Below are 213,296 nucleotides of genomic sequence, written 5' to 3' on the forward strand. Positions count from 1 at the left end.
CAGACCAGCCCACATTTCCAGGTATTTTATGAGGCTGTATGTCTATTTCCAGTTCTTTGTTGAGTGTTAGACATTTACAAGTTATTTTAGTGGCACGGGCCTGCATAGGATACTGTATGTAAAATATATGAACTATAAGTATATATATGGAACCTACATCTTTGGAAAAGTACTGCTGCGTTCCTTTCACAGGTAAGAGGTTATGCCTGAGGATCTGAAATCAAACATGCTTTGTCTGCTACTCACTCACAGTTTACACCTCAACACACCTCAACACACTTCAACACCAAGTGAGTTATGGTGCATGGGCACGCCTGTGGGTGAGGGAGACAGACAAACTGAGAGAGGAAAAAACAAAAACGCTGTTAGGGAAATTCACACAGAAACTGGGCCCAGAAAAGGGAGAGAAGAAGCATGAGCGGAGTGGTAGAAGGTGGGATGGGGAAGAGGAAAAGGGGGCTGGTGGAGCGGGGGAGACATGAAGACTGAGTGACTGAGTGAGTGAAGTGCTGAAGGAGGGTAGGAGAGGATGAAGGGGGGGGCTTTCCTGTCGCCATTCCTGCCTGCCCACATAGACAGCCCGAGAAAGAAAGAGAGAAAGAGAATATCTGGGCGGACTGCAGGCCACATGACATTCTCTCTGGGTCCCTTGCTTTTCCTCCACACTGAGTGATGTGCTCCCTCCCTCCCTTCCCGTTCCCTCCCCCTCTCCCTCCCTTCCCCTGCCCTTCAAAGCTTCGACATGTCATCTCCCACCACAAAAACAGAGGTGGGAAGACTCGCTGGCGCTACCGCTGCCTCAGGGTGTCTGGCACTAAAGCTGCCTGCAAATACAGCAGGGAGAGGAGGAGGAGGAGGAGGAGGAGGCAGAGGGAAGAGACAGAGAGAGAAAGACAGAAGGAGGGAGGGAAGGAGGAAGAAGGAGATAGAGACAGAAAGCTCAAAAGAGAGACACAGAGAGAAGCAGAGGCGCAGGACGGTGTGCATTAAACAGGACTCGTAAAGCCCTGGGCATCAAAGTGTGTGTGTGGACAGGAGCTGTTATTAAGGTGGAGATGAGCCCTGTCTATTTTTTAAAGTGACAATGCTGAAACCGCACTGTCTGCCTCTTATGTCTCTCTGTCTCGCACACAGCAGCAGCTGACTGAAGTTTATGAAGAGGGATTGAGGGAAACATTTCTCAAACTATGGGAGGAAACCTCTCGGATGCAGAGCCGGGACACAGCTCTAGCTGTGTGGCCAGTCCCACCATCAGAACCACAAAAACACAATGATACCCATAAAGGCTGAACAAATGGGATGAATTGTACTAAGCTTAATGTAAAATGTATGTAAACCACAGGCCCATAATTGAACGTATCTTCTCTGATTCGAATGTAATTTTCTCCAGGACACTGTAGTATTTTCTATGACTCTAAATACATACCATGGACAGCCGTTCCTTGTGAATAAACGATTCCAGGCCAACTGTTTGCAGCTCGGATACCACGAAATTTGCAGATTGATTTAAGGAGCAATTATGCACTTGGCTTTTGAACCTCTGAGGCTTTGGGAATGAATTGGTGATTGGCTCCTCGACAAAATAAGCACATCTGACCGAACAAGGCCTTGCCATAGGCTGAGAGTGTCGAAGAAGCCACAAGAGCCCAGCAAACAAGAACATCAGTATCAACAGGGCCAAGTGTGGGCCTCTGGGGACCCGTGGGTTCTGACCTGAGAACCAACAGATGAGCACTGTAATGAGGCTTGGGAAAAGGCAACAAACAATCATACTGGGACAAAGGGAGTCAACATGTTGATGACCCACTTAACAGATAAGGACTAAAACTTAAAGGAAAAGTTTGACATTTTGGGAAATACTTTATTGGCTTTGTTGCCGAGATTTAGATGAGAAGATTGATACCACTCTGGTGTCTGTACGCTAAATATGAAGCTACGGCCAACAGCCGGCTAACTTAGCTTAGCACAAAGCAAAGCACATAATGCAAACTAATTTGAAAACAAGTTAAATGTTTCACCTGACCTAAATATCTAAAGGTAAGCTAATGCAACACTAGTGTTTTGCCAGCAAAGGAATACCACTGAGTGGTGACAAAATGATAGCGCAAGCAGCTAACATAACTTGTAATGTAACTTTCTGACAGTACTAATATGCAAATATCGAACAGTACAAGGTCATGACACAGTTTCCAGCCATTTGCCAATGAAAGAATTCTTTTTTAAGAATGATGCCAGAACAGTAACAACACTGAGGAAATGTTTATTTTACTGAACATTTCCTCACAGTCATGAGGTAACACTGAAACACAAACCCCTCACAATCATTTTGAATAACTTCAAAGCCAAGAATCAGCTGCTTCTAACACAGGCCTCTCAAGGCATATCTGTCTGCTGCCCTTTGTGTTTGAGGAAGCTCCAGTGAACCTCCGCCACCTGACATCAGCTCCAAAAAAGCGTGACCACTGTTGATAAGACATCCACACAACCTGCCGATGCCTGAGTGTGCAGGCGGGAAAATGCCTTTGTTATCTAATAGTGATGACAACCGCTCGAGTCGATATGGCATTGCTTTGGCGTTTGGTGGTGAGATACAAACACACAAAATACACCAAATACACATCACATGCTCCTTTTGGTGCACGACTGGTGCAGCCAATCCAGTGACCCCAGCCTGTCTCACACTGTTAAGACACATAGAGACAGAATCATCACAGTACCAGCCTAAAGCCCCCAGTATGAGCATGCAAAGGCAGACAGTGGTATTTCATTCTCAGAGAGCCTTGAAGAGCCAAATGTACGCCTCTCTAGTGAAACCACACTAAAGAGCCACAGGGCACCAAACGGGAAAAACAACTTGAGGAACAAGAGAGTTAGGAGGCATCCAGGCTAACTGCAACAGTGAATACTCCTATGATAATTTATAGTTAGGCCTACATGTAAACTAGGTTGTACCGCCTACCATTGTATGGATGGAGTCTTAACCATACAATGTCTGATCTATTCTGGTGTGTGATACTTAAACATGAAAACGATTTGCATGATCTCACTGAAGGTGATATGGAAATAAATAAATAGTCATCTGTTTTAAGGCGGTGCAGTTCATTTGTGGTTGTTATCTCATAAAGACATATTTATTAGTTTTGCTTATAGATGTACCTTCGTATCACGGCTTAGTCTGTTCAGAAATCGGGCTGTGGATCAAAAATAATTCACAGAACAGCATCATTTCCTAGTGATGGTACTGTGAAGCCAACATTTTTTTAAACTTAAAGAGTTCAAAAGTGTTTTATGGTTATGCACATTGTGGTCTGAGCAGATGTCATTACACAGAGTCCCAAGTTTTTGCGAAACTAGCATTTTGCAGCAACAAGGTTTTCATCTTTTAATAATTTAATATAGTTGTAACTTCACCAGTTCGCTGTGAACAACAACAAATATCCAGATTTCTTTGTGGTGGTAAAAATATTGTATGCTGGTACTTGAATGTTTCAATTTAAAAACTCACAAACAGAACACAAATGAACCATAAAAATCAAAGGCAAATCATAATAAGTGTCACATTGCCCCTGACCAAGGCAGTACTTGCACATTCTTTCATTTTTGGATACGTCAGCCAAGCATACAGACAACAAGCTAACAACACATAAATTTATCACGAGGACTTGAGGAAAATATCTCCAGTGAGGTAGAGGCAACATTTTGTCACTGAAGCAATAACACTGCAGGTTTTGGTGCTTTGATTTCATCTGTTAGACAACACTGTCACCTGCTGGATGAGATGTATCTGGTCGCAAACATTTAAGAAGTGCTACAGCAGATAAATCTATCATTCACAAAAAGAAAGAATAAATGCAGTGGTGAAAAGTAATTCACAAATACTTTACAGAGGACATTTGCTGATTGAACTTAGCATTTAAATGTCAATTATAGTTTTAGTACATTTCAGCAAATGTTGAATTGAAACCCAACTCTTTGTTACTATTTTAGTCAACCTGCAATATCAAAGTAGCAAGGACACTAATATTTAAAGTTATGTGCTCACCTTAACTCTGAGTTTAAGATGTCTACATAGGAGCATGGTTTTTGACATCACAAAGGGTTAGAAGATATTAATGGTCCACTATGCAATTTATACAAGCGCGATGTGGAAACACATACACTGTGAATAGACTTTTCAGTGAAGTAGAAGACATCTTTCAAGATTTGCATATTCATAGATTCTGTATTTTTCAATGAGGAAGAAGGAATAGATGTAATTTCATAACATTTTAACTAGGTAATTTAACTTTTGTGGAAAAACCATATCAGACAAATTATTATTCAAAAATATTTTGTATTGAAACAGGTCTGGGGGAGATCTTTGAGTAAAACACTTACATTAAATAGTGCACTGGCTACCCTTTGTCGCTTTTCTTTACTTGACTGAACAGCTCCAGTAAAGCCCACTTAGTTCCATGAATGGACTCATTTGTCAGTGTTAAGATGGATCCAGATTGTGTGCAGATAGCAGGTCTAACAGCCGGCCTTAAAGCCGCTCTGTCAGGCTAAGAGGTGATGATAGAGGATCTGTGGGGCTTGACTTATCTGTAAACACAGTATCTGTCAACAGGAGATTATGGCCCGCAGCTCTAATAATGAGGTGTCCTCGACTGGTTTTTGCCAGGCAGCGCCACCTTGTGTCATTTATCTGTACGTAGCTGCAGCTTTTCTTAGGTGAGGAATGAAATAAAATTATATTGATTAGATGATTAGTTTATTCTAAGACTATTTCTATAAGACCCGTTCTATAAGGAAAGTGGCGAGTCTAGTAAACTGACAACATGGTGGCATTTACTAAACGCCATATGAAAGCAGTTATTCACAGGACTCACAGGAGTGGAAAAGATGATGATTTTTATTACTTCAGACCACAAAGAAATTATGCACAGATACTGTATACTGTATCTGGCATGTACAATTTCCCTGTCTGATGATGACCAATGTAATACAGCAGGCTGCGTCTTACTGGCAATATTCGCAGATGAATTAGTGTCCCAAGTCAAGCCAATAAGTGTCAGCAAATTCAAAGTCTGTAAATCCATGAAAGATGTTTGGACACTACTTATAACTCTCTAAGATGAAGCAAACAAAGGGGAGTCCCTTGGAAATACTGAATTCACCATTTAAAACCTGCCTTAAAGGGGCACTCCAGCTATTTAGCATATCACTTTATTAAATATAAAGTTAGAGGACTCACAAGACAGATTAAAAAAAGAGAGATCAAAATCTAAGCAGCAGAGGCCGAGATATCCTGACTTTATGTCTCTAGTATGGGCCAAGTTCCAGTTCCAAAAAATTTCACAGCCTGAGTAATCCTCATGATGAGTAAACTGAACTTCATGTGTAAAATCTATGAAGTGCACCTTTAAAACCTCAACTTAATGAGCTGGACCATTGAGGCCTATGTGGTTAATGTTGCTATTTAAGTCAACATCTCAAAATCATAGCCTACTCAGACAGAGGACAACCTGTTATTGGCTAAATTAAGAATTGTATGGCAGCATGGAATATGAGATTGACTGTTTATTTCAAAATCTACCAAAGCCTCAATAAAAACCAGTATACATTAAGTATGCTTTATAGTAACACATGATGTTGTCTATATGGACGGGTTGCTCCCAATACAAATGAAGCACAGTTGATCTCTTCAACCATGCATGCTCCAAAGAAGATTTTTCTTAAACTTTGTCAGATTAACATCAGACTCAACACCTGCAGTGAATCACCAGTGCGTCACATGGAGATACAGTGTTCTGTCATTACGGGAGCTCTTTGTGACTGAACCATTTCATATGCAGATGCTGTGCCTCTGATTTCTTTTGATTCAGCACTCCACGTTTGCTGCGGGTTAGACTATGTGCACATGAGGGCTGTTCAGGTGTAATTGCCTTTCAGGCCTAATTGTCCCAGGCTTTTCTTGCTTTTAGAAGCACCTGTGCGCAGATCAAAGCATTTGATGTGTGTGTCAGCTTTGTTTCAAGAGGGTGTCCTTACAGCACACAGATTGTCAAGTAATTGCCTCTCGAGAGATGTCTATAGCCAGAGTATTGGAAAAAGAGCTCACTTTTCATTAAAACAGAGCATTTAAATGGCTAAGTAAGTAAAGATCATGAAAAGGTTTAATAACAGTGCAATCATATCAGGACATGGAAAATAAATGACCCTAGTGTATATCGCATAATCAAAAAGTAACAAATATTGACATGCCGAACATTTTGAGTATTTTATGTTCAACACATTTCATAAATCTCATTGCACTTGAAATGTCAACTGGCTATTTGCAGGCGTTTATAAATAATGAGCACTTTTTTCATCATCTGCTTGACTTCTGACCATCTGTGTTACATACATATACATATATACACATCTAATCCAGCTCATTTGACCTTAGAGGTCACATCAGTGTTGCCCAATTTAATAAATCCAGAACTAGCAGTAATTCACCAAGTCAATTGGCTAACCAATAAAACACTACCTTCAAAGCAGATGGTTATATTTGCAAAGCATCGCTCAAAGATCCAGACGCGCCTGCGTGTCCTGCCCTCTTCGCCGGTGATATCAAAGAAGCATGTGCACATCACAAGGTCACAAATGAGCAACAGGGGGATATTTTTAGACCAATAGCAATCCAGATGTCAAATAAAAATGGACATGAAAGGTGACCACCTCATATGTAAATATTTAAGCTTTAATATTACTGAACATGAGGGTTTTTCTTAGAATTTAACCCAGCTTGTAAATGTTTGAGTGACATCTCAGTTCCAATTATATAAAAACTGAAGAAATACAGTATGTCCAATTGAAAACAATGTAATGTAATCAGATATTTAATGTGTAATGGCTGCAAAATACTTAATAGCTGGGGTGAAAAGAGACCACATATTGTAATAGTGCAAATCTGGAAGTTTTCAAATGCAATGGAGGCAAGTGCGTAATCATGCTTGGAAGGGAGGGGTCTAGCAGCATGGGGTATAGAGGTATAAATGCACCCTGGGTACAGTTGGGGCAGACAGACTAACACTGAGTATTTCACTGTGACTAAGAAATGGATTACTGGAAGATTCAGCTTGCTGTTGTGACTTTCTGTGCTTTGGTGCAAACCTATCAGGCACTGTCTTCTACTGTGGAAGAGGACAGAGGGCTATATAAAGACTGGCAGGTGAGCATCAGTAATTTAATGTCAGAAATTAGAGAGAATATGGGCAAATATAACTTGTTTTTATTGTAGAAATTTTCTAAATTTTCTTCTTGAGTGATAATAAATATCAAGAGATTATGAAATAAATACTGTGATTTGGTGACAATGTAGAGAATATTTAAAAAACAAAAAAATATATGCAATTCCTTTTTTTTAAATTATACTTCAAAAAAACTTTTAAAAATCAAATGTGTTATGGATTTTTCTGTCAGGATGAGTCACTGGAGGCAAGTCTGACCCACCCGCTGGCCAGTCTGATGAAAAGATCTAAAGCCCTTCACTTCTATGGACTCATGGGGAAACGCTCAGGTTGCCTCTAACCTCATTTCTGCAAAAAACATAACATGCTACAATTGTTTTTTTGTGCTTTTAAATGTACTCTTTTTGAGGGCTCATTATACTGTATATGGCAGTGATAATTAATATGAAAGCTGGTACATTTTATATAATACATTATAAATACATTTGGTAACTTTTTCCCCCTCACAGGTATAAAGAAACATTTTCAAGTGAATAGACGTAAGTAGCTTGATGTTACTTTCAGACTGTACGATGTTAATGCCGCTTAAAACTAGCAATCCTCTCTAAACTGCTAATATGTATTTGAAAACATGATTTGACTGATGATACCTTAAAAAAAACACTTTTCAATCTAAATAATTTGTTTCTTTCATGGAAGCATCATTATTACATTATAACCATGAAACTGCTACTTTGGAAATCTGAGCATCTTTCTCATATTTGTAGGAAATAAAGGAGAGACGTTTGTGGGCCTGATGGGAAGAAGCCTTTCCAGTGGAGGTAAGCACAAATACCAAGAAACAAAATATAACTAATTTTAAAATATCAAGGCAGCTTTATTGATATTAAAAATATCTAGTTGCTAATACACACTTATCAACTATGATTAAAAGTACAAAGCAAAGACAGTCCCATTAAAATGTTTTCTGTTTATTACAGAATCTTTAACCAGAATAATTCCATCTGCAACAACCACTGAGATCGATGTTTCGGAGAAACCACACAAGCAAGGTATGATTGTATCAGTATAAAAACCTGAGGTTGTTTTATTTCTATGTGCATTCTTACAGTGGTATTGTCGTCACTTTTTATATTCTCTGCAAATTAAAAATATCTGAATTTATTATCCCACTATTTGGCAGGTTTATCAGAGGAATGGATCCAAATCCTGTATTGATGGAGCTTGAAAAAAGAAGTACATAATACTATGATCTATACAATTTTACACCAACCAAAGACATTACCATACATCATACTCCTCAAAATACACTCTGCTTACTGTTTCAATTCATGCTAACAATTATTGTATTAATCCTAAACAAAAGCTACCATCTGGAAAAAGCACATTTCTTGAATGAAATAAAAATAACAGCCTGTAAGTGCTGCCAAATGTAGAGATGTTTTTGTTTTAGTTTTTGCAAAGCAAAACATTCATGTTATCCACCACACTGGAACATTTATCATTTAACATTCAAAGCTTAGTAGAAGTAGGCAGTTTTAAAACAAATAGGACAAACAGATTCTCTACTGTTAATTGTTTGACAATGTTTAAGTCAAGAATCATTGGACTTGGAACGTATGGTGCTTAAAACATAAATCAAAGTAAAATATAAAAGTAAAAAAGTTCTGACACAAATAAGCAGGGTAAAAACATGAAAGAAAGAAAGGTCTTTATTGACAGTTTGTAGGTCTAGGCTACTTGTGGCTGGTGAGGCTAGAGGTGAGTTCATTCAGTAGCCTGAGGATCTTAGTGCTTATGTCCCTTTGGGAGGGGTCCACTTTAGGGAGCTCGGGTCAATGGTTTTGTTGCTATTTCCCCGCTTGATCTCTTTCGCTTTCCACTCATCAATCAGGTCCTGGGAGGAAGAAAAAAGTTGTTAAAAGTTGTAAAAAACTGGGCCGTCAAATACCATGAGTAAATGTGAGTCACATAACAGGAAAAACATGCATTAGGAAATTTAAGGTCCAATATTCACTGAAATATACAAAACAACATGAGCAAAAGTTAAACTCATGTCCATTCTAGTTAAATGATTTGTTTGACAGGAAGAAAATATTTAAATAAGTATTTAACCTTTAACTTTTCATTTAGATATGGGAATTCAGCAACATGATCTCTTAATATGAAAATAAAGTCAACGGTAAAAAACAAAACAGAAACAACACAGGCCAGTGGACCGGCATCTTACCTGTCGCTTCAACACTAAGTGTTTTCCCTTCCAATACTTCAGCATCTGAAGAGACTGCAGGGTGCTCACAATGTCCACCGGATTGACAGCAGTTTCCTGACTGATCTCTGTGCATCAAGCAAATATTACAACAGTAAATATGTTTTGTATATGCATGTGTGTACTTTGCTAAAGACAATCTTTTCATGTGTTAATAAATCTTTCCCACCAACAAGTGGGCAGCCTGCTTGAATTCTGTGTTCTCACTCACCTTTGATGGAGATCTCCTTGCCTTGGAAATTACACATGTATCTGAGTAATACTTCCTTCCAGTAGCTACGGTAACTGATGAGGCCCAGGTCAGACAGAGGCCTCTCCGGTGAGCCCACCTTCTCCTCCACTTTGGACAGGAGGTAGCCTAAACAAAGCGCAGGACACTCTTTACATTAAAAATCCACATTTCATCATTTCAGACCATAATAGTATTTAAATAATATTGATTTCATTCCTTAATGCCAAAAATACATCAGTGTTTCAAATTCAAAAATTTAATCAAGAATAAATCTGAGAAGACATCTCGCAGTGGCTCATAAATTTACACACAAACTCCATAATGTGCTTTACTTAATGCTAGCTATTACAAGTGGATATACAGAGGGTAATCATAAAGTCGCAAACAACTGTACAGTCTCATACAATCTAATGCAAAAGCACTGGATAAACATTGCTGAATTGAAGCTGATATTAGAAATATTCTGCAGTTTATTAACTAAGCAAGAACTGATCAAATCTTACATGACTCTACAGATTATACGATTCAGCAGCTGCATTTAAAAGATCATTAAGCTCAAGAAAACTGGGTGGAATAAAAGTTTACCTAAAGAGTGTAAAAAAAGATGAGACTTAAGATTAAAGCAGTTGACTTTGTTCAAATTAGAGAAAAATCTGTGTTAACATATACATACTGAAGTCAATGAGCATCTTGCCAAAGCCCTGCCTCATGTACTGCGGCATTGTCAGGATACAGGATACATTGTAGTTGAGAAAGGAATTCTTCTCCTTGAAGTAATAAAAAAAGAAAGAAAGACATTGCAGTTGCTTCTGTATACAAAAATATAATTTATACAATATATAATTCTTATATACACACACCATACAGTAAATCTAAACTTGTTTTTCCACTTACCTTGGAAAAGTATCCCACTAAATGGCAGCCAGTGTTGTCGGCCTCAGTCATGACGTAGAAGAGAAAAGGCTCCACATCGTAGTACAGCGTTTTGTGGTCCAAGAAGAGCTTGGCAAGTAAACATAGGTTCTGGCAGTAGATCTGGGGATAAAATGGCACTTACTCCCTTTATTATAGTTGCTTATTTGATTGTCTTAAAAGTAAGATGTCACTGTCTGTGATGCTTACTTTACAGATATATTTGTAACCAATCTCCCAATATCGACAAAACCAGACAGAGTAAAGAAAGCAGAAATTTTAAAGTCTGAGTCTCCCTACCTTATTCTTTTTGCCGTCAACTTCAAACACAGATATAGCCCCTTTTCTGTACACCTCATCTCCTGGAGGATGCTTCCACACACACTTGGCCTGAAAAGACACATAATAAAACAGTGTTATTTCCAAAGAACTCAGAGAGTATGAACACATACGTTGAATACATATATTTGAGGGCCATAATGCAGTGTTCATACGCATGACATGTAATATGAATAACAAACAGTTATTTGCCAAAATTCTTTATCCAATTTTTTTTAATCAACTAAAATTCATAATTTCTTAACTATGGATGGCACAATCTATAAATGTAGTTACACAACATTTTAGCACTATTTTTAGCTTTAATTATTATGAACTATCAGTGTATCTGGTAGTTTATTCAGATATCAGACTTTTCTATACATTAGATATCTCACAAACAGACAAACAAAAACAAATATACAATTAAAAACTGCGGCTCAACAGTATTTGGCATGACATTAATGGTGTATCACAGACTTGGAGATTTCAGTCTCCGACACTCACCATGTGTCGCCTGAGAATGGTCTGGCTCTTCATGTACTTGAGGCAGAATTCGCAGACGTAGAGGCGACCCAGACGTGCGTACTCCTCAGGATAGGGTGAGTGGTACCAGGTGTCCAGCTCGTAGCGGCCAAACAGGATGGTCTTGATCATGTTACTGCCCTCAGTGATCTGACCCTGGATACGCAGCTTCTCCTGCAGGAGGGAAGACAGAAGGGGATACATAGTGTTACTGCTAGTCTTAACATCAACCTATGTGATAACGTTATCCAGTAAAACCTGTTATAATAACATACTGAAAATGGGTCACTATTGGCTATTCAGATAAGCAAGTACATGAATGTGGAAACAGGAAGATACACAGCAGGATCAGTGTGTTTGTACCCAACACTAAAGCAGGTAACACTTCACAGAGGACCACTGGAGATTATTGCCTCAGTCATATCTTCTACTTTAGTTCAGTTTTAGAAATACAAAGGGTTTTTCTTATACATTAACTGGTATTTATAACCAATTTTTTAGTATATAAAACCTTAATGCAAGACTGACACTGATGGAGATATGAAACAGTCCATTACCAGATCTTCAGATGCACGGGCCTGGGCTTTTCTGAAGAGCTCCAGGTCGTAATCACTGGTGATGTTCTCCAGCAGAGGCTCTCTGGTGTTGGCGTGTGTCTGCCGATGCTCCTGTGGACCAGACAGAAAGAGGAATAGAGATAAGACGCTATACCATCCAATATGCAAATATACCATTGGCATGCCAGTTGTAATAGTGACACACAATGTGCAAGTGAACAACTTCATGTTGGAGTGCCAGTGAGGTACCATGTGCTTTTCTTTCTGCTCCTTCTGAAGGCCAGAGTTTCGCCCCTTCCTCATCTCAGCCACCTGCTCTTTGTATCTGCTCTGTTTCGATGTTGGTGTCTGAAAATAAAGATGGAAATACATTGACTTTCATGATAACATCCGACCTGTAAAATAGCAACTATAATTTGATATATATTGTCAGCACATTAGACAAAACAGTAAGCAATTCAGTGGCGGACCACCTGCACACTATCAATTGTGCGGTCCTACATAACATTTGTATGCTTCCTGTTAGAAAGTAAACCTAATTAATGTGATGCAAATCATTGCAAAGAGAGACCTGGTGACGAGTTGCATGGCGTGAGTTGCTTTCCTCCTGCCCCTTCACCTCCTCCTCTTGTTTCTCGCGGCTGATGGCTTTCACCTAAAATGAAGAGTAATGGAAGGATTGTAGTCTGTTTAAAAAACAACAACAAAACAGCTCACTTCTCCCAGTCTTGTTATTTCTTTCTGAAATAAGTCTGAGAAGGATGAGATGCAGCTCAAACTGTCAAATATTTTTTGTGTGTTGCTAGGCTTATTATCTTATTGTATGATACAGCTTTTATAATTGTTTTTTTTTTGTATTGTTTGTCTATAAATCAGTGTTATGGTCAGGACAATCTAACTGAACTTCCCCTTGCTACCATAGAAGGTTAAATAAAAACCACAGTTCTACACTGTTGCATCTGACCATGATATTAAATACCCATTATTTAAATTGACTGATGAAACTAAAAGTAGACAGGCATTATGTAAAATATATGTACACATATCATAAATATTAGAAGGATTACATCATGAAAGGAAAAATAAGTAATGGAAGCAAAAATACAACTAATACTATTATATAATATCAAGTCAATGAGAAACTGCTGTCAACGGTGTTGGACAAGCAATTGAAATATATCTTTAGACTTAAACAAACAACTTAAAGATAAAAGGATCTACAATGTTTTTTTTGAGACACTCACCTTGCATTCGTCAGCAGAAAGATTGTGGTAAAGAGGGCAACCTGATACAGCAAAATGGCGTTCATGTTTTCCTGTGAGGTGACCTGGGCAAATTGAGAAAAGGAGGTAATTTATTTTAATACAATGGCATTATGATAGCACAGGATGTCACTGAATACTAATCAAATTATAAATAATCAGAGATAACCTTGATGAACCTATGTATAACATTTTTAAAAGGGAAGGGATTTTACCGAGCGAATTGCATCCCGGCGTAGGACATTTCATGTTGAAGTTGTAGGTCTCGTGACAGCGGCGCCGTTTGGGTCGATGGGAGAGGTCCTTATCTGAGTCTCTGTTGGCTTGATCTTTGGCCTGGCTCTCATCATGGGAGGCATTGGGGCTGGAGATGTCCAGCTCAGATTCAGAGGAGGGAGCATTTCCTGTGGGTGTCAATGGTGGAGATTCATCATGGTCCGCAGCTCGCTTCAACTCCGGAGTATCTAAAGCAAAAGGAGTCAAACCACCACTTTAATTAAACAGCTGTGATGAAGAACACTGTAAAAGCTTTATATTTCATTTACAGGATATGTTGGCCAACCCTGAGAGCTTTGGCTAAGGCGAGTAGAGGCTCTGGTGAGGCGCTGTCTCTTGTGCATGTTCCCATCGCTTTCTGAACTATTGGTCTGTTCTCTTTCAGCAGAAGAGTCCGAGTCTTCAGTACCATCTGAACCACTCCCGGCCATATTTCTCTATCAGGGGAAAAAAACTTACATGAGGCATCCTACACAAATTCTGTAATCATGGTACAATTCATGGTTTGCTGTGCCAATGCAAGTGTCAGTGATGTAAATTACAGTCTGTCTTGCAAAGCACTATCAATGAGGCTTGCTTGTTAATGTTGATTTCGTATTCATAAAACCAGCACCTAAATCCGGGACAACAGGATGCTTGTGTCCACTGTTTCTATCCAGCTAACTCTAATCTTGCTTTAAAAGAAAGGCCACAGACAGCTGATAGCTCACTGTTAGCAGGATCTGTAGTATGCAAACACCGGTGAATAACGTTTGCGGCTAACTGTTATATTTTACCAGTTAGCATTTGATACTTTTCAAAGAGCAACTAGTCAAATAATGTTACAGTTGCTAGCCGTAGTTGTGGCTACATAACAAAGTAGCTAACCGGGTTTGTACTTCAGCAACCTTTTATTATTGTTAGCTTAGCATGCCGCGTTAGCTAAACTGCACCCGTTTTCTCATACGGCTAAGACTGTGGCACCTAACTGCATTAACATATCTCGCAGTTTAAGATGTAGTGCTTCTTGGTGAGCTTCCATACCGTATCTATTAACCTATTAACATATTATTGACATAATACCAGCTATTGTGGTCTTATGGTAAATTCGGCATACATATGACCCACAAAACACCGTTTTATTTCAATAATACACAAGGTAAAGTTTTAGATTTGGCTTAGTTGCTCGTTACCGCCCACCAAGTTATAGTTAACTTACTTTAACGTTAATTTAAAATGTTGACAAAGCAAAATATGACAACTAATACAGTTGAAAATCAATGAAATATTAAACGCTGCTAGTTGGACTACGCGTATGCACAACTAATGCCATGTTTTGGCATGCTAAATTGTCGGATTATTGAATGGAATATGGTGGAACATTCTCCCCATCCGGAGTGGAACGCATCGGTGCTAACTTTGCTAACGTTACCCTCTTGTGCGACCTACATTTGTTCTTACCTGTCGTCTACGAGGCATTTTCACCTTGATGAGCAGTACGTCCTGTGCGTTTGTAGTCACAAATAGCAAAGCCCCCTCAAACTTTAGATAAAAAGACGAAAGAAAACTATTTATTGATTTTTTTTAGGCAGAAGTTTATATGTACACAACCTTGCCTTGGTCTCTCGCGCCACATTCAACGCACAGACAGAGCATAGAATTGCATTTCCGGTGAGAAATCTATGACGTGTGCCGCCAGACCAGCAGAGGGCGACTCTGTGCCGCAATCAAACAACTACACTGCAGCACCTTTACTTAAACTACATTTAAAACTGAATTGTGCATTTCAAATGAATAGCATTAAAACTAAATCTGACAAAAATATCAAGAACCACTACTAGCTTTTCTGGAGCTTTCAACATTATGTAATGAGCTTCCTCGGCCAATAAGAGCTTAAATGCTTACGTTTATGAGTGGTGTGCCAGTATAAAACTGCATATGCTGCTGGATCAGTGTGAAATGGCATAATCAGAGCCACTGATGAGAGTAAGATTTAAAATCAGAAACACATTTTCCAACAGTTTCATATCAACATAATTCAGACTGAAAAATGTTGACAGCTCTGTGGCTGTTAAATGCTGTGAATGACTTAGCAATGTATCCTCCTGGTACACAGAAACCTGCCTCTAGATGCACACCAATGTTATAATGTTACCAGGCTATATGGTGTAATCAATAGTACACATATTGTCATTTCAGACTATCTGAAGATAGATCACAGTGACAAAATACCCCGAGGTCTATGCCAATCATATCTATGCCTGTAGAAATCTGCTTATGTATGATGAAGTATTTATGGTGAATAATAAATTATATACTGGTAAATGATCCGCGACGTCGAGCATTGTATAATGTAATGTGTGATTGCCTTCCACTAATAAATTAAACATAGCAAAAACAAGTGGTATTTCAGTCTAAGTATTATTTGGTTGGTTGGCTCTACATTTCTGTTATCGATTAGTCAGACTAGCTATGGTGGCTAGGCTATCAATAGCGATGTTCTAGCTCCAATATGAGCTTTTAGGTACATCAGTAAAGATGATATTACTTTACTGTCATTTCAAAAGCATCGCACATATCACAACAACAGAACGGCGGCAGAAACTTATACATTCCTTTATTTTATTTTACAGCGATATGTTGTGCTAACATTGTCAATAAAGAAAGGAACACATTTAAATTTCCGGCAGTGCTTGTGAAAAACTAAATCATTGGCATCACATCTGCATATACATCAGGGGGCGGTACAGGTGTGAGTGGCTTACAGCTGAAACAGTATGTGCCGGTGGAACAGCGGGATCGGCATATTTGTAATTTCTAATGTCGGATGAATATAGTATAGATGTTAACAGATGAAGCACTTTGTCTGTGAGCCTGGGTTTCAGACTTAAAAGCTAACTTAGCTACATCAAAGCAACATAGGTGCACGTTTTTTTAGCTGAATGCTACAGCATTGGGTGGTGGATTACTATTGAGCAAACTTCCTGCAATATTACTCTAAACCAGCACCAAAATTAATATACCTGTGTTTGTGCATGCTCGGTCATCAATTCATATTCATATCATAGAGAACATTGTGTCTGCTTTTATTTTTGCTAATGATATGATGATATATTATTATTGTGAGGTAATACAGCTTTAAAGGTTCTGTATATACGATTCTGAACATTAATATAGCAGAAAATGGAGTCTGGTGAGCAAAGTGTCTGTTTGTTTTGGTCTGAGATGCCGGTGCTCTAGTGGACATTTAGTGGCAGTGAATGTTGCATACAGTACCTTTAATTTGGCATGTCTACACTGCATTACAACATAATAACATATCAATAAACACAACAATAAAAGCAGATATCATTGTGATGTGCTGACTTTATAAGTTCTTTACTTTTAAGATAAAAAACATTCAAAACTAGTTTTAAATGTCCATCAAAATAAATGGAAAACGGTGCCATCTGATATTATTGTTTTGTTCTGTAAATGATTAGGCTGATGCAAGTGTCCCACTTTCTGCGTTTTAAATTATTTTATGATTAGAGGCAAAAAAACCCCAACAACATAGCATTTTAAATTTAGATGAGGACAATACAGTGTTTATACTATTTCTAGAACTGATTCTTTCTATGTAGTAGGAGTGTATCCTGCACAATCCAATCATCCTACAATATACTTTATGTATGATATCCCGTGCAGATGTTGTGACTGGAAGTATGAGCACATTTAGCCGCTAACCAAACATAAAACCATTTGTGCACTGCAGATAAATGATCATATAAACCTGATTCTGACCTGAACGTGAATCAGACTTGAAAGGCAATGAATACAGTACTTGTCATAGTGAAAAAGTAAGGCTGCACAATTAATCGAAATAGTATCGAAATCACAATATGGCCAAGTGCAATATTCAGATCGCAGAAGCTGCAATTTTTTGATGAAGGTAAAATGTGTGACAAAGTAGCATTATAATGAAGCACTGTAGTGCTGCAGATGCCCTGGCTTACAAATCTTGTTCTCCAGATCCACTATTTTACTCTGTCTCTTTTTTCCTCTCCTTGAAATATGTGTCCCTTTCTTTAAAATGAAATATCTGTATTGGCCTGAAATGAACATTTCTGCCGAGATGAGCAATGTGCATTGTGCAAAAAATGTGCATATATCGGTATCAGCATCAGCCAAAATGAGTTGGAAAATATCGGATATCTGCAAAAATCCAATATCGTGTCCCTATATACAGCATATGCTGTATATAGGGACACTGTGCTTCATCAAGCTCTATCAATCAGATCAATCAATCTATCAGATGTTCTCCATTCTAAGCCTGGGGGAGAAAAAACGAATGAAAAAAGAACGACATCCGAAGGTTCTGTCATCGTTGACCATAAGGCCATCCCTCGCAAGGCGCAGATGTTCCAGGTAGCTTTCGATGAACTCTTCAAGGCACACTTCATCTTCACTGTGAACTACCATGAATCCCTCAACAGTGCCACATTGCCATATTGTGTGACCTATGCTATTGAGGACTGGTTGTCCACTGTTAGGACAACATGCTATTGTAAAGCCAATGCTGTTTTATATGTGGTGTGCTTGTTGTTCAAAATACAATTTCACTTGAACTAAAAACTTCTTTGTATTGGTGTCTTTTTTTCTTCTTTTTTATAGTTGTGACTCCCTACAGTGTTTTTAAAATACAAATCAAATACACAAGAGTTCAATATTGAGTTAAATTGTATGTCCTCTCTAGTGTTAATATGGCAGCAACTCTATTTAGTGTTAAAAAAAGATACACTGGTGGTGTTAAGTTTTGACACCACTCACTAGTATTGTGTAAACTCAACACTGGCCTCTGTTGACTAGTGTCAACTGATCTATGCATACTTCCTTTGATGAAAATATATAGAATAAAAATGCAGTGCAGCCTCTTCCGCAGTGGTGAGTTAGTCTCCTCATCACTTAATGTAGTCTACAAAGACAGAAAAACTAAAAAGAACGGTTTAAATAGTCTGAGTGGAATTTACATCATGTGTTTACTGACTTCCATGGTTCCCAATGCTGTTTATACATTTTCAGATGTCCAACTTGTTGACATACACTTCTCTGTTTTGTGTCTCCCTGCCCCCACCTCCACCCTCTCAGCACCCAGTCGGGGGAGGCTGAAATATTGGAGAACCCAGAAGGTGCATCTGTTTTCTCGAGTGTTCCACTGACAGACTGTAAAGGGCAGGGGAAGGGGCTGTGGCAGGCAAGTCTCCCAGCAGCTGATACCAACTGCTCTATATATAGCCTCCAGGGCCTGGCCGCTGCATTAGAGCACACAGCCCGAACAACCAAGCCACATGCGTTTTACTTTCTGGTAGTCAAAGGAATAAGAAAGTAACTTCTCTTTTAGTTTAGCGCCAGAGTTAGAATGAACAAGCCCAAAATTGTCAGACCAGAGGAGAGGTAAGTGCAGCCAGTCTCTCTTAGAGTGATATTACTAATAGTGACCGACGCATGTGTTTTTTTTTTTACTAATCCTTTTGATTTTGAAGAGGTTTCACTCTTGAAAAAAAAAAGCTAAAACAAATTATCATATGTTTGATTCATAAGTATAATAGTTTCTCTGTGTCTTAACAGTCAGCCAGCACAGGCGCTGTGGTTTGACAGAAAGAAATATGTCACCATCAACTTCATGGTTCATAAACCTAAAGATGTCCAGGTTGATATCCAGCCAGACAAAATGATTTTATGGTGAGTTTAAACATTAGGTGGCATTTTGTTTCTCTGTTACTGAAATCTCTTTCTTGCTCTGTCTTGTGTAACATTTAGTGCAGCAACAGGGTTTGTTAAAAACCTTAGCCATTATCTTCAGGGATTGAAATGATAATGTGGCGAGTTGTCTATACTATAAAATGTTGCAAATTGTGTATATTTTTGTGTATAACCCTGTCCTGTCTTTACAACAGCTGCAAAAACAGCACAGATGATGTGTTCTACAATGTGCTGCACTTCTACGACAAAGTTCAAATCCATGTAAGCATCTGATTTTTAGGCACGATGAGACCAATGGAATATAACTCATTTTATATGTTGTATGATGAAATATGTGGTCAGTGTGATGTTGATTATAAGTGTGTTTTTATCCTTTCAACACTTTAAAAGGACTCCAGAGAAAGAGTCTATGACCGCACCATCAATGTCTTGCTAAGGAAGATGAAGCCTGATTATGCATGGCCTCGTCTCCAGAAGGATGAAGCCAAGGTAAGTCTGTGTGTGTGTGTTGAAATTGATCAGTCACAAGGTTTTCAACATCATAAATTCTCAACATTGGTCACATAGTGCGCATGCGCCAACGTGCATGCTGCCTGTTGCCGTAGCTCCGTCTCGTCGTCTTAAAGAGTTTCCCCTCGGGGATCAATAAAGTATTTCTGATTCTGATTCTGATTGCCCCACATTTATGTCTAAAAATTGTCATGACCTCAGAAATGTTTGAAGTTTTCATGTGAATTTGATGACATGTTTGTTTTCTATTGTAAAGATCACCAAGGAAGATCTAAATGGATTTTTATAGAAATGGTGATATATTTCAGAAAAACTCTTGACACACTGTGGCTGTCTCAGAAAAAACAACATGGTCTCAACACCTGGTATTTGCAAGTTTAAATGAAAATGTATCTAAAACTTTACTTTAAAATTGTGTTGTTTCTCCTTCTTTTTGCAGCCCAGCTGGATTTCTGTAGACTTTGATAACTGGAGGGACTGGGAGCATGAAGAAGATGAGGGAAAGGAAGAGTATGATAGATACCTGGATGTAAGTACATGCAATGTGTCCAGTAATAAGATCACCTAAATTCTGATAATGTTCAAGAGTTTAGGAAACAGTGCATGCACTTTGCGATATTCCCATTATTTATCTGAGGGTTTGGATTTAGGTGAGTGTGTGTAAACATTTGGCTTTCCTTTATCAGATGATCCAAGAAATGGCTAACAGTAATAAAGGAGCAACACCAGATATGGATGATCTTAGTGATGTAAGTACAGAGTTCACCCATGGGTTGCCTTGCTTCACCAATAAAAAATGGTTTATTGCCTGTAGAATAATGGGTAATACAGTAATCCCGTAAACCAACTGCTTTTATTATTGCCATGGCTTCAAACTCCACGTCATAGACAGTGAACATTCATTCTAATTTACAGACATTTAGCTCACCTTCTGTTAATATGGCATGCCATGCTGTGATGTGTGACTGTATACACTGGAAAAATCAAAAACTCATTATTTTAACGATCATTTAAATGTTGACTTTGACTTCCTTCTTCCCCTACAGTCTGACTGAGACTCACAGTACCCTCTCTGCTGTGTTGGAGGCCACTATAACTTTATTGCTCAGGATACTAAGGACAATGCAGTGTTTGCTGAAGCTTTTAATGTTTGCAGATTATTTGATGTGTTATTGTATACTGTTTTTATATATGTGATATTTTCTATGGGATTATTTATTGACATATTATTGCCCACTGTACACTGACATATTGTCAGTTTTAATAAAAACAAGTTTTGTCAGCCATGGTTTGAAAGTCATTACGATATGGTTATACGATATTGGGGTAACATCTGGGTAACAAAGTGACATCACCATGTTCCATCATCCAGAGCGCACGAAGAACCTCATTTCATCCCTTTACTTTGAACTGAGAACATTAAACCACAAGAGAACAACTTATCACTTCAACTGAAGTTAAATAACTACAGAATGCAGAATAAATTACACGGTACTGTACACAAGATGGAGTGATTCTGCATCACTTAATAAACAATAAAAAATGAATGAATGAAATCAGAAAAAAATGTGATAATGGGCTGCTTCTGCCCCTAGGCTGTGTGTTTTTGTATGTATGTATATACTACATACACACTGCAAGTGTTAAATATTTGGTGGAACTATATCTGTTCTTTCAATAAAAGTTATTAGAAAAAGGTGCGTCCACATGGCCTAGATGTGTTTTGTGTAACTGCACATGTCTCTAGTTTGATTCTAGCTGGGGACCTGTGTTGCATGTCATTCCCTTTGCTCTGTCCTCATGTTCTTTGTCTTACAATATCTATCTATCTATCTATCTATCTATCTATCTATCTATCTATCTATCTATCTATCTATCTATCTATCTATCTATCTATCTATCTATCTATCTATCTATCTATCTATCTATAACAATATATTGTAGTTGTAGTGGTATACAGATAGATAGTGAATGGCAATATAAAACAGTTGTAATTATATAAAATATGTCTTCATAGGAGAAGATATACTGTTATGGTTGAAAATACTGTACATTAATAAACTACATTGTAATTGTTATAAACAGCTTATTATATGATTATTCATTGCTTATAGATGATACATACAGTGTCAGTCACTCAGGATTCCTGGACAAGACAAGGGAAGAAAGAGTTAGTCGCGTAGCTTGGCTTTTCCCAGAAGTAAAGCTAGACACGAGTATTCTGGAAAAGAAAAGAGGATGGCGAACATACAGCAGAAATAGTGGCAGCCATTATGGGGCTACAGTGGGTTGAAGAGGTCAGACGTGATGGGGTGGTAGTATGCACAGACTCAATAGCCGTCTTGGAAAGCATACAGTCAACAACAACTGTCAGAGAAGATTTACTCATTGAACTTTACCATAGCTTGCTAAGACTTCATAGAGGGGGTATAGATGTTCAGTTCTGTTGGGTGCCAACACATGAGGGGTTGAAAGGGAATGAGTTTGCTGATAAACTAGCAAAAAGGGCATTGCAAAAGGTAATAACAACACCAGTTGCACTTCGGAAAGGAGAAGAAAAAGCAGTGATTAAGAAAAAAAAAAAAAATGAGTGGAGATATGGCAGAAAAGGTGGGAGGAAGACCAGATAGGAAGGGGGTATCACAAAATACAAAAGTCGGTCATAACAAAGAGATTTTAAGAAAGGAATAGAAGGGAGGAAATCATCATAACAATGACTCATATTGGATCACACAGGATTACATGGCACCATGGTTGTACTGGGGGAAAGGAACAGTGACAAGTGTGGGAATTGTGGAGTTAAAGAAAATGTGGAACATATATTGCATTGCACCATGTACGAAGCGGAAAGAGAGAAGTTACATGATAAAGTCAGAGAGGCAGGAGGGGAGTGGAACCTGATGGGGCTACTGTGAACAGAAGGAGAGGGAGAGAGGGTAAGAGTCAGCAGGAAGGTTGGTGGGAAGAATTTAAGAAATAGGGTCAAATGACATGACGTTACACACTCTTGTACAGTAGGTGGCGGTATGCACCTTAAAGTTGTTTGTGATCCGCTAAACCGAGAGAAGAAGAAGAAGCAGCCGCACTGACGCTGTCAGAGTCACTTTAATTATATTAACTCGTATTTCAGGTAGAGCTTTTCCACAAAAACACTCCAGAATGGCTTTTCAGTGTCAACGAGACTGTTATATGAAAGAGGTATGAAACTGTTTCAAGACAGTAAATTTAAGAATCATTCTCTGCTAAAATGATTAGCATGGTTGCTAACTAACGTTACAGTGCAAGTGCACTAGTCTGTGATTAACTAACGCTACTCTTTACTTTATTTTAGGGCAATGTATATTTGATGTATGTTGAGTTATATAATGTTGTGACAGCGCAATAGCAGCGTTTGAGTAAGAGCAGGAACACTTTATTTGCTTGCAGTTGCTTTTACGCTTCTGTTTTTATGCAAACCCATAAAAGGTATATACCACCATATAAAGGTTTATATAAGACTGAACCCCCACCCCACCACCATCCATTTGCTCCTGCGTGCCAGTCTCACTCTTCAATTTTCATTTCATTTTGCTTTTAGTTTGTTACCTCTGTGGTATCCTGCTGCCCAGCTGATCTCAAACAAGAGGTCAATGGAAAGAAAGAAACTCTGAAGGGCTTCAATGTCAAGCTCCAAGACACCATCCTGTTTCCTGAGGGAGGCGGCCAAGTAAGCTGGTTTTTCAAAATCATACTCCTCTATTTCAATTTCTGTCAATCAAGCAAGTCCTATCAGTGATCACTGCAAATGTGTACATAAATGATTGTGTTGCTTATTTGGGATTTGTCTGTATCAGAAGTAACACTAAGTCACCAAAAGCTATGCTATATGATATTATTGTCATATTTTGTGTTGTCCTCCATCAGCCGGATGACCATGGGCTGATTGGAGATGTCCCAGTTTTGAGGGTGACAAGGCAGGGGCCAGAAGCCGTCCACTTTGTGGGCTCACCTCTGGAGGTGGGTCAGGAGGTGCATGTGAAGGTGGACTGGGAGAGGAGGTTTGACCACATGCAGCAACACTCAGGTGAGTAACACTAAATGAATAAGGTCAGAGACTGTTGTACATGTTCATTTAGGAGTAACTCCTTTACCAGATTGAACTATGAATGCATGACTATGATCACATATTGCTATTACACGCTTGTTCTAATCATGATTGTTCTCTTCCGCACTCCTAGGTCAACATTTGATCACAGCTTTGGCAGATACATTTTTTGGATACAAGACCACATCCTGGTACATCACCACTGCACAGATTCCTTTCTCTGTAACCATAGAAAGCCTGTGAATTTAACTGTCTTCTGTACTTTTTTTTTCCTTCAGGGAACTGGGGCGTCAGAGAAGCACCATTGAACTGGACACTCCCTCTGTGAAGCCCGCCCAGCTCCAGGCCCTGGAGGAAGCCATAAACGAAAAGATCAGAGCCCATGTCCCTGTAACCGTTCAGCTTCTCTCTATAGATGATCCTGCTGTGGAAAAGGTGCATATACTGACATTGTACTTACTGGTGCTAAAATACAGTCCTCTTAGTGTGCAGTGTGCAATCAATGACTCAAAAGTCAAGGTTTTAGATATTGTTTCAACACACATCTTCTGTTGAATGTACTGCATTGTGACTAAGAAAAAAAGAGATTTTACACGTACAGTATGTTTCATGAGTTTTGTGTGTGTGTGAACCAGGTGAGGAGTCGAGGGCTGCCAGAGGACCATGCAGGGCCCATTCGGATCATTGATATCGAGGGCATCGATGCCAACATGTGCTGTGGAACCCACGTGTCTAACCTTAGTCACTTACAGGTTCACCTTGACCCTCTCATGCAAACACACAAGCACTTAGATGTGCTTCATCCTCATCATTTTAAGACTTCTGAAGTCGTGAAAGTGCACACACATTACTTTACACATATTTATGTCATATTTGTAAGATTAGGTGTACCTCAAGTGATTCTAATAAATGACACAATGTGTGCTTCATTTCTCTTTATGTGAATTTTAGGTAATAAAGCTGCTGGGAACTGAGAAAGGAAAGAAAAACAAAACCAACCTGATCTTCCTGGCAGGAAACAGGGTATTGAAGTATGCTGAGAAAAGCTACAGCACAGAGCGATCACTGGTGTCTCTCCTGAAGTAAGTTCAAAGTCCAACTTATCAAAATATCACCATTGTGAGTTAAACTCATTCAGAAAGTTTGAAGTGAAAATATCCTTGTCATTGTTCAACAGAACTGGGCCTGATGAGCACATTGAGGCAGTTGACAAGTTGCAGAAGTCTGTTAAGCTGCTACAGAAAGTAAGAACATTTCATTTCTCTTCCAGATGCTCACTCACTACCCATACTGTTGTTTGGGAACTGTAGATAAACAGTTCCTGCTGCCTGCCAAAAGACGTGATTAACTACAGAGAGCTCCATTTAGATGAAAATCTTTCCATTTTGACAAGCACTGTATATATATATATATATATATATATATATATATATATATATCTGCAATGTGTTACATTATAGCAAACATTGACTCCCTAACCATCATAAAATGTCTTGGGCAGACTAACCTGAGCCTGCTACGAGATATGGCTGTCCTCATCGCTCAGAACTTTAAGAACGACCCCCAGAGAGGCAACTTCTTCAGCTTGCACAAGTAAGAGAATCTTCTTCAGGTATTATACCATACATTGCCCTGATGTTAAACATTGTAAAATGAGCATTTCAGAAAGAAAATGGTGTCTTTTTGTTTCTGCAGAAAAGAGGGTGACAATGAGTTCATGAATATCATTGCCAATGAAATTAACACTGAGGTAAGATTATAAACCTGACTACTGTAGTTCTTGGTATTAGCAGTTAAGTATTTTGTTAAGCCTCATGTTGTCTGCTCCTAGGAAACTTTGGTTTTCCTGACTGTTGGAGAGGAGAAGGGACCTGGTTTGTTTGTACTGGCTGGACCCAGTGGACCAGTGGCTGAGATAGGACCGCGGTAAGATACACCACCGCTTATTTATTTAGCCTCTGCTTTAAAAATGTTCATGTAGGTCGGTACTGTATGATTCTCTGTGCTCTCCAGGGTGTTAGAGATTCTCCAAGGGAAGGGGGCAGGAAAAAACGGACGTTTCCAAGGGAAAGCCAACAGCCTGGCACGAAGAGGGGAGGTGGAGGCTTTTCTACAGCAGCACTGCAAACATCGCACCTCAGAGGAAGAATAAACCCAGCAATGGTTCAATAATAATAAATATTTTTATGTTATGGTAAACAATACACTTACAAACCAATAAGGATAGCTTACCTGTCTGTCTATTCATATTTCATTGCAATCACTAAAATGATGTGTTAAAGCACACATACCAAATAGATCATTTAAGTGAAAATGTATATAATTGAGACTTCTGTGCAACATGCATTGTACATATCTGAATGTTAAAGGTCATATTGTTTTTATTCATTTAAAACCTCATCTGTTAAACCTTATTTTCTATGATCAGATTTCCATTTAAGTCTTATTTACATGTAGGGGCATTAAGGGCGCCTTAATCTGCAATTTAGACAGAATGAAATATTCTTCATGAAGAAAGGTGCTGCTGCTGCTCATACTGTTCACTGCTGTCTTATACAAACATTTTTCCCCATTGGTAAAATGGACACAAACACCTGTTGAAATATGTTTTAATATATTTAATTTAAAAGATGTGTGAAAATGTAATATACAAAAGACAGACACACTTGACATGACTTGAAGTTGTTATTGGCAGGATTACTTTTGAGTGACCAGAAACATAGAAATCCTTCTACATTGCGTTTCAATCAAATGTAACATCCCTGTAATAAATACTACCTTGGAGAAACATTTCATTATGCCAAAACTATTAGAAACACCTAATATGCAATCTAATACAACCACTCAATACACCCTCAAAAATCCTCAAAGAACTGAATCAGCATATCTTGCACACACTATCACCAACAAATAAAAATGGTAAGAGTTCATTACAGGACTGTTGTATTGGCTTGTGTTAAAATGTACAGGGGGTTCTATTTTCTCATCACTCTTTGATAATAGCAATGGTTTGGAAACAAGTCTATTGCTCACAAGTCTGTCATAGTTTAGCGGTGTAGACAAAGTGTTCATGGTAAAATATGATATAGCGCAAATGTGCGAGCACCCCTTCCCATTTAGGTTGACCTTTAAAAAAAAATACTATAAGCAGTAAAAAAAAAAAAAAAAATGCTTTGGCAGTAATTATGCCCAGTTAGTGTGATCCTGTAGACATTTTGAATTATCTTTTACAGTTCCACTGCTCCTCCTCGTTGTAGAGTTAGCTTAGTGGTTTCACTATCTTCATTGAGATGTAGTTCTGGAAAAGGCAAAAGAGAATCAAATCACTGCAATCCTCATCTGGACAAAGCACATAAAGCACACAATCATCATCACCTGCTGTCTATAAGAGCAAATAATGTGTGTCTACTTGGAACGACTGCATGCACTTTAGGTTATACTAGCTGGACCAAATGATTTCAGAATATATGACATTGTAGAAGCAGAGTATGGCTTTCTGGCCCAACTTCACCTACTTCCAAAGTGCATGGAGAAGGGAAAAAAAGTCTCTTATATGACCAATATTCTCAGACGGTCCCTCTTGTCTGTCCTTACCGGTAATGAGTACAGCAGGATGGCGAGGAAGAGAAGCACTATGATGAGGATGATGAGTCCGATGAAGAGGCACCTGAACCTTCGCCACACAATGAACTTCATAGTCTTACATGGGTTGGTGAACCAAAAGAAGGACGTTTCTGGGCGTCTGATGGTTACGGAAAGTGAAAGACAGTATTTGTTTGCGTTACCTGCAAAACTACACTTTTACTTATTCTAACTAGCAGTGAAGATGAATGGATGGGATACATTTTTAGAGATTCCATCTGCACAATGTAAAATAGGGTATGTTTCAGTCATTCCACTGTGGGTTCTTACTTGGGGGGGTCCAGCTTTGGGTTCATGTTGGGTTCGTCCCTGCCTTTTCCTGCAGGTCTCTCATCTACGTCTGCTTCACTTACAATCTCCAGTGTCATCTCCACTTTGCCCTGTGAACACAAGACAAGCAGACATAATGAGCAAGACACAACATCATAATAATCATAATAATAATCATAATAATCTCTGAGTTTCGGAATATTCAAATGCAGGAGAATCTATTCACCAGGCTTCTGCAGGTAACTTATGAATTGTTTATTTAGGAGTAATGAATATGAATTGTTGTATTTGGTGCCCAAAAACAAACAGGATAACGTCCAAATAATTAAAAAAAAAAAAGACAGATGCAGTTTTCTTCTGCAGTTTCTCATTTTAAGTAAAATGAGTAAATATGGAAACCCATCTGACCAACAAGAACAAATCTGAGGGGAAAGTACTGACTTTGTTCTGTCAGTCACTCTTTAGCTTAGGCTGGAGACAAGAGTGACAGCTGCCATTCCTTTTTTTTGTTTTTGTTCACCTAAAAACAGTTTTATGTCAGTGTCCTTGATGTCAATCCAAAATTTCTGTTGAGTCTACAGCAAAAAGTACTCCTGTTGAATTGTATTCACATCCAACCCCACTGTTCATTCATTTGCTCAGTAGTACAGGTCTTAACAAGGCGATTTACCTAAAAAAAAATGCAGAACTTTCTGTTCATACTTACCCCCAGGACCTTCTTTCCATCCTGTTCAATGGAACAGGGCCACCAGCCTCTGACTGACTGCTGAGCAAACAGAGACTTGGCAAGTTCGGTCTTGTGTGGATCTCCCATTTCCAGAACATCCATCATCTTCAGAGAACACTTCTCTGGGGTCTTCGCAGGAGCAACCATGTTACGCAGATCCAGCTCCAGTGTGCCTGGAATCACAAATTATTATACTCCAATGTTCAGGTTTTATAATGGTGGTCTCTAGGTAAATCAAACACTTGAAGTTTTCTTGGTTTAACTTTAAATGGAGTGTCTTACCAAGGTAATCGTCCAATGAGAATTTGTCATTATCCCATATCTGAACAATCAGCTTGGGGGGAATCCTAAACTCTGTTTTGTCAAGACTCCAAAAGTGCTCCTGTTGAATAAAAAACATGTTGTAGATTACCTATTTCAACAATGCAGGCAATGTTTTCTCATCTGTACAGTATTAAAATTATTTTATTTTAAGCCAGTTGGTCGATAGTCCAGACAAGACTCACCTTCTTGGACACGAGGCAGAGTTGTTCAGCAGGCAGGTAGTCAAAATCAAAGACAAACCTCCAGTTAAAGTTGCCATCTCCGTCCAGAGACCTGTAGTGGACATCAGTCTTCTGCTTGCCCTCCTCCATGCCTGGCATCCAGCTGGCAAAGGGAAAAACAGGTGTGAGCATCCATTGTCCTGTCCCAGTGGGTTCCAGAGTAACCTTCAACTATACAGTTTGGCTTTTGAAGAATTAAATAAAATCCATGTAAATCAGCTGAAAGAGGATTTTAGAAATGGCTGCTGATGAGAAACAGCATCATAAGGCAAGACTACAAAAAGTACTCAAAATTTGAGCAAAATAAAAAGTCAAACATTATATATTTAATTCAGAGGCTAAAGTAAATTTGAATGATTCATCAGCCATACCCTTTGACATAGATGTCACTCATGTGTTCTCCTGTGATGCTGGTCTCATCTAAAGTCACATCAGTGGTGTTCCAGATGACAGCGCGCAGGAAATACCTGAACGTTCAAGTGACAGTGAAAGTTAACTCAGTGGCATCTGATGTGACGAGTGATGAAGTACTGAAGAGCTGCACAGCACTTACTTCTTAGGCTTACGTGGTGTGATATCAAAGGGAGGTCCGGGGGGGCCAATGCTTTTGGGGAAAACATCCACCCACATCTGAAGCCTTCCCTACATTAACACAATATATAGGTTTCACAAAATAGCTGCGTCAAGGTGGATGTGGACATATGTAGATACAGTAACTGAGACATCTGACCTGAGAGAGATTAGGCTGGAAGGAGCTGTAAAGGGTCCTGGTCTCTACATGTTCGGGGATGAGTCCTTGTTTCCTGAGCACATGCAGACAGAGTCGTTCTTGGGCCGGACCCAAGTGTGGATGAATTTCCTTGTTGTTCTCTGGATGTGAAAACACGTTACAGTTTAATTAGGCTTATGCTATATTATAATTAGTCAAATTAGATGTGGCAAAAAGATTCAGTCAATAAATGTCAAGCAGTCAAACAACAGCATTCTATTATTACATTCAAAAGTCCAAAAGCGTGTTTTCAATGCCCTATAGCACATGATGACCGTACTGTTAAGTTTTGATACTATTTTTAGCAACGCCAGCCGCATGGCTCTAGGGATGACAATGTTGGCCTGCCCGTCCACCACTTTGGTCCAGACTAAAATGTCTCCACAGACATTCTTGGTCCCCAAAGGATGAATCTTAATGACCTTGGTGATCCCCTGATTTTTCCTTTACCACTATTATGAGGTTAACATTTTTATGTTTTTAGTGAAATATCTCCACAACTATTGGATGTATTGCCATGAAATTTGGTATAGATATTCGTGTTTCATGACAATTTTGGAGATCCTAATTTTTCCCCTAACCCAGGTAAAAAAAATTGTCAGATACTAATACTGCTGATTTATGACCAAATACCTACAAAACGAATGACATTCCCATCTGCTTCAGCTGCTACTTTGTGCTTATTAGCAAATGTTAGTATGCTAGCATGCTAAACTAAGATGGTGAACATGGTAAATATTATACCTGCTAACATCATCATGTTAGCATAGTCATTGTGAGTATGTTTGCGTGCTGACGATAGCATTTAGCTCACAGCACCGCTGTCCAAAAGTACAGCCTCAGAGTCAGAGCATGCTTATGTTATATTAGATTGCATGAACAAAATTTAAGTGAACTGCAGGCCACTATAACTTGTGCCAAAGTCATATAGAGTTGCGATTCCTTTACCACCAATTGAGGTCAAACATTACTTATTACTTAATGTTTTCAATAAAACCATTGTACCTGACTTGGATGTGGGGTGTAACTCACTCACTAACCAACAGTCCAATCAAATTTAGATTCTATCAAACAAATATATACTATTACATTTTAAATAAGTGACATTACCAAATTGAGCCAGTGTGTACTCCTTGCCATTGAACATGAGAGAAGTGCCGTTGTCTTCAGTCCTGGGTTTGGACAGGCCTTTTAGACGAGCCAGGTTCTCCAGAATCTGAGACGGCTTCAGCTGGTCCCGCCATTGGTTGATACCAGAACTAAGATGGCAAGAGAGAGAGAGAGATATCGAAGAGAGATTAATCCTGCCTGGATGTTTTCTTTTCTGAATATCTATTAGTTTCATCATTTAAATGCATTTCCCCTTCAGTCTTGAGATTGCCCACATCCAGATTTCCCTACATGCAGTAGGTTTGTGGCAGGCCACAGTAGGAGTTGTATCGGGACAGAAAGCGGTTCTCCAGGTCAATCACTGTCTCGCCAACCTTCTCGTCACGGCTCAGGAGATCATAGTCATAGACAGAGATTTTCAGGTCCTTGTCCTGGGGCAGGAAACACGTCATCTCAAACATCCTGAACAAAACAAAGGCAGTGTTTGAGAAGCAAGAAAGTGCACTGGATTTTACATTTTTCCTTTAAGGATAATATGGTCTATATTATATTCTCCATTGCTTAAATGTGTCCATTCATAGCGTTTACCTTCCAAACACAGGGTTGATGGTGTTGGGTAAGTAATGGTCTCTGTCATCAATTGTATTCCTTCCCAGTGATATCTTTATGTATGGATCACACTGAGCAGGAAAGAGAACACAAGTTGAAGGAGAAGGTGCTGACTGTGTGTCTAAATCTGCAGCTTTTATTGATGGTAATACAGACTCATTCTCACTCTGCCATTATTGTCTTTGGGCTGCAGGTCTATGGCCCGGACCACATAGATCCTGACCAGGCACTCCTGAGGTCCACTATCTGGCAGCTCTCTGAACTGACGGGGAGGAGGAGCAATACCTGGGTCATCTGGCAGAGGGTACACCTTGAATAAACCCTGCAGGTACAAGAACACTCACGAATCAGATTTGACTTTTTCTCTTGAGCCGAGGAGATTCAGCTCATTTTACAGCTTTACTTTCTATTCTGTAGTCCCTCCAGTAGTAAATTAATCAACACATCTTAGCTACTAAAACAATCTTTGCACAATTTTTGGTGTCAAACTACCTTAAACTCTCCAACTACAGAGGGGTCGTCGTCCCCATTTTCATTCTTGCCTCGCTGCAGTTTGAAGGTGTTGCAGAAATCAGTCAACCCTTTGAAGTCTGGGACATCCTCCAGTTGGCAGTCATACACCTGAGAATACACAGTCACATTCAAGTCATCTGCAGCTCAGGAGAGAAGCTTCTGTACAATTTGCAACATGACAACACACAAGTGAATTAACACTGTTAAGCGTGTCGTGTGGGAAGAAATAAAGCCAACTTACTTTGAGGGTGTCATATCCTTTTTTGAGGTAAGGACCGCATTTCTCCTGGTCTCCAGTTGAAGCGTAGAATTTACTCCACCAATCGACTGTCTCTTTTTCCTGGAGATTGAATGACACAATTTTAATCTTCATATATATGTTCTCTGTGTTTGATACAAGAATCTGAAATCTCAGTCATGTTCTCTTGTTTACTCACCTTCTCTACATGCTTTGGAGAAAGAAGATTCGATGCGACACAAAACAGAAAAGAAGTCACAAGTACACATACAAACATACAGCAGTAACAAATGCAAAGACACACACATACAGTACATACAATAGGCTACCAATATTGACAAGAAAGTGAAACAATGAATGATGGTAAAGGAAAGGTTGAAAAGGAGATCCTAGTTGCAATTGTAAGAGTCAAAGCAAATCTAAAAACAAGGGCGTAGCAAAGGGAATGTGCAGAATGTGCAGCTGCATTAAGGCCCGAGGCCTCTAGGGGGCCCACTAACACCCCCTGTCCATTCACTTGCAACATGGTACTGGTGGTTTAGTGATATTCATGCCTGCCATGCTTGAGACCTGCTTTGAATTATGACCAGTTTATTGTTTCACTTTAGTAATAGTACATCAGAAGAATAACTCCTTTCTCTCACAACATAGCATTGGTTATTAAGTGATATATTTCTTGCCTGCCACATGTGAGACTTCAGTTTAATTCCTGACCAAAACAATGTTTTCAATCTTTGTTATATTAAAAGGAATAATTTGACATTTTGGGAAATACACTTTTTCACTTAATTTCCAAGAGTTACGGTAAATATGAAGATACTGCCAGCAGACGGTTAGCTTAGCTTAGCATAAAGGCTAGAAACAGGAGGAAACCTGTCCTGTCCAAAAGGTATCAAAATCTGCCTACCACCACCTCTAAAGCTCACTATTTAACACATTCCATCTTGTTTGTTTAATCCGTATAAAAACCCAAGCCTCGTCATCAGCATGAGGTTGCAAGGCAACCAACAATGACTCCAGGAAGAGTTTGCACCTGGCCAAGAAATAGTCCGGCACATAACCCCCTATAAACACCACAATGTGTTGTTTTTGCACGGATTCAACAAATGATGAACGGTGAGTCAACAATTAAATTAGTGAGCTTTAAAGATGCTGGCAGGCGGATTTGTTACCTTTGGACAGAGGCTGGCTAGCTGTTTCCCCCCAATTCCAGTCTTTATGCTAAGCTAAGCGGCTGCAGGCAGTATAGCTAAGTATTTAGCATATAGACAGAGTTATCCATCTTCTCATCTAACTGTGGGCAGGAAATTAAATAAGCACATTTCCCAAATGTCTAACTTTTGCTTTAAGTAGAATATTTAAAACTGTACTTCCAGCCATGGCAGTGATGGTTCGATAGCAAAATCAGCTTTCATGTAAATTGGCTTAATTTGCTTCAGGGCCCAGTTACGCCCCTGCTGTGAAAAATGTGCTCATTAAATTAGTGGCAATTAAATGAGGTACAATCAAAGTTATTATGACAATTTCCACATAGTTTAATGGCACTGTGACATCATTATGAGGCTTTTGTCAAGCTTGCTGTAGCGTTTTGGATTAAGTGATCTCAGCCATCCAGTTTCATTGGTGCCCAGCCTTGTAAATCAGAAAGCTATAATAAGTAATCATACATACAAAGTAGGAGGTAGGGGAGGCCATTTTGTTGACAGCAGCTGACATGCTGTACATGAACTGCAAGCCAGAGTAATAGTTTGTCAAATTTGACAAGAGTCAAATTCTGCACTTCTTGGTGACAAGAGGCAACTTAATGTGTGTTGTAGAAAGAAGAATACTAGTTATGAACAACATGAGCAATACGTCATGTTGTGGCACGGTGGTCAAGTTTACCTGAGCTTCTAGCAGGGGTCTTGTTTCTTCCATGTTAATAGACACATGTTTGGAAGAGGAGGCCATCAGAGCCACTGTAAATAGTGTCAGGACAACATTAGAACAAGGCTTTTTGTCTCCCTGTGTTAATTGTATCAGAATATTCTTACTTTTACATCCTTACTTTTGGAAGACATGGCTCCCTCTGTGGTGATGACATATGGGTCACATCTGAAGTCCTCCAGAGTAGTGATGGTGCACTGACCCACTACAGGCGTCCTGCCAAATGGACGGTGGTCGATCACCTTCAGCACAATGGGAGGTGTGTACATCTCATCCTTTGGAAGGAGCTGGATGGAAGGTGTAGAGAAGATGTCAGGAAAAAGAAAATAGCATTGGGAATTTACAGTATTGTGTAAAAGTTATAAGACTATGATTTTGGCTAATATTATTTCCCCTCTTCAATAGCTTTAAACTTCTTAAAACCTTTTATCCATCCCAGACACTTGTTTGCTTTAGTTCCACACATAGACCCCCTAAGCTTGTGTAACCCCGCCATTACCACTTTGATGAAGAGGACAGAGCTGGGGAAGTTTGGGCTCTTTTTCATGTTTTTGATGACGGCTGTCTCCACTCTCTGATCCCCACACTCCACCACCAGGCTGGGTGAAGACACTGAGGCCAACTGGTACGGCTTCATGTTCCTCAGGCCCCATGCTAGAATCTGGATACAGAGATACACACACACACACACACAGGGGAGGGATTTAAAGACATTATGTACATCAGTTCAGAAGGACAGCGTCTAAGGTTGTGCGTTACCTCCACAGCAGTGAGCTGCACCACAGGCCGGATGCCCTGAGGAACCATGTAGAGGTTCTCTGATCTCTTTGGCGGTATCAGGGGAAGATCTGACTCGGCCGACTACAAAGACAGAAGCAGGAGAGTATGGATTATGCTTAACCTTTGTGTCTTTACCAGTAACGTTACATTTCAAATCACACTGGAGGACCAACTGAATGAGTATGTGAAGATGACATTACACCTCTCAACCGCTCAAATAAAAGTCTCCAATTATCTAGGTAATGATTTGAGGGGATCATGAGATATATTAATAGACATGAAAATAATTTATACTACAAACAAACTGAAAAGGTAAAAACATTTAAGTGAACCATTTACTACTCACTTTGTCAGTGAGCCTATGACAGAGGTTGCAGTAGGAAATGCTTTGTACATGTAAAACAGAGAAATACAGGCAGACCTTGTCTTTAAGTATGAGTTCAGCAGCCACCAGTGCCTCCCCCGCCTTGTGTCCTTTCTGGATGATAGGGTGCCACAGCAGTTTGGGTGTCTTATCCATGCCTGGATTCAACTTCACCAGTGGCACGCAAACACTGCGGCCCAGCAGTTCATCCTTCCCCTGGGCAGAAGATAACATGTCACAGATGTATTTTTATGCCTCATTTCAGGCAAATTAATTGGAGTGCAATAGGATAAAACGTCTTAATTCCTAGATTATGTATACTAAAAATTAAGAATAAAAAAATACTATTTAAACAATATATTTAGACATTGAGTTTTTTATTTAAACGTTACGGCTTCAACTTTAGGAGTTTAGAGGAAAGGTGGACATTACTCTAAGAAAACAACGTAAATAAAGGCATCAAGTGCTTATAATTTTAGAGGCAGTTCATACTATGAAAGTTAAACTTAAGACCAGTAGAGGTCCAATGGACACTTTCTGCTGGAGAGATTTTCCCTCAAATAATTTCAGTTTTTGTGCTAAATTACTGTTTCTAAGTGAAATACATATGTCACTTTGCATTTCCCTGCACGCATGCTAGTTGTACAAATGCTTTCTCTATGTAAATCTGCCACAACCTACCACTTGGTCATAGTCGTAGAACTCCAGTACAACATTAGGGGGCTGTTGAGCAACGCTCTGGGGGTCTCCATAAATCTCCACATCATTGAAAATCAAAGTTTGATCCCAGGTTGGGTTTAGCGTTGCTGACAGCTTTTCTGTTGTCTTACTAACATGCAGGAAGGAAATGTGTGCATACGGATCTGTGAGAGAAAAGAAATAGGTGCTTTAATGGTCATGTTTTCACATCAAACGCTAACAGCTATTTTTGCAATGAGACTCATTTTATTTTAAATGCAAGACTTGAAATCCATCGGCAGTCTTAATATTGATATTATAATCTTTAATTCGATTTTTGAGCAGCAAGTAGAATCTTACCAGAAAAACTATCTTTGTCCATAGATGCCAAGTTCCGTGCCTGATAGACGTAGACACGAAGATGGTACACATGGGACCCTGTGGAGAGAAAAAAAAAAAACATTATTCAGTAGTATGTATTTAGGTATATTTGTTTGTATGTGTCACTATATGCATCACTCACTGTCAAAGGAGCAGGACACAGTGGGCGTGTTGGCCCCAAACAGCTTGGTGGCATCTGCCTTGGAGCCTTTCTCCTTCTCCTCAGTATCAACACCCTGCATAGTAAACCAAAGCGACATCTCAGAGGTTTTACCTGTTCATGCGTCACACACACTGCCAAATAAAAACACGCCATGGCACTCTAGATGTGTTAAATACATAAGTAAATATTTGGTGACTCCGTGAGCTCAGATCCGGTTCACGCTTTTATGCCAGCCCTTTTTTTTTTCTTTTTTTTTTTTTAACCTCACCAACGCCCCTTCCAGTTGGAAGATGGCAGATGCTCCGAGTCGGCCCTCTGGTGCCATCTTCCGCCTCCAGCGCCTTCGACGAAACGTATCTGATGAACGCTCATTCCGGTGGAACTTCCAGCCAATCAGAGAAGAGAATTCCCAGCCCTCAGGGTCACCTTGGTCCCGCTTCTGTGGGCATAAACAAACATGTAGCTGAAATATTTTGTAAATGAGTGATGCAATCAGTAATAGTGCAAGATTATATACTGTGAAATAAAACTGGAATCCAGAGACACCTGGATATCAGTCTCTATCAGTCTTTGTAACATAATCAGAACTGTGCTTTGCAACATTAGTTTCCTATAGAAAAGAAAATGGATATAGCGTCAATATCCAAATGATGCGACAGCACATACACTAGTACTGCCCTATTGTCCTATGCTGACCTCCACAGCTGCTCCTGCAGGGAGTGCAGCTCTCTTGCGAGGTCGAACCAGCCTTCTCCTGCGGTGGATGTGGTACACCTTCTCTGCAGAGACCCAGGACCGAGGCTTGTCATCTGGGGGAATGGTGACTCCATACGCCCAGCCTGTAGAGTGCACACACACACGAGCGCAAACAATTTGCCTTTGTTTCATTATAGTTTGGATACAACAACATATGGTTTAAATTTCACCATGCGTATTTAATAATTTATTATTATTATTATTATTATTATTATTATTATTATTATTATTATTATTATGACGACCTAGTAAGGAGGCCAGAGTCAGTCAATGTACTGGAAAAATACATAAATCAAGAACTGTAAATAAGAAACATCCAACACAATTTAGTCATTTTGGTCCCACACTGCCTTAGGTTAGGTAATTGTCTGCACCTTGATCGTCCACGGCTCCGTTGTCATCTACAGTCCACTCATCCTCCCACTTCCAACCCGGTGGACAATCAAACTCTCCAGGTTTACGGCTCTTCTCTCCATTCTGTGCAACAAAAAAAACAAAAAACTCTGTTAGCTGCACAAGTTCATGTTTTAATTTGTGTATTTTCTACATGTGTTTTGGCCTACTCATATATTAGAACAGGTTATATATTACTCTTCCATCATAGGCATCTGGAGGAAAGCTGAGTGGAAATAATGGAGAACAAATGAGTCACTAAGAGAAAGTATGCGGGTCTGGGTGGTATTCATGCATGTTTTTGTGTTGTGTGGCACAGAAACAAGGATTTATTTTTTTATATATTTACAGCCACCCTGCACATTATCGTCACATGTCAGCGATGCTCTTCTCACCACGTCGGTGAAGGGCTCGGAGGCAGCCTTCCACTCTCCACCAGGGAAGCGAGTCTCGTTTTGGAACACTTCGTCCATGAATTCAGTGTGTCCAGCGTCTGCCTCTGTTAACAGACTGGAACACAAAGTCAAACATATGTACTATGTGTGTGAAAAGTGAAAATACATTTTACAAAAGCTACTTTAATGTGTGAAATTTGGCACCCTCCAGTGGTAGTATAAAAAAAAAAACAACATCTGACACACCAATGCATGCACTGCATCTTGTAAAACGACGTTAGTGCTGCGTGAGAGAGAAGGAAAGGTTTGCTTGTTTTGGCAGTGACTGTTGGAAGTAACCTTTATAGCTTTTATGCCTTTTTGCCCTGTGGTCACCTGCCTCATCACAAATTCCCCTATCATTACAGAGCCTGCCACTCCCTCCTGTCCTACAGTTACCTTTCTCCAGTCTGCTCCCTCACCATGGCTCATCTCACTCATTCATATATGGATCCACCTACCCTCTGCCATATTGTCTAGTGTTTCTTGCCTTGCTCTCCAGCTATTCTCCACCTGCCTGATATCTTGCTTGATTACCTATTTCTTGCCTACTTTCCCTTGGTTTTGCCTGATCTGCCTGCCTGCCTGGTTTTTGACCCCTGCATGTTTCTGGACTTGAGTGAAGGATTTTGGACTTTCACCTTAGCTACTGTCTCTGAATTCGTGCTTTTAGATTCTGTGATTTGAGTCGTTACAGTACCCAGCTGTTGGCCATACTCAAGCAAACATTCTGTACAAATTAAGCTGTCAAAGTTTGTGTTCCTCTTGATGCTCTACATAGGCAATTTTACTTTTCGTATATTGTAATGGTTCACTTATGATAATGCAGATGGGTGATAAACCAAAAACCAACATAATGATGTTGTCCTCTCATGCCTTATATAAAGGAATCTGCATCTCAATTTGGTTCTCCACTTTATTCAGCTTCTTTCTTTATTTTGTCACCTGTCAGTTAGCAGATATACAGAAATGTAGTGATGATGTTGGCATGGAAAACCAAACAACTATGCATGTAAATCTGGAGTCAGGACTTAAGCGCAGAGAGTGGTTGTACTTGTGTTGACAGAGGTAGATGGAAAAAAATGAGTGTAAATAACTTCCAGCTTACTGGCACAGTCTGGTACTTTGTCATTAAATCATGGCTTATGGCATGAGAGGAATGTAAACAGTAGAGAGCAGACATAGCCCACTTCCTCTACAGTCCACAGAATGTGTGTGTGTTCAGTGGGGGGAAAAAAACCCACATTTAACCAATATAATCAGCAGCACAATCTTAAGACAAACTTTCTCATAAATGTAAGTAGTCTGAATCTGAAAATAACAAATCACAAGGTCTTCCTCTTGGTCAGATGTTTTGCATTTCAGAGGAGGAAAGATGCCAAATGCTCATCTACAATTATACTCACGCTTTCTCTGGGTCAATGAACCAGTCACCTTCCCACTCCCACCCTCTTGGGGGCAAGAAGTACTCTTGTTTCAGCTTCAGCTTGCCTGTTACATCTGAGTATTTGTAGCGCCCCACCAGTCCTGTGGTCCCCCACTTCCCAAACACCTGGGCCTGGTTCTCGTACTGCAATTCAAAGGAGGACATGTTTAGATGATGACTTGACTGCTGGCTCTGAATAATCTTCAAAATCTCTATCAATACTATGTGAATACAGACAAGCACATGATTGTTTTTATTGTGAGAGATATGCTATGGACCCTTATATTTGGGAGTGATATACCATCTCAGCAAACACGCTGAAGGTTCCCTCAGAGTAGGAGTTGAACTTCTTCTCATGTGCAGACAGACCCAACCACATGTTGACTCTAACCTCAACCGGCACCTTCAAGCCCTTGTTCTTGTCCATGGGGTACTGAGTTGGACGGAGAAAAAAAAAAACTGAGTTTAAAATGATTTATTTTGATATTTATTTAGACAGACAAAGTTGTTCAGCCAAAATCTAATGCAATTGATTACTACATCAAATTTTCAGACCTTTCCTTTATTATTTGTTTTTAAATTGACTGCAGATGTGCACCTGTAAAAAGACAGTTTGTGTCTTGCCACAATGTTGACCACAGGCCTGTTCACTATATGTGGAGTAGAGGATCTGGTGAGCGGGGATACGACTGTAGGCCACCCTCTTCTCACCCCGTAACATCCAGATGATCACATCAGGCATGCTGTTCTGGGGCTGGACACAGTGACGGTAAGAACAAATGCAGAATTATGCTTGGCAAACCAAACAATGTGATACATTGCAGTATCAAAGCAAAGAGAGTCCATCACTAATGATGTTCCTGCCTGTGTTAATGAATAAAACTGACAGTAGGTTACCTCATTTGAAAGTGTTATTTTAGTTATTTCAAATGCTCAAATTCTTGCTGTGTACGTACCTCCTCAGCCAGCAGTTTAAGTTTGTCTGCCCAGGACTCTATGTCAGACAGAGTGTCACGGATCTCTCTGGCCTCCTCTCTCATGCGCCTGGCTTCGTCCTTGATGGTGGTCAAAGCGCTGTCTCGCAGCTTCTTGATTTGGATGTCCAGGGATGTCAGGTTGGAGCAGCCCTCCAGCTCAGGTGGTGGGAAACTAGAGGTGAGCAGAGACAAAATGGAACTATACAATACGCAAACTGAGGTTATACTAAATAATTACCCAGTAAACTCACAATTTCTTTCCTTTTTGTCTGAATCTCTTGGGTTCATCTGACTTATTACATTAAAAAATGCGCAGACAACAGATCTTGCTGATCTTGCTGTATTTTTTTTTTGCAACATCTTATCCTCTATTTACCTTTCTAGGTCTTCAATCAGATGAGTGAGCAACTTCAGCCACACCTCTACGAGTTCGTTGTCAGAGACTTTTGCCAAGATGGCAGTTTTAAATGCCTCCAGGTTGGATTGCTGCAACAACAACAACAAAACAGGGGTGCAGATTAGATCTAAAACCTCGGACTCTCACACTGGCACATGTACAAACACGTACCAAACATTAGTACAGTAATACAGTACAGTATGCTTTAATGGCTGCAAACCTACAGGCAATAAATCATTAACTTTGAGTGTAATTAAAGCAATCAATCTAAGTTTTTAAGGGTAACAGGATAATGCATTACCAGGCGGTGAGTAATGTAGAGGATGATGTTGACAGAGTCCAGGCGGTGGCTGATGTCCTCCCAGAATGAGATAACTACAACCACTGGCTTAGTGTTCGCCCAGGGCAGGTAATAGTAGTGGTTACCTAGAAAAATTACACACAAATCCTCTTAACAAGAAAGCAGGTTTTAAAGTGTCTTTAGTGTGCAAACAGATTAAGTATCACATCAGATAGTAGCTTCCTCACTTACCATCAAATACAGCACAGCTATACTGAGTGGTGGAGGCCAGTGGTTTACAGGTGGTGTCCAATTTGTTGCCATAGTTACCGATGCTGACCTCAAACTGGATTGGCTCTCCTGGTTCCTGTATCATGGAGGCACTGTGGAAGACTGCACACAGACAGTACTTCCTCCTCCTCTGGTACTTCTAATGTACGGAAGAGGGAAAGAAGTATTTTAAAATATTTTAACCAACTAAAATTTAGTATAACTCCATGTACAAACTTTAAGGAACATAAACAACGTCTTTGCGGTAAAAAGAGCTGGCTACATCCATTACCTGCTACACACTTCCTTAACTGAGGTCTTATCTCACCATGTCCCGAATCTTGGACAAGTGAAACCACACTGCTGTTAAACTGAACCACACACGTCGGGTATTACTCAGTGTATAAATAGTCACAATACCTGCACCACCAAGATGTCATCACTGTGGATACTGTCTACTGTTTTGTCCGCTTTGCCCTCTAGCTTAGTGGATAGCTCAACCAGGATCCTGCCCCTGTACGCCACTCCTTCTCCCTGCAAACACAACACATTGATAAAAAATGTTGAAAAACCAATAAAGGGGATGTAAGACAGGGACAGATATGAAGAGAAAGATTCAAATTGTTTAAAAAAAAAAAAAAAAAAAAAAATCTAGTCTTCACTACTACCTTGCCATAATTGAGATCCTCATATGGGTCTGGCAGGCCGGTGAACTCTCTGGGGCTGCCGTACAGGTTGACATAGCAGGGCCCAAAGACAGGCAGGAAACCCACCTCAGACGACCCTGTGTTAGCTGTGGATAGATGGAAATAGACTTAACTTTTTCATGATTAGGCTCAAGTAAAGCTAAGCCAAGCTTTAATGTTAGTATGTCAGTGTTGCTGTATTTAAGGCGGTGGTGATTGACAGATTGCGGTGTAAACAGTGAATGCTGGATAAGCGAGTGGCAGGCACTACGGCAACAAAACGGTTAAACATTTAAATCCTAATACTAATGTCAAAACAGAGCATAGCACAGCTTTATTAGCAATGTGTACACACAGAATTGGACTTAGCATGCACAACATGCTTAATGCGTTACAACTCATGCAACACAGAGCAACAAAGAGCACAGTGGAACCTTCATATGATGGTATATCCCCCTTTCTCGCATGTTCCTCTAGAAAAAGGACAATTCAATTGTAAAATGTATGCTTTTCACACAGTAATACAACAACAACTATCTTAGATCTAGGTGAAATGTAAAGGCTATGAACTTCTGTACTGGGATTTTCACAAAAGATCCAGGCACTATATTTCCAGCCAAAATTGAATTATTTTTTATTTAAACTAAACAAAAATCAAAAAGTAATACCTTCTATCTCTCCACCAGAGGAGGCTATCTTGGCCAAGTTCAGATATGTGGTGCCAATAGCATCATTTCTTGTCAAACGATCCCTGCAATCACAAACACGACACCTTTAGACTCTCACTGCATGCACACATAGGACTGACTCCATTAACTGTTAAATAACATGCAAATTTCACAATGTAGGTGCATTGTTATGCTCTGCTTTTTCACTGCCTCTATGAAGGAAGTACATGGAATAGAAAAACAATGTCTCTCAACAATGCATCCATTGGCTCTCAGATCTCGAGAGAGCGATTTCAACACCTTCTGAGGCACACAGTTTTTCTAACCTTTCCTCTTGCACTTATTTCCCTTCAGCCTTCCTGGACCTGAGTTATCGGACTGTTTGTTTGCTCAATAATAAAAAAAATTAGCTGAGAGATGGTGCCAGAGCATGTTGCTGAGGGGAAGGGAGGGGCCTGCACAGCCTGAGTCACAGGCTGCTAAGTTATTTTCATGTGGTTGGTGATAGGACATGGAAACACCGCACAGCACAGCTGACCACACTGCAGAAATATTGTGGTACACAATATTTCTCAACCCCGGATCTCTTAAATATACAGTACAATCTTGTTTGACTTACCAATCAAAGACTGTCAGTTTGACACACTCACACATAGAAGGGAACTACAGAAAACAAAAGAAACAGGTTAAAAAAAGGGAGATTGAAAAACTTATACTTTTATGTCAGGTCAGAATACAGCTTTGCATCCTTAGGACCTCTTACCTTTACTTGGAGGTTCAGTACTTGGTTCCACTCCGGGTTTGCATTCTTCTCAACGATCTTAGTACACAGCTGAAGAGACAGAAAAAACAACACTTTTGCTCAGCTTTCCTTCTATTACACAACAGTGTCATACCAGCATGCTTAACACTCAACACTGGGGCCAAAAAGAGAAATGATCAGGAACCTTTCTGCCAGCGAAGGAAGCCTCTAAGAAGGGATCCACCAGGTTCTTTTTGTTTTCATCTCCTCCAAAAAGTTCTTTCATGGTCTGGACGAATGCATCATCCACTGAAATGAGAAAACATTGAAATAATTAATTAAATCATAATTTATTTAACAGTATGGTAACATACTCTTGTTTTTATCAGTTTTGACCGCCATAAAATTCAACTTACTTTCAACTTTTTTTATGTGTTGTGTGAGTTACATGACCATTCAATTTATTACAAATATAAAATAATTACTAAAGCTTGTCTTACTCTGAGGAATGTCCTCAGCCCTGAACACCTTCAGTGATAGGGTGGCCCATCGCAGTGTCACACCAGCTGGCAGCAGCAGATTACTCTCTATGTCATCCTGATCATCATTTGACTCCCTTTTCTCCAACTACAGTAGACAGACAGAACAGAAAAGAGATCATGAGAGATAGAGTGAGGGGCATAGCCACCATATTTACATGAGGAAAGAGGAAGTAACCAGCGCTAATGAAATTTATCTGAAAGCTGTAGTCTGTCAGTCGTACCGGAGGCTCATCTCCAGTCCCCACTACGAAGAGGCTGACTTTGAGGTAGCCTTTAGCCCCAGAGCTGGAGTCATCTGGGTCATTCATCAGGAGCCACTTCCTCATGACACAGTGGGCTGCAATAGGACACACACACACACACACACACACACACACACACACACACATAAAAGACAGAGTTCATTAATACAGACAGCACCATCAGGTAGAATGTACAGGTAAAGTGAAAAGCACTTCATAATTGTGCTTGTGTGCACACAGTGCCTGAATTCTTTTTGCTTATTATTCCTTCTCAAAGTCATTCTAAGAAAGTAAAATTCAAACCAAGTTTTAAAAATTAATGTTAGAAACGAGAAATAAGAATATAGTAAAACCCAGAAATGGTGAAAAGAAAATTACCTTTTAATTCTCTAGTAATTTTGCTAAGCTAACTATTGTTTATGTAGTGGAAGAACAAAAGTGATTTTTGGGCAGTGTTTTTGTCTAATCTTACTTAACCATGCAATAATTGATTTTTTTTGTCCACTTCCGTGCAGCATAAAACAATCAACACTGATATATTATCTTTAAGTTGATATGGTGAAGATGTTAGCTAACAGTTGCTTATTTACACATCCAGCAGATAGGGAACAACATTTGGAGTCGTGTTTCTGGCCACCTGGCAAATGTAAATTCATTATTTACTCTCTTGTAGCTCTGCTTTTGTCTCCACAGACTTAAGAAAATATCTGACTTTATAGCTGCTAGCTTAAATGCTCCATTACACTAGCACAAGCTGGTCGCTAACTGTGTCTGTCGGCCGTTTGGTACTGGGCAGGTAGTGTACAGTGTTTTTTTAGAGCTTTTAGTTAACAGTTAAGTTGCAGGTTGGAAAACCAAAACAACGAGCTGAAAGAAGCTAAAAAGCTCAGTAGAGCCTGTAATTGTCTGTGGGTTCATCACTACGAGCGACACCATTCACATACAAGTAGTCATGTGACCTATTGTTAATAAAAAAAAAATAATTATCATCATCATTATTATCGTCACTCAATAAATGGAAAAAAAGAAGTGTCATGTTAACCATATTTATCACATTACAGAAACACCTATTCTTAATAGAATCAATTATACAACTAAAAAGTCAACTCAAAATAACACTATGATAACACAGCATATCCACAGCATCCTCTGAACAAATGTAAATGACAAACAAATCTGTGGTTTGTGACAAGCTTACCTGGTTCATCATAAACATAACCAACATCCAGCTGTGTAAGAGAACAAAAACAGATCAGCCAGACTCATTAAACACACTTTTACAAATTAATTGTGTGAAGATGAAATGAAACCAGGTACCTTGAATTCTCCCATGAGACTGTCAGCCCTCAGTGAAAAGGAATCATAAATCTGCAGAAGAGAGTGCAACAATTCCCGGTTTATATATTTATACATATTGACAGAGGCCAGGACCTCAAAATCGACATATGTGCACTGACCCGGAAGCTGATGTGCTTATCAAACAGATCCGATGGTAGCATGTGGACATTGTAGAAGAACATCTGCGAAAATACAAAAAGATTATAAAGTTTTGATGACGATAAACAAAATGAAAACATTAAAATTGGACACAACCTTGAAGTTTTGGATGGCTTAGCCCTAAACCATGTCAAATTATTTTAAGTGCGATCAATAGAATCAAAAGGAACTCATTTTTATTCCATTTCAAATCTGTTTCAACTATTGTCTCTCTGTGAAAGACTTAAGTAAGAGTACCTCATCAAAGAAGGGGTTGTTTCCCCTCTTGATCCTTGTCCTGTGGGTCTCTTCACACACATTAACCTTCACCACTGGTTTGATGTTGTTGCCAGACAACTGACGGGCCTCAATGATCCGGACACGAATCTGAATAACACACAGTATCAGTGTGGATGAATGTATATAAATGATGACAGTATTATTATGAGAGCATCTGATTCTAACCAAGAGCACCTCCGTTTATTTAAAGATACATAACCTGAGCAAACTTAGCCTAGCTAGAAACTAACAAACAAACAACACCGAAAACATATGCTTCTTGGCGGAGGTAATAACTGTTGTGGCCACCTAAACCTAACCTAAATTTTTATTTAAGAGAAAAAATCTTAAAAAAGGTGGGTAATAGTTCTTTATCCTAAAAGTAATAACAAAACTTGTTTCACTTTTTGCTGATTGTTCTCTTATCGCTGGATTTTCAAACAGACCATTTCAAACATATCTAAGGATTACAAAGCATGGAAGTAGCCTATCAAAGGCAACCTGCAGTACATATTTTGTAATGACAGGAATGGAGATCATCATCCTCAACCACAAGCATCCATTGTCAGGTTATTCAGCTACTTGCTATTAAGACAAGTAGCTGAATCACTGTGCAGACAGTAATTGGAGAATGATGCAGTAGCTGTTGGTCTTTGTTGATAACCATGTAGCTCTTTAGCAAAAACACTATCAAACTGACCTGGAAGTCCTGGGGTTTATTGACTAGTCGGTGGCGATTTTGTGCCCTGGCCATCTGCTGGCGGAGTTGACCAGACTGACCAGGGGACGAGGGGACGCCTACAAAGCTATTTTGGCCCCCATCTGGTAGAGTCTCATTACCCTCCTCAGCACCACCACCACCACCACCTAATCAGCAGAAAAACAAGATGATCAGGGGTCAAACACCTGCCATGCCTCTAATCAATCTTTACTGCACTGCATTATTAAGAATTCCATAAACATACCAGCATCCACTGTGGCATCTCCTGCTTGAGGGTCATTGGGGTTTGGTACAGCATTGGCTGGAGGATTGTAGCCAATCACAAGGTTGATTGTAGCCTGGAAGGAAATGATTGGCTGGTCTATTACTTCATTTACTGTATGTCTATTTAAGGAAGATAGTCTTCCTGTTGTTTATATTTCTTAATTTATAAAAGAAAAAAAACTTACTCCAATATTCTGTCCACTTTCATTGACCAAAGGAACATTTCTGGATGGTAGTGATTTCACTTGACCTGAGGAAAGGTCTCGCAAAGAGATTTTTGTTGACCCAATGAATCTGTTAGGAAAAAACACAGCAGGAAAAGATTTAATACAGAAATAATTTTGTATTGATACTCTAATTGTATAGGTGTATAACATGGGGCTAGGGAGAATTTGCTTGGTGACAATTCTGCACCGATTTCCTGATTTCATAGGGCAAAACTCAGGCCGCTATTCTAGTCAGCCAACACAACAGTAATCAAGTTAGAGACCACACAGAAATAAAATGCTGTATGTGTGCTCAGTGCAGTCACATTTACTAAAGGGGAATATAGAAGGTCACCACCCAGAGCTAACAAACCCTGCCTGCTCAGACAAACAAACGCACCCGATGAGCCAGCATACAGTCAACACCGTACAGGAGCTAGCAGCAAGTGATTCCCAGTGTGTTTAGATCATCTGCGACTTTCTGCAAAGACAACTGAAATTAATTCTTTCATTTCTTTCCATTTGAAGGTTATTTAAAGCCATGAACAACAGAACCACCGGTAGGATTTTGGAGGTGTTCAAACTAGACCAGCTACTATTTTTCCAGTGGTAAAATAACAATACGGTAAACCTGAAAAGTTCAATTAAAATTTGCTATTCATATATTGGCTTCTCATCAACCTTGGCTGAAAATTAAAGGAACTTCCTGATAACATAAATATGACCCTGACTGTCTGTATCATACACTGAGTAAATTATAGCAGTTTTTCCAGGAAGTCATTTGTGAATGAGTCAAACGTTCTGTTTATGAACATTTCCTGAGAAATAAAATAATCATTAACATTGATACAAATAAAGTTGAAATAGTGTTGCTATGAGAGCTGTGTGTCACATTCCACTGTTAACGCCTTCTTAGATATTTCAAGGGTAAAATTAAATTAAACTAAATGTGTGTATATGTGAAATCTGACTAACATTAATACTGGACTATTTTGTTATACACATATGACTGTATCTTCAGCGGTCTTTTCATGCAGTGTTGTTGGAAAATTGTGCCAAAGCAGTTTGTTATTGCGTGTGTTTGACTGTTGTGTCTGTCTTGGTGTGCAGCCAAAAACTACACAGCTTAATGAGTGGCTTGTTTATGCTCATGCAGTTATAAGTAGATATGAAAGCAACACACAATTAGCTCTGAGAAGAATATAATAATTTTACAGATCTCAAATGTTGCCACTGAACCATTACAAGCCCAGATATTTGAAACATATACATTCAAGTGTCCAGTTTATCAGGTACACCTCAGTAAAAAAGATGTCTAATACAACAGTCCTGCAATAATAACTCCTACCTTCGCGAGGGTCAGTTTCTGTATAATGTTCAGTTTCTGACAGTTTTAGAGGTGTTGATTCAACTGCATGGTCATTTTATTTTGTCCACCCCATTTATATCAATGTAGCCAGGCTAAATAACAGAAACACCTCACTGTGTAATGCAATGCAGTTCAACAGCACCACAAACTGTAGCCCCCCAAATCATCATACAGTTGAATCAACACCTCAACAAAACTGTAACCTTCATGGAGGTTGGATTTATTGCAGGACTGTTGCATTGGACTGCATTAGTTTTTTGATAGGTGTACCTAATAAAGTGGCAACTCAGTGTATGTTTGGCTGAATAAAATACTGTTCACTGTATTGTGTCTAAAGTAACACAATGTAGCTAATGGAATGCAGTACATCAGGTAAATTGTATCAGTCTTTGGCAAAGCTTAAACAATCCTCCCCAAGACTCTTGGGAGGACTGAGTATTATTATTAATAAGGAATTTTCCAGAGACAGAAACTCATTTACTCACTACGGACCCTATCCAATGGCACCACTGAAGGCTCAGAATCATATACATCCAAGACTGGCCAGCTATGAAAGCTTTAAACTGGACCCAAATATTCAAAATTGTGTTTGTTTTCTGTTATGCTAACTTTTACTTGGCCTGAATGGAAAATGTCAAAGAAAATTGCAAGGAATAAGACAACTGCTGTGCTGTGAGAAGCTGACTGAATTTACATCAAGTAATTTAACCTTGACTTCTATAAAAAGGAATCTTCAAGGACAAAGTAAATACTGAAAGCATACATCGAAGCATTAGATCATATTTGTATGATCTTGTCTTAATACTGAGCAGCAAAGCATCTGACATGTAAGATTTCAGTATAAATATTTAAAAAGTTCACTTTAAATATACTAAATACCATACAATTATGCTGCACTCCACTGAAGTAGAACAGAGTAAGATAAAAATAAATAATCCAATGTACAATTACTCAGACTTCATTATTAAACAGCTGCATATCAGGTTATCAACGCTTTATGGCCCCTACACAAATAATTGGGCAGAGTTTCATTGGGAGGAGAAAGGACGGAGTGTTGTTGTTTTGTCAGCGCTCAGTGCTCTACATCAGGAAGGAGGCTGACATGGGGATTGTCCAAGGAGTCAGTGACTCTATAAACTTGGTATGTAGCCTCAAAACTGACTGGGTGACCAACAATGCTTATGTGTAGTTTTCCAATGGCTTCTCAACAATAATGTTAACAGAATTTGGACTTATTTAAAGAGTGGCTTCACGTAGGATATGACATCCTTCTCTGTCCTATAAAATGACATGGGAGTTGTACAAAACTGCTTCTGCCAAACTATTCAAAAAGGTTGGTTAGACTCCTCTGTGTCCAGCTTGACTGCATTCTGATAAGGGCATTCAAATATGAAAGAGATTAAGTCATATAGTATGGTATCAAACCCTGACTAGTAGTGACACTAGCTTGAACATGTTCCAAAAGTTATAGGACAGTTACTACAGCCCAGTAGTGTATATATTTCAAACAGAATATGGAAGATGTGCTTTGACTCTCATTGTTTTCTATGTAAACACACAGTGGAATAATCAAAACACACTGTTAGACCATTGTCAAGCCCTGGTGAGTCACATCCCAACTCAGCTGATTAAGTCCCCACGTCCAAACAATCACACACAGACAGGGTGACATGATGTGTATGGAGTTATTACTGGATGTAGATACAGTTTTTCCCCCTTTTTCAGGATGTAAAAGCCTTCAATAGCCAGTGGAACAACAGACAGCAGTGCTTCTTGCGACCAGATGTGCAGTCAAACATAAACAAGTTTAACTTTCCGGCCTTTCCACATGTCCTGGTATGATGAATTTCTCACATCTAAGCCAAATAATTATGATCACTTACTGTATCCATGAGGGGGAAGAAGTGACTTTCAACACAAGCAGTTGAATGTCCTTGGCTGAGCTTCAGTTCAAAAAGTTAACACCCTCCGTCTGTTAGGGTAGGTGAGTGTGATCATACAGCTTATCTCAGATCTGTGACTAGGGTGTGAAAATCTGCTATCCCAGTTCCCTGATCATTGCTGTTGCCTCATATTGATCAACAGTTTTCAGCACTGCAAGGCTGAAATATTTTTCATAAACAAGGCAGGTGAACTATTTGGACAGACCGACTGATGTCTGACTGTGTTTCTTAAGACAGGAAATTAAACAATACATTGAGATTCTGATGAAAATTTTTTCCAGCCATATCCTGTGAAGAATTTTACCCTCGTTTTCACCATCCGCACATTTTACCATTACAAATGTGTTGCAAGCAATGACTTCTAAAAGACTCCAGCCCTTAAATTAGGATTGGCCTAGAGGCCCTTCTTATTTTTATTAGTAGGATAAAAAAAAAGCTCTGTAAAAGCAAGCAAAGCAAGTGCAAAGCAGGAGAAGACTTTTTGATTCATTTTTAACCATGAACTAGTTTTACTAATTTGCCTGTCTTGATACTTTTTAATTTTTAGCCATGCTAGCGGCGTGGCTTTAGGGATGGCAATGTCGGTCTGCCGGGCAGTCCACCACTTTGGTCTAGACTGAAATATCTCAACAACTATGCCACCATGAGGTTACTGACTAAATTCCTGTAAAACTAATGACATTCACATCACCTTCAGCTCTACTTGGCGTTAAGTGCTAATTAACAAATGTTAGCATGCTAGCTCACTAACTATTACCTGCTAAACCTCAGTATGTCAACATTGGCATTGTTAGCATGCTGACATTAGCATTTAGCTCAAAAGCACAGCCGTGCTTAAGTACATCCTCACAGAGCTGCTACCATGGCTGGAGACTTGTTTTGATCTGTCTGAAATACTTTGAGAACATGTACTGTATGCATAATGGCTTTCCTTCTTCAAATAATGTCTAAAAAAAAAAGATTGAAATTGAGGCAGATGGAAATCAAACCTCAATTATGTGTCATTTCACATCCAAATAATAAGTAAGGAAATTAGACATTTTGTCTCTGATTAAAACTCATGAAACGCACTATAGGCAGAGTTTGATTCTCAAATCTTATGATAAAGACTGCTTCTATTTACACAGGGGAACTTTATCCTACAATCTTCTTATTCTTTCCTAAAATATAATTAATTAGTTAAGAACAGGCCGACTGCTTCTTTGGTTCACTCTTGTTGCCAGGACGACAGGGATTACCCATAACAGCAGCTGGAAAACAGAGAAAAGAGAGAAGTCCTTTTCTGCTCCCACTGTGTAGATCTTTAGGGAGTGTGTCAGACGGGCAAGCCCAGTGGAAAACTTTACTCAATTTAACATGGAGTCACGTGTTTGAAACACACATTTGAAAAGCTCTTTTCTCAGTTTATGACCGTCCCGTGCACTGGGGAAACTTTTACTAGGTAAAGTATTTGAGCAGGGGGAAAAAAAATACATATATGGTGTGTTTGACATAAATTATTAAGACCGATACACTTTCATGTGCTTTGTTTTCTTACCATAGACAAAACTTTGATCGCAATAATTAGTGAGGTCGAGGGAACATTCTTTGTGGTTGTTCTAAATTGGTCCCATATGTGATTCTGGCTTTGTTCAGAAGTAGCAACCATGAGCTGTTTTGGAGCAACTTAGAAACATTTTGCATGACAGAACCTCTTCCTCACACAGTAATAAAGCAGTTCATACATGCTGTATGGTGTACTGCAATTACATCGCTACAATGTAGTTTGGCAAGTAACTGTCACATAAAGTGGTCTCCTTTAAGACACACAAATCCCAGAGAGAGCGAGAAGACAAACAGCGATTCATCCATCCATTGTTGCCCAATCAGGACCAGTCATCCCACACAGCACAGCATGTCTCAGCATGGCAGGCAGGGTGTGTGGGGGTAGACACAGACAGCTACATAATTCACACTGGGTTACTATGAAAATATTTTATTTCCTTTCCTTGTGTAGCCTACTACTGTGTCAGTGTTGATAATGATATGTATCCTAACCAGCGGGTGGTGGCCTTCGGCATATACAAATAACTATTTTGCAGCCATGGTACTTCAGAAGCTCTTCAGACTGAGACTGATTCATGATGGACTGCCTGTGTTGTATCAGAATAACTTTACTTTAAGAAAACTGACACCCATACAACTGAAAAAGACAGAGACGCACACACAAATCAGTTACTGTTGGCTAACCTGCTGTCTGAATAAAACAGATTTCTTTCCAAGAAGGTCTTTGTTCAGACAAGAAGAAGTTTGCACTGTGATTCAGTAAGGTGAGGCACTGTCACTGATCCATCTGTTGCACAAAGTATTAAGCCAATGCTAAAAGTGAGCTCAGCCGCTGTATTGCACTTACTTATCTTTGCCAATAGTTTCATAGTCTTTCACAATCACGTCTATGTAGGAGCTAGGGTCCAGTCCAGTGCCCTTCAGATCAAACTCAAGCACCTGGAAGACAAGATGAGGGACACACAGTCCATCAGATACGGTACTTCAGCTGCTGTTATGTCCTGAAGAAGCAAAATCTTATCTGAGAGCAGAGCCTTTAATTGAATGTAACCTGGCTAAATAATGATTTGGCAACCCAGCCGGTACGATACCAAACACCAAAACAATCATTTATATCAGTCTCTTAGTCCACTGTCAGTCAGTACATACTGTGACAGTCATATGATGATTTTCACAGTATTTACCAAGTGATGTCTAGTCATGTTTTGGAAGTGGGGATATCTTGTAATAAATCAAATACTCCTGTTTTCTTTAGCAGCTGATCTAAACTATCTTTGGTTAAGAATCTAAGTAAAAGAGTGAAGCGGGGATATCTGCATGTTTGACCGTGTGTGTGTGTGTGAGTGTAATGGAGATTTACCTCATTCCATACAGGATTCAACTCACTGTCAATCGATTTTGTTTTCTTCTTCTCATCTGAAAGTGAAATAATTTTTTGGGAATATTAATTGCATAATGTTTGCAGTTTCTCTCTCCATTTGACACTCATTTAAAAATGAAACATCAGTTTATTCTTTGCAAAGAAAATATTGTATGGTACATGATTTCACAAGATTAGGACACACATAGGTCAACCAACCCAAGAATACACCTAAACTAATTTAACCCATTTGTTTTGACAAAATTATTGCTGAATTAGGGTTTTTATCTAAAGTGGCATAGCTCTGCGTGCTTTATGACAACAGTGATGTTAGTGTCAGTGGGCTGCAGTTTCTGCCTTTAAAGGGAAGAAGGAAAAAAAAAAAAGAGAGAGAAGCGGCCACACCTGTGGGTGATGATGATGGCAGGGGTACAAAGAAAACAGCTGAGAGCAACTAGGGCTGACTGCAAGGATCATTTCCTCTTCAGGAGGAAATACCATTCTGTCTGATATCATTTTAATTCAGTGGCTAAAGTCTAATTTCCCTACAATTTCTAACTTGTCTTCTCCCTTTATCACAACCTACTTCTAAGCTCATGTGTACATATTGTATCCTACAGGTCCTAGCACAGTCCCTACCCAGCTGCCTTTGCATCTTGAAAATGCTGTGATATGTTGGGAAAGTCTTGGTGCAATACAAGTTATGCTGAAGTTTTTAAACATACTGCATTTAGAGGGAATACACTGATACTTAAACCTAAACTTTCTAAATTCTGAAAGAACTGTGTGCTTCAAGTTAATGCACAAGAAAACTAAAGAACAGCACATACTTAATGTTTTTGCATGGGCTACCATATAAATATATAGCAAAACTATTAAGCCCATAGTAACGTCATACTAGATAAAAGTAAAATCAATTGAGTGACTATAAACTTACCATTTTGTTCCAAAGACACTTTTTCCACTTCTTTAAGACCAAATATTAGGCTACAAGAGATTTTTCCCGCAGACTATTACACAACTCAAACTCTTAAAATGAGACTTACCTTTAAAAATCACAGAGGTAACTGGATCAGGATTTCCAACTTTCTTTTTAGGCAGGCCCTTAGCCGATTCTACTACAACCCGCAACATGGTTAAAATAAGAGAGGCTGAATCAGTGAAGTTGAGGAATGAAATGAAAAAAGTCTACACAGGACAGTCGTGCCCCATCACTGCCACACACATGGGAGAGCTGAGGAAGTCCCGTCGGTGGGAATGAGGGCGGGTCACGGGTATGTAATTAGTGGAAGATTGTGAGCTGCTGCTGCCATCGTGTGAGTGTAGCTGAGTGGAGATGGCTGAACGCACACTACAGTACTGACAGCAGAAGACAAGAGCTCACTAAATGCATGTTTTAAAGTGAAAAGATGGTATAAATTATTATCTAAATATCACAGTGGCTCCAAAGAATATCCTTTAACACATATAGCCTACTAGAAGGGTCACTGTATACAGAGTGAAGGGTAATAATAGTAACGGTGATTCTTCATTCAATCCAGAATAAAATAATATTTTAATATTTGTATATTATTAGACATATATCTCGGGTTACACTTTGTCTCTGCGTGTTTGAGCATGTTTTTCTGTGGCTCCACTTAGTGGCCGTACCGGGTAATAACATGTATTTTTGATAATCAGCACAGGGGCCACTCAAGGGGCCATTCCAGCCTAACAACTAAACGAACTAACCTTATCACTATTCCAAGGCTCTATGTAAATACATGTCTGAATAACATTGCATGTGCAGGGACAGATTTCAACCAAAGCAAAAATAGGCCTGCCTACAGAATATGCAGCATATGTAATGTGTCCATGAACATCTTATATCATCAGAGCTCAGTGGTGGAAAGTACATCTACTAGTTTTAGAAGTTTACAAGTTACATTTACCGGTACAATTTTGAGATAATTGTACTTTTTACTCCACTACATTTATTTGATAACTTTAGTTACAAGTTACTTTGCAGTTTCAGATTAATACAAAATATAATCAATAAATAAATTATGACAGATTATTGTAGGTTAAGATAAGACTTTATTGACCCCCAGCACTGCATAAAGAAAATAAAATTAGCTCCACCTTTACCAACTGCAACATTAATGCATTAATCCAATAATATAATATACATCTTTCTGAAATTGGCCATACTGCATAATGAGTACTTTTACTTCTGGTACTTTAGTATATTTTGATGTTAACAGAGTATTTCTACACTGTGGTATTGCTGCTTTTATTTAAGTAAAAGATCTGAGTACTTCTTCCACCACTGTTGGTGCTTCTTAAGTCAGCAGCTCTGCTGTTTTTCTCTAGCCAGGTAATAAAGAACCTGTTTACACCTGGTTGTCCAGGTGACTGAAATAAACTCTGTGGTAAAACAGAAATCTTGCTGTATTGGAACCTGGGATAAGTGATTTCTACTGTATAATACATTTTGGAACTCATATTATTCTGTTTTTATCATTTTGGAAACAATGATATTCCAGCTTTTTAACATCATGGGAACAGCAGCTAAATACCGGCATATTTACAGTAATGCTGACAAATGTGTGCCAGTGAATTTGTTCAAAATACATTTCATATCCACTTTTGTTCACCTACCCAGTAGTGGTGACTTTGTCTGTCTTTGTTACCAGTCTGAAATGTCTGTAGTCAACTTAAAAGACCCTTGATGACATTACTGCTGTGACAGACACTGCTGTAAAAGGGCTACATGGCACAACAGGAAGCCTTTTTGACTGAATTAACATAATAACATGAGAGAACTAATGAACGTATTAAATGTGGCAACACATTTAATTATTATTATTATTGCTGGAATGAAACAGAGCCATCGTTAATGTCTTTTTCTTGCGATGACAAGCCACAATGTCTCCTGTGAAAAAGGTGTGTTTACTGTGGACCAGTATTTTCAGTTGTCCATTACTGGTCATTGCATCACACTTTAGATGAATTATGTAGATTGAGCCAGTTACAATGTAAGCTACTGGTGTGTATAGGTCTAATATTAGACCAGGTGCAAGGAATTGCCCAGCAGACCAGACTCCAGTGGGACTTGGGTACATTAAACATAATGGGAGGCCACTCTGAATAGCTCATGCTCATTGAAGTGGTAAGCAAAACTGCTGTGGTTGCCTGGCAGTAATTAAACGGCATTAATTATAGAAGTCTGTGACGCTATAACAGTATCTCAAAGTATCATTCAAAGTATCAGGCAAAGTATCATTCTCAAAGTATTAAGCTTGTTGCTTTAACTCTTTTTCACATTGTAATATATTTGCACTGGACATACGCTAATTTAACATTTTATGTCAATGATTTCTACATAGTCCTCATTATGTTAGAGCAGCTGAACTGTCCTTGTGCAAAAGTTACCAATCTTAACTCTCCTGGGTACTGACTAACTTTGCCTCTTTAAATGATTAATCCACTGAGGGCTTGTCTGTGGGGTTTGTGGCTCTGTTACCCCCAGCGGAGTTGCAGTTATTTTGGAAACTCTCATCTCTCCACGGTCTCCTCATCAGTGATGACTCTCCCCCTCTCAGAGTGGTCAAACACTCGTGACGGATGGCTTATTGATCCGTGGACCTGGACATTCCTTCCCTGTCTGGAGACAAGACGCTTTGTTCGAGCAAATCAGTTTTGCCTGAAAGACAGGGGAGGGGATGGAAACAAAGGCCGCTGTGTGCTGAGACTCAGAGCATGGTGAGAATCTCAGATTTGCCTCAACGCTTTTGAGGGGAACTTGTGGTTGCTGCATCTTTGTTTGTCACCAGGATCTGGATCTAAAGAACTTGAAACACTGACCAATCTGGGGAAAAAATCAGCATTGAAAAATGGAGTAGATCTGGTGTTTGGAAGAATTTAAAGAGGGGTTTAAACAGTGAGGCTCAGGTTATCAATATGGATACCTTACGAAACAACAAAAATCCATGGGTGGTTTATGAGAAAGAAGTGCCACACAGCAGGTTTTGGTGAGTTTTCTTTAGCTTATTTATCTGATCTTGATAAATATAACTGATCACTGTTAATTAACTGTGTGTGTTACTGCATGCAAAAGCCTGTTCGTCAATTTTGCATGTGCATATGTAGGCTGTAACTCATAATATCCCTCCATAATATTATCATACAATTTTGTATGTGATATATAGAAGATAGCATAATTTGCATCTCTCTGGTTCAGATATTTTCTCCACTCAGACACTGACAAGGATTTCTTCCATCCCTCCCACACAGCTTCACCAACTCTTACAGATACAACAGCCTTTTACACTCCTTTTTCAATGCACTTTTATTACTTAATTGTTTTACGGTTCCATCAGCAGTGGTTGAATGTGAGACGTGTATGATGTAAAGGACCACTCATGCATGTCCTGATGGACCAGGAAAAGAGCTCACAATGCTGAGACATGTGACTTATTGCTCCAGCTTGTAGTCTCCCTGAGCAACAGGGCCACACAGGAGCTGCTGGTGGTGAGGAAAACTTTGATCGTTTGAACACATCCCCCAAACCTAACTTATTCCCCCATTACTTATTCCCCATTTGCAACATTTACCAAGCACACACATTAAGTTCAGTTTATATATATTTCTATTACTCATCATATGTTTCAGATGAATATGCATCATATAAGACTTCATAATGTGATTTTTAAACAGTTTTTTGAATCAGCATTGTGTTGTCCCAGTGCTGCCACTTGGGAGCGCTGCATTCATTCTGCAGTGAGCCAGATGTCAGTGACTGGGTGGAATTAATAAACTGTCAAAATGTACTAACATGATGCTAAGATACCAAATTGTCCCTGAATGATCTTTGGCTTCAGCTGGCTTCAATCCTTCCTATGACCATTGCTGTGCGGTCCCCTCTGCAGTGATCCAGCCTGCGGAGTCAGTCCTGCAGAGAAACTGAGCCCTGAGCACCTGCAGCTCCTAAAAAATGCATTTACCTGTCCAAAAGCTGGAGCACAGATTTCCAGGAGTGGAAGGAACAGAGGAGGAAATGAAGAGCGTGGAATGAAGTTTGAAGAGTTTCAGGAGGTTCTGAGGTCTGTGATCGGTCCAGATATTGAGGACACATGGGTTGAGAGATTCTTCAATGAGGTAAGGAGAAATAAAGAGATATCTTTGTGAAAGTACTGATAAAAAAGAAAAGCACATAGGCTATGTACATTACAGGCCATTATACAGTATAATACAGCACAAAAACTCCGTGTGCCATATAAATGTTTTAGGATGGCTTCCAGATGATGATGTAGGGCCACTGAGAGTCTTTTAACTGATCCATATCCAGGTAGATATCAGTTGTACCGCGCAGGTGAAGTGGCAGCAGCTTTGTTCCTACCTGTTTTTGGAGTACACTGAGAGAGAGCGCACCTCCATCCCCAGAGCAGCTCTCCTGGACTCCCAGCCACAGATCAGACACTGCTCTCACAATAAGGTAGGAATCCACGGGTCTAAATCTGGTCAAATGAGACGTAATGGTGCATCGAGCAAGGATGCTCCAAATACACCAAAAGCCCTAATGTGGGCACCAAAATGATTAAAGATCATGTAGTGACAAGTATAGATCCCACTGTAGTTTTGAGTAGAGACAGATTGCACCCACTTGTGTCTACCTGCCCAGGGACTGCAGATGGAAAGCTAATATATAATAGCTAAATCTCAAGGTGCCTCTTCTGTTTGTATGAATTAGCTAATGTTGTATTGTACTTGGTCCCTGACAAATAAATGTAATAAAACAAAACATTCTTACACTAAACATAACCGCACCAAGCCTTTACCTAACCCCAACCAACCTCAATGAATTACATGACTACATTTAATATGAAAAGGGTCAAATAGTTTGACAATAGTGAGTGTTATCACCGCAGCTCTACAGAGCTTTGTAGGATCTTTTATCTCATTTTTTATGTCCCACAAGTTTACTGCAGTAACAGCATACTGGTCTGCAGAAGTTTTTTAGCAGAAAAGCTTTGCTAACACACTAAGCTAACTGCCCACCACCAAAGACAGACAGATAGCAATTAGCTAGTGAAATCCAGCGTTAGCAAGCTAAAAAGCCAGATATTGTCCTCAGAGACCAAAACAAGGCTAAAAAAGAAAGAGAATATTGGATTTACAGTCATCAGGTGGGAAGAAACACGACTCAGATGTGAAAAAATGTTGCTTTGTGTCTGCTGTATGTGTACGCAGGCAATTGTTGGCTAACATGTTAGCCATGTTAGCCAACAATTGCATCTGTCAGCTTGTTAAAGAGCCAAAAATTAGAATTGTTTGTCTATTCATTGTCCCCAGGTTAGATATCTGACCTTGGAACAGTACTGGAGTGAATATTCAATAGGGGATGGTGGTGGTTGGGGTTTTGGAAGGGGAATTGCTGTCTGCTCATCTCTTTTTATAGTAGCTTTATTGCTCATCAAAGTCAGGCCACTCCTTCACATGGGTTTTAACTAATGAATTCTATTATTATATAAGTATAAAACTTCTACAAACGATACTGAATACAGGTGCTAAAGCTATAATGAAGGCTGAAGTATCTTGATACTTATTGCTCCAAAAGTTGCCTACAGCATCCGTGTGGGGTTACAAGTTTGCTAACTGCATCCCCCACCCATCTTTCCACATTCGGTTTGTTCATTGTCTTTTCTATACTCTGCTTCTGTATATTTTCTTTCTAAAAGTAACTCTTTTATTCCTCCAATAACCTTTTTTATTAATTGTACTTGTACTCATTCCTCTGCAGCGGGAGCCAACAGTGCGTGTGGTTGCTGTTTCCCATCCTCCTCCACTCCGCTATATTAGTGTCAGTAAAGGGGGTCAGATCACTGTCTGGAACAGCAGCCTACACATCCTCAAAAGTCTAGGGGTGAGTGACATCATGGTACTACTTTTACATCCACATGGAAGTACAACACACACACACACACTCACGATTTTTATATTTAATCCTGTTTAATCCAGCTTGCTGGAGACCCAACAGAGGAAGTGGCCAACACGAGGAGATTCAGAGGCTGGACCACCGATGCTGTTTATATGGGCAACATCAACAAGGTTGCCATAGTAACTGACTGCAGGGACTTGCACTTTGTCAATGTCTCCACGGCCAGCGTATTTGAGGATGTTCACCTGTTTGGTATACTTGATTGAACATGTACTAAACTGTACTAAACTGAGCTGGTCACTAATGAAAATCAGTTACTGTGGGAAAAAAAAAAAAAAGTTTCAAATGTTAACTCTTTGTCTCATCATTGCTCCAAGGGTTTCGTAGTGTCCTGACTGCTCTTTGTTACTGGCATGATGTTCAGGTAGGACCACTACTGCTTTGAGGTGTTCTGCTGACCAGCTGGACAAATTCACTCTGAAAGCAATAAATTAATCACTTTAATCTATGTGGTTTTTCCCTTCAAGTGTCCAGAGCGACCCTCTCTGCTGCTACTGGGGGATGAAAAAGGAGGACTCCACCTCATGTGGTTCCTGAACCTATCTAAAGGTCTTTTCAAGAATCCGTCCAAGAAAGAGAACGGTCCACAGAGGATCTTTTTCCCAGTAAGCTTGGTCTATTTAATTACTGAGCTTAATCTCTGGTTCTTGTAGAGAAATGTGGCATGCAAGCCCCAGTAGTAAACAGCATAGCAGCAATGTCAAGTACATGTTGATTACACTCCAATTTTACACACCCACTTAAACATTTATTGTTATCCATCATGACAACAGGACCTCGGTGAACACAGCAACATGGTCTCCTACCGTCACGTCCCCAACATCCACCAGGAACCAATCAACAGAGTGATGTTTGAGCCCAGCACCAACGTCATCATGACATCATCAGAAAGTGACACCACCTCTGTGGTCTTTATGAATGTGACACTGAAGCAGGAGCCTTATATTTGGAAATTTAAGCAGGTAACTGACTTCACAGTGTGGTTTTGCGTGATCTGATGTTGAATAGGAGGTTATTATGTGCTATGTATTCTCATTAGTAAATTAAACTGTGGCCTCAAATCACAACTCTGCATATTATTGTGGTTAGTGCTCGTTAATATAAAGTATGTTTTTATGCATCAGAAGTATATTTCTTGACACATATTCCTCTTTAAACAGTATTATGAGAAAGTAAAATGTAAAAGAGCATGAAGGGAGTGTAATGAGTTTTGTTTGAGGTCAGTTGGACACGTGTGGGTCACAGTACTCTGGTCTGGGTGACACTGACCTGACTGGGTGGGTCAAGGTTTAAAAATCAACTTTCACTCCATTCAAATCTGTAAAATTGTGAATGTCCTTACGTGGCAAATGCTATATTACATAACTCATTCAGGGAATTATCCCAAGCCAGTTTTATCTAGAAGAACAAATATGAGATGTGAGTCAAGTTACTATTTCTAAAGTTGACTCCCGCCCAGCGTGCAGAGGCAGACACTGCCACTGACTGTGGAGAAAAGAAGTAATACTGTCACACAAAACATTATTAAACTGGGTGGTGATGCTTCCTGTTATTCACAATGGCTTTTTTGAACGGGTTCGCTAATTTTATACTGCAATTAACTGTCTGGACAATTTTAACAATGAAGCCTCCCCAGTGCAAACTAATGGGACCAGCTAAGTTTAAGTTTACTTAATTAATAGAAGTGGGCATGCTTTATTTTTCAACATATTCTGTATACCGTCTTGGTCTTTTTGTCTCATTTCAGGGAGCTAAATGTTTTGACTACAACGCGTCTCTGCAGTTGATGGTCACAGGAGGTAGTGACCGAACCGTCAGACTGTGGACTCGATTTGTGACCACACATCCTGTAGCCAAACTGCTGGGTCACCACACCACTGTATTGGATGTTGCGATCTACCAACCTGTTGGGCAGATCTTCAGCTACTCCAGAGATGCTGTAAGTCATTAAAGATGAAGCTTAAAATATAGAACTAAGTAAATTTATATTGCTTATTGTTTATCATATGAAATCATTTTGGGGATTTTTTGTGAATCATGACATATCACAATGAAGCTTGTTTATTTTGTAGTTACTGAAATGATGTTTGTTCCTTTGTCAGGAGCTGAGGGTTTGGGACATTTCCAGCCATCACTGTCTGAAAACCGTCAGCCTGCAGTTCCCCTGCCAGCAGCCAGGTCGAATCCCAGAACACGGCAACTTCCCCTTCCTGTTGCTGAGCCCTCCTCTTCCTGAGCAGATACAGTCTCATTTAGTGGTGGGATGCAAAGATTACCTGGCACTGCTCAGTCTGGCTGAAACAAGAAGAGGAGGGGGCGGATGGTTGACGGATGAAGGAAGGGAACCTGGACCAAAAATTCAAAGTGCCCTCTCCTGCGCTCTATACAACTCCTCTCTGAGACAGGTCGTGACTGGACACGTCGACTCATCTGTGTCTCTGTGGGATGTAGAGACGGGGAAGAGGCGGCTTCAGATCTTAAACGCTCATGGAGAAGATGAACTGACTTGCATGGCACTAGACTCTTCCCGCAGAAGACTGATCACTGGGGCTCGCAATGGCACTATTAAGGTTTAATAACACAATAAATAATCTTATAATCTTCTCACTTTCAGTTTGCACAAAAATACTGTGAATTTGATACAATTGCTGTACATATGTATTTCACATGTATGAGATGGTTAAAAAGAGTTTATTAATGAGAAGACCCTCTTGTTCCCTGAGCAGGTGTGGAATTTACTAAACGGCCTTAACTTGCACAAACTGGAGCCTGTCACCAACTCTGAAATCACCGGGTTGAGCTGTCTCCATGACAACCGGCTGCTGGCTGTTGGGTGGAGCCAGCTGGTCGCTCAGTACGACATTGCAGCTGCCAAGGTAAAATTAAAGGTGCTTGAAATTGATAATCCACAGTAGTTTCACATAGAGCCAGGCTGAAAAGCAGTGTTTGGATGTGGTCCCAAGTGTGATCTGTTGCACCTGTAACCCCGCTTAACAGTGATGTCACAGAGTCCCGGAGTACAGCTGTATATCACTGCAACAAAGTGAGGAATGAAACCCCTAGAGGTCAGCAAAAACAAGATTTTCAGGGGGCAAAGTTACTCTTTAACTTTCTGCTTTTAACTGATACAACAAAATAATAATTTAACTTATTATATTGTATTCCAGGTCTTACTTTTACTTTTTTGTGTAATTATGTTTACATTCGTTTCACACCGAAATGCATTATGTCCATCCTTAACACAACAATAAATGTGTTGAATGCATTTCCTTCCTTTAAAGCCCATTTTTTGTAGAATTTGGAACTTGCATTGGTTTTATATATTGTCTTCTTTGCTTGTTTTGGCGCATTGCTGCATTTTTTGGCACATGACCTGTTTATCATCATAAAAACATTGCTCCATAGTGCTACTAGTGGTCAAAACCTCCACAGGGTACCTTACATATCAAACTTGAAGTAGTGTAGAGAACATTCAGTGTGATTTGGACATAGAAAACAACACAAGTGAAATAAAATAAAAATGTAAGACATTCTCACATTGTTATGTGCATGGCTGGTAGGTGTTTTTGAGGAAAATGCTCTGCTGGACAGGAAGTAATTTGTCATGTTTCTATCAGTAATATCCATTTATCTAGAAAAACTGAAGAAAAAGCTGTGTAGTTAGCGTGAGCATCGACAGAGATCATTACTTGATGGACAAGAAAGAAGCATCACCTACTGAAACACAAATTCACAGCATTAAATACATTACAAAAGCTTTTGATTGACAGGTGATTCTGGGAAGTGCAGCACACACATTCACTGATGACCAAAAAGCCAAGAAGTTTTAGCCTTCGCACTTTTGCTCATCCACAAGTTCTTCCCCAGATGTTGAATGCTGGATGATGAGTCCCACACAAACAGCTGTCACCATGGTGACTAATCTGGTACAGACTTAAAACACTGTGTTTTTCTTAAGAATGCTGACAACAATTTGAGCTTAAGAAGACTTTCAGCCTGCAATAGTAGCACAAAACTTATCCAATAAATACGTAGTTAAATCTGTGATATCTTTAAATCAGACCTCTTATGTCTTTTTATTGCTAGCAAAAAAGAATTTTTTTCAGAGCATAAAAAAGCTTCACCACATCCACCTGCACATTTATACATGCTGACACTCAGGTCTCAAGAAATGAAGTTCAAGTATTGCCAGTGCCAGTATAAACACCAGTATGAACTGCAACGTGAGACAAAATTTTGGGTGTGCCGACGTGCATATTTTCACACCTTAAATTACATTTTACCTCTCAGCCTTTAACTACCAGCTGCTCTGCGGTTAGATTCATCCCTTCAAGATTACAGTAGTAACATTCAGTATTCATGCTTGTCCAGCAAATTCTCAATCCTGTTTTTCCTCACTTATAATGTTTCTTATTGTAAAGCCCCCTGTGTCAGCAGAGCCAGGCTTTTGAGAAAACATTTTAAGGCAAAAGAAAATGCGAGGAATGTTTTTTTTTTAGGAGTAAACGATATCAACGAATGACGTAAATTACATTTACACATGCACCTGATGAGATCAAAGACATCTGTGCCATGCAAGACATCTGCACCAGTATTTATCTAATGTCCACCATGCTGAGCTTCCAGGTAATCCGTTTACACACACAACTGACCACAACATTGTAGCCGAGAGGTGTAAACAAAATCAGTAAACCAGAGAAGGAAATAGAGCTGCTTTCCAGAAGGCAACACAAACAATTACATGTGATTTCAGACCATTTGTAAACTGTCACACAGTGACGTGGGAAGTGATGTGCAAAGAGTTTCACAATTTCAAGCAACAAGCTCATGCACACAGGGGAGCCTGAAGTCAACATAGTACTTTGTGTTTTCTGGAAAACCTTTCCTATGTTGGCACAAAACTGTTAAAACTGGTGATTTTCAATACTGCATACAAATGTTTTATAATCAATACCACAATACAAAGCATTGATGTTGTTAAATATTTACATCTGTGTATATACTGTACACATAGGATTTGTATGTAAGAGCAGACATGTCGTGGAAGTCCAGCGGCGTCCACAAATCAGACATCCTGGCTGTATGTCCGTGCTCTGCTCTGGGGGTCGTTGCCACGGCGAGCCATGATGGAGACGTCATTATCTGGAGGCTGGAGACACAAGGACCAGTGCTCCACCTAAAGAGACCGACACAGAGAGGGTGAGAAATCGTGTGTGTATTGTCTTACAAAAATGTGTAAATCTCAGAAGGGTAAGCACTGCTGTTATGATAATACAAACTCATTTTGAGTACGACAAAGATTGTCTCCTCCCTTCCTCCTCAACACTTATGATGTCATAGTCACCACTGAACAGGTGTGAGGAAACTCGATGTATCTTACAAGTTTTGACATGATCAAACTGACGTTGATGGGTCACTATCATTCTTTGATTTGTTCATGTTTGTACATGACACATGACTACATATAAATACTTAATAATGTCTGAGGTACTTGTACTTTACTTGAGTATTTCCATTTTATGCTCAACCAGTTACAACAGTAAAATGCAGCATCAGTATTACCAATCTAATAATGTCATATATAATAATATATCAGTAATAGTGGAGTATTTTTACGTTGTTGTATTGGTACGTTTACACTGAATACCTCTTCAACTACTGAGTCCAGGGGACTGGGCGACATCATTCTACCAAAAAAAACAACACAATAAATACCTATATCATCATCAATAAAGTCACTTCTAGTCAAACATCCTAAATGAAATGGTTAACTTGGATGGTAAGCTAACTTAATGTTTTCCGTAAGCCATCATTTTATCTGTGCAAAGTTATTCATTGTTATTGCCTGCTTGTTTGCATTTAGAGTGGTGCCCCCTGTGGACAGCCTCTTGTTCCTGCAGCATCGGGCCGGCAACAGAAAGTTGAGGAACAGAGGTGTCCTGGTCTCATCACAGGCTGGCTGTCTCTGCTTTTGGAGCATCACTGGACAGACGCACACTTACGGTGAGTGGGACAGAAGAGAGAGGTCGGATAGATGCAGAAAGTATCATTCAGAAGAACTGGATGCAAAAGTAAAAAGACATGAATTTAAAATAGAACTCTCACACTATGAGGGAAGTGGAAGCACCAAACTGTAAAAGCAGTTGACAAGCAGCTGTCATTTTTAATGATCCTCCCTTAAGATGGATTTACAAACAGCCAGAGCAGTGACAGTTAGGCTGAACTGTCGACTTGGCCTCCTGCCGGTACCATTCCTGGCAGCCCACAACTATGTCTCTTTCCAGATCCCATCTGTGTTTAGTGGTGTGGGATTCATGCACTGTGACCGCTGCATATGTGTGCAAGCATGCATGGGTGTATGACAGTGTGCATTTGTGTATGTGTGTGTGTGTGTGTGTGTGTGTGTATAGGTCCTGTGTGTCCATGCATTTTTCTAGCAGAGAGGAATGTTAGTGTGACATAATAGGGAGATGCGTGACATAACATGAAAGCATTAAAGGGTAGCAATTTGTTTCAGAAGTACATTTGTCATTTAAGTCAAGACAGTATTCTTGAAATTGCCACAAAATTTGACTATACATAGATTTGCTTGCACGAAACTGAGCTAAACAGCCATTCTCTCTGTAGACCTTCAGGAACCCAAACCTGCAGAAGACTATTGTTAAAATGAAAATCTACATTTTACTTGCTTTCTTTATGTTTGGAAAACTGCATGAGTACAATTCCATTTTTTTCCTCCTCATTCCAGGACAGTTCTACGCTCCAGAGCAGCCAGGTGAGCGTGTGCTGAGCCTGAGCTCAGATCAGCCTAAAAACACCATCCTGGTCTCTGGAGACACAATGGGCTGGCTTCAGATCTGGGACATCTGTCACTTTGCACTGGACATCCAACACGAGGTGAGAAGGCGTGTGTATGTCTTTGTGTGTGTGAGCTGGTGTGAATAAAAAAAACAAGTGTGTATTGTATATCCCCATAGATACACAGGTGTTCTCTGTCTACACAGACAGTTTGTGTGCGGCCTCCTCTGCTGCAGTGTTGGAAGGCTCATAACAGAGCGTTACTGAGTGTGGAAGTCTTCGAGGTAGCTGACAGATTGCTCATCCTCACAGCCTCAGCTGACGGCTCTGCTGGATTGTGGACGAAGGACGGAGATCATGTGGGTTCTTTCGGACAGGAAGTGATGTGGAATATCACTGACCCAGCTACTTATCAGAGGTGGGGTTCACGAGCTCGTCTCTCTTGCACTTGTATAGCTCAAGAGCATACGTCAGATAATAGGAAACATGAAAAACAGTCATAGAGGGAGCTTAGAAAAGGCATTGCATCCATGACTAAATTATATCTAAATACATGAAACTAAATTTGCATTAGTAGGGAAACAAAAAATGCCAAAATTTTAACAAAACTGTATTTTCTTAGTTGACAAATTTGCTGAACCCACTAACAGTTAACAGATTGAATCTCTGTGTCACTCAGTGGTGTGCTAACTCTCCCATGATTGGTGCATTGGAGGCCATAAATACTAAAAGCAATACTAGAAGCATATTGGATTATACAGTCCAAATTTTGAAGATGACGTGTGTAAACATGGCAGCCTTTTTGGGATTATATCATTCAGTTCTGCCAACACATAGTAGAGTGTACGGGACATGTCCAAACAAGTAATGATGTCAACAGTGATCCCTGAATGCTTTTTGCCAAATCTAATATAGAGAATGTGCAGAGGAATACATCATGGTTCAGTGCTTCCTCCAAAAGAAACTTCCCTAGTTGTTTCCACAGACATTTGAGTCTTTAATAGAAACTTCAGTTTGGTTAAAGGTCATAAACTCTGGCTTGGCCCATCAGGACTTTGCTGTGTGCTGGACTGTATTTCTGTCACATGTTGGGTAACATGGACCATAAAGGAGAGAATACTCCTAATTTAAGCGGATGAAAAACTGCAGTGAAGTGAAAGACTGAGGTGCAAAATCATTATATAGTTTAACGTTATGGTTTAACTCTTGTTAAGACGTGCTGCTGATGGCTTCTTGCAGTTTATAACTAAAGACATACAAGATGGAGCATTGTATTGAAATTTAAATTATTGGTTGTGGTAATATGTTTGTTTAAGGAAGAGAGTAAGAGAGGAAAAGTCTGGTTAAATCAATGTATTTGAAAAATAGGTTTGCTGTTAAAATTGGAGACAAACAAACTGAATCCTGAATCCTTCACCCAGAGAAGAGGTGTTTGTCAGGGCTGCAATTTAAGCCCGACTTTATTTAATGTGTATTTAAATTAACTTGCTGTTCAGTTGGATCAATGTGCTGCTCCTGGCCTCTCCCTCCTAGATAGAGAGGAAAAGTCTCTGTTTTCCGCTGATGACCTTGTTCTACTGTCTCCTACTGAATAAGGACGACAGCAACAGCTGGACATAGTAGAAAAGTACTGTCAGAACTGGGCCCTATAGTAAATATGAAGAAAACTAATGTCATGATTTTTCAAAAACACCCTAGATGTCAGGAGAACAAATACCAGTTTACCATTAATAATCATATCATTGTATGAGTTATACCTACCTTGGTATAACCATAACAGCATCAGGGAGTTTCAACATGCAGTGAATTCACTAAAAGAAAAAGCTTGAGGAGCTCTAAATGCAACATTTAAAGAGAACATTTTACAATTTCCAAATTCCAATTAAAATTTGGCTTAAAATATTTGATAGTGTCATCCAGCCCATTGCGCTGTATGGTAGTAAAGTATGGAGTCCACTCATGTCAGAGTCCCCTCAGTTGGTGCTGAGACTAACTAACATTCTAACATTCAGTGAAATAAGGAACATTTACTTTAACAAGTTCAACTCTGTAATCTCAGATTTCAAAAAGCAAAATGAGCTCTCAAAATTAAAAAATACTCCTAGGAGAAGGAGACAGGGCAGATCTTGCTGCCCAATATGTATCAACATGCCACAACCTGAGGGACAGTGAATGACCTACACACACACACACACACACACACACACACACATTGAAAAATGTTGCAATGTTTATGTAGTTTTCACTTACTTATCTATTATTATTATTATTATTATTATTATTATTACTATATTATATTACTTATCTGTATATATTCTAGTAGCACATTTTTTCTGTTTATGTTTTTATTTCACACATGCAGTGGCAATGTTTTGGCAGTCTGTTTCCCAATAAAGCCCAGTTGAATTGAATGTATATTGTTTGCATCAACTTCTCTGCCCTACTCTTCTCACTCTCTGTCTGTCACTGCCTCTGTGGCTACTGATTGGTCAACCACCCACAGAGCACTACATTTACACTACTACACTACATTTCAACGTCTCTGCTGTAGCTATTATACAAGTGTTGTATAATTCAGATTTTTTTAGCCATGTTAGCAGTATGGCTCTACAGATGGCAATATCTGTCTGTCGGCCTATGGCTTTGGTAAAGAATGAAATATCTCTATTGGTTGAAGGCCCTGAAATTTGGTACAGACATTCATGCCTCCCTCAGAATGAATTACAATAGCCAGGGCTGTGTACAAACACCATATTTTTTTTCAGCGCACACACTGAATGGACAGCTAGTGGACCGTGAGGAGATATTAGCTGAATTTGATTAAAAATACTGTATGTGTAGGGGATTAGAATCGCATACTCCACCTTAAACAGCTAATCAGTGTAAAATTGCTCTGTGGGCAATTATTAGCTTGTACATTAATGAAGTTGAGCTCTTGCATATTGAAATTATGATCTGTCAGTTTTAATTTACCCAATAGAGCAGTCCTAAAATGCACACACATGCTCACAGAAACACACACACAGAAGGAGCACAGAGAGTACTCAAATGCAGGCCAACTACACCACAGAAATGGAGAACAGCTACAGTTCTGGTTTAAATCAAATCTAACAACAAACACTCACATAGATATCAGACTCTGTGACAAAATACCATCCAACAGAGATCACTGATCTAAGTCCTGTCTAGTTCAGTGACATGAACCAAAATTGGGAAACCTGTCTCATCTAAAGTAAACAGCTTTGTGTTTGCACAAGTGAATTCCCTTCAGCAAAGAGAGATATCTTTTGGTTCTGACATCCATAGGACAGCACAAAAGAAACTGACAGAAGACACGGAGGAGAGGACTGAAAGTGACGAAATGGGACTCAGCAAGGTCAAAAGTCAAGTACCTAACCCCACCAACAGGGGTCAAACTTCACAGGAAAAATGTTCTGAAGGTAACCATTTAGCGCAAACAACACACACACACACACACACACATGGCCTCTCCCTGACCCAGGCCATCTCCAGTCACATTTGGCTGTGCACTGGGAATGTACCTTCTAGTAATTACCACTTTCGTCAGAATCCTTCTACACATGTGTGTGGGTGTGTGAAGCTGCTGCTGCAGATACTCATGAAAGGGGATAGACGTCCAGGTCAGGATGGCCTTCCAAGCTAATTAAACCTGATACTCTGATTAAATCATGTCCAATTTCACCACGTTATGAAGAGAAGAGTCAGAGCATTCTTCACATTCTCCTCCTCTGATGTCTGGAGCTCAGCTCAGGAACATTTGGGCAATGTTCTGCTCCAGAGACACAAGCCAGATTTAAAAAAAAAAATAAAATAATTTAAGTGCACAAATGCTCAAGGTTTGTGTGTGTGTGTGTGTGTGTGTGTGTGTGTGTGTGTGTAGACATTTCCTACACTTTCCTTTCACTGTCCGCCTGTTACTCAGAACTTGCCAAAATAAGCGATTAGCTGTGCTTTCTCAGCAACCACACCCAGGCAGACAGTTATGTACACACACACACACACACTAACTAATGTCATCTCCTGTCATCCTCTTTAGCGTCATCCACCAGCCCATCAGAGAATGACCATGAGCAACCTCAGCAACCCATGGTAACCTCCAACACACAATTAGCAGCTGATGAGTGTAAACACTGTGAATGATTAAACCGCTCACACACACTTGTCATTCTCATCTCAATCGTCTTCTTTCCTTCCCTCCGTGCACGCACATCCATCCATCGAACCATCGTCTGCGCATCTGTGTGTGTCAGTATCTGTGTGAGGACTTTTGCCAGACGGTAGCTTCATTTCAAGAGAGGAGACGTCTGTTTGATGACATCCGCCACAGCAATCACTGCTGATTGGCTTTTTTCACCCCATCAGACTCTGGTCCTGCAGGTGAATTTTGTACTGATTACTGCTCCTTTCCCTTCTCTCCTCCTCCTGCTGGCTTGATGAATACCTGATCTTTATGTTCTTTTGGTGCCTAGTGACTGCAATAACAAATAATTTATCTATTTCGTTCTTTTTCTTTGCACCTTTTTTTCATTGCACTGTTGTTCAAAAAGAATGCCAAAAATTGTGCAAATAAACTAATCAAACTTAAAGAAATAGTTCGACATTTTGGGAAATGTGCTTATTTGCTTTTTTGCCAACAGTTAGATGAGAAGATCGATACCACTCTCATGTTTGTGCGGTAAATATGAAGCTACAGCCAGAAGCCAATTAGCTTAGCTTAGCACAAAGACTGGAAATGGGGTAACAGCTAGCCTGGCTCTGTCCAAAGCTAACAAAACCCACCTACTAGAATCTCTAAAGCTCACTAATTAATTGCTGCTGCTGAACGATCAATAAACTATATTTCATCAGCTTTCCACCTTACTAGTGTGCTCTACTTAGTTCTGGACAGTGCCATTTATTTTCAATGTATTAACAAATACTCTATAGTGGGAGTGTTTCATGTCATCGGTGGTAGTCTAGGTTTGTTGACGTCCACTAGTGGCCAGCATAAAAGTACTGGTCAGCACACGCAACTATAAAAGGCTCGATCAATTCTGGAGGAATGTGAGGGCGCAGTTCCACTTCCTTTCGTCCTGGCTCTGTGGCTATAGCACTCCACGGTCAGCCTGAAGTGATTGAGTGGACGGGATAATGAAAGAGGAATAAAAGAAGGAAGAGAGGAATACTGCCATTCTATTTTAGATACATCTGATGGGAAAAACCTGATTTCTTTCATTTGAGTGTTTGCATGCATGTCTTTTCTACTTCCTCCCTTTCTTGTTTTGTGTTAAATGCTGTAAATCTTTCTCTTGATCTCGCCCTCTGTTGAGCTTCTTCATCCTCTCTCTGTTGCCATCTCCCAACTGTGACCTCATCCCTTTATATTGTGTGTTGTGCTGCCACACTGTGCATTTGTGGCCCAGATATAGAAGAGGCTTTTCCTGTAGTTGCCAACTTATGTGGACTGACCACTGAGAGGTCAGAAAGGAAGTTAAAAAGACTTCCATCGATTAATCCCACTGCTTTAAATGTTTGTTGAAGGAAGAATGTCAGAAATGCCTTGATGATGCTGCCCTGTAAACTCTGCTCCACATTTATGAAACTGTTTTCTGAACCTGAAGCTGAAAAGTCTGTTCTTCATTTCCCTCTTTTTTACTCATATTCCTTTTCCAGGAGAAGCCTCCACTGAGGATTTACCCACAATCCCCTGGGTGCGGTATCAGAGTTTGACTGGCAGCAAAAGGCTCAGCTCATAGCATCTGGAAGGAAAAGTGAGCTTCCTACCTGTCCAGTCAGATATATAAACAAAGATGCAGATGTGATTGCTGTTTTTCTGCCTTCCTCTTATTTTATGAAGTCGTCGTGAAACTGTAAACTAAATATGTCTGTTTAAATATGTCATATGGATACTGTGCTGGTAATATTTCCACTTTAAAACAGCCTATGATATACACTGCACGGGACTTATATTGTATAGTATATGTGTAGTATATGCAGCACAGAAAACAGTATGACCTGTTTTTCCCCACCTTCTTTTCTCTTGCATGTAGCTTTTTTCTTATTCTTTTTGATTCATTCCAAACTCTGTTCACATTTCCTGATGTTTGCTCCATCTCATACTCATCTCTACTTTAAAGGAATAGTTTTGGCATTTTGAGAAATACACTGAGAGTTAGATGAGAAGTTAGATGAGAAGATTGATGCCACTTGTATGCAAAATATGAGATACAGCCAGCAACGGTTAGCTTAGCTTTGCAAAAAGACTGGAAACAGCTTTTCAAAGGTAACAAATCTGCCTACCAGCACCTCTAAAACCCACTAATTAACACATTGTTTGTTGTTTGTTTAATCCTTACAAAAACTGAGGCATATAAAGGACATTGGGGGTTATGTGCTATTGTGTTCTGTGCAATTTCTTGGCAAGTCACTTCTTAGAGTCTTGTTGTCACCGCAAGGTTGCCATGCAACCAGTGTAGACCCCAGGAAGTTACTGCCCCTGCCGTTTCCCCCTGTTTTCCGTCTTCATTCTAAACTGAGCTAAGCTAAGGTTATTTCCCAAAATGGTGAACTACTGCTTTAAAATCATTTTAGCTATGCATGTTTCCCTTGTATGAAACAGCAGCTTCACATTACCTTGATTGTTGTAGTTCTTTTATCAGCCGTGTGAAATTTCCTGATATCTGAGACTTCTGGGTCACTCATACAAAGATCTAGACAGACAGACATCTGAGCCATCACACCCATTTATCTCAACGCTACCCACACTGTACTCATCATCACAGGTATGCGAATTGCACAAGTTGGTGATGCAAGATTCAATGCCCCATTTTTGCTTGTTTTCTTTCCATCTGTAAGACAACACAGCATTACTAAATTCCACCAAATGTGTTGTCAGAAATATCTTTTGTCTACTGATGAGCACATATGGTTTGATATGAAGTGATAAAATTTTTAACCAAAAGCACATAGCTTTACCTATTTTTTTTTTTGTGCAGTGGAATAAAAACAAAATTACATTCATAAATTTCTCAGTTTGTTGTCCCTGAGGGTCTACAGTGGGATCTTTAGTTGAGGGATTTATGCCTTAAAAGTCCATTTGAAAATACAGTTTCAAGAGACCAGAACAGAAACTTAAAATGGAAATCTCATTCAGTTGTGAAAAATGTGGCTTCCACGTGTCTAAAAGCAGATATTTTTTACATCATAGATTTGGGTCAAAAGAACAACAAAAGCATCTTTTTTTGTAGCTGTGGTCTTCGAAAAAGAAACCTTATAGGAGGCAGTCACCCACTTAGCCTGTGTGTGTGTCTCTCTCTCTGTGTATGTGTGTGTTTATGTGTGGAGGCAAAACAGAAGCTCTTCTACAATCTGGCTAAATGGCAGGTTAAAGCTTCCTTTCACTAATTTCTCTCAGCCTGTTTTCTCTTCAGAGAGAGTAAAACACCCTGGAGAACAACTCCCAGACATTGATGCGTAATTTTGCCAGACTTCCACACACATACATACCAACACACACACACACACACACACACACAGACGACAGATGTTCCAAAATACCACAGTAACAACAGCGCAGATGCAGGCTGGGAAATGCCCTGCGAGATCTTCATTGCTTCAGTATAAAGCCGCTTAGGGCTTTTAGAACCGAAACAGGCAACAAGCTGCGATCGTAATTTATACACTGTATGTTTTCACAGGAATCAGAGAAGGAGAGAGTAAAGAAAAGGTGGCCTGTAAACGAGGGGAGGTGTCAGTTTTCCCTGCATGTTTTCTCATTTGAAGTTGTGCAAGAACTTGTATTTTTTCCAGCGCTGCCTCCTCTGAACTTGCGTCTCTCTGTAGATCAGCGTGAGACAGGGAGAAGTGAAGGATTCATGTATGTGAACTGCAGCAGGGAATTTTTGCCTGGAGCAAAACAGAGTGGAGAAAGGAGAGGGGTAGAAAAGATGACAGAGGAGCAAAGAGGATGAATGTTTAAAACAGGGAAGACATGAAGAGGATGGGAGGAGGAGATATTTGATGAGATGAAGGAGGAGTGAAAGTGGACTAGAAGATGACAGACGGAAGGCAATCTTGTCACCACACCTTCTTGGAAAAAAAGGGATGTCCAGGCAAGTCACACACTTAACACACTTTTACACAAACACCTGTAAATCTACACTTGCACACTCACAGTCTTCCTGCCAATCTTCCTCTTTCTGCTTTAACCCTCTGAGAGTGTGTGTGTGTTTTCTACACCCTCATTGCACTCACTCTCAACCTACTAACCTGTCATTTGATGTTTGTTTACATGCCTGGGCACACACACACCCACAATGTACACACACACCCCTCCCTACTCTCTCTCACTCACTCTCTCTCTCTCACACACACATACACACACAAACACGCACACTCTCACTCTCTCCCGTCCTCAGAGCAGCAGGTCCCTGGAAGCAGCCAAACTGTCGGTGACTGTTGCAAACACATGCTCGCTCTCAGCTTGGATCTCTCTTCAGTCGCTGCCAAGGGAGGAGGAGGAGAAGGAGGAGGAGGAGAAGAAGAAGAAGTGAGGCTGGAAGGAACAGACTGAAACACACAGATAGAAAAGAGAAAGAGACTTGGACCAACCTCTGACTGCTTACCTCTCGCCTCTACCTTGGCTGACAGTGTGAGAGACTGGAGGCAGCCGACAAGTGATGCCTCGCACTCTCTGGAGCAGCACATAGTCAGGACTTTCTTCAGCTTTCTCTTTCTACATTTTCCTCTCTCTGTTTCAATGATGAGGAGAGACCGTCTCTTCTTAGCCGCGACCCTCACAGCCATCTTCTCCGCTGACCTCTACTTTATCCTCCTGCCAAAGCTACGGAGCGTGGGGCAAGGATCGGGACACTTTTGCTCATGTGGTCACAACAACCTCACCCTTCCCAGGCACGGGGGTCTCGCCACCCCCCAGCTTTCCAACTGGACTTCTGTGCCGCCCCTGGATGGTACCACATCTGAACCCACTGGTGGGGGCTCAAAGCTGGGGAGGCTGTTTGCTCACCCTCTGTATAACATCCAGACTCCGGTGCTGGGGCCAGAGGAGAGGCTGCTGCAGGCGGAGCAGCTGATGGAGTACTACAGGAGGAAGGTGTCACGGTGGGAAAGGTCAGTTTCTTGTGTCATTTTTCTAGATGAGTTCACTTATTTTGTCCAAAGGGCAGTTGATTTTGCAATGGCTGACAAGTAGCTAAATGCAACTTTGGCTAGTGTTACTCAACTTTATTGTGAAAGAAGGGGAAACGATCTCACTGCGGAAGCACGTGTTGGGGCTTGACTGTGGTCGACGGGCAGGGTTCACCGACATTATGGCCAAACCCACCGCAGACGTACACAAACACACATCCATGCACATAAACATACTTGAATAGCATTTGTTCATGATAACAGATGCACACCCACAGACAGACGTCAGGGTGTGTAGACAATTCTATGCATCATAAAAGTCAAGTGGGCTGGTGGCAGAAAACCCTCACAAACGTCATTCTGAGCGCTAGCGTCTGGAACGCTCTCTTTAAGGTAAACAGGGATTTAAAGCTGCTAAAGCCCATCTTAATCTGTGGGAGCCGTAGCTGTCTTGGCTTGTGAGGCTGTCTGTCTATCCTGACACAGTGCACTCCCTCTGAGAGATACAGATTTTGGGCTCTTACGGTGGAAAATAAGAAGAAATATGAGCAATGGATCTCCTCTCTGCTGCTTTGTAAAAAAATCAAAAACAATGGATAGCCCAAAGGTTTGGTAAATCTTGCAACAGCATCTCAACATCGCAACAAAGACACCTAGGAGAGCTTTGTGACAAGGGCTGCTCAAATGACAACTGGTTTTATATGCATGCTGAAAGTAAATTTCCTGGTCAACCTGTGTATTTGTGTGTGTCCTTTGCTATCTCCTGTGTGACTCTACACTCTGTGGTCTGCACTTGTCCATTGTCCCGATTACCCTGATCTGTCACACGTTCTACTTGCTGGGTGACTGATGGCTCGGCAGGATGACCAATGAACAAACTCGTATTTATATCCTTTCACTCTATTATCTTGGTGCTTTATCCAGCCCGTGATGGAGTTTGTTTGGGTTGGGAGATAACTGTCCCACTCAGTGCGGTCAGCTCTGGCGTTGTGGTGCCCCACACACCACAGACTTATTTGTTTTGGTCTTGCTCAGGCTTTAAGTATAGCAGAGATGAGAGGAGGTTGTGTACATTTTGTTACAACTGCTTTTAAAAATAATACAGAGCCCATAAGATGACTAATAAAATTCTATGTCTGAATGAAAAATTGGGCTACAGGGGGAAATGGGCAAATACAAGTTATAAGACAGAGTGTGTATAATGAATTCAATAAATGCACCCACGAGGTATATCCTCATTCTAAACACATTCTTGTAAGACCTGCTGCAAAGAAAACCTGTTGAATGCACTTTGCCATGGATTTCTGGCACCAAGTACCGCTGCAACCGTCTTTCCAAAATAAAATACTGCCCACACAAAATGTTGTAAGAAGTGATTTAATTTGCCTGCTTGCAATTCCCAAGGGTGTTAAAGCTTGGCAATACAGGTTTAGCAAGAGCACAGCAAGAGCCCTGGTCTCTTTCAGTCAGCTACCTCATTGTTGTTTATGTAACATGGCATTCACAACCTCTCTACAGCAAGAAAATGTGTGATAGCACTTTGCATGTCCCGACTGTTTTGTTAAAGTTGTAACATCACATGTATTCATTAACTTCAGTTAACCTCTGTACTCACTCCTCAGACATATGAAACTCTACAGTGAGGCAGCGGCTGTGTCCAACATCACTGTAATCGAACATGAAGTGACCTTTGACCCCGACGCCAGCTGGCTGAAGTTCCACCTGGGAATAAGCCGCTACGCTCTGTACTCCCGCGATGACCCCGCTATCCCACAACTCCTCAAGGAGATGCAGAGCATGACGGTCGTCAGCGCAGGTGATGGATGGATGGATGGATGGATGGATGGATGGGATTTATAACATCTGTATGTCAGTGTAAAATTAATTGTAGGCCTAATTGCTTGATTTAATTTGGAGTAAAACTAAATGGTAGCCACCCAGAAGGTAGCCTCTTTGTCACTATTTGTACCAATGCATCTCGAGTCAAAATTAAGACCACATTTCCTATAAATATCCTAATGACCTCTATTTTTTCCACTAGCTTTTCACCGTCTGAAATTATCTGAAACTTTTGGGCTGTACAGCAATATCCCTTTGTGTCATAAAGTAAAAGAGCAGTTTTCTGACTTAGTGGACATTGTGGTGGAATGTAGAGGCTGTTAGAGATGCTAATATTCTGGCTATGTGTCCATATGCTTGTGGTGATGCATTGTTGACATTATAATGCTACACGTAGCACCTTTAATGTGACCAATGTGCACTAAATTATGAGCTAACACACCTTTGTCTCTTAACAGATTACACTCAAGATGAGAAGGCCCTAAAAGGAGCATGTGATTGTACCCAAGGTATGGTCAATTCACCATTGAATTAAATGAGGCTTCCATATCTGTTTGGGCTTTGATGTTCTTTGTCTCATATCTCATGTTGTGAAGCTCTATATTTTGTGTACAGCATGTAACAGCATGATGATTGTTCGATCTCTGACTAGCCCCTTTGTTTCCCTCTTTTTGTTTTCTCTCTTTTCTGCTGTGCTTGGCAGTGCCAAATAGACAAATAGAGACAAATTCACTGCTGCCTTTGTGATAGTGAGGATTTTATTTTCATTTGGCACCAAAATTCAGATTTGTCTGTCTGTGTAAGACACTTGCTCTAGGGCAAAAAAACAGCCGTTCGTGTTCAACGAGCAGAGCTCTTAATTAAATGTTTGATGTCTGCATGCTCTGAGGGAAACCAACATTTCCAGTCTTCAACCAACACAACAGCCGCCACCTACGCTGTCATCTCCTATACCTCTGAACAAGCCAAAGCTGCAAATACATGGATGGATAATTGAAAAAGTTACTTTTTAATAAATGTTATTGTAGCAAAAAACTAGCAGATATGGTAGATGGAGTAATGATGCTGCTAGCGGTTGGCTAAGTAATAAGGCTTTCATATAAAGGATACAAATTTATGTGCAAAGGCTGTAGTATACCTTTTCATGCAGAAATATGAACATTAAAGCAAATTCAGGTGGCAAAAAGAGCTCAAATTTTTCAGTATTTCAGTGAGAACGGTTTTAAATTTTGTATTTTACTGCCCTCTCACACTTTTCGTTCTGTCTGTGCCTCACCAGCACAGTGGAGTGGCTGACCACGCAAACATCATTCACTGCCAAGAAAAAATGCAACAAAACAATCCGTCCCGCAGGTTTAAATTTAACCTCAAAAGACTTTCTCATTATTTCAGTAACCGAAGAGCGACAGTCTTCAAGGCTGTTTACGCCAGATTGGTCCTGTTTTCATTCATTTCCAGAAAAAAAGTAGAGATTGCAAACCTTTATATGATTGTTAACTATTAATACTCTGGAGTTTCACAGAGCGCAGCAGGGGGAAAGCATGTGTGTGGTTAGTATGGCCTACTGCTGTGACATAATATACAGCCAGACAGAGAGAGGAACGCAAGTTGCTGAGAGAGCAGAGTGCAAGCTGTGTGACCAACCCCCCAATTACTTTATCACAGGGAACAGGCAGATCTAGAAAATATTCCAGTTTGAACTGGCCTCTGGGGCATTAAGCTGAAAGCCAAATACTGACTCAGTTAACTGATGCTCAGTGTTTACTTTAGTCAAACTAACATTTAAACTCAAAAGTTGACACAGTGTAAACTGTGAGTCAGTTTCTACATAACAAAAAGGAAATGTGTGATATAAAGTTTGATCTCCACTAGTGTGTACCTAACATCACTGACCATCTCATGTTTCTTTCTCTTTCTGTCTCTCCGCTTTAGTTGTGAAGCCCAGTGGACATCACCTGAAACTGGCTTTGAAGATGCAAAACTTTGCTAAAGCCATGTTCAAACCAATGAGGTGAGGACTGAATCTACATTTGATGAATCCCTGGTCATCAAACACCATCAGTGGATTTTATGTCAGTGCCCATTAGGTGACGCATAGCACTTAAGGTTCTTCTTCTATCCCACCAATACAGAGAAAAAATGTGGTTCTGTAATCCATTATCAACTTGAAGTCGGTGTCCATGAACTCTACTACTACAAAACATGAAATGTTTAGGTTACATTAGGTTACATAACATTACATTACAGTACATAATCTATCTGTTAATTTATGTCAGGCTTAATCATCTAGTATCAGTTAAAATGATAGTATTTAGTGTTGATTGTATACTACAGACTATTGTAATTGACAGCTTGATCACTGTGTACGTCTTGACTTTGTGTGTGTGTGTTTGTGTGTGTGTCAGACAGCAGAGGGACGAGGAGACTCCAGAAGACTTCTTCTATTTTGTCGATTTCCAGAGACACAATGCAGAGATTGCTGCCTTTCACCTGGACAGGTGCAGCCCTCCTCTTCACTCACTTTATTTATTTTTCCTCTTTTACTATCATCTCGGTTACACTCTGTATTTTAAGTGGTCTCTCAGTGAATTTAAGCAGCAGTGGTGCTTGGGGGTAATTTTTGTTTTTGTTGCACATCTGTCATTTTATTGCTCCCAGTTATGGTTCTGGTACATACTGAAGTGCTACAAATGTTTTTCTTTGGGCCCTTTATTTTAAAGACACAATCTGTGGTGCAAATGTAAAATTAAAACAAGCAAGTAAAAGTGAGTTATCAATGGTTTCCAATGTTGTTAAATGATTGTGAACAGCAGTGTGACATACTGTAGAGCTGGTGGCATGGCTCCAGCGATGGCAATGTCGGTCTGTCGTCCACCACTTTGGTCCAGGCAGAAATATCTCAACAACTATTGGATGGATCGCCATGAAATTTGGTTCAGACATTCATGCTCCCCTCAGGATGAATTGTGATAACTTTGGTCCTCTAGAACCATCATCAGGTCAAAATTTTATTTGTCCAGTGGCCAAATACTTGCAAAACTAATGTCATTCCCATCAGCCTCAGCTGTAATTTGTGTTTAGTGCTAATTAGCAAAAGTTAGCATGCTAACATGCTAAACTAAGATGGGGAACAAGGTAAACAGTATAGCTGCTTTGCATCAGCATGTTAGCATTGTCATTGTGAGCATGTTAGCATGCTGACGCTAGCGTTTAGTACAGCCTTGTTGAAATTTATATGGTAAAAAAAAATCACTGAAATTACCAAACACATTCTAAGTGATTGTGTCTTAGAGGAGCTGATGATGAAATTAGAATGTAATCTTAAAGAGGCAGAGGCAACTTTCTTGTAGTAGCATACCACTGATAAACTGAAACAAAAAAATCCAAAAAATCCTAAATGGTCTCCAACAAATAGATATAAATTAAAACTAAATCTCCCGGTGCTGACTAAAAACCACCCAGCCCACACAAAGATTGCAACATGTTTGCCCAGCCCAGGATTTCCAAACTAACTGATCAGCATAAACCACAGACTATGGACAAACACTAGAACACACACACTCGCCTGTATGTAATTGCACATTAGCTGAAGTGAGGTGATTCAGTCTGAAACACAGTCATCTGAGCTAGACGGTATCATTAAGAAGCCACACACAATGGTAAGCCATCACTTCACCACACAAGACAGAAAACAACAGGAGTGCCACGTCAACAACTCAAACAATCACTATAATTCTGTAGTTATTATCATACTGTATATCTGCTCATATTTTAAATATCTGTTAGTCTTTAAAATGTAAGAATCTGTCACCAAACACAAATAAGACAGACGGATCTTTTCCCTGCTCTCTCCTGTTTGTAATTTATGGTGGTGTGTTATCTCTTTCTGTTGTGTCTGTGTTGGCTGCCAGAAGACTTTATCATTATCGCTAGCAATCAGCAGTTGGGAATGTCAATGATTTGAGAACTGCCATTCAGCTTCACACAGTGATTGTTGTTTGATTACTGTTTGTGAGACATGACTGAAATATGGCCCTCGGGGAGGTATAAGCTCTTGATAGTGTATATGAACGCAGCCAGCAAAATTATACAGCGTGGAGAGTGTCAATAGAGTATATTCACTGATAAGAATCAGAGAAAATGAACCGTGGGCTCCTGTGAAATGAGAAGGCAGAGATAAGGATACCATCATCTTCAGAGGGTTCACATTACATTTACATTTACATTGCATTTTTGTAAGCATGAACTGTGTGAACTTTTCCTTACACAAGAAACCGAGATGACTTGTAACTATAGGGGTTTTCTTCTGAATATCATCAATCTATTTGTTAGGATCCTGGACTTCCGGAGGGTCCCGCCGGTGGCTGGCAGACTGGTGAACGTCACAGGAGAGGTCCTCCAAGTCACCCACAACGAAGACCTGCGAGCCGTCTTCTTCACCTCACCAGGTAAAGAACCAGCAGGCTTATTTAAAAGAAGTAGTTTGACATTTTGGGGAAAACACTAATTGACTTTTTTCCCCAAAACGTCCAACTATTTGCTTCATGTGTCAGAATCAGAATCAGAATCAGAAATACTTTATTGATCCCCGAGGGGAAACTCTTTGCTACAGCAGCTCACTATCATGTCAATGCACACAGGAATAGAAGTACTAAGCAAAAAAAATATAATACACTATAATACAGGTCAGAAAATAAATTAAGTACCAAGTGGGTATAAGTATAAAATAAAATAAGTGTGAAGTACAAAGTGGGTTTACCGGTTGATGATAATAATATGGTATAAAGTAATAGTGCATGAACTGCCAAGTTAAGTGTAGCTTATTTATAATGAGACGGAGGATAATGCATAGCAGTAACAGAGGTATGAATAAATATCAATATCAATAAATAGGGAATTTTAAACTGAAAAGGGTATATTGCCCAGAAGTATTAACACAGGATATTGCACAATTATGTCAAGCATTGCATAGATGTAATGATCAATGTCCAGTTTAATGACTTAGGGTCATACAGACTGACACTTAGAGGGAGGAGTTAAAGAGTTTGATGGCCACAGGCAGGAATGAATTCCTGTGGCGCTCTGTGGTGCTTTTTGGGGGGATGACTCTTTCGCTGAAGGTACTCCTTTGTTTGACCAGCACGTCATGGAGTGGGTGGGAGACACTGTCCAAGATGGCTTATAGTTTAGCCAGCATCCTCCTCTGTGACACCACTGCCAGAGAGTCCAGCTCCACCCTCACAATGTCACTGGCCTTACGGATCAGTTTATTGAGTCTGTTAGCTTCCGCTACCCTCAGCCTGCTGCCCCAGCATGCAACAGCATACAGGATAGCACTGGCCACCACAGACTACATCCTCAGCTGTACACCTGTAGCTTGTGTGGATTTATAGATTTTTTTTCTTCCACTTTTTAATTTCTTTTTTTCCTGTTTCATTTTAAATATTTATGCCAAACAGTTATAAATGTAAGGTGTTTTTATTCCTGGCAAGGTTGAAACAGCATTAAGACCATGTTCAGCAGCAAGGTGACCTGTTTATTTTATATCATGCCTATATCTATATTATCACTTTAATATCTACAGTATGTCTCTATATGTTTGCAAACAACACATATCAGTAAAAAACCTAAGTCTGTCTGTGAATTATTTGGTTCTGGTTTGATGTTTTTCTGGCTGGTGACACAGCATACAGCTGGTGGGAAAGGGGCAGAGCTGATCAAAAAGCATTTAATCGTATGTGAGCAGGAAACTCATTTTGTATTCCACCATTTTGCTATGCTTCCCAACAGCGAACAACACATGTTTCTTTGCCAAGTGCCTATATGTGTGTAAGACCGAATACGCCGTGTGCGGGAGCCCCGACCTGCTAGAGGGCTCCCTGTCTGCCTACCTGCCCGGCCTCAGTATCGCTCCCCGCATCTCCATCCCCAACCCCTGGATACGCTCCTACACCTTCACTGGACGAGAAGAGTAAGATCACAACCGCTCTACACTCAATACTTGATAAACTGTTTTTAAACTGTCTTGTTTGGCTCAATGGGAAGATTGTGGCACTCCAATCCTGACAGGACTTATTTACGGTCATGTCTTTTACTGACTATAATCCAACTGCAGACAGTTGGTGGCCTCTAGTCATATTGGAAATTCTAGTGTTTTCAAAATAAAAGACCAGATTTCCCATAAATCATGTTGATGCTGAATCAAATTGAATGTTTATCTCTTTGGTCAAAGGCATTTCCAATTAAAGATAAAAGAGGTGCTCCCCCCCTTCTTTGCTACACCATCCACTATTTTTGCAATCTATGAAGTCAATTTGCACCACCTCATTGACACGCAACATGACATGCATTATAGAGGCTGAGAGAGGCTGCCCATCTTTGCAATGATGCTGTCGTCTGGTTACATCATTATAATAATGTCTCAAAATATACGTTTAAACAAATATTGCCAGAAAGCGGTTGTAAGGAAACTGAGGAGTCTGGTCAAAAACAACATCCAAATGCAGTAAACAGTTCCTGGATCAGAACTTTTGAATGATGTCATTTATGTCTGTGTGTCTGTTTTTAAAGGTGGGAAGTGAATCCCTTCTTCTGTGACACCATAAAGCAGCTGTATCCCTATAACTCAGGCAACAGGCTCCTCAACATCATAGACATGTCCATCTTCGACTTCCTTACGAGTATTTTATACCACTACCTACTACTATCATCTACTATTCACATGAGCACTAGAACTTTTACTGTCTATAATCTATATATTTCTGTAATTTTTTTTGTCCCTGTTAAAGGCAACATGGACAGGCACCACTATGAGATTTTTACCAAATTTGGGGACGAAGGATTTCTTCTCCACTTGGACAATGCCAGAGGGTGAGACAAAAACGTCACAGAACATTTAATATTATTATTGTGAAAATATGCTTTGTGGTTTCAATATCCTTATCACATCTTGTGCTCAGGTTTGGGAAGCACTCTCAAGATGAGATGTCCATCCTGGCTCCGCTATCTCAGTGCTGCATGTAAGCCTGGCTCTACGTTTGTTTGTGGATTTATAATTGAGGTCTAGTGTCATTTTTTTAAAGAAGCAGTTTTGGGAGGAAAATTAATCTCTCTTCTCTCTGTCCTCAGGATAAAGCACTCCACTCTGTTGCGGCTCAAGCTCCTGGCCCGACCAGATTTCAGGCTCAGCGATGTGATGAGGGAATCCCTGGAGGGAGACCCTTTACAGCCGATCCTGACGAACCCCCACCTCTTAGCCCTGGACCGCAGGTTACAGAAGGTCCTCAGAGTGGTCCAGCGCTGCATCCGGCGGCTGGGCGAGGACGAGGTGATCACTAAGGACTTTGTCAAATCCTCAGCGAGACCTCAGACTGCCACAGAGACGAAAAAGGTCAGGTAGCAGCCTCCTCATAGCTGCTCTTTGTACTGCAGAGGACTTCATGATGAAGCGCAGTCACCTCATGAGCAAACAAGGCTCAGATGGTTTAAGGAACAAGCTATAAATGGACGACGCTGTGAAATCTTCAGAGCAGCTTGTCAGAGACGGAAGGCATCATTTTGTGCAGGTTCAGAACATGAATCACTGCAGGCCTCAAATTCCTATCACAGAGGGAGCCATACTTTTTCATTTCCTTTTGTTTCTCTCATGGTCATAAATTCCCCCAAAGGTACATTTTATGACGGGGCTCTCACTTTTCATGTGCACCTACACCATCAGAGTGGTTTGGGGGTTAATACATTTAAAGGAACAATTAAAGACCAATTTCATATGGAAAATTAGCTGGAAGAGTAAAAATAAAGCAGTAACAGTATCAGGGAATATTTCATTGATACATCAGGCCATAGGCACTCTCTCACTGTCATACACATTCAGCAATGGAGTTAACATTTCTAAGAGAGCTGTGATGCACTGGAAAACTCAAATTAATGCTGGTGAATATAGTGGTTATGGAAAGAAAGCTTTGTGTGTCCACGTGATGTTATAATTATAAAATAAAGTTATTTTATGTGATGACATGGTGCAAGTTTTGAAGAGAAGTTATCACCTGCAAGTAACAGAAGTTTGTGTGTGTGTGTGTGTGAGAAAAGTGCTACCTATTAAACAGCCATTTAGTTTGCTCCACCCCGTTTTCCAGACTTATAATCCTTCTGTCTCATCAGAGTGTTTAAACAGCTTTACGACAGCACTGTCAACTAAAACAGGCAGAGACTAGCTAATCTAAAGCAACTGAGAAATATGTGTTATATCACACCACTGGTAATAATTCTGAATGAAGGCAACTTTTTTCTGCTATAAATCTGAATGTGTTTTCCTCTGTGAACATGTCTAAGCTTTGGTCTTTGTTATTTTCTTTGTTCTCATCCGACAAACCTGATATGTTCCAGGTCTCCATGTGATGTAAAGTCAGACCAATAACCACAACTATTTTTAAGAGATCTTAGAGTTTGCGAGTCATGCCAAATAAAGCCAGACATCTGCCTGACAAAGCAGGCAGGGAGGCTGATAAACAGCAAGATCATAAAATTAAAATGTACTCTCCACCACAGGTAAATACATTCATACCACAGTATTTATACAATATATCTTCATTAAAACCTAGCAACAGGAATAAACATCTTAAACTCCTGTTGAAAATTAAGAATGACAGATTAGGAAATGAAGGGACACAATGAACTTTTCCAACTCCAAATAACTAATAGCAACTATTTTAAAGCATCTAGTGTTGGTGCGTCCCAGAGCCAAGTACAATTGTTAATAATTAAGTTTTTGCTCATTATTTGAAAATATATTCCACTGCATGGAAAAATGACCTAAGTTGTCTAAAGTCATAAAAATCCTCGGAGTGATATAGTGTATTATTAACCAGACAAAGCATGTTGAAAAATAATGAGTTCACAAAAGAGGAATGAGAAAAGGTAAACATTTAAAATGTGGGTACTGATTAAAACATAATAAGACTATTTATGTAAGTGTTGGTGCAGGACCAAACACCAGTTATCATAAGGCTTCTGCACTTAGAGCAGAGAATGTCTCCCCCTGGTGGACAGATGTCATGTTACACTTGTTGTCAGAGCCACTTTACACCCTCTAGTGAGATTGTCTTCAAAATACAATCCACATCATTTAAACTAGTTAAAGTAAAAGCCCAGTTACAGTAATAGGAGGGAATGACTTAACTTGGAGCCAATGAGAAGCATCCTGAACTCGACTCACCATTACAAGTACAGTAACACAACATAAGTCTTAAAAAAAAAAAACGAAACGTGAGACAAAGCTGAATCATTTTTACTTTTTTATTGCTTAAACTGCCATCTGGAACAATCTATACCAAAAGGATAAACATCTTTGCACATACAGGAGGTCAAACTGAATACAGGGTAAAATAGAAAAAGAATGGTCCTCTGATCGCCTGCAGCTGTCAGCGCTGCAGGCCTAACAAACTCACTGAAGGTCGGGCTAGCAGGAGTGACTGACTACTACTGTAAGCCCAGGTTAGGTAAGCTAAGGCAAACCGGGACGATTGCAGTGTGGTTAAAAACATTTTGGACTAAAACCAATGATGCAGCTATTTACATTAAAACAATATTTTCGACAAAGGCGAGTCGAATCCTCGCCCCTAACGGAGTCATGTCCTGTGGATCAGGACAAACAGGATGTGATGGCAATGGACACAAATCCACATGTAACCAAATCCACGAGGATAACCTCAGGGTTAGGGGGGGAACAGATGAAGATGATCAATTAAACAGTAAAGAAAAATACACTCATGTCCATTAACAAAAACTCTTCTCCCTAACCTGACTACCCTGCAATCGGCAACAAAATCAAATCTTTTTGGACGTACAAACATACGTCTCGATTCTAAGCAAGCGCTCTGAATGAGACAACAAAAACAGACACACGACTGGTTCTATGTCATTTCTGGTAACAGACAGTGAGGCAGGAATGAAGAGGAGGAATTGAAGAGTTGAAGAGTGAGCCTATAATCCAGAAGTCAACATTGTGTGATTTGGTAAAGATCTTTAAAAAAAAAAAAAAAAAAAAAAAAAAAGACAGACTTAACATTTTATGCCATCTAAATAGTCATGAAGCAGTTAAGCTAGGGAGTAACAAACCAAATATTTGACAAAAGGTCCTGCTTCTGCACGCAGCTGCAGGGCACGCTTTTTAATACACGCTTCCATTCATACCGGATCACTGGATGCCTAAAACATCATGCCAAGTAAGCATAGAGAACAGATCACAAGCTACTCTGGTGAAAAGACAGCCACCTTTTCAATAGGCAATAAGCAATGACACTAGTTTTAAATAAATATCTGCTCACGCTGCCTGTCAGCTCACCTGCGATGCTTTGATACATAAATACTTCAGATGTCCTGAAATCCATAAACCATCTTGTTTTGTTTTTTTCAAGACTTCACTTCAATAAACCTGTAATTACCCATTTGATCTATTTTAAAAAGTTTTAACCCATGACGTTTTACACAATACAATTACATACTGTTTTGTCAGTTGACAAGAAGAAGCATTTATTTACTTTGTGGCACTGGACACCTAAAATAGAATTTATGGAAAAATAAGTGTTTACAAAAGACAGTTAAACGTATTTTTTTAAGATCACCATCACTCCAAACCATAAGTTTATCATTTAGTCAATGATAATAATAGAACTATGATCATTTTAACTATACTATGATAACATTTTGATTACAAACCATAGCAGAAGAGTGACCAAGTTATTTGGTATATACTAAAAAAATTGAATACTGAAATACACTTAATACTCTTGTTTTTTTCCTTTCTTTTTTTTGTTTTTTTTTTTTCCCTCAGAGTAGTCAAGGCAGTTCTTGTATGGTCATTCTACCGATTACGAGGACAATAAGGGTAATAACTACTTCCTGTTTGGAGCTCCAAATAGTCAGGGAACTGAACACGCAATGCATTTCCACGGCTATGCATCTTTGCGTTGTGACAATAATTAAACATTTGGCACTAGCCTGGTAGCTGCACAGTAAAATGAAAACCTTAAGTTGTGCAAGCTCTCTCGAACTACGCAAAACAAACTCGTCATTGTCTCATCATACCAATCAAAGGTAACCAAAACCAACAAATGAAGCGCAACCATCATATAGCTGAAACCTAAAAACATCTGACAAAGTTTGATGTAATCATATTCTTCCTGCCTTCTACAGTTTCTAGGTTCTGCTCTGCTGTGTATCTAATCAGGCTAACTGACGTCAAAAAGGAAACTCTTTAAGGAGGAAGAAGCAGTCCTCTCTTCTCTTCAATCTACAACATAAATCCGTAACAAATTCACCAAAAGCGCCATGTAAAGGCTGATTGTCCTGTCTCATCAGTCTGAGACCCTAATGTCTTTCAGATCTCCTAACAATCCTGCTTTGTGTTTAAGTCTAAAAAAGAAAGCGTAACCAGCAAATACATATATAACATAGGTAACATGTGATGTAACTGTGCCTACAAGGTAGCGTACAGCAGCTGGTACAAGCGCTGGTGAATGGCTGAAAGTCACCTCTGTGTGACGGGTGGTAACAACAAAATGATTTCCGTGTGTAAAACAAAAAAAAAAAAAAAAAAAAAAAAAGGGAGAAAAGCAAACAGAAATGAAAAAAAATGAAAAGAAAGTGACAAAAAGCAAATTGCATTGGTGGACCCTGGGTCTAAAAAGAGAAAATGAGGGAAAGGGTGGAGAAAGAGGGAGGGTGGGGAGAGACGCCCCCTTCAGACAGACAGCGAGACGAAGCTGTTGTACTGTTGGATGTTACGTTTGAGAATGTCTGAACAGGGACCCAGGACACGCTCGAAGCGAGGCCGGTCCAACTTCACGCACTTCAGGGGGCCGCGGGCGACCACAGTGGCAGCGCGGGGACGGTTCATCAGCAGAGCGATCTCACCTGGAGACCACACACACACACACACACACACACACACACACACACAAACAGTTTAAAATCTCAAATTACATTAAATACATGCAAAGTAACTTTGGATATACAGTTGTATGCAAAAGTTTAGGAACCCCTGACAATTTCCATGATTTTCATTTATAAATATTTGGGTGTTTGGATCAGCAATTTCATTTTGATCTATCAAATAACTGAAGGACGCAGTAATATTTCAGTAGTGAAATGAGATTTATTGGATTAACAGAAAATGTGCAATATGCATCAAAACGAAATTAGACAGGTGCATAAATTTGGGCACCCCAACAGAAAAATCACATCAATATTTAGTAGAGCCTCCTTTAGCAGAAATAACAGCCTCTAGACGCTTCCTATAGCCTGTAATGAGTGTCTGGATTCTGGATGAATGTTTTTTGGACCATTCCTCCTTACAAAACATCTCCAGTTCAGTTAGGTTTGATGGTTGCCGAGCATGGACAGCCCGCTTCAAATCACCCCACAGATGTTCAATGATATTCAGGTCTGGGGACTGGGATGGCCATTCCAGAACATTGTACTTGTTCCTCTGCATAAAGGCCAGAGTAGATTTTGAGCAGTGTTTTGGGTCGTTGTCTTGTTGAAATATCCAGCCCCGGCGTAACTTCAACTTTGTGACTGATTCCTCAACATTATTCTCAAGAATCTGCTAATATTGAGTGGAATCCATGCGACCCTCAACTTTAACCAGATTCCCAGTACCGGCACTGGCCACACAACCCCACAGCATGATGGAACCTCCACCAAATTTTACTGTGGGTAGCAAGTGTTTTTCTTGGAACATTGTGTTCTTTTGCCGCCATGCATAACGCCCCTTGTTATGACCAAATAACTCAATCTTTGTTTCATCAGTCCACAGCACCTTATTCCAAAATGAAGCTGGCTTGTCCAAATGTGTGTTTGCATACCTCAAGCGACTCCGTTTGTGGCGTGTGTGCAGAAAAGGCTTCTTTCGCATCACTCTCCCATACAGCTTCTCCTTGTGCAAAGTGCGCTGAATTGTTGAACGATGCACAGTGACACCATCTGCAGCAAGTTGATGTTGTAGGTCTTTGGAGGTGGTCTGTGGGCTGTTTTTGACCGTTCTCACCATCCTTCACCTTTGCCTCTCCAATATTTTATGTGACCTGCCACTTCTGGCCTTAAGATCTGTGCCTGTGGTCCTCCATTTCCTCACTATGTACCTCACAGTGGACACTGACAGCTTATATTTCTGCGATAACTTTTTGTAGCCTCCCCCTAAACCATAATGTAGAACAATCTTTTTTTTTTTCAGGTCATTTGAGAGTTGTTTTATGCCCCCCATGTTGCCACTCTTCAGAGGAGAGTCAAAGAGAACAACAACTTTCAATTGGCCACCTTAAATACCTTTTCTCATGATTGGATGCACCTGTCTATGAAGTTCAAGGCTTAATGAGCTCACCAAACCAATTGTGTGTTCCAATTAATAGTGCTAAGTAGTTACAGGTATTCAAATCAACAAAATGACAAGGGTGCCCAAATTTATGCACCTGTCTAATTTCGTTTTGATACATATTGCACATTTTCTGTTAATCCAATAAATCTCATTTCACTACTGAAATATTACTGTGTCCTTCAGTCATTTGATAGATCAAAATGAAATTGCTGATCCAAACACCCAAATATTTATAAATGAAAATCATGGAAATTGTCAGGGGTTCCTAAACTTTTGCATACAACTGTATTCTGAAGTTATTCTGAGTGCAGTTCATTAAAAAAGGAAGACAAGTCCAGCGTAGTTGTTGTAATTGTTTTGTAGTCACAAAAAGGGGCATAGTTGTCCTGTGTTTAGTGCCATTAGTGCATTTTGCATTTTTTCTTTAAACTTACAACAATACCACAAAATAATATGAATTAATTAAATGACATAAAAGACTGCTGTGATAATAATTTAGTTCTTACCAAAATAGTCAGATGGTCCTAACCTCCCCACTTCCACAAACTCCTCGTTCTCTGAGCGACGCTGCAACACAGCTGCAGAACCCTGAAAACACACACACACACACACACACATACACAAGTTTGGATCAAGCAGCTTCATCTTCATCTTTAGACTTTAGTCACATGAGCAAACCCATCACCTGCATCAGCGGGCTTTTCTTTTTCTTTAAAAAAAAAAAAAAAAAAGAGCTGAATGACTGAAATGCATCTAATAGTATCAAATAGGTTTTTAAATAATTGGAAACACTATATTACTGTGAGTTAGAAGTCAATTAATCATCTGTTAAGCATTAACTAATCACACAAATCACTGATCATTTCTTGATGGTGAGGAACAGGAATTCCTACATCCTGTATTAATTCATGAAATCGTCATGAACCATGCATTAGTTACAACTTTACTTAAGCATGTGTTTTTTATCTCTATGACACCTCTATGAGTGTTAACAATTCATTTTAAGGGCTCTAGAGTCGTCACATTCAAAAGGCATATTGAGACAACATTTTCAATCAACAAATGATCACATAAAAAGAACACTGAACTGAACGGGTTTCAAAAGCAGAAATACAGACATTATTAGTAATTTAGTGAAATTTTCTAATGCATGTAGGCTCTGTCACAATACTTCATATTTCATCAGTTTAATACCTTTAAAACAACAATAAATTAAGTATTTCGTTTTATGAATTTTTTACACTTTGATCAAATTAAGGCTGCAATTAATAATTATTTTCATGATTGATTAATCTGCAGATTATTGTCTTTATGAATCGATGAATTATTTTGTCTACAAAATGTCAGAAAAATCCTTTTTTAAAAATGCACATCATAATTTCCTAGAGTCAAAGGAGACGTCTTCAAATTGTTTTATTTGTCTTGGCAAAAGCCTTAAACCCAAAGATATCCAGCTAACAATAATGTAACACAAAAAAAGCAACAAATTATCATATTTGAGAAGCTGGAACCAGTATTTATTATATTGTTGCATCTTACTATTTTGATTATCAAAATAGTTTGATTATCAAAATAGTTACAAATTAATTTTATGTTGATCGACTAATCAATTAATCGTTTCAGCTCTAGCTCAAGATACATGTTTAGTGCTGAGGCAAGATTTTCACATCACCACAAGAGGGCGTGTATGCCTGCATAACAAATCGGTTGTAATAGTTTAAAAAGATCCACTGGGTTCCCAACAGCTGAAAATATGTTACAGCAATAAGTCACAAGTGGATCCAACATCTCCTAAATTGATTAAATAACACAACCAGAAACGCTGGACAGCTCAACAACATGAAAAAACTGAAACATGTAACTCATCATGACAGTGTTTTCTGTGACACTTCAGAGTTCAAATGTAAACTTCTGGTAGTGTGACAAAACTAGCGTGTCTGCACATTATAAACTGAATAGAAAAGGTGTGTGCATGTGTGTGTGTGTGTGTGTGTGTGCGGGTGAGGGAAAATAAGTGTGTACCTCTAAGATGATGAAGAATTCATCTCCAGGCTCTCCCTGCACTACAATCTTCTGTCCATCCTCAAACTGGACGGGCTCCAAGGCGTCAGCGACTGTCAGACGCTCCCATTTGTCAAGGGACTCTGGGGGGGGGGTTATGACAACACAGAAGAGAGTATTAAGCTGACATGACAAGACAACCCTGAAAAAAAAAATCTCATTTGAAAGGTTGAACCTGTTATTGGTTTTGTTTTTATGGGAGATATTTTTAAATGCTCTTTCAGGGTATTTTTAATCTCAGCACCAAAACACAAGTAACGTGCTTCTCTTCTTCTATTTTTAAGGTTTGGGATGAGGCTGATATAAAAAAAAATTAACCCACCTAAAATGGACACTTTCCTGAGGAATTCTTCATACATCTTCCTCTTTCTTAAAGTGCTTCCCTAAAGAGAAACATATATTTGTATTAGTGTAATTGAACAAAAAGCCAACCACACTTTAATTAACATTGGTCTTTCTTTGCATTACAGACCCACAGGTACTATAATCCTCACCATAAGTATTCTCCTGTAGCTGTCTCTGTCGATGCCCCACAGCTTCACATTGGTCTTGGCTCTAACTGTGGCCGCCCTTGGGGTGCCGTATATCAGGGCCAGCTCTCCGAAGCTGCCTCCTTCCCCAATGCTGGTCACCCATTCATTGTTCACATACACCTGTCAGATTAGCAGGGTAGAAACCAAGGTGTTAAATTGCAACTGTGACAAAAAAAGAAACCAAATATATTCTGTATAAAGGACAAACATTATGATATTTTTCTTAGTAGTTTCACATTGCTTTCTAAAAATCCCTGACGAGGATCAGATACTTACATCCATCTCCCCTTGGTCGATCACATAGAAATTGTCACCTTCGTCACCTGGGTGCATACAACAATACTGTTAGCATCACACAAAGACATGCTATGAGTTGGATAAATGTTTGTTCGACTAAACACTGAAAAGATCAGTAACCGTACCCTGCAGAATAACTGTTTCCCCTGCGATGTAGGTGACTGGAAACATTGCATCAAATATGTCACTGGAAAGGAACAGACTTGTGAGTTGATCAGCTGAACACAATTATCAAAACTTAATAATCATAAAGACGTTTAAAAAACAAACACTGTTTAAAGACCGCTACCTCCTCTCATTGTCATCAAGGTGTGAGAAGAGCACGTTCTTTTCAATAGCTTTGGCCAAGGCTGCCATCGTCTTGTAGTCTTTTGGAATAACCTTAGAAAACAACACATGTCACGTGTTAAGATGTTTTCACTCACTTAAGAGTTTCAGCCAAATAAAAGTAAACTTTGCATATTACTGATTGTATCAGATTGTTGATGTAGATGTAAGTGTTGCAACACTCTTGTAGGCTTGACTACCTTTCTGACATATGAGGCTGCATCCTCCTCTGTGTAGACCTCTGCGCTGAAGGCTCCTCTCCGCCGGCGACCCTTTACCACAGGGTTCATGGGTGGAGACACCTCCTCATCACGCGAGTCTGAACGGGAACTGCTGGCCTTCTGCTGGTTCTGAATCTGCTTGGCCTCCTCCTGGAGGGGAGGGAGGGGGATGGAGTCAGCCGACTGTCAGCCAACAAGGTTAATAGCTGCTGCAATTCATCTAAGTTAAGTCAAGGGTTACTTATAAAGCACTTTTTGTGCAATAATGTGCTACGCAAAATCCTTCTGAACATATACAGACACATTTAAAATACAACATAAAATAAAATAAAAACCAATAGATAACGGTTTGCAATGAAATCTACATTCAATCAAGTGATCCCATAAAAGCTACTAAAAGTTCCTCCTTAAAATTATCCAGTGTTTTTGCAGCCATTAGACCAAACTGTAAAATAAATCCTACCTTGAATTAAACAAGAAAGCTAGTTATGAACTACTGCATACCAGCAGTAGTTCCAGAAAAACATTAGCAAACAATTCATAGTAGTAGTAGTAGTAGTAATGTGGAATTTCAATTATTGTATGTGCAGTTGTATGTTTTAATTTAATGAAATCGTTTGAGTCAAGGTTCACTAACTTTGCCCAACTAGTTTTTTTTACTGATATTTATAGTAAATGTAGCATCAGGTTTTGAACATGGCTTCTGCCAGCCTGATCCGCAACTTTACATATGCACTTGGGAAGTCCAAACTCTTGGCCAAAGCATGTGTATACTGTATACAAAAATCCTGCATGTACTATTTTTTGTCCACTATGAACGTTGCAGAGTGAGCAAAGTAAAACACAGACCACAGAGACAACTGAAGAGAGAAAAATAATAAAACTGTCAGCATGCTAGTTAGAAAGTTAATTAGCTGGCTTTTAATGTTACAAACAATTTCTAGCTATTGCCATGTGTTTCTTAGCCAAACTGCTGTTCTCGGACACAATGATGAAAAAGATCACAGTTAAAAAGTGATGATGAAAAATCTTTAGCAAACGCATTGATAACATCAGAGAAATATAAAGTGATTCAGGCAAAAGGACTGAGAAATAGCTTCATCAATGACATGCACTGTGTCATAGATGTGGGGGGGTTTCTGCCTGAGAAATAAAAAGGAGATCTAGTCTGACCAAGTGTAAATAAATACAGCTTATCATGGCAAATATTAGCTGGCTTATGAGACAGTAACAGCCAGGTTTAATATGATATAAGTATATAATGCTCAGCTTTCACAGTGTAATGATTTGCTTTCTGTCCACTGACCAATAAGGACAACCAAAAATCACACACACACACACACACACACACACACCTTCTCCAGCCTCTCGAAATACTCCCTGAGGAAGGCCATGGGCCTGTCTGGCCTGGAGGTGCACAGCTGGACAATGCAGTCCTTCAGCAGCTGTTGAATGTTGTGTTTCTGCACGTACTGCTCACACTCCCTCAGGCTCCGCTCCTCCTCGCTGCTCGTACTTCCAGATGCCATGACGACAACCACAACCCTGCTCTGTGACCTCTAACCTTTGTACCGGAGAGAGTGGACAGTAACAGGGGAAAAAGAGGCATGATTTCAGACCATCACTGTACAACATGGATTCACTGGAAGACCAGAGAGCAACAAAGAGTGTCTGTGTGTCGTGATGAGAAATGGACAGACAGAAAACGTGAGAATGTGAGAAAAATAGAACCAGAGTGAGAAGGCACAGAGAGATGGGGTGTTGAGCGCTTCTAAGTCTTAGGAGTGAAAACTGGTCATATGACGGGATCACACATATCTGACTACAGACAACAAACTAGGGCAGGCACACTGTCTGTCCTGGGTTTATTTACTCAAAACAATGAAACTTTTTCACCAGCCTGAATGAAGCCCTCTATGAGAGAGACAGTATCATACACAAGGCCTAATTTTAGACTAATGGTTAAATGAAGGCCAGTGAATCAATCCACTGTGAAACAGACTAAAACCATAAGAGCAAGTGCACTTGCTTGGGGTTTCAACATTTCAGGTCACAATACTGCTGCTGAGAAAAATAGCCTGACAGATCCCAGATCATGTGATCAGCCACTGTGATATAAGCTTCTTCAGATAGCTCTGAGCTTGATCTAGCTGTGTAGTCTAAAACAGGAAGGCCTCTAAAGCCCTGCTGTAACCAGCATGTGCATTTCACATAAGTAAATGAGTAAACAAGTTCTGTGAAGCAAGCAGACCAATCCATCCTGTCCCTGCAAGTGTACCATGCATGTGCATCAGTATAATAGGATTCGGATAATTTCTAATCTGACAAGGCCCAGGGGAGATTACTAGCCATGTTATCAAAGATGAGGCTGGCACCTCCTGTATGCAACTAACTACACTAGTGGTGGAAACTTGGCAGGCTTGCTTTAATCTAAATCTACCACAAGAATAACTAGGTGATAAATGATACTGTTTTCGGACCAGGTGTTATAAATTAAACTACAGACAAGACCCAACAACAGGGCTCTTCTGCCTCATATTATCAGTAAGTCTTATTTAGTTAGAAATATCTGAGTTAGTAAAAGTATATAATGAATATGTTAATTCTCTAATTCAGTTACTGAGCTGCAGCACCATCTCTGCTGTCTACTAAGAAGCGGGGTGTCAATTAAATTAGAGAAAACACTACGATGCACAAATGACCTTGCTGAACAAGTGACAACGGAGTATGCGCGAGGATACATGATAAAAACGCATCTAAGGGTCTACAAATTGAGTTAATGCAATCGCCTTTGGAGACAGTGTGAAGCAAATGCCCTGTCTGTAACACCGTCTAGGTCAGGAAGGCTTCATGAGGAGGCTGACGGCTGCAGCCAAGTAACTTACAGCAAGCACAGTCATGTTGAAATAATACCTACCCTAAATTTTAATAACCAGTAGACACCAAATACAAATGAATAATAAGTGTGTTATACTTTTGCTTGACTATCTATGGCCTACGTTATGTTAGAGAGTGTCTAGTTTGATGCCTAGCTGGCTAGCTCCGTGCAAAGGCAAAGCTCTCTTCAAATGACGCCATCTTGAGTTCTATCATAAACAAACGAGAGACGGAGGAAACAAATTTCACCTATCCAGAGGTCATATGATCCATGAACTGAAAAAACGCTAATACTCACTAGAAACTGTAAATTCCTGCCGAGCCCTTCGATAGCGACTCGGGATGGGTGATATTTCTCAAAGCGTACAGTTACCAGATCCTCCTCGCTTCGATTTTTTTTCGCGAGCCCTGGACCGCTGCCCCACCGGATACGGCTGAGAACCAATCAACAGCCGTCACTGACGTCAATTCTCCTCGTTCTGACATGTGAGCCCGTAACCCCTGGCAACCTTAAAGGAGACCGCACGGAAACCGTGACGTCAAGGAAATAGTTCAGAAATGAAAAAAATCGATTGATATCTGAATCAAAATTAGCCTAATAACAGGAATCTCTCTGTGTTTTCTCTGTAAAAACGTCTGGTTCACTGCTTCTTTCGATTTCTAGCATGAGGGTATTTTCGGAGACATTGGGGACAGATATCTTGGAGGGAACAGAAAAGTCAGAAGTGGGCTCCCCAGATAAATCAAATCTCATAGGAACATTAAGAAATAGTGCACAGTTCTCTCTGTTCTATGCAGGCAGCAGGACATTTAAATAATGTGTTAAAGTGATCACAATATAAGGTGCAAAACAGTAAACATTACCTTATATAAATTATGTAAGTGTATGTATTTAGACGATATTAGTAATAAAAGTTAAAAATCCTCAACTACAAGTATAAGTCCTGCATTCAAAAAATGTTACACAAAAGTAGAAGTGTTATCAGCAACATAATATTCTTATCTAAAAATGTTGTCAGATAGCCTAATATTAAAATAGCTTTGTTTAGCAGTTGAACATATCTGCCAGCGTCGTTGATTTGTCGCTGCCAGTCTATGGTCGCTGAACGGATTGGCAATAAAAAAAGCTTGATACGTCTTTTATCCAATGAAATCATCAAAACAATTTCTCGTGACAAGACAGAAAGTATTATTGGCCAATCAACCGCTTTTTACCTAAATAGGCGGCTCTTACTTGATTGGCAGCTGTGGTATCAAATCAATCAGAGGCTTTAAACAGCTCGACCAATAGAAAAGCCGAAGCGGAGAGTTTGACATGTTGCCGCCAGCCAATCGCGATGGCCCTCGGAGTGACGCATCCACCCATCAGCTGTTTTTGTTTTGCTGTGTGGATATTGGAAGTTGATAACACAATAACAACAGTGTCGACTGACCAGAGTGAAAGGGCTCATTAAGGAGGTGTCATCGTTGATCTTTTAGATTTAGGTATAGTTCACTCGGTGTGTGATGTGTGCCATCTGAGCGAGCCCGCCCGGACATTCCTCTCCCTGAAGAGTGTGAGCGTGGCGCTCGGAGTCGGGGAGCGGAGGAGGGGAAGCGGGTTCCGGCGGGGATCGACCCGAGCCCAGGGCCTCCGACCTCGGCGAGCGAGAGAAGAGGGAATTTGGTGGCTCGGATGGAGTCCCAGGACGTACCGGACGGCCCCGTAGTGCACCGAGGCTTCATCTGCGCCTCGTTTAACCAGGACACCACGTAAGCGACCTGCGGGCTGGGCCCAGCATGAACTCAACCTGCTTGATGCACCTGACTGTTGCATCATTGTTTTCAGTCGTATTTACATAGTTTATTTTATTTCACTTGGCAACAACCAGGCAGTTGTGTTTGTGCGTCCTAAAATGAAACTACAAGCTTCGGTGTGCCTCATTAAAACTTCTAGATTAGTCCCTACCAGCAAAGTGAAGTAGGCCACTGTGTTAATCTTCAAGGCCTGTTGCACATTAAACGAGACAGTTAGTAACCAAACCTCTGGCTGTTGTGTAACAAGACACAGCTTAATACAACTGATTGTCCAGGCCTATTCTATAGTGTCTCATTCAAGTTTCCTGCTTACCTCCTCCTTGATTCATGACACCAATTAACATACGTTACTACACGTTAATAATTAACATTTAACAGTAAATGTGGTATTTTCTGAGGTTATAGCAACATTATTGAAAGCAGCTTTACAAGCAGAAGTTCCTGTGTCGTTTTTTGACTACCCAATAATTTTGACCACTTACAGCTGTGCTGTAGGTGTCCGCTGTCCCATGCTTAGGGATTATTAGAGGGTCAACTCACTGACTTCTTCAGTTACACGTGTTGTCCCCTTACACAAACATCTCCTGCGCCTCTTGATTGTAAAACTAACCAGGTGCCCAAACAGTCCACCGGGCCTTCTTATCTCTTTGTCATCGTGTTCTTTTCAACTTCAGCCGTGCTAAGATAAGCTTGTTTGGGGGCAGATAACAGATTTTAATGGAAGCTGCGTTATGGCTGTGTTGTCTAAAAAAAAGATAAGATAGTTAGGGAGAAATCATGTCACATATGGCTACCAAGCACTTCCTGGAATGCCTGGACCTGGCCTGGTAACAGCCTCCTCATGCATCCTCATGCTATTATCACACTGATCCTGCACTATTTCCTTGATGGACACTAACAATCATAGAGCCATATACTGTAGCATCCATTACATAGATTTCCCCCCGTTTTGTGCAGTACTATACTAGCGATTGTACATAGTGTGTGTGCATGGATAATCCTATGCTTTTCAATAGCAAGCTATTCCTTTTAACCAAATCTATTCACTAATCTGTAGTAATAAACAAACAAAAAAAGGTTTCTGGGATTATTTTACTGTGACAACAGTAGACTTTATGTGCATCGAAATGTTGAAAACCTATGTTGTAATTGTGTGTGCGTGTGTTATCTGTGTGACAGCAAATAAAAACAGTTCCACATGAAATCAGATTTCATGTGGAACTGTTTCAGTATAATTTTTTTTTTTATCACTGTAATTAAGGTATTTTTAAACTTATAACAATGGTGGATGTGGCTGGTAAGATGTTCTGTGTTTGTGTGCGTGTTTTTCTTAATTGTAGTTCTCTGTCAGTGGGCACCAAGACTGGCTACCGGCTCTTCTCAGTCACTGCTGTGGACAAGCTGGACTGCATCCATGAGGGAGGTAAGAGGGACACCGAGCTTTCCTCTCTGCTGTAGTCTTAAAAAGAGTTCAAATTACAGGAAGTATATAATGTCACGTGACAGCTCCCCATGCACAGCCACATCTTCAATGCACAATATGCATGTTTGTGGGCTTATTTAAAAAAAACAAACCAAAACAATCCAGTCATACATACAGTAAGTACACTGTGACACACCAGCATCCCCTCCCTAAGGTGACATAGGAGCAGAGTGAGCTGTGGTCAGGTCCACCTTAGTCATACAACAGCTCAGACAGGCTGCAACATGTTTGCTCTGCTGCATACAGTAGGTGAACACAGGAATGCTCAATTTTCTAATCCTCAATAACAACAACGAAAGAGAAAGTTTAGAGTCAGTTTGCGCTCAATAATGTTCTCTTTGTCTGGGGACCGGCAGTTTCTCTGATAGCACTAAGTGCAGGAAATTGTATAGGAACTGACAACAGCAGAATGTGCTGTATTTGGCTTTATGAATATTCTGTACATGCACTGGTGATATGAGCTTACACTGAAGCCTCCATTGCTTTTCTGAGTAAAAGCATGCAATCCGTATCCAAGGTGTTTCTTTTTTCCCAGTAGAGTGTCCAGATGTCTATATAGTGGAGCGGCTGTTCTCCAGCAGTCTGGTGGTGGTGGTCAGTCTGTCCATGCCACGGCGAATGAACGTCTACCACTTCAAGAAAGGTACAGAGATTTGTAACTACAGCTACTCCAACAACATCCTCTCCGTCAGGCTCAACCGACAGGTAAGACCAGGAAACAGATCTTTCCATACCTGTAATCCTCAAAGTTGTTGCTTCTGGTTTGTGCTATCATATATATGTATTTTTTGTTCTCACTGTCACTTACCGTGTCACTGTTACCTCAGCGGCTGGTGGTGTGCCTGGAGGAGTCGATCTACATCCACAATATCAAAGACATGAAACTACTCAAGACCCTGCTCAACACACCCACCAACCTCTCAGGTACACTCAGTCTGTTACACAGACATCTACAGTATATATAGACCATAGAAACAGTGTGCACATTAATTCCTTTAGACTCTGAGCAAATTCTTGTTAATTACTTCACATACTATGTAACTTTTGCTGAATAGAAGCCACTGTGGCCACAAGTGGCATTTACAGGACAATGGTAAATGCTATCACACATAGTGTAACAGTAACACAAGCAGAGAAGAGTCAAAGTCAGCAAACTGACTCAGTAATGTCAGTTGTAGAACAATATAAATCTAAAGTTTGCTAACATTAGCCACCAGAAGCTACTGGTCATACCAGACCAAGAAAGGCTGTAGCAGAAAAACCACAGTTTGTACAGTCCATTTTATTTCTTATGAACTCAACTTTAAAGATGAAGAATGTTATTTCTTCTTTCAAAATGTACATAGCGTTGCTTTAAAGCTACCTGCCTTGTTGCACAGTACTAATGTAGTCTTACACAGTGAGCAAACATCAGTGTTGAACAGAACATGCATTGCTTGTTTGATTTTGGAGTTTTCATTAGTCCAGCAGGACTATACGAGACAAATACTAGACCCAGACAGATAGCTCCAGTGTAAAGCAACTGGCAAGATTGGTCTAATAGGTGTGTTGAAGAAAAAAAGACAGTAAAAGAAAAACAAGGGGGAAAAAAAGACAGGAAACTAAATTAGCCTCTGTACTCCCTTGTAGGTCTTTGTGCTCTCTCTGTCAACCACAGTAACTCTTACCTGGCGTACCCTGGCAGTGCCACCATCGGAGAGATCACTGTCTATGATGCAAACAACCTGGTGAGGCCGCATTAAACTCTAACATAGCAACAAAGGAAAAACTCCAGCTGTTGTCATGTCTCATGAAAACCCTCATGGGAACAAGCAGCCCAGTGTCAGTGCTGATGTCATTAGAAAGCGTTTGTTTGCCCCTTTAGAGCACTCTGACGCTGATCCAAGCCCATGACAGTCCCCTGGCAGCCCTCACCAACTGTTGTCATGTCTCATGAAAACCCTCATGGGAACAAGCAGCCCAGTGTCAGTGCTGATGTCATTAGAAAGCGTTTGTTTGCCCCTTTAGAGCACTCTGACGCTGATCCAAGCCCATGACAGTCCCCTGGCAGCCCTCACCTTCAATGCCTCTGGCACCAAACTGGCCAGTGCTTCTGAGAAGGTAAAGACTTGATTCCTTTTTATCCCTCCTTCTGTTTTATCATCCACCAGCCTCTGTCTGACCACTTTCTCCTCTACAGGGCACCGTTATCAGAGTGTTCAGCATTCCTGAAGGACAGAGACTGTTTGAATTCCGCAGAGGGATGAAAAGGTTATTACTCATATTATTTTGTTTTTCACCATGTAGACAATCAGAAACTATTTACAAGCAAACTGTGGATAGACAGTGGACAAAATGGTTCACGGTGGTTGTATGACAGAGATTAAACAAAGGATGCTTGACAGGAAGGTTAGCAGTTCAAATGACTCTCCTATTACTCAACTGTTAGTGTTTAGGTGAGTAAGACACTTTACTCCAGCTGCTCCGTTGCCAAAGGTACTTGGTTGTGGATGCGCTATGCAGCTTCCAGTGTCAATGAGTATCAGTGATTAAGACAGCAATGTGAGTAGCTGAATAGTTGAAACATTAGACTCAGACACACTGGAGAGGCTGTTTTCATGCACATTTTTAGTTTTCAATAAAAACGTATACCTAATTTTGACCGCTTCGTCCTTTTCCGTCTGTGTGTTTCAGATATGTTAGCATCAGTTCATTGTCCTTCAGTGCGGATGCACAGTTCCTGTGTGCCTCAAGCAACACTGAGACAGTTCATATCTTTAAACTGGAGCAGCACAGCCCCAGGTAAGCGCACACACACAGTTTGTTTCTACTTAAGGTGTAAAGCCAGTGAGTTCTTCTCTGTAGGTCAAATAATGAATGAATTGACATACAATGTGTAAATTGTACAATAATATACCAACTGTAAACAATGGTAGTGAGTGGCAGTCTGTATGCCTCACCAGTAGTATTGCTGGTACTTTCATCCAGATCAAAATAAATCATTTTCTGTCAAAGGGGTCTTTTTATGTTTTCCTTTTGAGGATTAACATTATATAATATTATATTAATTTGGCAGATGCTTTTGTCCAATGCAACTTACATTTCTCTGTATTGGAAGTGATTTCCCTATTGTCTTCTGAACCTCAGTACTGTTTGCATGACCAGCACCCGCTGCTGTATTTATGATGTAAAGCAATCCAGTAGTGTTCCTTTTAAAATTCAACTAAATGGCTTAATATGTATAATTCGTATAATATGTATAATTCAGAATCCAAATGTCTCCATCTTTCCACCTTTAACCATGACCCATGTTGTTTCCTTCCAGTCAAGAGGAGGTGTCTCCTACATGGTCAGCATATGTGGGCAAAATGTTCACAGCAGCCAGCACCTACTTGCCCACCCAGGTGTCCGACATGATGCACCAGGACAGAGCCTTCGCCACAGTACGACTCAACATGTTCGGCCTGAAGAACATCTGCGCCCTGGCTACGTAAGGCAGAGCGACAAAAAAGGGATGTGTTTTTTAAGAGGTGTATTTATGTGTAGGTTCATTCACATCTAGTGTGTGTGTGTTTTTTTGTTTGTCAGGATTCAGAAGCTCCCTCGCCTGCTGGTGGCGTCCTCAGACGGGTTTCTCTACATTTATAATGTGGATCCGCAGGATGGAGGCGAGTGCGTCCTGGTCCAAAAACACAGGTGTGTCTTAGTGGGCTGCATCATACATAAATGTCTGCATGTAAACCATGTGCCGTAACTTAAAAGGTACAATGATTTTGTTAGGTACCCCTAAATCAACTTTAGACTATGTTGGAGTTTCAAAACATTTACTGTTAGCTGTAAAAAATTAAAGGTACCTAAAGTGTTGGACATGTTTGACATGACAAGTAAACTGTACACAGCACAGACGTGTTTACCTACTTGGCTAAAGGTCCTTATTATACAGAAATTTGTTAATTAAAATACTAAAATTATTTTACTAGAAATATGTTTCACTGAGGGGTGGTTGTCATTCATTTTCAAGTTATTTTTATGGTCATTTTAAATTATCCATAATTAATAATTCAAAAAAATTATACAAATAAGGCAAATCTATCTTAATTAGTGAGGATGGGACACTTTTCTCAATGGTAATCCATTTTGTCATTGGAAGTCGCTTTGTGACTTCAGCTGGTGTATTTTTTGCTTTAAAATGTAACATTGGTTTGTGCTGGTTTTATTACAGCAAGTTGGGTGCTATGATGTTGTGAAGTCTTTGTCTGCTCTGTTCGTACAGGCTGTTTGACTCCAGTGAGGAGCAGGTGGAACAAAAGGAAGAGGAGAAACCAGAGGATGACGCTCCCCAACCAGCCAGCCAATCATACGCTGCCACTGTTGCTCTCTCTTCAACCCCACCCTCCTCCACCACTCTCATGGGTACAGTATCATAAACTGATGAAAACCTTTCCAAGATTTTCAACTAGACTTCTTAACTGGATACTTAACAGTTACTCCCTAAACCCTATTGTACACTACATTGTTCTAGCTCTTACACTATATGTGTGATGTTTTAACTATGGCCTCCACTGCTGTTATGCAACTCCTGAAACCTGATTTAAACATGGAGCTCTTTTGCTTTAAGTTAAAACACTTCATATGCAAATAATATCAGAAATACTTAAAACTAAAATCCTAAACAAAAGTGCTCTTAAGTCATTTTTGACAAAGTTATACAAGAATTATTTTCTTAGTTTTATCTCAGAACTTCTCAATTCTTATCTCTGACAGATGTGATATAAGCATCAATGCAGAAAAAATGTACTTTTAGTACTTTTAAAAAGCATGTTTTACCATATAATTGCTCTATATCTGTTTTAATAAACAAGAGGTTATTGCTATTACTTTCAAATTAAAACCACATGGAGATGAGGATTGCTATCAGCAGAAATGGGCTACAAAAACCTTCTTTTCCTCCTCCCTTCTCTTCCCAGGTTACTCTGAGGATGGTGGAGCGCAGAAGGGCGAAGTCATCCCAGAGCACGAGTTCGCTGAGGGCCCCGTCTGTCTGGATGACGAGAATGAGTTTCCTCCATTTGGCAACCAGAGTAACTGACCAAACCCCGTCCCCCGCCAATGAAACATCCAATCCCTGCATAACAATCATACTCACTTGTTTCACGCAGGGACGGTGGACAAAAATATTCCTGTGCTGAGACATTGTGGCACCCCCACCCTCCCACATGTACCCCTGCTGGCCTAGGGTCAAATCTTGCCAGAATGTTACTTCCAGGTGTTTCTGTATCCTGTGCCCCTCTCACTTTTTGTAAAGAATAAAACAACAACAAAACACTAAAAGAGTGGAAGGTCCCACTCGTTTAAAAAAAACACACAAAAAAAAACCACATTCAGAACATCTTAAGGTCTTAGATTTGAAGACTGTCAAAGAGTCCCACTGTTAACTCCCATATTACGCCATTAACAAACAGTGTTAATCTTTCTTTCTTTTTTTTAAATAATAATAACAGTGATATTGTTGCACAATATCATCATGGTAGCAACCAGATGAGCATGTGGTTGGTCCAGCAGGGAAGACTGAATATACCAAGGTAGTAGAAGAGACAACAGGCAGGCCTGCAGCTGTTGTAGAGAGATGCTAAGAAGTCGCCGGAAAGGTCATTTTAGCAGCTTCTAAAGCCAAGAGCAACCAGACAACAATATGATGAAATAAGCAAAATCTCTTAAGATCATGTCTTGTTTTCTGTCACTTAAAAGAAAATCTATCATAAGGGCATTTTTGTCAATCAGGCCTCAGGAATTTGGGAGCTTATCAATGGGCATTAAATGTGTCACACCTCAGGAAAGAGGAGCAGTAGTTCACTCAAGAAGGAAAAGATGTTTAAAGTGCGATACACTATTTAAATCATGATACATGCAGTAAAGTATTATATGACTTGCAGATGCAGCTGTCATACTAATTATGGTAGCGATAGATGAGACTAAAAACCTGCGCAGTCACAAATGTAACCTGATAATATATCTGGAAGCTCTGTGGGAGGAGCAGTCAACAGCTAAATGTGAAACACTTGATGGTGAGCTGTACATGACAAAGTTACAGGTCCTTGAATTGATATCCTGAAGCCCTTTTTATTTACTACATGATGCTGAATACAGTATGTTAACATGTAAGTCAGTCATTTTAACTTAGATGCATTGAATATTCTTTTGTTAAATGTTTTAAGTATTACACATCAACGCATAGGCTTACCGTGCGTAAATATATATTGAGGATTTTTACTGTGTGTATAATGTATATATAACATTTATATATAGTACTGTTGTAATAAGTAACATGGTAATACCATTTGATTTGCCAAAAGGTGGCACTGTTAGGACACCCTTACGCTGCATTGATACTGGACATCTACACCCGAGACTCATTAAAGCTGAAAAGTGATTCAACCTCTGCATGTTGTAGTTTTGATTTAAAAAAACCCAACAAACAATTTACATTGCTGATGTTTAAATCCTGTATTAAATCTCATCAAATATACAACAAAATAATAAAGCTAAGTTTTACACATTTTAGAGGTTCAGGTTTATTTCCTGAAACTTTCATATGTTGAATTACACTGCAACAAATTGATTGATAAATTGTAGCATGTCTTTACTGTCTGATTGATCTTATTTTCTCCAAATTATTGACCTCACAATACCAGCTGGCCAAAGTTCAGCCGCCTGCATCTCTTTGCTCTCTCTGCTTGTTTGCGCATCTCCATCTGGACATTGAACCTCCCAAACAACACATTCTACAAACAGCTGAGCACATCGAAAGGAGATATTTGTCTCCACATCTGTTTGCTTACATCTGCGTGCTTCTCTTGCAGCCTGTTATGTGAGTGTTTGTGTGGGTGATTTCCCACCCTCAGCCCAGCGGGTGGCAGCGGCAAACAGCCTGGCTAGGGTCACAGCAGGGCGCTGCTGATTCATCTGTGCTGTAGTCTGCTGTGGACACAGACTTGTCAGTGGCAATGTCCCATAATAACTCCTCCCTCCTGCGTGCAATGCTCTCTGCTACCGCCTGGTATTCAGATGTCTCGACCTCTAGGGGCGTTTCCTCAGCCTCGTCACGCTCCAGATCAAATATCAGTGGCAGGTCATGGAGCTGCTGCCTTCCTGCTGCACCACCACATGCCTCAGCTGCACCTGCAAAGGAACAAGGATATGTGTATTTCTTTTTCACAATTCACACTAAAATGGTTAAACTTTTCTCTTGACAAAATTAAACACAACTCAGAAACATGTAATATTACCGTATATGTATACTAAGTGACGGAGCCTGAGATTACCTGTGGTTTATGAAGATGTGTTGGGTTTAGAAAAAAAGAACAAATATGAAATTTGTGAGAAAACCTGCAAAATTACAGTTCCAATAGCTACACCTAAGATTAAGGTCATTTTGTGATAAACTGTAACATGATAATATCCTTAATATCCTAAATAACTACTATAGTACTTTGAAAACATTTACTTCATTTAAAACTTAGATCAGCAGCAGCATGATGCTTCACTATAAGAATGAAGCAGCTATCATGAAGCCTTTTGAGTTATACTCATAAAATACATTGGCACAGACAAACAGACAGGACACTAGTCTGGTACCACCATGCTGACATAATGTCGTGCATATCATCCACCATTGTGGCAGAGCATAACAAGCAGCACTGCAGACATATGTTAATAATCACATCATCACTGTTAGAGAAGCACATTTTGTCATTTCGCTGACAAACAGTTCAATAACATTACATCTGTAATATGTCTGACTGTGATGTAGTGTGTTTTTTGCACTGTAGACACATAACCTGTATTAGAGTCGTACCTGTGATGTAGAAAGCTTTGTGTTTCCCTGTTCGAACTGTCTGCAGGTCACCAAACTTCCCTGCAGCACCACTGTTAGGGTGGAAGAGAAACTACAAGAAGGAAGAATTAATGTCTGCAACAACATCCCAATGCACAACCCCCACTGACAATACAGGGGAAATTATTTATATAAACCAAAGTAAGATTGACAACAAAAACCAGTTAGTACCTCATGACCAGTCTGTTCACCATGCAGGAGGATATTTGTGGTGTCAATGCCATCATATCGTCTGTCTGAGGGGGGAGTTACCCCTGCCAGGGACAGAAGGGTTGGGAAGATGTCCATACCACTGCAAGAGCATAAAGAGAAGAGAGGACCGTATTTGATTTTGGTTAGGGTTTTTTTTTCTTTTTGCTCTGTTAAGATAGTGGTGTTTGATAAACTTACACGTGGGAGCTTGATAAAACTGATAACAAGAAGAGGGAAGAAAGAAGAGGATGAAAGGAGAGGAAAATCCCATACAGTAACATTTATTTCTATGCAAACAAGACTACGCTAGCATGATCTACAGCCATGCTAATGATGATAATGCTAACATGCTGATGTTTAGCAGGTAAAATGTTTATCGTGTTAGCCATCTTTGAATGGTTAGCATGCTAACTCTTGCTAATTAGCATTAAACATAAAGTACAGCTGAGGTTGATGGGATTGTCATTAGTTTTGCAGATATTTTGTCAGAACCAAAGGATTGGACACATTAAAATCTTGACAGCTGGCACTAGATGAAAAGATGAAATGATTACAATTTATCCTGAAAGGGGCATGAATGTCTGTACCAAATTTCATGGCAATCCACCCAACCTCAGAAAGTCAGGGGATCACCAAAGTAATTTGGATTAATTGTCTGGAAACCATAAATGTCAATACAAAAATTTGTGCCAAATTTGAGATATTTCACTTAAGTGATAAGTGAAAACCTTGACCTGCTGGTGGTGCTAGATTAAATGTCACAGAATCACCAAAGCCATTAGGATTCATCCTCTGGGCATCATGAATATCTGTACCAAATTTCATGGCATTCCATCAAACAGTTGCCAAGATATTTCAGTAAAAGCCAAAAATGCAGTAGTTATTGAGATATTTCAGTCTGGACCAAAGTGGAGGACCAACTGATCAACATTACCATTCTTAGAGCCATGCCGCTAGCATGGCTAAAAATATCTCTGAATGTATCTTCCTGCCTAGTGAACTAGACCAAAGCCTCAGTAAACAGGGTTGGACCCATCACATCTAGTTAATACTGAGTCCTTATGTACACATAGGGCCTATAAAGTCAACACAAGATCTATTAAAGTATTTGAGGGATTTAAAGTAGTCTCTGCTTATTGGTAAACTGGAAGAACCTGAGCAGGGCAAAGCTGGTGGTGTTTGCAGGGATCCTCCCGGGCCAATAAGCTACTGTTGGCACCCTGTGACCTCCCTCCCAGGTGGTCCGCTTAGCTGAGCCTCCACCTAACACACATGCAAAAGATGACTTTAGGAATATGAGTATTCACAGCGATAAAATGCACAGTAGCTCTAGCCACTATCATGTAAATGAACACATCAATCCCCCTCATAAAGCATGCACGGAAGGAGTTTCTAATTTCTCAGAAATTTACTTATTATACCTCTGCTGGTCTGCCACTTTCCCACGAAAGGCCCTACCCTTCCTGCGTACTGGCACTTCTGTTCCCAAGGACCGTTGTCACCTAGACACAACACACACACACACACGCACACACACATAAGACTGATTAAGGATAACAATTACACTGGTAGTGTGGAAGAACAGACGTAATCCATCCAGCTGACTAACCAGTGAACCAGATAAGAGTATTGTCTTTGTCTGTGTCATCAGAAGCGCTCTTTACCGCCCCCACCAGGCTGTCCATCTCTTGCAGGCTGGCAGTGTATACTTTGCCGTCAGCTGTGCGACAGGTCGTAGCAGAAGCATCTGGAGGGAGCGAAGGGGCCAGGGGAACATGCATGTGAGCCAACGCTATGTAGAGAAGATAGGGCTGTCTCCGCTCCCTGCGAAAACAATTAATGAGGTGACACTATGTCAGACAACTTATTCTGACAAATGCTTGTTTTGATCAATTTTTGCTCACAAGCAGATTCATGTTTAAGCAAAAAGATAGGACATGCTCTTGATCAACAATGTATATGATCACACACTGGTTTCCAAACACATGCCACTATTGTCCCGAAAGTGCAGATTTCTTTTTGACTTGTCGTAGTAACATAAGCACGGGTGCAGTAGGTGATTTGAGGGGGACGACATCCCTGACTGCCTGACTCTGCCTGACTCTGTTCTGAGTTAGACCCTATGTACCTCCTTCTTGGTCTTCCAGATGGTCATATTACAAATATCAAACACATGAGGTTATTCAATCTATTGATTTTTGCCACTAGGAAGAATATTTTGCTCTTTTGGATCAAGGATGCAGTGCCAACAAAAGTCTTGGCACAATCTTATGAGTATATTCCCAATGAATACATCGCATGTATGCTTCACTCAGTATGGGACCCTTACTTAAAACATATGTGACCTACACTGTCATCTTCCATACTATCAGGCTTAGCCTGTCTCTACCTTTCCTACTGCAAAATGAGTTTTCCTGTAACCTTGCTATTTGTTTCTATTTTTTTTTTATTTGACTGCCTTTCTCTGTTGTAGGGTGTGCCGAGGGTTGGGGGATGGATATAATGCCCACTTTTTTTATTTATTTTTTCTTATTCTTACCTACTCGTTTTTTTTTCTCATGTCCTGTCTGAGCTGTTTTGTTCTATGTTGTAAATAAAAAATGCAATACATATATTCTTTAAAAACAAAGGTACGTGTTTAGGTTTAAGTACTTTTTGCAGTATTTTGATTGATTTAAAGTATGTATATTTTGTGGATATAATCATGTTGGAAACAATACTGTATGGCAGTCACTGGGTATGAATGTGCACACTGAAGCATATTTCCTACTTTAAAGTCCATGTTGCCGTTTCATTTTTCTTTGTAAGAATGGACTTTTCAACTTTATGACATCTGGAACACAGCATTAGTCACTTTAAATGACTTCACTGAATGAAAGCCTGCATACTGTATGTTCTTGATGGCACATGACTGATAACCGCTGCACTAGTTCAGATGACCCTGTACTATAGCATGAAGGCCTGCCTTGAGTTTACTGCCCTCCTCCTGTCCTTCCAGCACTAAAATACACACACACACACACACACACACACACACACACACTTTCTGTATTGTATTATTATCAGCATTCTCATCTGCATGTAGGCAAATTTACAAAGCTCCTATGTTCTGTCTGGACTATATACAGACAATGCAGTTAGAGTTAATATGCCTGTTTGTATATCAGTGACATGTGCATTTAGTTGTTGACAAGTTGTTACATTGTTTTACAAACTAGTTAAACACCACAAAATATAGTAGAATCAACACCTCAAAAATCAAGCCTCTCAAAGGCAGTACGTAATGAAGGGTTAATTGTGTTATATTACATTACTGTATTGGCAGATTACCCTGTTATTAATACACCATCAGGCAAATAGGATCCAGATAAACTGATCTAGGGTGAACGTTGACATGTAGTGTAAAGCACTTTGAGTGGTCAGAAGACTAGAAAGGCGATATATAAATGCAGTCCATTTACCATTTGTCTTCAGATAATAATCTGACATGATGAAACACTGCTCAGATTTCTACACTGATAACAGCTGCACACTGGCAAAAACAAAACATGTCCTAGTTAGTGTCAAGCAGGAGAAACAGGGAATAGGATCCAAACGCAGACTAAGAGGCAGAGCAGGTGCAGTTCAGTGATTTTAATGAGAACACAAAAGGCTTACACAGATTTCTGGCAGGCAGTGGTCAAAATCAGGAAAGCACTCCAAAAGGGCAAACAAATCCCATGGGCAGCAAGCAAAGTCCAGGAAACACAGTAAGACTCCAAAACCACAAGAAACACTAGGAAAGGCTGTAAGGCTTGACAGGTTACAATGACAATCTAACATTGAACAAAGGAAACACACAGACTTCAATAAACTCAGGTAGGAACGACAACAAGACACAGGTGAAACAGATCAGATACTTAAAAATAGCGGAAAAGCAAACAGAGAGGAAGTAAAACCACAAGACACATGAGGGAATGAGAATATTGCGAAATAAAACAGGAAATAACATACATGAACCCTCAAACCATGACAAAACAAGACTCCAAGCAGTAATAAACCAGGGGATTCTGACTGAGAGATCATAACATATAGAAACAGTAACAGACCAGACTCTCTTTACTGGAGTGCTGCACAAGATAATGGAGTATGAAGCTTGACTCCTTAGACTTAGGGGATTACTGACCTTGACTTTTTCTTGCATTATCATAGCCTCCATCATTTTATCCCACCCTGAGTCTGGTTCTGCTCAAGGTTTCTGCCTCTTAAAAGTTTTTTCTTGCCACTGTCGCCAAGTGCTTGCTCATGTTGGGAATTGTTGGTTCTCTGTAAATAATATTATAAAGAGTACAGTCTAGACCTGCTTTATAGGAAAAGTGCAATGACATAACTTCTGCTATGAATTGGCGCTATATAAATAAAACTGAATTGAAGTTTCCCCCTCATACACTGTCTATAGCGAAAGATACAAACACACTTGACAGACTGGGTTTCACTGGCTGCTGAGTCAGTGGACAACATACTGACACAAAAGAGAAGCATACTCTATATGCAATAAGGGCCTGTTTGGTGCATAATTAGGCTCAGTAAAAGCTTTGCTTTCCTCGTGCCCCTAAAGCACGAGGACCTCTTCATTCACAGTATATTAGCAATGTAGTAGCCTGTCAACATCTAATACAGGGAATTCAAACAGAAAGTCAGGTTTTTAGGCCACACAGTTGTGTGTGACGATTAACAGCTACATCTAGCATGCTGTTTTTTAATCTCATATGAAGAAATTGAATCAGTGGAACCTTGTGATTTACAGTGTCATTATATGCACATAAAGGTTCAGCTTTATTGTTATTATACAATACAGGAATGCACAATGAAATGCAGTTGTCAAATATGAGAAAGAGAGGATGATTTGTAAAGTGTTGTTGTGTTGTATAAATGGTTTGTTCCATAACACACCTATCAACAGCATAATATAAATTTCTTATTGTACTTTGTGTATTGTACCTTGCATTGCGTATAATCCTGGTTGCAGCGGATTTGTATTGTTCTGTTAGTGTCCACAGGTCAAGCGGCTGCTCCACAATACTGCTGTTTTCAACCAGAGGAAGGCCCACTTTGGAATAACAGCCTCCATGTACACTTCTCTTCAGTCTAGACCATGAGAATAATAGAGCATAATAACACAATAAATGGTATGTGTGTATGTTTGTGTGAATGAGGCTGTCAAGTGGTTACAGGGTTTGGAATTAGTTAGGGAGGTGAAGGGAGGCAGGGTGTGGCCTGGTCAGAAAGGAAGCAGTTGATTCTATTTACCATACGTACAACTCTAGGTCTTATCTAGTGTCATATATGTTTAAGTAGGAGCACAGAGTTATACCTGATCACTTCAGTTCCTGATGAGTCACAGGGAAGGCAATGTGGCAAATTATATCCAGGTACGTCAGTACAGCCCATGTCGTTACTGTAAGGAATACCTAAGTAGTAGTCAAAACCTGCCCAAGAGACAATAAACATGGTGCAAATATTCATTAATACAACTGTAATTAATTGCTGTTACCATAGAAACAAGTAAGAAATTGAGCATGGAACTCTTTCTTGAGCTTGGAAAGAGTATTTTGACAAAATAATCTTAACTTGAGGCACACTTATTAGTAAGTGGAAGTAAGAATTAAATAAGAAGCAAGACATTTTTACTATTTGCTGAATTTTTTGATGTAGCCACTGTTCGGCTTTTTCTTTGGCGTTTACTTTTGGTTCAAAATTATCTTACCATAAAAGACCTCTGTGTCTCCGAACGACAGTGTGGTCTAACTGATCCCAGTTTCCAGGCATTAAAGCTTATAAACCCGTTTTTGTGTTCTTGTATTGGCAAGAACAAGAGATTAACAAGAGATGACATGTCGCTTACTAAGAAACAATTTTTCTGTGATATCACTTTGTCTTACTCCTGGTGGAAAAATGAAATCACACCCTGGAGCTGTGCCAAACAGCATCTTATACGAAGAACTTTACTGAGACCATCCCACTGAGATCACAAAAACCTAGTCACTACTGCAGTGACCCAGCCATGATCCCTCACCAACTTCCCACCCAAGCTGGAAGCACAGCAACTGGAGCTCAAACCCTAGTCCCTGCGGTGGTGTGCAAGTGCTTTTTCCTTTGCACCAGCTGTACATCTCCAGTGCTGTATATGAACTGGGAATTGTCTGAACACAAGGTCAAGTACAGCATACTGGAGGAAAGCTTGGCCAGTGGTCCAATGCCATAAAGATGCAAAAGTGTGTATCACCTGTTGGTATGTTGTTGCACAAGCATACAAATATAATGCAATTCACAGGCTGAGGCTGTCTGAGGTGAGGTGGAGGAGGCAGGCTTCCACCCAAGAAAGGAAGTCTGTCTAGTAGGGGTAGTAGTGGGCTGAGGGGGGGGCTGATGGGTAAGTTGTAGTGGGGGGTGGGTGTTGAGTCAGCTGTAGGCGAAAAGTCAGGAGCAAGCCTGTCGTCTCACAAGACACAGCTGCAGGGAGTTGTGTTGTGTGTAGTCTGTTCCCTGCAGTGAGGCCAATGGATTCGCTCACACACTCGATGTGGCTGGAATGTCCCAGAAAAACTGACTGACGCCACAACATTGACCTGGAAAGACACGGTGTGTGTTGTGCAATGGAAACGTGTGTGTGTTAGCTCATATCTCATTGCTTTATGTGGCATATACAAATATTTTTGCATTTTTATAATCTAATCCTTCAGATGTTAAATAAATGCCTGCACGTTACACTGTATTGGCTTCTCAGCAGTTCTTCTGTTACTGATGCCATTTTGTAGATCCTCAAGGCTAGACTGTAACCTTTGAGTAGTTTTATATTTTGGGTTTGTCAGTTGTGTGTGTGTATATATATATATATATATATATATATATATATATATATATATATATATATATATATATATATATATATATATATATATAAATATATATATGTACACACACACAGTATGTAACACATATACCCTGTGTTCTTATGTAAATCTCGCTCCTCTATAAAACATTATATAGCTTGCATTATAGCTTGCGGTTGTAGAAGCCACTTTCGTTACAGGGTTTACTGAGGTTTGAGATGACTTTATTTAATCTTACCTGTATGTTTAAAAAAGGTTGTTTTTCTGTACTGTACGTTTAGCAAAAGATACCAAAGAGGCGACAGAAGCTAAACATAGCTTACAGTAGATAGGAAGGAGGTTGCTTTGCTCTTAAATTTTGATTTGTCCATTCTTGTAGACAAAGAAATGTTCATACCCAAAACCTTCTCAATTTAGGCGTTGAGAAGTGTGGTGTTTTTTGAGAGCAAACTTTATGCTTTAGGCTGAAAAGATGAGGGATGAATTCTATCCAAAATTCACACACCTGTTTGTAAATTCCTACCTGGTCTCTGCCTGTATGTGTGTTTAGTTGAGACCCCAGGGGTTTTGGGGTATAAATGTCAAGCTCTTACTTACCTCTGTTAGTTGGCCCATATGGTCCATTGTGGCCGAGATGCCATTTCCCGATCATAGCGGTGTAATATCCCACCTTCTGCAGTAGCTGTGGCAAGGTGACTTCAGACAGAGGTAGACCGGCCACAGAGCCCACAGCAAAGTTATGAGTCACCCCATTTCTTAGGCCATAGCGGCCTGTCAGGATGGCAGCACGGGATGGGGAACACGTTGAGGCAGGAGAATGGAAGTCTGTCAATCTGGAAAAAGTAAGGAGATTTCAAGGCGAAATTACACTTTACCTTGTTGGCAATTGGAAGTGAATGTCACAGAGTGAGAGATTATGGAAGATATCCTGTCATTCATACTCAGGCGACCATATATAACCTTTCCTGTGCAGTCTCATTCAACAAAAATACCAACATCGCTCCAAACATAATCACCTTTCATTACCTTTATGCTTTCACTTAAAATACAGGCCCTGGTTACTATGATATGAAAGCGGTTAGGTAATAGGATTTACATCAGACTTTAATAATATGACATGGAATTTAGTGCTACATAACAGATCAATTAATAAGTTCTCTACCTTAGTCCTTGCTCGGCCATCAGGTTGAGGTAAGGTGTGTTGTTACCCTTCTCTTCAGGCTGGTTAGCATCCAGGTCACCCCAGCCTATATCATCTGCCAGTATAATGATGAAATTGGGCTTCTTACTAGGCTTTTCAACACCGGCTCCATGTTGGGACACCATGTGGAGCAGCAGACCACACATCAGCATCCCAGACAGCAACAGGGTGAAACCCTCTGCCATTTTGGGTCAAAATCTGCAAAGGGTTACATAGGTTTCATTTAAACCTTAGCTGGCATGCTCTGTTATTTTAACCATGAGCAACCTAACATACCAACATACTGTAAATATGACTGTATACAATACAATGCAAAAGTCAGCAAAAAATACATAATAAATAAATACAAAGTTATATGATTAATATAGTATAATATGACAGTGAGGGAGTGGGAAGGGTGTCACAAAATGTGAAACACTCCTACTACTTCTGCTCGCACCATATAAATAAAGAAAATAGTAAATATCTTATTTTTGGACCTGCAGTGCAATCGTTCCCACAAAAAACATTTTTGTAGAATTTAAATACCCACTCTATACTTTTTTAGGCTATGAAAACACAACTCTGTTAACTAAAATAGCTTGCCACAGATAAGACTATATATGTTAACTTGACGGGTGTGGTGTGATCCTACCAGCTTCCGTTTAGTTTAGCCCGAAACAAAAGTGATTTGCTGATGATGTGTATATACTTCTTATTCAAAAATACATTAATTAGTACTGATACAAATCATAATGTTAGATCTTTGAAAAATGATTAACTGAAATATATCTCAAATTGTCCTAAAGTTTATATATTACCACATGTATGGTCCTATTGGACAGTGTGAACTGTTTTATTGTTTTGATGAGTAATATCAGATACTGACAATATTAATATAGTAGTAATCAGTACCATTCACTGATTGGCTTTATATTTAACAGCAGATGACCAGCCACTTCTTCATCAAGTCTAAATACTGAGATAATAACAGCAGTTATGGATGAGGATGAAACAAAAACTGACAGAAAATTAAGTCTATATTTTAAATGTGCATTCAAAGAGTTTATGCGAGGCGAAGGTCACATTAGAGAGGTTTCTGTAATTTCACTAATCAGACAGTGGTCAAATATTTAGGTGTGGGGAGGTTGTGGAGTTGCTGATTTGGACAGCAATGGGCGAATAGAAGTACCTCTGCCACTGCAGAATGTAGGACAGCCACCCTAAACAGGCACTGAAATTATGTAAGGTCTGTTTGGGTTAACTCTGCACCCCACATAGTCATAATTACATTATGACTTGTAACGTCATTCTAACTAGTCAAAATGACAGTTAGAGATATCTGTATGTGATGTCACTGAAAACGACACTCAACTCATCACACATCCTAAATGACAATTGCAGATCTCAAACGTCATTATGACTAGTCCGAATTGTCGTGCATGATGTTGCTCATGTGAGGCTTCCCATTGGATAATGGCTCATCAAAACTGTACATTTTTTTGTCTACAGACACACTTGAGGACCTACGACATAGTCTGGATGTAGCTGAAAATGTAGATCCTATGTATTTCTCGCCGACAGATCCTGTCGTGCACGGGCTGTAGCGTTAAACCCTGTTTTTATCAGGGCCGGCCCTAGGATTTTGGTGGCCCTAAACGAGATTTTGTTTGTGGCCCAAAAACACCCCCAGCGCAACCACCAAATCACACACACTGCACATAATGAATGAACACACACACACACACACACAACAGAGATGGACAAATGAACTATCAACAAATCAAATTTGAAAACAATGTTTATTAAAATATATTAAATTTTGAGACTTTATGAAACACTTTACAATTGCAAAGTATCAGCAGATACAGTAACGTCGAAGGAGGATGTAGAAGGCTGTGGTACCTCTGTTATGACCTCTGCAGCTGCAGTCTCGTCAGCGGAGGGCGTAGATGCCCCTGAAGTCTCTGACGATGTTCCCTCAGCAGCAGTCATGTCAGCTGACGAGGTAGATTGTCCTGGTGCCGCGGAGGTTGCTCCAAAATATTTCAATAATGCCCCTGAAAAGATGATACATTAGATTATTATTATTTCTTAAATATAGTCTGGAAGACATTACATAGGTATGCTATGTATCTTCCAGGTCTATTTATTAACCACACAACAAGTGCAATTTTATCCAAATATGCAAATGAGCCAATTATCCAAATATGTCCAATATCTACAAATATGATCTACAAAAATACCATTTAACATAACTAGAAAGCAAATAGTAAGAAATCAAGCTTGTTCTAATGAAACATTTCAGCTAAAATTAATAATACATTAATTACTTTATATCCAGCCTGCCAGGTTAAAATTAACTGTGGCTATGTCCTATTTAATTCGATTTCGTTCAAAAACACAACATTAATATTGCAAGAAAAACGGTTGTCTGATTCACATCACATACCTTTATCCTGTGTGCTTTTTTTCCATCTCCAATTTTCTCTTTTTCTGCCCTTCAGCGCCACTCCTACATTTTCTTTTAGGAGCCATTTGTCTAACTTTAGTCGGTTCATCAAAAATAAGTTGCAAGATCGAGTTCTTGCTGCATTAACCAGCTGACTCACGTTGACACAGCCAGTCAGTCATCTCCGTACAAAGTGTGAAGAGCTTGTGTAACACACAAAGTTAATATTTTCATTTTATGTTCTTCATGTGTATTTGTGTCATTTGTTTTGTATGTGCGTTGTTCTCTACCTAAATGTGTGTATATTATCACAGAAAGTCACACTGATCTGTGGCCCCCCCCTAGCGGTTGTGGCCCTAAACAACCGAATAGAGTGTTTAGGGCCAGCGGCCCGGCCCTGGTTTATATACAGTCTATGGTTAAACCCTGTCAAAAACTCGAACTTCCGCCTCCCACTTACCTTAGCTTTTGACATAACTACAGATATCTGCAATGACACCTAGTCAAAACTCTAATTCAAGATATCTGTAATTACATTTTGACTAGGCAGAATGAAAATTAAATATATCTCCAATTTGATATATATCTAATCAAAATTCATTTTGATATCTATAACTTGATAATAGATATCTGAAATGAAATTACCGGTATGACTACTCCTAATTCAAGTCTGAGATATCTACAATGTCATTCTGGCTAGTTAAAACTTAATTTAAGATATCTAAAAAGGACAATTTGACAATTTAGATATCTTGAATTGAGGGGAAATAAAGATATCTTGAACTGGAATTCTGACTAGTCACAATCAAACTGTAGATATCTGAAACTGGAATTACAACTAGTCATAATTCAGCTGCAGATCTGAAACTGAATTGCAGAAATCTGTAATTAGAAACCCCATTCCCATGAATGGCAAAAGTAGTTCGAATCTTTCTAGTCGAAATGTAATTACAGACATCTTAAATTGCAGCTTTGACTAGGCAAAATGACGTTGCAGATTTCAGTAATAAATATCTAGTCTAGCTAGAACGGCTTGCCATAGATATGGGGGGAGAACCAGCTGTAACCAGATCTCTTTAACCCCCCGTGCCTGTTAGGGAGGGTGTTTGTGTGTGTGTCTCCACATGTGCGTGTGTTTGTGGATATATGCACGTGTGAGTATGTGCAGGCCTAAGTAAAGTCCAGTCTTTCATTGATGCAGTGCGCGAGACTAGCGGGATTAGAGCTGCAACAGTCGTGCGAAGGAAGACTGTTTCCGTCTGAAACTAGCTACACAGGTGAGACAGACTACTTAAATAAAAGATATTTAATTGTATACGACTACGTTTGCTTTAGTAAAGTAACTGTATATATTCAGTGCGTCTTGAATTAAATATATGGCTCAAACAGGCGATGTACAAGTACTTACAAAGTGTGGCAGTAGTTAAAAAGTCACATTGCCCGCTGACCACATGAGCCGCCGCTGGTCTGAGAGCATTGCGTCAGCCGCACGAGGACTCCGACTATTTAATAGTACCACCCCCTCCCACCCCTCTTAATTAAACAATACACATAATAAAATATCCTGTTTAAAACCAATTAATTATTTTACAATGTATTTAACAGGGCAAGGCAACATAATCGAACAACGCGTGTCTTGTGTGTGTTAAGTAATAAAAAATTTAAGAATTTAAAAAAAATTGTCCTAAATAATTAAAAAAACAAGGTGTAGAGAGTCGGATCCTGTAACAGAACAGGCAATGATTTCCAACTAAACAGCTACCTACATAACAAAACCAAGAAGAGGGGTTATAATGTTTTTTCTGCAATTTAGCTGGAGGAAATTGATACATAAATTAATTGAATAATACTTTGATAGGCTAATACTTGGTCTTGATGGAACTATTTTAAAATGTTTTTGTTGTTGGATACACAAAAAGTAGACACAAAGAGAAACATTTGAAACACTTCAAGGAAAATGACTTTAAAGTAAATCCAAACTGTGTACTGTTTGCCAATTAGCAGTATTTATCTACACCATAAACTATACTATTTAAACCCTAATGTCCATCATATCCCTGTTGCTTTCAGCCTGTGACCACTGTTCCACTTTGTTGATGCACTGAATTTGATTGTACTTGTATTCATTGAACTGTTGTGAGTTATGAAATAAAGTTAACAATATACAGTAATCTTAACTCAAGGTCATCTACCTAACTTTCAACAGAACTTTCAGCTGCCAACTCCTAATTAAATATTTAAACCATTTATTTATTTGCTTTTAGTTCTGTTATGTTACATTATAAATAATAAACTTCTGTAATCTGTATGTGCCAAGTGATCTGTGATCTATTTTAAGTGTAGATGTTGTATTTGTAGTTAAACATGAGTTATTGCAAAGGCTAGTCAGTTCAACTAAATTTATGTCTCAGTTATAGTAATCTAGGGGACTTAAGCATGCTGAGCAGGTGTAACTAGTATTCAGAATGTGTTAGTAATTACTGTGTAAGAGCATTTGTCCATGGCAGCTATTCTGTTTGTGCATGTATTAATATAGGTGATGCACGTTTATCCTCCTAGTCTGCACTGCCAATCACCATTCATGTCCACCTGTTTTACAAAGTACAGGTGTATTAAGTGTTAAAAAATGACAAAGTACCATATAGAGCAATTGTGTTGGCAGTTGTTTGATGATTAATTGCCCCAAACTGTATTGCACATGGAAAAGTATGTATTTTGTCCATTCTAAAAAAAACCAAAACAGAATAACACCATGCTTTGTTTAAGTAAATATCAGTTGTGTTGAAGAAGTAAAAGTGAAGCCACAAAATGGAGATAGTTTGTGTTACCCTGCTTACTGAAAAGAAAAGCAAAAGGGCTGACAGAAACTAATTGTACATAAAGTGTAACATTTTACATTTAACGCATCCCATCCTAATGCTCAGTTTACCCAGAAGCAGGGCAAAAAGGTGATTTTAATGACCTACTCCTAAAACTGTATTAGCTTCTGATGCACAAAATGCTGGACACATCTGATTTGACCCAAATTCCCCACAATGTGCTTTTGTATTAATAATTGATTAGGACCAGCCTTGTGGAGAGAGGGGATTGAACTTCAACTACTGCTGCCTTTTCCTCCTTGCCATCTTTGGTTACAGCACTGACAGTGTTTGTATATTAAACAGTAGCCTGGTAAGGATGCACATAATCACTTTATTTAAAAGGCTGCTATAGAAAGAGGGAAAAGAGGTGTATACTTAGAGGTGTATATACTTATCAGCATATTTGCTACCCTACTGGTGAGCCAGCAGTTTACAAGTCAGCTCATTTCTGTAACTGAAGACTCGGAGCAGGTTTACCGCATCTAACCTAGAAGAGCAGCTCGAACCCTTGGGGTGCAGAGTGAGTCAGTCTTCCTCACAGCAACAGGCTTGATAGTGATGCTCGATAGTGTTTGTTGTTAGCTAAATTTGACGACAGTTATCAACTCGACAAGTCTTCTACCTAAAGTTGTCGATAATGCGGCTGAACTCGCAAAACTGTGGCGAATTTAATATTATAAATATAGTATGTCTGTAAAAGATGTTGTTTCTGTAAGTGAAACACAAATATTGCTTTGATTTGTAGCTACTCACTGCGGGTCCCAGTTTTGTCTCTGCAATAACAAGCACTGCATGACTTAATAGATTCATAACTACTTGAACTTTTACCACCATATTTTGCACTAACATTCAACCATGTCAAATTATGCACATTTTAAGCATTTTTAAAATGAATTTATTTTTAAAATTGCTGACCACACCAGTCACTAAAACATTTCTCTGTACAGGCCATGGCGCTGTGTGGAGTCAAGGGAACACGTTTCTTGGGGCCCAATGTGTACCCAGAGGCCCCTGATGGAGGCTTTGGATGGGTGGTGGCCGTGGCCTTCTTCCTGGTGGAGGTTTTCACCTATGGCACCATCAAGAGCTTCGGCATCTTCCTCCAGGACCTAATGGAGGAGTTTGGAGAGACCAACAGTCGGGTCTCCTGGATTGTTTCCATCTGCGTGTTTGTCATGACCTTCAATGGTGAGTACAGCTCATAAGGTTAAGTAAAGTACAAACTATAGATTGAAATGACAATGAAGTTATGAGAATTACTGTACCATAGTCTACACTAAACAACAGTTTGTTCTCCGTGGGTCCTCAGGTCCTCTCTCCTCTGTGATGACTAACCGCTTTGGGTTCCAACTTGTTGTTATGATTGGAGGATTACTTATTTCCTCGGGTACCATTGCCACCAGCTTTACCACCTCAGTCAATCAAATGTACATCACCTATGGATTAGTTACAGGTATTGAATTGCTTCCTTCTTCCTTCTCCCTCTTTGAACATCAAATAATGCTATTATTCTTTGAATTAGTTTTTTAGTAACTCGTCTAGCTGATTTGGAGCAAAAAAATTTGCATCTTTTCCACTCTGCAGGTCTGGGCTACTGTCTGACCTTTCTGCCCACTGTGACCATCCTTTCCCAGTACTTTAACCATCGACGGCCTCTGGTCACAGCTGTGGCTTCCACTGGAGAGTCCCTGTACATGTTTGCCCTGGCACCAGGTGAGTGCAAGAGCTTCCACTGGTGTTTTATACACACGCTTAGAGAAGACAAGCGTGTGTAGCGGGGTTTAAGAAAACCATGTGATGAATATGTTTTTTAATGTTTGTTCTGGAATTTGCAACTCTTGAAGGCAGGGTGACTTGTATAATTTATTTTAGTGACAGAAAACTCTAGGAAAGATTACTTAATAAATGTGTATAGAAAATGTTTCATTGGAAATTTCAGAGACTTATCTTAAAGGATAAGTCTGGTAATATTCTATATAGTTCTTACTGTCAACAATTACCAAGAAAAGACTAAAAGCAACAATTGATCCTGCTAACAAGTATTCCCAGTGTAGTCGTCTAAAACTATTAAAAACACATCAATAGCCACACCATTGCACTTGGTCACATGTTTCTTCCTTAACATGACCATGGGCACATTTTGTTTATTTTGGGTCAATCCCACATACACCATCCTCATGTCGTAAATACTTACTAGAGTGTGGCTGAAAATAGTCCCCAACAAATACACTATTTACTCCTGTTTGTGTAATGTTTGATAAACACTCCAGTGCCCAGCTGTTAGCAAGTTATTTAACCTATTTTAAAAACCAATGGGCTTGGGCTATGAGCCACAGAATGTGGAGAAGTATACTGTAGCTATATGTACCACTCACGGCACCAAGGTCATGTCCTGTTTCTTTTATGTTCATTTCTATAGCAGTCTATATAAAAGTCAGATCTTGAACACTCCATACTTAATACCAAGTATGCAGTTTTATTGAGGAACACTCACTAAATACCTCCTCTTGCCCCTCAGCCTTTTCTGCACTGAGGGACCATATTGGCTGGAGACATACCATGTTAGTGATAGGAGCTTTACAAAGCATCATCATCATCTGTGGTGCTCTGCTTCGGCCAATCATTATCAAACCCAGAGTGACCTACAAGGCAGAGAGGTCATCCCCAAAGGAACTGGAACCTCTTAGTACACAAGAGAATATAGAGGGCACAAATTTAGAGGACTCTATAATAAACAATACCTCACATGCACAAAATAGTCTGGATAATGAGCTAACGACAGGCTCTGTTAGCACTGGAGACTCTGGTGTCCAGTCTCTAAAGGACACAGACAACAGCAGCCCCGAGGAGAGGACTTTACTGCACAAAGGAGCAAGGTTGGAGACAGAACTGATATCTGTGGAAAACAATATGGCAGAGATCAGAGAGTGTGAAACAGAGGAGAAAAAAAACAAAGATGCAGAGAAACAAGTGATGAAAGATAAGGAAAAGAAATCGGGTGATGAAAAGCTATCCGTGAAGAATTCAAAAATTCTAGATTTCTCCATCCTCAGAGAGTGCAGCTTCATTCTCTACTCTCTGTTTGGACTGTTCGCCACGCTCGGCTTCTTTGCCCCTCAACTCTTCATCATTGAGCTGAGTGTGAGTCGCGGTGTGGAGCGGGACCGCGCCACCTACATGCTCTCCACCATGGCTGTGGCTGAAATCTTTGGCCGATTCTCCATTGGGTGGATCCTGACACGGAGGCAGTTCAGGAAGAAGAAGCTGCTTGTACTTCTGGCATGTGTAATTATGACGACTGCGGATCTGGTGGGATTTACTTTGGTTACAGAGTTCTATGGTCTGGCTGTGTGCTGCGCTTTGTACGGGTTCTTTATGGGAACACTAGCATGCACCCACATCCCCATGCTGGCTGAGGATGATGTGGTGGGCATAGAGAGGATGTCTTCAGCTGCTGGTGTTTATGTGTTCATACAAAGCTTTGCTGGGCTGGCTGGACCCCCACTTGGAGGTAAGAGTTATCTTGTAGTGAGAAGCTTACTATTAATACTGGCTATGGCTTCACTTTACTACAGCTTTTATCTTCTTAACACACAAAGATGATTTAGATATAATGTTCCATTGACTGAATAGACTGCAGTTACAATTAGGGATGGGACGATATATGGTTTTATTTATTCATTTATCCTTTATTTATGCAGGGGGGCCTTATGATTTATGATTACCTTATTTAAGATTGTTTGTGTTTTTCACTAAAATGGATGCTCACTAAAAAGATGCGTATCCTATCTGTGATGCAATAAAAATATGTTTCCTAGCAAAATGTAAGATAAAGTGATTCCAGTATGTTTTAGTGCCATTTTAAGAGTTTTAAGCTTATTTTGATGATTATCAGGATAATGTCGTGAATCGCAATTATTTTGGCCCAGATAATCATGACATGAAATTTTCATATCGTCCCATGCCTAGTTTCAATGTACATATTGTAAAATCAAAGCTGAAAGATAGAAAATTGCAGACAATGACTTAAAGCACAGCAACAGGAAATGCATAAATAGATCAGATATATTTTACATCTGATGTTAGTCCTATGATATAAAATTAATATTATAGCATCTTACACTGAAATCATCATCAGTCACATCAGATTTATCATCTTTTATAAGGCTTTCTAATGGAATAGCTGTTGTCTGCTTTAAAGGGCTACTTTTATATTACTGCACTGCTATGAAGTTGAGGGACAGATTAACAAAAAGAATGGTCAAAGCTGGTGCAGCAGATGCCAAGATATCCTGACTTTTAGTCCTTAGTATGGGTCAAGCTCCAAAAATATTTCCCATAATGCAACTGGATAGTTTCTTTCATTAGGTCTTGTAAACTCCACACCTTCAGTTTGTAATGCAAGCTTTACGTAAGCTGAGATAACCCTGATGACATCACTATGACATCATCAGGGTTATTTTCTCAGCCCTGTGCAGAGCCACAGAAGATATTATGCAACTGTTTCCACAGGCTGAGTTGTGTTACTGTCAAATAAGTGAACTTGATGAGTAAAATTGTTGGAGTGAACCTTTAATTCTCCTCTATCCCCAGGTATGCTGGTGGATGTGACTCAGAACTATGGATCAGCCTTCTACTCCTGTGCATTCGGTATGGCAGTTAGTGCCATGTTCCTGGGTTTGGTAAAACCCGCTAAGAGAGGATTACTCTGCAGGAGGAGGAATTCAAAACGCCCTAAAGACATACATGAAAGGAAAGAGGACTCTGAGGAACAGAATGCAATACATACACCGGACAAAAGAACGGACAGTCCTGAGGATTGCTCTGAAGTAGATGACGACTTGGTCCAAGACCAGGCGGTGGCCACAAATGTCCAGGAGGTTATACGTTTTGCTTGAACCGATAACATAGAGTAAGGCTAATAAAAGGGTCAAGCCATACGAGAATAAAAGGTTATAAAAAGACTACTGCTGGTAAGTGCTTTAGTGACATCAATACAATAAAGAGAAAGACCAATATTAAGTGTTTATGATCTGCCATTGCAGATCTGGGCTCTGAGAGCAAACTAGAACTTTTAGATCACAACATACCTAATGTACCAAACAGTGTTTTTCTAGAGTCAGTACTGTTAAATTTATATACTCTTAAATTATCTTTGCGTAAGCTTTTGATATAGTGAGACAGTGATATGTGAGATATGGCTGGAAAGTATGGACATGTTTAAAATGGACCATGAGTGATGCAGTATTAATGGAGGTGCCTCAGTTTTAGATATTCCAGAAGCAAGATGTAACACTGATACTTGATGAACTAATTACCTGCTGGTGATCAATACCATAATGATAGCCAGAAAAACTGTGACGCAAATGTAGCTGCAATAAATTGCACAGATTCTGTAACACGTGTTATAGAAAACACATAAAGCTCAGGAGACAACGTGTGTGATTAAACGTGTTTATTTTAAATCAAACTGTCGCCAAGCTGACAATGCACTGTTATGTGATATGAGATGTCAGACTCAAAACGGTTTTTGTAATGAAAAAATGTTCAATCACAATAAAGCAACAGTGTGATTTGAACCTTTCAATTATGTATAATGTTTTTTTTCCTTATAAACTTCAACCTTATAGCAACTTATTCAACTGCTCTTGTATTTGTCACATAATCCACTGCAAACAGAACTCATAAAAACTGTACCCATGTTCACTTCATGTTAATAGAATATTTCACCCTTTCACATTCATAAATATTTTATGTACATATTGCATCTTTAATTTAGATTTTATATATATATATGTATATATATATATATATACATATATATATGAACTGCTCATAACATTTTTAAATCAACTGATGATGATAAGAAGAATAATAAGAATAATAATAATATGAATACAACTCAATATATACCTGATAGTCATACTGTAGAGTCTCTACTCCCAGATATATTAGTATAGGTAGTCATTACCACTCAGACAAAATATAAGGAGTGGGCCCTGTAGTCAGTCTGAAATTAGGCATAACAGTCATAAACAAAATTAAGATTCTGTTTTGCAATCAAACAGCAGCAGAAATGTTAATTTTGCATGGTATACATGAGTAGGTCAGAGCTGTTACATTTATTTCCCAATCTTATCGTGATTTATGGGCAAGTACTATTAGGTCATCTTTTTTTCAAGTATGCCCAGGCACCTGCGGAGCCACAGTCTGGATGTGTGAAAGGCTTCAGTGGGTTTGGAAAAGTGGAGCACAGGCTGACAGGCAGAGGCCTCCTCTGGTCTGGATATTTGACTCTGATCCTCCTCGATCCACTGCAGTAAGGCCTGTTGAACACAGATAAACATTCACTTAAAGTGTAAAAAAAACAAAACAAATAAAGTCCATCAAATTGCGTTTGTGCATTTGGTAAAATGATCTTTAGGTAAGCTTCGATCAAAACAAATGGGTATTGGGTATAGTATTTCCAATTTGTGGAGATGATTGTTACATTACTGGCTTTTGATTGGAGTTTGACTAACATCTTGTGATTCAGAAAAACCAGAAGCTTCTTTGTAAACCACAGCACATGTTGCAATAAATGACTTCAGTGTAATGAAGTTGCCATAGTAACAGGTACGGCTAATGTGCAAAACAAAAGAAATTCTAAGAAAAAAAGTTGATATATTTACCTAATTAAGGTTATAATTCTGTCAATGTGAAACAGTCAGATTCTGCGTGAAATACATCTTTCAGTATCTACTAGCTCAGCACACTCAGTTTAAAAGGCTTTAAAGTTTGCTTTAATGACCCCCTGTGAACTCAGGCACGTCAGGCAGCTGAGAATGTTCTTGTTGTGGTGCATGGATGTTGCTAGAAAGTGTTGAAATAATCAGGATTACTTTGGCATGTGATACTTAAACTGAACTCATTTACCCAGCACCAAGTAAGTGAGAAACCAAATGAACTTGTACTATTCTTGTATAGAGATATATCACTATGACTATGCTGTCTTAACTAGGTCATAATTATGCTGTTTTTATTATAAACACCTGCACCAGCACTGTGCTGTAAGTTACAGTCTACTGTAAAAAGACTTAAATATGCAAATGATGAATTTGGGATTATCGTCACAATCAAGGTTCCTCTTTGTTTTCTACCTTGCATCTTTCAGCTATTTTGAAGTCTATTGCGACCTGTAGCTTGCGAAGGCAGATGGGACAGAAATCCAGGGGCCTACGATCAGACTCCTCAAGGTGGTTGGAGCCCTGCATGACACAGTTCAACCACTGGCAATGCTTTATTCCAAACATATGGCCAATCTCATGGGTCATTGTCTGGAAAGAAATATTTAACATTAGGGTTTTCTGATAACAAAAAACAGCAGTATTTAGTGTTTTATCAGCAGTATTGATAAAAGTAAAATGGTGAAGGACCTTTGGCAAGACCATTTGAAGGTTCATAGTACCAAAACTGTATGAGTGGAGGAGCATGATTGTTAGAAACCTTGCACGATCGAAGCAGCAGAGTGCTGGTGATGGGGGGAGTGTAATATCCGTTAAACACAGAGTAGTCCCCCTGCTTTGGCTGAAGCCATTTCTTCAGCCTACCAGCATAATGTCTGCTGTAGAAGTTGTCATCATACCTGGCAAAGCTGAAAACACCCATTCCTGCAAGCACAGTTGAGAAACAACAGTGAGGATGTAGGTAACAAAATCTCTCCTGGATTGTATGTAAATCACTTTAGCACAACTTAGTGGCAGCTCAACCACATGACATCATCAGAGACTGTGTGTATGATTCCCTTTGACAAAATATTCCTTAGCTATCAAGCAATGTTTACTGATTCTCTCTTCTTTGATATTGTGCTTGTCCTAGACATATCAGGGTATTTTGACAGCAGCTTTACAGTATGTTGAGATGCAGTGGAGTATTATTATTAAATGTGGTAGCATATATCCTTCTCTGTCTCATTTATCCAAGTTGTATTTTCTTAGTTAAGGCTTTATGGTAAAATCTCACCCATAGTGAGAGAAGCCTGTCCAAAGACAAAGTTCCAGGACTCTTTGGGGTAGAGGTCAATGACTGTGATTCCAACAATACAAAAAGCATCTTTTGGTTTCCTATTCCCCAGGAATCGTAGCAGGTCACCTAAATTTCAAAATAAAACAATAATAACAAAGCAATATCATGCACAGTCCAGTTGGAGATCACTGCATTTTACCAAGCGTGCCCCCCCCCCCCCCAACAGATATGGACTCCCTAACTTACCGGTCAGGATCTGAAGGTTGTGCGAGTTACTATTAACTCTGAAAGAGCATTGTGTTTCAGCCACAGTAACCGCCGGCAGCAACTTGACAGAAAGCCCGTAGAAGAAGGCCTGGCAGTATGCTCTGAGCCACTCTACATACTGGTCTGTCTGGGCCCCCGCTTCCCCAAAGGAACCTACAAGAAAGATAGTGTAGCATTAAGGTCAGCCAACTACTGTATGTAACATGCTGCACAAAAAAACACCATATAACATACTGTACATGCCTCATCCATCTGTAGAACCCACAATGTAGTTTGAATGTAGTTTCTTGCATGTCTTGTCTGTGCTGGCACATTTACTTTAAGTGCTCATGGCTTATGCGTTATTGTACTGGCATTGAGAAATAGCAAACATGCACATGCTTACATGTCCTCTTGTCTAAAAAATGGCCATCTTATCGAGGGAAATGCTGTGAGAACATTTTCACAAACACACCCACACACTTCACAAGGACAGAAGAATACAGAGGCTCTGGTCGCACTAGACACAAACATACTCACCTATGGTTTGAATATAAATAGTATTGTAGCTCGCATTGGGGGTTTTGCGGTAAGGGTCTCTGTAGAAGCTCTCAAAGTCTTGAGGCTCCTCAGGGTGAGCGGAGATCCAGTCTGAGTCAGAGTGCACTGTGATGGGTTGGAAAAGGGAACCCGGCTGCCCTGGGTGGAATCCTTCCTCCAGAAGATGCCTTTCTTCTTTTGTGTACTTTCTGTAAAGTTTAGCCAAATCCTGACGATTAGAGACCAAAGCTGTTTGCAGTGTCTCCACAGAGTGCTGGATCACCTTCATCTATGGGAGGGATATACAACATTAACATGGTGACAGATGAAGTCAAGGTGAAATTTGCAACATGGCTTTGCTATCATGTAGAGATCATTTTTTGTTCCTTACAGTTTGAGTACCTGACCCCATACAGCATCCTATGGATGGAAATGTATTAAATTGTGTAAAATAATACCACATTGAGGTTATGCAAAATAGCAGTAGTTGCAGACACCTATAAAATAACACACGTGAACATGAAAATATTTATGTTTGCTAAATTGCCGTGTACAAACATGTTCAGAGGACTATACATGTGCACAGTGTGTAGATATAAATTGTAAAAACATGCCTGGACTTTCACTGTAGATACATTTCACATACAGACTAATGATATAACACTTTTGGTCAACGGAAAAGCCTGTCCTCGACACTTTATCAAAAACCCTCTATTACGACAGATGAATTAACTTATTGAAAAGAAGATACAAAATTGGACATGACAAAATGTGGACTAGTAGTGCACCATGTTGACACCGGAAGCCGTTTCCGCCATCGATACAAAACATTGATATCTATGGCTTCCGCTTTGTACTTATTCTGATGACGTCAGGTAAACAGAGAGGTGGAGCTCTTCACTTCAGGCGACATTGACGACTAGCAAAGAAGACAAGCTCGCTATGGCACACCTAACTCTGGAGTGTCGCTTATCCTACTTCGGACAACATTAAAGTTTACTGTAATTTTCACATTACTCACTCCGTTTCTTGCGTCGTACTGCTCTCAAGTAAAGGCAACAGTTAACTACGATTAACGGCAAGTGTACGGAATACGAAAGCGGAAGAACTTTCAGTTAGCATAGTGCAGCATTAGTTAGCTAAAGTACTTAGCTTAACAAGTAGCTGATATAACATTGTGCGGTAGCAGCTAGCAGGCTAGCTTGCTTCCTTTACTGTCATGCCTGGAGGTCCTCGAGATTTCACTGCGTAAACGAGAATACCTAGTAGTTAGCTGGTTAGCTTTCAGACGCCCAGCAGCAGTTTGTACGACCACCGAGGCGTAACGGCGGACTGGACTTGGAGCCGTGACAGGTCTGAGCTTTCGTACGGCGACCTGTGCTTCAGCCGTCTGGAGATTACTCACTCACACATCCTAGACTTTCAGAGATGAGAGGGAGCTTGCCATACTGAGTTTCTGCGAAATGGTCGTGAAGCTGTAACATAGCCAAAGCTTTAAAATAAGATATCTCAATCCGGCTCACAAGGAGTTTCAACCTTTCGCTTTGCCAAAAAACATCCGTCAAGACTGCAGAAATGCTGACTGACAACAGGTAATGGGAATAACATTTTTTACGCATCTTGGTCATTAATACAGGCTCGTCATTACATACAATATTACATTTAACAATTGAATCACTTTAATGTAATGCAACATTGTAGCTAAATCACATATTACAATAATCAAAACCCAGGACAGTATTCTAAACTATTCAGTCTGACAATCCAGTATCAATGTAATATCCACACTGTATGGTCAATCTCTATATAGACCCCCAGTGAAGGTATGATAATCAATGCATTCTCATAATGGGAGTGCCACATGTCTGATCATGTAACTGCCTGAGTGTGAGTTGCTATTTTTGGTTCCTCTTCATGCTCTGTCTTTCTGATACTCTGCTTTTCTCTGCCCAGTCTCTCTTCCCCTGCCTGCATCATTTGTGGCACACTATCTTTTTCACTTTTATGTTCACGCTATTGTCCTCTGCACTCACAATACTCTCTATTCCTTCCATTTCTGTTTTGCACAGGAAACGACATCGTAGCTGTGACAGTGAGGAGGACCAACAGCTGAGTCCTCAGGCCAAGAGGTCAGGAGGGGGTCCCAGCCTGCTTGTCTCGGATTTGGATTCAGAGGTGAGACTGACTTGATCTTTACATTAATCTTTAGACCATCACACAGACATAGGTTAACCCAGATTTAATCTGACTGTATATTGAAAGTTATCTTTGGGGAGAGGATAAATCTTTCTGCTAAGATCATTTATTCTCTATTGTTGAGCTTATAATGTAAAGCCCATTGACATTTATAGATAGATCAAGCAACCTGGCACCATGCATATAAATACACGTGACTGCATTGCATATGCATTGCACCACTGTCTCAGAAAAAAGCTCAGAATGTTTTATTTAAAGCTTCTGCATCCATCCATGAAGCTACACTTCAGAGCACATCTCTGTTCTGTATTTGCAGTCTTCCAGCAGCGACAGCAGTAATGGGATCAGTAGTCCAGAGAGAGCAATAGTGGCCAGCACCAGGCCATGCATACACAGCCAGAACAACCGCATCACCCAGTACTCCCTCAGCCCAAAGCCTGAAGAGTCTGCTAGCTCCTTGCAGCATGGTTTCCATGGCGACGGCAGCAGTGTCTCCTATGACTACATCAACAGAGTCCTGAGGGAGGCGCACTTCAGTAGTCTGCAGACCAGAGGGCGTCCAGGCTCAACATGACCGTGACCTCTGACCCCTCTCCTGACCTTTTGTCCCTCGCCCATCAGTGCTGACACGATTGGCATGGGGGCTCCTCCTTGAAAGCCTCAAGCGACACACTTGGGTCAGGGGGAAGGGTATGATGTGTGGGGAGGTTTACAGATTTTGGGCACAAAGGCTCATCCCCACCTCACTGTGTACCATTTGTCAAGACCATAAGCACATCCGCCTTTCCATGGCCCAGCCACTGTGGTTTTCTGTGCAGTATTGATGTGTATGTGTGTTTGTGTGTGTGTGTGTGTGTGTGCACGCACCCTGTGCACTTTATAAAGAGGTATCATTCTCTTTACATGCGTGCGTTGATGCGTGGACATTTTCATTGGTGCTAATCACAAGAAAAGTGTGATGATCCAAAGTGCTTGCAAATTAAATAAAGCTAAGCACTTTACTCAATAAATCCTCATTCTGTTTACTCCCGACTGGGGAAGTCAGTCACATGTTTGCATTTGTGAAGTGGGAGTTGTAGTGATCCCATTCACAAAGGAAGTTCATGGAGACCAATGGATTCACTCCCAAGGAGCATTATTAAAACAATCCAGTAAAATAACAGTTTAGGCCTTATTTGTTTTCTCTAACCAAAGTCTTGAAGTTGAAGTATAGTGTATTTGCAGTTACTTTCACTATCTAAATTAATCTATAATGTTTTGGTGTGGCAGGTCAGTGGGTTCAAGGTAATGGAACAGAGATTCTTCATGAGCCTCACCACCAAAATCCAACCTTAGATTAGACCCTGGCTAATTATAGAGCTGTGAGAGTAGGCACAGGAGTCTGCGACTCGGGCAGTGTCAGGCTCAGCACAGTGCTCCTAACAAAAACAGCCAGAAGAAAAGGCTCTCTAAATCAATTTGTAACCGTGTGTATGTGTGTGTCGTAAGCCTGTCAGCCATACATGTTTATGTATGGTTTAATATGACCAGCACACTGTGTTGCAAATAAAATGAGACGTGAAAGTGATTCATATTTTATGTAGTTTTCCAAATCATTTGACATTGAAATAAAACGTTGCTGAAAGTGATGTCTGCAACATATTGCTGATACCATTTAAGAGTTCAGTTAAAATGCAGTATAACAAGACTCATTTATGTAGTAGTTAGTGCTGTAACAAAAATACAGCATGTTTTATTGTTCATGTGCAACAGCATAGCTTGTGTTCACTGAAACTAAATACATCAGTAGCGTTCATTGCACGCATCAGCAGGTTGGATTGCCACCTGGGCATGTAGTTTGTACTACATTCCACAGTCCTCAACAACACAGTACAGTACGTTACTGAAATAATATTGATGAGATAGTGAAGGTAATTTGCTTTTTATTTGGTGACATGAGCAACCGTTAATGACACTGCAGATATTTAGCATTATTCTGATTGCAGATGTTTTGTCAAACACAATTCCACACATTGGTTATGCATACAGAATATCTCAATAATGAATTCCTCCATTAGTTCTCCAAACAGTTTTAAATCATAGACGTGCACTCTACAACCAATCTCACAGGTATGTTTTAATCAATACAGGGTAGATATAATAAATTATTTGTAAACTAACACTCAGATAACATTTACATTGATATAATAGCTTAGTACCAAAAAATATGGAAGACAACTCTCATTTGCAGGTTTATGTGTCCATAAGAAAAGCAACTGTAGTGCAAATTACAAATTGAGGGATTCTCCCTCAGAGGTTTAGGGCGTGCTGCAGAGGCTTAAGAGTTGTTTCAGTTAGCTAAAAGGAATCCTGAGATAAAGCAACTATTAGTAATAACCTGTAATTCAACCATTCTTGGGAAATACTTGAGAAATTAGACCTCAGCCAGCAAACAGCAACATAGCTTACAGACCAGTCCACACTTATGACAGTTGAGGGGCTTCTTGAACCAACTGTGGATTGCACTCATCCATACTCTAAAAAAGGGCTACAGTTATGTGTCCCAAATCTCTGTCTCTTGACCCAATCTGCTGCTTAAATACAACTTCTATGGAGGCACCATACTGATAAGAACCAAAACATTGTGAATCTGCTGTCTACATATAGTTATAACCTTACAGATCTGATGTTGGTTTATAAAATTAAATTGATTTTTGAAAGGATATATATGATGACATCATTGGTTTAAATAACAGTTCCAGCTGTAAAACGTTGGTCAAAAGTTGAGAAATGAGAAGGCTGATACTGGTTGGCTGCTATCAGATGCAACTGAATTATAAACTGAAGGAGCGTCGTTACTGGTTTCACTGATGCTGATATTGTTATGCACAGCTAGATTCTCCCTTAAGCTGTCGTCCATTGTGTCCATCTCTGCCTGGGGCGTCTCTCTTTCACACAGGGGCCTCCCCTTGGTCACCAACTCCATACCGCTGAACAGGGACAGTCTGCTCAGACAGGGCTGCTCACTGTGGTGCTCAGCTGGAGGGGAAGAACTGTGAACTCTGTCTGTGTTCAGCTCTGATTCTTCAGCCACCAGTTTAACCTCAGCAGTCCTGACTGGCTCTACCTGGTTTTGTACTAACTCTTGCTGAATGTGAGAAAGTTTCTCCTCATCACCGTCATTCGTCCGCTCCCGTGAGGAGTCTCTCTGGGCCAAGTCCAGACTAGGAGGGGAAGACAGGTGATTTGGTGGTTGGGTGACACCTGTGGGCGAGATGTCAGGCTGATAATGGTTGAGGTTGGTGTTGTCAGCAGAGTGGGTTGGTAGCAAATGGTCTGAGTATGTCGATGTGGGAAGCTGATTAGTTGTTGCTGCCTGATGACTGCTGTTCGCTGTATCCTGCCTCAGAGCATGTAGAGATCCACCCATCAGAGCCTCAAACTGTCGCAGGATCTGGTAAGAGGAGATAAGAACAAAAAAATACACCCTCGTTTTGAGTATTATCTTGTTCTGTCCTATCAGTCTTCACCACATGTAGCTTTCTCTTTATGTCCCTCTTACCTTGGTGGCTTTATTGGCCACAGGTCCTGGAGCCCCCTCACTCAGCTGGCGGAGCCTTCGTTGTGTAGCTCCAAACATTTGTTCCAGAGAGAGAAGGTCAGAGGTCATGAGGCATGATACAGCACACAGTGCCCGCTGCAGGATTGGAGGAAAACAAAGCTATTAATATTAGGATTGCACAAAATCATAAAGAAAACATGGATCTTCAGTGAATCCTAGCCATTATTACCATCTTAACAGTGTTTGAGGGATCTTGAAGCTTGCTTGTGAGCAACTCCACCACGACCTCACAGTTGAGAATGGAGCACCTGACAGATTAAACAAGACCGAAATCAGGCAACAATTTCAAAAAATAAAAATAAAATACAGTTCATAAAGGGAGAATCTGCCCCGAAATGGCAGATTTTAGATGCACTGACTCTTTGATGAAGTGCTGGCTCTCCTCTCTGGACAGGAAAACTCTGGATCCGTCAATCAGTCTGCTGATGAGCGCCATCTCCTGGCCACAGTCCCCCAACTGCAAGGCTTCCACCCTGCAGACCAGACAGTGTATGAAACAGAAAGTGAGAATATGTGGGGTTATCTTGTGCTAACACACTGCACATTGGACATTAAAAGATTCATCTACCAGCTCTCAAATGTGACTCCATTGTGAATTAGGCAGGAAATTGCTGGTTTGACAGATTGACTTTGCCACTCACCGTTCTGATAAGTCCCCACTGCTCTCTCTACTGGCCCCTGATTGGCTCCCGGTACCAGCTGACTTGCTGCCCACAGAGGCCCTGCTGTTAGCTGCGATATCCTGAGAAGAGTTGTGAGAGGAGCTGTTGCCGCTGTCAGTCTCTTCCCAGCCGCCTCCAATCTGCCCTGGGCACCGCTGGGTCAACGCTGTGGTGAAGACACATGGTAGTCCCAGGTGTCAAAATGAACATTTTTAATCAAATCCGATTAAGTCTTGACATACTGCTACACAGTGAGCTGATCAATGATTCATATGCTGCATCTCCAAAAATATTTGAGATTCAAGCCTTCTATTTAGACACCTAAGCCCGCGTTTCCATCACACCAACAACGCCTCACCTTTTGGTCTGCGAGCAGGAAGGTTATAGGCACACGCAGGCACGGCCACCTCTATGGGTGCAGACGGCGCAACTACGGCCCTGTAATGGTTGTCATGGAGACGGATGCCCTGGTGTTCAGTTGGGGGAAGGACAGCACTGGCCACTACCTCTGCAGCTTTCTGGATCTTATCCAGTAGTGAGTCACTGCCAGCTGGGAGGCACAGGTACAGACGTCAAGGTACAGAAATGTACACAGAAGATAAGCTTGATTGGATTTGTGTGCAGTGTGTGTGCTGGTGTGTCACTCACCAGTCCCCTGCTTCCCTGGACTGTATCCAAATCCCTGCATTCCTGACCTGTGGGAAGTTCCTGAGCCCATACCTGGACAGAAAGACACAGAAGACCTATTTTACTCAGGGCTTTCAGTTTGCAAAACATTACATAACTGATTAAAATTCATTACGCTCCTTACAGACACTCATGCTCTCTCTAATATTTCAGATGATGTACAATATTATTACACATGACAGTAGGAATGATTTCTGACAATTTTGATTTGTGTCTAAGTTTTATTATTTATTAAGCTCCATACCTATAACCCCAACACTTTAGGATTTGTAATTAATTGATGTGTGTGGAGTATGGTCCTCATTATTAAATTAAGTGCTTCTTATTACTCACCCATTGTAGGGGGCGCTAGGTTGAGCAGGGAGACACTGCTTTTGGTGGAAATTGTATCTGTGAAAAGCAACGTGGCCACTTCCTGCAAGTAGGACAAGTAAAAATTGAGTGTGTATACCTAGCTGTCACAGATATTTGATTGACATGATTAAATACAACCTGCGTCTCACCTGTGCTGTATTTCTCACTTTCTGATACAATGCTGTGCCATGGACAGGATCAGGAGGGCCGCTGTAAACTTAAAAAGCAAAACACCCAACAGCGAGTAAATATTCAGGTGACGAAACAGCCACAGAGTGATGAGAGTTAAATGGAGCTAAAGTGACCCATGTCTAACCTGATGCTTGCTGGATGAAGGTGGAGTTCCTTCTAAGTTCTGTGAGGAACTGGTTTGAGCCATGGCCGCAAAGATGGACAAAGATCTTCAGCACCTGAAGCACCAGAAGCATGAACAGAATCTCAAGTTACTCACAGACAGGAGAGGGAGGAAAATCGCATTTAAAAAACTTTATGAATTATGGCTACGTGACACAGCTCCATTTCACAATTTTATATTACAGACTTGAATAATAACACTGTTCTCACCTTGAGTTTGACATGACAGGACTCTACCTGCAGCCTCTCCAGAAGGTACTCCAACAAACACTGACCACAACCTGAAGACTCATGGGAAATTTCTACAGTGTGATGACGGTTAAGGATATCACTATAGGGTAATAGACTCAGTATGTCTGATCTGGGCAAAGTGATTATTCACTGGTTAGAATACCAGAAGATAAAAACATAACTGTGAAGAACACTTTCTTGCTGGCATGTTTATACCATTAACTCCTGTGTGGATGTTAGGAATGTGCTTTTGTCTTACTGACTCCTGCTCAGGGTAATAAGCTTTAAATCCTGCCCTGCTTTTCCATTTATTTTCACTGAAGAATTTCCATTAGTTTAGCTTTACAATCCTTTACATTAAAAAGGGAGATGTGTCACTGAGCTTTGCTATGTGGCATATCATCGAGCAATGGATTTCAAGCCTTTAAACCATAATGTTCACAGTAATACCCTTACATTTTCTCTTAATAAGCTTACAAATGTTTGTTTTCTCCACACTTTTTATAGATTATCCTCCTGAGACCCAGCAGCTATCAGCTAAATCAATTTCTTTGCATGTGTCATGTGAGCCACATATCAGATTTATATCCCATTCAGAAGTTGCAGCTGCAGGCTGAACCACAACAGAGGCTGCCAAAGGATACTTCCAATCTCTTGAAAAAGGTAGCCAGGACAGGGGTTTTCATCATCTGCTGTAGCCTTCATCAGAGTCGGGACCTTCAGTTGGAGGAAAGGATAATGGTAAAAAAGTGAATCTGAATCACAAGTTCAACGCAAACAGTAAAGGACTGTGTTGTATCCCTTGAGAACTGCATAGTCCACAAACCATTTGATTACAATCCAACCTGTGTACTTTACTTTACAGTATGATTAACGGTGAAACAGACACTGACATGGACACAAACTTGGCATGACACCAGTGTCTGAGTACCAGGATAGTTTTGGCCAAATAGGCTGTTATATCAGTGCTGTATGCCTGTCTGCTGCTTTTAGACTTCAACGAAACAAGCTGGCACGTCAACAGAAAAAATGACGTGAAATGCAATTACCAAATATGTTTCTTCATGTTGTTAGCTAGCAGGCTACTAGCAAGCTAACAGTTAGTGATGGCACAACTTAACAGAGTCAAATAGACACGTCAACGTGCGTCATATACGTCATGCTCCGTTCAGATTTTAATGGTTTTCACAACTAGAAATGACTGTAAACAGCACTTACTTTCTGAAGAAAAGCTAATCGTTCCATAAATGTTGCCATGATTTAGCAATCCTGGCTGCGGGTTACTCATCTTCCTTCGAGGAGCACAGGAGGAAGGCGGGGCTCGAGGTGACAGCTAGCCAACCATGGAACAGCAAGTAGTAATCCTAAAGTCTATTGGCGTTCTGGTTACGCCTAAGGTCGAAAAACAGCGAACCAATTTGAGGAAATATAGCGCTGACACTTTGATTGACAGGGAGATGAGCGAATCACATTACCGCATAGTCTGGGGGACGTTTCCTTGTTGACAGGGTCAACAATATGGCGCTGTCCATGGATTACAGAAATGCTTCATTTGCTGGTTGATGTGTATTTTTCATTTAAATGCTTTATAAGTTTGGTAGTACATTTAACAAACTGTGAAGCAGCGTCGGTTTCTGAATTATCAGTTCATTTCTATCGTACTTTTCAGTTGACTTAAAAACCTAAAGGACCTCTGTTAACGCTTGGACAGCAACCATGTCTGGGCCAAATGTCTGGAGTCGCAGTCGAGAGAAAATGAGACTTTTCCCCGAACTTTTTGCACAGTGTGCAGGAGAGGTAAGCAGCGAGAAGGGAGAGTTGTTGGGATGTTGTCATAGTGTGAACGTGTTGAACTCAGAAATAGTTCACTCCCCATTAAAATGAATCCCAGCTAGCTGCCTATGCTACTTAAAACCACCTGTCAGGACCACAAAACAGTGTTCCCTCAGCAAGTTAACGAGGCCATATTTTTGCAGTTCCCAAAACAGCACATGGCACGTATTTTTCCTTTGAACGTCACCATCCACGTGGTTTATAGCGATGTTGCGCCAAACATTATTACATAATTATGCAGTTCACCATGTCCTGTATTTTGCCCTCTGATGATGCTGATAGGCTACTGCTGTGATACTGTAAAGAGCAGATTACAAGAACATGGCAGAACATGAAATTATAAGGTAGGCTTTTCCAATTGTTTGTTCGGCTATAAACCACTTGACTATTTGTATGTTTTAAATTTGATTTAGTGTTTATTAACATATTTAGGCTGAGTGAATATGTTGAGCTTTGCAGTATATTACTCAATACAGGGTTGCACAATGAAATGCAGTTATCCCTCTATGCTACACAACCAGAAATTGTATGAATAAGATGAAAACAATTAGCATAGGATAAAAATTATGTAAAATAATACAGAAATAAGTTCTAATAATAGTCATAGCAACAATGAAGTAAAATGACAATACTGTATATTCACATAAGAAAAGATTAAACATTAATCTATAGACAAATACATTATATACATACAGTGTACACACATGTACAATATAACTGAAGTTATAGTGCAAAGAAAGGACAGCAGAGTGCATACTAATAACATTACATCATTTTATATGTGACATTTTCTTGAAATCACTACACAAGTGCCCCACTTTCCTAGACAGACAGTGAAAAAGATAACTTGCTTTGTTTACCTTTGTCTAACGTCAACTTCTGTGTGATTCAGGCAGCCGTGTATGGGAAGTGTGTGGCAGCTACCACTACAGGCAGACAGGAGCTGAGGAAGGACCTGTGTGCCAAGGAATTTGAAGCACTAAAGACCTGCTTTACAAGTGCAGTAAGTGAGAGGGTCAGTAATGCTCCTGCTGTTGTTATGTAGTGGTGATAGGTGGTCATCATTCAAAAGTTATTATTTTTTATTACAGGCCAAGAAAAGAGCCAAATGAAGCTGTCCTGGCTTTGTTAGAGCGGACCTACCTCGACCGTCAAATCAGCTGTTCAGTGCTGAGGGAGAAGACATGTTCCGAGTGTTGTTTGACTTGTGGTGCTGGAAGAATATTATTTAATCTTGATGATTACATAGCACTTCTTCTGCTTGGCACTGTAAATTAACTAAATGTGTGTGGTGTGTTGAAAAATCAGTTGACACTTTTTTTACATTGTTGAAATGGAGCCATGTCGTACTGCTACATTCTTTAATATGAAAAACTGATACAGTTCTGTAATATACAGCGGTGAATAAAACATTGCTGATATCTTCTGTCTTTATTGTCTGAACACAGACCAACAGCGATGGGTGTCATAGAGATGTTTTTATTTATTCTTATCAGCAAAATGTACAGAAATACAATGCACATAGAAAAATAGTCATAAAAATAGCCTCTTGTACAAAGCAAAGGTCGAGCATGTGTTGAAGTGCTAACTGATGGAGGAATTTTCAGAAAAGTTGGATTACTAAGAAGCACTGCAAACACAGTCTATATTTCCTTCCAATGTCCACATCTTATTTTTCATAATTACTGTACTGTTTACAGTAAGAGGTCCAGTGGAAGCAAAAAGACCACAAACTGAGAAACTACCACATTTTTGTTTTGATAAAATATTACTACTGCAGCATATGGATTGGAAGGCACTGATAAATCAACAAGAAACAATATTGAAGATGCAGTGATTAGTAACTAGAGTCATGGATCCAGATGGCTCAAGCTGCTTCACTGTGCACAGTTTATCAAACAGTAAGGTTACACTATATACCTCATAGCTCCAGCATGAGGTTGAGTTCAGTTACTTTCATTTGAAAGTATAGTGAAACAACTTATCAAGGCGCCTGAACCCACATTACATATCCAATATGTGGTAATGTAGGTTCAAAGAAACTCTAAACATTGATCACAAAACAAAGTTACAATATTTACATCTCAAAGTTAAGAGATAAACAAACAAATTGACCAGAAACATTTAACAAAAAATCAGCACAGGAGACCATAAAAAACAGATGCTACAGAGAGGCTCCACAAAGCTGGTGATTGAAAAGGAACGGAGGTGACTCAATACAAACATTAATATATTTGCCCTGTCTAAACCCAACACAGAATGGTATTTGCATAGGTTTATATACATTTCAACAGTAACCTCTTCAAAATTCTCCCCCTGAAGACAAAAATAATTTAATATTTACATACACTTTGCTCTTTAATAAAGACTTTGGGTTATTTCCAGAGTACACAGTATCAAGAAAGAGAAGATGTTCCTCTTTGTCCATAACATTTGTTTCTGAAGGCAAGAAAGAAAGTAAGGCAATGATATCATGGTCCATAATATTAAAAGTTTTGGAGGTGCACAGTACCTCCAGCTGCAGGTGTACAGTACTGTATGTGTTGCTGTCCAATCATTGAGTGAGAATCTGTGTGTCTGTGTTATTTCGCCCTCTCATCCTCTGAGGCCTGTTTAATCTGCCGTGAGTGCACCATTGCACCGGCCAGTAGCTTCTCCTCCAGAGCCGCATGCAGGTTTGAGCCCCCCAGCTCCAGCAGGGGCTCCAACCGTGGCACCCCCCTGGACACCCCGGTCTCCTCTGGGGGCCCTCCAGCCTCTCTGGGTCCCAATGCCCTGCGCCTCCGCCTTAGATCCATCTCTCCCTGGTCCCTGACCTTCTCGTGGGAGCCCTGGGGGTGAGCCTCGGCTTTGATGGCCCCATCTTCCACACCTTCTCTGGTGTCTGCCTGAGCAGCAACTTTCTCTTTGAGGTCTCGTCCTCCGTTCTTCAAAGCTTCACCATCTTCTCTCTCAGCCCCCTGTGCAGCCTTTCCAGCATTTCTGGCTTCTACCGCTCGCTCCAGCTGGGCCAGAGCCTCCTCTGCCTGTTTCTCTTTTCTCGCTCTCTCAGATATTTCATTGTCTGCTTTCTGTATGTCCTGCTGGAGTTTCTCTTCTGCAGCTTTCTCCTGTGCGAGTTTCTCTTTTACTGCTCTCTTTTTCTCCAGCTCCTGTTCTTTGACCAGCTTCTCTCTTCTCTCCCTTTCCAGTCGCTCTTTTTCCACCCTTGCCTGCACTTCTTTCTCTATTCTCTCCATCTCTAACTCCTGCTCTTTGGCCAGCTTTTCTTTTCTTTCTCTTTCCAATCTTGCCTGCACTTCTTTCTCTATCCTTTCTCTCTCTACTCTTTCCTTTTCTAACTCCTGCTCTTTGGCCAGCTTTTCTTTTCTTTCTCTTTCCAATCTTGCCTGCACTTCTTTCTCTATCCTTTCTCTCTCTACTCTTTCCTTTTCTAACTCCTGTTCTCTGGCCATATTTTCCTTTATCTCCCTCTCAAGGTGTTCTTTTTCCAGTCTTGCCTGAACCTCTTTCTCTATCAGTTCTTTTTTAAGATTTTCAATTTTCTCTTTTTCCTTATCCAGGCTTCTTTCTTCCTCTTTAAGTTGAGCTACCTGATCATTTTGAGGTACAAGCTGATGGTCATCAGGTTTTTTCTTTCCCAGTGGCACTCCCCTGGCCCCCAGCTCAGTCTGCTTATGGGATTCTCCTCCAGGTGCAACATGGCCATCCTCCTTGTAGGCCGCTTGAACAGCTACATGAGGAGCCCCGACCTCAGCTGCCTTGTCCCCAGCCTGATTCTGGGCCACAGAATGAGGCTCAGCTACTCCACCCTGTGGAGCTCCAGCTCCAGCTCCAGCTCCCTCCTTGGGCTGCTTCTGGTCTGAGGCCAGGCCAGACATTTTGGGCTTTGCTGCTTCACCTTCCATCACCTCCAAGTGTTCCTGGATGCCTTTCTCTGCCTCACCATCAGCAGCAGCCCCTTTAAATTATAAACACATTTATTTCTTAAATTGGACACTACCACCCTACTGTATGATATCTGTGCTCTCTGTCTAGTGTCATGTCTCCAAAACATTATGTTTATACGCACCAGCAGGTTGTTTCTGGTGGATTTCCTTGTGTTGCTCTTCTATGACAGCCAGTAGTTTCTCTTGCTGGTCAAGAAGTCTCTTCTGTTGCTCTTGCTGCTCCTTGATCACCTGCAGTAGCACGGCGTGGTCGAGCTGGCCCTCTACATGACAGAAACACTGAATTAAAATAAGTCACAACCTGCTCTGAGAACATTAGAATTAGTTAAGCGGCTTAGTTATGCTGATGTAGGGCCAGTCTCTAGGTGAGAGGGGAAGGGAAATAGACAATATTCCACTATGGCTTAGTACTGTCTCACTGAGCCATTCAAACACACATCTCTAAATTGCAGCCTTAAACATTAACTGGAATGGGCAGCAGTAGACACACACAAACTATGTTAGGGGGCAATGTGAGTGGGTGGAGTTTACACTGGCACATTATGTAGTTATATGATAAAAACACAAATTCATATATGTACTGTATGTAATGTAAATATCTATTAACTTAACAGATAAATGGCCCACTGAGTGAATGGCAGAAAATTTGAGAGACAGACCGAGATAAAGAGAAGAGGCAAGAGGGAATTCATACCTGCAACCAGCTTTTTTATCACTGTGATAGGAGTCCGGCAGAGAAAGAAAGAAAAAAGGGGGTAAAGATGGAGAAGGAGAGAGAGGGCAAAAGTAAACAGAACAAGAAAGTCAACAAAAGCCAAAAACGACTGCGTAGTGTATCAAGCCAGGTCAAGAAGTACGAGATAGAAATGGATTTGAATATCTCTGCTGCGTTTTACACCACTTGTACCATCACAAATAGGCACAATGAGCAAGAACAGATCACAGAGATTAGATTAAGATAAAACAAGCAAACTGAGGAAAAGAGAAGCAGGGGCATAAACAGCATGCAGCAGACCACTGCAAATCACAATATAGCCAATTAAAAGAATTAATCATCATAATCAATCATTTTCAATCTGTGATAAAGTTATTTTGTGACTAAGTGTTGTACTTGCATTTGTGTGCCATTTTCAAGAACAACTTAAGTACTCCTGTAGGGCTACGGTGTACTTTCAGTGAACACAAAGGTGGAAAATGCAGTAGTGATGCTGTCAGTTATTCCCCACTTAGGGCTAAACAGAAAACAGTCATGTGCTGGGTCTTACTGTCAAAGGACCACTGTATTTCATAGGCTTATACACCATCCACACAAAGCTACAACTGCATTGCATTCTGGTCAATGGAGGCTACTGTCTGTGGAAAGACTGGTATCCCCACTTCTTCTACATGAAATTCTTGCTGAATGAATGTTAGAAGGACAAAAATATTTTTATGCGGCTATATTTTAGATTACATCACATCCAATCAATTGTAGAAATTCAAAAATAAAAAATGTATCACCAAATGATACATTTGCAGTGCAACTTGTTTTAAATTGCTTCTGAAAAGGTGACCTAAGACTATTAACTCGTGCCTATACTGTGGAAGTTTTCTACTCCACTCACCGTCCAACTTCTCATCTGCTGTATCTTTGCTGTCTGCAGCTAGTGCCTCGTCTGCAGCAGGATGATGCTCTCCTTCAGGAAGTGGAGCTGAAGGATCACCAAATATCACAAGGTCAATTTAGCATTTTCCTACAACTGTTTTTCCACCTGGCTGGCTTAAACTACTGTTACACAACAACAGCAACAAATACTCACGTTTCCCTGCAGCATCTGGAGCTTTGCCCATGTTATCGACTTGTGCCACCATAGCCTGATTGACCACCATAGCTACATTCCCTGCTAGAGGATCTTTCACTGGATCAAGCTTCTCAACTTTCTTTAGCGGGGGAACGTCCTGCTTTTTGCCTGCGTCTGCATCCGGCTTCTCCAGCACCTCATTGGACAGGATTTCACCTCCACCCAAATCCACTTCCTCTTTCCTCACAACAGCCTCTGCAGGCTTTGGTTTCTCTTCAACCTTGTGGTCTTTTTTGTCCTCTACCTCCACAGCATGCCCTTCATTTCTTTTGGGTTCTTCCTCTCCTCCTCCAACAGGAGCAACAGGTTGTTTCTTGTCCTCCTCCAGCTCTGCATTGTTCTTTCTTGTGTCTACCATGACCTCGTCATGAGGGATGGGTGGTTCATGGCGATGGGCCTCGCCCTCCGGCACCACGACACCTGGGTAATTAAAACAAAACATCACTAATTCTACTCAGTTCATTGAAGGACCAGTTAAGATTCAAGCCCTGGTTCAGTTTCCTTACCAGCATCAGGGCGGTCCAACTGCACCTCTTCCTCCTTCTTCCTCTCAGGTAGTTCCACTGGTCCTTTAATCTGGGGGGGCTCAGCCTGATCCCTCTCTATGCGTTGTACCATCTCCACAGGTGGAAGGTCAGGTTTTTCTATCTCCACTGGCTTCTTGTTTGGAGGATTTTCTACATGCAGACACATGAAACACAATCTATTACAACACAGACTATATCACCTCTATGAAAATGTCAGATATGCAATATATTGCCAAGATCCTTTAGCCAAACTATGTTCCCTGTTAAGGCAAAATGACTAGGTAAATAATAGATTTATACAACCATAAAAATAAAGTTTTCACGCTAGGATGTTTTTTACTCCCGTTTAGTACTGTTGCTGGTGAGCTTTTTATTTGCCTTTGCGGCATAGCCGGTATATACAGCCTGAAAAATATGACACACATTACTGCGACTAAATTAGGAAACCATAAATTTGATGCCACATTTATTCCACTATTTTCTCTTGTCTCAGAAAAATAAAATTACTGTATTCTAGTGCATTACTATTTAACACTGGTCCTGACATCTACTCTTTATTTTCTTCTACAGTTGTGTTTATTACACACATTAACTGCTGGCATTAAAATAAATTAACACCTTGGCATATCTCACATCAACTGTGTGTACGGATTCACTCATCTGAAATTGATTTCAAGCGGACTATTTCTAAGGAGTAGATCCACTAGGTGGCAGCAAATACTGACAATGGCAAAACTGTCACAATTTGTGTGGTATAATAAATGAGCGAGAGAAGAGAAGAGAGAGGGAGATGAATTAAAATTGAAAGTGACAAACAGGAAACGGGTGTGGAGGTCGGACCACATGGGTTTTACCTGGAGAAAAAATGTGAGGAAAGAATGCAGTAAAGAAAAGAAAGAATCCCAAAGATGGAGACAGACTGAAGAATGATAGGGTAAGGAGAGAAAGTGAAACTAAAAGCCTCCTCCTCCTGTTTCACCCTAAAACTGAGAACATTAACTTGAAGGGTGCCTCTTCGTCTCATCTCCATTTGTTTCGTCTGCACCCCCAACCCCACCCCCACCCTCTTCCCTTTATACAACTAGAGCTTGCAGGCATTTTAGAGCTGCCACAGGAGATATGGGGGAGACGGGGGTTTAGACAATGTATTTTGGGGGGAGGGGATGGCAGGAGAAATGAACAGAGGTAGAGGGGTGGAGAGAAATTACTCGAGTTTGAAGGGCATCACTCTCGCTCCATCAATGTCAAGCACTCAGCGCTGCTCTCAGATATTATCAAGAGGTTATCTCCTCACCCTGCCTGTCTGTCTGTCTGTCTGTCTATCAGTCACTCTGTCTGTCTCCATCTTTTCTTCTCTCAAAGATGAAAGGAACCTTTTTTTCTGTGGCTTTGTGCTTTTGTTTACTTTGTGCCCTTTACTACTGCCTCATATTCTCTTTATGTTGCTGTTTTAGGGCGCTGCAATTCACAACTGTGAAAATAAAACAAGAAATAAACATGTCTCTCGTGCTACCGGTGCCTTTTGCATGAAATTATTACATGCAGCACTGCTGTCCACTCTCAGAAGCTGCAGACAACCCTGGCTCCGGAGCGCTGAGGTAAATGTTTCCATGGCTCATTAGTAAACCACTTTAATCTACATTCCATCAAGTAGATAAGTGATTGCCAGCCATTAGTACATGTCATGATCTTTACCGTGCAGTTCAGGGAGGTCCGGTAGGGGCAGGTTGTTCTTGTCGGGTGCTGGAGGAGGAGGAGCTTGGACCTTGGTGCCAGGGCTTCTGGCTGAGATTGAGAGGGTGGTAAAGGTGCTGACCAGGAGGATGCCCAGACCAACCAAAAGCACCAGCTACAGGACAGAAAGAAAGAGGAGAAGCACAACAGGTCAGAAACAGTGAATAAATATATTTTCACTGAGCAAATGATTAGTAGAGTGCTAATTCTGACTATGTAACCTGAGCGAGGATGCCATTCTTCTGGATCTTTCTGTAGATGAGAGCAGGGCATATGAAGCAGATGAGGCTGCCCATGGTGGCTCCAGTCAGACCCAGAATGGTTTCCACTAAAGAGAGAAAAACACAGGGATTATCTTGTGGTCCTGTAGAGAAGTGATAGTATCCCTGGGGGTTATTCTGCAGTTGTCAGGGCCTATGTGGTAGTAATAAATAAACAGTTAATAATAATGACCAAAAAGTAATGGATAAACAGTTGAAATAGTTAGCTAAAAGTCAGACCCAGTTTGCGTCCCACTGAGCGCATTGTTCTATATCTCTTCTGCTAAAAAACTCAAAGCAATTCCCTATATCTATGCTCTTTATCACTATTTCCATTAAGACCTGCCTCTGCCATTCATAACTGGCACCCGCCCAGCCCCAGGCTCCCATCCATGGCACCCTGCTCCTGGCAGCAGCGAGTCCTGGCCCCACCCCTGTCACTGTGGACCTGGCCGGCTGGGCGTCGGGCCTGGAAACCCATCGTTCATCCAGAGGACGGACACCATATTGTCTCCCTCAGATTTAGTGTCCATTCTCCCCATGGTCCTTACCTCCCTTCTCCTCAGTCTATTAGTCTGATTAGATACACAAAGACCCGGCCAAACCTGCTCTGTGTGTGTGTGTGTGTGTGTGTGTGTGTGTGTGTGTGTGTGTCTGTGTCCACCCAATCAAAAGTTTAACAAACAGCCACCATATAAAAGGATGAATAAAACATAAACTCATGATAACCTTTACATCGCCACCATTTTGGAGCTGTTTGTGAGAGGGACGGAAAGACTCAAAGAACCTGACAGAGAGCCAATATTGGCGTGTAGAGTGTGTGTGTGTGTGTGTGTGTGTGTGTGTGTGTGTGTGTGTGTGTGTGTGAGAGAGAGTCTGGGAGAATAATAGCACTATCTTTCCGTCTGCCCGTCTAAAAGGAGATAAAAGTTAGGGCCCTGATTTAAGGACTGTGTTAGAGTGTGACAGTCACTGACTCGTAAAGTCACATTCACACACGTCGTAAAGCTCCCCAGCTACTCCGCCCACATAAAGGAACACATGCACCTTAAAGACCTCCAGTCAGCAAGCTGTACACATACAATTTCAATCCATGCCTGATTGTACACACACACACACACACACACACAGGATGTACCGTTGGGGATAAGAATGCCTCCCAGCATGGTGCCAAACACAATGCAGAGGGTGATCATCTTGAAGCGCAGAGGAGGCATGTATCCCCCGGCAGCAAACGTCCCATCCTTCTGCTGTAAGACGGAAACAGAGAGTGAGATGAGAGGAACAGAAGGAAAGACTAAATAAATAAATTAAAATCTCATGAATGTATATGCTACATGGTTTTCTGAACTTAGAAAGAAATTGTGCGTGTCACAGGATTTTTACAAGTCCGATGTGTTTATGTTCCTGCAATGTCTGGATATGATACAAATGCAATTGACGTCACAGTTAAGTTCCACAGCAGGTGTTTCCAGGGGGCTCTGTTAACATGGAACAACATGTTTCGGTTTTTAATTTGTCAAACTGCATTAGAGAGAGGATGCGAGTGATACACAATAATAAGGCAGCAAGTTACACTGTATATTACATTATAATTAACTTAAAAGGAACAAGAAATAGGCAGAAGTTAGGATTTACTGTATGTTTAATACAGCCAACACCTGCCTGAAAGGGGGGCTGTTGTTACACACATCTGTTATTTTTCATACATCACACAGAGACTTCAGTTTTTGAACTTGTACCCAAACCTTCAAGCCATTTGCATGCCCTACACAGCTAGTTTATTAGTAGAATGCAAGCTGACCTGCTGCTCAAAGAGCATGGTGTTGATGGCCTGGCGGCAGGGCAGGATCATCATAGGGAATCCGACGGCCACAGACATCATGAAGCCCACGCGGATCATCTCTGTCACCAGGTTGGACGGGAAGTTCATCAGCACGTTGCCTGCAATGTTCTCTGTGAAACTGACGTAGCCAAAGAAACCCACCTGGTACAGAGAGAGGTGAGAGGAAAGCGAGAAGAGGGAGACATGAGTATGTAGGAGAACAAGTTTTTTTTTTTTTTTTTTTTTTTAGAAAAAAAAAGGGTTAAGTTCCTCATTATTTTCTAAATTAAAGTGTGTGCGCATGCGTAAGACATCTGCTGTGCTGTCTGATGGAAACATCACCTTTCACAACTCTTAATGCTGTTTAAAAGAATAAAAGACCAATTTTACCACCTATACAAATATAAAAATAGTCAGATTTCTCACAAGACAGTGTGTCCTATGAAACAGAAACCCTAAGACATTAAAAAGGCAACTGACAGAATTCAATAATTTTTTAGGAATTGAATTTAAGACGTCTGAAAATGATCAGAACAAGCAGATACTCTGTAATATATCACAAAATCACAAGGTTTCCCTGTGACAGCAGTGACAGTGGCAAATGTAGCCAGTGTAAATGGCAATGGCTGGTGCGTGTGGAAGTGTTTCCACTCACAGTGATGTAGAAGATGGTGACTACGTTGAGGGCCGAGGTGAAGATGGTGCTCATGCGTTTGACAGACGGCTCGTCCAGGCTGTCGTAGGTCGGCAGCACCTGCCTGTGAGAGACAAGCAGCCCAACAACAACACTGTCTGACAAGACTGGTACTGCTGCATTCATGTGCTGTCTGCATTATCACATACACAACTTTTGCTATGAGAAGTGGAACCTCCAAGTCTAGCAGGGAGAGTCAGGGAAATTAGTCTCATGGATGTCATATGAATCAGTAGTTGTGATTTTTTTTTTTCTGCTCAAACAGCTGACAACATATGACTCATATGACAGATATCTACTTACTTAAAATTATATTTGTACTGGAAACTGCTTTGTAGATTTCTTTAATGTGCAGCCATATGGAGGCTCATTTGTGCCACTCAATAGTCAAATGATGCATCTCATTCCTCATGCCCTTGTCAGCATCCAACTCAGACAAGTGATACATATCTTTCTTGTTTAGCCCATTAATTCTTTAACGCCATAAGTCATGTAGAGTCATCAATAACACATCAAATTAAGATTTGTATTGTCTAATAGGCTGTAGTCAGATTTCTTGTTTGACTGATTATAAAGCATGTTTGTTAATGAATGTAGTTCACTTAGCTTAAAGGGATGGTTCATCCCAAAATCTAAAATACATATTTTTCCTCATACCTGTAGTGCTATTCATCCATCCAGATTGTTTTGGTGTGAGGATCTATCGGTAGAAAGAAAATAGTCCCTGCATGAAACTGCTCACAACCAAACTGTAGATTATCTTGAATAACATGGTCATGATTTCTAGAAAGAGACATTGCTGCTGAGTTTTTCAAATGTATTTTTGGCGCTTTGAGCACCACAAGCCAAGTGCCATATAGTCCCATTATATTAAAAAAAGGCAGACATCTCTACGGCCGATATCTCCAGAACTCGGCAACTCACACCAAAATAGTCTAGATGGATAAATAGCACTACAGGTAAGAAATATGCATTTTGATTTTGGGGTGAACTGTCCCTTTAAGGTAGCTCCGACCTATGGGGGAGAAGAAACAAGACAGCCAGTTTTCTCCGATAAACAAATTTGTGCAGCAGCTGAGAAATGATTCAAATGAACAGCAGTTTGCCACCTCCCAACCTGATGGGACAAGATGAACTTAAATCATTAAAATCATTTTTATTTATTTAGTGTGAATAATTTGTTTTTCTCTTACTCATGTACTTGTTTTGTTTCATTTATCAATTCCCTTTTCCCATTCGCCAAGTAATTGTTTAACCATTCATTAATAAGCACATTAATTTAAGTGATGGATTTGTCTCATGATTTATCAATTGATTAGTTGATTATTACCTGCAAAAATGGGCCCCCAAACTCATACTGCAAGACACAATTTCAACAAACAAGTTGTGTTTCCATGAGTACGTCTGACATACTAAGAATGCAGCAAGTTATCCAGCATGTGGATTTTTTTTCACATTATGAATATAATGTTAATATTAATATTATCAAAATGGCAGTAGATGGAAGTAACTTCATGGCAGTGGGGGTGAAGTGTATAGGAAGTGTTTGTCTACATACAAGTGTGTGCACGTGTGTGTGTGACACAGAATGGGTGACAGTAGTCAAGGCTGGCTGAGGTTGAACCTGAGACTCTCTGTCTGTAAACCCGGGTATCTGTCTCCGTCTGTCATTGTCTGTCCTGTACTTTAAGAGAGTGTGGCGGTGTGGAGGGGACATCGAGTGCCTGGCAGGTTTTAGAGCATTATAAACTTTCCTGGCAGACTCTTTGTGCTTGCCTCCTCTCTTTCTATATATGTATATATGTGTGTGTGTGTGTGAGAAAGGAAGAAACAGAGAGAAGAAATGAGAGAGAGAGAGAAACCATAACTTTCTCTGCCTCTTGTTCTCTCTTTGCCCATCTCTCTTTCACATACTCTGGTTTTATGAGCAAGCACTGTCCCGTGGTGCTTTTTCTTGACGCTTGTTTAATCTGCAAACCAGTAAATCTCAGCCAAGGTTAAATAACATGGCTTATTGTAAATGGGGAGCTAAAGCATCTAATGGTCACTCAATAGTCCGGACTCAGAGGCTAATGTGTTTTTGCTTTAATGCTGCCCTTAAATGGAGTAAATATGACAGAGATGGTCTTCAAAGCAAATGTGGGGAAGTGTGTATGTGTGTTGGGACGGCTGGAGTGTGCTGTAGATAGTATCATTAACTTCGGAGTTGAAAGCATGCTGACAGTAGCATCACAGAGGGACATTTTCGCAGCACATGTTTTTCTTATGTCCCTCTATTATGAGTTAACTGCTCCTCGCTATTCAACCGCGCAGCCAAAAAAACAACAGGGCCAGCTCCCATCCCGTCATAATGGTGATGTTAAGTAATGTTTTAACTGAAAGTAAACACATTTCATGAATGTAATAAAAATCCAATGTGCTGAGAGCTGTTTAATCAGCCTGTGAATACATCAGTGTGTGTCTGTAAGATGGCAGCAGGCCAATGTGTTGATTAGTGGTTTGGCTTAAGCTGCCTGCTGCCTAACGGAGCGCTTGCCTCGCTTGGCCTGACCACAGGCCAAGAAATCACCCTGCCAAATATCACTCAGCACTGCTATTGGGAACCGACGCACAAAACACACATGCGTAAACAGGCGCACACTTTCTTATTCTTCTAACATGTGCACACCTCACTTACTAATGAACACGCCCGCCATACCATAATGTTATGTTGGCTTTGTGCGATTACATTAATTAAAGTCTTGTTTCAGTCTCAAGGCTATAGTCACCCTCTCCTGCCACTTACCTCACTCTCTCTCCCACAAACAAACCCATACAGTACCACCACCCAAACATCTGGGTCCTAATGACCTCACCATAACACTCCCTACATCCCTCCACAGCACTGCATTCAAATCAAAGATAAGACTTCATACACCCAGATCCCATTAGACCTTCACACATTGCCCTTCACCAGCTCAACTCACCGCAAACCCAGAGCAAGCACTAAAGCATAGAGGACAGGACAAAGAAGCAGTGACAGAGCATGCAGATGGATAAAAATGGAGAAATGAATGAATACGTTGCCTAGGAGAAGCTCTGATTAAGCTGTGAGAAGTTACATGTAGTAGTGCGATATCTGCAGTCACTGCAGGGAAAGTTAATGGAATACAAAGATTGGCATGAAAACCTTCTTACCATCTGGCAAAAATAAATAAATAAAAAATTCAACATATGTACAGTATTTGCCACACTAGCTTGCTTGACATTCATGTATATTTGAAAGTGTCAGATCAGAGAAGCAGATTGAAAAATGGACAGAAAGTTCACTAAAAATGTTTTATTTTTTGTTAGCTAACACTTAAGAACTTGTCTAAAAGTAATACATTTTTGACTATTTTTCTTGCAGCAAATTCTCAGTGTAGTTTTTGTGACATTTAAAAGTCACTTGACAACTGAATGGCACTGTTTTCCAACAAATGTTTGCTTTCTGTAATGGCCAAATTGAGTTTTATTCTTGTCGCATCAGAAAAAACAAAAGCAGTAGTGTGGACAAAAAGCAGTTTAAGTCTCAGGTTAATTCTAAAGAGGGCAGACCTAACGGTGGAGCAGAAACGGATGAGCTGACTGTGAAAAGCACATTGGCAAAAATAAGCAGCCTCCCTTTGCAACTAGAAATCCCTCAACAACCACTTCATCTCCACCACGAATTTGTGTCTCTCTTTACGTGACAAACTCACCCCAAACCCTCCACTGTGGCTTAAAGGAATGATGCAAGTACACATGCACTAATTGTGACGTTTGCTCAATTACTACATGCAGTGATGAAAGATTCAATTCACTGTGCTGCTGCAGGAGTTAGACAGTGGAAAAGCCACCGTTTGAACATGTACCAACCACATGATTTTAGAACTACTATCAGATTGTCCCTATTCTGAATCTTGTTTCGAGTCTTGTTTGACATTAGTTTCATTACATGGTCCTGTGCGGGAGGAGTACTTACGACTGACAGGCGAAGGCCATCCCACAGATGGGGAGACAGCGAAACACACCCTCCCAGCGCACCACAATGACCTGCCCTAGCCACCAGCCGCTGAGCAGCCCATGTTTGAACGAGGACAGCACCATCTGAGGGGAAGGAGGGGAGGGGGAGTTACGGCCCGAACCAAATGAAGACAAGTGGGGGAAGATTACGAAGAGGAGGAGGGGGGCTGCACCCATGCTGACGGCTCACGGACAGATAATGAAAGTAATGAATGAGGAGAGAAAACCAGAGTAAATGAAGAAAGGGAAACAACAAAGAGACATGACAAAAAACCCCATACTGAACCAAAAAACCTGTCACAGCTGAATAAATTGAGTAATGAAGGTGATACTAAAGAATACAAGTGAAATCATAAATTTGATGAAGAATAAGAGGCTTATGAAAGGGTAATCTAGACAAAAACTACGCCACAGGTTTTTGATCAGCATGCGTTTCCTATGTCTTGCTCTTTTAATTACCTGATTAAGTCCCAAAGGACAGCAGAACACTCCATAACCCTCCAGCCTCCCACACATTGGTGGGAGGGCAGCAAAGATGAAACTTTCACTTCAGTACGTTGCACTCGTCTGCCTTTTTACTACTGCCACCAAACACTCACACAGACACACACAAAGACACAGATACACTCACAGAGCTCAAATGGCTCAGACCAAACCCGAATTAAAGGTGAAAAATGGGGATGACTGAGAGGATTGGGCGGAAAGGCTCAGGTAGGTGGGATGGGGCTTTAAGGAGCGTAAAGTTGCAGGGGAAACATGGAGCTTCCTTCACTCTCCACCCCCCAACTGCCCTTATGGTGGTGTTATTTTGGGGGTGGTTTCTGTGGTTTACTTACGGGTGACAGCAGAAGGTTGTGGCGATAATGGGCAGGCACTGAATGACGCCCTTGAAGCGCCACAGGTGAACCCGCTCTACCCAGGAGCCCGAGATTATGCCGTAGCGCAGAGACGACAACACTATCTACAGCACCAGCAACAGAAACAGCAGTGGGACAGAGGGGAGCAAACAAAGGGTGCAGAGGAGAAGAGGAGGTAGTCAAGGAGAGTGAGGGAGAGCAGAAGGACACGAGGGAAAAAGAGGGAGAAAAAAAAAAGAAGTGGTACAATGAGCAGAAAGGAATAGGAGGGAAAACAAAGGGTAAAATGAAAGGAGGGAGGGAAGGAGATCACTGTTAGAGGGTTAGGGGTCTGGACTGGGCCGGGCCTGGATCTGAAGCCAGACACACACCACACCAGTGCTCCAGGTTATCGCCATGCTACTGAACTAAGTCACATCACACAGAGAGACTGTACACAGCAGTGAGAAGTCTGTGGAAGCAGCAGCAGGTCAGTAAAACACAATCACACACAAACTCTGTGTGTGCATTTAAAGAGTAAAAGAGCTGAATCACATGAGGCAGAGAACTGCTGCTGGACCGTCACTGGAGTCAAACTTTTTATTATGTCACACCTCTAACCACACTCTAACCTATGAAGCCAAAATCCATCAGCTGGCTACATGGCTAAAGATTTGCCTTATGTGATTCCTCAACCTCAAATCTTCTTATTTTTTCAGGTTCCTGAAGGAGCCATCATCATTAAGTAATCATAATCATTAAGGTTAGTATTAACCAGCCAGCTGCCATAATAGTGTTACTAATCAATGCTGACTGCCTGGGGAAGAAAGGTATATATATATATATGTCAAATGCATTTGTCATATTTATATCTGACGACAAGCGTACAGAAAGATAATTCCCAAAGTTGCAAAGGTTTGTGATTTAGTGGAGTTGACTAATTGCGTGGAGTTGACCTCTATTTACTTTGCACTTACAGTGCTTAAAATGTCTCTAGTGGCCATTTCCAAGCGGTGTCTCCTTCCCAGGGGAAAGCTTTTGTTTCATCCTATAAAGAGCAGTGCAGCAATTGTTTTCTGCCTGATGTGATTAAGTGTGACTTTGCTCTTTAAAAAAAGAGGAGCAAGACAACATTGTGTTGGTAAGGGAGACATAGTTCTGTACAATAGATCAAATAAGGAAGAATTAACACAGAATACAACAAAATAACATTTATCCAAACACTGGGCCTCATGCATGAATCGTTTGTGGCATTCAACAATACTTCCCACTTGTTCTTAGATAAGATCATAATTTAAGAGTGCCCTAGACCACACGTAAGCCGATACGCACAAAAACCAACTTGCGTTTTGTGCTGTGAAATACTAATAGTGATGATGAAAAAGCAACTTACTTCATGAAAACACAGAGGAAAAATGTTATACAATTATATATTCATTTACAAATTTTAAATGTTTACTCTTATTAAAAGATTATTGGGTTGGAGCCTCAATTTAGATCAGAGACAAAACGATCTACAGTAATCCCACTCCACCTCATCTGCAAGTACTCACCGCTATCGGTTTCCTGCTGGGACCTTCCAGAGAGCGACTGCTTATGGCATATCCAAGTCCACTGTTAGTCGTGTGTTGCCCAAAGTTCTCCAGGGTATCATCCAGTTAACACCACAGTACATTCAGTTTTTTATATACCGCTGCTCAGAAGACCCAGATAAAAGGGATTTATTTGAGCAATCGACTGTAGGCTACTGACATGCGCATCAAGGAACCATCTCCAAATCTGTTCCCCTTCCTCAATAGAAAACAATTCCATGACGTCCAAATAACGTACAGAATCGCATCTTGAACGCGCACGGCCTGTGGTAGATCACTGTCCAGTGTAATATCAGACTGCACCCCCGAGAGAGAAACCTCTCCAAAATGCGCTCATCCATGTCTGTTGTTTTGACAGTAATAGTACGCCTGGCAGCAGACAGTCACTTTTTTGTGTTAATTTTCAAATTGTTTTTATTTTTTTTTTCCCCACAGAGTTCTTTCTTCTGCACACACAGTATTAATTGCACTGCATGCTTTGCACTTTTCTGAACCGGTGACACACTGCTCACACTTGAAAATAAGAGTTTTGTTTCTTTTCTTAGCAAAACTTCATTAAGTAAAGTTTCTATTCCTTTTTCTTTCTTTTCTTATTTTGTCTGAGTTTAATGTTACCTATCAGATGGCAGTGGCTTGTTGGTTTGTGGTTTGCACACAGCACTTAAGTCTGCTGCCCTTATATCGTTTATTGGTTTATTTCCATCTGCTAATTGCAAATTTCTTGGCACACGTGTCCAATTTAAGATCAAACGCAATTCATCAACATACTTAGGTGGGTAAGAACAAACTTGGCTGTAAGCGCACATTTCATGAATCCCGTGTAGGATTTTCTTTTTTTCTTCTTATTGCTTTGTGCAAGAACAAATATAAGAGAAAAATAAGAAAACATTCATGCACGAGGCCCAAAATTCTGAAAATCAAATAAGTTTCAAGTTAAAACAGAGAGCAAGGTCAATGAACTATGTAGCAGGTTATAAATGCCATTTATATGTGCTATGTCTTTGGGGAAGAAGACTACAATAAAGAGCACATTGGCTTCAGAATCAACTCTAGTATTTTAGGAAAACACATAACAGAGAACATAAAAATGCATCAGCAAAATCCCAGTAATCATTTGACATTACATCCACAAAACAGTTTTTGATCTAATTGATACTTTATATGTGCAGCTTGACAATTCTTAATGCCATATTTCTGTACTGCAGATGTCAGATTACCACTGCACTCTATGATAAACGTTATATGACCTATGCTATGCAACTATATAGCTGACTTAATAAAAGTGTTCTACCGCATGCATTTTGATTGTCGAGCTTTGTAAGCAAAGCCAAAGTGTGTTTCCACTGCAGTCTATTCAGATGCATTGCGTGGAGCGTAGCAGTCGGTGTGCTGGTGGGCTCACCGTGAACATGAAGAGGGTGTAGAACATGAGAGCCATAGCAGAGAAGGACTGGATGGACGACATCATGTTCCTCTGCAGACTCAGAGGGAGGACGATGAACAGAGACACAGCGAACAGCAGCAGCACGCGAAAACTGAAGGTCACCTTTAGAAGATAGTGTAACATGGGAATACAACACTGTTTCTTAAAAACTTACTAACAGACTTGATTCTACCTGTTGTTAGTCGGTTGCTGTTTTGGTTGCTTAACAGTAAAGTTAAGAGGAATGCAGTAGAGAGCAGTGGAGACGAAACGTATGACTTGATCATGATAGTGTTCAGAAATGTTCAAAGATTGAGAGATGGAAATATCAAATACTGATCTCAAACCTGTAAGCCTAACAGCTGAGCGAAGAAATTTGAGCCTAGATCAGCTATCACAACGTAGAAGGCAATACAGGTTCCCAACATCAAACCGATCATACTGCAGGGGGAGAGAGAGGGGACGAGGGGACAGGTGAAATCGCAATTATTATTAGTGTCTATGGTTTTGGAAAGAAATCAATTTTATTTTTTTTTTATATGTCAATGATAATTACCACTAATCAAGTCACTTCAAATACAGCATAATGTGTGTAGTGAATTAATAATAAGACTTGCCTCATCTCCACCAGTGTTTTTCCTGGTTTCCCGTAGGCATGGAAGGCTGCAGAGAAGGGAAGTGTGAACAACATGTGGACAAATAGATGGCAGTGTCCTAAAAATAGTTTCTGTTTTAATAATACCTAATATCAAACCACCGTAAATACGCTTATTTAGCATTCCTCACACACTACTTATTCTCTATGTGCACTACAGTTCAGTAGCTTAAACTTCAAATCTGCAAGATTCATTATCATTGTCGTTAGTGATGTGGTTTTCTGTAAATGAAGTTTAAGTTTCTGTTGCTGACACAATTTTCTTCTATCGTTGCTACTGCTAAGAGACTGCGTCCTGTGTACCAAGAACAATAAAAGTGGCAGATGCAAAACCTTTCATGAACTGTATAAAGGCTGAATCATCATTGGACTATAAGTAATAAATACAAAGCAGAAAATTTAACATTTATTTAAATAAAAATGTCACTCATTAGTATTTAAAATCACCCAATCCTGCATAGGTCCTTCTTTTGGTGTTGCTCGCTGTGTGGACCAGGAACATGCAAGACTTGTGGGTCATCCACGAACAGAAGAACAACAACAGAGTTCCCAGCACTATCCCACACTGTAAGAGGACAGAGGGACACTTAAGACACAACATGCATCCATAGAGTTGTCCTGAAATCTGGTCATCTTACTGAAACACAAAATGCAAAATATTGTCCTCTACTAAAGTCTTGATGATCTGGCTGGGCACCCCACTAAACTATCTTGACTACATTTAGTCCTTAAAACTACTTACAACACCAGTTTAAGGAGGAAACAGTTTTATATTAAGTAGACTCAAAACATGAAGGTCTATGGAAAGGAAAAGACTAATTATACACACACTTCTTGATACAACAAAAGAATGAATGGCTTATCCATGTACAGGATATCCACAACATAAAATATAGAGAAATGATACAACTTTTATCCAACCATAGAGTTTTACAAATCAGTTTAATTTTTGAGAGAAACTGAGCAATTTGCTTCCAGAGAGTGTGCAATAAAGCACTAACTGTGAAAACATTACATGGCCATAGAAGAGTCACTAATGATGTACGTTAAATGAGGTTATTTTCAATTGCTGTTTTCTATAGGAAAAAATTCTAAAAAGATTACATAAACAAAACCAAAACAAAAATTTAAACAGATAAGCAATATGTGCGATTTGCTTTCAAAAATTTAAATTAAATGGCATATCAATGTTTCAATTCCTGATGTAATAGACAGTATGAAAATGACACTGGGTGGAGGTAGTGGCAGAAAAGAGGAAGAACTTTTTTTTGCATGCTTGCTTTTTCATAATAATACATAACAGTCATGATTATTATTATTATTATTATTATTATTATTATTATATACTGCATTTCTAAATTGCTTCTCATAAAATCTCTGTTGTGATTACACTATCTTGATATATTGTAGAGAGGTGTATTGCTGTTTTTTTAAATTCAAGGGGAATTCAAGGGCCCAATAAAAATATTCTGTTATGTTGGGGAAGACCTAGCTTCTCCACCCCTTATCTTCTGAAGTTCCTTCTGTACAGAAATACCTATAAATACTGCACACATTTTGTACTTGTGTACACTGTGGTTCATGGCCACACACACACACACAACAAGCACAGAGAGGCAGGAAGTAGGCTTCATAGCAAATTGTTTCCTGAGCTCATACTGTGATCACAATGATACTTTATGAATTCCTCTCCCTTTTTGACCTATTTTCCACAGGGAGGTTGGATCGTAATGCCTTGTCCTAGAGTATTTTTAAAAACAAGTTTGGTATTTATGCCAAAACCTATAAGACAATGTGTTCAAATGATTTAACAGGGAGAGCGAAAAGACTCTTGATGCAGTCACACAACAGACTGAGCTACTGTTTATGTTTAACCAGGCGTCCATTTATCTTATGAGGAAGTTGCCAGGCTATTAAAGTAACACAGTCACTCATTAAGTAAATTTTCCTTCACACTGTCCTTGTACAATGACAACACAAAACACACCGAGGCCAAAATTAAACACACTGTTGTCAAGCCGAAGGTTACAATGTTCAGCTTTTGTTGAAACCGCTTTAGCAAGATGCTGATTCAACGACTTTGTGGTAATTTATTATACCAATAAGTGTTTTTACATTTTTTCCAGCCATTTTATATCAGTGAGGTTTGACTAAATATTAGAAACACCTTTCTGGAAAATTCACCACCACCCCAAACTACAACAATGTATATAATATTATTTTGATGAACTACATCAACGTGAGGCATCTTTTGTACTTGATGTGTGACAACTTGTGTGTTGTTCAAGTCATGATTTACTAGGGACCAAATCATGCCAGTGTTTTCAGATATACATTATAATTTGTACAGGTATAGCTACCTGTGTGTTGCTTGATATGTAATATTAATGGAATGAAATAAAACCATATACAGTGGAAACTGATTATAGTGATAATAGTGGATCAAAAAGCTTGGGACAGAATCATTCCTATACAAATGCTGTTTAAATAATTTGCTTATAATAATCAAGTAGTCCACTTACAGTGTTCATTTTGGGTCATTTCATACATGACATCATACGGAAAAAAAAATCAATGGCGTTTGAAACAGCTGTACTGTATTTTGAAACAGTCAATAAAATTCAGTAAATAGCAAAGCTGTCAGTTTCATTACTTTATATTCATGTAATGAATATACAAATGTCAACTTGATGGTAATCTGTATGAGAAATAAAGATAAAGAAAAAATTATCGGTTATAATGATCATCCACTTATAATGATCAATTTGACCCGGACAGACGTGATCACTATAAGAGGTTTCCACTGTATTAATGTTGCTAAAAACATTTCCCTATATCTATACAATCTGACTATCTTTGCATTGTGCAAAACGTATATGTAGTCAATGATGGAAAGTACATTTACTAAAGTACTGTACACAAGTAGTTTACAGAACCTGTAATTTACTTGACTGTTCCCATCTTACTACTTTTCTCCCTTTTTTTAAGAGGAAAATACTTTAGCTACTTTTTATTCAACTATATTTATTTCACAGCTATATGTTTTCAGATTAATATTTTACATACAAAACGTACGATCAGTTTATAAAATACAATGCATCATTAAAGATTAAATTACCCATCTGTATATAATGCAGTTACAATGAGCTCCATCTTGACAAACTACAACATTAAGGTACTGCTTATATGTTAATGCATCAATAATAATGGCCCAATAATAGAATTATAGAACATTAAAATTGACATATACCATTCTGCATAATGAGTATTTTTACTTGTTTGAGTGCGTTTTGTTTGTTTGTAATACTTCTGTTGTAGTAAAATTTTAAATGCAGGACTCATACTGCTACTTTTAAGTAAATAATCTAAATCCTTCTTCCATCATCACTGTGTACAGTCAAAATAAAGGGTCGTGTGTCTGGGAAGGACTTTCCGCAGGTGCGCGTGCAGCTGCAGGTGACCCACCTGTTTGAAGCAGAAGGGCATGGTGAGCACACTGACTCCGACGATGCTGTTCACCACATTCATGATAAGACCCCAGTTGGACGCCGTCATTTTGAACAGCTTCTTGACTGGTCCTCCTTCGGTAAGAAAATGTCAAACAACACGGAGACAGCAGCTCTTTGAAAGCTAACGGTGAAGTATAATTTAGTGTCTAATATCTGGTCCAAAGCGGCGACTCGGGGCTAACGTTACATTCCGGGTGTGCTTTTCTGACTCCTCCGCTGATCAATGACGTGGCGCTCTGGGAGAAAACACAGACAAGAGTTTGACGTTTGACACATCGGAACTTTTCGTCGTTTTGTAAAATACCCACTAACCAAACACACACGTAAATATAATATGTATTAAAATGAAGAACAACAGGTCGTAAAGATTATAGCTTTTAGCTAGCAGGCTAACATAACCGTTAGTAGTTTCATTAACTCACCTTTCTCTGGGACTTCTGCGCCCACCGCCTCGCTGTCCTGTTTACGTTATCATCGAGGATTTCGTGACATTTAAACGGTCATTTGCCGTTGAAAATTTGCGTCTTTATGTGTGTATAAGCAAGCTACGGGCTGACGGAAACTCGGTATAAGATTGTCAAATCCAACCTGGCTATTTTTCTGAACGCGTATCCAGGAAGTAGGAATTATAGTCGAGGAGGTAAGAGAAGACAACACAGCATGCTGGTTTCATTACTGCTGAAATACTTTGGCGCCCACTAGTGGTCACATAGAAGTCATGAATTTGGTGCCATTGGACATACTTGGAGGTTAAGAATCCAGCTTGAAGTCCCTCTTTTTCTTTCCTCTTTACTTTCTTCCAGCATGGTTTTATCATTTCTTAAAAAAATTCTGTTGTTGTGTACTTTATTTGAATCTTTCCTTTTATTACTGCTTTACTTCTACTTCACTACATTTCAGAGGGAAATAGTGTACTTTTTACTCCACTACATTTATCTGACAGCTATGGTTACAAGTAACTTTTCAGATTAAGATTTTACATTAAAAAACACATGTGATAACCTTATAAAATGCAATGAATTGTTAAAGATTAAACCAGTGGCTCTCAAGCTTTCAGCTTTTGACCTCTTACAAAAACAGTGTCTACTTAGGGCCCTTTGTCACCTTTCAGATGTCTGTGAGTTGTTGTCAGTCCCACTAAAGAGTAATTTCCCCTCTAAACTTTTCAGATGGTTTCCTTTAGAAATAACTGCTCAAGGCCCAAAGTGGTCAAATTATCAAACATTTCACAAAAAAGAAAGATTAGAGAAATATTAAAAAAAAAGAATGAATACAAATGTATGTAGCATTTATGTTTTTTCTTCTTTCCTACCTCAACAAACATCTCACGACCCCTCAGAATTATCTTGTGACCCTTTTGAGGGACAGAACCCTAGGTTGGGAACCACTGGACAAAACTACTGATCTGTATGAAGTAGTTAAAACTAGCTCCAACTCAACCAGCTACAACAGCAAAATGCTACTGAAACATTGATGCATCAGTGACAATCTAATAATGTCATATGTAATAATGTATCAGTCACATGGGCCATTTTGAACTTTTACTTTTAGTTTTATACTTTTTTCTTTTTAAGTACATTTTGCTGATTGTACTTATGCACTTTTGCTGAAGTAGGATTTTGAATGAAGGAGTTTTACTTGCAATGGAGTATTTTTTACATTGTTATATTCCTACTTTTACTTAACTAAAGGACCTGACTAGTTCTTCCACGACTGACGAGCTCTGTAATCATAACAATACCAACTGACATGCATGAATCCTGTTTTTCCAGATGCCTCAGAGATTCCCTCCAGGAAAGGGAAACAGACAACAGAGGGATGCGAGGGCTAAAGGTGTGTGGGGGGGACTAAAACAGAACAGACCAATTGTGGATGACGTCAGAGAAAATAATCAGCCCGAGCACCTGAAATGTTGCTGGCAGTAGCCGGGTTTATTTCTGTCAGCCAAAGCGCCTGCCCGGTGCCCTCTCCGATAGATGACTATTGTGTTGTTTGACCAGGAAAGAGAAGAAGGAGCGGGGGCTGTGAGGGGGCTTGACCTGGGGTTTCCCCATCCTGGTGTGCTTTCCCCCTGAGGATGTAGGATTTTCAGAAGCAGGGATGTGATGAAGCTTTGAGAGGCAGACGGGGGGAATTTTGAATTGTATAGACGTGTGTTTGTGTGCCTTTGTGGCAAGATTCTGGTCTGAAGAATTTGTACATCCTTTCAATATCATCATTAACAATCTCCTGTGAAAATGAAAACACACTTTTATAGAGTTCAATATGTAATAATTACATATTGGTATAGTTTCAATTCTTATTGGATTTATTTTTTACACACTTACTATTCTTGCATTTTACCCTCCCACAAAGCACTTTTTTTAACTCTTTGTTTATTGTCATTATGTGTGTAAGTGTATGAGTGTGTGCGTGCATATGTGTGTGATCAGAGAGGTTAAGACAGGAAAACCCTGGCCATTGTGCACCAGTGACCCCTCAAAATCAATGTGACAGACCGGTTGATTGGCTGGAGGGTCCTGTCTCTCTGCACCTAATCCCTCAAGGTAGACCCTCAGCCAGGCCTGCTGCTCTCGTAAGTGTGTGTGTGTGTGGATGTATCTGTGCATGTATGTGTGTCTTTCTGCACCTAATCCCACAAGATAGACTAAAGGCCATGGGATGGGGTATTAGTGCAGTTACAGGGGGTCAGGCCAGTATGTGTGTGTGTGTGTGTGTGTGTGTGTGTGTGTGTAGGTACACGTTTTTTACCTACAGAGTGAGGACATTTTTGTAAAGTGAGGACTTTTTGGCCGGTCCGCACAACTACAAAGGGCTGTTTGAAGGTTAAGACTTGGTTTTAAGGGTTGGGTTAGAATTAGGTTATGGTTTGGGTGAGGGTAAGTGCTGGGGTTAGGCATTTAGCTGTGATGGTTAAGGTTAGGGTAAGGGGCTAGGGAATGCATTATGTCAATGACGGTCCTCACAAGGATATGAGTACGTGTGTGTGTGTGTGTGTGTGTGTGTGTGTGTGTGTGTGTGTGAGATGGGGGGGTATGAGAAAGTCCAATTAGACTGCAGAGTACCTATGTATTTCTATGGGACTCAGTCATGTGTGGAGGTAGTAGTGGGTTTTAGGATGGGGTGGTGGAGGGGGCAGATTTTAGGGCAGATTTGGAAGGATAACCCAGTAGGGGCGAAATTAGACGCAGGCATCTGGATTTGACCTCGGGCCCTCACTGTGACCCCGGGTCACTCAGGGGTCACGGGGCACAAAGCAGAGCGCTGACCCTGCACAGGTCAAGCATGCGGGCGGCTGAAAGGACGCCTTTGTGGGGCCTGGCATGCTCACTATTTCCCATGAGCACCAGGGGACTGTGTCTGCCCAGGAAACTGGACCTGAGAGCGGGCCAGACGAGGTGTGTGTGTTACTGTGTGTGTGGATGGAAACCATAATTGATTTTTGTTTATATTTCTGCTTGTTTGCTTTATGATTATCACTGACTGAAGGTCATAGTTTACCCTGGTTTTTATTTACTGCTGCTTTACTTGGTATGTGTTTGTTTTTGTGCATTTTGGAGAAACTTTGGTAGGCTGCAAACTGTCAGCTAAAAACCTTGCAACTCCAATTCATGTTTAAACTTCAGTTGAAGGTTTACACCCTCCTCTGTTAAAAAAATTCTACCACCCTTGGGCTTATTTCCTTTCAAATCCAATCCTGCTTTTCTTAGCACCTGAAAAGTTGACATTGTGGAGATACATGATTTTTTACTTCTGTTTATGTTTGTGTGTGTGTGTGTGTGTGTCAGGGAGAGAGATATGGCTGGTATGCCTGTGGTCATTGCTTGTGTACATCTGTTAGCGCCTCCTTAATGAGCGCATGCACACTGCCTCCAGTCCTGTGTGTGGCCCTCAGAGAGGGAGAGAGAAGCCCTCTGCTCCAGTAATCACATTTAATTACAGACCAGCATTAGACGGCCTATGAATAGGGTTTTTAGGCAGGCCTCTCACACAGAAATTGGCTGCATCCAGCTGAACATTGCCCACCTTTGTCCTGCCGGTCCCACTATATTCTATTAAGACTTCGTCATTTGACCATCAGCAAAGCACTACGGTCTAGCACTAACAACTGCTGGACTAATGCTACACATTAAAAACGGGAAGGTAAAGGGAACAATAGGCGTTTTCTTGGGTGAACAGCTTGCCTCTGCCCCATTAATGAAGCAAATGGACCACACATTAGACTCCATCCACAATTACATAGCACCTAGAATCACAGATAAAGGATGTATAGTCTCAAGAAAATCCTCCATGTCTGCTTATCTGAGATTTAAGCAAAAATTTGCAGATGCTTCTTTTGGAGAGAAGAAGGGGAATTTACTTTGTTAATCTCCGTTGCAAAAAGAAACAGATCAAGTCTCTGTACGCATGCATGTGCAATGTGTGCATAAGTGTTAATATCGACATCAATCACTATGTTTACATGCAAGAAGAATTCTGTTCTTACTCAGATAACCTGGTTTTGGGTCAACACGTGTAAACATGAGCTCTCAGATAGTTTACACCCCAAACTAAACATGTCTGTGAAACTATGAAAACATTTTAGTGCTTTTACTTTACCAAAGTATTATGGATACATTTTGTATTATATCCCTTTTTTGGTGTATTTGCTATTACTACTGAGATTGTCAATTTTACCATTATCTGACATAAATGAAAGTTCAGTTGAACCAGGCAGCTGGATGCATCTTCATATAATTTTTATACTATTTTATTTGTAGATGAGATACCCGAGGTGGTCAGAAATATTCTAGTACTCATTCCTTTATTTGTTACTCCTTGCATGTAAACTCAGACTATGGCTAAATATTTCTAAATATCTCATAACTAAATATTTCTCAGTGTGATGTAGTGAAACGTTGGACTAACACTGCGCCAATAACCCTCATCACTTTGACTGTTTATGCGTTTAATTCCTCTTTTGACAGAAAACAAGACAGCAAATATTCTACATTAGGGTCGGTGTTTAGGAGGAAAAAAAATCTTTTGATTCCCTCTCTCTCTCACACACACACACACACACACACGCAGTGTCTGAGATAGCGCCCAAACTGACCATAAATCCAGTGTGTTTTTAAAAGGCCAGACTCATAAAGAGAAGAGGTGACAGAGCAGCACTGATAGGTCAATATGGCCCCCATCCTACCACACACTCTCTCTCTCTCTCTCTCTCTCTCTCAGATGTCACAGATACAGTTCATACAAATGTACTCACATGTTTGACCACACATTTAGCACTCTCTCTCGCACACACACACATGCGCACACACACACACACACACACACACACACACACACACACACACACACACACACACACACAGTATGTTACATTTGCATGAGAACAAACTCAATCACATTCATATATGCATATTGTATACATATCTAACCACACACACACTGAAGCACATGATGTACAGTATGTAGGGACTTGTGTGTGTGTGTGTGTGTGTGTGTGTGTGTGTGTGTGTGTGTGTGTGTGTGTGTGTGTGTGTGTGTGTGTGTGTGTGTGTGTGTTAACACACATACAGGGCCAGTGTGTAGTGAATGGTGTGTTTGACTGGAACAGAATGACTGTGGGGATTCATGCTGGCTTTCCTCTATTAAAGTCTGCAATAAGGCTCACTGTGTATGGTAGTGCTGACGTCCCTGCCCACTTCTGTGATCTACAGCCTGTGTGTGTGTGTGTGTGTGTGTGTGTGTGCATGCTAAACTCTCTACCTGTTCCCAATGAGCTATAGCTCCAGGGGTTTTTATATACCATATACGAACATTTGTGTGCATTTATGTGTGTTTAAATCAATGTTTGCGAGTGAGCGTGTCCACATGGGCGTGCAGCTGCATGCCCCACAGCTCTGGTTTGCAATGGTTTGGGGTTTGGCACACAGAGGGAGGGAATTCCTTCAGATTCGGACCGAGACAGAGGAAGGTCTCACTGGTGACTCCAAACTGCTGCAAACCTTGGACGGGGGAGTGATAATTTACAGTCCGAGTGGGCTGCAACTGAAGGGGACTCAGTAAAGTGGTGGAAACGGGCTGGCCCGTATATCTCCCAGTAATTGACGGTGTTCGATCTCTGTTCAGAGTTCAGAGCCAGGAGAGGTGGTGTTATCCCAGGTTCTCCTCAGGCTCCTCCGCTGCTCCTTTCTCCTTGCCCGTCTGCGGCTGCTCGGCCAGAAAACAGGCCTTTCATTTGAAACGCTGCTTTATATGGCTCTCTGGTGCCAGCAGCATCATTAGGATTTTAGGAGTGGCACTTATCACATGAACAGCCAGGTCCTTACCCAACAAATATTAGGATTGTTCCTGCTTTTTTTATTGCTTTGCTGATTAATTACAGACAGAGACAACAAATGTTTGTTTCTTAAAATGCACTTGAAATTCAAAGTGAGAGGAATTTTCCCAACCACAAAAGGATTACATAGAAGAGACATGACAAGAAACAGACAGTGGTTTGACATTAAAGTAGTTAGGTGAAAGAGTCTGGAGGTCTGGGGTGGACAGTTTGCCACATTTGCTTTCAACTCTGTTGAGTATTTCCAAATCCTGAAAAGGAGTTTCTTTGTGAGAGAAATTAAAATTTTCTCAATCTTTTGTGAAACGCCACATGGAGGCGCAGAATGCTGTAGGATCTGCAGAGGAAGTGAACATGGAGGTTTCTGAACGTCTAACAACGAAACTAAACTTTAGTTTGTCTAATTTTTTCATCTAATTGTGCCAAGAAGCCATGCATCAGACTTGCTGCTTGTTTTTGTACTTTATGTGATTAGGTTTGATCAAATTTTTTGAAAGCGTCACATTTGGAGTTTAAAGTGTCAGTTCACCCAAATTACAATGGTATATAACCATGCAGTTGTGTTTTGCCCATGATTTAAAATACCTGTCTGTGAGATATCTGCGACTATCCCACTGAAATGGAGGTAAATTGGAGGAATTTCACTTAAGGTGCTCAAAAAATTAATTTAACTGAATTTAGTTTTAATTTTATTTAATAACAGCGTCTTTCCAGAAAATTTTACTTTGGCTCCACAGACATCATAGTTAACAGTGTTCTTTTACACCCATTTAACTCTTTTCACTCCCTGTGAAAACTGTTGGTGGTCTGTGGTTTACCAAAATAGCATTTACAACACTAAAAAACATTGTTGAAAGACACACTGGTGTTGAAGATTTTAATGTATATTTTCAATGCTGTGAGCAGCACAAACAAAATCCCATTCACGTCCAGTCCTTCATGGTGGAGGCAGAAATCTCAGAGACAGACATCTCAAAACTTGGGTAAATGAAAAAACTCAAGCAAGGGTCATAGGTCACATCTACTTACATGTTACATCTCACCTATAATATCACACCAGGACTGATGATATAAATCAACGTACAGCTGCTGCCCCCCCATGATGCAAACACAGCAGATTCCCCTTAATAAACAGGAAATATCTCTTCAATCCCAGCAAATAAGACGCATTCACTTGTCAGCATGAATTATGGGCCGATTCTCGCAGTTATGGATATTATCTCAGTCCAGCAACACACACACACACACAAACCCATATATATGCAAACACACACACACACACACACACCAAAGATTCTTTTTCAAGGATTGTAATTTTTTATTTTTTCGCCTGATTTTAGCTTCAAGTCTTGCAAGGCTTACTCACACTCGTCCAGTCTTCTATATACTTTTCCACATTCCTCCCATTTCTTTTTTTCTTTTCTTGAAGGATATACTATCCTTCTTCCCTCTATCCCTTTTCACATGCCTTCCCCGCCTCTACTTGTTCTCCCTTCCTCTTCCTTTCTTCTGTTCTCATCGAAATTCAGCTGTGTAATTCCCTCTCTCCGAGGACACCATTGATCTCTCCCTTCCTGCATGTTTGAGAAACACTGGGCGGGCAAAGCGAGACAGCAAGAGGAGAAGGACGAAGAGGAGAGGGATGACAGAAGTGAACTGGAGAGAGAGAAACAGGAAGCAGAAAAAGAAAGCTGAAAAGGGGAGTGAAGAGGGGGAAAAGGGGGTAAAGAAGAGGAGGAAGGGGGAGGCAGAGGAGGAGAGCCAGACCCTCTCTATAGTGGCTGGAGAAGAAAAGACACGGGCTTCCCTCATGATCGCATCTTCCGCCCCTCTTTTTGAAGCACAGAGAGACAAGAGAGCAGCTATTTACTGGAGCCCCCACATAATGGCCACTTTTATTTACTTGCATCCATTTAGCTTCTGCCAAGGACTCTCTAGTGTGTGGGCCAAAAACAGAAACCCGAGGTGTTTTACAAAGTACCAAAGCCCCCCCCTCTATATGTGTGTGTTCTTTATTTATTTGCTGATATCCAACTTCAAACCATCCACAAAACAAAAATCCAAATGCAGATGCAATCGCCCTTCTCAACATGTGGGCACATTTATATGTGACCTGCCTTCAATCCTCCCCCAGGCCAGGCCACATACACACACAAACACACACACACACACACACACACACACACACACACACACACACACACACACACACTCACACATACCCCTGCTCTGACATCAGAAAGGTCAGCAGTCCCATCCAGGCTGCGACGAAGCTGACCCTCTGTCCTGAGGCGAGACTGGTGACCATCCAGTCCTTAACACCACTCCTCCTCTCCTCGGAGTTCACCGCTGACCTTTACAGAGACTTTCATTGCTACCAGACCTCAGACAAACTGCAGCTCATCTGGAAAATCAGCTCTTCTGCTGTTTGTAACTTTCTTCCTAGAATCGTCAAATGAAATGTGTTCTTATTTGTTTATGTAGCGCTTTCTCATTTATTTTCTTATGTCCAACTAATCCTAAAAGCTACAAAAAGTTATGTGAAGAGGGGGTTTCTGAAATTCACCAATTTCACAGACCAAATTTGAGAACATTTTTTGTTTATTCTAAATTGGTAATAAATCTAATGAAACTAATAATATACTTACAATGCTGATATTACTACTTTGACTGCATATAATAATAGGAATATGAAAAATGTTATTAGTATCATAAGTATTTATTTTGCATTCAGATTTTAGTTTTGTGTCACTGTCCTTTTGAAAACCATGTAAATATCAACTGTATGTATGTCATTAACTGAGAAAAACAACCTTATTTTTAATTTTGTGCTAATGCCTTTTTGAGATCATCCAAATGATTTTTATGGGTTTTATTGGCCAAAGAAATAAGAATTTTTTTCTCAAGGCTTTAATTCTTCAGTGTATCTGGAAACTTCACTGCATGTTAGTGACGTAATCACGACTGTAGCCAGGATTTTAGAAATACTAAGGTCACACCAAAAAAGTGAAAAAATGTACTAATTATTTATTTTTTCATATTTTATATATGAGGTTAACTGTTCAGTTGTATTTTCTGAAAAAATCTGAAATATGGTTTGAATATCCACATGGCCTGGAATAAAATTCTGGTGGGGAAATACAGAAATATTTATTTATTTGTGGCGAAATGTAGTTAAATTTATATATATATATTAAAAATACTGGAATTAGTCTATTAAATATCCACAATGTGTAAGTTTCAATTGCAGTATGAAAAGTCCCCACAGGTCTCTAAAACTTTCCTAAATTCTCAGCAAAAACACAAAGGACATTAGCTCAGTGTCCACACTGTTACTTTTAGATGCTATAGAACTATATTTACTTCCTTCATTCTTCATTTTATTTGCAAAATGTTTAAACTGCTCACAGAGATGGCTCATACAATTTAGGAAATCCTGACACAGCTGCCTTACATCTGCTGTTCAAGGACAAAATAGAACCCAGAACAAAATCTACTGACCGGGAGAATTAGCGTTAGCAAACATTTACCTTTTACTTTGCTTATCTGCGTAATATTAGAGTTTCTTCAACTTTTGTGATCCTGGTTCACATCATCACCACGCAATTTCTTCTTCTCATAGACTCATCAGACTCTCGTCCTTGTGAAACTGCGTCCGGTGTGTGACTGATCATCCTACTCTTTCACCGTGCTTGTTTTCTCTTTGCAAAACGAGAAGCTGTTTTCTCTCAAATGAAACTCACAAGGGTGGCTGGTCACAAGACGGGGCAGCTTGCGTGTCGATCTCTCTTCCTCTCCTTGCCTTTCTCTGTGTGTCTGCTGACAGTACAGTGACGGACGCCCCTCTTGCCCCGTGCTTGATGCCTTTAGTTAGGGGCCTCTGAGCCTCCTGCATTTAAAAACAAATAAGCTGCCACATAAAGATCATCCCTCATTTCTTCTCCAGTCACTCAAAGCCTCACCCCCTACTGACACACACACACACACACAAAGATGCACCATCACCTAACTTACACTGACCTCCATACCTCACCAATCGCTAACATACCAACCTCCTTTTGAAAGTATTATGTTCTCTCTTTACGTAGCATTTCCTAACCATGCACACACTGCATAACAAGCAACACACACACACACACATACATACACACACAGACAGACAGACAGACAGACAGGCATGCACCAGGGGCTAACATCTGTAAGGGATTTGTACAGTGAGATGATACCCAATAATAAATAATGTGAACATTTGAAACTCATTTTAGTCCCCCTCTGTGTGACCCCAAACAAGGTCAGAGGAAAGTGTGTGTGCTTTAAGTGTGTGTGAAGAGAGAACAAGAAAGAGAGAGCCCACGCGTGCACGTTTACACTCCATCAGTATTATTCATGCATGTCTATGATATGACGAATCCCAGAATCCCACAGGTGTTCCCAGTTACTGCGGCGACCTCGCCTCAGTGTCCCCTCTCTCACCCTTCACCATTTCCCCTTAAAGAATGATAAAAAAAAACCACTCTCCATCAAATGTCACCTCCTCTGCTGACTTTTAATCATACAGATCCTTTAATTGATTTAGTTAATCAGATTCAGATGATTCAGGTTTAGACCTCAGTCCCTACTTTTCAGAGTGTGGTTTGGTATGTGGCCAGTAGGGGAGGCTGTAGCTCATCCTTTGAGGCTCTTCCTGTCGCTTCCCATAACACAAAACCAGCTGATCCTGCAGGTCAGAGGTCAGCAGGCAACCCTGGAAAAGCACCAGGCGTTCCAGTTGAGCTAATTCAGAATCTAACTGATAAAAAATCCTGGAGAAAGGCAGAGAGGAGGTGTGAAGTCACCATGGTGGTTGAAGTTTACTCTGACGGAGGACGTGACACCTCATCCATCCTCCAGCCTTTGACCTCCTCCTCCTCCTCTTCTCTTTCTCAGGATGGTCTGTTGCATATTTTGTTGTTGTCATGGCAGCAGCTGTTTGTTGACCATGAGGGGATCATCTGTTATGTCACCTGACCTTACGCTGAACCCACACACACACAATTGTAGTGTGATGTCACTGCAAACAAGACACCTTTTAACTTAAAGTGAAGCTCCATCTTCTGCTGTGTGTGTGTGTGTGTGTGTGTGTGTGTTGCTGAGCATATATGTGTGACTTTGTGGGCTATAGAGGAATGTAGAGAGGTGGAAGCTCAGCAGTGTGTGTATGTTTTGTCTGATTTTATGTAGGTGAGGATGGGTGAGAAAAGGAGAGAGGGAGAGGTGGCATATGACATGTATGTCAGCTACGAGAGAGGAAGGGGAGGTAAATCTGACCCTGTGACACACCCCGCCACATAAACAGACACACACACACACACACACACACTTTCACATCTGGTTTGGCCATTGGTCCCATTCTCAATTGACGTGCCCCTCCTCCAGCACACACACTCACACAAACACACATTGATTCTCCCCGTAGTGCTGCTCCTCACCCCTTTCTCTATCACTGGCAAAGTAAACCCACCATGTGAGAATGATGAATGGGCTATCCTGCACCGGATGCACACGTTAGAGACCCCCTGCCACCCCGAACCTGCTTCACACACACACACGCACACACTCCCTCCCTTATTTCTCTCACCCTCTCTAGTCCACTATCCCCTCTCCTCCTCTTTCCCTCCTAGTGACCTCATAAGCCTCCTTCCTTCCTGGTCGACACATCTATCCTCCTTAAACAAGATTCTGATGTGGTGTGTGTGTGTGTGTGTGTGTGTGTGTGTATGTGAGTGAGTGAGAGAGAGAGAGAGAGAGAGACTAATACAGAGAGTGTAGTGTCTAGTCGATGGTGTCCATTGTCGTACGCACACCTGCAGGTCATGTGCTTGTGTTTATTGTCTGCTTTGTGTGAGTAGATGCCTTTTAGTACGCTGTAGGTTTGTGTGTGTGTGTGTGTTGAGGCGGAGGCTAAAGGATTATGTGTTCAACCAATAAAACCCCAAAATTCAAAGATTTCCCTTTTTAATTCTTTATTAAAACATTTTTAGGCATATCACAAACACCATAGAATTTAAAACATAATCCATGATATGTTATATCAGTTTAGCATTGCAAATGACATATTTCATCTCTCTCTTCTCCAGCTATAGACATCACATGTATAGTTGACCTGAGGGAGTCTGAAATCAGCCAGGGGAAATGTTGAAACTCCAGGTGGTCCACAACCAATTAAATAAAGCATCACTTTTTGAAACACACACACACACACGCTCGAGAAAAGCCCCTCTAGATGCAGAGAGAGAGAATGTAAAAAAAAGCCTGTTTTTTCCACAATGTTGGAAAAAAAGGAGAAAGAAACGAGTTTCATTTGCTGTCAAAACATTTGTAGTGGAATTAAACATATGGATGCCACAGGCAAAGTGAGGGCTGGAATATATTAGAGCTGCACGATGTTACACTAACCCTCCAGTATCTTACACTGCTCCGAGAGATTAATGGAATAAAGGGGAGAGAGAGAGAAGGAGGGGGGAGAAAGAGTGAGTGTGTGTGTCTGTCTTTCTCAGGCCACTGCAAAATCAATATTTTTCCATGATACACAGCTCTTGCTGTTGGTCATATACGTACAGATATCCCCATCAAAACTTAAATATTAGCTGTCCTGAACTACAATCTGACTTCTGAGTTAATAAGACACGTCTGTTTGAAATTGTAGTATTTGATTTATTTATGAATCTGTTCCAGAGGTTTTCCATTTTTATAATAAAACTAGACATTGTCTGTATGCCTTTTCTACACACTCCTGCAAAGTGTAAGTGGGTCGTCATTCCTCACTTTACAGATAATATTTTGCACCCAGTTCCAACACGTTTGGTTCCATCATGTTAACATGCTGGTGTCTGTTTAAAAAAAAATAAAAATAAAAAATAAAAAAAGAAGCCCAAGGAGCATAATACTGCATCAGATTTTTTTCTGTTCTATTAAATGAGTGTGTTTCAGCACGGCGGGGTAATTGGGAAAGGCTTGTATGAAGAAAATTTCAGTGTGTAGAGAGACAGAGCGAGAGAGAGAGAGAGAAGAAAATAAAAAGGAATGTGCAGATACGTTCGCAAATGAATAGTGGGCTTGTTGTTTTATGCCCTCAGTAAGGAAAGAATTGAACTATGCGTTAATGTCTCAAAGGGAATAGAGCCTGATGGGAGGGGTAACTCAGTCTTTGGTTTAAAAATCTACAAGTTTTCAAGATCACTTTCAGAAGAAATGCTGTTAATATATCCAAAAATAACTAGTCAGCATGGTTTTCACTTCTCCTTCAGGGGCCTTACGAGCTCATATAACTGGCATCCGTGTGATACCACTTACTGTGATATTTGCTATGAATGTGAGTCATAAAAAGTGTTTCAGTGGTTTGACCCTCAACGTATTTACACACTCACCAGGTGACTGGTTGAAAATCTATAATTTTAAATGAATGTAGATAGTTTATAAGCAGTGGTGTCAAGTCATATATAACATATAATTATTCATATTTTAACATGAAATTATAAATGAATTAGTGTTTTTTCTTTTTCACATCCTCTGGAGGTTTTGTTCTGAGCGGGTTATGAGTGACATTTAGGCTGTAAATGGGTCTGGAAATTTTGATTTGAGCTTTTATCTGATGATCAAAACAGCGAGTAGAGTAAGACTGAAGTGATGTAACGAAGTAAGTAAAAGTACAAAAAATCTGCAACAGAGATATAAATAAAATGACTATATTCTGTATAAATCTAATATATCCAGTCAGGCCCATTTAAAACACTGTGGGTCAATATAGCACCGACACAGTACTGGGTTAACCCTGAACCCAATAGCAATGGGATGTTTTGACCCAGTGCTGTGTTATTTTTTTATATAACTGTTGGGTTGCTGGATCAAAACAACCCCTTGTCTTGGGTGCAATATTGACCCACAATGGGTTAATTTTTTACTATAAAATTTGAAAATTAGTTTAGCTTTACTCTCCAGTAAGTATTATGAACACTCACCAGGTTTGAATTACATGAACAGGCTCGTAAAGCAGTTAAACAAGATTAACTCTAATAAAATTAAAATTTTAGTAAAGAAATTCAAACTCTATTTCTGTCTTTTCCTTAACTTTAATTTAATCTCACGCAATCCTGTGATATCTGAATGAATGTGTAACAAAAAGGCTCACTGACTTATTTGCAATCTCACCACATAACTCTGGTTTAAAGCAAATACATGTGAATGATTGTGAATGTGTTTATAGGTTTAGAGAACTTTTTCAAATGAGTTTGCGTGGTTTAGTTCTCCTCCCTGCTCCAGAGGCTGCAGGTAAAGACCCTCCCTCCCTCTCTCTGGCCTCTCTCTCTGTGTTTGTAATTATTGTTTACACTGTTTACTGCTAAACCATCTTTTGCCATGTACTAATTTCACGCTAGACGGCCACAAAATTATTCGGCATTCTTGCAATATGTGAAAGTCGCAGATTCATTTTTATTTTGCAGCAGCCGTCCTCCCTCATGGGTAACAATGTGGCAATTTAGCCCATGTAGCAGTTTGACCTTAAACACACGCTTTTAGAGACAAACCTGGTTATTTAAGAAGGAGTTTCCTAACAAAGGCGCGGACAGACTGTTGCCCCTCCTGCACTAAATTTGGAATGTGGGCTTATGCATATTTTACATAACGATTCTGCCTATTATTGCAATTTCAGAGATCCTACAGTGTGAGAACGACGACCAATTTATCATTCATTGCGGTAAATCGCAGCGGAGACTGCATTTAATTGAGTTTTTATTGTATTTCGTAGCTGGGTGCCTTCTCACTATAGGGTGGGGGATTCTCTCTCAGGCCATCCCAGTGCAGCGGGGGCTGAGAGGGGAGGTGGTAGGGGTGAGGAGAGGAGAGGGGCGCCCCACCACCAACCCTCATCCTCTCAGCTCCGCCTCTGTCTTACCAAACAATCAACTGGTAGCGAAAATAGGCATCTTTCATGTAAAGTAGAGCAATAACAGGCTGCAGATTCACATATTGTATTCCCAAAAATAGCAAAGTGGCTATCTGTATGTAAAAGCATTTACTGGTCAGTTTTTAATTGTAGTGATAAATAAATAAAAAAAGTAGGTAAACAACTGGAACCTCCACTCTAATGTCAACAAACACCATGAGTGGCTGTTAAGAAAAGTTCATTATATCTCCAGAAAAGCACTAACTTGTGCATGTCTTCGAGTCCATACTCTCATTTAATCAGTTTGATTTTTTGAGTTAAAATAACTTCAATAATAAGGTGAATGAACAAGGTTTGCCTGCATGTACGTCTGATTTATCTAAGCAAAACTGGGTTTGCGTTATTGGCAGCCTGGTGAACGCCTGATCGCTGTTTGAATTATCGCAGACACATTGCACGGGCTGCACTGTTATATTCCACTTCATAGGCCCGCCACTTTGTTAATTTGAGTCTTAATTGTCTGCGATGCAATTATGGAGATATGGATCGTCTGCATGACGCTATCAGTGCTGCAGGAGGACCACGCAGGCCGGTAAAGCACCTCTCTGACACCCTGAGTCCCCGGTTTGAGGCGACTGAACTTGCTTTTTTGTGGCCTCGACGGGCTGCTTAAATCACCTCCGAGCGCCACGCAGCTCAGCACGGACACATCCCAGCATGCCCCGCTGCTGTGGCCCATCACAACCCTTTCTACTCTACTGACAGTAAAGTCTGAGTGCGTTTTTAAAATGAAATCTATTTTAACTTTGTTCAGTAGAAGTTATCAGCAGCCTTCTTTCCGGTTTGCATAGATTACACACACACACACACAGCTTGTTTGTCTTGCAAATTTTTAAATAACTCAGGTAGACCTATAACAATTACACGTGCACAACAGACACACGTGCACCACAAGAATCGTTTTATAGGCAAATAGGCTACAACTGAAAATATAAAATCTCCAGCAGTTATTTATTAAATAGCCTAATCATTATGACACAAAGACACGACAAAAAAATGATCAAACACTTAAATCTCTAACATAGTGTGTATTTCATACAGCCAGTAAAAGATACGGGTACGTTTTGAGAGAATAAACTCCAAAATGGCCAAACTGTTTTATAAACATTTTATTTTAAACGTACAAATATAAAGCCAAAGGACAAAAAAAAAATAAAAAATACAGCAAATAACTATACAGCCTACAGCAGTCAAGTCTCTATTCTGATAAATGAATATTTCAGTCAATATATTTTTTTTAAACACAAACCATTAACACTGCCTGACTGAAAAAAGTAAATAAATAAACAAATCACAATTATTTATGTCCATATTTATTTATTTATCTTTCGTTGATTGTTTGTGTATTTACTTGATTGCTTGTTTGAAGTAGCCTCTCTCTGGAGCAGTTTTATTTTAAAGCAAAAATGTTTGTAATTTAAATTTTTTGTTTTGTTTTTATTCTCATTTTTTTATTTACAGTCTATAGTTTAGATTGTATTACTTTATTTTTAATCAAAACGTTATCAATTCATATAGCCTACATTAATTACACACATTTGTTTATTTTAATAATTGAAGAATTGAGATTATATGGAAAATTTGATTCATTATTAATTTTATTTAGAAATGTATTTAGACATAATTTATTATTATTATTATTATTATTATTATTATTATTATTGGTGTAGCTGCATGTTACATGTTAAACTCTCTGGAGCACCATGAGGCTCAGTGCAGCTTTAAGTACCACATAAAGAACTAGAAGTGACCGCTCGGGCTCGCTGCTCGCTGCCTGCTGTAACGGTAATATTCCGGTGTCTCTCCGCTTGTGAGTGTGTGTCTTGTTATTGGTGTTATTGCTATTATCGCCTCATCGTGCTGCCACAGAAAAGCTGCCCGTCCTGCTGCAGTCACTTTGGATTAACTTCACCAACACGGAAACTCCTCGCTGACTCCGGCAGCCCAAAACACACACACACACACACACACACACACACACACACACACACAGGTTACAGTGTGTTTTAAATTTTAGCCAAACACACCTAAATACAGCGTTGATGGTTGTTTTCAATCATGAGAGATTATTCAACACAAATCCAAGTGACCGGCTGTGTGGACGGTGAAACAAATGAACGGACAGAAGCAAACAGAATGCTGCCTTTTGTCATAAATGTTCAAACTCAATTGCAAAAACTGCGAATAAGATAAAACGGATAATATGTTTGCATTTTAATGAGCTGCTGTTGTACATGCTGGGATGATTAGTAGAACTAAAAGCGTGTTCTTCAAAGTGAGCAGACTAGTCCACCGTGTGTAATTATGTAAAGTAGGCCTGCTCCTGCAGCCAGCCTGTAATTTTACACTTTTCTGAAGCCTGTCGAGTTTAGAAGAAGATACGACATCAAATCAGACGACAAGAAACGAGAATTCCCTAAAATTTTTCAGCGTGAAAAAATACGATGAAATAACTAAATCTGAAAGAAAAAAAAACTGTTCTCACACTGGTGTCAAATTCCCTTTTTGTGTGAATCTGTTTGGTTTCTTGCAACTAAAATCGGGATAATTTAGTTTATTTAATATATGTTGAACATTTAAAGACTAGCCTATACATTTGATTAGTAAATTACCTTTATTTTATATTTTAAATAAAGGTCAGGGTAATAGGCTCTCTGGACACACACACACACACACACACACACACACAAGGATCTTAACATGGCGAATGCGGCTCGCCCACCCCGCCAATGGTTGATTTTTTAGGTTTTATTGGTTTGAGTTTTTAGCCTTGAACGTACCACTTCGTGTTTTCTAACAGATTTTAAATAAAGGGAAAACATCCAGAAAAGTTCTAATATTTAAAATAAATTAGTCTCATATTACATTTAAATTCAGTTATATTTTGAAATAAAATTAAATGACTGTTCATGCAACCTATAGTGTTCAGATAATGTTTCACATTAAATCGTTACATTTATTCATCTATTTTATTTTATTTTATGTGTAGCCTGACTGTATTTTTTATGTCATAGCTTTGCATAATTATCGGCCTATTAATAATTATAACAGGTTAGTGCTTTTGCATGTTCTTTAAACAATGGATGCGTTTTTTCCGCTCTACAAAATCTAATTTAAATTCTATGGAAATCATTAAAGAACAAATAACAGCAATAATACCCGAGTCACTGCCCTACTAACCTACCACCTGCATGTGCTTGTTGTTAATAAATTACCAAAAATGAATCATAAAATGTCTCACCTTTGCAATAAAAAACAATCTTAAACAGAAGAATAGATGACACATTAAAGTTCCGTCCAGTTTTCCTGTTTTCTTCCTCTTCAGTCCATATTGTTTTTTGGGCAGATATATTTGTAACATGAGACGGCAGGACGGCTGCAGCCCTCCTGCAGCAAAATAAATCTCATATGCAAAGAAGGCTTTTGAAAATGGCGCCCTGCAGCAAAAGCCTCCCTGTCAGTGTGGAGGAGGAGGGAGCTAGGGGCACAGGGGGGCATGCCATGTGCGTCGTGTTACGCGCAATGGGACTGTAGCCTCTGCTCCCATGTCGGCTGTAGTATCTGGATATAAAACCGTCCCCGGTATTCGCCGGTATAACCTCACACGTTGAACCCCCCTCCCTCCTCTTCTCGTCAACAGCACGTCGGTACAGCCATCGGAGAGACGCGCCGTGTCATTACGCACCGAATAAAAGCGCACTTCTCGGGCTTCCGTGGCTCTCCAAGCTTCCCCATCCCCCCTTTCCCTCTCACTGTCTCTCACTCTTCGAAAACACGGAGCTGTTTCCCGTTTCTTCCGCGACTTTCGCGTGAAACGAGCCGCGGCGTGCGCACACACACACACACACACACACACTCTCTCTCTTTCTCCCCGTCTTTCCGTCTCCGTTCATTTCTTCGCTCCGTGGCAGCTTTGGCGCAGAACGGACCATCTCCACATCCACACACCGCCATTCCGGTGTGCAGGCAGGCAGCCTGTGTAACCGCGCAGTCTAGCCAGCAGCTGGGGCTTCCAGGAGAGAGTTGTGAAGAGGGGATCTCTCTCTCTCTCTCTCTCTCTCTCTCTCTCTCTCTCTCTCTCTCTCTCTCCCGCACGCTCTCTCTTCTCTCCCTCTTTCCCTCCACGGCGGAGCTGCAGCGAGGGAGAAGAAGAGGAGGAGGAGGAGAAGGAGGGGGAAGCCCACGCTGATAGCTGGAGGGAGCCCCAGCGCGTTGAGCTTGTGTGTACGTATGTGTGAGTTTGTGTGCGTGCGTGCGCGCGCGCATTATAATCGTTGCTAGGAAATCCTTTCTGTGGTTGTGTAAGGGAGGATCTACAAGCAGGATGAGATCGCAGCTGCAGCAAAAAAAAAAAAAAAAAAAATCCTCTGCAAAACGAAATCAACTTTTATCCTATTTCAAATATAGATTTTGGTCTTTTTTCTCTTTTTGTTTTTTAAAGTATAAGGTATGCATTTGTTCAGCAGTGTGTAGGTGTGTGTGTATTATGCTCCTCTGTTTTTGTGTATATTAGTGTTTACATGCATATGTGCAAGCTTAATTTGCACACACGCACACACATACACTGGAAGAGAAAAGGGGTGCTTCATCGCTTCATCCATAGTGAAGGAATTGATTGAGAGCTTGCTATAGGTGTGTGTGTGTGTGTGTGTGTGTGTGTGTGTGTGTGTGGTTACTGGTGGTATTTTCAGATAAATCACTCTCAGCTTGCAGAACAGTCAGTCCTCACCTATGTAAACGCACCCCTGAGGGCAACAGATTTATCTGCAAGAGGATGGTTCACCTCCCTCTCTCACACACACACACACACACACACACACACACACACACATGCACACACATCCCTCCTCCCCCTTTCCCTCCCTCGGTTAGCCCCTTCCCCTCAGCGTGGAGATGGATGGTCCATGTCCCTTTTGTCTAGATGCAAATGGACTTTAACCCCGAATTAATGGATAACTCCCCAGAAAGGCCTAATAATGCTCCGCTCACATGATGTACACACACACACACACACACACACACACACACACACACACACGCTTTCACTGGCAGGCTTCAGATTTTTATAAAACACTTAGACATGTTAAGTTTGCCTGCAGAACATGTACACTATATATGCATCATGTTTATCTGAGCAGGAACACTGCACAGAAAAATGCAACTTGTTGCAATTGTACATTAATCACTATTAAGTTTTGTATTTGCTCCTCCTGATGGAGTGCTTCCTAAATTAAACCAAGCCCTGCTCAGGGATTTCACAAACCACACAACCACTGTGACCAACCTTTCCTCCACAACAGTAGAAAAAATCCTCCGAGCGCGCTCACTAACTGTTCTTCCACCTTCCTTTTATAACCTCTATAACACAGAAATATCACATTGTTGTAATTCTATTTTCGTTTTATGTGAGGACATTTTAACTTTCGGGGGCTTGTTGTATCCCGCGCCGAGCACACAAGATGATGACAGACGCTGGGATTTAACATGGAGCTGGGTGCAGGAACGGAGATGTAGATATGATCCCCCATTAGCTGTGGCGCCATGCTGCTCCGCAACATTACCACGGCACTAAAATTTTATTTGAGCAGCCCGCTCACTCAGGTTGATCAAGAGGAGAAGGGGGTAAAAGAGAAAAGCAAGATGGAAAGCCTCTGAGTGGTTGTGTTGTGTATTTAGGCGCAAGAGTGTGTGCATGCACTTGTTATATTTTTGTGAACAATAAACCCACTTCCTCCATGTATACCTGTCACCCCTGAGCACAGTCAATGAAACACCCCTATTTGCTGCATGTCAGGAGCAGACTGCATTACCACGGATGTAAAAATTCATCTGGGGAAGAGGCCACTTGTTGCTGGAGATGACGATAGCCGGCTGGGGGAAGCGGAGGGGAGAGAGAGGAGGGGGGTAGAAGAGGTGGAATAATTTCGTCCAAGTAAGATGGATATTTTAATGCATCTGCTTCATGTAAAGCCCTCCACAACATGCCACATAAACATATCTGTCTTTATGGACGTGGCTGCCGGGATGATATTGGAGGAGAGGGGTGGTGAAGAGTTGTCATTTGTGCAGGGGGAAGCAGTGGCAGTGTGTGTTTGTCTGCAGTGTAAGCAGCATATAGACACTATATTGGGCATTTCTCTACATATGTTTCTCTTGCATTTATGATTTTTACCTTTTCTATTTCTTAGTATATTCAAAAACAATCAAATAGATTTATATATCATCTGGTAGATGAATTAGCTCTGGGCTGATGAAACCAAAGAGCAATTAAGGGTTTTCTTCAAAACCACATTCAGACCACAATCATGATTATAGTAGCTATGAACCCATAAACTATCCACCCCCCCCCAAAAATGTTACTCAGTTCCCTTTCATCAGCTCAGTAATTCCTTTAAACTTTTTCACTCCTTCCTCAGCTGCTGGTATTGCCACATTCACTCAGTCCCATGATCAACAGAGGGTGTATACACAAGCTATTGTTGTTGGGGAAGATGGCTGTAGTCGATGAAAGAGCTTTGTGAGTGGACTACAATGCACCCATACTTCCTGAAACTACCCCCTTAGTAGCATCAGTTTACAGTTGCATCACAGCAACAGCACCTGCACGGACCTCGACGATACTGATAGAGTATGGAGATTTTTCTAAAAATTGGTCAAATGTGGACTGATGAGCTTTAGACCCTCCTTAGTTAATTAGGTTTTAATGGTGATCTAGATTTTGAAATGGAAATTAACTATATTATTAATTATTATTATTTAACTATAACCATGAAAGCAAGTGAGCTGATTCCAATTTCCTCTTTTTGCAAGTTGAATCTGTAGATCTGTTCAACTCAAAATCATAGTGTTAGGAACAAAATCCTGTGTTGTCTGAGTGCCTTAAAGCTCAGCGGTTTCAGCCTTTGCTAATTTCACACTTACAAGGCATGCTCTTTTTTGACATTTTAAGAGTGGTTTAAAGAGGTGCTTATTCCTCAAACAGTCGATGTCCAGCTCTGGGCCTTGTTGTGGTGAAGCGCCTGATATTCTGGTGAGGTTTAGATTTACTAACCACATCTGCGCATATTTAATCACAGTCAACCTCAGGCTTTGAAGAGAGACATTTGGGTCAGGCCAGAGGCCGAAAAGCAAAGAAGAAAGGAAAGATAGCATTAGAAACAGTAAAAAGAGGGGAAAAGGGGAAGGACGGAGTGAAAGTGAGTTGGCCCTTTTGTGGCTTGAACTGATTGGATCAGCGTTGAGTTGATCTCTGACCTCCCAGCTGGACCAAAAACGGGTTCTGACACACACTTCCCTTTTCTTCTCCCAGGCAGCAGCCACTGCGGAGATCACATGATTCTCCTGGCCGGCCATGCCAGGCCGCGTGATGCTGCTGCAGATGTGGGGAGAAGCGGGGAGAAGAAATCATAAAAGGAAGAAAAGAAGTTTTTAGTGAAAGATTGGAAGGGGAACAAGGGCTAGGGGGTGACATGGCGAACAAGCAAACACGTCAGCAGACAGCGAGGAGGGGGGGGGGTCACAAAGCTAGCTTTGTTTCTGATCTGGCTGCTACATTAGCAGCTGCAATAAAAAAAAAGCTTAGAGAGAAGAGGATGGATGGACGATGGCATGGAGGGGTGAATGGCCTGGAATGACGTTTAAGAGATGTCTCTGTTTGTCACTTCAGTACACTGTGGTTAATGCTGCTTCATAAAATATGCATACACGCCATAACTCATAGAGATGAAGACCTACATGGCAGATTCAAGATAAAGGCACCACTGTGTTTGCAGTGATGTAACACTCTTTTATGACTGATATGCATTACAATATGAGAGCAAAGATGAAAGAATTTAGTGCTTTGGCAAGAAGTCATATCCCAGGATGCTTTGCTCTCTTAGCTCACCCTTTTGTGGCTGTCTCAGTTATGCAGTTACGCTCACCTACGGGGTCACTGGGCCTCTATAAACTTGTGTGTGCGTGTGTGTGTGTGTGTGTGTGTGTGTGCAGTGCACTTGCCTCTGGGGCAAACAACGTCCGTTCTCCAAAAATCACATGACCACGTAAACTGCAGAAACCGGCACCATTTTTAGGTCCGGTGGCACCTTGAAGTGTTTTCCATTTGCCAAAGAGGAGCTGGGCTCAAATTGGAACCAGAAACAGGTTTAGCGTCTGAATCTTAACCTATCGCAGCTGTGACACACACACACACACACACACACACACACACACACACACACACACACACACACACACACAAGCAAATATCAGGGGTCCACATACACACACATGCAGCAGGCGAGCAGTCTCTGAACAGGGTTAAGAGTGAGCAACTGTATTACACCACAGCAAATGAGAAGCATCACATCTAGAGAGTAAATCTCAAACATTTGTTTACATTTATCAATACTGCCATATGTGTACAACATCATGATGGGCTTAAAAGCTCGTCACACACACACCAAATGTTCTAAAGGACAAATATTGTCTTTTCTGCAGCTGCTGTGTTTTTTGTAATGAACATTAAAGATGTTTGATAAACAACTTAGAATATGATGCTATTTAAAGACTTTCACACTCCCAAAGCAAAGAATGAGTGCTGCTAAAGAAACAAGGATGTTTTAATGCCATGAGACACGACTGCTGCGTATATAAGGAATCCAGGAGTAAAAACCACCTGACACCTCTGATAGTATCTCATCAAGGCGTGTTTACCCAACACAAGCAGAGTGTGGAGCAGAGAAGGCCCGGGCTGGCCAGGGGTTTAGCTATAAACTGGTCGAGTTCTAGTCTGGGATCGTTCTAATGGGGAGGGAAGGGTCGCATTTCAGGCTGCAGGCAACGGTTCGAATGCAACAGAATTGTCCTTCATCAGAGTTGAAGTATATGGATGAGTGAGTGTATGGATGGCATCTATTTAACTGTTCGGTCTAAAGCCAGTTTGTACTTGCAGTTGAAACTTTGGTTGACAGATGAGGACCAGGGGCATCACAGCTATGACAGAAAGTAAACAACAGAGTTTCTGTGCGGTCTTGCTTAAGAATTTAGCCACGTTTCCATTTTAATGAAGCAATTCTGTGAGATATAAAGCAGAAAGTATCTTTTGAAAAGTGTTTTAAAGTGATAAAAAAATATGTTGCACAAGCTGCCACACGTTATGTATTCCTCAAAAATGTATAAATTCCAACCACAGAAGGACAAAATGTGTGCAAAAAAGGGAACAGGGTGGAATATTTTTCCAGGAAAAGTTAAGATCATAAGGCTTTATGGGACAAAGTGGCCGGGTTTGTTCAACAGACTGTGATAATATTATTGGTTGGCATGGTTGGGATGCATTCGGTTAAAACACTTGATTTTCCTTAAAGTGACAGAAATAGGATTTGGAAATAAATAAAAACATTTATGTAATTCTGTAAAAAAAAAGTCAAGTGCATTTAAAAGTTCTGTAAATGCTTTGAAATTTTAATTAAAAGAAGTGGTCATTTAAACTGAGAATGTAACAAACGTATCAGAATCGAAATTAGTGCAATAAGATGAACATACCCTTCTTTATTGTGACTTTAATGAAAATGTAAAATAGGGTTTGAGTATATAGACTAACTGCAAAACCCACAATGCAACAGCAGGCCATTACAGAGACAAATGAAGGTCACGTTCCTGAGTGGGTGGGGTCTGCCATGACCCTCCCACTTCCCCTTCCCATAAATCCTTTCAAAGGCAAAGCCAAAACCATAGTGGAAGGATTTATGTACGTATTGTTGATTTTGGTCTAGAGAATAGTTTCTATTTTTCAACACTGTGATGAGGGCAGTGAAGGTTTGGAAAAGTCATAATAGAATTACTTAGCTCGAACTTTGGTGAGTTTGTTTAAGTGGATTTGCCTGTTGGGGCTGGTAAAGCATATTTCTTGTTGTTAGATGGAAACGTCTGATGTCACTCTAGTCAAATGTTTTCATGCAGCTCAGTCCACTGACCCCCAAAATATATGACATACCCAGGGATGACTATAGACTAGACTCAGATTCGTTGGGAGGTTATTGTGCCACTGGGGTGTTTATGGTCTGTATTTGGCTGCAACGGCAATAATTCACATGCTGTTCAATATGAATTAGAAATAACGTCTGGAAAGGATATAACAAAAAACAACAACTAATTTAACCATTTTATACTGAAAATATAGTACAAATGAGAAAATGAATTTATTTGAGAGAGTTTTGACTTTTACACTATGTTGTTTCAGGAGCTTGTGTATATAGAGAGAAAACAACAACGAGTAAACCATGCAGACTAATTACAGCAGTTATTCTAATATAAGCTGTAGTGGGGTGAATTTCCACCGAATTGAAATAAATTGAAAGAAACCTGTTCCTCATTTTGCCGGAGACTCCCTGGACCAGCCTGGAGGTCCCCGCACCCCAATTTGGGGATCCCCCTCCTCCCTCCCTCTGCACAACCCCACAGGGCTCTCGGCCCCGCTTCTGTCCCGGACGCGGTGATGCAGGGGTTAACGTGGTGACGTGGTGCTCCTGAAGCGGTGACCCACTGGGGCAGCCAGTGGGGGCTGCAGGGGGAGAAGAAGAGAAAGCCTAGATTGAGGTCCCGTTTGGGAAGTAGGGAAGAAGACTCCAACAACCGCCGCGTTTTTGCAATTATTTCCAAGCTGCAGCTCGTAGACGCCGCTTCTTCCGCATTCATCTCCAACCTGCAGCTCACTTGTTTTACGCATCTTCAGTAAAACGCCTTCCCGAATGGAAACTGTGTGTGTGTGTGTGTGTGTGTGTGTGTGTGTGTGTGTGTGTGTGTGTGTTTTACTGCACGATTGTTTGCAATCATTTCTTTGTCTCTTATTCCATTCCAGAGCGACACATCGGCGCAGACTGCGCTCCCTTTCTGTGGCGCAAGAACGGGAGATAAATTCACTTTTACGCACAAACTTGTCTGGACCGTTTGGACTTGATCAAAGGCTGCGGGGCAAAAGCACAGAATGCCGTGGACTCTTTAACGCCTGTGCTAAATGTTTATAGTGCTCTTACAATTGAACCCGTGTGTGAATGGCAGTGTTTGCTTGCGCCGGCCTGCCGGCCATCCTCAGAACAAAATGCCTCTGAAACTCAGGAGAACAGCTATATATACTGTAGCAGGCATTGATGTGGCTACTGGTGATTTTTAAAAAGGTGGGTAAGCTGTGACCTCCAGGCGGTAATTAGGGCTATCATTTGGCAAACAACCACCACTAGAAACAAATATCAATCGGATTTTCCAGAGAAGAGCTGATTGCTCCTTTTCATGCCAGACTCGAACTATTCCTCAAATAAAAACTGAGCAGTTTGATACGGCCTGCCTTCCACCACATCACGGTTATAGGTTAGATGCTGCATAGACAGAGGAATGATTACCCAAAACCTTCACTCTTCACTTCACTCTGATAAAACTTTGGCAGTTTGGTGCAAATCTCATGTTATCAGAAAGATGCATGTGGAAGGAGTGATAGGCCTCCTCCTCCATGCATAGATTCGGTTCAGCACAATCACAAATGCAAACAAAACAATACTGGTCAGAAAAAGGTGTGTGTGCGCGCGTTTGTCTTGGTGCGTAAATGTGTGTGAAGCTCATACTTATATGATTGACTATATCTTTGTTGCTGTGGATGGAAGTGGGTGTATTCCTGGTGTGTAACTCACAAGCATGCTTGATGATGTTCTTTTGCCCCCTCCCCTGATTAAAAAAAAAAGAAAATGCAAGAAAGCTCTCATCTACTCCCCTAGACAAGACCAGAGAGAGAGAGAGAGAGAGAGAGTGCATGGGAAAGAGAGGGATAGAAATAGAGAAAGAAAGAGAGTTCCTCCATCAATTTTCTGTTTAATGTCAGCGCTTCAGCTCCATTGTGGGAGCGAGAGGACGCGTCATCCAGACATAAATTTGCTATTATACAGCCTCACATCCACAGGATCCGGAGCCTGTAGTCGGGAAAACCCCTCGGTGGATAAATTCAGCAGAGAGCTAACGTTTAAGGAAGCGGAGCGCTATTTAAGTCCATACATCTTAATGCGCGTTGCTTTGGATAAAGAGTGTAGGAGCAAGACTTTTTTTCCCCCGAGTTGTCAAGTTTTGGGAGGAAGAAAGACTCTTTTTGGTTGTTTATTTTTTTTTTAGATCCATAAATACAATTATGTGCTATATGGAGACGGTCGTTTTATAGGTAGGTGTTGTATTTTGTACTATGTTTAATCATTGTCAGTGTAATTTATCCAGCAAGGAGTTTACTTTTTAAAAAAAAAATATATTATTCGCAGTATTTTCACGGAGTTTTGACACTCTTGTAAAGCCTCGATTTTGGGAGAAGGCTAAACAGCCCTGAATAGTTTTTAATGCCAGGCGTATTTTGAGTCCTTGTTCCAATATGTACCCAAGATGAAAATGTGTTTGTTTGCTCATTTATTTATTTGCCTATTTAGATAGTTCTTCAGATCGTTTTTTACGCTTCCAACAACTTTAAAACGTGTAATCACTGCAGATATTTTTTACATATATATTTTTTCTCTTTGCCTGTGTTGTTGACAAACCGAATGGATGGGCGCATGTTTTTGAGTGAAAAATCTCCATGTCTTTCTTGAACCTTGAGTACGCAGTTAATGTAAGAAGGTTTATCAGTTGGGGCCTCTCGGGGGGGCATGTGCCAATATAGTGGCGCGCGCGCGCACGCACACACACACATACGCACACGGCAATTCAACCATGTAAAGTGTAGCTCCCTTTAGCGGATCGGCTCCACAGTTGGGTGTTATAGTTTGTCAGGCTTACTTCTGTTATATTAAGTTACACGGTAACACCGAGGATACCGAGTTGCTGTAGAGCTGCCTCTCTCTCACACTCACTCTCTCTCTCTGACACACACACACACACACACACACACACACACACACACACACACACACACACACACACATCAAGAGCTTTTGGCAACACCGTTGGCCATATAACCATCCATGCGAGATGACATACGTCTTTGTCAGGTCTAAAGACGTTAATGTCGTTGACTGATCCTCGATTTAGATACTGATGCAGGAAGCCTCTTACAAAATTCCCACCATATAGACCGACTCCTCATCACCTTGCTTTTACAGTAATAGGTCAAAATCTATTTAGTTATTTATTAATTTTTGTCAGACTCATTTAGGAATAATTTTGGTTAACATCCTAGAATCAACACAAATAAAATGTTCACACCCATACAAAGTTTCCTGATTTTTGCATCTGAATGTAAAAAATAAACTTCTTCTGTATTAGTGTCCAGTGTAGGGAGGTCTACATGAAACACCTGCTTTACTTCTTAGTCTCATCACTCGAACACACACTTATTGTAATTTTATTTTACTTTATTTTATTTTAGGAACAACACAAGTAGTAAATGTCCCAGTATCTGCTAAAAAGATACAGTAAATGTCATTGGTGTATAGGATACAAAGACAAGCAGGCGGAAGATACATTTTGTAAAAACATTGTTAAATGTTATTATTTGCAGCTATAATGTAGTTTTACTACATTATCTATAGATCATACAAGTAATAAAATAGTCAGCTGTTGTTGGACACATGGCTGGTTTATAGTTCAGTCATAATTGTAGTTATATTTTTTTCCTTATGAGAGTTTTACTTTGTCGGACACTGCAGGTTGTTCAGTCCCAAATGTTTCTGGCTCCTATCAGCCAGTAACAAACACACTGTTGCCGTTTACTTGCAGTGTTTACTATAAACTCAAAATGAAATTGTTGTTGGATGGGTTTTCTTTTGGGAGTTGATCCAGATGCAGAGATGTGATCTGATTAGGTGCTTTGAGTAATCCTTAACCAACAATACGGTCATAATATGACCAACGTGCTTAAGCAACAGTCTGCAAGAGGACACATGACTTAATATTAAAAATGTTTTTCTCAGAAAGTTTCCTGAAATCCTGTTTTTTCCCCTTAGGAGTCACTTGCGTCACTAAAGCACATTATGGGCGACTGTTAAAGTTATGAGTCATGCAAAGAACTTTGTTGCAAAATAAGTCCTTGTTTTTGTTGAAAGAATCAATTGCGATTATTTGAAATTTTGAGTGATGATTTGCAGGTCAGCTGACCTATTGACCCCAGGGGCCCAAACTGGAGACACTCAGTATTACACTTTTAACATTTGCTTTGTGTTTAGAGATTTTCCAATGTAACTGATCTTAATGCTTGGAACAACCAGAAAAACAAAGATGTTTCACGTTGGTCCATCACATCAGGCACACAATATATTTAAATCCTTTATTTGCGTGTATATTATCAACATTTCACTAGCTGTTAAGATTCAATTCTCCTCTCTGTCTGAATATAAACTACACATAAAGCTTACAGTGCAAACACACGCGGGACGGCACGCTATGGCTGTTTATGTTCAAATGGTAATGATAATTAAAGCCTCCACCTGCGTTTTGATGGCCCATAAATAGATGCTGGTGCTTTCATCTCATCCATACAGGCCTGGTGGTGGTTGCAGCCGGATATATGACTATGTGACAGGTACTAATTTGGTGCCCGCGCTATTCCCTCCGTTATCATCATCATAGCCATCATCTTCTTCTGCTGCGCCATCATCCCCTTGATCTAAAGGTGTCTGAAGACATGAGCCTTTAGTCATCTAACATCATAATTCAAGTCGTTTAAAGCGTTTTGATCGAGAAGTGGAACATTTGTAGTAATTTTATTTCTCATGGCAACCATTTCACATTTCGTGGCCCATGCTGAGGTCGGAGCTCCTCTGCAGCCTATCTGTCAGGATGATCAGAAATAGCAGCATCTGTCCTGCGCACACAGAGAAGAAAAGGTCATGTTGTTTTTGTGTCCACTCAACTTCTGACTCCATCATGTCTTCTTCTTCTTCTTCTTAGTGGTTTTGGATGCCGTTGTTGTTTGTTGAGGTTGATATTTACAGTGTGTTGACCACCAAAAGGAAAAAGAAAAACTGAACAATGTACCCACATCACCGTTGTTACACGCCCAGAGCGCACAAAACAGCCTTGTTTTTCAAAACCAAAAGCTTGGCAGCGCTACATTTCGCATGCTTTTCTACTCAAATACGGCTCTATTGTCTCATGGGGTTGCATCACCTTTAGATAGCCGGGGCGTCTCCCTGGTGAACGTCCCTGTATGGAAATTCGCATCATTAAAGGGCTATCAGAAATATCTGGTGAGAAAAGGATGGTTGCCCCATGTATGCAGGGCCTCCCGTGGAGACAGCTCTCCATTTGGACCTCATTTAAAACCAGCTTCGCCAATGTGTTTCCCGACTGACTGTGAATTATGCCTTTATTCATGTGGTCTTACTAAGACGTTCAAAAGTTTATTCAATTAATGCTGGGGATCCAGTGGAGGGTATAGCACCCACTTTAACCGCACGTCATCCACTTTTTAATGTACGGAAAATAGCTCATTCACTTTTTTTTTTTTTTTTACGGAGACATAACTCCTGATGAGGTAAAGTTGCAGTAGAGTTCATTTTCACAAAAGCAACAGTGAACGGATGCATGTCAGGTTGCACAGGTTGTAGGGGGAAACAAAAGCATCAAAATCTAAAAAAGAACCCATAAATAATGTTTGCATGCTTAATTTATTTGTTGATTTATTTATTGTATTTTCGGTTCATTCAATTGTGCACTCGTGCACACATGACGCCACATCTCCAGAGCAGGGGAGAAGCTGCTTCGGCTGGCTGGGCTGGACGACCAGAAAAAGCGGTCGGGATGTGTGGCTCCTCGCCGCGGAGGAAGAGTCTCGCACACCGGTCTAGTGTGAGGGAAGAAAGAAGGGGAGAGAAAAAAAAAGGGAAGAAGGATGCGAAGAAGGGAAGGTGGAAAGTGTCAGTCAGGAACGCTTCATTGCTCGAGGACAATCCGCGCGCAGGGCCGGTCTGTTTCAAGAGCAATCAGTCAATCCGCATTAATTATCCGCTGGCCCCCCCTCCGCCGTATAGGGTAGCTCGCGCTGGCACACGGACCAGAGGAGGCTGGGGTGTGTGTGTTATGCTTTCTCTCTCTCTCTTTCTCTGCACACACACACGCGTATCCACACACACACACACCCAACCCCCACCTTTTAAGTGAAAAAGAACCAATAAAAATCAAGCTATAAAAGGCTTTTCCTTGTCACTAAATAAATTAAATGCAGATTTCTGTTTTAAGTGCCGGACCCCTTTTGTGAGCTGCGGAACAGGATTCTTTATTGTCCCTCTGTCATTAGTGCTGAGGGCAACACTGTTGGGGGAGAGAACAGGAAACTAGTCATTTAAAAAAACAACACAACAAAAACATATATATATATATATATATATATATATATATATATATATATATATATATATATATATATATATATATATATATATATATATATATATATATCCTATGTAGTGAGGTTACTATAGCCTCTAAGCTATATCGACATGTTCTGGCATTGGTTTTCTAAGATGTCCTAAGCAGCTGGAATCAGGAAAAGTGACAGCACTAATTTACCTAACTTATTGTAGCCTAACGGTTGTTGCAAAATCCCGATAACACATATGTATTTGTTGCACTATTTTTATCACAATTTTTTTTGCAATATTGCTAGCCTGTGAATTTGTAATTTCACTGCAAACTTGTCGATTAGGATGAAGCAATGGTCCTCTTTGGATCCAAACCTCCTGGTTGACTCCATGCAGTCCACATGTGAGAGATAGCTTACTTAGAAAATAACATAGATTTCTTTCTTAATGAGGCTGCAAAAATAAGCCTATACATTCTGATGGACCTCGAGCACCAGCTTATGAGTTTCACAACTCCACAAAGGTTGTCATCTTAATGGACTCTTAATGCATAAATTATAATTCATGGTTGTCTTGCTGGCTGGAGAGCACATTTGGGCTATTAAAATATCGACCTTTAACAACTGTGGAAGTCTGCTGAATATTGTTAGATTTGAGCTTTTTGTATAGTGTGTGTGTGTGTGTGTGTGTGTGTGTGTGTGTGTGTGTGGACACGTGGTGGCTGAAGCCCATTGGAGAGCGCAGGGCTTTGGAATGCAGGCTGCTATGTAAATAGGAAAAGAGGGTAACGATTATCTAATTACAGACGTGATAAATCTGCTCGCCTTGGCGTTATTTGATTTGAATTATATATGTATCAATTCATTCTACTCTATAGATGGAAGTCTTGCTTTCCTCAATGCACACAGTTATCTATCGGCAGCAGAGCAGCTTGGGTCTCCTTTGTCCAGTGTGATTTGTTGGGGGCTGGACCCAAGCACGGGAGCGAGTCTCTGTTTTAATGTAAAGGGACATCAGTTGGAACAGTCTACATATACTTTATGAGGTGCATGTTCACTGTTGTCAGCTCTGGACAAGTTCAGCTAAAAGACATACAGGCTGTAAGGTTTTGCTTTCATGCACACACACCTATGACTGAATTTTTGCTGCGTTGTTGGTTTGAAGAAAATATATAATCATAATGATTCCCAAAAAAATAGACAAGCCATATGTACAGTCCTTTATATATATAATTATTAGTTAAATATACTCAATTGCACTGTTCTGTTTAGTTTCATTGCCAAGTGTTTGGTATTGTTTTATTTTTATTTGTAGCCTACAGTTGATACATTTTTATGTAACATAAAGCAAACGTTTTCACATCAGGGCAACGTATTTACACATTATTTTTTATATTTTTAATGTTTCATGTTTATTTTCAGATGTTGTTTTCTTTGATTATACTGAAAATTAAAAATTATGGTTTATAACTTCTTCTATTCCCCATTTCAGAAACAATTAATAGGAATAGGATGTAATTTATTATTATAACTGACCTACCATTTAAGCTTCTGCGGAAATGTCCACTTAATTATTGAACAGTTGGCAAAAAGTTTTAGTCAACATTTTAGGCGCAGCAGCACAATAAGAGCCAAATCCTGACGACCCAATATCGTCAGTGTTTTTGATTTTGTTTCTTAACAGACCTATTGCTCTTTCCACTGACTCCTTTTGTTGACAAAAACTTTTTTCCCTTCGTGTTTTGTAAAAAAAAGGAGCTCCCTCGAAGCAGCGCAATAGCTGTTTTCCGGTTCTTGTTGCTGTTCTCTCCTCCATTTTCTAAACACAAAGTTGTTATTGCACCATTCTGCGAATCTAGCCTCTACATTTAATACAACGTGTAATTTCCCCCCTTTTACCGTATTCCCTTTGATTTAGTCACTCTTGACTCTCCTTTTGCTCTGACGCCAACGGGATTCGCCGTGGGGGGCGCCTTGAAACCGCCCCTCCTTATCTCCTTTCATCGTTCAACGCTGGGCCGCCTTGAAACCGCAGGGGCAGTAATTGCTTTTTTCAGACAGCCCAGTGCGGACTGGCCAGCAGCCAATCAGAGCCTTGTTTACACTCGATGATTGACAGCACTCTGGCAACCTGCCAGCCAATCAGAAGCCTCGCAAGACCGAAGCCCCGAGTTTTAACCCTTTGCCTCCACATATAAACAAACCAGGACGGGAATATTAGCCTATAGCAGCTCATATATTTCGACATGGAAACACACAAGCCCATATCCTTCCACTTTTAATTGGCTAAATTAGTGAACCGTGCGCAAGGCTAACCCCGGGGACAGTAATGCTTTCAAATTACGCAGTGATTCAATTTGCCCTTGTGTGTGTATGCGTGTGTGAGATAGAGACAGGCAGACATACAGCCATAAAATAGAAAATACTGAGTATACTGTAGCCTGTGTTATTTAGATTTACGTGTAAGCCTTCTAAACTTTCCCCCAAATGCACATAAAAATAAAGCAACTTTATTAACCCTTTCTCCAAGTGTCGTTTCTAATGTTGTTAAATGACAGATTCCTTTATACATGGCATAAGTGACCTGATACAGAAGAAATGCAAGTTCATGTTCAGAGCATTACCTGCACTATCAGAGCAGAGTTTGGCTTTGTGGACAAAGCACAGAATTAGATGACCTACTCCCAGTATCCCAGTGGATACTATATTAAACATACGCTTAACTTATTAAGTTACGTACGCCTTTTACTTACAGGTCCTAAACTTCTCTTATCTTAATGTGGCTGTGCAAATGTGTGCAGAATGTCTTACATTGCAAACATAGCCTACATGTCCAATAAATCAGATACAGATTCTACAAATAAGGATTTATTTAGCAAAACACATGGGGCGAGTGAGAAAGCGGATTTCCCTAAAGGAGCATCAATAAAACGATCACATCATCGCTGTCACACAGCAAAATAACGATACACTCAGAGCACATGGAGCATTTGAACTGAACTGTAGTGGGATCACACAGAATAGGCTATAGATGCTGTTTGCTCTCCACCAGTGATCAGAAAGTGCAGGCAGCACTGCACGGCTCCAGTTCCTCTCCTCGCTGCCCGCTGAACAGCGCCGAGCTGTGCCGCCTGTCTCCTCGCATTTGCTTGTGCACGCAGTGCGCCGAGGGCTGCAAATCAAACGCCCGCCGTTTCGCTCCGCGGCTCCGGCGGCTTCCTCATTGGCTCGGAGCGGCAGCCAATAGCAGCGTGTGTTTACCGTCGACTGGGGGGGGGGGGGTAGGAGGGGTAGGAAAGGGTAGGGTGGGGCGGGGGCGGGGGGGCTCCTCACGGGCACGCTTTCACATTGTCGTTCTCAAACCAATAGTCCTGCGCGTTCACCCCTCCCCGAGCACACACACCCCTCCATCCTCCTCCTCCTCCTCCTCCTCCCGGCGTGTCTGAGTCTCCGGCAGCATGAACGAGCCTCGATTCACTACAAGCCTGAACTTCTACGATGCGTCTCTCCCATACCTCAACTGACTGCACACCACAATCTGCAGCAGCATAGGATGTAATCAATCCCACATGTTTCACCTCTGCGACTCGGGGATTTTCACTTTGAATATTTTTATACTTTTTCTTTCATTATACCCTACTCGCCATGCAGTGGATAGCCTATAACTTACCAGTAAGTAGCAAATTATTTTAGAGCTGCGTTTTGTAATCTTTGGTGATTGTACTGAATGCTGATTTTAGTTCAAGTGCTGCATGCAAGAGAGGATGATCTAAATTTACCGTTTTATTTAAATGGAGACGCATCTATATATTCAAATGCTCCGCTATTATTCACTGTCATACCTTTATAGAAGTAAATAGTAGGCTACAATGCAAGCTGACATGACTCTGCTAAACCTTTCAGAATAATAATCTGAAGAAATCCCTCATTCAGTAATTATAATATTAGCCTCACGATTTGACTGTATTTTAAAGGATTTATTTCCGATACCTTATTCCCACTCTTTTCTCTCCTGTCCAGTCTGGAGAGAGGAGCTGTGGGCGATATGTCACTTTTTGATTTGACCTCTCTTCACAGCCAAATTACTTGTGTGTTTCTAATTCATTCAGAGGACTATTCAAAACCACTTTCAGCGCGCCTCCTCACGCCTGTAGTTTCATAGATTATAAATTGTAGATTATTCTTTGTTATTTTCCTATTGTGTGTGTGTGTGTGTGTGTGTGTTTGAAAGGGAGGGAGACAGGGCAGTTTATTGCAAACTGCAGTGCTCCCTGCATCCCCCCCCCCCCTCGGTATGAAGGCTGTGCAGACGCCGGGCTGTCTTCGGCCCGGCCGGGCTTGTCTCTCCTGTTTAGCCGGCCTCTGAATATCCGGATTTAGTGTCCCGGTTATGCTGTGTGACTTTACTTTATTGCAAAATTGTTGAAGGCAATGAACTGGCCTCTGAACCCGAGCCCCTTAAACAGTGAATGCTCTTTAATTCTTTTTATCTTTTGTCTAAAGGTCCACACATTTTTGATTTAATAGATTTTTGTTGAAATAGCACAAAACGCGTTTTTGTGTGTGTCTGAAACCTGAATTGCACGACATCTGAAATACAGTTATTTGCTGATTTGAAGTTCATGTAATGTCGTTTTGACCAGTATTGGTTACTTTAGGGGGATTTTCGTCTGACGATAGTTCGACCCTTTGCAGGGCAGTGATGGTGGAGGTGTGTGTGCGCGTTTGGAAGGCGTGTGTCTGTGTGTGTGTGTGTGTGTGTGTGTGTGTGTGTGTTTTTGGGAGGTGTGTATGGGATTTGGGGGAGTCTGGGTGAAGTGGAAGGAAGTCTGAACGCCTTCCACGTATACGCGCGCGCGCACACACACACACACACACACACATTACAGCAGATCCAAATGATCATTTTCCCAAACTGTTATGCGCGATCTGCTCATGTCGTTTTGTTTGCGTGGCGTGCGATAACATGGGATTTAGATTCGGGTTGTTAAATGTAGCCTGAGTGGCTCTCTGTTGACGTGGAATGTAAACACCGAGGACGGGTGTTACGGCCTGAAAATTTAAAAATGTATAGACAAATGTCAGACGAGAGTGGTTTATGATTGATGTCCAGTAGAGAAGGGCCATTGTTTCTCACAGCCTAGGGGACAGGAGAGAGTCCATTTTGCCTTCCCAGTGCGCTTGCAGTAGCCTGCGTTTCTCTCCTTTTTCACCCTCATTTTTCCTCTTGCTGTCGATTAGATGTGGTGAAAAATGATAACGTGGTTCTCACAAACAAAAGGGAACTAAAATTATTTAAATGTACTTGCACTTTAGGGCAAATATTCTTATGGGAAGAATTTGGATATTTGCATGCATTGGATATTTTGTGTTTGAACGTACAACACACACTCACAAAAACATTTGCTCTGTCAGAGCTGCTGAACTTTGGAGACACCCCACCCCACACACACACCCCCCACCCAAACACAATTTCTGAAAGTTGGGAGTCCTTGAGCAGCTTGTGTGTGAGAGTGTGTGTGCGTAAAGAAGACTTGAATATCCGAGCTCATGCAGCCTATATTCCTATGCACTTCATAAGCCCCTGGTCCACCACAGCTCTTGATATTTTCTATCTACAGAGCGTTAGATGGACGTACCATGCATTGAAAGGCCTAATAGATGGACTGCTGAGGTGTGTTTGGCGAACGCAGGCAACTAGCTCTCCCTATCTGAGCGTCACATGGAGTCCTAAGTAAATGAGGCTATAAGGCATACATATAAAGTTGATGATTTCCTAGTCTGTTTCGCTGTTTATTGCCCCGCGCTTTTGCACTGGGGCATAAAGGTGATTTGGTTTGTGTTTGTGATTACAGTGTAGCCTATACATAGACTGTATATGTAGCAGAGATGCATGGTGTGTGCCACTGCCAGGAGGCGAGGGCCATTGCTGCTGACTCCGTAGGAGTTGATAGAAATAACTGTTTCTTTGCCGTTTTCATTAATAAGCAACACCACAAATAAGAATCCTAGTTACAATAGTGCTAACTATAAAAAGCCAAACATTAAAGGTGAAACACGTTAGGACGTAAATACATAAAACAGCAGCATCACTTCAGTCAGATTTAATTTATAAAAGCTATACATCAGACACTATTGATCCCAGGCAGAAATGTGTGCGTGGCTACTGGATCTTATATCAATCCCAAATTTCATTGCCTTTTTTAAAATTGAAATGAAGAATATCCTGTCCTCTTAAGTGACACAGCCACATGTTAAATGTGTGCACAGTGGGTCAGCTTTTATGACAAGTGAATGAGGAAAGAAATCAAACTTAATTTACATAAACAACATCCATTAATCAAAGCAGAAACTTGTGTGTTTCTTTCTGTTTTGGGCACTATGGGGACTCTGTGGTTTGGGAATAGATTTTACTCGCCATAATTTAGGGTAAAAGCTGATTTCGTACATTCTTGCTCAGAAGTGTTGCGCAAATGGTTTTCTTCATATTTTAGTGCAAGAGCCCCCGAGGTCCAGCTTGTTTATGAACAGTCCTTGTTCAGTCTAAAGACTTAACAACTCGTCCTTCATCGATAGAGGCTTTTTATCGCTGTGAACTCATGTACTGTATATGCACCATTTGTTTGTACCTGAGCCAAACCTCCCCCTTTCCTTTTTAATTCTTTTCGCTGATAAAAAAGCTCCCGTGTGCATTATTTGCATCGTGTTTTGTCGAAGGATTGGAGGGGGTGGGGGGCAAGATGTAGTGCAGGGCAAATCCACATAAACTCAGTTCACCCACCTTTTAATCTGCAGGACAGACTTTACTCACCTTGCTGGGCTGACATAAATCGTCATTAAATGAAACGTAGGATTGTAGCCTACCAAAGCAGTGAGAATAATATGTAAACGTGGTCCTTTTTTGTGAGATTTGTATTGCTTTTGTAAATAGTGTCTGTTTGTCTAAACATTAACAGCGACTGTCTCTCAGTACAGCCTTTTCTTCAGCACTACATCCCTGGTTGGCTCATTATTGTCAGCGCTTTGACGTGTCTCCTGCTCTCTTTTTTGTAGGACATGACGGGGACTCAGTTTCTACCCTGCAAAGCCAAAACTCCGCTCAATGCGAGGGGAGCCCGAAGTTCATAAAAGGGATTATTTGCATCTGGGTGCCTGAGACCTTCGGTGCCTCCGGATTTTACTTTGGATTTGGGATTTATCGGTTCTCACCGGGATGGAAAGCCGAGATTTCGCTCCTCCGCACCACCTCCTGACGGAGCGGAGCGCGTTGGTTCACAGCGCCGCGTCTCGGATGGCGCCAGGCGGCCATGGCTCCGTGCAGCACCCCGCTCACTTCCAGCCCGGGAAATACTACTCATCCCACCTCTCCATGGGTCCGCACTCAGGTCAGCTTTGAATGCAGCTCTTTTTATGTGTATTACTGACAAGTGTGGATTTAAAAAAAAAAATATGTCACTCTCTTTTGTCTGAAGCATATGTTCTACAAACTTCGGAAGCTCTTTGGGACGAACTAGAATTTACTGTGGAAGGAAATTGCCCAGACTTTGTGGTCATTTATAAATTAGCAAAAAATGTGCGGACATCTTAATTAGTTTTATGTTTTACTTAATTTAATGAACAGTTTATTACATAGCTACTTTCTGTGCGTAATATATGAAAATAAATATAATTTATCAGTTTAGTGTTTCAGCCTCGCGTAAAAGCAAAATATGGAACATGGTAGGAAATTTCCCTTTTAAAGAAACTTGGCTTCTTTGGCAAATGAGATCAACTTTAAATTTACGGCATACCTCCCTGCTTTGTTTTACACGTAAAACCTCTCACGATTTTAGAAATATTCTAGGATTATTTGCCTTTATCACACAGGGATTATTAGGCGTTTCCAGTAGCATAATCTTGTCATAGATTTATATGGTTTCATCAATTAGTAAAGTACTAATCATTGCCATTTGATGTAATTAATTAGAATTGGGTAATTCCACTGTTTATATTTCCCATTAAACAATAAATTAAAGCTATTAGCTGAGCACGTCCCTTGTTTCTACTGTTTCTGTGTGGCTCCAGGAGCATGGTGGTTTGGTGCTGGTGGGTTCGGGGCACATGCTGGTTTTGTACTGGTCACAAACTGGGGGTCACAGTGGTGGGGAGAGATGGGGAGCTCTGGCTAACAGAGGTGCGGGTAATAGCCTACCAGAAAATCCGGTTTCTATATTGAGCGGGGACGTGACGGGGTGCGAATGGGTTGACAGTGCATGCATTAGATTTAACAAGTAGCTTTGGTATCCTGTCTCAATAGGGAGGGGGGTGGAAAGGTGTGTGTGTGTGCATGTGCGTGCAAGTGCGTGTGTATAGAGAGAGAAAGAAAGAAAGCCTTTGCTTGAAACCATACAGTGTCTATATACTGGACTAACTGGATGAATGTAAACGTGCCCGATGAGAAATCTCATTAATTATCATTTGCACATGCAGCGGGTTCTTTAAATAGACGTTGAGACTCGGGCCCATGAATGATATCGTCTGTTGTTTGTAGGATCCACACATCCTCTTTCTCCACTTATTTGCATATTCATTAGTTTCACATAACAGCAAAACCGACCAGACGTCCAGTCCGGAATTTTAACTTTTAACAATTTAAACAAAATACATAATTTCCGGTCAGCACATTAAACTCGGCGCACTGTTTGCAGAAATATAAGATGAACCAGTTTGACATTTGGTGTGCTCCAGGTCCTGGTTCTAGTCTTGGCTGCTTCACATGGAGGGAGCCTGATTAAAAACAATAATATTTTTTTATTTACTTGTTTTGCCTTCAGAAATGTTCTTACACTCTTCATGACTCTAAACTTAAGAGCACGTGTGTAGCTGTACAGCTCTGAATCTGTCATCTTTACTACTGTAGTGTGTATGTGCACGCTTTTATTTTCTATAATCAATTTACAATATATGTAGGACTAATAGTACAAGATTCATATTTATTGTTATTTTCTATAATTTCTGAAATATATTCTAAAATGTGTCATATTTAATCATCTGTATGTCTAATAAATGTGTTATTGTAAATGTAATGTGTGCAAAATGTATTATAGCATGTATTATTCTGCAATGCATGTATGTATTATGGTATGATACATATTACAACATTTACATAATTATAGTATTACATTATGCTATATTTAAATATATTATACAATAATTCATGCAATATAATTTATTCTATATTGATAAAATATTTTATATATTTCATGATATATTTAGCTGCATGTCTCTCTCTAAATTTGACTGAAATGATTTTACCAAAAATATGGCCATGCCATTTTAAAACCTATAACTGATGGTGTCCTTGTTTTAACAAATACACATCTAACTTGCATAACGATTTAAACAGATTATCCTCCACTGACTGATATTGCTGCTCGCTGACATGTATTATGGTCCAATTTAAAAATGATTCTGTAATGTTGAAAGGAAAAAAAAGCATAGTAATGCAGGGTGCTAATGCTATTGAAATATATTCAAGAGGGCCTCTCACTGGGTCTCAAGGTGGATGACACTGTATTGAGATTCCAGATATCCAGACTCTCCATGCATGTCCCTGATGGGGTTTTGACTGACATGATGGGCATAGAGGATTGTTGTTTTGGGATGGGGGTTGGGGTATGTGTGTGTGTGTGTTTGCTGGGAGGTTAGGATGGGGGTTACCTTTGTGCTTGCCCCCCTTAGAGATTCAGAAAGCTGTATGCCTGGCCCTAGGCCTCAGCACAGGGGGTAGATATGATGTGGGGTTGGCCATACCAGGGCAGGAGGGGGTTACGACGGGGGGGTTTGTTTCAGATCTTTGGAAAGAGATGCACACACACACACACATACATTTTTTACCTTCTCACAAGACCAAACTGGGTGTATCACTTTCACAGAAATTCAAAGTAAAAAAAACCTTCTCTCGTTCCCCCTGTTTCTTCATATCCCAGAAAACCTGCAATCCATCAATTTGCTGAAGCCTCTTATTTAGATCAGCATGGTGTCTGCTTGAATATGGTCGCGCTTGACAAGGTGATGGAATGACAGCCGCATACCAACGCCATAAGACTCAGCCCCCATTTGATAAAACCCCACAATGATATTACACAGGCGTTTAGATTACTGATAGGAGCAGTGGGAAAGCCTTTGTCTCTCTCTCTGTCTGTCTTGTTCTCTTTTCCCTCCCTGTTTCACTGCTATGCTTTTATTACACTCTCTCTCTTTCTTCCCTTTTCTGTGATGTTAGCCCCTGGGCAGTAGTTGTGCAAGTGTGTGTTTACGTGTGTGTGTGTGTGTGTGTGTATGAGATTAAGGTTAGGTTTAGCCTGCAGTAGCACAGGTGTGCAGTATTATGGAGGGTGTGGCAGAGCTTGTCATTGAACAGGTGTGTTACTTCCCAGACAGCAGACGGTTTTTGTTTACATGACTTTGTGTGTGTGTATGTGTGAGAGAGAGAGAGAGAGTGTGTGCGTGTGTGTGACATAGTACTACAGACAGAAAGAGCCTACATTCATGTTGCATGTGTGCGCACAAGTACAGCTGTACACACACATACACACAGTCCTTAAAGGGATTTTCTCTTAAGCTGCTTGTGTTTTCTGCTTTGAAAAAGTAATAAACCATAATCAGAATGTTTTGGTTCGACTACATAACCTCTCTGCCACTTCTCTCTTTCTTTTCTCTCAATCTTTCCTCTTTGGCCTTCTCCCCTGACCTTGTTCTTCTTCTTTTCTCTCTCTCTCTCTCTCTCCCCCATCATTTCCAATTCTTTATTCCCGTTCAGTCTTGTTAGTGAAGCACAAGATTGCGCAGTTAGATTTTGCGTTTCTTTGCTATAAATGTGTGTGTGTGTGTGTGTGTGTGTCTGTGTCTTGCATGCAGCCGCCCTGTCCATTCATCATGATGCTGTCAGTAATACCTCTGCTCTCTTGGAAGTTTCTCGGCTTTGGCTTTGATCGTCACAGCAGCACAGATGAGACACACCCCTTCGCCCTTCTACCTGCACACGCCTCCACACACAAACAACTTGCATAACATGGAGAGAAAAGACGGTGTGTGTGTGTGTGTGTGTGTGTGCGTGTGTGTGCAACATGAGGAGGTTTCTGTGTGTGTACGTGCATATACGATTAGAGACACAGAGGTCTATAGTTGGTACAGATAGCCGTTTGTGCGTGTGTGTGTGTGTAGGGTGCTGATTATGTTAAAAGGCAACGGTGAAGGAAGGCCTTGTATAGGAAAGAAAGAAAAGGGTGAAAAGAGAATATGAGCATGTAAATGATAGATGGATGGAGCAGACGAAGAGAGGGAGGAGGAGAAGGAGAAGAGGGAGTAGAGAGGCTGAATGTTTCCACCTGGTTGGTAATCCAGTCAGATTACTACCGCCTGACGGCACCCACTGGCCGCCATCCCTGACTTTTCAGCCTGCCGTCTCCGCTGCCTCTCAACAGTGCGAGAGAGTGAAAGCGGGAGAGAAGAGACGCTTGCCTTAGTGTGTGTGTGTGTGTGTGTGTGTGTGTGTGTGAGATGAGTCAGCAATGGATGAACCTCAGACAGATCCAACTCCCCTTACCTCACCTGCGCTACCAGTGCAGCATGCAAGACGACCCCCCTGTGTGGAGGAGACGGCTGGTGAAGGCTGGTATGGTTGTGAACTCTAGCATTTTTTAAACTTACATATCACTATTTGTTACTGATTGTTAATAATATGTCCTTTGCAGTTTTGAATGTCATATGCACATTTGTGCCAGTTTTAAGGTGAAACTTAAGCTTGTTGTGTCTACCACTGGGTCAGAAATAATCATATTTTAGTTTGGGCTGTAACATAAAAAAATAATGCTAACACTCAGGTAAAGTGTGGGTAAAGTTAACACAGTATATCATCAAAGTATATTGGACTTGGTCAATTTTGACACAGTGATTTCTAGTGTGTATTAGGGTGAATTTTCGCACACACACTCCATACAAATTCTATAAAAATCCCATTTTGCATACACACTTTTTTTTTGTCAACCTCAAAATATTGGAAAACTGATTTTACACCCACATCAGTACTGCACTTATCTAAACTTAAAATAAAATATGCAGCAAGGCCAAAGAAATCAGTTAAATGAGACTGTTTGAAATTTGTTGACGCATTAAGGGCATTAAGTCATTAAGTAATGTCATTAAAGTCATTTCCATTACAAATTAGACTCTTGTGTATGCTTTGATATTTCAAGCAAACTATGGAACATCATTTAAATATATCCCTAAATGTTTCACTGCATCTAATCAAATTGACCTCGGAGTAACTGTGACCGAGATTTGAGTCGTCTAAAAGGTCAGTAAAATCAAAAAATCAGTGGAAAGATAAAAAATGTGAATACATTAACTGGAACTCTTTTTGATGTTGGAGTTTTGAGTGTAGATTGCATTTGTTCTGAAGCACATTTGCTGCAGTGACAGAAGACTTTTGTCTCATCTCCAACTCTCATCCAACATGTGAACAGCTGCTTATTGTCGGTAGCAGTGATTTGAAGGGAGCGGGGTGCGTTTGGTTGCGACATCTCCGGGGTGTGAACACACACCACCATCTGATGACTTGGCATGTGAATGGAAAGCGCCAGACTTCCTGTGTCCATGTGCTCTTTTCTCTCTCTCCTCTTCCCCCTTTTCTTCTTCTTCTTCTGTCCCTCACTAGCCAGACCTCCCCTCCACCCATCCTCCTTGCTCCTCTTTAACCACATGCTCGCCCTCCCTCTTCCTCTTCTCCTTGGGCTTTCCTCTTTCACTTCCCCTTCACTCTGCGTTCGCTCCTCTCTGCTTTTTTGAGTGGTCCTCCAGCCCTCCTTCCTCCTCCTCCTCCTCACAGCACTGTACCCCCCCCCACCCTTCGCTCGCTCCTCTCTTCTCAATCAATCCCCCCACCTCTTATATCCAGCTCCCATCTCTGTCTAACTCCCCACACACCCATCGCCTCCTTGTGTTGTTAGCTGACCAGCTTCTCTCAGCACTCCTATTTCTGTCTCAATTTCAGCCCGCTTCCTCTCCTTTTCCACATTGCCTCATGTGTTTCTCCCCCCCATACACCTCCTCTCTTCTTGCCTCCCCCTCTCCCCACCATTTGGCCGGTTGTTAACGGGCCCGTCCCGGTGCTACTCGGCCCATGGCCAACTCACTAAATCAGAAACGATTGGAGGATTTGGCAAGAGGGAGTGAGAGCTCAGTGCGGCGCCTTTGAAGTCAGAGAAACGAGAGAAAAATGACATTTTAAACAGCCCGCAAAACACAAGGCTAAAACAGCTTCTTACTCTGTACAGGAGGAGGGGGAGCTGTGTGTGTGTGTGTGTGTCTGGGTGTGTGTGTGTCTGGGTGTCTGCATTCATTTAAAAACACAATATAAGGTGTTTTATGTGAATATGTGGCTGCTGTGGCTGGTATTCATGATATGAATGCAGGACAAAGTCGCAAGATATGTGAAAAGAAAGCTGGTATTTCGTGTGTGCACTAATGTTTGTGTGCGTGTTTGCAGACACTATAATTCCCTGCTATTTTATGGCCTTCTACTTCTTCAGAGGGGTCAAGGCAATCCCTTGTTTACGCGACGTGACAGAGTGGTGACATCACTTAGTGGGGGGAGGACAGACATGATGTCACAGTCTCGCCAGATCCACAGGTCTGCACCTCCTGAAAATGCAAACCGCAAAGCGAGGCATTGCAACCACAGCAACCCTTATCGCGGCAGCAACTGACACCTGAGATGGACCGGCTTTTATTCGTCTCAGGGTCACATTTATGCCTGACTCATCGTCACTCGAGCTGACTTGTTTGACTCAGCCGGGGCCCCTTTTTCTCGGCTGTTGTGTTTTGGTTCTCTATTCGATTCATTTCAGCTCTGTTTGGCTCATTCATATTGTAATGGCCTCCATTCAGGCGGGTCTATGTCCAGTTTGTTTTGCTGTCAGGGGCTCAGATGGATGGAGGGGGCCGTAGGTTCATCTGGAGGTGAGGTTAAAGAAGGCGGAGTGGTTGGACTGCCTCCTGAATCCTAGATCCTTCAAGTTTTTTCTGAGTCACACTGCTGTCGTCATACAGATTGAGTATTTGGTGTGAAAGACACCTAATGTGCTCTTAAATAGGAAATAGGTTTGTGTGTGTGTGTGTGTGTGTGTGTGTGTGAGATGGGGTGGGGGGTTGTAAGAAAAAGAGAGAAGCAGCTGTGTGGAACAGCATGGATCGTTACACAGTGACACACATGAAAGCATTAAGTATATTCAGGAGCCTTTGTTGAATATACATGGAGCTGTGTGCAGCTTTATATATATATATATATATATATATATATATATATATATATATATATATATATATATATATATATATATATATATATATATATATATATATATATATATATATATATATATATATATATATATATATATATATATATATATATATATATGTATATATATATATATATATATATATATATATATATATATATATATATATATATATATATATATATATATATATATATATATATATATATATATATATATATATATATATATATATATATATATATATATATGTATATATATATATATGTATATGTATATATATATATATATATATATATATATATGTGTGTATATATATACACATATGTGTGTGTGTGTGTGTGTGTGTTTGTGAGAATCCCCTCCCATGTTCTTGCCCAAGCCAAGAGTAGTGAGAAAGAAAACAAGGAAAGAGAGCACGAGAGAGGGGGAAAAAAACACAACAAAGATCCGTCATCAGTCATTCATGGCTAATCAGTCTCGTGGGACGTGCACACACACACACACAGTGCTGAGGTCCTAATCCTACTGGGACTGCTTGTGCATCTGTGTGTGCCTGTCTAAATTTTGGATCCAGGCTGATTAGAAGCAAACTCTCCCCCTTTTTGCATGTCTCTCTCTACCTCCACATCTCTCTTTTTTTCTCTCTGTCTCTTCTCCTCTACGTCTTTGATTTCCTGGTAAAGTGTCTCTTCTCCTTCTCTCTATTTTTCTCTTTTGTCTCTTTAATAACCGCCTACTGTCTTTTCCGGTCATTTTGATGTGTGTTTTTGTAATGTTTGGAAGCATTTGTGCATGCATAATATAGGGACATCTTTTGTGTGTGAGTGTGCACTTATCTCTGCTTTTGCATGTGTGTGCTTACTCCTGCCTATGTGTGTGTATGAATGTGTGTTTGTACGTCTTGCTTCATCAGAACCTCTGTGTTGGTCTCTTGTCTGTGTTTTATCAGCTCTTCCATTTGTTTCAGCTTTGTCTTTTTCTTGAATCAAATAAGCTTTAGTGACATGAATGTTATTGCCAAAGCTTAATTGCATATCACTGAATATAATACATTATCATGAGAATAAATAGACAAATAATCACAAGAAGACAAATATCTTAAACAGTATGGCCCTGTGGATATATAACATGGCATGCAGATACATATTGTGCACCCAAGGGAGCTGTTTCACCGATCTGTCCCAAAGTGTTAGGATGTTTACCCTAATTTTTTCTGATTTCTAGACACACAGTCTGATGCTGGCTTTGTGTAAAAATTGTTCTCTTAAGTCTGTATAATTGGTGCATTAATTTAGGAAGTGAAGCGCTGTCTCAATGGCTTGCAGTGTACAGCAAAAACACAGTTAGTGTTTCCTTGGTAGCCAGGGCTCATTATCATAATATTAATAAGGACATTTTCTGATCATAATGTTGCAAAATTACATATATTGCCCAGCTTGTGTCTACCTGTTGCAATGACCAGGCTGTGTCTATATCCTCATTGTCTCATAAGTTGAGAGATAGAGTACCATTATGAAGGTGTGTTTTAGGTCCAAATAACGTGTGTGTGCGTTGATAATTTCTTTCCAGTAGGTCAGGGCTTTTCTTTTAGTTTGTATATAATTTGTTTGGGTGGTATTTTTTTGGTGCTAATTTGATGTTGCCCTTTATTTCTCCCTCTTCATGGGGGGTTAGAACTGAAACGTTAGTCAATCTTTTCAGCCATTTTTTTAAAGTAAAAACGCCAAACATTTGCTGGTTCCAGCTTCTAAAATGTGAGGATTTCCTGCCTTTTTCTGTTTTATATCATTGTGAATTGAATATCTTTGGGATTTGGATTGTTAGTTGGAGAAAGCAAGACATTTTAAGGGCTCTGAGAAATTGTGATGGGCAATTTTTTTCACTATTTTTTGACATTTCATAGACTAAATGATTAATTGAATAATCGAGAAAATAATTGGCAGAATGATCGACAATGAAAATAATTATTAGTTGCAGCCCTAACCCCCCCGCCACACACACACTCCATCAGCCCCATTCTTTCTTTTGTTTATTTTCCTTCTCTCCCCCTTTTCCTTCCTCTTTATTTCCTCTCTGTGAATCTCTCCAATAATCTTTTATTCCTGTGCAAATATTACAGCAATGAGGGAATATAAAGAATGGAAAAGCCACGCTGAAATAAGGTCACACTAGGTTATTCTCACCTGCTTTCTCTCTCTCTGTCTCACTCTCACTCTCTCTCTCGCTTTGTCACAAGCTCCCATCCTCTCTCTCTCGCTCCCCCTATCCCTCCCTCCCTCCCTCCATTGGTCGCTTGCTTCTTCCCTCTCTCCTCCTCCGCTCGCTCCCTTGTTGCCTCTGTCTCGTGTTCGCTGTCTGCTGATCTCGCGCTTCTCTCTTGTTCTCCCACCTCACACACACTGACTGTCTGACACCCACACACGTGCACACATACAGTACATGTGCACACACACATACACGCACAGACACACACACTACACGCTGACACCTGCATGTGGAGCCGTTGAGGGTCTAATTTAAGTAAAGTGCTTCTCTAGGAACCACAACCCCTCAACTCACGATGATGGAGGGTGATACGGTGCGGCGTGGTTGAATACACACACACAAACACACACAGTTATACATAGATGCACACACACATCCTGCTCCAGTGATACTGAGATATGAGTCCGTGGTGTGGGATTGAAGGAAGCACTGTAGATGGCTTGTAAGTAGCATACTGTAATAATAATGTGATATTTGATCCCCGTAGGGAAATTCACCTTTTCTCAGCTGCTGGCAGATCAGACTGCAGGGTCAGTTACAGCGGTGGCAGAGCTGGTAAGGATTCAATGTCTTGCTCAAGGACACTTCAGTAGGTTGAATGCCGGCTGACATAGATACGGTTTAATCTGGGTCTGCTGGTTAAAGGATGTTGTCCTCCTCTTCGCTGCAACCGCCCTGCTGCTTCGCTTCTGCTGCGTAGGTGTGTTTGTTTCCACTGGAGTTTGAGCTAACTTTAGCTGAAACTGCACCGCTG

At 40.4% G+C, this 213,296-nt stretch overlaps 17 protein-coding genes and 2 long non-coding RNA genes across 50 annotated transcripts in view; 10 read left to right on the forward strand and 9 right to left on the reverse strand.

The window, feature by feature from the left end:
• The first annotated feature begins 7,060 nt into the window (after positions 1 to 7,060).
• Positions 7,061 to 8,498, forward strand: si:ch211-131k2.2. Its single transcript, XM_044179739.1, has 5 exons — positions 7,061 to 7,198; positions 7,450 to 7,546; positions 7,727 to 7,756; positions 7,985 to 8,038; positions 8,198 to 8,498. Exons 1-5 carry the CDS (start codon positions 7,085 to 7,087, stop codon positions 8,287 to 8,289), a joined length of 387 nt encoding a protein of 128 aa, XP_044035674.1. The 5' UTR covers positions 7,061 to 7,084; the 3' UTR covers positions 8,290 to 8,498.
• On the reverse strand, positions 8,071 to 15,208 carry kat7b (K(lysine) acetyltransferase 7b). Its single transcript, XM_044179738.1, has 14 exons — positions 15,009 to 15,208; positions 13,855 to 14,005; positions 13,508 to 13,756; positions 13,275 to 13,357; positions 12,602 to 12,685; positions 12,280 to 12,378; positions 12,031 to 12,141; positions 11,456 to 11,647; positions 10,931 to 11,020; positions 10,613 to 10,753; positions 10,392 to 10,485; positions 9,698 to 9,844; positions 9,448 to 9,554; positions 8,071 to 9,114 (listed from the first exon to the last, which is right to left on the reverse strand). Exons 1-14 carry the CDS (start codon positions 15,024 to 15,026, stop codon positions 9,013 to 9,015), a joined length of 1,668 nt encoding a protein of 555 aa, XP_044035673.1. The 5' UTR covers positions 15,027 to 15,208; the 3' UTR covers positions 8,071 to 9,012.
• Positions 15,209 to 18,736: 3,528 nt separating this feature from the next.
• Positions 18,737 to 21,495, forward strand: ptges3l (prostaglandin E synthase 3 like). Its single transcript, XM_044179748.1, has 7 exons — positions 18,737 to 18,980; positions 19,155 to 19,268; positions 19,484 to 19,550; positions 19,680 to 19,778; positions 20,239 to 20,328; positions 20,486 to 20,548; positions 20,846 to 21,495. The coding sequence occupies exons 1-7, from the start codon at positions 18,946 to 18,948 to the stop codon at positions 20,852 to 20,854; spliced, it is 477 nt and encodes a 158-aa protein (XP_044035683.1). The 5' UTR covers positions 18,737 to 18,945; the 3' UTR covers positions 20,855 to 21,495.
• Positions 21,496 to 22,836: 1,341 nt separating this feature from the next.
• Positions 22,837 to 26,307, forward strand: aarsd1 (alanyl-tRNA synthetase domain containing 1). The gene is made up of 12 exons (XM_044179747.1): positions 22,837 to 22,997; positions 23,377 to 23,505; positions 23,703 to 23,862; positions 24,017 to 24,074; positions 24,162 to 24,318; positions 24,519 to 24,635; positions 24,835 to 24,965; positions 25,061 to 25,127; positions 25,385 to 25,476; positions 25,579 to 25,633; positions 25,715 to 25,809; positions 25,897 to 26,307. The coding sequence occupies exons 1-12, from the start codon at positions 22,959 to 22,961 to the stop codon at positions 26,033 to 26,035; spliced, it is 1,239 nt and encodes a 412-aa protein (XP_044035682.1). The 5' UTR covers positions 22,837 to 22,958; the 3' UTR covers positions 26,036 to 26,307.
• Positions 26,308 to 26,486: 179 nt separating this feature from the next.
• LOC122868112 (myoferlin-like) lies at positions 26,487 to 54,888 on the reverse strand. 5 transcript variants are annotated; one of them, XM_044179740.1, is made up of 55 exons: positions 54,621 to 54,888; positions 53,575 to 53,630; positions 53,062 to 53,153; positions 47,337 to 47,445; positions 47,132 to 47,225; positions 46,867 to 47,033; positions 46,146 to 46,274; positions 45,869 to 45,931; positions 45,729 to 45,779; positions 45,610 to 45,640; positions 44,391 to 44,506; positions 44,128 to 44,254; positions 43,833 to 43,936; positions 43,649 to 43,717; positions 43,505 to 43,548; positions 42,886 to 42,968; positions 42,652 to 42,690; positions 42,200 to 42,324; positions 41,952 to 42,065; positions 41,514 to 41,691; positions 41,283 to 41,407; positions 40,961 to 41,070; positions 40,564 to 40,756; positions 40,206 to 40,361; positions 39,909 to 40,040; positions 39,588 to 39,751; positions 38,143 to 38,257; positions 37,729 to 37,831; positions 37,295 to 37,437; positions 36,867 to 37,037; positions 36,578 to 36,671; positions 36,415 to 36,492; positions 36,058 to 36,239; positions 35,434 to 35,592; positions 34,992 to 35,093; positions 34,732 to 34,893; positions 34,354 to 34,519; positions 34,191 to 34,264; positions 33,978 to 34,034; positions 32,506 to 32,517; positions 32,310 to 32,408; positions 32,048 to 32,176; positions 31,722 to 31,877; positions 31,535 to 31,626; positions 31,238 to 31,408; positions 30,947 to 31,095; positions 29,798 to 29,937; positions 29,621 to 29,709; positions 29,439 to 29,534; positions 29,029 to 29,170; positions 28,805 to 28,904; positions 28,502 to 28,695; positions 27,796 to 27,905; positions 27,478 to 27,625; positions 26,487 to 27,181 (listed from the first exon to the last, which is right to left on the reverse strand). In XM_044179740.1, exons 1-55 carry the CDS (start codon positions 54,706 to 54,708, stop codon positions 27,143 to 27,145), a joined length of 6,231 nt encoding a protein of 2,076 aa, XP_044035675.1. In that variant the 5' UTR covers positions 54,709 to 54,888; the 3' UTR covers positions 26,487 to 27,142. The 5 variants fall into 5 exon arrangements, with proteins under 5 accessions (XP_044035675.1, XP_044035678.1, XP_044035679.1 ...); XM_044179743.1 differs by lacking the exon at positions 42,652 to 42,690 and having other exon boundaries at positions 54,621 to 54,887; XM_044179744.1 differs by lacking the exon at positions 33,978 to 34,034 and having other exon boundaries at positions 54,621 to 54,887.
• Positions 54,889 to 57,081: 2,193 nt separating this feature from the next.
• Positions 57,082 to 75,891, forward strand: LOC122868116 (WD repeat-containing protein 49). Of its 8 annotated transcripts, none has more exons than XR_006376043.1 (20): positions 57,082 to 57,587; positions 58,485 to 58,713; positions 58,904 to 59,050; positions 60,356 to 60,478; positions 60,574 to 60,745; positions 60,871 to 60,917; positions 61,021 to 61,158; positions 61,327 to 61,515; positions 62,301 to 62,492; positions 62,656 to 63,123; positions 63,280 to 63,429; positions 65,568 to 65,752; positions 66,417 to 66,556; positions 67,302 to 67,450; positions 67,531 to 67,769; positions 70,658 to 70,791; positions 71,409 to 71,461; positions 71,623 to 71,749; positions 73,025 to 73,122; positions 75,769 to 75,891. XR_006376043.1 is itself a non-coding variant. In XM_044179763.1 (19 exons), the coding sequence occupies exons 2-18, from the start codon at positions 58,627 to 58,629 to the stop codon at positions 71,710 to 71,712; spliced, it is 2,703 nt and encodes a 900-aa protein (XP_044035698.1). In that variant the 5' UTR covers positions 57,082 to 57,587; positions 58,437 to 58,626; the 3' UTR covers positions 71,713 to 71,749; positions 73,025 to 73,746. The 8 variants fall into 8 exon arrangements, 5 of the variants coding, with proteins under 5 accessions (XP_044035698.1, XP_044035695.1, XP_044035697.1 ...); XR_006376041.1 differs by lacking the exon at positions 75,769 to 75,891 and adding an exon at positions 75,049 to 75,738; XR_006376042.1 differs by lacking the exon at positions 75,769 to 75,891 and adding an exon at positions 75,194 to 75,738.
• On the forward strand, positions 75,774 to 86,348 carry fam20a (FAM20A golgi associated secretory pathway pseudokinase). 3 transcript variants are annotated; one of them, XM_044179770.1, is made up of 11 exons: positions 75,777 to 76,480; positions 78,121 to 78,314; positions 78,796 to 78,846; positions 80,270 to 80,348; positions 80,743 to 80,835; positions 82,670 to 82,785; positions 84,128 to 84,308; positions 84,908 to 85,017; positions 85,126 to 85,207; positions 85,297 to 85,356; positions 85,466 to 86,348. In XM_044179770.1, exons 1-11 carry the CDS (start codon positions 76,110 to 76,112, stop codon positions 85,734 to 85,736), a joined length of 1,608 nt encoding a protein of 535 aa, XP_044035705.1. In that variant the 5' UTR covers positions 75,777 to 76,109; the 3' UTR covers positions 85,737 to 86,348. The 3 variants fall into 3 exon arrangements, with proteins under 3 accessions (XP_044035704.1, XP_044035705.1, XP_044035706.1); XM_044179769.1 differs by having other exon boundaries at positions 75,774 to 76,480; positions 84,908 to 85,207; XM_044179771.1 differs by lacking the exon at positions 75,777 to 76,480 and adding an exon at positions 76,740 to 76,891 and having other exon boundaries at positions 84,908 to 85,207.
• Positions 86,349 to 87,617: 1,269 nt separating this feature from the next.
• On the reverse strand, positions 87,618 to 98,498 carry LOC122868124 (cAMP-dependent protein kinase type I-alpha regulatory subunit). Its single transcript, XM_044179783.1, has 11 exons — positions 98,327 to 98,498; positions 96,507 to 96,715; positions 95,131 to 95,301; positions 94,893 to 94,984; positions 94,729 to 94,790; positions 94,583 to 94,629; positions 94,268 to 94,426; positions 94,096 to 94,156; positions 93,735 to 93,856; positions 92,219 to 92,300; positions 87,618 to 90,250 (listed from the first exon to the last, which is right to left on the reverse strand). The coding sequence occupies exons 2-11, from the start codon at positions 96,678 to 96,680 to the stop codon at positions 90,078 to 90,080; spliced, it is 1,143 nt and encodes a 380-aa protein (XP_044035718.1). The 5' UTR covers positions 96,681 to 96,715; positions 98,327 to 98,498; the 3' UTR covers positions 87,618 to 90,077.
• Positions 98,499 to 99,359: 861 nt separating this feature from the next.
• Positions 99,360 to 107,722, forward strand: LOC122868122 (WD repeat domain phosphoinositide-interacting protein 1-like). 2 transcript variants are annotated; one of them, XM_044179776.1, is made up of 12 exons: positions 99,360 to 99,780; positions 101,166 to 101,248; positions 101,844 to 102,013; positions 102,136 to 102,232; positions 102,938 to 103,035; positions 103,316 to 103,408; positions 103,488 to 103,558; positions 103,982 to 104,089; positions 104,613 to 104,777; positions 104,876 to 104,983; positions 105,561 to 105,700; positions 106,255 to 107,722. In XM_044179776.1, exons 1-12 carry the CDS (start codon positions 99,704 to 99,706, stop codon positions 106,374 to 106,376), a joined length of 1,332 nt encoding a protein of 443 aa, XP_044035711.1. In that variant the 5' UTR covers positions 99,360 to 99,703; the 3' UTR covers positions 106,377 to 107,722. The 2 variants fall into 2 exon arrangements, with proteins under 2 accessions (XP_044035711.1, XP_044035712.1); XM_044179777.1 differs by having other exon boundaries at positions 101,847 to 102,013.
• arsg (arylsulfatase G) lies at positions 107,388 to 121,394 on the reverse strand. Of its 3 annotated transcripts, XM_044179773.1 has the most exons (13): positions 121,286 to 121,369; positions 119,878 to 120,080; positions 119,331 to 119,485; positions 117,408 to 117,644; positions 116,843 to 117,078; positions 114,727 to 114,841; positions 114,354 to 114,500; positions 110,983 to 111,197; positions 110,795 to 110,875; positions 110,528 to 110,636; positions 109,353 to 109,473; positions 109,143 to 109,233; positions 107,388 to 108,466 (listed from the first exon to the last, which is right to left on the reverse strand). In XM_044179773.1, exons 4-13 carry the CDS (start codon positions 117,629 to 117,631, stop codon positions 108,186 to 108,188), a joined length of 1,620 nt encoding a protein of 539 aa, XP_044035708.1. In that variant the 5' UTR covers positions 117,632 to 117,644; positions 119,331 to 119,485; positions 119,878 to 120,080; positions 121,286 to 121,369; the 3' UTR covers positions 107,388 to 108,185. The 3 variants fall into 3 exon arrangements, with proteins under 3 accessions (XP_044035708.1, XP_044035709.1, XP_044035707.1); XM_044179774.1 differs by lacking the exon at positions 119,878 to 120,080 and having other exon boundaries at positions 121,286 to 121,302; XM_044179772.1 differs by lacking the exons at positions 119,331 to 119,485; positions 119,878 to 120,080 and having other exon boundaries at positions 121,286 to 121,394.
• Positions 120,104 to 128,325, forward strand: LOC122868118 (monocarboxylate transporter 7-like). 2 transcript variants are annotated; one of them, XM_044179768.1, is made up of 7 exons: positions 120,104 to 121,154; positions 122,941 to 123,048; positions 123,686 to 123,926; positions 124,048 to 124,191; positions 124,323 to 124,451; positions 125,257 to 126,249; positions 127,332 to 128,325. In XM_044179768.1, exons 3-7 carry the CDS (start codon positions 123,689 to 123,691, stop codon positions 127,634 to 127,636), a joined length of 1,809 nt encoding a protein of 602 aa, XP_044035703.1. In that variant the 5' UTR covers positions 120,104 to 121,154; positions 122,941 to 123,048; positions 123,686 to 123,688; the 3' UTR covers positions 127,637 to 128,325. The 2 variants fall into 2 exon arrangements, with proteins under 2 accessions (XP_044035703.1, XP_044035702.1); XM_044179767.1 differs by lacking the exon at positions 122,941 to 123,048.
• On the reverse strand, positions 128,177 to 132,920 carry LOC122868123 (archaemetzincin-2). 5 transcript variants are annotated; one of them, XM_044179780.1, is made up of 8 exons: positions 132,143 to 132,338; positions 131,920 to 131,948; positions 131,529 to 131,817; positions 130,989 to 131,162; positions 130,740 to 130,868; positions 130,224 to 130,387; positions 129,878 to 130,054; positions 128,177 to 129,064 (listed from the first exon to the last, which is right to left on the reverse strand). In XM_044179780.1, exons 2-8 carry the CDS (start codon positions 131,938 to 131,940, stop codon positions 128,900 to 128,902), a joined length of 1,119 nt encoding a protein of 372 aa, XP_044035715.1. In that variant the 5' UTR covers positions 131,941 to 131,948; positions 132,143 to 132,338; the 3' UTR covers positions 128,177 to 128,899. The 5 variants fall into 5 exon arrangements, with proteins under 5 accessions (XP_044035715.1, XP_044035717.1, XP_044035714.1 ...); XM_044179782.1 differs by lacking the exons at positions 131,920 to 131,948; positions 132,143 to 132,338 and adding an exon at positions 132,791 to 132,920; XM_044179779.1 differs by lacking the exon at positions 131,920 to 131,948 and having other exon boundaries at positions 132,317 to 132,346.
• Positions 132,416 to 135,291, forward strand: si:dkey-21c1.1 (uncharacterized protein LOC100150256 homolog). Its single transcript, XM_044179785.1, has 3 exons — positions 132,416 to 133,120; positions 133,598 to 133,703; positions 134,041 to 135,291. Exons 1-3 carry the CDS (start codon positions 133,104 to 133,106, stop codon positions 134,296 to 134,298), a joined length of 381 nt encoding a protein of 126 aa, XP_044035720.1. The 5' UTR covers positions 132,416 to 133,103; the 3' UTR covers positions 134,299 to 135,291.
• A 338-nt stretch (positions 135,292 to 135,629) lies between these two features.
• Positions 135,630 to 141,016, reverse strand: tepsin (TEPSIN adaptor related protein complex 4 accessory protein). The gene is made up of 13 exons (XM_044179766.1): positions 140,832 to 141,016; positions 140,258 to 140,330; positions 139,593 to 139,684; positions 139,345 to 139,438; positions 139,178 to 139,245; positions 139,008 to 139,089; positions 138,636 to 138,707; positions 138,346 to 138,537; positions 137,967 to 138,153; positions 137,685 to 137,798; positions 137,495 to 137,573; positions 137,266 to 137,400; positions 135,630 to 137,157 (listed from the first exon to the last, which is right to left on the reverse strand). Exons 1-13 carry the CDS (start codon positions 140,868 to 140,870, stop codon positions 136,480 to 136,482), a joined length of 1,905 nt encoding a protein of 634 aa, XP_044035701.1. The 5' UTR covers positions 140,871 to 141,016; the 3' UTR covers positions 135,630 to 136,479.
• A 98-nt stretch (positions 141,017 to 141,114) lies between these two features.
• ndufaf8 (NADH:ubiquinone oxidoreductase complex assembly factor 8) lies at positions 141,115 to 142,867 on the forward strand. 2 transcript variants are annotated; one of them, XM_044179786.1, is made up of 3 exons: positions 141,115 to 141,410; positions 142,339 to 142,461; positions 142,538 to 142,867. In XM_044179786.1, exons 1-3 carry the CDS (start codon positions 141,330 to 141,332, stop codon positions 142,556 to 142,558), a joined length of 225 nt encoding a protein of 74 aa, XP_044035721.1. In that variant the 5' UTR covers positions 141,115 to 141,329; the 3' UTR covers positions 142,559 to 142,867. The 2 variants fall into 2 exon arrangements, with proteins under 2 accessions (XP_044035721.1, XP_044035722.1); XM_044179787.1 differs by having other exon boundaries at positions 141,125 to 141,410; positions 142,339 to 142,449.
• Positions 142,868 to 142,905: 38 nt separating this feature from the next.
• Positions 142,906 to 164,949, reverse strand: slc38a10 (solute carrier family 38 member 10). 10 transcript variants are annotated; one of them, XM_044179750.1, is made up of 19 exons: positions 164,738 to 164,949; positions 164,272 to 164,551; positions 161,254 to 161,371; positions 160,769 to 160,814; positions 160,499 to 160,592; positions 160,131 to 160,274; positions 156,260 to 156,384; positions 153,608 to 153,634; positions 152,239 to 152,341; positions 151,563 to 151,745; positions 150,897 to 151,008; positions 149,720 to 149,826; positions 149,460 to 149,613; positions 147,744 to 147,914; positions 147,196 to 147,657; positions 147,001 to 147,087; positions 146,091 to 146,111; positions 145,519 to 145,659; positions 142,906 to 145,407 (listed from the first exon to the last, which is right to left on the reverse strand). In XM_044179750.1, the coding sequence occupies exons 2-19, from the start codon at positions 164,359 to 164,361 to the stop codon at positions 144,029 to 144,031; spliced, it is 3,564 nt and encodes a 1,187-aa protein (XP_044035685.1). In that variant the 5' UTR covers positions 164,362 to 164,551; positions 164,738 to 164,949; the 3' UTR covers positions 142,906 to 144,028. The 10 variants fall into 10 exon arrangements, with proteins under 10 accessions (XP_044035685.1, XP_044035684.1, XP_044035689.1 ...); XM_044179749.1 differs by lacking the exon at positions 156,260 to 156,384 and adding an exon at positions 157,137 to 157,261; XM_044179754.1 differs by lacking the exon at positions 153,608 to 153,634.
• A 15,777-nt stretch (positions 164,950 to 180,726) lies between these two features.
• Positions 180,727 to 185,023, reverse strand: LOC122867854. Its single transcript, XR_006376009.1, has 2 exons — positions 182,874 to 185,023; positions 180,727 to 181,562 (listed from the first exon to the last, which is right to left on the reverse strand). It is a non-coding gene; the product is annotated as an uncharacterized LOC122867854 (long non-coding RNA).
• A 5,170-nt stretch (positions 185,024 to 190,193) lies between these two features.
• Positions 190,194 to 213,296, forward strand: part of bahcc1b (BAH domain and coiled-coil containing 1b) — a 64,173-nt gene continuing 41,070 nt past the window's right edge. The window contains 2 exon segments of the mRNA XM_044178258.1: positions 190,194 to 191,810; positions 202,986 to 203,317. Coding sequence (XP_044034193.1) covers positions 203,146 to 203,317 — 172 coding nt within the window. The 5' untranslated portion in view covers positions 190,194 to 191,810; positions 202,986 to 203,145.
• LOC122867454 lies at positions 195,240 to 198,435 on the reverse strand. Its single transcript, XR_006375918.1, has 2 exons — positions 197,473 to 198,435; positions 195,240 to 195,416 (listed from the first exon to the last, which is right to left on the reverse strand). It is a non-coding gene; the product is annotated as an uncharacterized LOC122867454 (long non-coding RNA).

The sequence above is a fragment of the Siniperca chuatsi genome, linkage group LG20 (genome assembly GCF_020085105.1).
Source record: "Siniperca chuatsi isolate FFG_IHB_CAS linkage group LG20, ASM2008510v1, whole genome shotgun sequence".
Lineage (NCBI taxonomy): Eukaryota > Metazoa > Chordata > Actinopteri > Centrarchiformes > Sinipercidae > Siniperca > Siniperca chuatsi.

Excerpts from the sequence above, each read along its gene's own strand:
- si:ch211-131k2.2 (XM_044179739.1), top strand. The coding sequence starts at position 7,085 with ATGGATTACTGGAAGATTCAGCTTGCTGTTGTGACTTTCTGTGCTTTG. Across the intron at positions 7,547-7,726 it reads ACTCATGGGGAAACGCTCAG|GTATAAAGAAACATTTTCAA; the intron begins GTTGCCTCTAAC and ends TCCCCCTCACAG. Across the intron at positions 8,039-8,197 it reads AAGAAGCCTTTCCAGTGGAG|AATCTTTAACCAGAATAATT; the intron begins GTAAGCACAAAT and ends TGTTTATTACAG.
- kat7b (XM_044179738.1), bottom strand. Across the intron at positions 10,754-10,930 it reads TTGACGGCAAAAAGAATAAG|ATCTACTGCCAGAACCTATG; the intron begins GTAGGGAGACTC and ends TTTTATCCCCAG. Across the intron at positions 9,845-10,391 it reads CAAGATGCTCATTGACTTCA|GCTACCTCCTGTCCAAAGTG; the intron begins GTATGTATATGT and ends CGCTTTGTTTAG.
- ptges3l (XM_044179748.1), top strand. The coding sequence starts at position 18,946 with ATGAACAAGCCCAAAATTGTCAGACCAGAGGAGAG. Across the intron at positions 18,981-19,154 it reads ATTGTCAGACCAGAGGAGAG|TCAGCCAGCACAGGCGCTGT; the intron begins GTAAGTGCAGCC and ends GTGTCTTAACAG. Across the intron at positions 20,329-20,485 it reads AGTATGATAGATACCTGGAT|ATGATCCAAGAAATGGCTAA; the intron begins GTAAGTACATGC and ends TTCCTTTATCAG.
- aarsd1 (XM_044179747.1), top strand. The coding sequence starts at position 22,959 with ATGGCTTTTCAGTGTCAACGAGACTGTTATATGAAAGAG. Across the intron at positions 24,075-24,161 it reads GGATACAAGACCACATCCTG|GGAACTGGGGCGTCAGAGAA; the intron begins GTACATCACCAC and ends TTTTTCCTTCAG. Across the intron at positions 25,634-25,714 it reads CCAATGAAATTAACACTGAG|GAAACTTTGGTTTTCCTGAC; the intron begins GTAAGATTATAA and ends GTCTGCTCCTAG.
- LOC122868112 (XM_044179740.1), bottom strand. The coding sequence starts at position 54,708 with ATGTTGCGGGTTGTAGTAGAATCGGCTAAGGGCCTGCCTAAAAAGAAA. Across the intron at positions 44,255-44,390 it reads GGACTGGAGATGAGCCTCCG|TTGGAGAAAAGGGAGTCAAA; the intron begins GTACGACTGACA and ends TGTCTACTGTAG. Across the intron at positions 31,409-31,534 it reads ATCAACCCTGTGTTTGGAAG|GATGTTTGAGATGACGTGTT; the intron begins GTAAACGCTATG and ends TGTTTTGTTCAG.
- LOC122868116 (XM_044179760.1), top strand. The coding sequence starts at position 57,517 with ATGGATACCTTACGAAACAACAAAAATCCATGGGTGGTTTATGAGAAA. Across the intron at positions 61,516-62,300 it reads ATATTTGGAAATTTAAGCAG|GGAGCTAAATGTTTTGACTA; the intron begins GTAACTGACTTC and ends GTCTCATTTCAG. Across the intron at positions 70,792-71,408 it reads ACAGGAAAAATGTTCTGAAG|CGTCATCCACCAGCCCATCA; the intron begins GTAACCATTTAG and ends CATCCTCTTTAG.
- fam20a (XM_044179769.1), top strand. The coding sequence starts at position 76,110 with ATGATGAGGAGAGACCGTCTCTTCTTAGCCGCGACCCTCACAGCCATC. Across the intron at positions 78,847-80,269 it reads AGCATGTGATTGTACCCAAG|TTGTGAAGCCCAGTGGACAT; the intron begins GTATGGTCAATT and ends TCTCCGCTTTAG. Across the intron at positions 80,836-82,669 it reads GCTGCCTTTCACCTGGACAG|GATCCTGGACTTCCGGAGGG; the intron begins GTGCAGCCCTCC and ends TCTATTTGTTAG.
- LOC122868124 (XM_044179783.1), bottom strand. The coding sequence starts at position 96,680 with ATGGCATCTGGAAGTACGAGCAGCGAGGAGGAGCGGAGCCTGAGGGAG. Across the intron at positions 94,630-94,728 it reads GGAAACAGTTATTCTGCAGG|GTGACGAAGGTGACAATTTC; the intron begins GTACGGTTACTG and ends GTATGCACCCAG. Across the intron at positions 94,157-94,267 it reads GCTACAGGAGAATACTTATG|GGAAGCACTTTAAGAAAGAG; the intron begins GTGAGGATTATA and ends GTTTCTCTTTAG.
- LOC122868122 (XM_044179776.1), top strand. The coding sequence starts at position 99,704 with ATGGAGTCCCAGGACGTACCGGACGGCCCCGTAGTGCACCGAGGCTTC. Across the intron at positions 99,781-101,165 it reads TCGTTTAACCAGGACACCAC|TTCTCTGTCAGTGGGCACCA; the intron begins GTAAGCGACCTG and ends TCTTAATTGTAG. Across the intron at positions 103,409-103,487 it reads TGGCCAGTGCTTCTGAGAAG|GGCACCGTTATCAGAGTGTT; the intron begins GTAAAGACTTGA and ends TCTCCTCTACAG.
- arsg (XM_044179772.1), bottom strand. The coding sequence starts at position 117,631 with ATGGCAGAGGGTTTCACCCTGTTGCTGTCTGGGATGCTGATGTGTGGT. Across the intron at positions 117,079-117,407 it reads ATGGCCGAGCAAGGACTAAG|ATTGACAGACTTCCATTCTC; the intron begins GTAGAGAACTTA and ends TACTTTTTCCAG. Across the intron at positions 109,474-110,527 it reads ACCAGCTTTGCCCTGCTCAG|TGGTATGGACATCTTCCCAA; the intron begins GTTCTTCCAGTT and ends ATGCTCTTGCAG.
- LOC122868118 (XM_044179768.1), top strand. The coding sequence starts at position 123,689 with ATGGCGCTGTGTGGAGTCAAGGGAACACGTTTCTTGGGGCCCAATGTG. Across the intron at positions 124,192-124,322 it reads CACCTATGGATTAGTTACAG|GTCTGGGCTACTGTCTGACC; the intron begins GTATTGAATTGC and ends TCCACTCTGCAG. Across the intron at positions 126,250-127,331 it reads GGCTGGACCCCCACTTGGAG|GTATGCTGGTGGATGTGACT; the intron begins GTAAGAGTTATC and ends CTCTATCCCCAG.
- LOC122868123 (XM_044179778.1), bottom strand. The coding sequence starts at position 131,991 with ATGTGGTATTATTTTACACAATTTAATACATTTCCATCCATAGGATGC. Across the intron at positions 130,869-130,988 it reads CAACCTTCAGATCCTGACCG|GTGACCTGCTACGATTCCTG; the intron begins GTAAGTTAGGGA and ends TTTGAAATTTAG. Across the intron at positions 129,065-129,877 it reads AAATAGCTGAAAGATGCAAG|GCCTTACTGCAGTGGATCGA; the intron begins GTAGAAAACAAA and ends TGTGTTCAACAG.
- si:dkey-21c1.1 (XM_044179785.1), top strand. Across the intron at positions 133,704-134,040 it reads TCTCGGATTTGGATTCAGAG|TCTTCCAGCAGCGACAGCAG; the intron begins GTGAGACTGACT and ends CTGTATTTGCAG.
- tepsin (XM_044179766.1), bottom strand. The coding sequence starts at position 140,870 with ATGGCAACATTTATGGAACGATTAGCTTTTCTTCAGAAA. Across the intron at positions 140,331-140,831 it reads GATTAGCTTTTCTTCAGAAA|GTCCCGACTCTGATGAAGGC; the intron begins GTAAGTGCTGTT and ends CTCCAACTGAAG. Across the intron at positions 137,401-137,494 it reads CCTCAAACACTGTTAAGATG|CGGGCACTGTGTGCTGTATC; the intron begins GTAATAATGGCT and ends CCAATCCTGCAG.
- ndufaf8 (XM_044179786.1), top strand. The coding sequence starts at position 141,330 with ATGTCTGGGCCAAATGTCTGGAGTCGCAGTCGAGAGAAAATGAGACTT. Across the intron at positions 141,411-142,338 it reads TTGCACAGTGTGCAGGAGAG|GCAGCCGTGTATGGGAAGTG; the intron begins GTAAGCAGCGAG and ends TGTGTGATTCAG. Across the intron at positions 142,462-142,537 it reads CAAGTGCAGTAAGTGAGAGG|GCCAAGAAAAGAGCCAAATG; the intron begins GTCAGTAATGCT and ends TTTTTATTACAG.
- slc38a10 (XM_044179750.1), bottom strand. The coding sequence starts at position 164,361 with ATGACGGCGTCCAACTGGGGTCTTATCATGAATGTGGTGAACAGCATC. Across the intron at positions 153,635-156,259 it reads ATGGCCTTCGCCTGTCAGTC|TATGAGTTTGGGGGCCCATT; the intron begins GTAAGTACTCCT and ends TGTGTCTTGCAG. Across the intron at positions 149,614-149,719 it reads AGAATGGCATCCTCGCTCAG|CTGGTGCTTTTGGTTGGTCT; the intron begins GTTACATAGTCA and ends TCTGTCCTGTAG.